We start from the raw sequence: 230,675 nt of genomic DNA, 5'->3' as shown, positions 1-230,675 counted from the left end.
ATTTTTTTATTTTTTTTTTTTCGGATTTAGCGCCTTTTGGCTGAAATGATGGATTTAGCGCCTTTTGGCTGAAATAAATTTGAAGTCACCTTTAACTTCTTCAATGGCATTGTTGTAAAAGAATGTAAGGTGCTTTAATGTGCTATGCTAATAAAATAATTACAACACAGAAGCCATTCTCAACATACAATACAAAATAATTATTATTAATTAAATTAATAAAAATGTTATTAAAAGCAGTGCTCATATTTGACTGCACCATGAAGGTGACAGTGACAAAAATCATCTCATTACAAACTAGATGGGAAACTTGGCCCAATCAGAATAAAGAAAGGGATTTAGCTCCTTTTGGTTGAAAGCATAAATTTCATATCACTTTTTTTCATATTTTAAAAAATGATTTCAAGACCAAAATATGTGATTTGGATACACATGACAGAGGTCTATTAAACTCATGAAAAACATGCAACTTAGTGAAAATTGGATTTAGCGCCTTTTGGTTGAAAGCATAAATTTCATATTTTTTAAAATGATTTCAAGACCAAAATATGTGATTTGGATACACATGACAGAGGTCTATTAAACTCATGAAAAACATGCAACTTAGTGAAAATTGGATTTAGCGCCTTTTGGTTGAAATCTGAAATGGAAATAGCGCCTTTTGGTTGAAAGCATAAATTTCATATCACTTTTTTTCATATTTTTTAAAATGATTTCAAGACCAAAATATGTGATTTGGATACACATGACAGAGGTCTATTAAACTCATGAAAAACATGCAACTTAGTGAAAATTGGATTTAGCGCCTTTTGGTTGCAAGCTCTTCATATGTACATATATACTGTATACACACACACACATTTGTACAAATAATTAGTATATTTTATATATTTAGTAATTACTGATTACAATTAGCGTTTAATATTTTAAAATTACATTGTCAGACTGCATTTGCACTTAATCTATGTGATCGGTATCAGATGATTTTACTTGTATTGGATTCAGCAGAATAAAACCGTGAGCATAGTAACAATTTTTTTACAGATAATTATCGGAACCATTAATTATCAGCCAGATATCAGTATAAAATTGCAATATTAGTTGATATCGGTATTGGATTTATTCCCGATCATTAAAAAAAATGCTGTATACAACACATATGTGTTCATTCCAACATCGGAGAAATGTCAAATTGTCAAGGATAAATAGTTGCTATAGTAATTCAGACATTGTATGCTGTACTTGTTCCTTTTGTTTAAAGTTAGAAATGATCTATGACGTAAAGAAGATTATCCCCCCCGAGACTGAAATGTTAAGGTGATAAACTTCTTAGCACGTGTACACACAAATCCATAATATGTAATATGTACTACATACCATACGCTGTAATCTTCAGAAAAGTCTACAGTTGTGAGTGGTAATTCTTTCAAAAATGTGGACGGTGACTCAGTCACCATCCAAAAGTAGTTGCGAGAACGTGAGAATCATATAACATAAAAAGATAAACACCCACTCCAAATCTATTATTCGTGAAAAACATAATTGAATTGAAGAAACAACCGAAGAAGAAGATGGAGTCTGTATGGTGTCTCGCTGCTACATTGTGTCTTTGGGAACAGTTACTGCAAAAGTAACCTTAAATGTTCATTTATCCCTTTTTATTCCGCATTTAAATGCAGTTACAATTGTTTTACTGTGAAAAATGTTTTGTGTTAACATTTTGGAGAGTCAGTGATGTCATAGACGGGCTATGTAGCTGCCATTTTGTTAGCAGGCTAACTTTTTTTTGTGATAAAATACAGTTACAGAACCGTACGAACAAAGTTGGACTCAGACTCACGCAGTATTGTATGCTAACTGGAAAATGTACGCAAAACTGAGACAAAATTCTAGCATAAATGTTTTTACTTTAACTGAAAAACACGCTAACAGGGCGGATGCTAACCTCGATGCCACTGTAACACAATATGTAGAATGTTTGTTCTTCTATTTGACTTTTTTCTATATTTTTCTCTCCCAAAACGTGGTTTTATTTATGAAAAGGTGAAGGGTATCATATAAAGTGATTATTTTTGTTTTCCATATTTGTTGTGAGCAATGATGGTCCTGGAACGCACCATCATGCTTGTGCTAACTTTCAGCTACAGATACAGATAGACCACTATATGGTACTTTTCGCTGTATTTTCTTATATTTAGTCCCAAATACTGTGTTGAAAAGCATGAAGGTAAGGTTTGCTGACATAATTGAGAGTTTATGTGCATATTTGTTAAGTTAATTCATGTTGTTGCTAGCACAATAAACAGCAACATACACAAATTAGTCCATGGAAAACATTAAGGGTGCATGATGGGTTTGTACAGCGCCCCCCAGTGGACATGAAGGGGAAAACATTCATGGAGGTGACGTACTACTGCTTCCGTGTTCAGAGCGGATTTTTGCATTGAAACTTCAAATTAAGAGCAGTATAATTGTTGAGTTTCGGATATGGCTTTTTATTTATAGGATAAACTGTGCGTACGAGCAAAAGAATACTTTTATTTAGTCAGTGTACTTCCTGTCTAGTACCAGTACTCAAAAGCGATGTGTTTTTAGCAACACTAGCATTTTATTTTGAAAATACACGCCCAATAACAATCACGGAATTGAAAACTTGGTACTATAGGAGTACCGCTACATTTGTGCGGTAAAAGATGGAATTAAGATGGAACTTAAATGTACATTTCCACCCGATTTTCGGGTGAGGCATGACTGAAATTGTTGTCCTGTAGCTTCAGGTACTTTTGAAAGATCTGGCAAAACTGTCTGTGTATTGTTCTGCTTCCAATTTGATGTTGTTCCTGTCGTAGTTTTACACAATACACGATAAATATAACAAATATTTAGCGATAAGATCGCTATAATACCCGTGGGAGGTCCAAAAAGATTGAGGACCACTGCTTGAGGACAGCCCTATGTTGCATTGTTAAAGAGTGCATACTAATGTTGACCGCTAGGGGGTGCTGTTGTATGACATATACATGTACTAGTATTACTAGCATCACGTGTCTTTACACTCATTTCCCTCTATCTTATTCATAAATTTATAAATATTAGACTACGTGAGGCGCATGCGACCCAATCTAGATTACTATTATGTTATTTTAAAATATATTATAAAGCATTAGTCAGTAACCAAAGTCAACAAGAATGAGCATATAGAGGCCAAAAGTAGAGATAATATGTTTTTATTTTGTAAAAACGCTATGTAAACTATATATTTTAAGACAAAGTTCTATGGTTATTATGAATTAGTATCATCATTTCATTTGCTTTTCACCCAAAGTTAGCTGGGATAGGCTCCAGCATACCCTCATCACCCAAGTAACCCCCATGGCCCCATAAGTGGCATTGGAAAAGGAAGGATGGATTTCAAATTTTTGTCTTTGCATTGTGGATTTTAGCTGTGCCAAGGGGCCATTAAAAACATACCGGAGGTCACAAATGGCCCCAGGGCCTCACTTTGGACACCCGTGGTTTAAAGCTATTGTACGGCTTACAATTTGATCCCTCTGACGACAATCCAAAGCTTACCGTCACTTTTACACTCCTTTTATTCTTTGTTTACGTCATGTTGTATAGGTATATAAGAGACAACCACTGGTACTAGCTAGTGAGTTAACTAGTTAGCGCAGGGGTCTCAAACTCGCAGCCCGCGGGCCAAACGGGGCCCGCAGGACACTAGTTTGAGGCCCCCGCCTTGATATGAAAGTTTAATGTTTGATATGGATGCTGTATGGTATCATGTACCCAGAAAAAATTATTACGTTTGATTCATGTTCATGTTAAAGGTTAAATAACTGTTAATAGTTATCCTCCCTATCCGTGTGGAAGTGGTAAGTTTTTGGCTATTTAAGTTGAAAGGAAATAACTTGAAGGCTACCGTTTAGGTCGCTAGCTCTCTAGTTTGCGAGTTAGCATGTGTCTCAAGACCAGGGGTCTCAAACACGCAGCCCGCGGGCCAAACGGGGCCCGCAGGACACTAGTTTGAGGCCCCCGCCTTGATATGAAAGTTTAATGTTTGATACGGATGCTGTATGGTATCATGTACCCAGAAAAAATTATTACGTTTGATTCATGTTCATGTTAAAGGTTAAATAACTGTTAATAGTTATCCTCCCTATCCGTGTGGAAGTGGTAAGTTTTTGGCTATTTAAGTTGAAAGGAAATAACTTGGAGGCTACCGTTTAGGTCGCTCGCTGTCTAGTTTGCGAGTTAGCAAAGCGAAGTTTTTAAATTTTTTTATTTTTATTTTTTGAAAACCTGATGCGGCCCAGTCTCACCCAGACCCGAACTCCAGTGGCCCCCAAGTAAATTGAGTTTGAGACCCCTGAATTAGCGTCTCTAATTCATTATTTCAAAGATACATTGTTTCAAACAGAGTGAGGAAGAAGGACAAAGAAGCCAAAAACTTACCACTTCCACACGGCATGAGAGGAGAACCTTTCTTTTTCACTCAGTGTCAGCCATGGCATTATTTATTTTTTGAAAAAATGATATAATAGTGGCGCAATATTCAAACCGCAATATAGTAACAACTCTATATTGGATTTTTCTTCTTTGTGTTTTTGCATAATATTATATATTATGTATATTATATATTTTTGCCTGCTTGAAAAATAGCTAATGCACAAAGATCATACAAGGCAAGGAACAGAGGCCAGATTTGGAGTCAGCAGGAAGTGATTTAACCAGAAAATGCCACATCCCCACGACCAAGTCTAGGTGCAAACCAGGCCCTGTCCCACGTACTTCGTACTCGCGTGGCTGCCGTGGTATTTATAGACTCCCACATCCTCGCAAGGATGCCTCAAGCCAGAGGCAATTTTTGTGTTGTCATTGCACACAAAAGACCTAAGTGGACTAGCCGTCCTTATAATGGAAGAACACTGAGCGCAGTGCGTTATTGAGCTATACGTCACACTGACAGGGCGTCATCTTTTCTTCAAAAAAAAAATGGCCTCTTGATTGAAGCTAGTGTCCGTGCACTGCTGCAGTCATCGTGGATGTCAGTGGTAATCAGGATGACATCTCCACCTCCGGTCGCCTCGTTCTCTTTCTAGCGCTTTTATTTCTTTCATACATGTTTCAACATGTCGGGGAAAAAAGTAGGCATAAGCGGTGCTTATTTAATAACTCCTGACAATTCATTCATCGCATAATAGATGACATATATGACATTTTTTGCACGACTATAGTCCCTCGTTTATGGCGGTCATTTGGTTCCAGACCCAACCTGATAAATGAAATAGGATTCCTTCTGTGTGAAAGTAATGTTTGCATAGCTTTGGCATAGTAAACCATAACACATTTTCTAAATATGTTTTCAACATCATGATATCCATAGCCAAATGTGGCCCGCAGGACACTAGTTTGAGGCCCCCGCCTTGATATGAAAGTTTAATGTAAAGTTTGATATGGATGCTGTATGGTATCATGTACCCAGAAAAAATGATTACGTTTGATTCATGTTCATGTTAAAGGTTAAATAACTGTTAATAGTTATCCTCCCTATCCGTGTGGAAGTGGTAAGTTTTTGGCTATTTAAGTTGAAAGGAAATAACTTGAAGGCTACCGTTTAGGTCGCTAGCTCTCTAGTTTGCGAGTTAGCATGTGTCTCAAGACCAGGGGTCTCAAACACACGGCCCCCGCCTTGATATGAAAGTTTAATGTTAGTGCGGCCCACGCAAGTTTGATATGGATGCTGTATGGTATCATGTACCCAGAAAAAATTATTACGTTTGATTCATGTTCATGTTAAAGGTTAAATAACTGTTAATAGTTATCCTCCCTATCCGTGTGGAAGTGGTAAGTTTTTGGCTATTTAAGTTGAAAGGAAATAACTTGAAGGCTACCGTTTAGGTGGCTAGCTCTCTAGTTTGCGAGTTAGCATGTGTCTCAAGACCAGGGGTCTCAAACACGCGGTCCACAAGCCAAATGTGGCCCGCCGGACACTAGTTTGAGGCCCCCGCCTTGATATGAAAGTTTAATGTCAGTGCGGCCCGCGCAAGTTTGATATGGATGCTGTATGGTATCATGTACCCAGAAAAAAATATTACGTTTGATTCATGTTCATGTTAAAGGTTAAATAACTGTTAATAGTTATCCTCCCTATCCGTGCGGAAGTGGTAGGTTTTTGGCTATTTAAGTTGAAAGGAAATAACTTGAAGGCTACCGTTTAGGTCGCTAGCTCTCTAGTTTGCGAGTTAGCATGTGTCTCAAGACCAGGGGTCTCAAACACGCGGCCCGCGGGCCAAATGTGGCCCGCAGGACACTAGTTTGAGGCCCCCGCCTTGATATGAAAGTTTAATGTTAGTTTGATATGGATGCTGTATGGTATCATGTACCCAGAAAAAATTATTACGTTTGATTCATGTTCATGTTAAAGGTTAAATAACTGTTAATAGTTATCCTCCCTATCCGTGTGGAAGTGGTAAGTTTTTGGCTATTTAAGTTGAAAGGAAATAACTTGAAGGCTACCGTTTAGGTGGCTAGCTCTCTAGTTTGCGAGTTAGCATGTGTCTCAAGACCAGGGGTCTCAAACACGCGGTCCACAAGCCAAATGTGGCCCGCCAGACACTAGTTTGAGGCCCCCGCCTTGATATGAAAGTTTAATGTCAGTGCGGCCCGCGCAAGTTTGATATGGATGCTGTATGGTATCATGTACCCAGAAAAAATTATTACGTTTGATTCATGTTCATGTTAAAGGTTAAATAACTGTTAATAGTTATCCTCCCTATCCGTGTGGAAGTGGTAAGTTTTTGGCTATTTAAGTTGAAAGAAAATAACTTGAAGGCTACCGTTTAGGTCGCTAGCTCTCTAGTTTGCGAGTTAGCATGTGTCTCAAGACCAGGGGTCTCAAACACGCGGTCCACAAGCCAAATGTGGCCCGCCAGACACTAGTTTGAGGCCCCCGCCTTGACATGAAAGTTTAATGTCAGTGCGGCCCGCGCAAGTTTGATATGGATGCTGTATGGTATCATGTACCCAGAAAAAATTATTACGTTTGATTCATGTTCATGTTAAAGGTTAAATAACTGTTAATAGTTATCCTCCCTATCCGTGTGGAAGTGGTAAGTTTTTGGCTATTTAAGTTGAAAGAAAATAACTTGAAGGCTACCGTTTAGGTCGCTAGCTCTCTAGTTTGCGAGTTAGCATGTGTCTCAAGACCAGGGGTCTCAAACACGCGGTCCACAAGCCAAATGTGGCCCGCCAGACACTAGTTTGAGGCCCCCCGCCTTGATATGAAAGTTTAATGTCAGTGCGGCCCGCGCAAGTTTGATATGGATGCTGTATGGTATCATGTACCCAGAAAAAATTATTACGTTTGATTCATGTTCATGTTAAAGGTTAAATAACTGTTAATAGTTATCCTCCCTATCCGTGCGGAAGTGGTAAGTTTTTGGCTATTTAAGTTGAAAGGAAATAACTTGAAGGCTACCGTTTAGTTTTTATTATTATTATTATTATATTTATTTATTTATTACTGATTGATTGATTTTCTTTATTCTTGATTTGTTTATTTATTTTTCATCTTATTTTGTGTAGAAAAAAAGTAAGATATTTGAGAACAGTGGAATGTTTCATCAGAGCTTTTCTTGTAGAAAATTGGAACCAAAGTGAAGTTTAAAATTTTTTTTTTAATAAATGCATTTTTTTGGGGGGGGGGAACCTGATGCGGCCCAGTGTCACCCAGACCTGAGCTCCAGTGGCCCCCAGGTAAATTGAGTTTGAGACCCCTGGTCTAACACAAGCAAGATAATCAAATCACCGACCAGTTACGGACACCTGTAGACCGATGTAGAATCGAATGGTGGTCTTGATGGCTTATACTAGTATTTTCAGGGGTTCAGAGTTGAGTTTTGGTTAGGGATCATTGTGCATGTTGTTAGGGCAAACAAGTCTGGTGCTTGTGTGTCTCCGCCGACATACCAAGTGACACCTAGTGAACTGTTTTCTGAATGCCTTATATGTATATTTACTTCCTTTAGCCATTTTTATGCTTGAAAATGCTTCATTTAATGTATGATAATAATAATAATAATAATTTATAAATAAATAATAATTATATATATAATTTAATTAATATTTATATAATAATTTATATAATTTTTTATATATATATAATTTAATATATTTCTGAAAAAACACCCGCAAATAAATGAGCTCCCTGAAATACTGCATGTCAGACATTTATTCAACACATGTATCACCTTCATGGACTATCGGAGAGAACTTTGGTTTCTTTGGTTCTTCATATTGCACAAAGGATAAAGGGAGAGACGTTCACACCAGTACATTAAAAATGCATCTACCTTCTATCTACTGATGCTCAAATAAATGCATTTCACACACCGAAATGGACAACTAAGACTCAAGTCCGTTCTTTTTTAATAAAATATCTTAAAAATATAAATGATTTTCTTTTCCTTGTTCAATAAACTGCTCTTTTTGTGTAGTATCCTACTGAGTACACAAGCTAAAAAGGGATGCCTTTATACCTTTTGTGGCTACATTTGGGACAACAATACGGGAGCCGACAGGGGCAAACACAGAAATGACCCAAAACCAAAAACACAGAAACACAATAAAACTTAATGCTGCAAATTAGAAAATGTGAAAATCCACCCAAAGTGACGTTTTCTGTCATTTTTGGGGTCCCCCCACCCCACCTCAATGACGTCGTGAGAGGTTTCCTCCCACCTAGACAAGAAAACTGCCGTTTTAAAATTAGTTTTACAACAGCTTGGAATTTTTTAAAAAATGCCCAAATTTTGGGTCCTGCCACTTTCTCACGTACTACTAATTCCTGTCAAAGATGGCTGATGTTACATTGCTCATCGGAAATGTAACTTTTTTCTACCACAAATATACTGCGAATAGAACAAAATGACATATATGAATCCAAAATAACAAACACTTTTTTGAGTCTTATTAGCATTTTGCTATTGTGACAAATCCATCACATTATTGCAATCTTAATGCTAAAACCCTGCCAGCCATATTTCCTATCTTGTTTTATATTACTTCATTGAAGAAGTACAATAAGAAGAGTTGAAGTACAAATTTTTAAAATTGTTAACTGGGTTTAAAATGGCCTCAAATGGCAGAAAATCCACTTATTGAAATAACGATGATAACGATGATAAATTGTTGAATTAGTTCATGACGTTAAGTAATGCCGAAACAATATACGTTTGCTGACGTTGAGTTGACCGTTGGATTTTGATTAATTCTCAATTTGAACCCTTAATTCAACTTTTTTTTTGATATTTGGACTCTACATTAAAAAAAAAAACAGGATTAGTAATAACAATGAAGAGTCTTGAACCAGCCATGATGTGCTATATATATCACTATATTGACACTTACTATGGTACCCATTATGGCATTGGATGCTCATATCACCTGAAAAAAAAATGTAAAAAAAAAAAAAATTTAAATAAAAAAAATAAACTAAAAAAAAATTTTATAAAAAAATTTTTTTATTAAAAAAACAAAAAAAATTGACTATATTAGGAAATGGTACCCATTATGGCATTGTATGGTCATATCACCTAAAAAAAAAATGTAAAAAAAAATAATAATTTAAATTGAAAAAAAAATTAAATAAATTTTTTTTTAATTGACTATATTAGGAAATGGTACCCATTATGGCATTGTATGGTCATATCACCTAAAAAAAATGTAAAAAAAAAAAAAAAAAAATTTAAATAAAAAAAATTTTTATTAAAAAAAATGTAATAAAAAAAACAAAAAAAAATTTACTATATTAGGAAATGGTACCCATTATGGCATTGTATGGTCATATCACCTAAAAAAAATGTAAAAAAAAAATGTAAAAAAAAAAAAAAATTACAAATTTTTTTTATTAAAAAAATGTAATTAAAAAAACAAAAAAAATGTTCTATATTAAGAAATCAGGAAGTGAACAAATGTAACAGTTACTGATTCTTCCTACTCCTTTTGGACATGTGGAACTGTGAACTGATTATGGGATGCATTCAATTGTAATCTGATGCATGTTCAAATCTAATAAAACCATTACCATTACCATTAAAACGGAAAAAAAAATAGTAAAATAAAATTGTCTTAATTTACCAATACAACTATTTTGCAACGTTGTCATTTTGTGGAAACCGTATCCTGTTTTTTTATACCTCCCTGTATGGGGTCCATTTTAGGACATGTTAGTGTATGTGTTTAAAGTGGTTTCTTTTGGGTCAACAAAGAACTTAGGACGGGGGTGTCCAAAACGTGGGCCACGTTTGGATGTAACTTTGCCACTTTGATACTTTGTCAAGCAACACATGTAGATATGCTAAAAAGTTATATATGTTTAAGTAAAAACTATCAGCTATATTCACAGTATTCCCCAATTATTTCAACTTTCTTCTTTAAATAATCTTTGTAAGATTTTCTATATTTCCATAATATTTTGATGTTATTCCTTTAAACATTTAGACCTATTATGCTTTTCCACTTTTCTGACCTATAAATGTAGTTAGAATGTTGTATTGGTGTTAAACCATGTCAAAGTTTTGGAAGTGAGCCCTGAAAGAGGGCGTTGCAAAACTGTTCTTTTGACGTCACAGACCAGCGGGGTTCCTTATGGGCGTGGCTGTAGGTGCCATACACCTCACAGAAGCTCTCACAGAACCAGAATCACAGTACTCACTGTCTGGAACACAGTACTAAATTACTAATTACTAAATGCGGTGCTGATCTCCACGGTACAAGTAGTGCCTCTGACAAAGTGTGTCTGACAATGAGTTCTCCTCCTCAGGCAGGCGAGATAGACGCGGCGCCTTCGCATCCCTGTTCTCCTGAGCTCCACGCCACCAGCGCTGCCTCGGACAAAGTGTGTGCGACAATGAGTGCTCCTCTCAGGCAGGCGAGGTTGGAAAGCACCAGTCTTTGAGTTCCTACACGGTAAGTCATTATTATTATTAGTCGTTATTAATAACTCCTATAACCCACTATATTGTTTAAATTGTTCGTAGTAGTCAGGAAGTAGTTTAGGAGTAGGACCAATCACAGCGCATCAAGCATACCCGCAAGTGGATTGTACGTGGAATAAATTTAAACAGACCGTTTTGACGGTAAGCACAAATTCCGAAGAAATAGGTGCAGATTCTGGAAGATCTAGAAAGTTTTATGTGCGGGTTATTGTGTGTAGCTGCTCTACAGGACTTGAAAAATGAGCACAATAGGTGGGCTGTTGTATCTTAACTGTTTTGTAGGAATGCTTTGATCGATCGGCCACCAATCAATATCGGCGGATATCGAACTTGTGATTGGTGTATCGATTTCAAAGCCAATCACCGATATGTTTACGCCCCCATGATACGAATAATGTTTTGTCCTCCAAAAAAAATTTTTTTTATTCTACGTGTTGAATTCAGACTTTATGCCTTTTATATAATAACAAATAAGCACAAAATTAGCATAAAGATGATAGCTACACCGGAGATGTGATTGGTAAATGACATATGTTGCCAGTCATAAAACAAATATAGTTGACAGTATTAAAAAATAGTATGAAAATTGTTTCACCATAATAAAGGCAAAATAATAAAAAATTATTTTGTAAACATGACCCATTTGCCAGGGGTACTCGGAATTGTGTAACTGCCCCCCTGACCGATACCACTCATCATAAATACACTGAAAATGTAGACTTCATCCTTATTGTCGGAATCAGCCGATGCCACTTATGGATGATCGGAATCAGCAGCATAAAACCCTGATCGGAGTATCCTTATTAATTTCCCAAAAAATACATTTTTATGTTTGTTTATTATAATATTCAACTCAAGAATGCACTTTTTTTCTGTTTGATATGCTACCGACCAATCCAGGGTGGGATAGGCTCCAGCATACCCACAACCCCAGTGAGGATAAGCTGCATAGAAAATAAATGGAATTCTTATGCTACTAAAATGACATGAATTTCCTTCATAATATTAGGAATTTATTCTCGGAAAATTGCAACTTTTTTTCCTCGTAATGTTGGGACTTTATTCTCATCAGATTGCAGCTTTTGTAATTTTTTATTACATTTTAAACTTTTTTCCTGAGAATTTTCATCTCATAATTATGACTTTATTCCTGTAATATTTTTTGGAACATTAAATTTTTTTTTCCACAAGGTAATTTTCCAAAATTAACATATTTTCCGTGTATCATTCGGCTCTATGCTAGTAAAATTATGTTATTTTTCCTCATAATATGACAATAAAAAAAATTTTTTTTTAATATTTTGACTTTATTCTTGCAAAATTACTGCAGATTTTTCAATTTTTGCTGTAATTTTTTTTTTTTCTTGTTCAATTATATTTTCAGAATATGCCTATGCTACAAATGGCTCCCCCGTGGCGCACTTTGGACACCTCTGATTCAGGATGATGTGGTATGGGATTATGGTTGATGGCTTTCTTCATTCTAAAGTAAGATCTAAATTGTGAGTCTTCTACTATTTACACTACTTTTTGTACAAAATCCTACCAAATCCTCGTGAAATCTTTAGAAGTTCTGGTGTCGGCTAGCTGAATTTCTGTCAAACATAAATAGCTTTGCTATCGTACAATGGCGTGTTCATCCTTCAAATGTTCCTTCAAAAGTTCCTTCAAAAGTTCCTCGCAGGTCTCCATGACTGACATGTGTCCTCACTTGTGTAAAGTTTTGGAATGACTCAAATCTCCCTGAAGCAACCGTACTTCCTGAGTCACGTGGTTCTCCTGCCCGTCCATCGGCATTGTGCTATTCCCAAGCTTCCTCTGGAGACCATCCATGTGCTTGGCTCTCTGGTGCCCGAATCTGGGACTGATTCGTCCCAGGAGTCTCTGAGCCGGACTGATTGCCGATGCGTCGTGAAGATGCTCCTCTTCATCCGTGTCGGCGTCGATGAACTTGTTAATGGAAGCGTCGTGGAATGTGAAGATGTTTGGTGGTAAATTCTCCGGGCTCTTGCTGGGCGTTCTGCTGCTTGCAGTCGTGTAGACCGAGACCTCTGGACTCTGCAGAGACGACCCATCTGAAGGGACCCCCGTCCCGGAATAGCGACTAGCCCTCCCGGAGTGGACCTTGAGTGGATTGCTACAACGCAGACCCGCGGGGCTCTGTCCCGTCAAGGGTGTTGCGTTGTCCTCGTCGTTCTCCAAGGTGGGCTCCAGACTTGGATTGGTGCTGACCCTGGCGGGGTTATTGCAATGGGAGAAGCGAGAACTGTCAGGGAATTCGGTGGCGCAGCTGATGAAGCTATCGATGCTGGACATGCTCCTCACGTCCGTTACGGCTCCCATCTCAAATTCCGGTCTCTGCCTCGAAGTTTTAGACTTGTCCTTGCTGTTGAGGTCCGGCTGGGACTGGGTCTTGGCCATCTTGTCGTACATCTCCTCCAGTGTCTGAGCGCTGAGGTGCTGAGGGTTTCCCGCAGGCTTGGCTTGCTCCTGGTGGCTTGATTCCGGGTTCTGCTTCCCGGGGCTGGCTTCAGAGTCGAGTTGAGGCTTCCCTTTCTGCGGCGTATGAGTCACATGGTTGACTTGTATCTTCTTCCCGGGTTCCGTCTTCTCCACCATGATGTCCATCAGATCCACACTGCGTCCAAAGGTGTCCTTCATGTTCATGGAGATGATGCTGCCATTTCTCTTTGCCCTTTCAAGCGCTTCCCGCCTTTTGATGGCTTTCTCCTGCCTTTTTTGTTCTTTGTAGAACTCCGAGAAGTTATTGACGATGATGGGAATGGGAAGGGCGATCACCAGGACCCCAGCAATGCAGCACAACCCGCCGACAATCTTTCCCAAAAGGGTTTTGGGATAAATATCTCCATAGCCTACCGTGGTCATGGTTATGGTCGCCCACCAGAAGGACGCTGGGATGCTTTTAAACTTAGTGTCCTCTTCATCCTTTTCGGCGAAGAACACAAGACTGGAGAAGATCATGATACCCATAGCCAGGAAGAGAATAAGCAGTCCCAACTCGTTGTAGCTCCTGCGGAGCGTGAAGCCCAGAGACTGAAGACCCGTGGAGTGACGAGCTAGCTTCAAAATACGCAGGATCCGCATGATCCGGAAAATCTGAACCACACGTCGAACATTCTGGAACTGCAGCACGCTCTTGTTGGATTCCGTCAGGAAGATGGTGACGTAATATGGCAGGATGGCCAACAGGTCGATGATGTTCAGCGGACCCTTGAAGAACTTCCACTTGTTGGGTGAGGAGAGGAAGCGGAGAAGGTACTCCATGGTGAACCAGGCGATGCAAATGGCCTCCACGTGGGCCAGCTGGGGGTTATCTGTGGGATGACCAAACTCGTCTGTGTCTTGCAGCTCTGGAAGCGTGTTGAGGGACAAGGCGATGGTGGACAACACGATGAAGAGAATGGAGATGATGGCCAGGATCTGAAAGTAAACAGGAAACGATCATGTCAGATATCTTCATTAGCACCCAAACTTTTTCATCACGTTCTAAGGACCCAAAACTGGCAAAAAGACCACTTTTATGAAAATACCACAGACCCAAAAATGGCAGACACAACACTTTTCCAAGTGGAAAATTTTCAGAATTTTTTTCACTGTTGAAAAAAAAATTTTCAAGTTGTTTTTATTGGCTTTTCCTGGACCTCCCATGCTCCCACAGCTTCATCGGTAGTCCCAGCAGGACCCAATAATGGCAAACACAACACTTTTCCAAGTGGAAAATTTTCATAATTTTTTTCACTGTTGAAAAATTTTTTTTCACTGTTGAAAAAAAAATTTTCAAGTTGTTTTTACTGGCTTTTTTCTAGATCTCCCATGCTCCCACGGCTTCATTGGTAGTCCCAGCAGGACCCAAAAATGGCAGACCCAACACTTTTCCAAGTGGAAAATTTTCATAATTTTTTTCACTGTTGAAAAATTTTTTTTCAGGTTGTTTTTACTGGCTTTTCCTGGACCTCCCATGCTCCCACGGCTTAATCAGTAGTCCCAGCAGGACCCAAAAATGGCAGACCCAACACTTTTCCAAGTGGAAAATTTTCATAATTTTTTTCACTGTTGAAAAAATTTTTTTCAGGTTGTTTTTACTGGCTTTTCCTGGACCTCCCATGCTCCCACGGCTTAATCAGTAGTCCCAGCAGGACCCAAAAATGGCAGACACAACACTTTTCCAAGTGGAAAATTTTCATAATTTTTTTCACTGTTGAAAAATTTCATTTTTTCAAGTTGTTTTTACTGGCTTTTTTTCTGGACCTCCCATGCTCCCACGGCTTCATTGGTAGTCCCAGCAGGACCCAATAATGGCAAACACAACACTTTTCCAAGTGGAAAATTTTCAGAATTTTTTTCACTGTTGAAAAAAAATTTTTCAAGTTGTTTTTATTGGCTTTTCCTGGACCTCCCATGCTCCCACAGCTTCATCGGTAGTCCCAGCAGGACCCAAAAATGGCAGACCCAACACTTTTCCAAGTGGAAAATTTTCATAATTTTTTTCACTGTTGAAAAATTTTTTTTCAAGTTGTTTTTACTGACTTTTACTGGACCTCCCATGCTCCCACGGCTTCATCGGTAGTCCCAGCAGGACCCAATAATGGCAGACACAACACTTTTCCAATTGGAAAATTTTCAGAATTTTTTTCACTGTTGAAAAATGTATAAATAAATAAATTGGCATTCTTCTCCTACTCTGTTGTGATTGGTTGGAGTTTGAGTTTGAGGAATTCAACTTCCTTCCTGGAAATGTTCTTTTTGTAATTATGACTTTATTCAACATAACATTTAGACTTTATTCTCATAATTTTAAAAAAATACATTATTTTTCCATGTTTGCAGTTGCTTTTTTAAAATAACTCTGCAAATTTATATTTTTTGTAAAAAATTTTCTTGTTATATTATGACTTTATTCCCATAATAATATAATGTTTTCCTAGACCTAACTTAAAAAAAATACCATTTAATATTTCCACTTTATGTTACTAAAATTAGATTATTTTTCATCATAATATTACTTTTTTCTTTTGAAAATTCTCCTTTTTTGATGACATTTTGCTCAGAATATTTAGACTTTATTATTATAACTATGGATGTCTGATAATTATTGGTACCGATAATTATCTACATTATAATGCAATATCAGTTGATATCGGTATCGGATTGTTTCCCGATCATGAAAAGCGATATTTAAGAAATGCTGTATATGTTCATTCCACCTCAGGAGATATGTCATGTTACAGATATTGATATCGGCTCATATGCAAAAAAGCCAATATCGTGCATTCCTAATTATAATGTGATGACAGGAAGTGTTTTTGCGTCAACGTAAAAAAATCATATTCCATCAAGTTTGGCGGGTTAAAAATGCAGCATTTCCGCCGATATCTGCCATCTGTGTTGTGTAGCGCTTGTCCTTGTCAAAACCTTGAACCAGCGCTTGGCAGCACGAGTCTCCATAGTGAAAGCCAAATTCATCCAACCTACGTTGTGCCCCTCAACTACGTCCCGACACAGGGGGACGTGTTTGTTCAAATGCAGCATCCATCAAAGTTGTGACGGTGTCTAAAAAAAAAAAGCTGAATAATTTTTGTTCTATTTAAGGTTTCTTTCCAAAGCGTTGATTAAAGCTACTGTATTTCACCAGAAATAAGGTCAAAACTAATGTGCTCTCTTGGGCGCATTTATATTTATTTTTGCTGCACACTCAAGGACAGAGGTGAGCAGACGGGATTTTCATATTCATATTCGCAATTGGAGCAGACACATGAAATCATAGAGGGTTTATTTCCGTGACTAGTTGGGTTAAGTCGTGTCTGGAACTCAAAATCCAAACATTTTTCCCTTTACATAGTTAACTTGGCTGGTTTTTCTTTATTTTTCTCAAGCCTTTGAAAGCTATTAGATACGGCGTTCACCAAATAATGAGCCCTCTTTGCTTTAATGTCTTATAAAATATTGTCTTATCAATTACAATAACGTTTAATTTTAAATATTCCTATTATTGAGAGTGTATGCCTAAAAAAAAAAAAATATATATATATATATATTTATTATTGTATCATTATATTTAATTGTAAATACTGATTATATAAACTATAATGAAAGTATATTTAATGATGATACTCCAACCTCTGTTCAACCAACCACAAACAGAGTGTTGCCAGGTGCATCGTCTACAAATTCATCTACAATTAACAACTGTGGCTGTAGGCAACCACCTGGTTGATTTAAATTTTTTATTATTATATTATATATTATTATACATGATATATATATACTTTTTGATCAATTACAATAACATTTAATTCTAAATATTCCTATTATTGGAGTGTATATCTAAAAATATATAACATATATATATATATTTTTTTATTGTATCGTTATATTTAATTGTAAATACTGCCAAACTATAATAAATGCATATTTAATGATGGTACTCCAACCTCTGTTCAACCAACCATCGTCTACAAATTAATTTAAAATTAACAACTGTGGCTGTAGGCAACCACCTGGTTGATTTTTTATTTTTTATTATTATATTATATATTATTATATTATTATTCATTATATATATATATATATATATATATATATGTTATCAATTACAATAACATTTAATTCTAAATATTCCTATTATTTGAGTGTATATCTAAAAATATATAACATATATATATAATTTTTTAATTGTATTGTTATATTTAATTGAAATACTGACAAAACTATAATCAAAATATATTTAATGATGATACTCCAACCGCTGTTCAACCAACCACAAACAGAGTGTTGCCAGGTGCATCGTCTACAAATTCATCTATGAATGAATGATGTAGGCAACCACCTAGTTGATTTAAATTTTTTATTTGTATATTATATATTATTATACATTATATATATATATATATATTTACTTTTTTTATCAATTACAATAACATTTAATTCTAAATATTCCTATTATTGGAGTGTATATCTAAAAATATATAACATATATATATAAATATACAGTATATATATATTTTGTATTGTTATATTTAATTGTAAATACTGCCAAACTATAATGAAAGTATATTTAATGATGATACTCCAACCTCTGTTCAACCAACCACAAACAGAGTGTTGCCAGGTGCATCGTCTACAAATTTATTTACAATTAACAACTGTGGCTGTAGGCAACCACCTGGTTGATTTTACATTTTTTATTATTATACTATATATTATTGTACATTATATATAGTATACGTATATATATATATATATACATTTTTATCAATTACAATAACATTTTATTCTAAATATTCCTATTATTGGAGTGTATACCTAAAAATATATAACATCGTCTACAAATTCATCTACAATTAACAACTGTGGCTGTAGGCAACCACCTGGTTGATTTTGCCTCGTTAGTAACACCACACGGTGGCAGTGCCTCTGAGCGGTCAGCATCCGGATGCTTCATCTAGCTCGGCGTGCGCTTTAAAAATATCAGTTGGCACTGTTGCTTACAGTGAAGCCGTCTGCGCTGTGAATGATGTCTGTGCCTTATCGCCATGACAACATTGGTTCTGTTGCTGCTGTGTTGTTGTTGTTGTTGTTGACATGCTTGTTAAGGTAAAGGTACACCTTTTCCTTTTGTGGTGTGAGAGTCAAGGAGACCTTTGAGACGGCTTGGAATGATCTAATCTGCTGAGTACAATAGGGTCTGGTTCTGGTGGCTGGGGTTAAGACGGGGGGTTAATATGTGCCTCTCCCGGTAGTCCTGTCCTCGGTCTTGAGTGTGAAATCCAGCGCAAGGTCAATGTGGAAGCTACGTCCCAGGATTATTCCCGCTCATAAGCTTTAATTAATCTTGACAGGGGACCGCTAGCACACCCACTTTGGCCTTTGCAGGGAGAGCAAAGCGGGAAAAGACTTGCAGAAAAGCATCTGTAACTCAAATGTCCATTAAAGGGGCAGCGCAACATTTGAACTGTAACAGGACGTTCCCCGAAATAGCCCGGCCTCGGCTCCCCAGAGAGGGCGGTGATGGATGAGAAGGCTGGTGGTGGACTCGTTAGAGGTTGCCACTAAATCACCAGAACCACAGGGAACAAAACATGTGACATATGTATTAACACCATCCTGAAAGGTGACAGGCCGCAACAGGAGTCATCGCTTTCTCCACAAAATGTCGGTCCGGGGAAAGTAGAAAAAGTCCAGGGAGGCTGGAAAATGGGAAGATGGAAACACGATCCGCACAGCGACCGTGTCCGCAGCAAGTCGACGCACGCAGTAATGAATCACGCTAAATGCAAACGACAGCGTTGAAACGGAGACCGGAAAGAACAAGCCAAGCATAACCAAGGGCCGCCCCCGCCCCGGCCCCTTTTCTCCACCTGAACATATTTTGTCTTGATTCACCTTTTCCATTCCCGCCGCCTCGTCGCTCCAAAGCTGGCAGCAGAGATTATAGACATGTGATCACACCAGCGGGGCGCCAAGAGAGAACACACTCATCCTGGTGATAGATCTTGGGACAAAGTGGGAACGAGGCACTCCCTGATCTTTGCAACAGCACACTTGTGAAGTTTGCCAAGATGACGTGTCCCATTTGAAGATCTCTATCAGCCAGTAGGACTGTATTACGTCACGCCTTATGAAGATACATACAACACATATTCTAACCCATAACCCCGCCACGATAAAGCACCATGAAACATAGTTACCCCTGAACCCCGAAAACCCCGACCCCTACCCCAACCACCATGAAACACAATGGCTTGTTACCCATAATCCTGACAACCGACCCTAACCCCCAAAATCCCTAACCCTACCCCTAACCACCGTTAAACACAGTGGCTTGTTACCCCTAATCCTGACAACCAACCCCTAACCCTGAAACCCCCGACCCCTACCCCTACCCCAACCACCATGAAACACAGTGGCTTGTTACCCATAATCCTGACAACCGACCCTAACCCCCAAAATCCCGAACCCTACCCCTAACCACCGTTAAACACAATGTCTTGTTACCCCTAATCCTGACACCCTACCCCTAACCCCGACCCCTACCCCAAGCACCATGAAACACAGTGGCTTGTTACCCATAATCCTGACAACCGACCCTAACCCCCAAAATCCCTAACCCTACCCCTAACCACCGTTAAACACAGTGGATTGTTACCCCTAATCCTGACAACCAACCCCTAACCCTGAAACCCCGACCCCTACCCCAACCACCATGAAACACAGTGGCTTGTTACCCATAATCCTGACAACCGACCCTAACCCCCAAAATCCCGAACCCTACCCCTAACCACCGTTAAACACAGTGGCTTGTTACCCCTAATCCTGACAACCAACCCCTAACCCTGAAACCCCGACCCCTACCCCAACCACCATGAAACACAGTGTCTTGTTAACCCTAATCCTCACACCCTACCCCTAACCCCCGAAATCCCTAACCCTAAGCACTCTTAAACAGTGTCTTGTTACCCCTAATCCTGACCCTAACCCAAAGCCTGAAAACCCCTAACCCTACTCCAACCCTAACCACCATGGAACACAGTAGCCTGTTACACCTAATCCTGACAACCGACCCTAACCCTAACCCCCGAAATCCCTAACCCTAAACAATCTTAAACACAATGGCTTGTTACCCATAATCCTGACACCCGACCCTAACCCCCCAAATCCCTAACCCTACCCCTAACCACCGTTAAACACAGTGGCTTGTTACCCCTAATCCTGACACCCTAACCCGACTGCAAATCAGAAACGTAGTCCAAGTAGTCTTTTTCTGTGTTTTTTTTGCCAAACTGAACCCTTAATCCTAGTACCAAACGAACACTGACCCCTAACCTCAACCCTTAACCCTAGCCCTAATCCTGATCCCTAACCTGAACCCGTAATCCCAGCCCAAACGCAACACCGACCCCTAACCTGAACCCATAATCCTAGCCTTAACCTAGAACTGACCCCTAACCTGAACCCTTAATCCTAGCCCTAACCTAACATTGACCCCTGAACCCTAGCCCTGATCCCCAACTGAACACTTAATCCTAGCCCTAACCTAACATTGACCCCTGAACCCTAGCCCTGATCCCCAACTGAACACTTAATCCTAGCCCTAAACTAACAATGACCCCTAACCTAAACCCTTAATCCTAGCCCTACCCCTGACCAGTACATGCTAACCCCTAACCTGATTCTTGACCCAAAAACCAAACCATAAAGTGCCACTCACATAGACCAGAGAGTGCTCTGGCGTCTGCGGCATCCGGAAAAAAAGTTAGACCCCAAACGGATTCTTTCTTTCTGTTGTGGCGCCGGAGACGGAACGGCGCTGCTCGGAGCTAGTGCGAGCCTGCAACACGGATTTAAATCTTACGCAATTCTTCCGGCGGCGGCCGGCGCATCCGAGCCACAACGGATTCAGTGTGAACTTTCGACCGTTGTTCCGCTTCCCAACCCTAACCCCACCCGGAAGTGTGGAGTGTTTGTGGAGTGTGACACACACACACACACACACAATGCTAAACAGGCCTGTTGCCTTGTGTTACTTCATTACTTGTAATGATGATTGCTGTCGTCATGGCGACAGGCCGCCTCTCTTCCTGTTTGCATAAACTTGGAGGCGGTTAGGACTTCTGGTACTTGTCCACATCTGGCCAAAACGCCAACACGGATAACAAATTACAAACACACACCGATGTTCCTTCGCCCTGCCTCGCCTCGGCCGCCACGCAGAGCCAATATTTCATATCCTGCTGTCCTGGAAACGGGATAAGCCAGGAGGCCTGGCGTTCCCTTTGCTTTCATTACACAGGCGTGATGGAAGGAGAGATGGACAAGGAAGGGGAGGACGTCGGAGAGGATGAAGTCCCCAATTAGAATGCACGGCCCCCATTGTTGACCACTGTACATCCTAGCCTTAACCTAACACTGACCCCCGAATTCTTAATCCTAGCCCTAACCTAACACTGACCCCTAACCCGAACCCTTAATCCTAGCCTTAACCTAACACTGACCCCAAACCCGAACCCTTAATCCTAGCCCTAACCTAACACTGACCCCAAACCCGAACCCTTAATCCTAGCCCTAACCTAACACTGACCCCAAACATGAACCCTTAATCCTAGCCTTAACCGAACACTGACCCCTAACCCGAACCCTTAATCCTAGCCCTAACCTAACACTGACCCCTAACCCGAACCCTTAATCCTTGCCCTAACCGAACACTGACCCCTAACCCAAACCCTTAATCCTAGCCCTAAACTAACACTGACCCCTAACCTGAACCTGTATCCCTTGCCCTACCCCTGATCCCTAACCCGAACCCTTAATCCTAGCCCTAACCTAACACTAACCCCCAACCTGAACCCTTAATCCTAGCCCTAACTTAACACTGACCCCAAACCTGAACCCTTAATCCTAGCCTTAACCTAACTCTGACCCCTAACCCGAACCCTTGATACTAGCCCTAACCTAACACTGACCCCTAACCCGAACCCTTAATCCTAGCCCTAACCTAACACTGACCCCAAACCTGAACCCTTAATCCTAGCCTTAACCTAACTCTGACCCCTAACCCGAACCCTTGATACTAGCCCTAAACTAACACTGACCCCTAACCCGAACCCTTAATCCTAGCCCTAACCTAACACTGACCCCTAACCCGAACCCTTAATCCTAGCCCTAACCTAACACTGACCCCTAACCCGAACCCTTAATCCTAGCCTTAACCGAACACTGACCCCTAACCTGAACCCTTAATCCTAGCCTTAACCTAACACTGACCCCTAACCTGAACCCTTAATCCTAGCCTTAACCTAACACTGACCCCTAACCTAACACTGACCCCTAACCTGAACCCTTAATCCTAGCCTTAACCTAACACTGACCCCTAACCTGAACCTTTAATCCTAGCCCTAACCTAACACTGACCCCTAATCTGAACCTTTAATCCTAGCCCTAACCTAACACTGACCCCTAACCCGAACCCTTAATACTAGCCCTAACCTAACACTGACCCCTAACCGGAACCCTTAATCCTAGCCCTAACCGAACACTGACCCCTAACCTGAACCCTTAATCCTAACACTGACCCCTAACCTGAACCCTTAATCCTAGCCTAACCTAACACTGACCCCAACCTGAACCCTAAATCCTAACCTAACACTGACCCCTAACCCAAACCCTTAATCCTAACCTACCCCTGATCCCTAACCTGAACCCTTAATCCTAGCCCTGAACTCTTGCTCTAATCCCCAACTGAACACTTAATCCTAGCCCTAACCTAACAATGACCCCTGAACCCTAGCCCTGATCCCCAACTGAACACTTAATCCTAGCCCTGAACTAACAATGACCCCTGAACCCTAGCCCTGATCCCCAACTGAACACTTAATCCTAGCCCTAAACTAACAATGACCCCTGAACCCTAGCCCTGATCCCCAACTGAACACTTAATCCTAGCCCTAAACTAACAATGACCCCTGAACCCTAGCCCTGATCCCCAACTGAACACTTAATCCTAGCCCTGAAAAAGATGATTTATTATATTTCAATATGATATCCATTTACAGGACATTGATACAACAAAACAACAAGCTAGCTAGACAGCGAGTGACGGCTGTGAGTTTGGTGTCTGTGTCTTTAAGTGGCGCCGGTACGAGGCCAAGAGGAAGTGCTAAAAAGATGACTCGCTCGCACCAAACACAACAAACAACACGCTGACATTTGGCGCCGATGGATGACGACGCGTTCGAACAAAGACAAGTCTCATCGTCGTTTGGTCTTTTGGGTTTTCCTTTGCGTCAGGCGACCCGAGATGCTGATTCACGTCTGAGTCGGAGTCGCACTTTGCACAACGTGAGCTCAATCAATAGGATTCAATCACCTCGCCGCTCGCCCACTTTATTTTCACGTGGAGTGCGAGGTGGCGTGTCTAATCCTTTTATTGCGCCGCGTCTTCCCGGCCTTTGCCAATAAGCGTTTTCTTCCGTCTTTCACTGATGCTTGACCTTCCACCTACGGGGAAGGTTGCCAGGTGGAGTGGGAGTTCCCCCCGTGGAATACCCTGTCTGTGATTGTGTTGTTGCTTTTATTTACGGCTGCAGTGGGAAGCACGGATGGAATTACACCATCGGTACACAAAGGCCATGACTTGCAATAGGAACACATGATGAGCGATCCAGCCTCTTATGATATTACTGTAAATATAATACATCAATCATGTCTGCCGTGTTGCATTCATGGATCTGTTAAACGGCCCAAAGATATCCAGGGATAAACCACTATTATAAAATCAATCACTCCAAGTGTGTGTGAGAGACTGGAAGAAAAGCTCTGACAAAGTCATTGTCAAATGAACCCGTCCCCATTTTCAGTGAGTGACGGGACAAAAAGCTCTGATTTGGGGAGGAGTTGTTGTTTGTTTTTTCCCTGAAAATATTTGTAAATATATTTTCTAAATATATATTTGGAAGGGCTGCACAGCGGTTGAGTGGTTCTGGACATTGGACCTGAGTTCAATTCCACCCTCGGCCATAACCTAACACTGACCCCTAACCCGAACCCTTAATCCTTGCCCTAACCTAACACTGACCCCTAACCTGAACCCTTAATCCTAACACTGACCCCTAACCTGAACCCTTAATCCTAGCCTAACCTAACACTGAGCCCAACCTGAACCCTAAATCCTAACCTAACACTTCCCCCTAACCCGAACCCTTAATCCTAGCCTTAACCTAACACTGACCCCTAATTTGAACCTTTAATCCTAGCCTTAACCTAACACTGACCCCTAATCTGAACCCTTAATCCTAGCCCTAACCGAACACTGACCCCTAACCTGAACTCTTAATCCTAGCCTTAACCTAACACTGACCCTGAACCCTTAATCCTAGCCTTAACCTAACACTGACCACTAACTTGAACCTTTAATCCTAGCCTTAACCTAACACTGACCCCTAATCTGAACCCTTAATCCTAGCCCTAACCGAACACTGACCCCTAACCTGAACTCTTAATCCTAGCCTTAACCTAACACTGACCCTGAACCCTTAATCCTGGCCTTAACCTAACACTGACCCCTAATCTGAACCCTTAATCCTAGCCTTAACCTAACACTGACCCCTAATCTGAACCCTTAATCCTAGCCCTAACCGAACACTGACCCCTAACCTGAACTCTTAATCCTAGCCTTAACCTAACACTGACCCCAAACCCTTAATCCTAGCCTTAACCTAACACTGACCCCTAATCTGAACCCTTAATCCTAGCCCCCATTTTCAGTGAGTGACGGGACAAAAAATAAATATATATAAATAAATATATTTTTGGAAGGGCTGCACAGTGGGCAAGTGGTTCTGGACATTGGACCTGAGTTCAATTCCACCCTCGGCCATCTCTGTGTGGAGTTTGCATGTTCTCCCCGTGCATGTGTGGGTTTTCTCCGGGTACTCCGGTTTCCTGCTACATTCCAAAAAAAAACATGCTAGGTTAATTAGCCACTCCAAATTGTCCATAGGTATGAATGTGAGTGTGAATGGTTGTTTGAATATATGTGCCCTGTGATTGGCTGGCAATCAGTCCAGGGTGTACCCTGCCTCTCACCCGAAGTCAGCTGGGATAGGCTCCAGCAGCCCCGAGGAAAAGCCGTAGAAAATGAATGAACATATGAACATATTTTATCTTTATATTTATTTAATATTGATCATATATTACATATAAATAATACATCTATAATGTGTTTATTAATGACTTTTGAATATTTTTGTATTAGTATTTTAGTAATATTTAGTATTTTGTATATTTTAGTTTTAATTAATTATATGTTATGATTCATATTAAATCAAATGTATTAAAAAGTATTATTTATTAAATAAATGTGGGTTTATTTGTACAAAAAAGGACAGGTAAAACAGTTAAAATATGTTGCCCATGAATTAAATATGATAATGTCCAAAAATATTTTGTGTTTTTTTCCAATGAAAAAGTCTGAAAAAGCCAAGTCGACTTATCATAACTTTCGGTGTATAAGCCACTAGTTTTTTTTATACAACATTTTGGCTAATTCATGGCTAAATTCTAATCTTGAAACATCGCCTAACAGTATAACAACATAACTGTCATTTTACCATCTTAAAAAAAAAAACACACTAAATTCATCACACGTCAACTTAACTTAAAAGGGGTACCTGACATACAAACGTGTACCATTATGAGTTTAAAATGGAAAAAAAAAACAAGCTAACATTTTAAAGTTTTCCCATAAGCTATTGTGTCTGAGCAACACATTCATTGGGGTGCTGCAATGACATCGGCCTCCCTCTGGGGAAAATATGTTGCTAAATTTGCACAAAACATTTTGTTCAAAATCCGAGTTAGTCTGCTTTATTGTTTTTACTCGACAGAAAAAGTCGTTTAGTCTAGTGCCACCTGACTTCCGCCCTAAACACGTCAGTGCTTTTCTTCCTGTCACTCACCCCCGCACCCCCGCCCCCAGTCACAGTCACAGACTCTTCTTCTTCAGGATCATTTGACCTTGGAGGGGAGAGTTGCTAGAACACATATGAGGCGTTTGTGGTCTCCTGTGCTGAGATGATGGATGACAGTGCTGCTGGATGCATGTGCAACACACCATGCACACTATGTGTCCTCTTAAAAGTGTGAAGGTGGTGCTAAAATGTGTGTGTGTGTTTGATAGGTGTCGGGTTACCGTATATGTGTGTGTGGGATGTTATCATCCGGGAATACTCCACTGGAAAAAGGCCATGGGATGAGAAAAAAAGTGAAACACAAAAAACACAAAAAAGGCTGAAAATGTGTCAAAATATACCCCCCTACTTTGTTGGCTGGGCGACACTCCTGATCTAAATCTTAAGACCTTTGAAAAAAAAAATTGAAAAATGTACATTTTGCACTGTTGGATCGTAAGGAGTTTCATTTTATACTGCTCGGTTTCAAAAGGCGTGGTTAAACTGCCCCTTTGTGATGTCACAGAGGGGCTTACTTCCTTATATGGGCATGGCCGTAAGCCAGATACAGCTCTCTCTCCACCCTCCCCCAAGTTACTCTGTTTACTGGCCTCTCGTCCAAAGACAGCTGGGATAGGCTCCAGCACCCCCGCGACCCTCGTGAGGATAAGCGGTAGAAAATGAATGCCCTGTGATTGGCTGGCCACCAATCCAGGGTGTACCCCGCCTCTTGCCCCTAGACAGCTGGGATAGGCTCCAGCACCCCCGCGATCCTCGTGAGGATAAGCAGTAGAAAATGAATGAATGAATGTCCAGTGATTGGCTGGCCACCAGTCCAGGCTGTAGTGGGCCTCTGGCCCGAAGACAGCTGGGATAGGCTCCAGCACCCCCGCGACCCTTGTGAGGATAAGCGGTAAAAATTAATGAATGAATGCCCTGTGATTGGCTGGCCACCAGTCCAGGGTGTAGTGGGCCTCTGGCCCGAAGACAGCTGGGATAGGCTCCAGCACCAACCGCGACCCTCGTGAGGATAAGCAGTAGAAAATGAATGAATGAATGCCCTGTGATTGGCTGGCCACCAGTCCAGGGTGTACCCCGTCTCTCGCCCCAAGACAGCTGGGATAGGCTCCAGCACCCCCCGCGACCCTTTATGAGGACAAGTGGTAGAAAATGAATGAATGAATGCCCTGTGATTGGCTGGCCACCAGTCCAGGGTGTACCCCGCCTCTCGCCCCAAGACAGCTGGGATAGGCTCCAGCACCCCCGCGACCCTTGTGAGGATAAGCAGTAAAAATTAATGAATGAATGCCCTGTGATTGGCTGGCCACCAGTCCAGGGTGTACCCCGCCTCTCGCCCCAAGACAGCTGGGATAGACTCCAGCACCCCCACAACCCTTGTGAGGATAAGCGGTAGAAAATGAATGCCCTGTGATTGGCTGGCCACCAGTCCAGGGTGTACCCCGCCTCTCGCCCCAAGACAGCTGGGATAGGCTCCAGCACCCCCGCGGTAGAAAAAGAATGAATTAGTTCTATTTTAGGTAGGCTGGAGGGAGCTATGGTCTCTACTCAGCGGTAATATTAATATTAGATACCCACACCTCGTTGTTGCTCAAGGGTCTTTGTTCAGTGTGCAAATGACAGCAGTGTTGGACGCCAGGGGGAAAGTACAAGCGATGAGTCACCATTAAATCTGTCAAAATTGAGCATTTGGCTGCGCGGTGCTTTGTGAAATCATCGCCTATTCATTTTTTTTATTGCACTCACTTTTGTTTATGAAGCCCCAAACGACAACAGCAGGAACAACAAATCTCACACCGACTAAACGGGAAGACGCCTGCAGCACAAATTGAGTCAGGATGAGAGCGGGAGCCATCTGCCCCGGATGATGCCACAGTCTCTTGTTGGGAACGGCGACTTAGGCCCCGCCTTCTTGCACGTATGTCAATCATTCTGCATTAGAAAAAGTATTACATGGCCAAATGAAACACAAGTGATATGTAGTATTGTGGTCACTAGGTGGCGGTAACGAACAACACTGCATGTCCCACATGAAAAAATGTTGTCCTCTCATTCCATGTGGAAGTGGTAATTTTTTTTTAAGCCACTCTCACTCTGTGCTTGTCCCGACCTTCCCACCTTCAAAAAACAACTCAAGATCCACCTTTTTAAATCCGTTTTTAATGTCTAACTTTTTATACCTGACTGCCCCGCCCCGCTTTTAGCCTTGTTTTAGCTCTGAATCAATGTTTGGATATTGTATTTTAATGCATCATTTACTCTTTTTTTACTCTATTACTAAAAAATCTACTATTTTTATTTATTTTTTCTCTACTGTAAAGCATCTTTGAGTACTCTGAAAAGCGCTATACAAATAAATTATTTTATTTATTAATTAAATTATAATTAAATTATTATTATTATTTATAAAATTTATTTATTGTTATTATTATTATTATTATTATTATTATTATTATTATTATTATTATTATTATTATTATTATTATTATTATTATTATTATTATTATTATTATTATTATTATTATTATTATTATTATTATTGTTATTATTATTATTATTAAACAGGATTTTTTGGAATTTTGAACAGCATGCTGGACTTCCTTATATGGGAGTGTCTGGGTACAAGTTGTACAAGCTGACCAATCACAGCAGAGTGGGCGTGCCATGAGAGGCGAGCCATGCGTAGAATAAATTAAAACTCCCAAGGAAATACAGCTGGAATAGGTGCAGATTGTGGAAGATCTAGAAAGCTTTCTGTGTGGGTTATTATGTGTAGCTGCTCTATAGGAGCCTATAGAGAACCTATTTTTCCTTTAATATTTCAACTCTGTGCTACTAAATGACATTATTATAGGCTGGTCCATAAGAGACTTGTGTCAGAATTCCTGAATCCCATCGTTCCGGAGCTTGTATTGTTCTGCGAATATCACGTCATAGCATGAACTTTGACTTTACTCTTCCACCAGATGTCGCTAATGTTGCTTTGTAGTGGATCTGTTCCGGCACAATTTGAAGGAAAGTCTCGAAGCTTCATGAGGCAAAACCGGATCATTTCGGTTCATTCAGTAAAAAGATTCGTTCATTTAACCCGTAAACCCATGAACCCGGTTAGCCGTGTCGAGTCAGTCCGTTCACTCATGTTCACGTTTGTTTCGACTCAACTGTCAACAATTAATGAACGACCGACAAGTGTCAATCTCTCGACCTCGGTCAGCACACCCCGCCCACCCACAGAGCGAGGCACGACGATCGGACGATAGTCCCGCCCTGCAAAAAGGAACGATCAACTGACTCTCAAAAGCTTTTGCAACTGAACGGACTGAACAGGTATTTTACGTTCACAAAAAAGAACTAGTTATTTTGACCTATTCGTTCATGACTGACACACCACGAATCGCTACTCAACTGTAAATATAATACACTGTAATATCTCAGTTCCACAAAGTCGGATCTTCATCATAATTGGTACACATAATAAAGACAACCTTTACGACACTTTAGAACGCTAGAATTCACTCCGATTGGAACGTTTGTCGGAACCCGCTGCCCCCACCCCATAAAAGCCACATATGGTCATCCTAAGTGTGGCTGCGCTGATGCGTTGATTGCACAAGAGGGGGAAGGGGGAAGGGGGGGGCGGAACAAATGGGATTTGGATGCACAACTAATTTGTTAGCCCATCACTTGCAGCTTGGAGCAGATTAGAAGTGATGATGATTACGTCAGACAACAAAGTCCATGACCCCACACAGAGAGAGAGAGATTTCAGGGAACCATTGATTGGGTTTTGTAACATCAGATACTGTACTTTGCTTTTACAGCAGCGCCACAAACATGGCCGACATCATTGCTTGAAGAAGCTCTACGAAGAGCCGGTGTCAAATGTGGATGCTGTATGGTATCATGTACCCAGAAAAAAATATTACGTTTGATTCATGTTCATGTTAAAGGTTAAATAACTGTTAATAGTTATCCTCCCTATCCGTGTGGAAGTGGTAAGTTTTTGGCTATTTAAGTTGAAAGGAAATAACTTGAAGGCTACCGTTTAGGTCACTAGCTCTCTAGTTTGTGAGTTAGCATGTGTCTCAAACACACGGCCCACGGGCCGAATGTGGCCCGCAGAAACTAGTTTGAGGCCCCCACCTTGATATGAAAGTTTAATGTTAGTGCGGCCCGCGCAAGTTTGATATGGATGCTGTATGGTATCATGTACCCAGAAAAAATTATTACGTTTGATTCATGTTCATGTTAAAGGTTAAATAACTGTTAATAGTTATCCTCCCTATCCGTGTGGAAGTGGTAAGTTTTTGGCTATTTAAGTTAATAAATGCGTTTTTTTTGGGGGGGGGGGGAACCCTAGCTCCAGTGGCCCCCAAGTAAATTGAGTTTGAAACCCCTGCTGTATACTGTTATGATTCCGTGTGTGTGTTTTTTTTCCCATGAAGCAATGATTAGAAACTAGCTAGACTTTGGTTGCCAGATGGCGGCAAACTGCGCTTTAATCATCAGCGTCTCAGGACTAGTTCTAAAAGCATTCTCTCCGCCGAGTCTCCTGTGGAGAGTAAAGCATCCGGCTGAAGCATCGCTACATCATAATGCTCCTTGGAACTATATGGCGGACTACAAATCTGTCCTGAATTTTCTGCAGTAGCATTCAAACCATGGCAGGTGGGCTCCGTTTACAGTACTCGGTGATATGAGCATCCAATGCCATAATGGGTACCATAGTAAGTGTCAATATAGTGATATATATAGCACATCATGACTGGTTCAAGACTCTTCATCCTTGTATTTAGCAAATTTATTTTATTTAGAAATTTATTTTATTAATTTTTATTAATTTTTTTTAGTTTTTACATTTTTTTTTTATTTTTTTTTATTTTTTGTCTTGTACCAAAGTACTCGGGGATATGAGCATCCAATGCCATAATGGGTACCATAGTAAGTGTCAATATAGTGATATATATAGCACATCATGACTGGTTCAAGACTCTTCATCCTTGTATTTAGCAAATTTATTTTATTCATAAATTTATTTTATTAATTTTTATTAATTTTTTTTTTGTTTTTAAAATTTTTTTTAATTTTTTTGATTTTTTGTCTTGTACCAAAGTACTCGGTGATATGAGCATCCAATGCCATAATGGGTACCATAGTAAGTGTCAATATAGTGATATATATAGCACATCATGACTGGTTCAAGACTCTTCATCCTTGTATTTAGCAAATTTATTTTATTTAGAAATTTATTTTATTAATTTTTATTAATTTTTTTTTGTTTTTAAATTTTTTTTTAATTTTTTTTTATTTTTATTTAATCTTAGAATCTTAAAATTGATCCCCAACATTTTAATTTATTAGCATGTCTTTTGGCTGCTTTCTATGTGTTGCCATTCCAATCTAATATGCCCAGGGCCTTCAGAATCAGTAGCGCTGGCCATGCACAGCAGTCCAACCTACAGAAGATACAGTGTAGGGATGTCCTGTTCCATAGTGAACGTTCACACGTAGCTTCAAAGCATCCATTTTTCATCCTGCACGAGTGAAACACCTTCTGTGTTGTCCAGCTTTCTTGCTGAATGATTCAGTAGGAGCGCAAGGGGAGGTTGACCACTGAAGGCAGCATAGTGTGTGTGTGTGTGTCTCCACCATGAGTGTCAAACCACTGCCCCCCCCCCCCCCCCCCCCCCAACATGTCCAGCTCATTGCTGCACAAGCCAGCGGATCCTCTTGAGGCCAAGACGCTCTGAGAAAGCCGGTGTGGTGAAGCGAGATCAGAGATGCATAATGTAGAGAGACTGAAAAAAAAAAAAAACATGTTGAAAGCGCAGCGGCTAATGTATGCAGCTGAGGTGCGCAGCCACTAAAAGACCCCACGGCAACACACACGGAAAAAAAGTGACCTATTTTTGTGACACACCTCAGTGAAATCCTCCTCCTCCTCCAAACCTCGGTGTCATGAAATGCAGAAAGAAATGACATCATTCAGGATCAATCTGACATCAGGGGTCTCAAACACGCGGCCCGCGGGCCAAATGTAGCCCGCAGGACACTAGTTTAAGGCCCCCGCCTTGATATGAAAGTTTAATGTTAGTTTGATATGAATGCTGTATGGTATCATGTACCCAGAAAAAATTATTACGTTTGATTCATGTTCATGTTAAAGGTTAAATAACTGTTAATAGTTATCCTCCCTATCCGTGTGGAAGTGGTAAGTTTTTGGCTATTTAAGTTGAAAGAAAATAACTTGAAGGCTACCGTTTAGGTCGCTAGCTCTCTAGTTAGCGAGTTAGCATGTGTCTCAAGACCCTGCAGTTGCGCAATATGTTGTAAATAAAAAGAGTATAAATGTGACTATAGTCGTGTTTTGTCATGTCGACAGGGCTCTAATAATGAAGTGTCCAATTCAACTAGAAAATTAAGATAAAAAAAATAAAAATAAAAAAATAAAAAATGAAAAAAAATAATAATAAAATAAAATAAAATTACAATAAACAACAAATAAAAAACAATATATAATGATAAACCAGACATAAATTATATTTTTTTAAGACACAACTCTTGTATGAAAATCATTATTTTGGATTGTACAGGTGTATAATGCAGTGGCCGGTTAAGACATATTACAAAAAAAAAATATGACTAATTATTTAAAAAAATAAAAAAATATGAAAAAAAATTTTTAAAAAGAGATTCAAACTTCCAGACCACTGTACACTACAACTTAAAAAACAAAATAAAAAACAAAATAAAAGAAATAGAAACAATAAAAAGTCAAGTAGAAAAAAATAATATGAAAGAAATTATTATTATTATTATTATTATTATTATTATTATTATAATTATTATTATTATTATTATTATTATTATTATTATTATTATTATTATTATTATTATTATTATTATTATTATTATTATTATTATTATTATTATTATTATTATTATTATTATTATTATTATTATATTATTATTATTATTATTATTATTATTATTATTATTATTATTATTATCATTATTATTATTATTATTATTATATTATTATTTTTATTATTATTATTATTATTATTATTATTATTATTATTATTATTATTATTATTATTATTATTATTATTATATACAAATAAACACACACCGCAGCGTCCGCTCCTCACGGGGAGACTGCAGCGTAGCCCAGCTGATAGTTTCCATGGTGACGTGAGCTTGTTTAGAATTTGCATCAAGACACGCCGCAAAGCGTTCCTAAAAACTGCAAATAAAAAAACAGGAAGCTGCTACAGAAGACGCTGACATGTGAGCCCACCCAGGCGCTTGCGGGAGTCGGGAGGAGATACCAACTTGACACCCGAGACACACACACACACACACACACAAACACACACACACAATTCAGTTCCATTTTCTCTGCGTGGCTTCAGGGAACCAATTTAGGATTTGGACTTGTCAGTTGTAAATATCACCGAGAGTCAAGTCTGTCAAGTTGCCTCCTCATCTTCGTTTGAGACGTGTTTTTTCAGTCCAATAACTCTTTCGGGGCTTTTATTTTGACGGTTCAGAGCAGAGCAGCAGAGGAAAGTTACCCCCAAAATAAGCACAAGCAGAATTGCAACAATTTTGACTTAACAAGTCAGTCTGGTTTCGAACACGCGTACCGGTACACCCGTGACACCGCGCAGGGACCGTTTTCTATAGGACAGAAAACTTAGATATATTTTAGAGTAGTCAGTGTGCAGCTTGTATAGCAGTATACAGTAAATGTACAAGTAAAGACAATCGCATCTGCAGTCAAGCATAGTGTCAGGCTGCATGAGTGCTGCCGGCACTGACTGGGGAGCTGCGGTTCATTGAAATAAACATTGACACATTGAATGAAGTGGAAAAAAGTCCGTATTTTGTTAGTATAACATCATAATATTATGAGGAAACATAATATTTTCATTTAAAAAAAATTGTAAAATATTACATCATTACAAAAACATTTAGAAAAGGAAAGTTTGAAAGAGTTGGAAAAAAACAGAAATATTAAAAAAAAATTTTTTTTATAGAAAATAAAAAATTAAACTATTAAAAAAAATTAATAATTATAACGAAAAAAAATAATTTTGGTAGCTTAGAGTTTGTTTCTATGTTGTTATTCTATGTTGTTAGAATGTTGTATTCTCCTCTTAAAAAGACCATTTTCACAACAAGCAGGAAATCACAGAAATACAACCGGAATAGGTGCAGATTCTGGAAGATCTAGAAAGCTCTGTGTGCTGTTTATTGTGTGTAGCTGCTCTATAGGAGTCCACAATTCAATACAAAGGGCCCAATAATGAGCATAAAGAAATTATATTTATAGTATATTTATATATGTATATATATATATTATTTTGTAACTTTATGAAAAACAAAATATATATGAAATAAAGTTGGGAAAAATGAGGTTCCGAAAAAAGTTAAAAGTCAAAATATGTTTGGAATATCACGAGAGTAAAATTATATTTCTGAGAAAAAAGTTGTAATTTTACAAATTAAATTTGCGACTTTTTTTTATTATCTCATTAATTTGTGACTTTATTTTCATAAATGTACAACTTTATTCTTGTGATATTACCAGAATTAAGTTGTAAATTAACGAGAAAAAAATTGTGCTAATTTTAAATGTTATTTTTGTAAATGTATAACTTTTTATGATTTCTTATTAAATTGCGACTATTTTCATAAATATATTACTTTATTCTCATAATATTATGAGAATAAAGTTGTAAATGAATGAGAAAAAGGTTGTGATATTATGAGAATTGAGTCATTATACAGTTGAAAAATGAACGAAAATAAAGAAAATAAATAAAATAAAATTTATGACAATAAAGAGAACATTTATGAAAATAAAAAAAGTTGTACATTTTAAAAAAACAGTCATAATATTAAGTGAATAAAGTTATATATAAATATACAAGAAAAGTGTTTTAATTTACGAGAATTAAGTTGTAAATATACAAGAAAAAAATTGTAGTATTACGAGAGTAAAGTCGGAAATGTACGAGAAAAAAAACATAATATTATGATTAATAAAGTCATGAATTTTAGGATGGAAGGAAACTTTCCTTTTTATTTATAATGTGGCAGCAAAACAGAACAAGTTGAGCACAATTTTTTTGATTAGCATGGCTAGCTACAGTAAAATAATGTTAATAAAATAATAAATATTATTAACAATCATTTGTGTGATTAATAATTTAATATATTATACTACAACTATAATTGTAATTGTTATTATTATTGATTTATTTAGTAAATATTTATTTGTGCTAGTATTAATATTATATGATTTGATATGATATTTTTCTGAGAATAAAGTTGTAAATTGACGAGAAAAAAGTTGCGATTTTACAACTTAAATTTGCGACTTTTTTTGTTAATTTTCTCATTAATTTGTGACTTTATTTTCATGAATGAACAACTTTATTTAACTATATTTTTATGTAAATAAAAAAAATTTTTGTAAATGTATAACTTTTTATGACTTCTTATTAAATTGCGACTTTATTTTCATAAATACACGACTTTCTTCTCATAATATTATGAGAATAAAGTTGTAAATGAATGAGAAAAAGGTTGTGATATTATGAGAATTGAGTCATTAATGTATACTAAAATATGGTTGAAAAATGAACAAAAATAAAGTTGTAATATTATGACAATAAGGTTGTAAATTGACGAGAAAAAAGTTGCGATTACAACTTAAACTTGCGACTTTTTTTTGTTAATTTTCTCATTAATTAATTAATTAATTAACTTTATTTTTTGAACTATATTTTTATGTAAATTAAAAAAAAATGCTAATTTTAAAAGTTATTTTTGTAAATGTTGGGAAAATATGACATCATCATGAAGTGTCCAATTCAACTCGAAAATTAAGATGTATTATAAAAAAAAAATTATCTTAAAAAAATAAAGAAAAAAACAAAAAAAATTACAATAAACAACAAATAAAAATCAATATATAATGATAAACTAGACATAAATTATTATTTTTTTTAAGACAAAGCTCTTAAATAAATGTTGTATGGAAATCATTATTTTGGATTGTTCAGGTGTACCTAATGCAGTAATAGTAATATCATTATTGTTGGTAGTAGTAATTTATATATATATATATATATATATATAAAATATATATATAAAGATAAAATATGCAGCCGTCTAATAGTAATGAGTGCGTTTCCCAGCCTGGTGCGACGTGGAAAGGACAGAAAAGCCCAAAAAGAGCACAAAGGTTGCCAGATCGCTGCCTGATGCGTCCATGCTTTCATTCATTGGTTGTGTAAACTGGATGACAGTCAAGCGTGTCTGCAGCCAATCACTGCCTTACATGGACATGCTGATATCCCCCCCAAGCCCCCCCCCCTTCACGCTCCACTGGAACGCATACCACCGCAGACTCCGTAAGACAACATGGCCGCTCAACATTTCCTTCTGACTGTGATTTTATATTGAATACAGAGCAGCCGAAGATTGAGCCCCATGAATCCTGCCTAGCAACAGCAAGGTAAAAATGTCATGTGATCTTGAGCATCAATCCAAAAAATTCTGTTGATCTCCGAGCTAGCGTATGCTAGATATAATACTAATAGTAATACTGCCACTACTGCTTCCACTACTACTACTAAGACAGCGACTACTACTACTACAACTAATGATGATAATAAAAAATTGTTATTATTAATTAATTATAATTTTTAATTATATTTTAATATAATATTTTTATATTTATATTTAATATTATAATATTTTTAATATATATTTTTAATTATAAATATAATATTATAATAGTTAATTATTATTATAGTTGTAGTATATATATTTGTAGTATAATATATTAATTTTTAATAACTGTTAATTAATAATAATTCATGTACATTTTTTATGATAAAATTAATAATAATTGTTAATAATATTTATTATTTTATTAGCATTATTTTATTGTATTATTTATTGAATATATGTATAGAATTATTATTACATTATTACATAAGCTTCTATTACTACTACTAACAATAATGATATTACTATATAATCATATAATATTAATACTAGCACAAATAAATATTTATTAAATAATAAATAATAATAACAGTTATAATTATTATTCTAGTTGTAGTATATATACTTGTAGTATAATATATTAAATTATTATTAACACAAATGATTGTTAATAATTTATTATTTTAATAGCATTATTTTACTGTATTATTTATTAAATATATGTATAGAAATTATATGTAGTATAATATATTAAATTATTATTAACACAAATGATTGTTAATAATATTTAGTAATTTATTAGCATTATTTTACGGTATTATTTATTATTTATTATATTATATATATTATTTATTATTTATTTATTAAAATGTATAGAAAAATAAAATAAAAATAAATTGTATAGAAATTATTATTACATTATTACATAAGCTTCTATTACTACCACTAACAATAATTATATTACTATATAATTATATTAGCACAAATAAATATTTACTAAATAAATAAATAAAATAAACAAAATTTGTAAATAATAATAATTTGTATTATATTTTATTATGATTATCATCATAATCAATGACATTCCCATTAAGGAAAAGAAGTTGCAAAGTGGTGGAAAAATGTGTAAAATAATGTTTTCATTTTTTTTATTGCATAATTGTGTAATACTTTGCATTCCAACTATACAATTAGCACGCATCGTGACCAAGCAGGGCAGTTATTTCCTCCTTAGATACTGTACATGCTACTCTCTGCAGTTGAGTGAATCAAGACTATTACACTGACTAACAATCACAAATTCATTTTATTGGCTGAGTCATTTTAACTGAAATATCTTTGTGTCCTTTTCCGCTCTGCCTTCTTCCCCATCACGTTTAAGATGAGCCCCAGTGGTGTCACATTCAGCCCCCCCCACCTCGTGTGTAACAATTCCTTCATTCGGTCGCCACTGTGCTCATTTTCATGACAGAAGTCAGTGTGGGAGCTCTTTTCATTCCGCTTCCTGTTACTAATCCTCCTCCTCCTCCTCTGCAAGCAAGCAAGCATCTGCTGTCCTTCCCACCAGCCTCTGTGTTGGATGCAAGAGCAGCAGCAGGCTTTCCCCACATTCAGCATCAACACACACACACACACACACACACACACACAAAAAAAGAAAGCATTATTTTACACATTTTTCCCCCTCCACCCCTTTGCAACTTCTTTCCCTTAATGGGCAATGTCATTGATGATGATGATAATCATAATAAAATATAATACAAATTATATTATTCATTCATTCATTTTCTACCGCTTTTTCCTCACGAGGTTATTATTATTATTATTTACAAATTTTGTTTCTTTTATTTTTATTTATTTATTTAAGACGCCATGACGTCCTCTGTTGTTCCTGATACAAATGTCAGCATGCAAACACCACAGCAATGGCCAAAGATCCTCTATATAACCAAAGCACTCTGCTGTTTTTATGTATCAAAGGCAAAAACATGCTTATCAAAGATCCTCTATATAACGAGAGCACTCTGTTTTTATGTACTGACTGCAAAAAAAACACAAGTCAAAGATCCTATATGTCTGATAAGAGCGCTCTGCTGTTTTTAAGTACCTCCAATAAAAGTGCTGATCAAAGATCTTCTATATGACAGGAGCACTCTGCTGTTTTTAAGTACCTTCTAATTATCAACAATTATCATCAAAGATTCTCTACATGACAGGAGTGAGATGATGTTTTTAGGTGCCTACTGCAAATTTGCTGATCAAAGATCCTCTATATGACAGGAGCACTCGGCTGTTTTAAGTACTTTCTACAACAATTATCATCAAAGATTCTCTCCATGACAGGAGTGTGATGATGTTTTTAGATACCTACTGCAAATTTGCTTATCAAAGATCCTCTATATGACGAGAGCACTCTGTTGTTTTTATGTACTGAGTGCAAAAAAACACAAGTCAAAGATCCTATATGTCTGACAAGAGCGCTCTGCTGTTTTTAAGTACCTCCAATAAAAGGGCTCATCAAAGATCTTCTATATGACAGGAGCACTCTGCTGTTTTTCAGTACTTTCTACAACAATTATCATCAAAGATTCTCTACATGACAAGAGTGCGATGATGTTTTTAGGTACCTACTGCAAATTTGCTGATCAAAGATCCTCTATATGACAGGAGCACTCTGCTGTTTTCAAGTACCTTCTACAAATTTGCTGATCAAAGATCCTCTATATGACAGGAGCACTCGGCTGTTTTAAGTACTTTCTACAACAATTATCATCAAAGATTCTCTCCATGACAGGAGTGTGATGATGTTTTTAGATACCTACTGCAAATTTGCTTATCAAAGATCCTCTATATGACGAGAGCACTCTGTTGTTTTTATGTACTGAGTGCAAAAAAACACAAGTCAAAGATCCTATATGTCTGACAAGAGCGCTCTGCTGTTTTTAAGTACCTCCAATAAAAGGGCTCATCAAAGATCTTCTATATGACAGGAGCACTCTGCTGTTTTTCAGTACTTTCTACAACAATTATCATCAAAGATTCTCTACATGACAAGAGTGCGATGATGTTTTTAGGTACCTACTGCAAATTTGCTGATCAAAGATCCTCTATATGACAGGAGCACTCTGCTGTTTTCAAGTACCTTCTACAAGAATGATCATCAAAGATTCTCTACATGACAGGAGTGCGATGATGTTTTTAGGTACCTACTGCAAATTTGCTGATCAAAGATCCTCTATATACAGGAGCACTCTGTTGTTTTTAAGTACCTTCTACAAGAATGATCATCAAAGATTCTCTACATGACAGGAGTGCGATGATGTTTTTAGGTACCTACTGCAAATTTGCTGATCAAAGATCCTCTATATGACAGGAGCACTCTGCTGTTTTTAAGTACCTTCTACAAGAATGATCATCAAAGATTCTCTACATGACAGGAGTGCGATGATGTTTTTAGGTACCTACTGCAAATTTGCTGATCAAAGATCCTCTATATGACAGGAGCACTCTGCTGTTTTCAAGTACCTTCTACAAGAATGATCATCAAAGATTCTCTACATGACAGGAGTGCGATGATGTTTTTAGGTACCTACTGCAAATTTGCTGATCAAAGATCCTCTATATGACAGGAGCACTCTGCTGTTTTCAAGTACCTTCTACAAGAATGATCATCAAAGATTCTCTACATGACAGGAGTGTGATGATGTTTTTAGGTACCTATTGCAAATTTGCTGATCAAAGATCCTCTATATGACAGGAGCACTCTGCTGTTTTTAAGTACCTTCTACAAGAATGATCATCAAAGATTCTCTACATGACAGGAGTACGATGATGTTTTTAGGTGCCTACTGCAAATTTGCTGATCAAAGATCCTCTATATGACAGGAGCACTCTGCTGTTTTCAAGTACCTTCTACAAGAATGATCATCAAAGATTCTCTACATGACAGGAGTGCGATGATGTTTTTAGGTACCTACTGCAAATTTGCTGATCAAAGATCCTCTATATGACAGGAGCACTCTGCTGTTTTTAAGTACCTTCTACAAGAATGATCATCAAAGATTCTCTACATGACAGGAGTGCGATGATGTTTTTAGGTACCTACTGCAAATTTGCTGATCAAAGATCCTCTATATGACAGGAGCACTCTGCTGTTTTCAAGTACCTTCTACAAGAATGATCATCAAAGATTCTCTACATGACAGGAGTGTGATGATGTTTTTAGATACCTACTGCAAATTTGCTTATCAAAGATCCTCTATATGACGAGAGCACTCTGTTGTTTTTATGTACTGAGTGCAAAAAAAAAACACAAGTCAAAGATCCTATATGTCTGACAAGAGCGCTCTGCTGTTTTTAAGTACCTCCAATAAAAGGGCTCACCAAAGATCTTCTATATGACAGGAACACTCTGCTGTTTTTAAGTACTTTCTACAACAATCATCATCAAAGATTCTCTACATGACAGGAGTGTGATGATGTTTTTAGATACCTACTGCAAATCTTTTTCAAAGATCCTCTATATACAGGAGCACTCTGTTGTTTTTAAGTACCTTCTACAAGAATGATCCTCCAAAAATTCTCATCAAAGATCCTCTATGTGACAGGAGTGGAAATGTGTTAGCTGCTCCCAAGTGGTCCTGCTGTGATGTCATTGCAGATCAGGTCCAAGCGTCCATTGGAAGGAGAGCATGCGCGCTTGTGGTGAGTCGTCAGTAGAAGTTTGATGACCCAGAAAAGCGTGAATGTCTCGTTTTTTTTTTTTTTTTCCTCCAAGGAGACTCTCTTATGGCGTCTGATTGAACTTCCTGCTTCTGTTGATCACTTTATGCATTTTCAGGGACTCTTTGGAGCCTCGGTGGATAAAATAATTGGGTGTCTGAGAAGCCTCAGAAGTCCATTTCCTATCTGCCTTCCATCAAGAGAAAGCCCCATTAGTTGGGAAGAAGTCTTCAGTCTGAACCAGCAGAAAGACCACTAGAGTCCACCTTGAGGCTAAAGCTGAAATCTATGTCCAAATATTTATTCTTGTAAATTCCCATTACATTTTTTCTTTATTCTCATAACAGCGTACATTTTTTTGCAACCTAATTTCACAAGTAAAATTACAACGCTTATGCTGTATTGACTTGTGGACTCCTATAGAGCAGCTACACACAATAACCCACACAGAAAACTTTCTAAATGATCTGTTTTATTTTTTCAACCCACGGGCACGCCCACTCCGCTGTGATTGGACACACTCCCAAAATACTTCCTGACTACTGCAAATAAAACTTTCTAATATAATGGATTTGGGAGTTAATAATCAATGAATAAAGTATTTGGAGAGTTAATTGAAAAGTGTTTAGGAGCAACTGGCAGCTCATGATCTACTGGTTGGAGACCCTTGACTTAGCGTGTATGAACTCAAAGAATGGGCTCCTCCGACCTTGTCTACCCGACGAGGATCACTCATTGTCGGACACACTTTGTAAGAGGCACCGCTGGTGCTGTGGAGCTCAGAATCCGGACGTGAGGGCGCCGCATTTACTAAAAAGGAAGTCTATCTATCTATTGATCCACCCATCCATCCACCCATCAATCTATCAATCCATCCATCAGTCCATGATCTACTGGTTGGAGACCCTTGACTTAGCGTGTATGAACTCAAAGAATGGGCTCCTCCGACCTTGTCTGCCCGACGAGGAGCACTCATTGTCGGACACACTTTGTAAGAGGCACCGCTGGTGCTGTGGAGCTCAGAATCCGGACGTGAGGGTGCCATATTTACTAAAAAGGAAGTCTATCTATCTATTGATCCACCCATCCATCCACCCATCAATCTATCAATCCATCCATCAGTCCATGATCTACTGGTTGGAGACCCTTGACTTAGCGTGTATAAACTCAAAGAATGGGCTCCTCCGACCTTGTCTACCCGACGAGGAGCACTCATTGTCGGACACACTTTGTAAGAGGCACCGCTGGTGCTGTGGAGCTCAGAATCTGGACGTGAGGGCGCCATATTTACTAAAAAGGAAGTCTATCTATCTATTGATCCACCCATCCATCCACCCATCAATCTATCAATACATCCATCAGTCCATGATCTACTGGTTGGAGACCCTTGACTTAGCGTGTATGAACTCAAAGAATGGGCTCCTCCGACCTGCCCGATGAGGAGCACTCATTGTCGGACACACTTTGTAAGAGGCACCGCTGGTGCTGTGGAGCTCAGAATCCGGACGTGAGGGCGCCGTATTTACTAAAAAGGAATATCTATCTATTGATCCACCCATCCACCCACCCATCCATCCATCAGTCCATGATCTACTGGTTGGAGACCCTTGACTTAGCGTGTATGAACTCAAAGAATGGGCTCCTCTGACCTTGTCTACCCGACGAGGAGCACTCATTGTCGGACACACTTTGTAAGAGGCACCGCTGGTGCTGTGGAGCTCAGAATCCGGACGTGAGGGTGCCGCATTTACTAAAAAGGAAGTCTATCTATCTATTGATCCACCCATCCATCCATCAGTCCATCCACCCATCCACCCATCCATCCATCTATCTATCTATGCAGACAACCTTGGCACAACATTGGTAGTGGAAATGTGGTCATTACACGTTTTTAGCAGGACTACCAGAAATCAGCGAGCAATGTAGTTCTCTCCACCTCCGTGGACGCACAGCGTGTCTAACATTAGCGTGCTGCTAGCAACAGCAACATTCATGTTGACAAAAACAGTCCCGTGTCATATGTATGCCGACAGATGAAAATATTCTCTTGCACTAATAACTTCTGCCTGAGCTTGCCTCGTAAACAGAGAAACTGAGTTCCGGGCAGAGGGACCAAGAGTTTATCTGGTCTACAGTCACGCCCATATAAGGAAACCCAAACTTTTGTGACATCACAAAGGAACAGTTTTGCAACGCCCTCTGAAACCGAGCGTTTTGAGCCATCCCAAATTTCTTTCAGGGATCATTATCTGAACGTTTGGCACCCAAATGCAACATTTATAGGTCATAAATGTGGAAAGAGCATCATAGGTCCCCTTTAAGATGACATCTTGTCACCAATAATACAAGCCTGGGTTGGTTTATAAAATGTAAACAGGGCCAAATATGGCCACTCGGGGTGATTTACATACTATATTATACAAAGGTTCCAACAAGAGTGCATCTATTCACTGATGTGAAGAAAGCGTGGGTACAACGAGGGGCTGCATGTTTGAAAGAAGGCCAGAGATGGCTGGGAAATGTGTGTGTTAGTGTGTGAAAGTATATTTATTTATAGAAGCCCCCCCCCCCCAGGGAGGAGGAGTGCACAGGTAGGAAGTGTTCTTGGGTTGTGCTGGACGCTACACTGACAGCAAGGTAACGTCAAGAAGAACCCGATGCTCCTTGATGCTGCCCAATAAACCACACAAGGCGCCGACGTCGGTCTTGGACGGAGTTGTGCAAACTCATTCCTCATACATAACTCATACCTCTGCCAAGGCCAAACAACAATGGCGCTATATAAAGTCCTCGCTTCTAATTATGGAAGAGAAAATGAGCAGGGAAATACATAGATGGATTTGGGTCATACTGAACAAAAAGAACTACAATATATGAGTTCATTTAAAGTCACGGTTATGAAACGGTTATAATATCACAAGAAATATTACCTTCAATATTACCTTGTGTTGAAAATAAATTTAATTTTTTGGGGAATTTGTACATATAACTCCACAAAAAATGGAAAAAAAATATAAGATGACTTTCCGACGGGTTCGGCAACATATCAAAGACTGATCCAAATAAGTTAATAATATATACATATTGTATATATTAATTATTAATAAATATAAATAAAATATAAAAAATAAATATAATATTATAATATATAATATTATTATTATAATATTATAATATATATAAATAATAAATTATTTTGTTGTGGATGGCAATATGGAATAATATGGTTATTACGGTTGTGCTTGGCAGATTTATGTAACATTAATTTCATTCATTTCATTATTCCATTTATTTATCACAAAAAAATTAATAACAATACAGATACCTAATAAGCAATAACTTTTTAAAAGTAGACTGCAGTTTGTGCACACCCTGGAGGTAAGAAGGACTGGAACAAATTAGGATTAAACCAAGTGTACATGTTGGTTTGTCCTAATCAGATATCATGACATTACTACTACCACATCACTGACATCAGTACAACCAGAGTATAGAGGGGAGGGAGCCACCTGCTGTGGCCCAGCGAGGTGCACTGTATTTGGGCACATGCTCCAAGCAGCTGGGGTGACCTCATGGAGGTCTCTGGAAAACTTTTGCATTTTTCAAATGTGCTTGTGTTCGTGTTTGTGGCCGATAAGGTTTTTATATTGTATTTTTATATTGTATTCATATTATATTCCTTTATTAGCACAATGTTTTTGCATGTATATTATTCCTATTTCCCTTTTTTTTTAAATATACAACATTTTTGTTATGTCGGAATTTTTACATTCACTTTTTTTATTAATTTTTTATTATGAATAAAATAATATGAACTTTTTTGCTTATAAATACGACTTCCATACATCCTTCTATTCGTTTTCTATACCGCTTGTCCTCATTTGGGGTGCCAGGTGAGCTGGAACCTATCCCAGCTGACTTTGACCATTATGTCATTGTATGCTCATATCACCTTGTACTTCGGTACGAGGTACATTATATAAAAAAAAAACTCAAACTGTATTATGGAAAGCAGGAAGTGAACAAATGTAACAGTTAGTGATTGTAAAAGTACCAGATGGAGGGGTAGGATTTAATAAGATTTGCTTCTTCCTACTCCTTTTGGACATGTGGAAATGGGAACTGATTATGGGATGCACTCAATTGTAATCTGATGCATGTTCAAATGAAATTAAACCATTAGCATTAGCATTAGCATTAGCATTAGCATTAGCATTAGCATTAGCATTAGCATTAGCATTAGCATTTGTGCAAGAGGCGGGGCTCACCCTGGACTGGTACAACTTATTATTAAGTACATGTCCAGTTTCTTCTGAGAATCTATTCTTGGTATCACAGAATCGATACTCTGATATCAAAACCACGCCCAGTTTAGCCAAAATCTGCAAAGTGGTTTTAATCTTCTGCTGCTAGCAAACAAAGAACTGAGAAGAGAAAAGAGAAGACCGGCGTTATCGTGCTGTGTCAGTATCGATTGTCTCACTTCTTTAGGAATTACAAAGTGTAGGTGGACACGTTGATGTGGAAATCAAAGTCAACTCCCCGCGGTGGACTTCCTCTGTAGGCATAAATAAGCCTTCTGTTCTCCACCACAGACGGGGCGGACGCTCTTGTCTGCCAGATGCTATCTGCCTGAGGTGGAGGAACCAGGAGACGCCCACTCAAACACGGCGAAAAAAAAAAAAAAACCAACTCCAACTAACTCCATGACCTCGGTTTTGGGCTGTGTTCACACTTGTCGTTCGGGACTCGGATGCGGAACCAAAATGTGAAAAACCAAGTCGTTGTGTTCTGAGGGCAATTGAATGTATCACAACTGGACTGTTCAGGTTCTCTCAGAAGACGTTTTACCTCTAAAGTCAACAGTAGTCAACGCTTTACAACGGTAGACGACAACCCCGGATCAGAACCCCCGTCTGGGCAAGGAAAAAGTCAAAACTCAAAGGCATCCTGTTCAACAACAGTTGAGGCACAACGGCAGTCGTTAGCGTTCCGGTCAGATGTAATGACACTCATTGACACATCTGACACCAAGGCGGCTGTGCCTTGTTGATTTGTTAGTGGGGCCCGTGGGGCCCGTGGGGCCCGTGGGATGTTTATTGGCCCTCAGCATATTCTAAAACCAGACTACCCGGAGAAAAGTGGGGATTCCAACCCAGGTCTCCTGATTGATTACTCAAGAAAGGAAAAAGTTGGGTAAAAAATGTATCCACATGTACGCCGTGTGGGACGCCATGCAAGGCGATACGTCGGCTGCAAGCGTAACCCGACACATAGTTTGAGTCTGGGCGGTCTCGTGTGGCTGATGTGATGGACGGGGGACGATGGGAGGTGGTCTGGTGTTGAATGAACCCTCTTGATGGTGGGTCGTCCACGGGGCATTTCAGGTGTCGGGTTCTGGATGGAGTTTAGGTAATTAATGCTTGTCAGTCAACTAAACGGGTTGAGGACTTTTAGTTAGTAGGTTCTTCTGGTGTTATCCATTTTTAGTTCCGCTAAGATGGAAATAAGGGATGTTCCAATCAGGATTTTATGATGCCGATACCGATAATCCAAAAATGATATCGGCCGATACCAATAGCGATCCCATTGATGCAGTGTAAATGTACTACTGGCGATATTAGGACTCACCAAGGTTTTTCAATGTTGCTGCAATGTTAGCATTGGGTACAAACATCTGACATTGAAAATTCATTGAAATATTATATGGTCACATACTAAGGCTGCACGGTGGACGAGTGGTTAGCGCGCATGCCTCACAGCTAGGAAACCCAAGTTCACTTCCGCTCTCGGCCATTTCTGTGTCGAGTTTGCATGTTCTCCCCGTGCATGAGTGTGAATGGTTGTTTGTCTATATGGGCCCTGTGATTGGCTGGCCACCAGTTCTTGTGCCCGAAGGCAGCTGGGATAGGCTCCAGCACTTCCTGTTACTCTCGTGAGGATAAGCGGTAGAAAATGAATGAATGAATGAATACTAAGGCTGCACGTTGGACCAAGTGGTTTGCGCACAGGCCTCACAGTTTAGAGACCCAAGTTCAATTCCACCCACGGCAATCTCTGTGTGGAGTTTGCATGTTCTCCCCGTGCATGCGTGGGTTTTCTCCGGGTATTCCGGTTTCCTCCCACATTCCAAAAAACATGTCTATTATAGAAAACATGTCTATGAGTTTATTTAGCCATGTTTATGCTTGCAAAAAACACTAAACTCATCACACAGTAACTTACCACTCCAAAGGTGCACCAAAAAATATACAAAGAAGTACCAATATGAGTTTTGAAGTTTCTCATTCTGCATTGTGTCTGAGCAAAGCAGTTAATTGGAGTACATGCGGCATAGAAAGTGGTTAGCGCGCAGGCCACACAGCTAGGAGACCCAAGTTCAATTCCACCCACGGCAATCTCTGTGTGGAGTTTGCATGTTCTCCCCGTGCATGTGTGGGTTTTCTCCGGGTACTCCGGGTTCCTCCCACATTCCAAAAACATGCTAGGTTAATTAGCGACTCCAAATTGTCCATAGGTATGAATGTGAGTGTGAATGGTTGTTTGCCTATAAAGACAGCTGGGATAGGCTCCAGCACTTCCTACGACCCTCGTGAGGATAAGCGGTAGAAAATGAATAAATGAATGAATACTAAGGCTGCATGGTGGATCGAGTGGTTAGCGCACAGGCCTCACAGCTAGGAGACCCAAGTTCAATTCCACCCACGGCCATCTCTGTGTGGAGTTTGCATGTTCTCCCCGTGCATGCGTGGGTTTTCTCCGGGTACTCCGGTTTCCTCCCACATTCCAAAAACATGCTAGGTTAATTAGCGACTCCAAAATGTTCATAGGTATGAATGTGAGTGTGAATGGTTGTTTGCCTATAAAGACAGCTGGGATAGGCTCCAGCACTTCCTGCGACCCTAATGAAGATAAGTGGTAGAAAATTGCTTTTGCATTGCTTTTTCTTGGTCCCTAAAGTGAGTCCATGTGTATCATTTGGGCTTTGTCAGCAACAGCGTCAACACTTGGACACCTCGCCGTAGAAGACGGCACTCTTGTCATCCATTTGACATTTCAAGCCGAGCGTCACCATGATTGCGGGACGTGCGGCAAGCGCAGGCAGGCACGCCGTCTGCTACCGACACCGTGACTTTCTCACTTCACAGCATCCCTCAGCGTGAGACGACGCCCGGCCGGTTAAAAATGCACGAGCGCCACTTTTGTTGAGCTGTCAGCGGCTGATGACGAGCACCTTAAGGCGTGTTCTTACAAGCGTCACACGTTTGGCGAGAAGCCCACAAACACAATCTGTGCGAGCGCTACGATGCACCGAGTGGATTTTCAAGCCAAGTCATTCCTGACTAAGACCTGACCTTTTCAGCTTTTAGTTTTCGGACTGCTGACTAATGGAGACCACGACACAGCTTTCAGGTTGGACTCTGTCTGGAACGTTCCGCTCGCCGTGGCACATTTTCCCGAGTGATGCTCCACCCCTGACATCCACGTCTAAATAATGAATGAAGCCGTGCAGAAAAGTAGTTTTCATCTCCCAGTACTTGACCTCTCACCTTTCTTAAATGTCAGCCGTCTAAACACACGCTGGTGCCAAAGTATGAACACCGATAAGGCATCGCGCTAAAAATAAGGTACGCCTGGGCCGCATCAGGTTTTCCAAAAAAAGAAAAAAAAACGCATTTATTAAAAACAGAAAAATTAATAAACTTTGCTTTGGTTCCGATTTTCTACAATAAAAGCTCTGATAAAACATTCCACTGTTCTCAAATATCTTAATTTTTATTTTTCTACACAAAATAAGACAAAAAAGCACATATAGTTGGTGGGTAGACAAATGATTTTTTTCATATTAAAATGAACAAAGCATTATTAGAGCCCTGTAGACATGACAAAACACGACTATAGTCACATTTATACTCTTTTTATTTACAACATATTGCGCAACTGCAGGGTCTTGAGACACATGCTAACTCGCAAACTAGAGAGCTAGCGACCTAAACGGTAGCCTTCAAGTTATTTCCTTTCAACTTAAATAGCCCAAAACTTACCACTTCCACACGGATAGGGAGGATAACTATTAACAGTTATTTAACCTTTAACATGAACATGAATCAAACGTAATAATTTTTTCTGGGTACATGATACCATACAGCATCCATATCAAACATTAAACTTTCATATCAAGGCGGGGGCCTCAAACTAGTGTCCTGCGGGCCACATTTGGTACCGCGGGCCGCGTGTTTGAGACCCCTGGCTCAGCCCATATGCTAATAATGACAAAAAACATAAATAACAATGAATTATTAGATCATGTTCACAGTTTATAATATATTTATTAATTTATTATAATTCTATAAAAAAAATTCTTATTAATTTAGTGTTAATAAAATAATTATATTCATATTATAATAATATATAATATTAATATATATACATATGTATAATATTTTTATATTTGTACATAATATATGTAATATTATTACATAGTCATATAATATAATTAAATAATAAAGTAATTATTATAAAACATTGTATTAATAATTTTGTATTGTTATATACAAAACATGAATGTAATTTGAAATATAAAAATATAATGTGATATAATTGCATTTTAAAACAATATATATGATATAAAATATAATTATATATTGATATATATATATATATATACATATATATATATATATATTATTATATTATTATTATATATTGATAATATATATTATCAATATACCAAATCAATGACATATAGTTATTAATTATATACTGTTATTACTATCATTATTATATACGTATTAAAAAATTTCAACATGGAAAAAATATAGCAATTTTCTATAATGTATTATGATAGTATTCATATTATTTCATTGAAAATATTCCATCAGTAAACCATAAGTTGTGTTTTTGTGTGGTTAAAAAGTGGAATTTCCAGGTATTTATTACTAATCATATTTGATCACTGTCATATCTCAGATGACATAATACCAGATCCAAAGATCTAATCAATCTCATTGCTGATAGATTGATGATTTGGATTGATTATACAACGAGAGGAGGGCCATCGTGTTATAGTTAATGGATAGAAAGATAACTACACAGACAGATTGATCTGCTAGTTCCAGCCTCCGAGCAAACAATACAAGCTAACAATGTAATCGTCCTCTGTGCACATCACAGATGGTCTGTGTGTGTGTGTGTGTGTGTGTGTGTGTGTTTGTGTGTGTGTGTTTCGTATTGATGCACAGCCGTTCATCCTAATGTGACTTTCCATTCATGTGTTTCTTCACGCTGATCAAAAGGCCATCAAAAGCATGCTTTGCAATCAATAATGCTAATGTTTGTGCTTGGCGGCCGACTCCATTAGTCGGTTGTTGCCAATAAAGCACACGGCTGCTGATTGCTTTCACTTGGAGCCACAAACTTCTAATGGAGATACAAAAAGCAACACGGGCCTACCAGATGTCCTTTGGAAAAAACGCTCTGTCAACGTTCAGAAAAAAAATGACAAAGTTGCCATAATCAGAAAATGGCTGCTTTTTTACATTTTTAGAATTTATGAAAATAATGTGGAAAATTATGTATATAAAATGCCAAAATAGTTAGAATTTTTTGTATATTTTGTTTTATTTAATATTATTATTATTATTATTATTATTATTATTATTATTCATTCATTCATTCATTTTCTACCACTTTTCCTCACGAGGGTCACGGGGGTGCTGGAGCCTATCCCAGCTGTCTTTGGGCGAGAGGCGGGGTACACCCTGGACTGGTGGCCAGCCAATCACAGGGCACATATTATTATGATTATGATTATGATTATGATTATGATTATGATTATGATTATGATTATGATTATGATTATGATTATTATTATTATTATTATTATTATTATTATTATAGCCTCCAGGAAAAAGCAGTAGAAAAATGAATTAATGAATTATTATTATTATTATTATTATTATTATTATTATTATTATTATTATTATTATTATTATTATTATTATTATTATTATTATTATTATTATTATTATTATTATTATTATTATTATAGCCTCCAGGAAAAAGCAGTAGAAAAATGAATTAATGAATTATTATTATTATTATCATTATTATTATTATTAGGGGCATAATGACACCTCACCACACCACACACCACAGTCCTTGAATGCACCATGAAGAACTATTTGTATTTGATCATTAATAATACATTTTAAATTAATTATGAATTTATACGTTAATATTTATAAAATTATGAATTGATAAAACCCATTTTATTAAAATGTGTTATGTTCATAATGTATTAGATTTTATAATTATTATTTATAAATGAATAAATTCTAAATGAGCAATCTTCATTGCTTTTGCTTTTGCTATACCCTACACTTTTTCAGTACTTTGGTTCCGGTTTTCCATACCAAAATATCTGATAAAACATTCCACTGTTCTCAAATATCTTCATTTTTATTTTTCTATACACAAAATAAGATAAATAAATAAACAAATTAAGAATAAAGACAATAAATCAATCAATCAGTAATAAATAAGTAAAATAATAATAAAACAGCAAATAAGAAAAACGTAAGAAACCACATACAGTTGGTAGAGAAATTATTTTTTTTCAGATTCAAATGTACAGTATTAACAGTTATTTATGTATATATATATGTCTTATGTATATTATAAAAATTTTATATTATTAAAACAATTATTAATTATATTTTCTCATATATATTGTTGTACACTGTATTAAGATAAATGATAATTATCAATTAATAAAAATCAATTAATAAATGATAAATAACAATGAATTATTATATCATATTCACAGTTAATAATATATTCATTATTTATTAATTTATTATAATTCCATAATTAGAAAAATTGTCTTATGAATAATGAAATACAGCAAACAATTCATTTACATTTAATATAGTGTGTTATCTCTATGACTATATTAACTTAGTGTCAATAAAATAATTATATTCATATTATAATATGTAATATTAATATATATATACATATATAATATTTTTATATTTGTATATACGTAATATATGTAATATTATTACATAGTCATATTATCATATAATTAAATAATAAATCAGTAATAATTAAGTAAAATAACAATAAAACAGCAAATAAGAAAAACATAAGAAACCATATACAGTTGTTAGAGAAATTATTTTTTTCAGGGTAACAGTATGGGCGGGGCAAAATCATGTTAATTGTCAATAAGCTGTCATTTCAACATTAAACTTTGGTATCAAGGTGGGAGCCGCAAATTAGCGTCTCGTGGCCCAAATGCGGCCCGCGGGCCGCAAGTTTGAGACCCCTGCTATAAAGGTTTTAACCATCGCTAGGGGCGCCGTGTCAAATTTCGCACACGGTGGCGACATTTGCATGAGAGAAAAAAAGGTAAATTCCCAAGCAAATAAGGTAAATCATAGCTAAAGAAAAGCGGGTATCGTCAGGCAGGGGCGCGCTATTGACTGAAGCTATTTCAAGCTAAGTGACGCTGTCACACTTTAATAACACGCCGTGTCGGCTTGTCCCATGTCTGCTTATTAGCAACACAAGCTAGCGGAGAGGAAAGGTTTGCGTCCGCAGAGAGTCGCTATCAAATGCTGGCGGTTGTACTCCTGCACCGCATGTACCGCTGCTCATGTGGGAAGTCACACGTACGTCCAAGATCCTGTCTAATGGCGGCCCGGGGTGTATCCTCGCCTTACGACTTAATGCCTTCAACATCGATTTCCCTCGCGTTCTTCACAAAAAAACGTTTTCGCACACATCCCGGACTATACAAAGTGCTCAAAGTGCAGCCAGTCGGCCGTGCAGTATCTGATATGCGGCGGGAAGTGCCTCCAGTCACGGCCGACTCGCTGAGAGAGGGGGGGCGTGTGTTGGGGGGGGGGGGGGGCGGAGGGGTAGCTTCTCCTGCAATTAGCGCAAAGAGCTTCTGCCACAAGAAAACTGTCAGCTGTTAGCGCTCACTATTTTGTTCCGGATCACCGAGTGGAATGCTGTGCCTGCAAGGGGTCTTTCTAGGAATTCTAATTCTCCGGCAGGTCCACAAAGACTTGGTGAAAATTGTCGGATTTGTTTGGCTTTAAAAATGATTTCATGCTACATCTCGTCCATGCAATTAACATAAACAAGTTAAAACAAAAGCGTTTTGGAGATTCTGGAAGATCTAGAAAGTTTCTATGCGAGTTATTGTGTGTAGCTTGCTCTATAGGAGTCCACAACTCCATACAAAATGAGCATAATAGGTCTGTAACCAAATTTATTTCTGTTATTTTGGAATACAATTTGATTGTGGGGCGGCACGGCGGTCGAGTGGTTAGCGCGCAGACCTCACAGCTAAGAGACCAGGGTTCAATTCCACCCTTGGGCATCTCTGCGTGGAGTTTTCTCCAGGTACTCCGGTTTCCTCCCACATTCTAAAAACATGCTAGGTTAATTAGCGACTCCAAATTGTCCATAGGTATGAATGTGAGTGTGAATGGTTGTTTGTCTATATGTGCCCTGTGATTGGCTGGCAACCAGTCCAGGGTGGACCCCGTTCAATCGTTGGCCACAGGGAGCAAAACTACCCTCCAATGTCTGAAAAAGAAGTCATGACTAGTGAAGGTATGCTCAATTTTGCTAGCTGCACGGTGGGTGAGTGGTTAGCGCACAGACCTCACAGCTAGGAGACCAGGGTTCAATTCTCTCTGTGTGGAGTTTGCATGTTCTCCCCGTGCATGCGTGGGTTTTCTCCGGGTACTCCGGTTTCCTCCCACATTCCAAAACCATGCTAGGTTAATTAGCCACTCCAAATTGTCCATAAGTGTGAGTGTGAATGGTTGTTTGTCTATATGTGCCCTGTGATTGGCTGGCCACCAGTCCAGGGTGTACCCCGCCTCTCGCCCGAAGACAGCTTGGATAGGCTCCAGCACCCCCCGCGACCCTCGTGAAGAAAAAGCGGTAAAAGATAAAAGTTGGCTGCACGGCGGTCGAGTGGTTAGCACACAGACCTCACAGCTAAGAAACCGGGGTTCAATTCCACTCTCGGACATCTCTGTGTGGAGTTCGCATATTCTCACCATGCATGCGTGGGTTTTCTTTGAGTGTATAAAAGACCGGGCAGGGAAAGGAAGGGTGCTTTTTTGCAGCTGCGCTGTAATAAGACCCGCTTACTTGTAGGTATACAGGGACTGCAGATAAGCCCCAGGAATAAACAATCTGGTTCTCATTTTATCATTCGGTTCTTTAAGATTCCCTCATTAGGAAAAAGCGGTAGAAAATGAATGAATGAATGATTGTGTGGTTCTTGGATGGCAATGCAGTCCAAAGAACGAGGAAGCAAGGCCTTCACAGGGCAGTAAAAGCATCCCAGCCTCGAATAGCAAAGTGTTTTTCCAGTCTATCAGTGCACATGAGTGGAAAAACCCCCGTCTGAGGCTGTTGCTTTCATTCAAAAGTGAGTGTCGGGAGACTAATGGCAGCTCATTCCCTTCAGTAGCGATGGAGCCGCATCAAAACAAAAGAGGCGCATCGAGACTCGCTCCTACTTTGCACCTCTCAGAACCGAAGTAACGACAGACACTTAGCATACATATATCAACGCCGGCTTATGTTTTATTGATGCGATGATTACCTGCAAGATTTCCTGCAGCCCATATTGTTTGTTGAATTATTTAGAGAGCCGCGGGGGCCCGCGGCGGATCAGCGCACTCAAGTGGGCCTCAAACTATTCGATAACGCCTCAACACTTCAAAGTGGAGCACCGGGCGGTCAAACGCCGCACGTGCGCACGTCCTCGGTTGTTGCTGCTCATGCCGTGAGAACGCCTCCATCGCGTTCCGTTGTGCATGAAAGCTAACCGAGGCGGAAACGTTGCACAGGAACGATACAGCACTTCAGTTAAATAATATCGTGTTTAAGAGCCACCGGTTTCACAAACTACAGGAGGGGTGGAGGGACTCTGCTGGACTCGCTGGTTATGTCACAGGCTTCTAAGTGCGGATTTGCACTGCAGACACTGCAAACACAGCAAGACAATGATTATTTGCTCATGCACCTTGCCTTTGTTGTTATGGCCGCTCATTGTTGAGAGCAGCAGAGCAAACAGCCAAGATTTCTATTGGCTTTGGTGGCGTCATTGGAGGCGAGCAGATTTAACTCTGGGTGAGGCCGATTCAAACCATTTGTTGTGGGAGTCACAACATTTTGTATCTCAAAGACACCAGACGTCTTTGAGGAACTACTTCATGACATGATAGTCTTAGATCCTTTGTAGGGGGGGTCATTGTAGCGGGTAGTACATTTAAACATTTACACTGCATGTATGTCATTGCTATTGGTATTGGTGGCGGTATCAGTATTGATAATGATATCGGTATCAGTATCGATATCGGTGTCTGTGTCAGTGTCAGAATCTGTATCAGTATCAGTGTCGGTATTACTATCGATAATGATATCGGTATCAGTATCGGTGTCTGTGTCACTGTCCGAATCTGTATCAGTATCGATGTCTGTAACCTTGAAATGAAAATGAATAATCTCAGGATAAATGATATCAGACATTGTGGTATTGCTAAAAAATGATAAATGAATTAATTTGGGATAAATAATATCAGGCGAGTGTGAGTGTGAATGGTTGTTTGTCTATATGTGCCCTGTGATTGGCTGGCCACCAGTCCAGGGTGTACCCCCCCTCTCGCCCGAAGACAGCTGGGATAGGCTCCAGCACCCCCCGCGACCCTCGTGAAGAAAAAGCGGTAAAAGATAAAAGTTGGCTGCACGGCGGTCAAGTGGTTAGCACACAGACCTCACAGCTAAGAAACCGGGGTTCAGTATCGATATCGGTGTCTGTGTCAGTGTCAGAATCTGTATCAGTATCAGTGTCGGTATCACTATCGATAATGATATCGGTATCAGTATCAGTGTCTGTGTCACTGTCCGAATCTGTATCAGTATCGATGTCTGTAACCTTGAAATGAAAATGAATAATCTCAGGATAAATGATATCAGACATTGTGGTATTGCTAAAAAATGATAAATGAATTAATTTGGGATGAATAATATCAGGCACTGTGGTGTTTTTTTTTAATGAAAATGAATTGTATCAGAATAAATGATATCAGTCACTGCGGTATTTAAAAAATAAAATAAAATAAAATATATATTGCACAATAAACATATTAATGATATCAGACACGGTGGTAGTCATTAACTAACAAGGCAATGAATGAATTCACTTATGATATCAGTCACGGCGGTAGTCGTTAAATAAGGAGGAAATGAATTAATTAATGAATGATATCAGACACCTCGGTAGTAATTAAATAAGGAGGAAATGAATGAATTCATGAATGATATCAGACACTGCGGCAGTCGTTAAATAAGGCGGAAATGAATGACTTCATGAATGATATCAGACACGGCGGTAGTCGTTAAATAAGGAGGAAATGAATGAATTAATGAATGATATCAGACACTGCGGCAGTCGTTAAATAAGGCGGAAATGAATGAATTCATGAATGATATCAGACACCTCGGTAGTCATTAAATAAGGAGGAAATGAATGAATTCATGAAAGATATCAGACACCGCGGTAGTCGTTAAATAAGGAGGAAATTAATGACTTCATGAATGATATCAGACACTGCGGCAGTCGTTAAATAAGGCGGAAATGAATGAATTCATGAATGATATCAGACACCTCCGTAGTCATTAAATAAGGAGGAAATGAATGACTTCATGAATGATATCAGACACGGCGGTAGTCGTTAAATAAGGAGGAAATGAATGAATTAATGAATGATATCAGACACTGCGGCAGTTGTTAAATAAGGCGGAAATGAATGAATTCATGAATGATATCAGACACCGCGGTAGTCATTAAATAAGGAGGAAATGAATTAATGAATGAATGATATCAGACACCGCGGTAGTCGTTAAATAAGGAGGAAATGAATGACTTCATGAATGATATCAGACACGGCGGCAGTCGTTAAATAAGGCGGAAATGAATGAATTCATGAATGATATCAGACACCGCGGTAGTCATTAAATAAGGAGGAAATGAATGAATTAATGAATGATATCAGACACCGCAGTAGTCCTTAAATAAGGATCAGTATCGATGTCGGTATCAGTGTCGGTATCAGTATTGATAATTTTATCGGTATCAGTATCGATATCGGTGCCTGTGTCACTGTCAGAATCTGTATCAGTGTCGGTATCAGTATTGATAATGGTATCGGTATCAGTATTGATATTGGTTTCTGTGTCAGTGTCAGAATCTGTATCAGTATCGATGTCAGTATCAGTATCGATAATGATATCGGTATCAGTATCGATATTGGTGTCTGTGGCAGTGTCAGAATCTGTATCAGTTCGATTTCGGTATCAGTATCGATATTAGTGTCTGTGTCCAGTGTCAGAATCTGTATCAGTATCAATGTCGGTATCGGTGTCTGTATCGATACCGATATCGGTATCAGTATCTATATCAGTATTGGTGTCGGTGTCTCATTCATGGATTATTGAGATTGGTATCGGCAGCATAAAACCATGACTGGAACATCCCTAAATAAGAATAATTTAAAAAAAAAGATTATTATTCTGATTAATTTTTTTCCCCACTGCTAATAATTAGGCGTTACTAAAATAAGATGAGAGAAGCGAGGGTCAGCAAGTGCGTTGACAAAGCTCGCCTTTAAGCAACGTGATCTCTTGACGAAATAATAATTAGGATCTGTTCAAGGTCAGGTCATCTGAATGGATGAGCCGGATAAATTATGCAAGAAGCTCCGTCCACCGAGGTGTTTGAAGCTTCTTTTTCCTCACGTTTTGACCGTGGTGTCTTGTTTCCGGAATACCGACAGCGTTAGTTTGCCCGAGAAGCTCCCATCCCCTTGTCTTGTTTGACACGTTTCAAAGTGCGGTGCAGCCAATGATAAACAGCAACACAAAATCAAAATGTTTGCAGTGAACGCATGAAAACCGAATGTGCCGTGGTTGAAAAGCCATCCCTGCCGCGGGTCCATAAATCCTGGCTTTAATTGAAATGTGCTTTATTAAGCTCCTCCATAAGCATTGATCCCTTGTGATGCACTCTTACGGTGGGAGTCTATTAATGAGCAGGAAGATTGAAGACACCATTGCTGCTCTCTAAACATGTGACAAGGAATAAAACAAAAGGTGTCAGTCTTGCCGTCCGCAAACAATTACTAATAACCCCCAGAGACCTGGTTTTGGGGGGGTCCTATAATGAGAAAAAGAAACATTAATAAAGCCTTTTAATTGACTTGTCTTCCCCAGCCTGGAAAAACACAGATAGCCGCCATTGATTACCTATAGCACACAATTAGTTCCCAATTTTAAAACGTAGATGAAAATCTTTCATTCCTGAGTGGAACATGTTTTTTTTTTTTTCTTCTTTTTCTCATTACTTCTCGCTCCTGCAGCTGCAAGTAAGAGATGAAAAGCACCAACAACACGGTACGTCAGACTTCACGTCAGCACAAAGAAATGTACAGCCTCCGGATGCAAAGTCAAATGCAACTTTGCTCTTTTTCCGTCCTAACATGAGACGCCTTCATTTCAGCCCGAATCATCGCACACTTCCAAGCTACCCTCCAATATCTAAAAAAGGAGTCATGGCTAGTGAAGGTATTTGCTCAATTTTGCGAGCTAAAGATAAAATCTGGCTGCACGGTGGTCAAGTGGTTAGCGCGCAGACCTCACGGCTAGGAGACCAGGGTTCAATTCCACCCTCGGCCATCTCTGTGTGGAGTTTGCATGTGGAGTTTGCATTTTACTCCTACGGTACTCCGGTTTCCTCCCACATTCCAAAAACATGCTAGGTTAATTAGCGACTCCAAATTGTCCATAGGTATGAATGTGAGTGTGAATGGTTGTTTGTCTATATGTGCCCTGTGATTGGCTGGCCACCAGTCCAGGGTGAACCCCGCCTCTCGACCGAAAAGAAAGAATGAATGAATGAAAAATAATAATAACAAAAAAAGGGCTGCACGGCGATACAGTGGTTAGCGCACAGACCTCACAGCTAGGAGACCAGGGTTCAATTCCACCCTCGGCCATCTCTGTGTGGAGTTTGCATGTGGAGTTTGCATTTTACTCCTACGGTACTCCGGTTTCCTCCCACATTCCAAAAACATGCTAGGTTAATTAGCGACTCCAAATTGTTCATAGTCCATAGGTATGAATGTGAGTGTGAATGGTTGTTTGTCTATATGTGCCCTGTGATTGGCTGGCCACCAGTCCAGGGTGAACCCCGCCTCTCGACCGAAAAGAAAGAAGGAATGAATGAAAAATAATAATAACAAAAAAAGGGCTGCACGGTGGTGCAAGTGGTTAGCGCACAGACCTCACAGCTAGGAGACCAGGGTTCAATTCCACCCTCGGCCATCTCTGTGTGGAGTTTGCATGTTCTCCCCGTGCATGCGTGGGTTTTCTCCGGGTACTCCAATTTCCTCCCACATTCCAAAAACATGCTAGGTTAATTAGCCACTCCAAATTGTCCATAGGTATGAATGTGAGTGTGAATGGTTGTTTGTCTATATGTGCCCTGTGATTGGCTGGCCACCAATCCAGGGTGTACCCCGCCTCTCGCCCCAAGACAGCTGACCCTCGTGAGGAAAAAGCGTTGGAAAATGAATGAATGAAGATAAAAGTTGGCTGCACGGTGGTCGAGTGGTTAGCGCGCAGACCTCACAGCTGGGAGACCAGGGTTCAATTCCCCCCTCGGCTATCTCTGTGTGGAGTTTGCATGTTCTCACCGTGCATGCGTGGGTTTTCTGAGTGTATAAAAGACCGGGCAGGGAAAGGAAGGGTGCTTTTTTGCAGCTGCGCTGTAATAAGACCCACTTACTTGTAGGCCTACAGGGACTGCAGATAAGCCCTGGACGTCTGTATTAGGTATTGTTGTCAGGAATAAACAATTGTTAACATTTTTAAGTCATTCAAACCCTTCCATGATATTTTTTTCATGGTCAAGGAATCTAAATTCATTCATTCATTCAGACTGTACCTTGGCAGCAAACGACGAGCTGGGTTTCTCCAAGAGGTCCCAAAGTTTCTTCCGCTTTTCCGAGCAGCACGTGGTGGTAAACTCCTCACCTTCCCTCTCCCTCATGTTCTCCGCCTCCCTCTTCAGCTCTTCGTTCATCTGCTCCTTCTTCTGGTGATACCTGGCCTGGCAGCAGGATTCCAGGTAGATTTCATCGATGCCCCAGAAGTCCAGCTCTTGGCTGAAGGACAGGGCGCACATCTCCTCCATCATGTGCAGCTTCCCCGTGCGGTAGAAGTTGAGGATGGACGTGAAGGCGCCGGGGTGTCTGTCGAAGAAGTACTCGTTGCTGTCCAAGCTGTAGTCATCGCAGATCTCCATGATGGAGTCGTGCGTGTTGCAGTCCCGGAGTTTGCCAAGTCTGGTACGGGGAAGTCGGTCCAGAGTCCTCCACAGGACTTCGTGGAGGAGACCCCCGACATTGAGTCTCACTCGGCGGGTGTGCTTGCTTCGGATGATCTCCATCGTGTCCGGCGGCAGCGTGACGGCCGACCTGGACGCCGCTTTGATCATCTTTCACTTGTGCAAAAGCCTGGATGGTGAGCTGCGGTGGGGATTAAGAAGACGTGGTCCTTTGGGGGACCTCATCGGGGTCTGGGCTCTTCTCCTTGGTCTACAAAAAGACAAATAGTCTTGGTTTCTTTGGGTTTCAACATGCTAACAACATGCTAATATTAAGGAACATCACCTACACTTCAATCAACACGACTGAAAACAATAAATTAATGATATCAGACATTGTGGTATTCCGAAAAAATCCCAAAAAATAGACCCAAGTCAGCTGGGGTAGGCTCTAGCATACCCCCGTCACCTTAGTGAGGATAAGCGGCATAGAAAACGGACGGATGGATGGATGGAAAATTTGTGATATCAGACACTATGGTATTCATTAAACAATAATAAAATAATGAATTCAGGATTTGTGATATCAGACACTGTGGTATCAGCATATAATGCCAAATGAATAAATGTAGGATTAATGATGTCAGGCATGGTGCTATTCATGAAATGATAAATAAATGCATTTTTAATATATAATCAGCAACTGTAGTATTCATGAAAATAAGGATGAATCAATAAATGATATCAGCCGCTGTGGTATTCTTTAAAAAACAAAAAAGAATTCGGTATAAATGATATCAGACACTGTGTTATTCCTGAAAGCAGAATAAAGGATAATAAATAAATGATATCACACACTGCGGTATTCATAAAAAATATACATGAATTAATAAGGGATAAATGATATCATGCACTATGGTATTTTTAAATGAAAATGAATGAGCTCAGGATAAATGATATCAGACACTGTGGTATTCCTAAAAACAATAAATGAATGAATTTGGGATAAATGATATCAGGCACTGTGGTATTTTTAAATGAAAATGAATTATATCAGGATAAATGATATCAGTGACTGTGGTATTAAGAAATGATTAGTGAATTCGGGGTTAAGGATATCAGGCACTGTGGAACCTTGAAATGAAAATGAATAATCTCAGGATAAATGATATCAGACACTGTGTTATCTCTAAAAAAAACAATAAATTAATGAATTTGGAATAAATGATATCAGGCACTGTGATATTTTTAAATGAAAATTAATTATATAAGGATAAATGATATCAGTCACTGTGGCTATTTTAAAAACGATTAATGAATTCAGGATAAAGGATATCAGGGACTGTGGAACTTTGAAATGAAAATGAATAATTTCAGGATAAATGATATCAGACATTGTGGTATTGCTAAAAAAATTATAAATGAATGAATTTGGGATAAATGATATCAGGCACTGTGGTATTTAAAAAAACGATTAATGAATTCAGGATAAAGGATATCAGGCACTGTGGAACCTTGAAATGAAAATGAATAATCTCAGGATAAATGTTATCAGACATTGTGGTATTGCTAAAAAATGATAAATGAATTAATTTGGGATGAATACTATCAGGCATTGTGGTATTTTTTAAATTAAAATGAATTATATCAGAATAAATGATATCAGGCACTGTGGTATTTTTAAAAACGATGAATGAATTCGGGATAAAGGATATCAGGCACTGTGGAACCTTCAAATGAAAATGAATAATATCAGACGCTGTGGTGATAAATGAATGAATTAATTTGGGATAAATAATATCAGACACTGTTTTTTTTTCTTAAAAATATATTGCAGAATAAACATATTAATGATATCAGACACGGCAGTCGTCATTAAATAAGGAGGAAATGAATGAATTCCCTTATGATATCAGACACTGCGGTAGTCATTACATAAGGAGGAAATGAATGACTTCACTTATGATATCAGACACTGCGGTAGTCATTAAATAAGGAGGAAATGAATGAATTCGTGAATGATATCAAACACCGCGGCAGTCGTTAAATAAGGAGGAAATGAGTGAATTCATGAATGATATCAGACACTGTGGTAGTCATTACATAAAGAGGAAATGAATCAATTGACTTATGATATCAGACACGACGGTAGTCGTTAAATAAGGAGGAAACGAATGAATTCATGAATGATATCAGACACTGCGGTAGTCATTAAATATGGAGGAAATGAGTGAATTCATGAATGATATCAGACACTGCGGTAGTCGTTGAATAAAGAGGAAATGAATGACTTCATGAATGATATCAGACACGGCGGTAGTCTTTAAATAAGGAGGAAATGAATGAATTCATGATTGATATCAGACACGGCGGTAGTCTTTAAATAAGGAGGAAATGAATGAATTCATGAATGATATCAGATACGGCGGTAGTCATTAAATAACAAGGAAATAAATTAATTCACTTATGATATCAGACACGGCGGTATAGTCGTTAAATAAGGAGGAAATGAATGAATTCATGATTGATATCAGATACGGCGGTAGTCATAACAAGGAAATGAATGAATTCATGAATGATATCAGACACCGCGGCAGTCGTTAAATAAGGAGGAAATGAATGAATTCATGAATGATATCAGACACAGCGGTAGTCATTAAATAAGGAGGACATGAATGAATTCATGAATGATATCAGACACTGTGGTAGTCTTTAAATAAGGAGGAAATGAATGAATTCATGAATGATATTAGACACGGCGGTAGTCTTTAAATAAGGAGGAAATGAATGAATTCATGAATGATATCAGATACGGCGGTAGTCATTAAATAACAAGGAAATAAATTAATTCACTTATGATATCAGACACGGCGGTATAGTCGTTAAATAAGGAGGAAATGAATGAATTCATGATTGATATCAGATACGGCGGTAGTCATAACAAGGAAATGAATGAATTCATGAATGATATCAGACACCGCGGCAGTCGTTAAATAAGGAGGAAATGAATGAATTCATGAATGATATCAGACACCGCGGCAGTCGTTAAATAAGGAGGAAATGAATGAATTCATGAATGATATCAGACACGACGGTAGTCGTTAAATAAGGAGGAAATGAATGACTTCATGAATGATGTCATTGCTATAGTTGTCGTTTAATGTCGACTTTATCCCATCCGACTATTCCGTTCCGTTTCCGGGTGGGGAGAAGGTCCGGTTGCGTGTCCTACAGCCACAATGTCAGGTGGTTTATCCACTCATCAGCGAACAGAATAGATATTTTAATCTGCTTTAAGACGCACATCCGATGTTCCTGCTGACAGGGGCGGAGGAGGCGGGGATAGACTTACCTGTACTCTGCGTTACCTGAGTGTTAACGCGTGTTTGTACGCACACCTGCTGTTAAATTCACCTTTTTGGACCCAATAAAGCACACTGATGCCATCATGTCCACCATAGTTTCCCATTTCCTCATTCTTCATTATTATTGTTTGTGTCATAATGTGAGCTGTCCAGTGCTGAAGTCGCTGTCCAATGCCAGTATTGCTGAAAGTGTCACTAAAACCCCACCAAGCATCATAGCAGGACTTTTCAATAATAACACGAATAAAGTTGAGCAAAGATTTGCAGATCATAAAATCTGATCATAATATAATAATAATAATAATAATATAAACATAATCCTAATTATAAAAAAAAACCTGACAAAAAAAAAAAACATAAATGTAAGAAAAGAGAAATATGTGTACATACGTGCCTCCTGTATGTCACGGAAGTGGGACATCTTCCTTCCTCCCACTGACACCCGCGTCAAAGGTGGCCAACCCGTCCGGTTCTCCCGCCCTGAGCTGAGGTTCTGATGAAGGCATCGTGGGCAGCGTGGAGACAGGATAGAAAGGTAATGCAATCTAACGCTCCTCTCCTCTTCTTTTTCCTACCAACACCAACACGTCACGTCCAGTGCGTACCCCCTCCTCCTCCTCCTCCTCCCTCCCACTCCCACTCTGCTGCGAATCAACAAGTAGACCCGTTCGGGGAAGACCCTGGGCTCCGTACCTTCCTCCTCAGGACCGCAGACTGTGCTCCATCCGGGCTGGGAGAGTAGACCGACTGAGTGGATGCCGCTGCTGCTGCTGCTGCTGCCCGGCTTTACTTCTCTGTTTTAACCCTCACTGTGCCAGCATGGATGCGCTGCGTGGCTTCCTGCGACACCCACGCCCACCAGATGGCGCTGTTTTGCTTTTAACAAGAGAAAAAAAAAAAACAACAAAAATTATCTAATTTGCTGGGATAATCGATTCACCTGACAGGTGTGACATGTCAAAAATCAGATTAGACAGCATGGCTATTTCACAGGTACTGCCGACGGGCTGGCCACAGTAAAAGGCCACTCCAAAATGAGCCAGATTTCCTGTTATGAATGAATGTGTCCTTGAATATTAAAATATTTACCATTTTTAAAAGAAACTGCAGAATCCGGAGGAGAAGGGGGTCAGTGGTTGAAGACTTGTTCATGCAATTTTCGGCAAACTTTGTGGGACAAATGCTTCCATGTCTTCCCATAAATGGAAAGCAAAAGTCCAAAATTTACTTTAATTTAATTTACTTTGTTTACATTGGATTTGTTTTGCTTCATAATTGTAAACAAATTTTGCAAAAAATGTATAACTATTTGGTGTTTTGTTTAGAATTTTTACAGGCAAAAATGAATTTAATTGTAAATAAATTAGCAAAATAAATCATAATTATTAGGTGATTTGTCTGGAATTTTCATGGGGAAAATATAATTTAATTGTAAATAAATTACAAAAATAAATCCTATCATTATTGGGTGTTTTGTCTAGAATTTTCATGGGGAAAAATTTATTTAATTGTAAATACATTAGCAAAATAAATCATAATTATTAGATGTTTTGTATGGAATTTTCATGGGGAAAAATTAATTTAATTGTAAATACATTAGAAAAATAAATCATAATTATTAGGTGTTTTGTCTGGAATTTTCATAGGGAAAAAATAATTTAATTGTAAATAAATTAGCAAAATAAATCATAATTATTAAGTGTTTTGTAAGGAATTTTCATGGGGAAAAATGGATTTAATTGTAAATAAATTAGCAAAATAAATCAAATCATTATTGGGTGTTTTGTCTGGAATTTTCATGGGGAAAAATTATTTTAATTGTAAATAATTTAGAAAAATAAATCATATCATTGGGTGTTTTGTCTAGAATTTTCATGGGGAAAAATTAATTTAATTGTAAATAATTTAGAAAAATAAATCATATCATTATTGGGTGTTTTGTCTAGAATTTTCATGGGGAAAAATTAATTTAATTGTAAATAAATTAGAAAAATAAATCATATCTTTATTGGGTGTTTTGTCTAGAATTTTCATGAGGAAAATTATTTTAATTGTAAAAAAATGCTAAAAAAAACACATCCATATTGGGTGTTGTAATTTTTTATTTGACATAAATTAGCAAAAATGACAAACCACCACAAAAAAAGATGATTTATGAATAAATATATTTTGTAAAAACTGCGACAAAGTGAAGCTGCGAAATCCAAAGTGCGACGTGACGGACGACTGCACACCAATAAAACAATAAAAGACGTGATGTTATGAGTTATGAGTTACTGTTTTATTTTTAAATAAGGAATAAAAAAAGTAAAAAGGCTTTTATACAACAATGTCGAAATAAATAAGACCTTCTGTGAAAGAGCTTAGTGCGCGGTCCCGCCTTTAAAGCGCACCAATAAGTCCCCTTGTGGTTGGAGCATCCCGAATCCGTAACGACTGGCGTTTATCTCCGGCATCGGAGCGTTTAGGTCACATAATTCCAAATCCATATTCAACAGCAAGTAAACAAACCTGAAGGGCGATAAGGAGAGAGACGATGAGGATGCACAGATTTCAGATAAAGCTGCGCTAATTCCGGGGCACTCACTGTCTGATGGTATTGATGGCAAAGTGCTTTCCCACGCAGCCGTTGGTCCCCGCCCCCCATGGCATGGTGTAATATGTCAGCCGTCGCCCGCCCTTATAAAAATCCCTTTTGGAGGACCCGTCTTCATTCAGGAAGCGGTCAAACTGGAACTTCTGCAAACATGTCGGATTTATTCATCGGCGCCTGCCTTTTGTCCTTGAGTACGTCCGTTTTAAAGTTTTAAAGCGACCTTGCCGTGTCCTTCACACGCTAATTAGCGGTGCTAATGTTCCAAAGCTAATCCCTCAGCGACGTTCTGTTCACCTCTTATTGGGGAATAGCAGGCGAAGATTTGTGTGGGCGCCCATTCGTCCTCCCCCCCATTTGAGGGGTCCATTTACAATAATAATATTATATATAATAATATATTATATATATATATTATATATAGTTATATATAATAATATTTATTTATTTTAATATTTATTTAATAATAATTATATATAATAATATTATTAGAATATAATACATTATTATTATTATAATAATATTACATATAATAATATTATTATAAATAAATGTATATATTCCAATCATCCAATTCCAATTATTAAATAATATGTTATCAGGTGTTGTGTACAAAATTTTCCAGACAAAAATGAAAAACTGTAAGTTCCCTGTCTACCTGTCATTTTGCTGTTTTTAATAAATTAGGGGGAAAATACATTTTGTCAAATCATATTGTCATTGAAGAAAATGTGTAAAATGTGAAAGTGCCTTGTGTACATTGGATTTGTTTTGCTTCATAATTGTAAAAAAATTTTGCAAAAAATGTATAACTATTTGGTGTTTTGTTTAGAATTTTTACAGGCAAAAATGAATTTAATTGTAAATAAATTAGAAAAATAAATCATAATTATTAGGTGTTTTGTATGGAATTTTCATGGGGACAAATTAATTTAATTGTAAATAAATTAGAAAAATAAATCATAATTATTAGGTGTTTTGTCTGGAATTTTCATGGGGAAAAATGAATTTAATTGTAAATAAATTAGCAAAATAAATCATAATTATGAGGTGTTTTGTCTGGAATTTTCATGGGGAAAAATTAATTTAATTGTAAATAAATTAGCAAAATACATCATAATTATGAGGTGTTTTGTCTAGAATTTTCATGGGGAAAAATGAATTTAATTGTAAATAAATTAGCAAAATAAATCATAATTATTAGGTGTTTTGTCTGGAATTTTCATGGGGAAAAATTAATTTAATTGTAAATAAATTAGCAAAATAAATCATAATTATTAGGTGTTTTGTCTAGAATTTTCATGGGGAAAATTTAATTTAATTGTAAATAAATTAGCAAAATAAATCATAATTATTAGGTGTTTTGTCTGGAATTTTCATGGGGAAAAAAAAAACGGGCACAGGAGGACAAACCTGCGGCTCTGGGTGAACGTCGGGGTCCATTTGAGGGCTGGTGAACGGGAACAAGCACACCCGGTCTCCTTTCCGTAGTTGGTACTCTTGACCGTTGGCCATTTTAACCGTCTTCGCCTGCAATACCTCCCTGGTGATGAAGGGGGCGGCGGTGAGTCTCAGTGTCTCCTCCAAGGCGCTGTCTGAAATAAAGAACCAAACATCTCCGTAAGAGCCCTGAGAAGAAGCTAACACGACTACGCTCGCCATCCTCAATAGCCGCCATCTTGGCCACTTGACTACCAAAACGAGCAACACAAAAACGTAAAAACGGTCATACAGAATTATGCTCTTTAAAAGTATATTTTAGAAGCTTTTGGGAAAAATGTAAGTAACCAGACCGTGAATGTTGTTACATAAAGTGTGGAAAAATCATAGTACGTTTTTCATTTTTAATAAATTATTAATGGCGGCACGGCGGTCAAGTGGTTAGCGCGCAGACCTCACAGCTAGGACACCCAGAGTTCAATTCCATTCTCGGCTATCTCTGTGTGGAGTTCGCATGTTCTCCCCGTGCATGCGTGGGTTTTCTTCGGGTACTCCGGTTTTCTCCCATATTCCAAAAAAAAAACATGCTAGGTTAATTAGCCACTCCAAATTGTCCATAGGTATGAATGTGAGTGTGAATGGTTGTTTGTCTATATGTGCCCTGTGATTGGCTGGCCACCAGTCCAGCGTGTACCCGGCCTCTCGCTTCAAGACAGCTGGGATAGGCTCCAGCACCCCCACAACAGTATCACTCGGATACTGTGAACATCCAGCAGCAACACAACATTTTGGCATGACTACTATTTTGATGAAAAATATACTGAATCAGGGCTGCACAGTGGACGGGTGGTTAGCACACAGGCTTCACAGCTAGGAGACCCGAGTTCAATTCCACCTCGGAAAAACATGCTAGGTTAATTAGCCACTCCAAATTGTCCATAGGTATGAATGTGAGTGTGAATGGTTGTTTGTCTATATGTGCCAAACGAGGATGTTCACCCACCAAAGACAGGAGTGTTCCCGGGAGAGTTGAGGCAGGAAGCTCCTGATGCTTCCATGCATGCGATCTTCTTGAACTCCCTCCTCACTGCAGTCATCGCCTCGGGATTGGTCAACAAGAATCCCAAAAGCCAAAAAGCGGCAGGGCCGACGTTCCCCTGAGAGCAAACCACAGAGAACAGTTGACCGTGGCAACCGTGTGTTGCGTGGCGACAGCGCAGGTGATTGTTTGGCAAACGCAAACAGGAGCACTGTGTGACGTTCAAGGTGCTCGGACAACAAAAGGACAAAAAAAAAAGACATTCTGATAAAAGCGTCTGCATGTTTCTCCGGCGTGTGACTCAGCGATTCAAAAGTTTGGAAATAAACAAAGTCGGCGAGTGCAGAACAAAACGATGAGTAAGAAAGCCTGCAGCGTGAATTAACACGTCGCATGCCGAGAAGGCCTCCAGCAGGGCCGTAGGCAAGATGGAGTGAGTCACATGACCAGGACTTCAATTCAAACACACACGGTAATTATTCATAATTAAGGCGTGATAATAATAATGTACTTCAATTGTACTTCAACCTCTGCGTCAAAGCAGCAAGTCAACAGCGGCCTCGTGTGTCAACATTAAGTATCGCATTTTTGATTATCACCCCCCCCCCCCCCGTCCCAACCCGCCACTCACCTGTGTGGCCCACAGTTGCATCAGTACGGCCCGCCTCTGCGTCTCCTCGTCCGCTCCGTCCTGCTGCAGAAGTCGCCTGTAACCGTGAAGCCACCGCTTGGAGTCCGAGTCCGAGTCCGCCGTCTGACCCACCCGTCCCAGAAGTTCCCACAGCCTGTGACGAACACCCTGGGCTGCCCTCCTCTCCTCTGTTCAAGTGCAAGTCAGCCAATGAGTCACGGCAATATTTCAATATTTTTAGTGGGAAAAAAAAAAGTTCTCCTCTCATTTAGTGTGGAAGTGGTATATATTTGGAGTCTTTGTCCTTCATCTCCAGTCCGTTTGAGGAACTTTCTTAAGTTTAGAATAAGTAAATTGAAGGACCCAACGAGTGGTGGCCATATTTGATGTCCCATAGCTTGCGTAATGCGATGTAAACAATGAATAATAGGAGTGCAAAGGTGACTATGGGGTGTCATTTTGTGTCTTTCATGTGCTCTAATAATAGTAAAGCCTGACGAAAATATTCAGTTTATTGAATACTTATAACGGTCGGGTCTGGAACCAATTAATAATAATGAACAAGGGACCACTGCAATAATGGTTGAGTGGTTAGCGCACAGACCTCACAGCTAGGAGACCAGGGTGCGATTCCACCATATCTGTGTGGAGTTTGCATGTTCTCCCCGTGCATGCGTGGGTTTCCTCCCACATTCCAAAAACATGCTAGGTTAATTAGCCACTCCAAATTGTCCATAGGTATGAATGTGAGTGTGAATGGTTGTTTGTCTATATGTGCCCTGGGATTGGCTGGCCACCAGTCCTGATTCCCTAATGTATAAATAAATCCTTGGTGGGTTGTTTATTATTGTTATTGTTATGTGTTGAATATTTTCTATATATTCTGTGTACATTGCACCAGTGTACCTAATGTAGTGGCCAGCGACTACATGAGGTAGGGAATGTCACGATGGCAACACAAAACAAATATTGCAGCAAAGCGCAAGCAAGCATTGCGTAACCTCCCTTCCATGACTCACACGCACAAAGTGGGCCGGCTGACGCCTCCAATTAGGCGCCTCGTTAACCCTTAGATGCATAAGTGGGTCAAAAATGACCCGGTCAGGTTGTTTTCTTGAAATATCTTTGTAATTAAATTTTTTTTAATCGTTTCATATTCCAGGTATTCCTCAAAAATCATATTTTTGATGTCATGTCATTCACATTTTTAACTTATCTTTTATAAATTTTAAGAAATTGTAGTTTTTGTGTTACTACCCCAACCTTCCATAAGTGGGTCAAAAATGACCCGGTCAGGTTGTTTTCTTGAAATATCTTTGTAATGAAATTTTTTAATAATTTAATATTCCAGGTATTCCTGAAAAAACATGTTTTTGATATCATATCATTCACATTTTTAACTTATCTTTTATACATTTTAAGAAATTTTTGGTTTTGTGTTACTACGCCAACCTTCCATAAGTGGGTCAAAAATGACCCGGTCAGGTTGTTTTCTTGAAATATCTTCATAATGAAAAATTTGCATCATTTCATATTCCAGGTATTCCTCAAAAAACATGTTTTTGATATCATGCCATTCACATTTTTAACTTATCTTTTATACATTTTAAGAATTTTTTGTTTTTGTGTTACTACCCCAACCTTCCATAAGTGGGTCAAAAATGACCCGGTCAGGTTGTTTTCTTGAAATATCTTTGTAATTAATTTTTTTTTTCATGTAATATTCCAGGTATTCCTCAAAAAACATGTTTTTGATATCATGCCATTCACATTTTTAACTTATCTTTTATACATTTTAAGAAATTGTAGTTTTTGTGTTACTACCCCAACCTTCCATAAGTGGGTCAAAAATGACCCGGTCAGGTTGTTTTCTTGAAATATCTTCGTAATTAAATTTTTTTTTCATGTAATATTCCAGGTATTCCTGAAAAAAACATGTTTTTGATATCATGCCGTTCACATTTTTAACTTATCTTTTATACATTTTAAGAAATTTTTGGTTTGTGTTACTACCCCAACCTTCCATAAGTGGGTCAAAAATGACCCGGTCAGGTTGTTTTCTTGAAATATCTTCGTAATGAAATTTTTTTATCATTTCATATTCCAGGTATTCCTCAAAAATCATATTTTTGATATCATGCCGTTCACATTTTTAACTTATCTTTTATACATTTTAAGAAATTGTAGTTTTTGTGTTACTACCCCAACCTTCCATAAGTGGGTCAAAAATGACCCGGTCAGGTTGTTTTCTTGAAATATCTTTGTAATGAAAAAAAATTATCATTTCATATTCCAGGTATTTCTCAAAAAACATGTTTTAAATATCATGCCGTTCACATTTTTTACTTATCTTTTATACATTTAAAAAATGAAAAATGAAGATGTTTCCAACATGCAATCATTCTTGTGTGGTCCTAAATATAATACTAAATATCATAATTGTTATAAAAAGGCATTGATTCCAGTATGGGTGATTTTTGAGCCACTTATGGAAGAGCGTAGGGTCCAGTCACTCGTGCATCAAAGGGTTAATTGGCGCTGCGTTTTTTTTTTTGAGTGGTTACCTGGCTTCAAGGTGCCTTTGGCCAGCTTGGTGAGGAGACGGTCAAACTTGCGGTACTCCTCGTAAACGCAGGAAGGGTCGGCACAGTTGTTATTCTGCTCTCCTCCAAAGAGCGTCAGGTAACCCGCCCTACACACACACACACACACACACACACACACACACACAGTGGGAACATGCAGGAATCTTAGGATCGGAATTCTTTCCACTGGCCCGCACAATGGGGGCGTCCTGGTGTTGCACACCTGAACATGTTCCAGGTCGTGTTTGCTTACTTGGGATGTTTGGAACATGAAACAGGCGGGCAAAAAAGGACATGTTGCAGGGTCAACCTCAGTTTATCTTACGTTGTTTACAAACGTAGCAAAACAAGGCTAGCTGGTATGTAAGCCGTGAACCCGTGGGAGGGACGTGAAACTCACTTGAAGAGAACGCCATACGAGAAGTCAAACAGTCTGGTCTGAGTCCAGTATTTCTGGTTGGGAGGGATCTCGGCTTTCAGGAGGGCCTCCAGGTGCCTCGCCATGGTGCCGTTTAGGGCGGCCAAATTGGTTCCCAGGAAGTGCCTGCAGAGGTTTAGAGGGGGCGAAGATTGATTGGTGTTGTGAAAAAATGTGGAATGAGTCACTCTTACGATAATGGAGCTGCACCTGTTGACTTTGCCCTACCTTTATTTTACCCCAGATGACACGGCACGCGTTTATAGCGGGGGGGCCCCAGAGTCTTCCATCCGGGGGCCGTATACAGTATTTGCAGTGTTCTTTTTTTTTTTTGCATGTTTGTCACACTATTGTCACACTCAATAACACTGTAAAATTAACCAATAATAACAACCCACTTCAAGCTAAAACTCAACTCTTAACCCCCCCATGTCACTTCCTGTCCGCAAGACACATGCAAATGAGTCTTATTTATGTTTTAGATGTCTTATTTTCACTTATTATGTCTATTATAATAGGTAAAGGGATGCTATAGGTGACAATAGGGGTGTTATTTTGTGTCTAGAGCAGGGGTGGGCAAACTACGGCCCGGGGGCCACATCTGGCCCGCCAAGTGTTTGAATACGGCCCGCCCAATCTTTCCAAAGTATTTCATTTAAAGTCAACATACAACCTGGCATCATGGCCTGAGCCAACCTTTTGATGGTTTTATCAATTTCCTTTTTTGACATGGTCTGTTGTTTACAAAGTGCTCCTGAAAAAAGGGACACAAGCACATAATAATAATAATAATAATAATAATAATAATAATTATTATTATTATTATTATTATTATTATTATTATTATTATTATTATTATTATTATTATTATTATTATTGTTATCTAATAATAATAATAATAATTATTATTATTATTATTAGATTATTATGGTAATTATTAGAACTATTATGATTATTATAATTATTATATTAATGCTAATTATTATATTAATTATATATTATAATTTTATTGTTATATTGCATATTTTATATAATAATAATAATATAATAATTAAATAATAACATGGTCTGTTGTTTACAAAGTGCTCCTGAAAAACGGGACACAAGCACATAATAATAATAATAATAATTATTATTATTATTATTAGATTATTATTATTAGATTATTATAATTATTATTAGAACTATTATGATTATTATAATTATTATATTAATGCAAATTATTATATTAATTATATATAATATTATTGTTATATTTGCATATTTTATATAATAATAATATAATAATTATTATTTTAATTTTATTGTAATTATTATAATATTTTATTATTTTTAAAATATTTAAATATAAATATAAAATAATAAATAATAATAGCAGATTGCATGACAATTTTACAGATACAATAATACCAGGTGGACTGTTACGTGTAAAATATATAGTCTGCCCCCCCCCCGTAAATTTTGTCATATCAATGCAAGTCAAAAAGTTTGCCCACCCCTGGTCTAGAAGGAAATAAGGAATCGATTACTCTGCTTGTGATATAAATAACGGATGACTGTACATTTACATGTTGTTTGAAGCCTCTTGTCTTATAAGCAGAGATGATTTTTTAAAAAAATATATATTTTTTCAGAGATAGATGATATCTCTTCCAAAATGGCACCAATACATTTTTATATCTTCTTTATTTAGTATGGGTAATCTCACATCATTGGAGTGTTTTCTTTTAAATGATCTACTTTTAATGTTATTAGATCTTTCGGTGTGATGTCATAATTCCCTTATTTCGGCACGATAGTGATGATGCAAGCTCAATTCTTATGTTACGTCATAATTATTTCTCATGACACATCTTTCCGTCGTCGTCATATCTAATTCTTTGTACTGTTTTGAAGTCTGAGGCGGGCCTGGCCCTGGAGACTTCAGTGAAGGTGCAGCCGCATTTTCCAAATTTTAATTTTTAATTTTTAGTGAGAAAAATTAGGCAAGAAAAAACATACAAAAATCAAGCATGAGAACTTAGCCTCATTAAAATAAAACAGTGAAAGTGTTAAGAGGAAATGAACACGACGCCAACGTACCGTTTCATCAGCGCTTTGGCCCGAGCGGGCTGATGACGACACGGGAGACGCAGCTTGAAGATTCTCTCCATGAGCACCTCGGCGTAGCGCTCAAAGTCCAGCGAGTCGCTGTCGTTGATCACATGGTCGTACGAGTGAGGATCCAGCAACACGGTCACATAGCAACCGGCAACACGGACCTGGGCGGACATATTTGCATATTTACGCCTTCTGTGCTCTGCGATTGGCTGGCGACCACTCCAGGGTGTGCCCCGCCTCTCGTATATAGTCACTGGGATAGGCTCCAGCATACCCCCGCACCCTAAAGAGGATAATCTACATGTCTCAGCCAAGCCCTCAACTGGTTAAATTAACTCATTCAATCATAGCCATTTTTCAGTTATATTGATTATTCAATATTAATATTATTTCAATATTAGTCATTTGTTTTAGTTCATTTTAACTAATTCAACAATATTAGTTAATTTTTTTACTCTTTTATTTAAGTTTTTGTGTAGCTATTATTTACACTTTTGTTTCAGTCATTTTAGTTTATTTTTTATTTTTTTTACTTTTATTGAAGTCATTTTTTTTTTTATTATCAGCGGCCATTTTACACCATTTTTGACCGATCTTTCAAGACACACAAAATATTTTGTTCTATACGGCTATTTGAATATGGAACCTACAAAAAGAAAGATTAGACTCTGGTCTTTCATCAGAAAAAAAAAAAAGTTTGTTTCTACCTTTTTCTCCTTATAATTAATTCTAATTATCAGTAGAATACAGGTAAGTTTCAGGTAAATATCAGTTTCAAACTTTTTGTGAAAAGATACATTTCAAGTTTCATTTTGACATATTTGTTTTGCTTTTGTAACAGCTAAAATAATAACACAAAAAGCATAAAAATAAAATTCATTCATTCATTTTTTACCGCAGGATTACCTGCATTAGGTACACATGTACAATCCAATATAATGATTTCTATACAATATTTATTTTACAAGAGCTGTGTTTTAAAAAATAATAATTTATGTCTAGTTTATCATTATATATTGATTTTTATTTGTTGTTTATTGTAATTTTATTTTTTGTTTTTTCTTTATTTTTTTAATATAATTTCTTGTTTGTTTTTTTATAATACATCTTAATTTTCTAGTTGAATTGGACACTTTATCTGTGCACACCAATGTAATAATTTCCATACAATGTATGGAATTTATTTTAAACATTTTTTTACTTTATTAATATATTTTTCTCATATTGAAAATGATTAATTCATTCATTTTCTACCGCTTTTTCTCACGAAGGTCGCAGGGGTGCTGGAGCCTATCCCAGCTGTCTTTGGGTGAGAGAGGCGGGGTACTGGTGGCCATGCAGCCAATCACAGGGCACATATAGACAAACAACCATTCACACTCACATTCGGAATGGAATGTTTTTGGAATGTGGGAGGAAACCGGAGTACCCGGAAAAAACCCACGCATGCATGGGTAGAACATGCATGGCCGAGGGTGGAATTGAACCCTTGTCTCCTGCACGCTAACCACTCGACCGCCGTGCCGCACATCAAAATAACATATTTATCAATATAATATGAACTATTTACACATTTTACACTAGGAAGTGAACTTCTGCACGCTACACTCCTCCATGCTGTCTCACTTCCTCCTACTCGTCATGTGTGATTTTACCATCACATGATCTCTTCATTTTGTTGTAACGGTTATATTCCTCCACATTTCCTTAATAGTGTACCCTTAAATGCACCTTTTAGTGTGTAATTATGTGTTGTGGTATTTCATTGACTCTGTTAAGAGTGTATTGTGACTTAACAACAATGAGGAAATGTGAGTGGAAACATGACACCAGTGTATTTTCTTCAGTTATTGCTTTATGTTTATTGTCTTCTGCCCACCACACCTTCCTAGTGACTACATTTGCTAAATCAGGGCGTCAAGTGAAATGTAAGACTTTATGTAAGACCACAATGAAGACAATTCACATGAATGCTGGTAAAGAAGTACAAATGGCAGCACAGGGACTTTACTTCCGTTTTGGGTGCTTTAGATTACAGCGTCCTCAAAAATCCAAACATTTACAAAACAGTGAATTTATGTGTTATATTATGTGTTAGTACATGTTTAAGACATTACAAATTCAAATTATTGGATGTTAAGACATTTCAGTACCCTCCACATGTATTTATTTACTCACCAAGCTTCATGAGCACGTAAATGTGTGTGCTTATTTCACTACATTTCAATACAGAAAATACAGATTATGGTCATTTTTAACATTTACTAAACCTAATATTTTATATTCTGTCCCTCTCTGTTAGAATAAATACCATAAAAATAATAGTATTTATTTTAAAATAAATAATTTATAATAAATAATAAATTTACTTGTTAAAATAAATACCATAAAAACAATAGTATTTATTAAAAAATAATTTATAATAAATAATAAATGTATTTGTTACAATAAATACCATACAAATAATAGTATTTATTTAAAAATAAATAATAAATACCAAAAAAACAATAGTATTTATCAAAAAATAAATAATTTATAATAAATAATAAATGTATTTGTTAAAATAAATACCATACAAATAATAGTATTTATTTTAAAATAAATAATAAATTTATTTGTTAAAATAAATACCAAAAAAACAATAGTATTTATTAAAAAAATAAATAATTTATAAAAAATAATAAATGTATTTGTTAAAATAAATACCATACAAATAATAGTATTTATTTTAAAATAAATAATTTATAATAAATAAATAATACATGTATTTGTTAAAATAAATACCATAAAAACAATAGTATTTATTTAAAAATAAATAATTTATAATATATACATTTATTTGTTAAAATAAAACAATAGTATTTATTTAAAAATAAATAATTTGTAATAAATAATACATTTATTTGTTAAAATAAATACCATAAAAAAATAGTATTCATTTAAAAATAAATAATTTATAATAAATAATTTATTTGTTAAAATAAAACAATAGTATTTATTTTAAAATAAATAATTTGTAATAAATAATACATTTATTTGTTAAAATAAATACCATAAAAACAATAGTATTTATTTAAAAATAAATAATTTATAATAAATAAATAATAAATGTATTTGTTAAAATAAATACCATAAAAACAATAGCATTTATTTAAAAATAAATAATTTATAATAAATAAATAATAAATTTATTTGTTAAAATAAATACCATAAAAACAATAGTATTTATTTAAAAATCATTTATAATAAATCTATTTGTTAAAATAAATACCATAAAAACAATATTATTTATTTAAAAATAATTTATAATGAATAAATAAATTTATTTGTTAAAATAAATATCATAAAAATAATATTATTATTTTATTTACTGTACTATATAAGCACAAATTCTGTATAAAAATACTCATAGAAACTCATTTCTAACCTTAATGTATGTATTCTGCAGGTTAAAAATGACTTTTTGTGCCTTTGATGCCCCCTGGTATGAGGGTGAAGTACTCACAGTGAAGATGTCGCCGTGCTTTAGCTTCATTCGGCTCAAGAACTTGGCTGCATCCTTCCCAAACTCCAGGGCATGCCCCAGCCACGGGATAGCGCCTTTATCTAACGGTGGTTCACCCTGGGACCTGAAGGGGAATCGGATCACGAAGCTAACACATCGTACTTTACAAACAGGTACACCGAAAAAGCCATTATTTTTGATTCATGAAAAAAAGAATATCAAAATAATATGAACTAACCTGGACCTGTGTGTGAGAAGAAAGTAGAGAAGTACAACATGAGCCAGCAGGAGAAATGTCCAGATCATCTCGTGTGTTCAACTCCTCAGCCTCGAGCGTGTGTTTGTGTTTGTGGCGCCGTGACTTCTTTAAAGACATTTCCGCTCACGTAGTGACGTCACAACACGCCCACGTGCAGGTGTCAATCAAGGAGAACTAGTTAGTCACACGAGACACAACACTGGATAGCATCAACAAGCTAATCATATTTACTTAAAAAAAACATACCTAGAGATAGTAGATATCTTTTCCAATATGGCACCAATACATTTTTATATCTTCTTTATTTAGTATGGGTAATCTCACGTCATTGGAGTGTTTTCTTTTAAATTATCTACTTTTAATGTTAGATCTTTCGGTGTGACGTCATAATTCCCTCATAAGTGCACATATCATATTACACGCAAATACTCAGTTTTACAAGTATTTTTTATACCTTCAACAAACAAATATTAATCCCATGACAGTTCAATCATAAATAATGTCTGAATTTGCTACCTAGCTGGGCCACTTCTTTAGGTACATCAGCTCCAGCTGTTAATTGGTTCCTGAACTGACCACATGAATAAATTAAATGTTAGCATAAAAAATCTGTTTACTTTCTAAATAATTTTTTTTTTAACATTAGACATGAAATAACACACCTATAGTCACCTGTACACTTTATTATTCATTCATTTTCTACCGATTATCCTCACTAGGATAGCGGGGGTGCTGGAGTCTATCCCAGTTGTCTTCACGCGAGCCAGCCAATCACAGGGCACATATAGACAAACAACCATTCACACTCACATTCATACCTACGGACGATTTGGAGTCGCTAATTAACCTAGCATGTTTTTGGAACACTTTATTATTATTCTACATATTATTGTTTACAACATATTGTGGCAACACATTAAGGGGTATTGGACATCCCTATTTATGACTTCAAGGTAATGTTGCAAGGCTTTATGACCGGAATATTAAAGATCGTTTGTATTTAAATGCTTTAACTAATAACCAACCGGTTTTCCACGGAACAGCCATCATTTATTAACTTTTATACAAAAACAAAAAAAGCTTATTATAGTGAGGTAGCTAACTACAGTATTGCGAGGGAGGATTCTATGCTTATTTTTGTTTTTTTTTTTGCTTATTTGTGGTTTGTATGATTCTAAAAAGTTGCCCCCTTATTTACTGCCACGTGGAGAAAAGTAGGACTTCTACCTCCTCTACCGCTGCACCCAAAAGGCTGAAAATTTGTACCCTTAATTCATCGTCTCACACCATCAGTAGAAATGACACTGCGCAATTTAGCGCGGAACCATTGGGGGACTGACAAGCACTTGTGTGTCACATTTGAGTAAAATTGATTAAAAAAAATGACTGCCATAAATTAAAATTATAGATGGCATTAAGTCGTGCAGGTGTACTTGTATGTATAAGTCCGCGGGAACATGAAGGTATTTTTTGGACACACAATGAAAACAAAAACATCTCATAAAATATAAATTATGTCAATGCAACATATACTGTCGGGCTTGGAGGTACAATTGTATTCTAAGAGCGCTCGCCGTCATCGAGGTCTCCTTGCGGACATGCTGCTGTCGCCGGTGTTTCATAGACGTCTTCAGGAGTTTGGCCAAACATAGCGGCGGTGCGCCGGAGCAGGAACACCCCGGCGTGTAAACCCCCGACATTGACCCAAACGGTGTGCTGCTTCCTCCACAGTCCTCCCATCCTCGACAGGGCCTGCGGGCAGCATAAATCTTCGGTGAGGACGTGTAGAGATGTCAAAGGAGCCGCCTCGACATGAGAAGGCCGCGAGACGATGAAGAATATATGTCCCAATACTTTTGTTGAGCATGACTGTGTACTTTGTTACTTGTTTCACGGTTTTCTTTTTACAGCTGTGTAACGATGTAAAAAAAAAAAAAAAAAATTGCAAGAATGTACATTTTGCACTGTTGGATCTCATGGAGCTTAAAAATGAAGAAATGGAAGTGAGAAAAAAAAATTGACACGCATTGAAATGAAATATGCTGTTGATTATCTGAGCAAAACTTTAAAAAAGGAGACCTAATTTTTCGGCTTTCATCTTTATTATTCACATTACCAATAACCTAACTCAGCAGTAAAATATAAATGATGAGCATTTATCATAGTACTTTCAAAGATATATATGTTGTACAGTAAAGTCTCGGTTATATCGAAGTACTGCTTATTACGATACTATTTTCATTTCCCGGCAAATTTCTAGTCTTTTATGATATAATTAGTTCCGTTTAGTACGATACCCGGTTATTATGATAATCCGGTTACTACGATGCCCTTTTCATCTCCCGTCAGCCAATTTGGTCTGCTTATATCGATACAAAAGCAGCTTAAATCAATCTTTGCTTAAGGATTTCAATACCAAAAAAGAACACGCCAAACGGCTGCTTCCAGTCAACTTTATTTTACCACACATAGCTGGCCAAACACATGCCTGCAACAGAAGAACCAACTGACATAGCATACACACCTATTCCAACGAAGACACAAGCGTACAAATACATGTATTTAATTGTGTTGTATTCAGATATCTTTTTATCGCTTGCAATAATCACTGTTTTTCATATGTACATGCTGGCGCAGTTGGTTGTTCTGTTGCAGGCATGTGTTTGGCCAGCTATGTGGGGCGGGTTGAGCATGACCTCTGAACCAGGAAGTGCGGGAATCGGTGTGTGTGCTGTGCTCTGGTGGTGGAAGTGTGAAAAATAAAGTTGACTGGAAGCAGCCGTTTGCCGTGTTCTTTTTTGGTATTGAAATCCTTAAGCAAAGATTGATTTAAGCTGCTCGACATTGTTCTATACCAGGGGTGGGCAAACTACGGCCCGGGGGCCACATCCGGCCCGCCAAGTGTTTGAATACGGCCCGCCCAATCTTTCCAAAGTATTTAATTTAAAGTCAACATACAACCTGGCATCATGGCCTGAGCCAACCTTTTGATGGTTTTATCAATTTCCTTTTTTGACATGGTCTGTTGTTTACAAAGTGCTCCTGAAAAAAGGGACACAAGCACATAATAATAATAATAATAATAATAATAATGTTAGATTATTATTAGAACTGTTATGATTATTATAATTATTATATTAATGCTAATTATTATATTAATTATATATAATATTATTGTTATATTTGCATATTCTACATAATAATAATATAATAATTATTATTTAAATTTTATTGTAATTATTATATTTTATTATTTTTTAAATATATAAATATAAATATAAAATAATAAATAATAATAGCAGATTGCATGACAATTTTACAGATACAATAATACCAGGTGGACTGTTACGTGTAAAATATATAGTCTGCCCCCCCCCTCCCGTAAATTTTGTCATATCAATGCGGCCCGCGAGTCAAAAAGTTTGCCCACCCCTGTTCTATACTATAGAACAATGTCGAGTGCATTATTGCCCACTTTTAATGCAGTTCGGCGCAGGATCGGATATATCGACAGTCCGGTTATATCGATATTTTTTCCGACTCCCGACAATATCGATATAACGAGACTTACTGTATATATATGTTGTATGTGTTACGCCAACTTGCAATTTGCATGCTGAAAAGGGGCATACACTCCTTATATTTATGTATGTATGTACATAAGTAATCCCATTTATACATAGAGTAGATATAGTATATATTGTATATTTACAGTAGGAGGTGATATTTGGGTCGGCAGCCAAAAAAATTGCCACACTTTGGACACCCCTGATATACAGGAAGTAATACTGACAGTGGCTAACTAGCAGATTTCCATTTTCATCCTTTGTCACAGGACCAGATGCTTTCAGATCCCACAGCCAGCCCGACATCCACGTCACTGACGCATCTTTAGGTCTATATAAATAGTCACTGACACCGAATCTTACAAAATCCCACGTGTCACCACTGCGCTGTGAATAATTCACGGGGTCGGAAATGAATTACATCTGCGCCGACGCAAGCAATTCCCACTGAAAGGCTCGGATCCTCTTGAGAGGATTCTTCGCAGGTGTGCATGCGGCGGCGACAGATGGATGAGCCTCGGTCTATGCCGCAAGCTCACACTGCTGTTGCTGAATTTCTTAGAAAACCACGAGAGGTCAACTGTGCTTCCTTTTGCCACTTGAGTCGCCTCCTGACTCATAGATCAGTCACTTCCTTTATTGCACGTCTATTTGTACAAACTCTGTGTTTGGTTTACATGGAAAGAGGCCTGTCACGAGTCAGTGAGGAAGTGGTAGCTCTTTCTTTGGCAGGAGCCAATCGTGAGTTATTATTGCACTCACAACGAGCTTGTCAACCCATTCGAAATCGCAGGAGGTCGTTTACGTATAGCTGTCAGTCTCACAATGTCATCTCGCAAAGAACACTTTACTGACACTAGTTTCATCACACAGCGACTTAACACTTAAAATGTGTACCTGACGTGGATGTAAGCATGTATCAATATGAGTTTGAAATAAACACACGCTGCAATGACGTCAGCCTCCCTCTGGACTTTGGATTCCGGATCCTCTGGCTCCCTCTGGTGGACAGTTACAGGGCTAACTACAGTAAAAAAATCGGGAGCCTAAATTTTTCCCCGCATTAAATTAAAAAAAAAAAAAAAAAACACGTTTCACTGTCAACAGCTTTAACGTTTGCGAGCTAATGCTAACAGAGCCAACAGGAGAGCTGTATTCATGTTTATATATATATATGACATATTTGTATGTATAACATTTTATAATTCTTCAAATGATTACATTTAGGGATGTCCGATATTGGCTTTTTGCCGAAAACCGATATTGTCCAACTCTCAATGTCCGATACCTACATCGACACCGATACCGATATGTGTAACATAACATATCTCCTGTGGTGGAATGAACACATACATGCATTTTTATCGGTTATATCGGTTTTCCTCATCGGGGAAAAGTCTGATACCGATCATATTGTTATGCCGATATCGACCCGATAATTATCTGTATCAGACATCATTAACCATTAAATAATTAATTACTTCATTCATTCATTTTCTACCGCTTTTTCCTCACAAGGGTCGTGGGCCATTAAATAACTATAAATACAAATAAAATACAATAATGAAACCGCAGAAGTAAATAGTAGTATGTTTAGTAGTATGGTAGTATGTTTACAAACTCCAAACATACAAACATTTTAAAAGTATTTGTTCAAATTAATTATTTGTAAAAAAGTCATTATTCGTGGCGTTCTGAATACCGTATTTGGGTTTGTCTACACCCATATAGCATATACTAGCTTAAAAATACACCTTTCCCAGAGTTGTCTTGAACGCAGCATAATAGGCAATAGCTGCATTCAGAGTTGAGTTTGCATTTGTCTGGGTCTGGCAGATTATTATTATTATTATTATTATTTTTTTGGTCATATTGAAACGCTGGAGATCCGGCACGGTGCCGGAATAATTTAAGCCCTGCAGTTATATTGAGTAATGACTTCCTGCCATTTCCAATGAGATGACAAGCTCATTGTTTGGGTTTTTTCATAGCTCATGATTACTTCCTGTCAAATGTAGACTTGCCTCGGGCCTCACGGACAAGTGCAACTTATAGACCAGTGCGGCTTACATACGTTTTTTTTTTTTGTCTCAAAATTTTGCAGGTGCAACTTATACATGTTACAGTAATTAATTTGATTAAAAGCCATTACAACTACAATCTTAAATACTCTTCAGAAATTAAGGGTTATTGCGTTTACCCGCATTATTGTGCCATATATTATATTACATTGATGGAAAAAATGGTCGCAAAATAATGATGACAATAATAATAATAATAATAATAATATTTGCACAACAATACCTTGGAAAAGCATTTCTTGTCTTGCGTCAACAGGACAGCCTTCCCCGAGCCTGGCCTGCACACACGGGCCATTTCTCTCAAGCAGGAAGGGTAAAGGTCCCAATTCTTCTTCCTGGAGCCCATCCTTCAAACAAAACACCCAATTAACCTTCTTTGTACGTCGCTTTGACTTTTAACAAGCTCTCCCAGACGCTGTTCTTTCATGCGTTCTGCGCAGCATTTATTGCGGTACCTCTTCCCAAAGGGCATGTCAGTGATGATGATGTCAACAGAGCTGGACTTCATGGGTAAACTGCACAGATCCCAGCGCACAGTGTCGATGGGAAGTCCTGGAACACTATCCAAAACACAGCACATCTTGGAATTCTTGTTTCCACTCAATTTAACCGCAGCGTCACCCGTGCTGGCAGCACTCGTGCAGCCCCAGAGACAAAATGTAGATCTCAGCCATCGTCTGCTCTCACCTGCCCTTGTCTGCCTTCCTTTTCTGAATGTGGCACACGTTGTTGACGGTGCGGTTCACGGCCATGTCGTTGTTGTCCCCCGCCATGTAAAAGGAAGCAGGAAATTCTAACGCGCCCTGGTGAGAAACACAGACTCATCAGACGACACTAAAAATATGAGAAGTCACCGCTTTGGTTTAAACAAAGTAGACGTCTTCTCACCTCTAAAGGTATGGCTCCGGTTCCACACATTGGATCGAGGATAACGTCTGACGGCTGAGGTTTACACAGTCTGTAGGCACACAACCAGGTATGTACAAAAACAGCAAGTGGGAGGCATTTTAAGCTAAAATATTCACATGTTTGAAGACAGCTGTTCTGTATGACATCGATAAAGACAAAGTTTACAAGCTATCCTATCCTAAAACATTGGCTAGTGTACAGAATTTAGCTGGCATTTCTTCATACTGTAAATAAAAAAAGAAAGAAGGCACCCAAAATGTCAAATTATGGAATAGGCCACTAGCACCCTCTAGTGGCTCAAGAATGAACTGTTGGGATTCATCATCGTTTTTATGGCGATAATACAAAAATGAAAGAAGGCAACCAAAATGTCAGTTATGGAATAGGCCACTAGCACCCTCTAGTGCAGGGGTGGGCATTGATATGACAAAATTTACGGGGGGGGGCAGACTATATATTTTACACGTAACAGTCCACCTGGTATTATTGTATCTGTAAAATTGTCATGCAATCTGCTATTATTATTTATTATTTTATATTTAGATTTAAATATTTTAAAAATAATAAAATATTATAATAATTACAATAAAATTTAAATAATAATTATTATATTATTATTATATAAAATATGCAAATATAACAATAATATTATATATAATTAATATAATAATTTGCATTAATATAATAATTATAATAATCATAATAGTTCTAATAATAATTATAATAATCTAATAATAATCTAATAATAATAATAATAATTATTATTATTATTATGTGCTTGTGTCCCGTTTTTCAGGAGCACTTTGTAAACAACAGACCATGTCAAAAAACGAAATTGATAAAACCATCAAAAGGTTGGCTCAGGCCATGATGCCAGGTTGTATGTTGAGTTTAAATGAAATACTTTGGAAAGATTGGGTGGGCCGTATTCAAACACTTGGCGGGCCGGATGTGGCCCCCGGGCCGTAGTTTGCCCACCCCTGCTCTAGTGGCTCAAAAATGAACTGTTGGGATTCATCATCGTTTTTAATACCATCGCCATCATGTTTGTCATGAAGCTTTTTATAAATAAAGTAGAAATAGGGGTGTCAAAAATACCGCATTAACTTTTGAGCTTATTTAACGCATGCGCATCATGTCAAGCCACACCTCTCTGTGATGGCGGCAGACGGAAGCACAGTGTCCCCCACACAGTCACACCGAGTGTGAACTACTACTCCGTTTGCGAGTCAGTGAGGAAGCTAGCACTCTCCATTGAAAATAGCAGGAGGCCATTATATATAAAACAGTATAACAATATCTGATTGACGGTGTCATCTTGCAAAGAACACCAAACTCCTCACACTGCAACTTAACACTCAAAATGTATACCTGATAATTATATAAAACGTGTATCAGTGTGTTTGAAAAAAAAAAAAACTCTGAATGCATTTATCAAGGCGTTGCAATGCCTCCCTCTGGTGGGCAGAGGCAGCATTGCAGCACCATTAACCATTTTTATGTCGCTTGTCCTCCAATTAAATTGCTTTGCATTAAGATTATACTTCCTTTTTAACCCATATTTGGTCATGTTTGTATATGTTTGCAATATGGACCTCAGCAAATATCACAATATTTTGGGGTGTATCACAATATGACAATAAAAAAAATTTAATTCCTTCTAAAATTTCCAATTTGCGAGTTTTTTCATAGCTCATGATGTTAGATGCATAGACCAACAAAGCGTAAAGGTGAGAACAAAGAACTGGAGACGGTACCTGAGCATGCCATAGCACAAGGTGGACCTCAGTGTGGTGGGTCCAAAGTGACTGATGTTCCTTCTGTGAAGACTCTCCTCCGTGAGTGCGATGCCGATCACCATCTCGGCATTATGGATATTCACTAAGACCTGCAGGAGGACATTACATATGGAGTCAAATGTCAGCTGGCAACACATGGTGATGTCAGTCGTAGGCAGAGCTTTTCCTGGCTACTCACCATGTCAGAACAAACATTCATACCTCAACGTCAAACTTGGTCATATCTGCTTTCCACTGGAAATGTTCTTGCACAGCTCCACCAAAGTCTCTCGCTGCCTCGTTGGAAGAGAAGCTGTGTTTGTCGCCAGCACGATTGCACGTCACACGAAACTTGACGACTTTAGCGTCGGGTGCTGGTGGTTCTTCCGCTGCCTCGCAGTCCTCCTGCGTGGCGGTCTCTGCGTCCGGTGTCTTCAGGTCCTCAGATGCAGGCGGTGTCGTCTCCGCTTGTACCTGCTGCTCGTTGTCGTCGCTGGGTTTGACTTTGGTGGCGGTCGCTCCCTTACGGTGGCCTTTTCTCTTTTTGAAAATCCTGTTCAGTTTCCACACCTCCAAGGGGATGGTCCACGGTAGTTTGGAGGCAAGTTGTTGCAACTCCATCAAAGTGTCCTCCTGTATGAAACACATGCGGTTAGCACGCATATAGCAGCAGCAGAGTAGTCAACGTACAGCTTGTACAGCAACGTAGTCGATATATTTAGCCAGTAGGGAGCACATTTAAATGTTTCTTGCATTTATTCGTTAATTAAATACACTCATGGCTCGGTACATACTTAACAAAGGTGAAGTATCCACACAGCAGGCGTTCCCGCATGTCTGCTCCACCTCTATGAAGCATGCAATTCACGTCTGAAAGCTGTAAAAACCCCTCCACAATGTAACCCACCTTAGGGCCCCATGAAATTCATTTTTTTCCCCAAATTGAGTTTCTTTCCATCTTAATTGCATTTTTTTTTTATTTTACACTTACATTAGTTGAAACACACATAGGTGCCCAAAGTGTGGGGCAGGGTCCATCTGTGGTACGCAACTCAAAATAAACAAAAACCCAGCAAAAGTGGACAAACATTGCAAAACGGATTAAAGACTTTGACTTTTTAATATATATATACACTTTAAAAAAAGTAATTAGTTATAGTTAAGTCTCCAAAAAACTAACTTAGTTACTCCACGACAAAAGTAACTAGTTACCAGTAAAAGTAACTTTAGCTTTATATATATATATATAATATAAAATATCTTTAAGTGTCAATCTGTGGACGATAAACATTGTAAAACTTACCGGTGTTGTGGAAAAAAAAAAAAACTTTGTCCACTAATTTTTTTATTGTATTTTTAAACTTAATGTTAAAATCAGCCTGCACGGTACCCCGAGTGGTTAGCGCGGAGACCTAACAGCTAGGAGACCTGAGTTCAATTCCACCTTTGGCTATGTCTGTGTGGAGTTTGCATGTTCTCCCCGTGCATGCGTGGGTTTTCTCCGTGTACACATTTAATTTAGGAATGCTTTCTTACCTTTGACTCTTTGAATTTGTAATTGTCAAATTCCTCCACCACCACAAACAGATTGTCCACAGACCTCAGAAGATGAACCTATGGGGGGGCAGCGAGCTTCTCAGTCAGATGCCGAATAGCAACAACTGTATCTTAGACTTAGTCTTCAAGTCCGCAATGTCACATCTTACCTGAAATAGCTTGTCAGTAGCTACAGGAAAGTAAATACGTCCACGGTCTTTGCTAATGCGGGACTCCACCCCAATCTTCTCATAGACTTCCTCTGCAGCAGTGTGTTCGAACCCGGTGGGCACCGTGGCCCCTATTGTGACGGTGATGACAGAGTCACTCGGAGTCTCAAGCCCACCGTGGGTCTGCTCAGGAGGGCAATCTTCCTGGGAGGACATGTTCCTGGGTGACCTGTAACCAAAATAAAAGTGTATACAGTGGTGTGAAAAAGTGTCTGCCACCTTTCTAATTTTTTTTTTTTGCCTGTTTGTCACATTTAAATGTTTCAGATCATCAAAAAAATGTTATTAGTCAATGATAACACAGTTTTTTTTATTATTAAGGGAAAAAAAATCCAAACCCAGATGGCCCTGTGTGAAAAGTAAAACTAAACTAAAACCAACTGGGACTCCAGCCAACAACAGTGAGAGCCATTACCCCAAGAGCACATCGACAACTCACCCAAGAGGTCACAAAAGACCCCACAACAACATCCTTAGCCTGAAGTCAGTCAGTGTTCATGACTCCACCGTAGGAAAGACGCTGGGCAAAAATGGAAAAAGAACACCATAGCAACAGTAAAATATGGTGGAAGTAGTGTGATGGTCTCAGCCGTTTTGCTGCTTCATGACCTGCAAGACTTGCTGTAATAAATGGAACCATGAATACCATGAATCTGAAACCAACTTGGGTTCTGCGGCAGGACAATGATCCAAAACACACCAGCAAGTCCACCTCTGAATGGCTGAAGAAAAACCAAATGAAGACTTCGGAGTGGCCTAGTCAAAGTCCTGATCTGAATCCAAATGATATGCTGTGGCATGACCTTAAAAAGGCTCCATGCTGGAAAAGCCTCCATTGTGACTGAATGACAACAATTCTGCAAAAACTGAGAAAAAAAGTGGGCCAAAATTCCTCCACAGCACTGTAAGAAACACATTACAAGTAATCACAAACATATTTTCACACAGGGCCAAGAATCCAGGCTTAAGGTTTTTATAAAATGAGACCAAATTGTTCTAAGGGCTAGTCGCTGATGTAACTTCCTGGTACGGTGGCCATTTTGTTCCATGAACTTTCAGCATTTCTCTCGTGCAGTTATTGTTGGGGATTGTGTACGTTTATAAAGCAGCAAGATATAAAATCAACATAATATATACCTGAATGAATGAATGAATCGGCACGTCGTTACAATGTCATGACATGTACACTGCCATTGCAGATTATATTACACTAAAGCTTCTTGACAATAGATTAATTCAGTGTTCAGCCACACAAGCCCAAAACTACGCTAGCAAGCTAATGATACCGTTTTCGTGCCAGGAACTTGTAAGTAAGGAAACCCCGCTTTACCATGAGACTTCTCAGTGCAGAAAACTTACTGGTTGACTTCCTTGACAAGATCGATTAAAAAAAATCTTTCGACGTGAACTAATAGTCGCCTTGCCAAAAAAAAACCAACACTCATGTCATACACGAGGAGACATGTTTGCTTGTTCCTGCACCAAACATTGATACTTCCGGTTTAAACCTTCACAATAAAATAAACACCGCATTGATCATTTGACATCCTGCATCAGTGTAATGACCACTATTACACATTTTACATGTATTCTGAAAACCCGGCACCCAACCGGAAGTACATGGATATATCACGAGCGAAATAACTCCATTCATTTCCTCCGCTGCTACTTCCGGGTTTCTTTACGCTGTGTCATCAATAGAGGGCGTTCGAACATAATAATTCCAATTCTAACTGTTTTAAACGCTGGAAAACGACAACAACCAGTAATAATAATCGTTAAAATTACATCATACACAATGAATGACGGTACCTATAAATGTAGAAGTCTATATTTCTATATAGAGAATGGATACATGGACGGAGACAGTATTTTAAGACCAAAACAATAAACAACAAAGACACATAGTTCCATGGGAAAGGTCCTGCAGTGGAAAAGGGACTTTAAATCCTGGAACCTCAATAGAAAAGAAGTGTTCCGGTTACTCTAACTCTAGTTAGTTAATGTTGATGTTTGGAAGAGGCTGGACAGACTGATGAAGAAGATCAGCTCGGTCCTGGAACTCCATTAGTGGCATTAGCATAACACACCAAAAGTCTGTGAAGGAAAGATAGCATCACAGGGCCTTCCTTCCTGCAGCTGTCAGACTCATTCATTCATTTTCTATCGCTTATCTTCACGAGGGTCGCGGGGGTGCTGGAGCCTATCCCAGCTGTCAGCCAGCTGTCAGCCAATCACAGGGCACATATATAATGTGGGAGGAAACCGGAGTACCCGGAGAAAACCCACGCATGCACGGGTAGAACATGCAAACTCCACACAGAGATGGCCGAGGGTGGAATTGAACTTGGGTCTCCTAGCTGTGAAGCCTGTGTGCTAACCACCCGACTGCTGTGCAGACCTGGTTCAGTGTATTTTTCATCAAAATAGTAGTTATGTTACAAAATGTTGTGTTGCTGCTGGATGTTCACAGTATCCGAGTGATACTGTCGTGGGGGTGCTGGAGCCTATCCCAGCTGTCTTCAGAATGGTGGCCAGCCAATCACAGGGCACATATAGACAAACAACCATTCACACTCACATTCATACCTATGGACAATTTGGAGTCACTATGTAAGACAATATTAATCATGTGGCAGAATCCCAGGGTGGTATTACTTTCACATTTGGGAACTAGTGTGGTTCCCACACTGGTTCTTTAGAAAGGAAGAGTAAAAGGATCGCACAATGGATCTCTGTGCCTCCAAAAGTAAAGTCGCAGCTTCCCAGGCTTTGCCCCTGAGATTCCTGCAAGGTAACAGAAGGATTGTGGGAGGGATGAAGGTTCTCAGAGGTAAACACAAACCCACAGACCAGTCCTCCAGCAGGCTTTACGAGCGTTTGCTCTCCTGCACGAGGCGTCTGAAGCAACGCCATCACAACATAACCCGTAAGACAATCTGCTGTTAATTTACCATCTCGTAACTTGACTTACCGTTAAACCCCGAGTCGCGGGAACAATCTGGCAATTACATTTATTTGAAAATAATGCTATTTATTTGAATGGTGTTACTGTTGTACATTTTTTAATATTTAATATGATTTTAGCTTGGCTGTATTGTAAATCTCCCTGCTACTGCAATATACATCAGGGGTAAAAATAAATCAATAAATTCAATGAATTATTAATTTACTAAATTACTTCAATTACTTTACTTATACTACATATTTAAATTATTCCATCTAAACATCCATTTTGTATTTGACTTATCCTCTCGAGGGGCACAGGGTATGCCGGAGCCTATCCCAGCTAACTCCTGAAGCTACATCTGGAATGGTTGCTTTTCCTTTCAGGGGTCGCCACAGCGAATCAACCGCCTCTATCCAACCCAAAGACAGCTGGGATAGGCTCCAGCACCCCTGCGACCCTCGTGAGGATAAGCGGTAGAAAATGAATGAATGAATGATTCGGTTGAGCTGGTTTTATAATTATACCTTTTGAGTGTTAAGTTGGTGTGTGATGAGTTTAGTGTTCTTTGTAAGAACACTAACACATTCCAAAAACATGCTAGGTTAATTAGCCACTCCAAATTGTCCATAGGTATGAATGTGAGTGTGAATGGTTGTTTGTCTATATGTGCCCTGTGATTGGCTCGCCACCAGTCCAGGGTGTCGCCCGAAGACAGCTGGGGTAGGCTCCACCACCCCTGCGACCCTTGTGAGAATAAGCGCTAGAAAATGAATGAATGAATGAATGATTCGGTTGAGCTGGTTTCATAATTATACTTTTTGAGTGTTAAGTTGGTGTGTGATGAGTTTAGTGTTCTTTGTAAGAACACTAACACGTTCCAAAAACATGCTAGGTTAATTAGCCACTCCAAATTGTCCATAGGTATGAATGTGAGTGTGAATGGTTGTTTGTCTATATGTGCCCTGTGATTGGCTCGCCACCAGTCCAGGGTGTCGCCCGAAGACAGCTGGGATAGGCTCCAGCACTCCTGCGACCCTTGTGATAATAAGCGGTAGAAAATGAATGAATGAATGATTCGGTTGAGCTGGTTTTATAATTATACCTTTTGAGTGTTAAGTTGGTGTGTGATGAGTTTAGTGTTCTTTGTAAGAACACTAACACATTCCAAAAACATGCTAGGTTAATTAGCCACTCCAAATTGTCCATAGGTATGAATGTGAGTGTGAATGGTCGTTTGTCTATATGTGCCCTGTGATTGGCTCGCCACCAGTCCAGGGTGTCGCTCGAAGACAGCTGGGATAGGCTCCAGCACCCCTGCGACCCTTGTGATAATAAGCGGTAGAAAATGAATGAATGAATGAATGATTCGGTTGAGCTGGTTTCATAATTATACTTTTTGAGTGTTAAGTTGGTGTGTGATGAGTTTAGTGTTCTTTGTAAGAACACTAACACATTCCAAAAACATGCTAGGTTAATTAGCCACTCCACATTGTCCATAGGTATGAATGTGAGTGTGAATGGTTGTTTGTCTTTATGTGCCCTGTGATTGGCTGCCATTTGGAATTTGAACCAAATGGGATTTCAGCAGTTTGGCACCAAAATAACGATGCATATTAATACATTAATTGTAATTTATTAATTGGTTATTTAAATTAATAACTACACTAATAACTACATTTTGGAAAATTGCAATCCTAGAACGTGTGCGTGCATGCGCGTGCACGACGAGGGGTCTCTCTCTCTCTGTCACGTGACTTTTTTTTAACGTTCCCTGCAGCTCAATTAGTCAGACAGTCAAGCAGCGTCTGATCATTGTGGCCACAAGGAGCTGACTCCCCACTCACACGGTTCCTCCCCTCTTCCCCGTCAACATGTCCACTTGGGAGCTCCTTTGAGGCTTTTTTGTTGCTCCCGCTAAAAAAAACCTTTTCCCCCTTTCTGTCGCCAGACGCTGCATGAATAAGAAACAGCAAGAAAAAAAGAATGATAGCAATGCAACATTGGATCCGAGTCTGATAGCGAACTGCAAAGCCGGCTTTTGTTCCTCGGCAGCAAGGCGAGAAAGCGTCGCAAAGCTCCGCAGTCTTCGCAGGAAAAAGACGCGGATCACCTCCGACTGAGAGTCCTCGCCTTGTGGGCTCTTTGCCTAAAAGCAGAACCATGTCCTCGTCCAGATTCAAGAAGGATAAGGAGATCATCGCGGACTATGAGACCCAAGTGAAAGGTGAGTGCAGAGACAGCCACTTTTGGACGGGTTGTCACCCCCTCCCTTTGCCTGACAAAGCAACGCATGAACCAGGCTACAAATCTCCTCTTTTCATTCAGTTGGATTTTTGTGGTTCAGATGACAATGTGGTTTGGAGGATCCTGCCTCTGCACGCTTGTGTTGCCGGGTAAAATAATCCCTGTGTGGAACATGCTGCATGACTACACCTTCTTCTGTACATCTTTTTTTGGGGGGTTGGGGGGACTGCACTGATGTGGGCAAAGGGGTGTTGATTAAACATATGGAAAAGGCAAGTTAAATGTGCGGTGCCTATGGCCAAATGGGAGGATGATCATCTGAACCCTGGTGTGCAGTGCAACAAAACAAACGCACCGAGACCACTTGAGACATTGGTCCCAGATTTTAGTTGGTCCCTGTCCACGGGGATTCCGGGGATTTTTTTTTTTTACGGGTTGAAAAAAAATTTGCGACCACAGTTAAAATAGTTCCAGACGGGACCGGATGAAAATGGTAATGGTAATGGTAATGGTAATGGTTTAATTTCATTTGAACATGCATCAGATTCCAATTGAGTGCATCCCATAATCAGTTCCCAGTTCCACATGTCCAAAAGGAGTCGGAAGAAGCAAAGCTTATTAAATCCTACCCCTCCATCTGGTACTTTTACAACCAGTAACTGTTACATTTGTTCACTTCCTGCTTTCCTAATTAATTTTTTTATTTTAATTTTACATTTGTTCACTTCCTGCTTTCCTAATATATTTTAATTTTAATTTTAATTTTAATTTTAATTTTAATTTTAATTTTAATTTTAATTTTAATTTTAATTTTAATTTTAATTTTAATTTTAATTTTAATTTTAATTTTGTTCACTTCCTGCTTTCCTAATATCATTTAATTTTAATTTTAATTTTACACTTGTTCACTTCCTGCTTTCCTAATATCATTTAATTTTAATTTTACACTTGTTCACTTCCTGCTTTCCTAATATATTTTTAATTTTAATTTTAATTTTAATTTTAATTTTAATTTTAATTTTAATTTTAATTTTAATTTTAATTTTAATTTTAATTTTAATTTTAATTTTAATTTTACATTTGTTCACTTCCTGCTTTCCTAATATCTTTTAATTTTAATTTTAATTTTAATTTTAATTTTAATTTTAATTTTAATTTTTATTTTAATTTTTATTTTAATTTTTATTTTTATTTTAAATTTGTTCACTTCCTGCTTTCCTAATATCATTTAATTTTAATTTTACACTTGTTCACTTCCTGCTTTCCTAATATATTTTAATTTTAATTTTAATTTTAATTTTAATTTTAATTTTAATTTTAATTTTAATTTTAATTTTAATTTTAATTTTAATTTTAATTTTAATTTTAATTTTAATTTTAATTTTAATTTTAATTTTAATTTTAATTTTGTTCACTTCCTGCTTTCCTAATATCATTTAATTTTAATTTTAATTTTACACTTGTTCACTTCCTGCTTTCCTAATATCATTTAATTTTAATTTTACACTTGTTCACTTCCTGCTTTCCTAATATATTTTAATTTTAATTTTAATTTTAATTTTAATTTTAATTTTAATTTTAATTTTAATTTTAATTTTAATTTTACATTTGTTCACTTCCTGCTTTCCTAATATCTTTTAATTTTAATTTTAATTTTAATTTTAATTTTAATTTTAATTTTAATTTTAATTTTAATTTTAATTTTAATTTTAATTTTAATTTTAATTTTAAATTTGTTCACTTCCTGCTTTCCTAATATCATTTAATTTTAATTTTAATTTTACACTTGTTCACTTCCTGCTTTCCTAATATATTTTAATTTTAATTTTAATTTTAATTTTAATTTTAATTTTAATTTTAATTTTAATTTTAATTTTAATTTTAATTTTAATTTTAATTTTAATTTTAATTTTAATTTTAATTTTAATTTTGTTCACTTCCTGCTTTTCCAGTAATGTCCCTCTGATGTACTCCTTCCTGATCCTATCCATCCTGGTCACTCCCAATGAGAACCTCAGCGTAACTCGTCCATTTTATTAGCAAGGAAAACGATAAGAAAGTCTTTGCCATGTTAGCTTGAGCTTAGATCTTATTCCTCCTTGCCTCACTCATCTTTGTTTACGTTCTTGACGCTGCTTGCGAGCATTTCCGCTTCGCTGTAGTATAATATGTGCAGGCTTCGTTACTATGGCGATCTCAAGGATGAGTGGAAGATTAGTTATAAAATGTTGCCGCTGTGAAACCCAATACCCAAAAGCTCTAGTGTACTACTAGGCGGACACATGGATTGAAATACAAGACACTGATCTTGTGCCATCTGGGTTCAATTTCAGCATTATTAGAGCCCTGTAGACATGACAAAACACGACTATAGTCACATTTATACTCTTTTTATTTACAACATATTGCGCAACTGCAGGGTCTTGAGACACATGCTAACTCGCAAACTAGAGAGCTAGCGACCTAAACGGTAGCCTTCAAGTTATTTCCTTTCAACTTAAATAGCCAAAAACTTACCACTTCCACACGGATAGGGAGGATAACTATTAACAGTTATTTAACCTTTAACATGAACATGAATCAAATGTAATAATTTTTTCTGGGTACATGATACCATACAGCATCCATATCAAACTTACATATGAAGGCGGGGCCTGCGGGACACATTTGGCCCGTGGGCCGCATGTTTGTGACCCCTGGCGTAAAGCATATTTTTTAAGTCAATGTCCGTCTTATTTTCCTGCTCACTCTTTACCGGGGGCAACGTTTTGATCATTCTGGCATCAATTATGCAGCTGGGATGCAACTGCGCTGTGGGAGTAATGCCATGTTTCAGTGCCAGGACCCGCCTGCCCCTGTTTGCATTAGCCGGGGTCCTTGAACGGCATGAAGAAGAAGGATGCTCATTTCTAGAGAGCGTGGCTGACATCCACCTCCACACAACAAGAGATGAAGCACCCGGTAATGAAATTCACGTTGGAAATTGCACCTGTCGTATAGTGAGTTATGGCTTAATGGTTGGTGTGGACACGGCAGAAGCCCCCCCCCCCCAGTCATCAGCATGTCATTGATTGGGTCATTCCCGGATCACAAGGTTGCTTTTGTTATGTATGAGGCCTAATAAGTGAGCAACATAAAAAAAAGTGTCATAAGAAAGCAGCTCACACTTCATTTGTGTCGTTATAAAGTGCAGCAAAGCGGCAAAGTCAAAGCCTCCTTTGCTTAATTCCGTCCATTGAGGCTGCGACATCATGCGTTTCCATGTCAATTATGTGTCCATGTCCATTTTATTAGCAAGGAAAACGATAAAGTCAGTAATGTCCCTCTGATGTACTCCTTCCTGATCCTATCCATCCTGGTCACTCCCAATGAGAACCTCAGCATCCTCATCTCTGCTACCTCCAGTTCTGCTCGAGTCGTAACTCGTCCATTTTATTAGCAAGGAAAACGATAAAGTCAGTAATGTCCCTCTGATGTACTCCTTCCTGATCCTATCCGTCCTGGTCACTCCCAATGAGAACCTCAGCATCCTCATCTCTGCTACCTCCATTTCTGCTCGAGTCATAACTCGTCCATTTTATTAGCAAGGAAAACGATAAAGTCAGTAATGTCCCTCTGATGTACTCCTTCCTGATCCTATCCATCCTGGTCACTCCCAGTGAGAACCTCAGCATCCTCATCTCTGCTACCTCCAGTTCTGCTCGAGTTGTAACTCGTCCATTTTATTAGCAAGGAAAACGATAAAGTCAGTAATGTCCCTCTGATGTACTCCTTACTGATCCTATCCATCCTGGTCACTCCCAATGAGAACCTCAGCATCCTCATCTCTGCTACCTCCATTTCTGGTCGAGTCGTAACTCGTCCATTATATTAGGAAGGAAAACGATAAAGTCAGTAATGTCCCTCTGATGTACTCCTTCCTGATCCTATCCATCCTGGTCACTCCCAATGAGAACCTCAGCATCCTCATCTCTGCTACCTCCATTTCTGGTCGAGTCGTAACTCGTCCATTTTATTAGCAAGGAAAACGATAAAGTCAGTAATGTCCCTCTGATGTACTTCTTCCTGATCCTATCCATCCTGGTCACTCCCAATGAGAACCTCAGCATCCTCATTTTTGCAACCTCCAGTTCTGGTCGAGTCGTAACTCGTCCATTTTATTAGCAAGGAAAATGATAAAGTCAGTAATGTCCCTCTGATGTACTCCTTACTGATCCTATCCATCCTGGTCACTCCCAATGAGAACTTCAGCATCCTTATCTCTGCTCATTGATAACACTTTATTTGTGGTTTGTTTCCTACCACATGGGAGTTTTTTTTCTGTTCAAATATTTATTCTTTACTTTGACTTGCGGGTCAGCAGGTTTATCTGTTCTCTTGGCCCTGTTCCTTGTATCTATGGCTTAAATGGACCACTCATTTGTTATATTAGAACAGAGTCAAAATTGGCTCCAGTCAGGATTCCCGGCACACCAGACCTCTGGGAATACTGATGCCTGTTCTTTTCTTTTTTCGTCCTTTAATCAATTACATTACAGGGCTTGACAATAACGATGTACCGATGGCCCGGGGCATGTTAAAACAAAATTCGGGCAAGTAAATTTTATCAGTGATATTCCCGTCGGGCAAGTGTACTTTGGCATGCCATACTGCCAAGAGTTTTTTTTAAAGTGGTTCTTGTTGGGTGTTGGTAAAACACGGACTGCGTAATTCCGGAGCTAATTTGCAAAGCAATCCTTGCAAATCTTGAAATGGACCAATCAGAATCGTTTATTTAGACCGCGATCAAACGTGTACGTAGCCTACTGCTGTCACTGCTTTGTAAACATTGCAAGGTTTGACTTACCATTTATTGTGGGGATGACATTTTTTTTTATAAGCATCATAAAGTATGCCAAAATGTAAAATCACAAAACGGGGTCAAGTGTCAAGTAGCTCAAGGTCACCTCAGAAGTTCATAAAACAAAACATGTACGTGGTCTACTACTGTCACTGCTTTGTAAACATTGCAAGGTTTGACTTACCATTTATTGTGGGGATGAAATTTTTTTTTATAAGCATCATAAAGTATGCCAAAATGTAAAATCACAAAACGGGGTCAAGTGTCGAGTAGCTCAAGGTCACCTTGGAAGTTCATAAAACAAAACGTGTAAGTAGCCTACTACTGCCACTGCTTTGTAAACATTGCAAGGTTTGACTTTATTGTGGGGATGAAAAACATTTTTATAAGCATCATAAAGTATGCCAAAATGTAAAATCACAAAACGGGGTCAAGTGTCGAGTAGCTCAAGGTCACCTCAGAAGTTCATAAAACAAAACGTGTACGTAGCCTACTACTGTCACTGCTTTGTAAACATTGCAAGGTTTGACTTACCATTTATTGTGGGGATGAAAAAACATTTTTATAAGCATCATTAAGTATGCCAAAATGTAAAATCACAAAACGGGGTCAAGTGTCAAGTAGCTCAAGGTCACCTCAGAAGTTCATAAAACAAAACATGTACGTGGTCTACTACTGTCACTGCTTTGTAAACATTGCAAGGTTTGACTTATCATTTATTGTGGGGATGAAAAAACATTTTTATAAGCATCATAAAGTATGCCAAAATGTAAAAGCACAAAACGGGGTCAAGTGTCGAGTAGCTCAAGGTCACCTCAGAAGTTCATAAAACAAAACATGTACGTAGCCTACTACTGCCACTGCTTTGTAAACATTGCAAGGTTTGACTTACCATTTATTGTGTGGATGAAAAAACATTTTTATAAGCATCATTTAGTATGCCAAAATGTAAAATCACAAAACGGGGTCAAGTGTCGAGTAGCTCAAGGTCACCTCAGAAGTTCATAAAACAAAACGTGTACGTAGCCTACTACTGTCACTGCTTTGTAAACATTGCAAGGTTTCACTGATCATTTCTTGGGCGATTAAAAAAAAGACCTCTACATTTTTTACAAGCAGCATAAAGCATGTAAAAAAATAAAAACAATCACCAAATCATCGACACTTTGCAAACCAATCCTTGTAAATCTTGAAATGGACCAATCAGAATCAGAGAATCAGTTTATTTAGACGTGGTCGGCAGGTTCTCACCTTAAGGAAGTCATTTTTGTTTTTAATGTAGAACCCTGCATAACTATATTAGATGACAAGTTTTTTTTTTGCATCTTTTCTTCCAGTCCTCTGATTATGGGAAAAATATGAAAGCTTTTTTAGAACACATTTAACACACACATTGAGGCGCTGGAGGTGTTACTGACAAGGAAGCATGTTTTGACGACTTTACACTTCTGTGTGACTTCCTCTCTGCGCCGCTTCTTCTCCGAAGGAGGCTCAGAAGTCATTTTCAAATGTTTCAAAAGTGACTTCTCACATTCATACCTGTTTTTGGAATGGAGGAGGAAACCGGAGAAACATTCAACATGCAAGGAGAAGACCGAAGCATTCCTCCTCCACTATAAAGGCCCCCCTATAGACTTCGGCCCCCTCCAAAACAACATTTGTCCCTCAGCCACCAGCCTTGGCGTCATAATAGACCAGGGGTGGGCAAACTACGGCCCGGGGGCCACATCCGGCCCGCCAAGTGTTTGAATACGGCCCGCCCGTTCTTTCCAAAGTATTTCATTTAAAGTCAACATACAACCTGGCATCATGGCCTGAGCTGACACTTTCATGGTTTGGCGGTTTTATCAATTTCGTTATTTCATGCGGTCTGTTGTTTACAAAGTGAAAAAAGGGACACAAGCACATAATAATAATAATATTAAATAATAAATGTATTCTTATTATAAATTTATAACGCACTTTACATCAAATAAATTATCTCAAAGTGCACATATAGCAGATTGCATAACACTTTTACAGATACAATAATTTTGTTATTTGATGCGGCCTGTTGTTTACAAAGTGCTCCTGAAAAAAGGGACACAGGCACATAATAATAATAATAATAATAATAATAATAATAACAAATAATATAAAATAATACTAAATTTATTCTTCTTATTATAAATTTATAACACACATAATAATAATAATAAAAATAATAAAAAATAATAATATAAAATAATAATAAATAATATCAAATAATAATAAATTATTCTTCTTATTATAAATTTATAACGCACTTTATATCAAATAAATGATCTTAAAGTGCACATATAGCAGATTGCATAACACTTTTACAGATACAATAATTTTGTTATTTGATGCGGTCTGTTGTTTACAAAGTGCTCCTGAAAAAAGGGACACAGGCACATAATAATAATAATAATAATAATAATAATAATAACAAATAATAATAATACTTCACGGATATTCACTTATCACAGTCTGGAACCAATTAGATAAATGACAAACTATATGTTTACCAAGTAGCCATTAGATCAGGGGTGGGCAAACTTTTTGACTCGCGGGCCGCATTGATATGACAAATTTACGGGGTGGGGGGGGGCAGACTATATATTTTACACGAAACAGTCCACCTGGTATTATTGTATCTGTAAAATTGTCATGCAATCTGCTATTATTATTTATTAATTTATATTTATATTTAAATATTTTAAAAATAATAAAATATTACAATAATTACAATAAAATTAAAATAATAATTATTTTATTATTATGTAAAATATGCAAATATAACAATAATATTATATATAATTAATATAATAATTAGCATTAATATAATAATTATAATAATCATAGTAGTTCTAATAATAATTATAATAATCTAATAATAATAATATGAATACTTTGGAAAGATTGGGCGGGCCGTATTCAAACACTTGGCGGGCCGGATGTGGCCCCCGGGCCGTAGTTTGCCCACCCCTGCATTAGGCACACTTCCTGTCTCATAAATCTCCATGACGGTAAAGACGAGCTAAGACACCATAATGGAGATGACATGGACTCTACATTGGTACGTGGATTTGGATTTTTTTTTTTTTTTTTTTTAGTACGGGATCCCACATGGTATACATTAAGCGAGGGACAGGAAGTGTGCCTAATGACTACTTGGTAAACATATAGTTTGTCATTTATCTAATTGGTTCCAGACCCGACTGTGATAAGTGAATATCCGTGAAGTAGGTTTCAATATTAATAAACAGAATATTTGCAGCCACACAGTCAAATCAGGAAGATCATATTATAATCTTCTATATTAGCGAAAAATGACGATGGCGTACTATGACACTCATACGCTCGCTACAGTGTTTTACATCAATGCAACCCGCTGAAAAAAATGTCTTCCTGAAGGCAGCTGCCTTTTGGCAAACTGCATTTTTGCTGCATAGAAAATCCACGACAGAGATGAGCTTCATACTCGGCCTCGGTCGTCTTTTCATTCATTGACGATACAAAGTCCTTTTTAAACAGAAGTGGCTTTTGCACCCCATTGGTGCCAGTCGGTGCTTGGTAACGCCGACATTCATTTTCCCGCTCATAAATAGAGCCATGTCTGCAACTACAGTAACGAGTGTTTTCCTGCTGGAACACAATCACTGCATTGTCATTGCAAAGTCATTCAAACATCCAAGAGTTGAGAATAAATTAAGTAAATAAATAAATATAATAATATATAATATTATAATAATATTATCATATATAATTATATAATTATTAAATATAAATAATATAATATATATAATAATAATATAATAATAATTATATAATAATTATTATAATATAAATAATGTTATATATATATTTGTTATATATAATAATATTATTTTAATAATAATAATAATAATAATTATTATTATTATAATAATTATAATAATAATATATAGTAAATAAATAAAGTAACTGCGTCGAAAAAACATCTTGACTAAGGACTAACCCTAGCTTATTTGTGAAAAGATATATGAAGATATATATATAATAATTATATATATATATAATTATTATAATATAATATATATAATTATTATATATAATATTATTATTATTATAATTATAATAATAATATATAGTAAATAAATAAAGTAACTGCTTCGAAAAAACATCTTGACTAAGGACTAACCCCAGCTTATTTGTGAAAAGATATATAAAGATATAAAGAGATATATATATATATATATTTGAGGAAAAAGCGATAGAAAATGAATGAATGATTATATAATTATATAATTATTATAATAAAAATAATATAATATATAATTATTATAATATAAATAATATAATATATGTAATTACTATATTATTATTATTATTATTATTATTATTATTATTATTATTATTATTATTATTATTATTATTATTATATAAATAAATAAAATAACTGCTTGGAAAAAACATCTTGATTAAGGACTAACCCCAGCTTATTTGTGAAAAGATATAAAGATATATATATATTTGAGGAAAAAGCGATAGAAAATGAATGAATAAATATATAATTATATAATTATTATAATATAAATAATATAATATATATAATTATTGTAATATAAATAATATAATATATATAATTACTATATATTATTATTATTATTATTATTATTATTATTATTATTATATAATAAATAAATAAAATAACTGCTTGAAAAAAACATCTTGACTAAGGACTAACCCCAGCTTATTTGTGAAAAGATATATAAAGATATAAAGATATATATATATTTGAGGAAAAAGCGATAGAAAACGAATGAATAAATATATAATTATATAATTACTATATATTATTATTATTATTATTATTATTATTATTATTATTATTATTATTATTATTATATAAATAAATAAAATAACTGCTTGAAAAAAACACCTTGACTTAGGACTAACCCCAGCTTATTTGTGAAAAATCAGACGCTACTTTTGAACTTTGCTACAAGTTTTAAAATATAATTGTCGCGTGGTGCATCTCGGTGAGTAAATGCCAGATTGTTACGGCGCCAGTTTTGCTGGATCCCTGTGTGAAAAGACGCTAATAGAAAAAGAGGACGGCGTACAGAAATAACCTGAGGTGAGTTGGAAAAAAAGTTCTAATTAGCCAAGTTCTTTCAGCAGACTTGGGAGCTGTGATGATTGACATTATTATGAAGTGTGAGCCTCTACCTCCATACGCTTAAAGATAATTAAAGAGCAGCCATTTGCAGCTCCAAAATCCCCTCCTGGTGGAAATGGAAACATGTGTGGCCCAGACTCTATCTGGTCTGTTTACGTGTCCTGCAATGAAGACTTATTTCTAATGAGACAATAGACAAACAACCATTCACACTCACATTCATACCTATGGACAATTTGGGGTTGCTAATTAACCTAGCATGTTTTTGGAATGTGGGAGGAAACCGGAGTACCCGGAGAAAACCCACGCATGCACGGGGAGAACATGCAAACTCCACACAGAGATGGCCGAGTGTGGAATTGAACTCAGGTCTCCGAGCTGTGAGGCCTGTGCGCTAACCACTCGACCTTTATCATCATTATATTCACCATTAGTATTTTTTACTACGACTATTAGAACTTCTTCTCGTTCTCATTACTCGTCCTTTTGCTACGTCTTCTTCTCCTCCTTCTGCCTTTTCTTCTTTCTTCCTCCTTCTTTGTCCTTGTCCTCCTTGTTCTCTTTTCTTCTTTCTTTTACTTCTTCTCCTTTGTCTTCTTCAGTTCCTCCTCTCTTCCTTAGTTTCTCTCTTCTTCTCCTTTCTTCTGCTTCTTTTTTCTTCCTCCCTATTCTTTCTTCCACCTTGAACTTCTTCTTTTTCTTTCGCTTTCTTTTATCCTCATCCTTCTCCTTTGTCTTCTTTGCCTTCATCTCCTTCTCTTCCTTCCTATTCTTCTTCTTCGTCTTTGGTTTTCTTTTTACTTTTATTTTTTTTTTTTTACATTTTTTTACATTTTTAAATTTTTTTTACAAAATGAAAATTTTTTTTGTAATTTTTAAAAAAAATTTAAAAATTAAAAAAAATTTTTTTTTAAATTTTTTTTAATTTTTTTTACATTTTAATTTGTACTCTTTTTGTTAAAAAATATTTTTTCATTTTTAAAAATGTTATTGCAAAATGCATATTTGGAAGAAATGAACATTATGGAACATTATTATTTGTTTGTATGCTACATTCCAAACGTTCCAACCAGTGTGATGGTAGACTTCCATGAACATGCCAGCGAAAGTAAGGTGCACACACTGCAGCTTTAACACAATAAGGGTAACATGGTACAAAATGCAAGTTTTATGGTATATTACTTGAATATATTATTCAAGTAATACTACTAATGAGCGAGCGTCTTTGCCTCTGGTTGTGTAGCCTCGGTAAAAAAGCTGCACACACCCAAAAATGTCTGATGCGGGACAGGTCCATACAAGCCTCCAGAAATGAATTCCATCCACGTGGCTTCAAACCTTTTCTTGGCTGCAGTCGGAGCTGCGATGAGGGGGCGGAGCTACAACAGTTGCGGCAATTTTTGGAGTCGGCGAACGAAAAGTTAGTTTTGTCAAAGGCGGCACGGCGGTCGAGTGGTTAGCGTGCAGACCTCACAGCTAAGAGACCAGGGCTCAATTCGTTAACATTTAAATTTTATGCTACTACATTTTGTTTCTTTTAATTTTTTTCTCATAATATTACATTATAATTATTATAATATTACAACTGTTTTTCCTCATATTTTGACTTTATCCCGATAAAATTCCAGCTTATTTTTGCATTTTGTCCCTTAGTTTTCTTGTTAAATGGTATTTTTTAACTATATAACTGAATAACGGCTGCACGGTGGTCGAGTGGTTAGCGTGCAGACATCACAGCTAAGAGACCAGGGTTCAATTCATTAACATTTAAATATTATGCTACTACATTTTGTTTCTTTTAAATTTTTTCTCATAATATTACATTATAATTATTATAATATTACAACTGTTTTTTCTCATATTTTGACTTTATCCCGATAAAATTCCAGCTTATTTTTGCATTTTGTCCCTTAGTTTTCTTCATTGGTGGCCAGCCAATCACAGGGCACTTACAGACAAACAACCATTCACACTCACATTCAGTGGTCTTCTAATAGAAGATTAGTATAGTACTGTAAAAAACGTAGTACCTTCACTCATCTCACGTATTTAAACCTTATTTAACAACAAAACCCGAGTAATTAATGTACTGACTTCCTCACTTGAGTAAGTCTTTTTTTTTAAACAAGCAGAGCTGATCTTCGCTGGCGATTACTAAATTGGGTCGTTAATGAAGTACTTGGTAATGAGGTAATTGGCAAGCCAGTTGCTAACGGCCATTAAAAGGAAGTCAACACTTAAATGCAACCTGCTTTCCATATTGAAGGTCTTTCAAGGTTTATGAGGGCTTACGTACGTCAACCGACTAGAACAGGGGTCTCAAACTCAATTTACTTGGGGGGCACTGGAGCTAGGGTCTGGGTGGGACTGGGCCGCATCAGGTTTTTCCAAAAAAAACAAAAAAACGCATTTATTAAAAACAGAAAAATGAATAAACTTTGCTTTGGTTCTGATTTTCTACAAGAAAAGCTCTGATAAAACATTCCACTGTTCTCAAATATCTTAATTTTTATTTTTCTACACAAAATAAGATGAAAAATAAATAAAAGAAAATCAATCAATCAGTAATAAATAAATATAATAATAATAATAAAAACTTAAGAAAGCACATATAGTTGGTGGGTAGACAAATGATTTTTTTCATATTAAAATGAACAAAGCATTATTAGAGCCCTGTAGACATGACAAAACACGACTATAGTCACATTTATACTCTTTTTATTTACAACATATTGCGCAACTGCAGGGTCTTGAGACACATGCTAACTCGCAAACTAGAGAGCTAGCCACCTAAACGGTAGCCTTCAAGTTATTTCCTTTCAACTTAAATAGCCAAAAACTTACCACTTCCACACGGATAGGGAGGATAACTATTAACAGTTATTTAACCTTTAACATGAACATTAAACGTAATAATTTTTTCTGGGTACATGATACCATACAGCATCCATATCAAACATTAAACTTTCATATCAAGGCGGGGGCCTCAAACTAGTGTCCTGCGGGCCACATTTGGCCCGCGAGCCATGTGTTTGAGACCCCTGGTCTTGAGACACATGCTAACTCGCAAACTAGAGACCAAGCGACCTAAACGGTAGCCTTCAAGTTCATTCCTTTAAACTTAAAAAGCCAAAAACTTACCACTTCCACACGGATAGGGAGGATAACTATTAACAGTTATTTAACCTTTAACATGAACATGAATCAAACGTAATAATTTTTTCTGGGTACATGATACCATACAGCATCCATATCAAACATTAAACTTTCATATCAAGGCGGGGGCCTCAAACTAGTGTCCTGCGGGCCACATTCGGCCCGTGGGCCGTGTATTTGAGACACATGCTAACTCGCAAACTAGAGAGCTAGCGACCTAAACGGTAGCCTTCAAGTTATTTCCTTTCAACTTAAAAAGCCAAAAACCTACCACTTCCACACGGATAGGGAGGATAACTATTAACAGTTATTTAACCTTTAACATGAACATGAATCAAACGTAATAATTTTTTCTGGGTACATGATACCATACAGCATCCATATCAAGGCGGGGGCCTCAAACTAGTGTGGCCCGCGGGCCGTGTGTTTGAGACCCCTGGACTAGAACCTTTATATCGAGCCGGACTGGTGTCATTCCCTGGACATCTGACGTTGTTCTAATGATTTGTCGTTAACTACTTGCGATGGCATTAATTAACGGACACTTTCTGCTATGTTTTATTACAAGCACTTGACAAGTACTCCACAAATAAAATGTACTATTGTTAGTAGTATTATTTTCCTCACACTCTCGAATATGACTCCTCAGCCAGAGCTGCCACCTCGCTCCTCATACGACACGCTCCATCTCTTGTCCAATAAGACGCTCCCGAGGGAGCCCGGTGCACGCCCATGTTGCCATGGAGACATGCTGCCAGACCGTGGCAGAGCTGAATCCTGGATACGGCAGTGATGGACGGCTTTAAGGGCGTGTTTCAGGTTGGGGGCTCACATTGTGAAGCATCGGGCTCATATAACGTGTGTGCTAACGCGCCGACGTGCCAACGACACCGGAAGCTTTTTTAAGACGGGAATTAGACGTGAGCGATGGTCGCAGACTGACAGCTGACATGTTGTTCACCTCTTGTTGTTCGCCCATTGATTGCTTCTCAGCTCGTCTTATCATGGAGAGCATGTCCTGTATGGAGGACCAAAACTGACAAAATAATAAATAAATAAATAAAAGTGGAAATAAAAACAAAAATAATAAAAAAAAATCAAAAAATTAAATACAAAAAAATAAATATAAATGGAAATAAAAACAAAAATATATTTTTTTTAATTTTTGAATCTTGTTTTTTATTTTTGTATTTATTTTTGCTTTTATTCATTTATTTATTTATGTATATATTTTTTATTTTTGTTTTTATTTCCATTTATATTTATTTTTTTGGATTTAATTTTGTGATTTTTTTTTCATTTTTGTTTTTATTTTCACGTTTATTTATTTATTTATTTAATATTTTGGCAGTTTTGGTCCTCATAGAAATGCAGAAGGAAAAACTATTCAAATGAGGGGGCGGTCCTAAGTGTGTCTTGGGTTGAACTGTTCGCCTATTGGTTGATCGACGTGTGAGTGCGAAAATCTAGGTATCTAGGAAAAATAGTTAAAAACTACCAAAATAATAAATAAATAAATAAATAAAAGTGAAAATAAAAACAAAAATGAAAAAAAATTAAATACAAAAAATAAATATAAATGGAAATAAAAACAAAAATATTTTTTTTTAAATTTTTGAATCTTGTTTTTATTTTTGTATTTATTTTTGCTTTTATTTATTTATTTAGTTATGTATATATTTTTTTATTTTTGTTTTTATTTCCATTTATATTTATTTTTTTGTATTTAATTTTTTGATTTTTTTTTCATTTTTGTTTTTATTTTCACTTTTATTTATTTATTTATTTAATATTTTTGGCAGTTTTGGTCCTCATAGAAATGCAGAAGGAAAAACTATTCAAATGAGGGGGCGGTCCTAAGTGTGTCTTGGGTTGAACTGTTCGCCTATTGGTTGATCGACGTGTGAGTGCGAAAATCTAGGTATCTAGGAAAAATAGTTAAAAACTGCCAAAATAATAAATAAATAAATAAATAAATAAAAGTGAAAATAAAAACAAAAATGAAAAAAAAATCAAAAAATAAATACAAAAAAATAAATATAAATGGAAATAAAAACAAAAATAATTTTTTTTTTTGAATCTTGTTTTTTATTTTTGTATTTATTTCTGCTTTTATTTATTTATTTATTTATGTATTTTTTTTTTATTTTTGTTTTTATTTCCATTTATATTTATTTTTTTGTATTTAATTTTTTGATTTTTTTTTTCATTTTTGTTTTTATTTTCACTTTTATTTATTTATTTATTTAATATTTTGGCAGTTTTGGTCCTCATAGAAATGCAGAAGGAAAAACTATTCAAATGAGGGGGCGGTCCTAAGTGTGTCTTGGGTTGAACTGTTCGCCTATTGGTTGATCGACGTGTGAGTGCGAAAATCTAGGTATCTAGGAAAAATAGTTAAAAACTGCCAAAATAATAAATAAATAAATAAATAAATAAATAAAAGTGAAAATAAAAACAAAAATGAAAAAAAAATCAAAAAATTAAATACAAAAAAATAAATATAAATGGAAATAAAAACAAAAATAATTTTTTTTTTTTGAATCTTGTTTTTTATTTTTGTATTTATTTCTGCTTTTATTTATTTATTTATTTATGTATATATTTTTTTATTTTTGTTTTTATTTCCATTTATATTTATTTTTTTGTATTTAATTTTTTGATTTTTTTTTCATTTTTGTTTTTATTTTCACTTTTATTTATTTATTTATTTAATATTTTGGCAGTTTTGGTCCTCATAGAAATGCAGAAGGAAAAACTATTCAAATAATAAATAAATAAATAAATAAAAGTGAAAATAAAAACAAAAAAAAAATTTAATACAAAAAAATAAATATAAATGGAAATAAAAAAAAAATATATATATATATATACATGAATAAATAAATAAATACAAAAATAAAAAACAAGATTCAAAAATTAAAAAAATAATTATTTTTGGTTTTATTTCCATTTATATTTATTTTTTTGTAATTATTTTATTTTTTTTTTATTTTTGTTTTTATTTCCACTTTTATTTATTTATTGTTTTGGCAGTTTTGGTCCTCATAGAAATGCAGAAGGAAAAACTATTCAAATAATAAATAAATAAATAAATAAATAAAAGTGAAAATAAAAACAAAAAAAAATTAAATACAAAAAATAAATATAAATGGAAATAAAAAAAAAATATATATATATACATAAATAAATAAATAAATACAAAAATAAAAAACAAGATTCAAAAATTAAAAAAAAATTATTTTTGGTTTTATTTCCATTTATATTTATTTTTTGTAATTATTATTTTTTTTTAATTTTTGTTTTTATTTCCACTTTTATTTATTTATTGTTTTGGCAGTTTTGGTCCTCCCATAGTGCTGTGCTGCAACCCTCCCCTGCTAATGACGGGAGCGGGCGAGCCGCAGAGAGCGGCGACATCAGTGTGCACGCCTTCGTGAATCCAATATTGCCTTTATCACCGGGGGATTAAAAGCAGACCGGGGAAGTGCGGGATTAGCTCCACGACTCCAACTGGTATTGTGGAGACACGTTAGGAGAAGAGCAGAAAGTGAATTAAAGGTCTGGATGAAGGTTGTCTCTGCTTTTCATGTCAATTTGCTTCTGCTGTGTGGCGTTTAGATACCGCACAGCCGAGTCGGGGATTAGGTTTGTGGAATTTGGATTACAGTTGCTTTTGTCTCGTGTGGATGCGTCTTATTATTACGTGCATTTTTACAGCCGGTGCTCAAATAATTGCGTTTTTTTTTGTTTTTTTTTTTGGAACCTCTTAAGGTTGAATACGCTTTATTCTTGCTGTAGTGCTGCAATTTCTATGATGAATGGAGTGGACTATTTCTAGTCTTATTTGGAGGTTATGGCTGCCATTGGTGATGATATAACTACAGTAAAGTCTCGTTATATCGATATTCTCGGGAGTCGGAAAAAATATCGATATAACCGGACTATCCATATATCCGATCCTGCGCTGAACTGCATTAAAAGTGGGCGGATCTTTGATATGGCATGTAATTTTCTCCTTGAGTTCATGGATTGCGTATCTAGCATGCTTTTGTACTACAATACATTTTGTACTACAGTAAATAAAAATAAACTTACGCTGTAGTGATTACCGGTTACCGGGACATAATTCACCCTGGAACATAATTCACCCCAGAACTAGGTGTTGCCACCCGGAGGGGTAGGCGCGAGGGACGGGTGTTTTCCGCTGTGTGTGCTGCACTCTGGTGGTGGAAGTGTGAAAAATAAAGTTGACTGGAAGCAGCCGTTCGCCGTGTTCTTTTTTGGTATTGAAATCCTTAAGCAAAGATTGATTTAAGCTGCTTTTGTATCGATATAAGCAGACCAAATTGGCTGGCGGGAGATGAAAAGGGCATCGTAGTAACCGGATTATCATAATAACCGGGTATCGTACTAACTGAACTAATTATATCATAAAAGACTAGAAATTTGCCGGGAAATGAAAATAGTATCGTAATAAGTAGTAATTCGTTTTAACCGATATCGATATAACGAGACTTTACTGTATATGTTTTTACAGGGTGAACTTTTGAAGTGCTTATTGGCAGATATGAGCAAGTGACGGTGACCTTTAGCATGTAAACACGCCGCCATTTTAGTAACCATGTATCAGCAAAACAGACAACAGCGTGCGTTAGCCACAAAATGTTTAATAAAACGCTGATATTTTCATGTTTTTACAACTTGGGACTCGACCAAGAATCTGGATGAGTTAAAACCGAGAATTCAGGATGAAATCACAGCATACCTGGGGGCCACTGGAGCTAGGGTCTGGGTGATACTGGGTGATACTGGGCCGCAAAAAAAACCCCAAAAAACGCATTTATTAAAAACAGAAAAATTAATAAACTTTGCTTTTGTTCCAATTTTCTACAATAATAGCTCTGATAAAACATTCCACTGTTCTCAAATATCTTACTTTATATTTTTTCTACACAAAATAAGATGAAAAATAAATAAACCAATCAAGAATAAAGAAAATCAATCAATCAGTAATAAATAAATATAATAATAATAATAAAAACTTAAGAAAGCACATATAGTTGGTGGGTAGACAAATGATTTTTTTCATATTAAAATGAACAAAGCATTATTAGAGCCCTGTAGACATGACAAAACACGACTATAGTCACATTTATACTCTTTTTATTTACAACATATTGCGCAACTGCAGGGTCTTGAGACACATGCTAACTCGCAAACTAGAACGCTAGCGACCTAAACGGTAGCCTTCAAGTTATTTCCTTTCAACTTAAATAGCCAAAAACTTACCACTTCCACACGGATAGGGAGGATAACTATTAACAGTTATTTAACCTTTAACATGAACATGAATCAAACGTAATAATTTTTTCTGGGTACATGATACCATACAGCATCCATATCAAACTAACATTAAACTTTCATATCAAGGCGGGGGCCTCAAACTAGTGTCCTGCGGGCCACATTTGGCCCGCGAGCCGTGTGTTTGAGACCCCTGGTCTTGAGACACATGCTAACTCGCAAACTAGAGACCAAGCGACCTAAACGGTAGCCTTCAAGTTATTTCCTTTAAACTTAAAAAGCCAAAAACTTACCACTTCCACACGGACAGGGAGGATAACTATTAACAGTTATTTAACCTTTAACATGAACATGAATCAAACGTAATAATTTTTTCTGGGTACATGATACCATACAGCATCCATATCAAACTTGCGCGGGCTGCACTAACATTAAACTTTCATATCAAGGCGGGGGCCTCAAACTAGTGTCCTGCGGGCCACATTTGGCCCGTGGGCCGTGTATTTGAGACACATGCTAACTCGCAAACTAGAGAGCTAGCGACCTAAACGGTAGCCTTCAAGTTATTTCCTTTCAACTTAAATAGCCAAAAACTTACCACTTCCACACGGATAGGGAGGATAACTATTAACAGTTATTTAACCTTTAACATGAACATGAATCAAACGTAATTTTTTTTTCTGGGTACATGATACCATACAGCATCCGTATCAAACTAACATTAAACTTTCATATTCATAAGGCGGGGGCCTCAAAGTAGTGTCCTGCGGGCCACATTTGGCCCGCGGGCCACGTGTTTGAGACCCCTGATCTATATAGTATTTGCAGTATATGCATTTTTTTACATTAGCATTATTTATTGATTGGGTTAGAATAGGAGTTGGACCTTCTGGTACTGTTTAGTGACACCAACCAAGTTTCTTCTGCATCTTTCCAAGATGAAAATGAAGATTTAAGAGGAGTAAGAGGATCTATTGATTAAGCATGTCTGGATACTTTTGTCTCCGTGGTGTCGTCCAGCCAAGTTTCCAGGCCCATTCATCCATCCCATCCATCAGTTTTTCTTCCTCCCAGGCAAAACCCCCGCCTCTTCTTCTTCTTCAACCAAACAGATAGCAGATGGATGCGTCTTGAAACAGAAAGACAACACACAGCATGTCTGGAACGTCACCAATCCGCTTTGTTTAACAGCTTGAAATGTTGCATGTCTGCACAAATCCGGCGAGCCCTTTGGTGAATGTGTTTGCTCATTGAAAAAGGTTCGCTAGTCATTCATTTCTTCATGAATGAGCAAGTTGGAATGATTTATTTCCCAGGAAAGATCTTAGTATGAAACTATAACTATATACCATATTGACCTGGATATAAGACGACCCTGAATATGAGATGATTCTGCTCATTTTGGGACAAATATTCATTCATTCATTCATTTTCTACCGCTTTTCCTCACGAGGGTCGCGGGGAGTGCTGGAGCCTATCCCAGCTGTCTTCGGACTGGTGGCCAGCCAATCATAGGGCACATATAGACAAACAACCATTCACACTCACATTCATACCTATGGACAATTTGGAGTGGCTAATTAACCTAGCATGTTTTTTTTGGAATGTGGGAGGAAACCGGAATACCCGGAGAAAACCCACACATGCACGGGGAGAACATGCAAACTCCACACAGAGATGGCCGAGTGTGGAATTGAACTTGGGTCTCCTAGCTGTGAAGCCTGTGTGCCAACCACCCAGCCGCTGTGCAGCCCTGGTTCAGTGTATTTTTCATCAAAATAGTAGTCATACCAAAATGTTGTGTTGCTGCTGGATGTTCACAGTATCTGATTGATACTGTTGTGGGGGTGCTGGAGCCTATCCCAGCTGTCTTCACATGAGAGGCGGCGTACACCCTGGACTGGTGGCCAGCCAATCACAACACATATAGACAAACAACCATTCACACTCACATTCATACCTATGGACAATTTGGAGTGGCTAATTAACCTAGCATTTTTTTTTTGGAATGTGGGAGGAAAACGGAGTACCCGGAGAAAACCCACTCATGCACGGGGAGAACATGCAAACTCCACACAGGGATGCGGGGAATTGAATTGTCCACACTTTACCACCATGCAGCCTCAGAAAAACATTAATTAAAATTAAATGAAAAATGTCATTAAATTACAATAAAAATACATTAAAAAAATAAAGTTAAAGTGAAATTAAATTAATTTTTTGTGGTCCTTGCTGGAAAAAAAGTGAGGCATTCCCGAACCAGGACATTCATGCCATGCTTGGTGGAACGTCCCACATGAAGCCAGGGCATCGAACAATGGCATTCTGATTCGTGCATAACCCAAAAACACAAAAGTTGGACGCGATTTTTGTTTTTATTTTCTCTGCAGCCCTCATCTGTCATCCTGTCACCCCTTCATGTCATGTTGGTTCATTCCACGTTTGCTGCTGTGAATGAATAACCGGGGCAGTGACACATGCGGGCGCCGTTTGCCCGCTGCCGAGGGTGTCATTTTGGTCAGCCAAGCCCTCCTTTGCGGATAAACCGGGGGCTCCGAGGAAGCTTGTCATTTAGGCTGTGGAGCTGTGATGTTCTCCAGAGGAGCGTTCCCAGTCTCTCCCTGTGATGTTCATGTCAGAAGCCTGCTTCTACGCTGCGGTTAACCATGGATCCCAACCCTCCCTTTTATCCGGGGGGCCTCCCTTTCCCTTCACAGCGTTCCTTATGCGTGTGTGTGTGTGTGGGGAAGCAACTTCACAGCTTCTCAGGAATGCCTCCTATTTCCACAAGTTCCCCGTTTGTGCCTTATTTCCTTACCAAAGCCGATCCCAGCAGGCGAGCCGATCCAGGGAAAATGTGACACAAAAGAGAAGGAACTCGGAATCACCAGCTGCAGCTTTACATTTGGGAAAATAGGTCACACGTTAGAAACCCAGATCCACCGGAGAATGATTTGTGCGGGAATGTTTGCAGTTGAAGTGAAGACGATACCAAAACCGATTCCACGCGGCAAAGTTCTACCAGACGAGCCTGAAACACAACCTGCTGTTTAAATCATTAGGAACTTTATTCCTTTGTTGGGCTGCATGGCCGTCAAGTGGTTAGCGCGCAGACCTCACAGCTACAAGACCAGGGTTCAATTCCACCCTCGACCATCTCTGTGTGGAGTTTGCATGTTCTCCCCATGCATGCGTGGGTTTCCTTCCCACATTCCAAAAACATGCTAGGTTAATTAGCCACTCCAAATTGTTCGTAGGTATGAATGTGAGTGTGAATGGTTGTTTGTCTATATGTGCCCTGTGATTGGCTGGCTCGCCGCAAGACAGCTGGGATAGGCTCCAGCACGCCCACGACAGTATCACTCGGATACTGTGAACATCCAGCAGCAACACAACATTTTGGCATGACTACTATTTTGATGAAAAATACACTGAACCAGGGCTGCACAGTGGACGGGTGGTTAGCACACAGGCTTCACAGCTAGGAGATCTAAGTTCAATTCCATCCTCGGCTATTTCTATGTGGAGTTTGCATGTTCTCCCCGTGCATGCGTGGGTTTTACTCCGGGTACTCCGGTTTCCTCCCACATTCCAAAAACATTCTGATAAAACATTCCACTGTTCTCAAATATCTTAATTTTTATTTTTCTACACAAAATAAGCTCAAGAATAAAGGAAATCAATCAATCTGTAATAAATAAATATAATAATATTTATAATAAAATGGCAAATAATTAAAAAATTAAAAAAACACATATATATTATAAACACATGATTTTTTTCAGATTAAAATAAACAAAGCATTATTAGAGCCCTGTAGACATGACAAAACACGACTATAGTCACATTTATACTCTTTTTATTTACAACATATTGCGCAACTGCAGGGTCTTGAGACACATGCTAACTCGCAAACTAGACAGCTAGCGACCTAAACGGTAGCCTTCAAGTTATTTCCTTTCAACTTAAATAGCCAAAAACTTACCACTTCCACACGGATAGGGAGGATAACTATTAACAGTTATTTAACCTTTAACATGAACATGAATCAAACGTAATAATTTTTTCTGGGTACATGATACCATACAGCATCCATATCAAACATTAAACTTTCATATCAAGGCGGGGGCTTCAAACTAGTGTCCTGCGGGCCACTTTTGGCCCGCGGGCCGTGTGTTTGAGACCCCTGCTCCAGCATATCCCCGCCGCCCCAATGAGTATAAGCGGTATAGAAAATGAATGAATGGATACATGTAAAATTAAAATGACATGAAATGAAATAACAAATTACAATAGCTTACATTAAATTACATTGAAACATTAATTCCTTATATTTGTATTTGATTCATGTCGCCATTTTAAGCTTGAAAGTGCTCCATTTTGTTGCAAACCAAACGTGTAAAAGGTCAAGCATCGAGAAAGCCGCCTCAGCCAAGGTGGTAAGCGTCTCCAGTCCCGACATCTGAGAAAGGAGCTGTAATGAGAAGCTTATGTTCTTCTCGGCAGCACGGTGGCGGAGTATCGGTTCTTCTCAAGAGGAACCCGATGCTGCCAAGCAGACTGCAGCCCCCTTCTGCCGGTGGCAAGGCAAGAGAAACCCGACCCCTTTTTTGTCAGCCTGTCATCAGCTGAAATCGGGAAGAAAGCCAGCATGAAAGCCTTAACGGTTAATGTAAGGAGTGGTCCTGAAACTAATGGCTAACCTTTCATCGACACCAGCGTCTTCTTGAGTCACTTTAAAACCAAGTCTAGCATGTTCGCTCTCAGATCTTTTCCGGTGGTGTAACATCTTGCCGCATTATGCGCGCAAAATGGGAAGATTAAGATATATAACTACAAAATTCCCATGGAAATTTTGATGGGCTAGCCACCTGTGCTGTGAACCTCAGGCCCGGTGTGCCAATGGCTACCATGCTAGCACCTAGCACGACAGCCTCAGGTCCGGAAAAGTTTGAGGCAGTCCCATAGTGTCCCCACATCATGCCATGTGTGTATTTGCCTTTAGACATGAGTAAATTAGCTAAAATGCTAACATGCTAACAGTCATCATGCTAGCACCTAGCAAGACAGCCTCAAGTCCCAAAAGTGTCCAGTCAGTCCGATAGTGTCCCCACATCATACCATGTCTGTATTTGCATTTAGACGTGAGTAAATTAGCTAAAATGCTAACATGCTAACAGTCGTCATGCTCGCACCTAGCAAGAGGGCCTCAAGTTTAGAAAGTGCCAAAGTTGTCCTATAACATCCCTACATCATGCCATGTGTGTATTTGCCTTTAGACATGAGTAAATTAGCTAAAATGCTAACATGCTAACAGTCATCATGCTAGCACCTAGCAAGACAGCCTCAAGTCCCAAAAGTGTCCAGTCAGTCCGATAGTGTTCCCACATCATACCATGTCTGTATTTGCATTTAGACGTGAGTAAATTAGCTAAAATGCTAACATGCTAACAGTCATCATGCTCGCACCTAGCAAGAGAGCCTCAAGTTTAGAAAGTGCCAAATGTGTGTATTTGCCTTTAGACATGAGTAAATTAGCTTAAATGCTAACATGCTAACGGCTACCATGCTAGCACATAGCAAGAGAGCCTCGAGTTTAGAAAGTGCCAAAGTTGTCCTATAACATCCCTACATCATGCCATGTGTGTATTTGCCTTTAGACATGAGTAAATTAGCTTAAATGCTAACATGCTAACAGTCGTCATGCTCGCACCTAGCAAGAGAGCCTCAAGTTTAGAAAGTGCCAAATGTGTGTATTTGCCTTTAGACATGAGTAAATTAGCGTAAATGCTAACATGCTAACGGCTACCATGCTAGCACCTAGCAAGAGGGCCTCAAGTTTAGAAAGTGCCAAAGTTGTCCTATAACATCCCTACATCATGCCATGTGTGTATTTGCCTTTAGACATGAGTAAATTAGCTTAAATGCTAACATGCTAACAGTCGTCATGCTCGCACCTAGCAAGAGAGCCTCAAGTTTAGAAAGTGCCAAATGTGTGTATTTGCCTTTAGACATGAGTAAATTAGCGTAAATGCTAACATGCTAACGGCTACCATGCTAGCACCTAGCAAGAGGGCCTCAAGTTTAGAAAGTGCCAAAGTTGTCCTATAACATCCCTACATCATGCCATGTGTGTATTTGCCTTTAGACATGAGTCAATTAGCTTAAATGCTAACATGCTAACGGCTACCATGCTAGCACATAGCAAGACGGCCTCAAGTTTAGAAAGTGCCAAAGTTGTCCTATAACATCCCTACATCATGCCATGTGTGTATTTGCCTTTAGACATGAGTCAATTAGCTTAAATGCTAACATGCTAACGGCTACCATGCTAGCACATAGCAAGAGAGCCTCAAGTTTAGAAAGTGCCAAAGTTGTCCTATAACATCCCTACATCATGCCATGTGTGTATTTGCCTTAAGACATGAGTCAATTAGCTTAAATGCTAACATGCTAACGGCTACCATGCTAGCACATAGCACAAGAGCCTTAATATAAGGAGTGGTCCTGAAACTAATGGCTAACCTTTCATAGACACCAGCGTCTTCTTGAGTCACTTTAAAACCAAGTCGGGGTTTTTCATCGAGCGTGTTCGCTCTCAGAGCTTTTCCTGCGATCAAACCGGAGGATGAAAAACGAGGAAAGACGTCTGTAGTTTCTGTCAAAATGTCAAAGGACTTAGCATGAAAGGAACGTTTCAAAGGAAGTCTGTCCTGTCCTACCATGCACATAATCTCATTTTAAACAGCTTTTCCTCCACACGTATTTGAATGGGAAAGCAACAGTTGTTGCTAAATTCTCCAACACTGATGCTTTCAAGCTTTTTGATGCAGAGAGCAAGCAAATGAGCTTCCTGCTGGGGTAGCGCTCCTCGCTCCTCGCTCCTTGCATTATTACTGGATGCCATCATGCTTTTACATGCTTTACACCAGGGGTCTCAAACATGCGTCCCGCGGGCCAAATGTGGCCCGCAGGACACTACTTTGAGGCCCCCGCCTCGATATGAAAGTTTAATGTCAGTGCGGCCCGCGCAAGTTTGATACGGATGCTGTATGGTATCATGTACCCAGAAAAAATTATTACGTTTGATTCATGTTCATGTTAAAGGTTAAATAACTGTTAATAGTTATCCTCCCTATCCGTGTGGAAGTGGTAAGTTTTTGGCTTTTTAAGTTTAAAGGAATTAACTTGAAGGCTACCGTTTAGGTCGCTTGGTCTCTAGTTTGCGAGTTAGCATGTGTCTCAAGACCAGGGGTCTCAAACACACGGCTCGCGAGCCAAATGTGGCCCGCAGGACACTAGTTTGAGGCCCCCGCCTTGATATGAAAGTTTAATGTTTGATATGGATGCTGTATGGTATCATGTACCCAGAAAAAATGATTACGTTTGATTCATGTTCATGTTAAAGGTTAAATAACTGTTAATAGTTATCCTCCCTATCCGTGTGGAAGTGGTAAGTTTTTGGCTTTTTAAGCTAAAAAAGGAAATAACTTGAAGGCTACCGTTTAGGTCGCTTGGTCTCTAGTTTGCGAGTTAGCATGTGTCTCAAATACACGGCCCACGGGCTGAATGTGGCCCGCAGGACACTAGTTTGAGGCCCCCGCCTTGATATGAAAGTTTAATGTTAGTGCGGCCCGCGCAAGTTTGATATGGATGCTGTATGGTATCATGTACCCAGAAAAAATGATTACGTTTGATTCATGTTCATGTTAAAGGTTAAATAACTGTTAATAGTTATCCTCCCTATCCGTGTGGAAGTGGTAAGTTTTTGGCTATTTAAGTTGAAAGGAAATAACTTGAAGGCTACCGTTTAGGTCACTAGCTCTCTAGTTTGCGAGTTAGCATGTGTCTCAAATACACGGCCCACAGGCCGAATGTGGCCCGCAGGACACTAGTTTGAGGCCCCCGCCTTGATATGAAAGTTTAATGTTAGTGCGGCCCGCGCAAGTTTGATATGGATGCTGTATGGTATCATGTACCCAGAAAAAATTATTACGTTTGATTCATGTTCATGTTAAAGGTTAAATAACTGTTAATAGTTATACTCCCGATCCGTGTGGAAGTGGTAAGTTTTTGGCTATTTATGTTGAAAGGAAATAACTTGAAGGCTACCGTTTAGGTGGCTAGCTCTCTAGTTTGCGAGTTAGCATGTGTCTCAAGACCCTGCAGTTGCGCAATATGTTGTAAATAAAAAAGTATAAATGTGAGACCCTAGCTCCAGTGGCCCCCAGGTAAATTGAGTTTGAGACCCCTGCTTTACACCAGTGGGGTCCCAAGTGTGGCCCAAAGTGGGACCATTTGCAGCCCGCTGTTGTATTTTTATTGGCACACGCCACATTGTAAAAATATCTTTTGAAGAACTAAAAAAAAAGAAAAGAAAATACACAAATCGGCAGGAATTTTCCAAGAATAAAATAAAAATATAAAAATTCTAATCCGACAAAAAATGTCTGAATTTTACAAGCATAACCTTGTAATATCAGGAAAAATAATGTCAGTTTAGTGGCATTTAGTTGAAATATATCCATCCATTTTCTAGTGCTTATCCTCATGAATTTAATTTAATTTAATTTAATTTATTTAATTTAATTTAATTTAATTTAATTTAATTTAATTTAATTTAATTTAATTTAATTTAATTTAATTTAATTTAATTTAATTTAATTTAATTTTTGTTGTTAAATACATTTTTTAATAGACTTTTTACTGTGATTGGCTGGCGACCAGTCTGGGGTGTGCCCCGCCTCTCGCCTGGGGACAGGCTCCAGCACCCCCCGCAACTCTCGTGAGGAAAAAGTGGTAGAAAATGAATGAATGAATGAATAATTTAATTTAATTTAATTTAATTTAATTTAATTTAATTTAATTTAATTTAATTTAATTTAATTTAATTTAATTTAATTTAATTTAATTTAATTTTTGTTGTTAAATAAATTTTAAATTGAAAAAAAAATTATATTATTTATTCCTTCATCACTACTGAGGGCTAGGCTTTAAACTTCACCATAAAACAGCTTTACAGATGCCGTGTCATCCATATTTACTGGAGTAAATTCTGTAATGATGTACAGTAGAGTATGCATCTATGTCGTCATTGTCAGTGGATAGTAAATACAACCTGTACGCTGACTACTCTAAAGATAGAATAAAGGGGTGTCTCCAACGTGTGGGGCGTGTACGCTTTGCAACTCCGCTGACGTTGATGTTTGTTTTGTTTTTTTTTGGTCTTGCTGCAACAGAAATCCGTAACCAGCTGGTGGAGCAGTTCAAATGCTTGGAGCAGCAGTCGGAATCTCGCATCCAGCTGCTGCAGGACCTGCAGGAGTTTTTCCGCCGCAAGGCAGAGATTGAACTGGAATACTCGCGCAGTTTAGACAAACTCTCCGAGCGTTTTTCCTCCAAGATCCGCAGCTCCCGGGAACACCAGCAGTTCAAGTAAGTTCCACCCACTTGTGACGTCGGGGTTTCTGACCTCGGCTCAACCGCCGAGTTGGATTACAGTGCAGAAAAGAAAGGATGAAAAGCATGACTACACACGAGTTCCGCTCCTACAACACCTGAGTCACTCATGCACATAAGTCACTCATACTGTATTAAATGCAGTGAAACCTCTTACTTGAATCCCTGTGGACACTGGAAGGGGCGTTGCAAATGACGGAGAGACAGGTCCCTCTTGTAGGAGCAGGAAAACATTAAAATGTTTTGTAATTTTAAGTCATATTGCGACATTGTCTATGTTTCAGCGCTTCTCAGTTATTTTCGGTCATGCCTTCCCCAGGGGACAGAAAAGTTTTTGCACCCCCCCCCCCCCCCCAACCCCCCACTCCAAATTGTACAGACTGAACTTGAAACTGAAACCAGGAAAATGCGCCAAAATGGAGAGCATACTGTACGAGCGTGCTCAAGAGTCATAAGTCATAAGTGTTAAGTCGCTGTGTGATGAATTTAGTGTGGTTGTTAATGTCGTCTTTTGAGAGATGATACTGTCATGTTGTTGTACCGGTATACATACATACCGACCACAGTATTTCTAAAAAAAAAAAGTTGTAGTTCCGAAGTAAAAAGGATGTAACAAAATTAGAATTCACGTTTTTTTTTATTTATAAATGTTGTAGCTTATATACTGGAATTTATGGTATTTCAAGAAAAAAACACATCTCAGCTTTGTGATATACTGTATGTATATATTATATACATATATATATATATACACAAGGACTGCGTGTACACTACCATGTAATCAGCACTTCTGATTACTTATTGAAGTGAATGTATATGTATGTATATGTAAATCATAACTCACATTCATAACTTTTTTCCCCAGCCAAATTTACCAAAAAGCGTTTTTTGTTATAATATTATGATGTAAAAAATGCTAAATATTTCAATATTACCAGTTTTAATATTTTGGCCTGTAATTTGGTGCGTAGGTGCGCTGTGACTGCGCCTCGTCTTCTAAATTAGAGTTTTAAGTCTTTATTCTTATAAAATGACAGTTTTTCGCCTCCATTTCCGCATGATTGTTTTTCAAAACATGTTTAAGATTGCAAGGTGCATACCACAACATATATATACGTATATATGTATATGGATAATGACGGAATGTACTGGTTTCATACTGGTATCCGGCAAAAATACATTTTCCCAAGTGTCTATATATCATTTCAGGATCGGTTTTGGAGGCCTAAATAAATGCCAGCATGGTTAGTCCAGTGAACGGCGTCAACACTGGGCTCGGCGGTTTGAGCTAGAGTGATGTAAATTTTAATTTGTTGTTTTGTTTTTCGTAAAATTGTGGAATAGCGATTTCATTAACATTTCAACTTTGTTATTTTTTCTCAGAATAGTACATTATTGTTATTATAATGTTACAACTGTTTTTCCTCATATTTTGACAATTAGCTTAAATGCTAACATGCTAACGGCTACCATGCTAGCACATAGCAAGAGAGCCTCAAGTTTAGAAAGTGCCAAAGTTGTCCTATAACATCCCTACATCATGCCATGTGTGTATTTGCCTTTAGACATGAGTAAATTTGCTAAAATGCTAACATGCTAACAGCTGTCATGCTCGCACCTAGCAAGAGAGCCTCAAGTTCAGAAAGTGCCGAAGTTGTCCTATAACATCCCTACATTATGCCATGTGTGTATTTCCCTTTAGACATGAGTAAATTAGCTAAAATGCTAACGGCTACCATGCTAGCACATAGCAAGAGAGCCTCAAGTTTAGAAAGTGCCAAAGTTGTCCTATAACATCCCTACATCATGCCATGTGTGTATTTCCCTTTAGACATGAGTAAATTTGCTAAAATGCTAACGGCTACCATGCTAGCACCTAGCAAGAGAGCCTCAAGTTTAGAAAGTGCCAAAGTTGTCCTATAACACCCCTACATCATGCCATGTGTGTATTTCCCTTTAAATATGAGTAAATTAGTTAAAATGCTAACATGCTAACCGCTACATGCTAGCACCTAGCAAGAGAGCCTCAAGTTTAGAAAGTGCCAAAGTTGTCCTATAACATCCCTACATCATGCCATGTGTGTATTTGCCTTTAGACATGAGTAAATTTGCTAAAATGCTAACATGCTAACAGCTGTCATGCTCGCACCTAGCAAGAGAGCCTCAAGTTTAGAAAGTGCCAAAGTTGTCCTATAACATCCCTACATTATGCCATGTGGGTATTTCCCTTTAGACATGAGTAAATTAGCTAAAATGCTAACGGCTACCATGCTAGCACATAGCAAGAGAGCCTCAAGTTTAGAAAGTGCCAAAGTTGTCCTATAACATCCCTACATCATGCCATGTGTGTATTTGCCTTTAGACATGAGTAAATTAGCTAAAATGCTAACATGCTAACAGTCGTCATGCTCGCACCTAGCAAGAGAGCCTCAAGTTTAGAAAGTGCCAAAGTTGTCCTATAACACCCCTACATCATGCCATGTGTGTATTTCCCTTTAAATATGAGTAAATTAGTTAAAATGCTAACATGCTAACGGCTACCATGCTAGCACCTAGCAAGAGAGCCTCAAGTTTAGAAAGTGCCAAAGTTGCCCTATAACCTCCCTACATCATGCCATGTGTGTATTTGCCTTTAGACATGAGTCACTTAGCTTAAATGCTAACATGCTAACGGTTTATCCCGATAAAATTCCATCTCATTTTTGCATTTTGTCCCTTAGTTTTCTTGTTAAATGGTATTTTTAAACTATATAACTGAATAACGGCTGCACGGTGGTCGAGTGGTTAGCGCGCAGACCTCACAGCTAGGAGACCAGAGTTCAATTCCACTCTTATTAGTTCCACTCACACGCTCTTATTAGTATTTCATTCCGACCGTCCTTCAGGGATATCCACATTTTTTTCGGGCTCGGGATGCGGGAGCCATTTTGATACATTTTGCACAAAAAAAAGATGCAAAACCCAGTCCAAGGGCGCAGGGCACGTGTCGACAAGGGGTTAGATGTGAAACTATAAACCGTTCTGTCTGGTTCCTTTGCAGCCAGGAGTCAATAGGCTGCTTTTATCCCAATCCAGTGCAGCTGGTGTCAGCATGCGGTGCATCAGCAGATTAGCTGTATCTTGCCAAAACTCCAGCCCCTGCCTGCATGCAGCTGCGTGTTAGCAAACATTGGCGCTCTTCCTCCGGTATTAGCAGCTGCAGGATGTGAAAGTCAGGTAACAGCGTTTTGTCTTTTTAAAACCGTCTGGCTCTTGTTTTCAAAAATGGGAAGATTAAGATATAACTAGAAAAAAATTTGATGGGCTATCCACCTGTGCTGTGAACCTCGGGCCCGGTGTGCCAACGGCTACCATGCTAGCACCTACCACGACAGCCTCAGGTTCCGAAAAGTTTGAGGCAGTCCCATAGTGTCCCCACATCATGCCATTTGTGTATTTGCATTTAGACATGAGTAAATTAGCTAAAATGCTAACATGCTGACAGTCATCATGCTAGCACCTAGCAAGACAGCCTCAAGTCCCAAAAGTGTCCAGGCAGTCCGATAGTGTCCCCACATCATACCATGTGTGTATTTGCATTTAGACATGAGTAAATTAGCTAAAATGCTAAAATGCTAACATGCTAACGTCTACCATGCTAGCACATAGCAAGAGGGCCTCAAGTTTAGAAAGTGCCAAAGTTGTCCTATAACATCCCTACATCATGCCATGTGTGTATTTGCATTTAGACATGAGTAAATTAGCTAAAATGCTAACATGCTAACAGTAGTCATGCTCGCACCTAGCAAGAGAGCCTCAAGTTTAGAAAGTGCCAAAGTTGTCCTATAACATCCCTACATCATGCCATGTGTGTATTTGCCTTTAGACATGAGTAAATTAGCTAAAATGCTAACATGCTAACAGTCATCATGCTCGCACCTAGCAAAAGAGCCTCAAGTTTAGAAAGTGCCAAAGTTGTCCTATAAGATCCCTACATCATGCCATGTGTGTATTTGCCTTTAGACATGAGTAAATTAGCTAAAATGCTAACATGCTAACAGTCATCATGCTCACACCTAGCAAGAGAGCCTCAAGTTTAGAAAGTGCCAAAGTTGCCGTATAACATCCCTACATCATGCCATGTGTGTGTTTGCCTTTAGACATGAGTACATTAGCTTAAATGCTAACATGCTAACAGCTACCATGCTAGCACGTAGCAAGAGAGCCTCAAGTTTAGAAAGTGCCAAAGTTGTCCTATAACTTCCCTACATCATGCCACGTGTGTATTTGCCTTTAGACATGAGTAAATTAGCTAAAATGCTAACATGCTAACGGCTACCATGCTAGCACATAGCAAGAGAGCCTCAAGTTTAGAAAGTGCCAAAGTTGTCCTATAACATCCCTACATCATGCCATGTGTGTATTTGACTTTAGACATGGGTAAATTAGCTTAAATGCTAACATGCTAACGGCTACCATGCTAGCACATAGCAAGAGAGCCTCAAGTTTAGAAAGTGCCAAAGTTGTCCTATAACATCCCTACATCATGCCATGTGTGTATATGCCTTTAGACATGAGTAAATTAGCTAAAATGCTAACATGCTAACGACTACCATGCTAGCACATAGCAAGAGAGCCTCAAGTTTAGAAAGTGCTAAAGTTGTCCTATAGCATCCCTACATCATGCCATGTGTGTATTTACCTTTAGACATGAGTAAATTAGCTAAAATGCTAACATGCTAACAGTCGTCATGCTTGCACCTAGCAAGAGAGCCTCAAATTTAGAAAGTGCCAAATGTTTTTATTTGCCTTTAGACATGAGTAAATTAGCTTAAATGCTAACATGCTAACGGCTACCATGCTAGCACATAGCAAGAGAGCCTCAAGTTTAGAAAGTGCCAAAGTTGTCCTATAACATCCCTACATCATGCCATGTGTGTATTTGCCTTTAGACATGAGTCAATTAGCTTAAATGCTAACATGCTAACAGCTACCATACTAGCACCTAGCAAGGGAGCCTCAAGTTTAGAAACCGCCAAGGTTGTCCTTGTCAACCGGTTGCTAGTCTTGCATACCTGTGCATGTCTTTCATCCGAGGATTCCGGACTGATTCCCGTCATTCCAAACCGGACATCCGCTTGTATCGGTTTATTGTTTACAACCCTGGTGCATTCAGGGCAGGAAGTGTTTGAGTCCGTGAGTAGCATTTATTTATGATGCAGCTCGTTAAGTAAATTTTTTTTAATTGTCATCATTTATAAATTAGAGTGCATGTTAGTGATTGGGATTAATTTTGTGTGTGCATCCCCACTCATAAGACGTGATTAGCGTTAGCATCATCTCTGGAGGCTCGTCTTTGATGTTGCTGAGGATGCACAGCATAGCGCCAACCCCCCGCCGCTCTCCCCCGCCATCGCTACCACCGAGATCTGGCCCTTCTTTGCTCTCATTTCATTCCCTCCCTCTTTGTCTGCTCCTCTGGGTGGCTTGATTGATGAATGCTCAGATAGAATGCAAACAAGGGGACTGGCTTTGAAAGGATGGTGTGTGTGTGTGTGTGTGTGTTGGTGGGATTGTCTAGCAGGGTCTATTTTGAAAGCTCTTCTGAAAGAACCCGCGCCAGCAAGCGCTTAAAGTCATTATGCAGCAATGCGGGTCTGTGACTCTTAGCATTGTTTTGGTTTAACCAGTTGACGCCCACCTAGAGGGTACCGCGGTTTGGGGTTTAATGAGGAAGGAAGGGAAGGAAAACCGGAATTCTACATATGATATTGTGGTAATGGTAATGGTAATGGTAATGGTAATGGTAATGGTTTAATTTCATTTGAACATGCATCAGATTACAATTGAGTGCATCCCATAATCAGTTCCCAGTTCCACATGTCCAAAAGGAGTAGGAAGAAGCAAAGCTTATTAAATCCTACCCCTCCATCTGGTACTTTTACAATCAGTAACTGTTACATTTGTTCACTTCCTGCTTTCATAATATAGTTTAAGTTTTTTGTTGTTGTTTTTTTTAATTTAATTTTTTTAAATGTTTACATTTCTTGTCCTGTAGGCTCAGGAGTGGTATGTTGGTAAAATTTAATTTAATTTAATTTAATTTAATTTAATTTAATTTAATTTAATTTAATTTAATTTAATTTAATTTAATTTAATTTAATTTAATTTAATTTAATTTAATTTAATTTAATTTAATTTTTGTCACGTACCAAAGTACAGGGTGATATGAGCATCCAATGCCATAATGGGTACCATAGTAAGTGTCAACACATACTTTTTTAAATAATAATAAATAATAATTTAATTTAATTTAATTTAATTTAATTTAATTTAATTTAATTTAATTTAATTTAATTTTTTTTGTTTTTGTTTGACTTTGTAGGGTTGTCTTATACATATATATATATATATATATATATATATATATATATATATTCACAATAATCCTGTTTCCCAGGAAAGACCAGCACCTTCTGTCATCTGTCAACTGCTGGTACCTGGTCCTGAACCAGACTCGACGTGAAAGCCGTGACCACGCCACCCTCAGCGACATCTACACCAACAATGTCATCGTCCGCTTGGCGCAGATCAGCGAGGACGTCATCCGCCTCTTCAAGAAGGTCAGTGTGGAGATTATTTCCAGCATTCGGCCAATTAAAGACGAAGGGGGGTGCACTGCTTGGCTGCAACCAGCAGAGGCGCTGTTGACTCAGCCACTTTGTGTTATCGGTGACAAAGTGCATTATTAATATGAACTTTTTCTTCTTATAATATCTTTTTTTGCTCATTTTTGCAGATAAAATCTTATTTTTCCCACCAAATATTACAACATAATTACAAGAATCTTTTTTTTCATATTATCATAACGTCATCCGGAAATATTTTGACTTTATTTTTCTCCTTATAATATTTTTTTTGCTTATTTTTGCAGATAAAATCTTATTTTTTTCACCAAATATTACAACATAATTACAAGAATCTTTTTTCTCATATTATCATGACGTCATCCAGAAATATTTTGACTTTCTTTTTCTCCTTATAATACCTTTTTTTTGCAGATATAATTTTATTTTTTCCACCAAATATTATAACATAATTATAAGAATCTTTTTTCTCATATTATCATGACATCATCCGGAAATATTTTGACTTTCTTTTTCTCCTTATAATACATTTTCTTGCTTATTTTTGCAGATAGAATTGTATTTTTTCCACCAAATATTACAACATAATTACAAGAATCTTTTTTCTCATATTATCATGACGTCATCCGGAAATATTTTGACTTTCTTTTTCTCCTTATAATACCTTTTTTTTTGCTTATTTTTGCAGATAAAATTTTATTTTTTCCATCAAATATTACAACATAATTACAAGAATCTTTTTTTCTCATATTATCATGACGTCATGCGGAAATATTTTTTACTTTCTTTTTCTCCTCATAATACCTTTTTTTTGCAGATATAATTTTATTTTTTCCACCAAATATTACAACAAAATTATATGAATCTTTTTTCTCATATTATCATGACGTCATCCGGAAATATTTTGACTTTCTTTTTCTCCTTATAATACATTTTTTTGCTTATTTTTGCAGAGAATTTTTTTTCCCCACCAAATATTATAACATAATTATAAGAATCTTTTTTTCTCATATTATCATGACGTCATCCAGAAATATTTTGACTTTCTTTTTCTCCTTATAATACCTTTTTTTGCTTATTTTTGCAGATAAAATTTTACTTTTTCCACCAAATATTACAACAAAATTATATGAATCTTTTTTCTCATATTATCATGACATCATCCAGAAATATTTTGATTTTCTTTTTCTTTTTATAATACCTTTTTTTGCTTATTTTTGCAGATAATTTTTTTCCACCAAATATTACAACATAATTATAATAATCTTTTTTCCCATATTATCATGACGTCATCCGGAAATGTTTTGACTTTTTTTTTCTCCTTATAATACCTTTTTTTGCTTATTTTTGCAGATAAAATTATTTTTTTCCACCAAATATTATAACATAATTACAAGAATCTTTTTTCTCATATTATCATGACATCATCCGGAAATATTTTGACTTTCTTTTTCTCCTTATAATACATTTTTTTGCTTATTTTTGCAGAGAATTTTTTTTCCCCACCAAATATTATAACATAATTATAAGAATCTTTTTTTCTCATATTATCATGACGTCATCCAGAAATATTTTGACTTTCTTTTTCTCCTTATAATACCTTTTTTGCTTATTTTTGCAGATAAAATTTTACTTTTTCCACCAAATATTACAACAAAATTATATGAATCTTTTTTCTCATATTATCATGACATCATCCAGAAATATTTTGACTTTCTTTTTCTTTTTATAATACCTTTTTTTGCTTATTTTTGCAGATAATTTTTTTCCACCAAGTATTACAACATAATTATAATAATCTTTTTTCCCATATTATCATGACGTCATCCGGAAATGTTTTGACTTTTTTTTTCTCCTTATAATACCTTTTTTTGCTTATTTTTGCAGATAAAATTAATTTTTTCCACCAAATATTACAACATAATTACAAGAATCTTTTTTCTCATATTATCATGACGTCATCCGGAAATATTTTGACTTTCTTTTTCTGCTTATAATACCTTTTTTTTTTGCTTATTTTTGCAGATAAAATTAATTTTTTCCACCAAATATTACAACATAATTACAAGAATCTTTTTTCTCATATTATCATGACGTCATCAGGAAATATTTTGACTTTCTTTTTCTCTTTATAATACCTTTTTTGTGTTTGAAAGTACTTAATGCAGGCCAAGAATATATACAATTTGTTTAAATATGCATTAAAAAAAAATTAATTATTGAACCATGAACCATTAATTTTATGTTTAAAAAGTGCCGAAGGCCATTAATAAAACCGCTACGGGCCGCAAATGACCACCAGGCGAAGTTGTTATTTTGTTCATTTGTTTTGGTAATCAGGTGATTGTATGCAGTATACAGGTGCCAGCAGGTCATACAGGGGTTTGTACAGCTAAATAACATTAAACTGGGCTGGCATTAAACTGGGCCGGTGGCTTAGACGGAAGGCGGCGACATGCTTGCAAGAAAGGTAGAGGGGTTCCACAAAGTATATGAGCAGCATTTGGTCAGCACATAGCAGAGATGGCTGAGGTCTTATCCAAACATCCAAACCCTGCACCTCACCTTGCACGCCCTCCTCGAGGTGTGAGTGAGCGTGCACGTGCACTCAACAGGTCCAACTATACTTAGGATAGATATACTAAGCATATGCTGTGTTTATGGATACATTGTGCTCACCACCGTAAGTCATTAGGCTTTGACAGGCTTATTTATAAACAGCATCTCGTCCTATGGTGGCTGTGGGCGGTTATTTACTCAACTGGAGGATATCTGCCGTCTGTTGCTTCAGCTGTCAGACACAAGCCTTCCGAGATGACAAGTGAAGCTGAACGTGATGAAGTTGGTGCAGTCGTACCTCGGTTTTCATTATTCATTCCTTCCAAAAGGTCTAATGTAAAACAATACGCACGAAAACTGAGGTGATTTTTTTTTTCCATGGGAAATAATCAAAAATCTAAAACACATTAACAGCAAATACTTTTTATAGAGGAATTTTATGTGCAATATTGTATGAAAACTGAGGTATCATTTTACCAAAAATTGGCGATGAAAACCAAAACGTATGAAAACCGAGGCAATTTTTTTTTTTTTACCTTACATGACATTACCTTAACACTGAGAGAAAAAGAAGAGAAATAGAAGAGAGAATAAGAGAAAAAAAAAACAAAAAAAAAAAAAACACTGAAATATTGCAACTGCTGTACTGGATGAGATTTGCTAAACTTCAATTTACAAAGCAATTCACCGCAGGACGGTTCAAACCCAAGGCAGAAATACCAGAAAAATGCTAACTTTAAGAATTTTAATAGCCTCCCTTTAGATGAGAGAGACGCCACCAATGACAGAACCGACATTACCTTACATGACATTACCTTACATGACATTACCTTACCACTGAGAGAAGAAGAGAAATAGAAGAGAGAATAATAGAAAAAAAAATGAAAACCGAGGCAATTCTTCTATATCTTTATGAAGAAAACAATGCAAAATGTACAATATTGTATGGAAACCAAAGCGACTTTTTACCAATATTTTTGATGAAAACCAAAACATATGAAAATCAATGCAATTTTTCTGATAGGAAATAATGTAAATCCAATTAATCTGTTTCAGACACCCAAAAATATTTACAAATAATACATTTTATACGATATAAGTGTATATTTTTGTGCAGAAAACAATGCAAATGCAATTGAGAAATATATAGTATGAAAAAAAATCCAAACTGAAATGTACGAAAACCAAGGCAAAATTTCTCACAGGAAATCAATTAATTAAATTAATTTAAAAAATAAAAAAATTATTAAAATTGATTTAATCTGTTCCTGACACAAACTACATTTGTACAGAATAATAATAGTAAGTTGCAAATATGTAAACGTACAATATTATATGTAAACCAAGGCAATATTTTTGATGAAAACCAAAACATACAATATTCTCATTGAAAATAATGTTAATCTAATTAATCTGTTCCAAAGCCCCTCCAAAAAAAACCATGAATATGCAATATTGTACAAAAACAGACAGTTTATGAAAACGGAGGCAACATTTAAGCAAAAATTGTTGAAAAGCATGAAAATGTTTCAATAAAGTAAATGAAATTAATTTGTTCCAGACACACAAAAAAATTCTAGCAAAAATACTAACAGTGAAAAAGATAGATAAATAATAATAATAATGTGGAGAATAAATAAATAGTTGAAATATGAAATATGAACAATGTACAGCATAAACAGTCATTTGTACAAATAATTTAAATAATTTAGAATAAATAATAATAATTTGTGGGCAGGTAGAGGGGCTTATTTGGCATTGAGCAGTCTGATCATAATTTTGAAAACAATGGAAAATGAAAATACGTAATATTGTACAAAAACTGAGGCAGAATTTAGCTAACAATTTAGATTTAGATCATTCATCAGAACAATCGCAGCGGATAAATTCCCCGTGCCTTGCTTCAGAATGATGCACCGCAGCTCTTACCCCGTGTTGCATCATTGCCTGCCCCGCCCCCCAACACCCACCCCCCACCGAGCCTCTGCAGTACACGCTGCAGTCTGTCTCATTCCAGAGTCGTCGATGTGCTCGGATGCCATTGAGTGGCTATTATACTAGTGCTATTATTATTTATTATTTTATATTTATATTTAAATATTTTAAAAATAATAAAATATTATAATAATTACAATAAAATTAAAATAATAATTGTTATATTATTATTATGTAAAATATGCAAATATAACAATAATATTATATATAATTAATATAATAATTAGCATTAATATAATAATTATAATAATCATAATAGTTCTAATAATAATTATAATAATCTAATAATCATGTGTCCCTTTTTTCAGGAGCACTTTGTAAACAACAGACCATGTCAAAAAAGGAAATTGATAAAACCATCAAAAGGTTGGCTCAGGCCATGATGCCAGGTTGTATGTTGACTTTAAATGAAATACTTTGGAAAGATTGGGCGGGCCGTATTCAAACACTTGGCGGGCCGGATGTGGCCCCCGGGCCGTAGTTTGCCCACCCCTGGTCTAGCTTATGCAGTAGGTCCAAAACTACATTAATTATGTCAAATTATGAAAAGTTTTCGTCAGATTAATCACAGCACTCAAGTGAATTAATCGTGATTAATCATTCATTCATTCATTTTGTACCGCTTATCCTCACGAGGGTCGCAGGGGTGCTGGAGCCTATCCAGTCATGCCAAAATGTTGTGTTGCTGCTGGATGTTCACAGTATCCGAGTGATACTGTTGTGAGGGTGCTGGAGCCTATCCCAGCTGTCTTCGGGGCGAGAGGCGGCGTACACCCTGGACTGGTGTCCAGCCAATCACGGGGCACATATAGACAAACAACCATTCACACTCACATTCATACCTATGGACAATTTGGAGTCGCTAATTAACCTAGCATGTTTTTGGAATGTGGGAGGAAACTGGAGTACCCGGAGAAAACCCACGCATGCACGGGGAGAACATGCAAACTCCACATAGAGATAGCCGAGGGTGGAATTGAACCCTGGTCTCCTAGCTGTGAGGTATTCCGGTGGTACACGGGAAAAAAAAAAAACAAGAAGAAACAACGTCACAGGACAGAGGAAGTCAAACACACACAAAAAAAACCTTAAACTGTATTATGGAAAGCAGGAAGTGAACAAATGTAACAGTTACTGATTGTAAAAGTACCAGATGGAGGGGTAGGATTTAATAAGCTTTGCTTCTTCCTACTCCTTTTGGACATGTGGAACTGGGAACTGATTATGGGATGCACTCAATTGGAATCTGATGCATGTTCAAATGAAATTAAACCATAAAAAAATTAAAAAAAAAAAAAAAAATTAATACAAAAAAATACAAAAAATTAATAAAAAAATAAAAAAACTTACATTATATTAGAATTTACTGTTTGACTTCAAAAATTGAACAATGTAGAACATAATTTCCAACAATATATGACATATTTAAGCAAAGTTGATAAAGTATGACAAGTAGGGGTCCACAGGCTGCGGGATGCGAGTTCGAGACCCCTCTTACTGTAAAGCAGACATGATAGTCCATCATTGTACTGTTGTGTTTCAGAGCAAGGACATCGGGATCCAGATGCACGAGGAGTTGGTGAAGGTGACCAACGAACTCTACACGGTGAGTACAGTATCGTACAGTATTGTTTTTGTTCTTTCGAACAATCATATTTTTGTGTTTAATAAACGCATTTATTAAAAACAGAAAAATATACAGTGCTTTGGTTACGATTTTCTACAATAAAAGCTCTGATAATAAAGAAAATCAATAAATTAGTAATAAATAAATACATATAATAATAATAATAATAATAATAATAATAAAAACTTAAGAAAGCACATATAGTTGGTGGGTAGACAAATGATTTTTTTCATATTAAAATGAACAAAGCATTATTAGAGCCCTGTAGACATGACAAAACACGACTATAGTCACATTTATACTCTTTTTATTTACAACATATTGCGCAACTTAAATAGCCAAAAACTTACCACTTCCACACGGATAGGGAGGATAACTATTAACAGTTATTTAACCTTTAACATGAACATGAATCAAACGTAATAATTTTTTCTGGGTACATGATACCATACAGCATCCATATCAAACTTTAAACTTTCATATCAAGGCGGGGGCCTCAAACTAGTGTCCTGCGGGCCACATTTGGCCCGCGGGCCGCGTGTTTGAGACTCTTGATGTAGAGGATGAAGAGAAGAGGACCAAGCACCGAACCTAAAGCACCGAAAATAGACCAAAACTTACCACTTCCACACGGATAGGGAGTATAACTAACAGTTATTTAACCTTTAACATGAACATGAATCAAACGTAATAATTTTTTCTGGGTACATGATACCATACAGCATCCATATCAAACTTTAAACTTTCATATCAAGGCGGGGGCCTCAAAGTAGTGTCCTGCGGGCCACATTTGGCCCGCGGGCCGCATGTTTGAGACCCCTGATCTAGATGAAGTAAAATACAAATACTGTATGATAGGATTTTCAGTACCCATCCCAAGTCACCCCCCCTCCTTAAAAAAGCTATTGCTGTCTGTTTTATTAGCGCTACATGCTTTTTCCCCTTAATTCTTTCTCATTTAGTTTATTGTTTAAGCTTGTGGAAGCTCGCCAAAGAAGGATGTGAGTTCTAAACATATTTTCCGTCTGCTAAGCTTTTAAATGAAAAAAAAAAAGTGCAGCAACGCCTGAAAGGTCTCCTGTTGGTGCTTCAGGAACATGACTCAGTCAGATGCAGCAATTCTGGCTCGTGTTAATTTCCGGCCACGCACACGTAATAATATCCCCAGTGGGATCAATAAAGCTTATCTTATCTCGGTGATGGACCACCTGCTGTCTGTTGTTGTAAACATGCTCTTATTAATAGCAGCGCGGCAACTAAAAACTCAGGACCGCTGCCTCCTATCATTGAGTCTGCCATTCATGCTTTTCTTGGCTTTTTCATTCATCAGCCAGCCAGTTGTTAAAATGCCGACTTTTGCAACATCTCCACATAGTAGCGATATTACAAGAAGAGTGGGCACTTCCGCCAATCGGGTACCGAGGCTCGAGGGGCCGGAATTGATGACGTGCGAAGCATCGCTGCCCGACTGTACCACGTAACGGCTTCGGGAAAAGGATAATGATGGCGCCCCCTCGACCTTCATTTATGCCGAGGATGGTCCTTCGTCTTGACGGACAGCCAATGGCATCGTCTGGTTCTGAGCCGGTGACATTCTTTTGTCCAAAAGAGAATAAAACAACAAATGAAGAGCTTGCAACCAAAAGGCGCTAAATCCATTTTGACTGATTTTGAGAAAATCAATGATTTTTAATTACGCACATATCAATCTATTTGGTCATCAAGTCTATATTGCAAATGAAAGAGCTATCAATATAGGTCATAAAAATGCATGCTATAAAAATCCTGCACACACCATGTATTTTATATATTTAAAAAAAAATTGTTTTTTTTCGGATTTAACGCCTTTTGGCTGAAATAAATTTGAAGTCACCTTTAACTTCTTCAATGGCATTGTTGTAAAAGAATGTAAGGTGCTTTAATGTGCTATGCTAATAAAATAATTACAACACAGAAGCCATTCTCAACATACAATACAAAATAATTATTATTAATTAAATTAATAAAAATGTTATTAAAAGCAGTGCTCATATTTGACTGCACCATGAAGGTGACAGTGACAAAAATCATCTCATTACAAACTAGATGGGAAACTTGGGCCAATCAGAATAAAGAAAGGGATTTAGCGCCTTTTGGTTGAAAGCATAAATTTCATATCACTTTTTTTCATATTTTTTAAAATGATTTCAAGACCAAAATATGGGATTTGGATACACATGACAGAGGTCTATTAAACTCATGAAAAACATGCAACTTAGTGAAAATTGGATTTAGCGCCTTTTGGTTGAAATCTGAAATGGAAATAGCGCCTTTTGGTTGAAAGCATAAATTTCATATTTTTTAAAATGATTTCAAGACCAAAACATGTGATTTGGATACACATGACAGAGGTCTATTAAACTCATGAAAAACATGCAACTTAGTGAAAATTGGATTTAGCGCCTTTTGGTTGAAAGCATAAATTTCATATCACTTTTTTTCATATTTTTAAAAATGATTTCAAGACCAAAATATGTGATTTGGATACACATGACAGAGGTCTATTAAACTCATGAAAAACATGCAACTTAGTGAAAATTGGATTTAGCGCCTTTTGGTTGAAATCTGAAATGGAAATAGCGCCTTTTGGTTGAAAGCATAAATTTCATATTTTTTAAAATGATTTCAAGACCAAAATATGTGATTTGGATACACATGACAGAGGTCTATTAAACTCATGAAAAACATGCAACTTAGTGAAAATTGGATTTAGCGCCTTTTGGTTGCAAGATCTTCAAATAGTAAAGTTCATTGAGGACTCTGAGGGATCTGCTTTCACCTTACTGGTCGGTCTACATTCTGACCTTAGCCTATGGTCATGGACTTGGCGTGGTGACCAAAAAGACAAGATGGTGGGTCATCTCTGTGTGGAGTTTGCATGTTCTCCCCGTGCATGCGTGGGTTTTCTCCGGGTACTCCGGATTCCTCCCACATTCCAAAAACATGCTAGGTTAATTAGCTACTTCAAATTATCCATAGGTATATCCATAGGTAAATTTCGAGATAAGCGGGTTCCACTTATCCACTTCCTGTCTTTTTTGGTACGCACAAGCATACATTGCCCACGCCTGATCATAAATAAATAGCAGTCGGGAGGAGGGGGATTGGAATTACGACTTCCTGCATGGAGTTGAGAGATTCCATGTGTGCGTTACTGCCATATCTTGGCCCTGATTGATCCACCAGGCCACCGGGAAAGAGCAAAGCAGCTTTTGGAACGACTTTGTGTGACATCGAGTGAGTAGAGTACAGCAGAGTAAAAATATTGAAATATTAGTAGACTAAAGATATGGCAGGGACAATATTTCAATACAAAATGTTAAAATGATAAAATAAGATTCAAAGGAGCAAATGAGCAAAGAAATATATGATGTATATGAAATATGTACACAACGTGTGATGGCGTGGTTCCACCCGCAGGTGATGAAGACGTACCACATGTACCACACGGAGAGCATCAGCGCCGAGAGCAAGCTGAAGGACGCTGAGAAGCAAGAGGAGAAGCAGTTCAGCAAGTCGGGAGATCTCAACGTCAACCTGCTTCGCCACGAGGACCGCCAGCCCCGACGCAGCACCGTCAGAAAGATTGAGAAGATGAAAGAGAAGGTGTGTGTGTGTTCTGAAGCTGTGGTTCCGTAGCATCGCATGGTGTATATTCATGCTCAATGACTGGATAGGACAGCTCTGTAGGAAGGAGGCACTTCAAGAACTGACAGCCTGAGCACTTCTAGACCTGTCCTATCTAGTCATTGAGCATGAACTGATGAAGCCTGTTCAGATGAGAGGCCAAACCGCTGGAAATTCATGCTCAATGACTAGATAGGACAGCTCTGTAGGAAGAAGGCATTTCAAGAGAACAGCTCTAGAAATGCCTCCTTCCGATATGACCTTTGTGTCTTCTGTGTGAGTGACTTGTAGGTGTTCATTTGGTGTATATTCATGCTCAATGACTAGATAGGACAGCTCTGTAGGAAGGAGGCATTTCAAGAGGACAGCTCTAGAAATGCCTCCTTCCGATATGACCTTTGTGTCTTCTGTGGGAGTGACTTATAGGTGTTCATTTGGTGTATAGTCATGCTCAATGACTAGATAGGACAGCTCTGTAGGAAGGAGGCATTTCAAGAGGACAGCTCTAGAAATGCCTCCATCCGATACGACCCTTGTGTCTTCTGTGTGAGTGACTTGTAGGTGTTCATTTGGTGTATATTCATGCTCAATGACTAGATAGGACAGCTCTGTAGGAAGGAGGCATTTCTAGAGCTGACAGCTAGAGCGCTTCTAGACCTGTCCTATCTAGTCATTGAGCATGAACTGATGAAGCCTGTTCAGATGAGAGGCCAAACCGCTGGGAAATTCATGCTCAATGACTAGATAGGACAGCTCTGTAGGAAGAAGGCATTTCAAGAGGACAGCTCTAGAAATGCCTCCTTCCGATATGACCTTTGTGTCTTCTGTGTGAGTGACTTGTAGGTGTTCATTTGGTGTATATTCATGCTCAATGACTAGATAGGACAGCTCTGTAGGAAGGAGGCATTTCAAGAGGACAACTCTTGAAATGCCTCCTTCCAATATGACCTTTGTGTCTTCTGTGGGAGTGACTTATAGGTGTTCATTTGGTGTATATTCATGCGCAATGACTAGATAGGATAGTTCTGTGGGAAGGAGGCATTTCTAGAGCTGACAGCTAGAGCACTTCTAGACCTGTCCTATCTAGTCATTGAGCATGTACTGATGAAGCCTGCTCGGATGAGAGGCCAAACTGCTGGAAATTCATGCTCAATGACTAGATAGGACAGTTCTGTATGAAGGAGGCATTTCTAGAGCTGTCCTATCTAGTCATTGAGCATGAATACCAAATGAACACCTACAAGTCACTCACACTGTACACAGAAGGCACAAAGGTCATATCGGAAGGAGGCATTTCTAGCTGTCCTATCTTGTCATTGAGCATGAATTTCCATCCTCATCCGAGCAGGCTTCATCAGTTCATGCTTAATGACTAGATAGGACAGCTCTAGAAATGCCTCCTTCCGATATGACCTTTGTGATTCTGTGTACAGTGCGCGTACAGCTCTGTAGGAAGGAGGCATTTCTAGAGCTGTCCTATCTAGTCATTAAGCATGAACTGATGAAGCCTGCTCGGATGAAAGGCCAAACCGCTGGAAATTCATGCTCAACGACTAGATAGGACAGCTCTGTAGGAAGAAGGCATTTCTGGAGCGGACAGCTAGAGCACTTCTAGAGCTGTCCTATCTAGTCATTGAGCATGAACTGATGAATCCTGCTCGGATGAGAGGCCAAAGCTCTGGAAATTCATGCTCAACGACTAGATAGGACAGCTCTGTAGGAAGGAGGCATTTCAAGAGCTGACAGCCAGGACTAGATAGGACAGCTCTCCTCCTACAGAGCTGTCCTATCTAGTCATTGAGCATGAATATCAAATAAATACCAAATGAACACCTACAAGTCACTCACACTGTGCACAGAAGGCACAAAGGTCATATCGGAAGGAGGCATTTCTAGAGCTGTCCTATCTAGTCATTGAGCATGAACTGATGAAGCCTGCTCGGTTGAGAGACCAAACCTCTTGTAAGACAACCTGAACAGTCCAATTACAATGATTGATTGTCCTGAGGGTACAATGACGTGGATGAGAGAGGATGCCCCGAGGCACGTCGGCAGGTAGTCGTACACAAATAACGAAATGGTCAAAAACCAACTACTATGTAAAGCGTAACGTCCTTGCCAAGGTCAAACAAGTGCAGAACTGGCTGCTCCCTGCTGCACATTTGGAACATTTCACAGTGGAGGAATTTCCTCATGCAAGTGAAATTCCCTTTTATACTTCAGGTGCAGGAAATCAAAAGGCTCGGAGGATGACAGCATTTCTGATTTATACGGCACGGCGCTTGCTTGGGAATTGAACACTATTTATAACACGCCGTAGCAAGGAACTTTCTTCCCTACGTGGTACCCCCCCCTGCGTCGAAGCTACGTTGATGTTGTCTCTGCCTATGGAAGCTGTGATGAGGAATAGCAGCAAAGCAAAGCAACGCTACCGTAGCTTTAAGATGTGCGCCAAGGGCAACATCATTGGAGCTTTTATGCGAGTAGTCATCACTATATGTTATATATTGTTTGTATTTACGTTACTACATCGCCTATCCCAGATGACTTGGGACAAGAGGCGGGATCCACCCTGAACTGGTGGCCAGCCACGGACGGATTATGGTTAAATTCCGAAATAGTGCACTTTTCCTTTAAGGAGAGCACGCACTGCAGCAACCTGTACTTCTGTGATCACATGAAAATGTGCATTTTTTTGTAATATAAATGATCACAGAAATAGTCAGATTTGAATAAAATAACCAAATTGGGCGTCGTACCCTGCAGTGTGAACGTAACCATGACGATCCATGGGAACGGACACTTCATTAGGCACAACCTCATGAGCTCCAATACAAGAGCTGTATCCAAAATGTTAGAGGTTCTGTATTTGCATGGAAGTAGAAGAAGCGCATTTATTATATAATAATAATAACAATATATTATTATTATATAATAATAATAACATATAATTATATATTATTATTATTAATAATAATAATAATAATAATAAATGAGCTGCTTCTACTTCCATGCATAAATGTTAGAGGTTCTGTATTTCCATGGAAGTAGAAACAGCTCATTTATATAATAATAATAATAATAATAATATTAATAATAATAATATATTATTATTATGTTATAATAATATTATTATTCCAGCTCATTTATTATATAACAATAATATATTATTATTTTTATTAATATATTATTATATTATATAATATAATAATAATAATAATAATAATAATATATTATTATTATTATTATTATTATTATTATTATTATTATTATATTATTATTAATAATAAATGAGCTGCTTCTACTTCCATGCAAAAATGTTAGCGGTTCTGCATTTGCATGGAAGTAGAAGCAGCTCATTTATATAATAATAATAATATTAATAATAATAATATATTATTATTATTTTATAATAATATTATTATTCCAGCTCATTTATTATATAATAATAATATATTATTATTTGTATTAATATATTATTATATTATATAATAATATATTATTATTATTATTATTATTATTATTATTATTATTATTATTATTATTATTATTATTATTATTATTATTATTATTATTATTATTATTATTATTATTATTATTATTATTAATAAATGAGCTGCTTCTACTTCCATGCAAAAATGTTAGAGGTTCTGTATTTGCATGGAAGTAGAAGCAGCTCATTTATATAATAATAATAACATTAATAATAATATATTATTATTATATAATAATATTATTATTCCAGCTCATTTATTATATAATAATAATATATTATTATTTTTATTGATATTTTATTATTATATAATAATATATAATATTAATAATAATAATAACAATAATAATAATAATAATAAAAATAAATGAGCTGCTTCTACTTCCATGCAAATACAGAACCTCTAACATTTTTGATACGGATCTTGTGGGGAGCTCATGAGGTTGTGCCTAATGAAGTGTCCCATGGATCGTCATGGTTACGTTCACACTGCAGGGTATAATTTTGGTTATTATTATTCTTATTATTCCATATGTTTCGGTTACAGTGATTGTTTCCGACCCCTGAGTGTTGAGAAACACTCCTGACTAAACACCAGCCTGCCCGTGCCGCTTAACACATCAAGAGGCAGCTTCCTTTGGAGTCTTTCCAAACTTCCTGTTGCCATCTCTGCCTCTGTGATGCTTCCCAAAGCTGCGGCTGCCACACACACACACACACACACACACACACACACACACACACACACACAGATGTTGATTTTGTCCCTTCATCTTTGCTGTCTCTTCTTCTCTGCAGAGGCAAGCAAAGTACTCTGAGAATAAGCTGAAGTGCACCAAAGCCCGCAACGACTACTTGCTGAACCTGGCAGCAACAAACGCCGTGGTGGCCAAATACTACATCCACGACGTCTCCGATATGATCGACGTAAGCATGCGCTCGTCTACGTGTGTTTGCTCGGATGCTGCGTGCAACTGTGTCTACGCCGCAGCTTTCCTCGCCCATCTGCTTCCTGCGGGAAAATATGCACAAGCACACGCTGTCGGAAAGGTGTTAATGGAACGCTTGGACCACAGACAGCACAGCTGGGTTCCAGAACCGTCGCTACATCTCACTCCCCGACACCTTAGGGCCGTGCTAGTCGGCTGAGTTCCAGAACAGTCTCTAAATGTCACTCCCTGACACCTTAGGATCGTGCTAGTCAACTGGGCTCCAGAACATTAGCTACATCTCACTCCTCGACACCTTAGGGCCATGCTCGTCGGCTGGGTTCCAGAACAGTCTCTAAATGTCACTCCCCGACACCTTAGGGCCGTGCTAGTCAGCTGGGTTCCAGAACAGTAGCTACATCTCACTCCCCAACACCTTAGGGCCGTGCTAGTCAGCTGGGTTCCAGAACAGTCTCTAAATGTCCCTCCCTGACACCTTAGGATCGTGCTAGTTGGATGGGTTCCAGAACAGTCTCTAAATGTCACTCCCCGACACCTTAGGGCCGTGCTAGTTGGATGGGTTCCAGAACAGTCTCTAAATGTCACTCCCCGACACCTTAGGGCCGTGATAGTCAGCTGGGTTCCAGAACAGTTGCTACATCTCACTCCCTGACACCTTAGGGCCGTGCTAGTCAGCTGGGTTCCAGAACAGTCTCTAAATGTCCCTCCCTGACACCTTAGGATCGTGCTAGTTGGATGGGTTCCAGAACAGTCTCTAAATGTCACTCCCCGACACCTTAGGGCCGTGCTAGTTGGATGGGTTCCAGAACAGTCTCTAAATATCACTCCCCGACACCTTAGGGCCGTGCTAGTCAGCTGGGTTCCAGAACAGTTGCTACATCTCACTCCCTGACACCTTAGGGCCGTGCTAGTCAGCTGGGTTCCAGAACAGTCTCTAAATGTCCCTCCCTGACACCTTAGGATCGTGCTAGTTGGATGGGTTCCAGAACAGTCTCTAAATGTCACTCCCCGACACCTTAGGGCCGTGCTAGTTGGATGGGTTCCAGAACAGTCTCTAAATGTCACTCCCCGACACCTTAGGGCCGTGATAGTCAGCTGGGTTCCAGAACGGTCGCTACATCTCACTCCCCAACACCTAAGGCCCGTGCTAGTCGGCTGGGTTCCAGAACAGTCTCTAAATTTCACTCCCTGACACCTTAGGGCCGTGCTAGTCGGCTGAGTTCCAGAACAGTCTCTAAATGTCACTCCCCGACACCTTAGAGCCGTGCTAGTTGGATGGGTTCCAGAACAGTCTCTAAATGTCACTGCCCGACACCTTAGGGCCGTGATAGTCAGCTGGGTTCCAGAACGGTCGCTACATCTCACTCCCCGACACCTTAGGGCCGTGCGAGTTGGCTGAGTTCCAGAACAGTCTCTAAATGTCACTCCCTGACACCTTAGGGCCGTGCTAGTCAGCTGGGTTCCAGAACGGTCGCTACATCTCACTCCCCGACACCTTAGGGCCGTGCTAGGGGTGTCCACGACTGTTCTTTTATTGGCTTGTAGCAGATTATAAAAATATAATTTTCAAAAATTAGAAAAAAAACAGCAAAAATTGTTTTACAAAGTCAAGTCAAAACATTACAAGAATAATATTGTAATATTCTAAGGAAAACTGACTTTGGTAGCATAACGTATAATATAATAAATAATAAAATAATAATAGTAATATATAAATATATAATATAGTTTCGATAGATAGGAAATAAAATAATAAAATAAGGTACAAATAGCAAATACAGTAGAGCAAAAATAACAAAAATATAGTAGCAAAGCAAGTAAAATATAATGCAAAAAAATTAAGAAGAAATTAGACATTATTATTTTGTTATCATTATACATATTAGACATAGTATTATACGTATGGATGTTTTAGTTGATTTTTTTTTGTATTTTACGGGCTTTCATCAATCGGCAAAACATATTTGCCATGTTTTTATAATATTCTAAATATGATTTTGGGTAAAATCAGCATCCACATGATCAGCAGTTAAAGGCAACATGATTCCAGTTCTTGTTCCGACAAGGAAGACGACACAGAAGGGAAAGGAAACAATGCTTGGATGCAAATGTGTTCAATCATGCTTGCTCCATCTGCTGCAGCAGATTTCGATGTTCTCACTCGGATGGGAAAAAAAAAAAAAAAAAACGAGAAAAAATGCAGTCGTCTTTCATTTGAGTGACTTATTGAGGCTGCAGCGGAGTAAAGAGATGCTTTTGTCGCGCTAACGAGCGCTAAAGAACGTTTGCTTAGTGATTCACACAAGCGTCAGTCGCCTTCAGCTCCTCTGAAGCTCCTCGCCAGCGTGCTCCTGCTTAATTAGGTTACCTCAACAACAGCAGACGGGAAAAACACAGCTGGAATTTTACCAAAATGAAGTCAGAATTCCAAGAACAAAATTGACAAAAAGAAAGCTGAAATAGCTCGAAAAATTTAAATGAAAATAACCCATCAGAAATGGAACAAAACAGCTGGAATTTTACAAGAATAAAGCCAAAATATTATGGGAATAAAGTCAGAATTCCAAGAACAAAATTGACAAAAAGAAAGCTGAAATAGCTCGAAAAATTTAAATGAAAATAACCCATCAGAAATGGAACAAAACAGCTGGAATTTTACGAGAATAAAGCCAAAATATTATGGGAATAAAGTCAGAATTCCAAGAACAAAATTGACAAAAAGAAAGCTGAAAAAGCTCGAAAAATTTAAATGAAAATAACCCATCAGAAACGGAACAAAACAGCTGGAATTTTACAAGAATAAAGCCAAAATATTATGGGAATAAAGTCAGAATTCCAAGAACAAAATTGACAAAAAGAAAGCTGAAATAGCTCGAAATATTTTAATGAAAATAACCCATCAGAAATGGAACAAAACAACTGGAATTTTACGAGAATAAAGCCAAAATATTACGGGAATAATGTCAGAATTTCAAGAACAAAATTGACAAAAAGTAAGCTGAAATAGCTCGAAAAATTTAAATGAAAATAACCCATCAGAAATGGAACAAAACAGCTGGAATTTTACGAGAATAAAGCCAAAATATTATGGGAATAATGTCAGAATTCCAAGAACAAAATTGACAAAAAGAAAGCTGAAATAGCTTGAAAAATTTAAATGAAAATAATCCATCAGAAATGGAACAAAACAGCTGGAATTTTACGAGAATAAAGCCAAAATATTATGGGAATAAAGTCAGAATTCCAAGAACAAAATTGACAAAAAGAAAGCTGAAATAGCTCGAAAAATTTAAATGAAAATAACCCATCAGAAGTGGAACAAAACAGCTGGAATTTTACGAGAATAAAGCCAAAATATTATGGGAATAAAGTCAGAATTCCAAGAACAAAATTGACAAAAAGAAAGCTGAAATAGCTCGAAAAATTTAAATGAAAATAATCCATCAGAAATGGAACAAAACAGCTGGAATTTTACGAGAATAAAGCCAAAATATTATGGGAATAAAGTCAGAATTCCAAGAACAAAATTGACAAAAAGAAAGCTGAAAAAGCTCGAAAAATTTAAATGAAAATAACCCATCAGAAACGGAACAAAACAGCTGGAATTTTACAAGAATAAAGCCAAAATATTATGGGAATAAAGTCAGAATTCCAAGAACAAAATTGACAAAAAGAAAGCTGAAATAGCTCGAAATATTTTAATGAAAATAACCCATCAGAAATGGAACAAAACAACTGGAATTTTACGAGAATAAAGCCAAAATATTACGGGAATAATGTCAGAATTTCAAGAACAAAATTGACAAAAAGAAAGCTGAAATAGCTCGAAAAATTTAAATGAAAATAACCCATCAGAAATGGAACAAAACAGCTGGAATTTTACGAGAATAAAGCCAAAATATTATGGGAATAATGTCAGAATTCCAAGAACAAAATTGACAAAAAGAAAGCTGAAATAGCTTGAAAAATTTAAATGAAAATAATCCATCAGAAATGGAACAAAACAGCTGGAATTTTACGAGAATAAAGCCAAAATATTATGGGAATAAAGTCAGAATTCCAAGAACAAAATTGACAAAAAGAAAGCTGAAATAGCTCGAAAAATTTAAATGAAAATAACCCATCAGAAGTGGAACAAAACAGCTGGAATTTTACGAGAATAAAGCCAAAATATTATGGGAATAAAGTCAGAATTCCAAGAACAAAATTGACAAAAAGAAAGCTGAAATAGCTCGAAAAATTTAAATGAAAATAACCCATCAGAAATGGAACAAAACAGCTGGAATTTTACGAGAATAAAGCCAAAATATTATGGGAATAAAGTCAGAATTCCAAGAACAAAATTGACAAAAAGAAAGCTGAAAAAGCTCGAAAAATTTAAATGAAAATAACCCATCAGAAACGGAACAAAATAGCTGGAATTTTACGAGAATAAAGCCAAAATATTATGGGAATAAAGTCAGAATTCCAAGAACAAAATTGACAAAAAGAAAGCTGAAATAGCTCGAAATATTTTAATGAAAATAACCCATCAGAAATGGAACAAAACAGCTGGAATTTTACGAGAATAAAGCCAAAATATTATGGGAATAAAGTCAGAATTCCAAGAACAAAATTGACAAAAAGAAAGCTGAAATAGCTCGAAAAATTTAAATGAAAATAACCCATCAGAAATGGAACAAAACAGCTGGAATTTTACGAGAATAAAGCCAAAATATTATGGGAATAAAGTCAGAATTCCAAGAACAAAATTGACAAAAAGAAAGCTAAAATAGCTCGAAAAATTTTAATGAAAATAACCCATCAGAAATGGAACAAAACAGCTGGAATTTTACAAGAATAAAGCCAAAATATTATGGGAATAAAGTCAGAATTCCAAGAACAAAATTGACAAAAAGAAAGCTGAAATAGCTTGAAAAATTTAAATGAAAATAACCCATCAGAAATGGAACAAAACAGCTGGAATTTTACGAGAATAAAGCCAAAATATTATGGGAATAAAGTCAGAATTCCAAGAACAAAATTTACAAAAAGAAAGCTGAAATAGCTCGAAAATTTTTTATGAAAATAACTCATCAGAAATGGAACAAAACAGATGGAATTGTACAAGAATAAAGCCAAAATATTATGGGAATAAAGTCAGAATTCCAAGAACAAAATTGACAAAAAGAAAGCTGAAAAAGCTCGAAAAATTTAAATGAAAATAACCCATCAGAAACGGAACAAAACAGCTGGAATTTTACAAGAATAAAGCCAAAATATTATGGGAATAAAGTCAGAATTCCAAGAACAAAATTGACAAAAAGAAAGCTGAAATAGCTCGAAAAATTTAAATGAAAATAACCCATCAGAAATGGAACAAAACAGCTGGAATTTTACGAGAATAAAGCCAAAATATTATGGGAATAAAGTCAGAATTCCAAGAACAAAATTGACAAAAAGAAAGCTGAAATAACTCGAAAAATTTATGAAATTAAAATAATCCATCAGAAATGGAACAAAACAGCTGGAATTTTACGAGAATAAAGCCAAAATATTATTATTATTATTATTATATAAAACAATTCCAACAAAATTGACAAAAGGAAAGTTAGTTGGAAAATAAAAAAACAGCAGAAATGTAATTTTACAAAAATAAGTCACAATATCAAGAAAAAAAACTTTAATAAAAAAAGTTTAAATTTTATGAGAATAAACTCGTAAAATTATGATAAAAAATTTCCATTTTTTTTCCATTTTAGTAGCATAGTAAATGAAAAAAAGTAAAAAAAAATTAATGGTAATATTAGGATTTTTTTTAAACAGTTAATATTATGAGAATAAAGTCATAATATTACAAAAAGAAAATTTTCCAAAATTTTTTCCGAAAAATTTTTACATTTTCTGAATATATCGCAAACTATTAATATTACGTATATATTGATTAATGGTGCTCATGAAGCTCTGGAATGATCTTATGTTGGAAGACCAAGCTAGGAAGAAATGTCATTTTATGTTATTCTATCTGTTTCTATTGTTATTCTATCTGCCATTATTTGAAAATCAGTATCTTTTCCCCCTCGCAGTGCTGTGACCTGGGCTACCACGCCAGCTTGGCACGGACCTTCAGGACGTACTTGTCCGCAGAGTATAACCTGGAGACGTCTCGCCACGAGGGACTGGATGTCATTGAGAACGCGGTGGACAACCTGGACTCTCGTAGCGACAAGCACAAGCTCATGGATATGCATAACCAGGTGTTCTGCCCTCCCATGCGCTTCGAGTACCTGCCACACATGGGAGATGAGGTAAGAGGACTTTAGGGCTTATTTATTCACTCATTTGCTCGTCAGGCCCCTGAAGGTGTTTACCAAATTCTGTGGCGACTTGGCTAAACAGCATACAGTTACAGTGGCCAATGGGGTCAGAATTTGGGGTTTAATATCAGCGCCATCATGTGGTGTATTTGTCTCAAATTTGGCACACATGTGCTTGCCAGTCCCCTAAATGGGTGTACCAAATTCTGTGGCGATTCGGGTTAACAGCATATGGTTACGGTGCGCTTTGTGAACAGACTTGAGAAATTTCAGTCCGACCAAAGGTGTGAGACTTTAGGGTTTCATAACACCCCCACCGTGGGGTGTATTGTTCTGCAAAATAATAGCACACGCACCACGGTCGACATGCATGTTTTGATCCATTTTTATCATTATGTGTGCAGCGGTTCAGGAGTAGAATAGTGTGCTTACATCAGCAAATCATTAAAAAATTGCTTATTGACATAAGGACAATTCGTAAGTCCAGTCCATTTTGCTATATGGTAGTTGTTCAATCTCGTTCAAATTTGGCACACATGTGCTTGCCAGTCCCCTAAATGGGTGTACCAAATTCTGTGGCGATTCGGGTTAACAGCATATGGTTACAGTGCGCTTTGTAAACAGATCTGAGAAATTTCATTCCGAACAAAGGTGTGAGACTTTGGGGTTTCACAACAGCCCCACCGTGGGGTGTATTGTTCTGCAAAATAATAGCACACACACCACGGTCGACATGCATGTTTTGATCTATTTTTGTCATTATGTGTGCAGCCGTTCAGGAGTAGAATAGTGTGCTTACATCAGCAAATCATTAGAAAATTGCTCAATGACGTAAGGATAATTCGTAAGTCCAGTCCATTTTGCTATATGGTAGTTGTTCAATCTCGTTCAAATTTGGCACACATGTGCTTGCCAGTCCCCTAAATGGGTGTACCAAATTCTGTGGCGATTCGGGTTACCATCATACAGTTACAGTGCACTTTGTGAACAGACTTGAGTAATTTCAGTCCGACCAAAGGTGTGAGATTTTGGGGTTTCATAACAGCCCCACCGTGGGGTGTATTGTTCTGCAAAGTAATAGCACACGCACCACGGTCGACATGCATGTTTTGATCCATTTTTATCATTATGTGTGCAGCCGTTCAGGAGTAGAATAGTGTGCTTACATCAGCAAATCATTAGAAAATTGCTCAATGACGTAAGGACAATTCGCTGGTAAGTCCAGCCCATTTTGCTATATAGTAGTTGTGATTTTTAACGAATCTTGCTAAAATTTGGCACACATGTGCTTGCCAGTCCCCTAAATGGGTGTACCAAATTCTGTGGCGATTCGAGTTAACAGCATATGGTTACGGTGCACTTAGTGAACAGACTTGAGAAATTTCAGTCCCACCAAAGGTGTGAGACTTTGGGGTTTCATAACAGCCCCACCGTGGGGTGTATTGTTCTGCAAAGTAATAGCACACGCACCACGGTCGACATGCATGTTTTGATCCATTTTTGTCATTATGTGTGCAGCGGTTCAGGAGTAGAATAGTGTGCTTACATCAGCAAATCATTAGAAAATTGCTCAATGACGTAAGGACAATTCGCTGGTAAGTCCAGCCAATTTTTCTATATGGTAGTTGTGATTTTCAACGAATCTTGCTCAAATTTGGCACACATGTGCTTGCCAGTCCCCTAAATGGGTGTACCAAATTCTGTGGCGATTCGAGTTAACAGCATACGGTTACAGTGCACTTTGTGAACAGACTTGAGTAATTTCAGTCCGACCAAAGGTGTGAGATTTTGGGGTTTCATAACAGCCCCACCGTGGGGTGTATTGTTCTGCAAAATAATAGCACACACACCACGGTCGACATGCATGTTTTGATCTATTTTTGTCATTATGTGTGCAGCCGTTCAGGAGTAGAATAGTGTGCTTACATCAGCAAATCATTAGAAAATTGCTCAATGACGTAAGGACAATTCTCTGGTAAGTCCAGCCGATTTTGCTATATGGTAGTTGTGATTTTTAACGAATCTTGCTAAAATTTGGCACACATGTGCTTGCCAGCCCCCTAAATGGGTGTACCAAATTCTGTGGCGATTCGAGTTAACAGCATATGGTTACGGTGCGCTTTGTGAACAGACTTGAGAAATTTCAGTCCCACCAAAGGTGTGAGACTTTGGGGTTTCACAACAGCCCCACCGTGGGGTGTATTGTTCTGCAAAATAATAGCACACACACCACGGTCGACATGCATGTTTTGATCTATTTTTGTCATTATGTGTGCAGCCGTTCAGGAGTAGAATAGTGTGCTTACATCAGCAAATCATTAAAAAATTGCTTATTGACATAAGGACAATTTGTAAGTCCAGTCCATTTTGCTATATGGTAGTTGTTCAATCTCGTTCAAATTTGGCACACATGTGCTTGCCAGTCCCCTAAATGGGTGTACCAAATTCTGTGGCGATTCGGGTTAACAGCATATGGTTACAGTGCGCTTTGTAAACAGATCTGAGAAATTTCATTCCGAACAAAGGTGTGAGACTTTGGGGTTTCACAACAGCCCCACCGTGGGGTGTATTGTTCTGCAAAATAATAGCACACACACCACGGTCGACATGCATGTTTTGATCTATTTTTGTCATTATGTGTGCAGCCGTTCAGGAGTAGAATAGTGTGCTTACATCAGCAAATCATTAGAAAATTGCTCAATGACGTAAGGATAATTCGTAAGTCCAGTCCATTTTGCTATATGGTAGTTGTTCAATCTCGTTCAAATTCGGCACACGCGTGCTTGCCAGTCCCCTAAATGGGTGTACCAAATTCTGTGGCGATTCGAGTTAACAGCATATGGTTACGGTGCGCTTTGTGAACAGACTTGAGGAATTTCAGTCCGAACAAAGGTGTGAGACTTTGGTGTTTCATAACAGCCCCACCGTGGGGTGTATTGTTCTGCAAAATAATAGCACACGCACCATGGTCGGCATGCATGTTTTGATCCATTTTTATCATTATGTGTGCAGCGGTTCAGGAGTAGAATAGTGTGCTTACATCAGCAAATCATTAGAAAATTGCTCAATGACGTAAGGACAATTCGCTGGTAAGTCCAGCCAATTTTTCTATATGGTAGTTGTGATTTTCAACGAATCTTGCTCAAATTTGGCACACATGTGCTTGCCAGTCCCCTAAATGGGTGTACCAAATTCTGTGGCGATTCGAGTTAACAGCATACGGTTACAGTGCACTTTGTGAACAGACTTGAGTAATTTCAGTCCGACCAAAGGTGTGAGATTTTGGGGTTTCATAACAGCCCCACCGTGGGGTGTATTGTTCTGCAAAGTAATAGCACACGCACCACGGTCGGCATGCATGTTTTGACCAGTTTTCATCTTTTTGTGTGCTTCGGTTCAAGAGTAGAAGAGTGAGATTACACAAACAAATACATACAGTAGAGCCGTGGAACTTAACTAAACTGAAATATGAAGTATTCTTTTGTGTATTTGTGGTTTTTTAAAGTATTTTTTGGTTTAAAGTATTGTACTTTGCTGCAATGTGCTTTCTTACCAATTCCAGCAAATGGAGGAAAATTATTACGGAAAAATCCGCCAGTATTGATTGATATTGGAGCATCTCTATTTTTGTTGTTGGTATTTTTTTATTTTTATTGACTGTCATCTTTTAAATTTTAGAGAAATTAAGGTATTTTATGAAGGAAATGACAAAGAACATAATTACATGCATACAAATAATCCATAAATCAAAATGAAATTTAAAAATTTCTGTAAATAAGACCCCAAAAGCAGATATTTTATGTATTATCGCACAATGATAACTCAGACATTGGTTGCATTTTATCGATGACCCACCCATAATGCATCTGTGACCTACTTTTGGGTTCCAGCCGATGTAAACGATACCCAGCCCTACACTTCCGTACAGTTTTAGGTCAGCCTACTGTATAAGCAGGAATAAACTCTAATAATAATCTGCTCCTCCTCCTCAGGTGTGCCAGGTGAGCGCCCAGCAGCCCGTCCAGACCGAGCTCTTGATGCGCTACCACCAGCTCCAGTCTCGCTTAGCGACGCTCAAAATCGAGAATGAGGAGGTGAGGATTTATGGCGGCTTTGTGTCTCCTCCCACGTCCCTCCCCACCACCACACCTCCCTGAGAAAAAAAATAATGTCTGTCTGGTGTTCCCTGGAGCCAAGGAGCAAGGCCACCGCATCACCATCTGTCCTCATTGCAATTACTCTCCGGCGGCCTCAGCACCGCGGGAGCAGAGAATTTATTTAGCGCCTTGTCACAGTGCCAGCATGTTGGTGTTTTCCATTTGGCAATAACAGACAATAAAAATGAGCCTTAACAGTCAATAAAAATATGTATGCATTTGCACTCACCCGTTTTAATGTTATTGTTTCAGCCGCAGTACTTTTCAGATTCAGATCTTGCCCTTGAAAATTCACCTTTCATTGTACCAAGAGATAATATTTGACATCTGATTTCCCCTCCAGGTGAGAAAGACCTTGGACGCCACCATGCAAACGCTGCAGGACATGCTGACGGTGGAGGATTTTGACGTGTCGGATGCCTTCCAGCATAGCCGCTCCACCGAATCCATCAAGTCGGTCGCCTCCGAGTCGTACATGAGCAAAATGAACGTAGCAAAGAGGAGGGCAAACCAACAGGAGACTGAAATGTTCTACTTATCAGTGAGTCCTTCAGTATCATATTTTCATTAAGTTCATAAAGTTTCATTAATAGTCTGGATTGTGCAGAAAAAAACAAATGCCTCATTTATTTCCGTGAAGTAGGATTCCTTTAAAAAATTTAATATTTTTGTAGTTAAAGCATAGAAAACCTGTGCACAACTTTCTATATATGTTTTTTAACATTATTAGAGCCCTCTAGACATGAAATAACACCCCTATAGTTACCTTTACACTCCGCTTGGCAGGTTGTGGAGTTATTGAGGCTTGCAATATGACCGAATTTTACCTTACTGTACCGTACCGTACCTTACCTTACCATGCTCAAAGCGCAAGACAACGGTATTGTAATGGTACAGCTGCTGCTTTTTTATTTTTAATTTTATTAAATTTTATTTAGTTTAATTTTATTTAATTTTATTTCTTTAATTTAATTTTATTTAACTTTATTTAATTTTACCTTACCTTACCGTACCGTACCGTACCATGCCTTACCTTACCATGCTCAAGACAAGACAACGGTATTGTAATGGTACAGCTGCTGCTTTGTTATTTTTAATTTTATTAAATTTTATTTTGTTAAATTTTATTTAATTTTATTAAATTTTATTTCTTTAATTTTATTTAATTTTGTTTAATTTTATTTAATTTTATTTAATTTTATTTAATTTTATTTAATTTTACCTTACCTTACCGTACCGTACCTTACCTTACCATGCTCAAAGCGCAAGACAACGGTATTGTAATAGTACAGCTGCTGCTTTTTTATTTTTAATTTTATAAAATTTTATTTAGTTAAATTTTATTAAATGTTATTAAATTTTATTTCTTTTATTTAATTTTATTTAATTTTATTTAATTTTACCTTACCGTACCTTACCTTACCATGCTCAAAGCGCAAGACAACGGTATTGTAATAGTACAGCTGCTGCTTTTTTATTTTTAATTTTATAAAATTTTATTTAGTTAAATTTTATTAAATGTTATTAAATTTTATTTCTTTTATTTAATTTTATTTAATTTTATTTAATTTTATTTAATTTTACCTTACCGTACCGTACCTTACCCTACCATGCTCAAAGCGCAAGACAACAGTAGTGTAATGGTACAGCTGCTACTTTTTTATTTTTAATTTTATTAAATTTTATTTAGTTAAATTTTATTTAATTTTATTACATTTTATTTCTTTAATTTAATTTTATTTAATTTTATTTAATTTTATTTAATTTTATTTAATTTTATTTAATTTTACCTTACCTTACCATACCGTACCTTACCTTACCATGCTCAAAGCGCAAGACAACGGTATTGTAATGGTACAGCTGCTGCTTTTTTTTATTACATTTTATTTAGTTACATTTTATTTAATTTTATTAAATTTTATTTCTTTAATTTAATTTTATTTAATTTTACCTTACCGTACCGTACCTTACCTTACCATGCTCAAAGCACAAGACAACGGTAGTGTAATGGTACAGCTGCTGCTTTTTTATTTTTAATTTAATTTAATTTAATTTAATTTAATTTAATTTAATTTAATTTAATTTAATTTAATTTAATTTAATTTAATTTAATTTAATTTAATTTAACCTTACCTTACCTTACCTTACTTTACCTTACGAAATTTTATTTGCCGTTATTTGATGTTTTTGTTATGCACATTCGGAGCGCCTGGGAAACTGGGGGGGGGGTAGACAGTAGAGAGTGAGACAAAAACAGCAGCAACAACAATTCCCATAAGAACAACAGCGACAAACAGGACTGCATGAGTTAAATGTCAATGATGTCAATGATGGCTAAGGGTCACCATGGAGATGATATCACTGAAATGAAACAGTCCAACTTACCAGGATCGGATTAGGATTTTCATGTTTTTGCAGGATAAAATGCACCTTTAATCTCTCTTCTTAGAAATTCAAGGAGTACCTGAACGGCAGCAACCTCATCATTAAGCTGCAAGCCAAGCATGACTTACTGAAACAAACCCTCGGCGAAGGTAAGAATTCTCTTCTCTGGAACCGTTGGAGGTTTCTATTTAATTCCAATGCCTCACTGAGCATCCCTTGCTATCTGTGCAATCTCTGCCTTCAGGGTTAAACGACAGGTGCAGGTCTTATCTAATAATGGGCACAAGCTGGAACTTTTTTTTTTTGAGCAGCTGCAAAGAAAATGGAATGGACACATTTAAAGATTTTAAAACCACGTTTCCACCAAGCGAAAGAGTTTAGTTGTTCAGAATGTCTGAGGTTAAGTGTACCACTTCTCAGACTTAATAGCTAGGTCTTATAGGGCATCTGTGTGATAAACTTCAGACTAGGAAGGTAGTGTGGTATGTGTTTAGTCACTATCAACCCTGCCATAGAGCCATAGAGCTTGTTGCTGCTGTGGACAGTTTATATAAGTGGTGTCAGAAGTGGGATGGCCATTAGTTGTTTAAGTGATAGTCCCCCAAAGAGGGAAGTGGTGTCCCGGTCAGTGTGTGCCAAAGACCTTTACTGCTGTGGCCAGTTTACGGGTTTTGAAGTGGTGTCAGAAGTGGGATGGCCATCGGCTGCTCTCATGTGAAAGTCCCAGAAAGAGGCAGGAATTGTGACCATATATGCCAAAGATCCTTGCTGCGGTGATCAGTCTATACAGTTTTCAAATGGTGTCAGAAGTGGGATGGCCATTAGTTGGTGAAGTGATAGCCCCCCAAGAGGAAAGTTGTGTCCCGAACAGTGTGTGCCAAAGACCTTTACTGCTGTGGCCAGTTCATATAGCGTTTTAAGTGGTGTCAGAAGTGGGATGGCCATTAGTTGGTTAAGTGATAGTCCCCCAAAGAGGAAAGTGGTGTCATGGACAGTGTGTGCCAAAGACCTTTTACTGCTGTGGCCAGTTTATGGGTTTTGAAGTGGTGTCAGAAGTGGGATGGCCATCAGCTGCTCTCATGTGAAAGTCCCAGAAAGAGGGCGGAATTGTGACAGTATCTGCCAAAGATCCTTGCTGCGGTGGTCAGTCTATACAGTTTTCAAATGGTGTCAGAAGTGGGATGGCCATTAGTTGGTGAAGTGATAGTCCCCCAAAGAGGGAATTTGTGTCCCGAACAGTGTGTGCCAAAGACCTTTACTGCTTTGGCCAGTTTATGGGTTTTGAAGTGGTGTCAGAAGTGGGATGGCCATTAGTTGGTTTAGTGATAGTCCCCCAAAGAGGGAAGTTGTGTCCCGGACAGTGTGTGCCCAAAGACCTTTACTGCTGTGGCCAGTTCATATAGTGTTTTCAAATGGTGTCAGAAGTGGGGTGGCCATTAGTTGGTTAAGTGATAGTCCCCCAAAGAGGAAAGTGGTGTCATGGACAGTGTGTGCCAAAGACCTTTTACTGCTGTGGCCAGTTTATGGGTTTTGAAGTGGTGTCAGAAGTGGGATGGCCATCAGCTGCTCATGTGAAAGTCCCAGAAAGAGGGAGGAATTGTGACCATATATTCCAAAGATCCTTGCTGCGGTGGTCAGTCTATACAGTTTTCAAATGGTGTCAGAAGTGGGATGGCCATTAGTTGGTTAAGTGATAGTCCCCCAAAGAGGGAAGTGGTGTCATGGACAGTGTGTGCCAAAGACCTTTACTGCTGTGCCCAGTTTATATAATGTTTTAAGTGGTATCAGAAGTGGGATGGCCATTAGTTGGTTAACTGATAGTCCCCCAAAGAGGGAAGTGGCGTCACCGACAGTGTGGGCCAAAGACCTTTACTGCTTTGGCCAGTTTATGGGTTTCGAAGTGGTGTCAGAAGTGGGACGGCAGTTGTGACAGTCAAACTAGCACGACTGACCTTGGTTAAAATTCAGGTTTAGGATACTGTTCTTTAGATTTGGCGTAAGAAGCTGGAGATTCAGCTGTGAGGCTATGCATGGTTTGCTTATTTGGCAGGACCCCTTTCAAAAAGTGTCTGGTGTGGGTCCATGCCTGTCCTGGGTCCAAAACTGTTTGGCGTCAGAAGTAGGATGGCCGGCCATGCAATTGTTTGCTAAATTAGAAGCACCTTTGGGACTTATTGATTTTTGTGTACGTGACCACAGCTGTCATTTGCCTTTCTGTCACCATACCACTGATGTCGGTACCCCCGTTACTGGGGAGGGGGGGCCGGAATGAAAAAGTGAACCATTTCTATTCTTCGTTCTCCTTATCGTCTTAGTTTATATGGCCGAGCCACAAGGGGTGGTCTATTAAAACAAAGACACTGCCTTCTAGTCCCCGCCCGTCCCCATGGGTGCCCTGGTCACCTCAGCCGTGAACATTTTACGCTCAATCAATCAGAAGGACCAGCCTCATCTCTGCAGCTGCTCCTGCATCAGGGTCTCTCCTAATGGGGCGACACGTCAGCCATTTATATCCCGCGTTTAACCTGATGACATATTCTGTGCGTTTGCCTTTTCGAGCTCCACCGCAAACCACCGACCCTCGCGTTATAGGTCCCATCCGTCTTCAGGCGTATTTGTTTACCTTCACGACGGCGCGACATATGCCGGAACGCCGCATATGGCGCCTCCAGGTACCACACGTGTTTAATTATTCAGGTGATCAATCAGGGCGGCGTGGTGCTCATTAGCTCGCCGCCTGTGTGAGAGCGTGTCATCGGGTACGAGATGGAAGTGCTGAGCGCCACATGGCGACCTAATGAAACCATCATGTCGCGCTTTGCTGCCGTACATGATAGGACCAGCATGTGCTGAGGAACACATCGCCGGCCACTTCATTAGGTACACCTGTGCGAGAATTTTTTTCTCATGTAGCGAAATGTTGCATTTTAGCAGCACCCTTCTCTGGTTCCCACAATATACATTTTGACTCTACCCCCAAAGTTATTTTACAACATTTTACTTAATATTTTCACTTTATTGTAAAGTGTCTTTGAGTATTTTGAAAAGCACTATACAAACAAAATGTATTATTATTACTATTATTATTATTTATTGGTATCAAATCTGTTTTTTTTTCCCTTTTTTTTTAATAGAAATTTTCTTCTAGTATTAGGAATTTATTCCCATAGTGGACCCCCAAAATTAATTTTCCCCCCAAATTTGTTTTGTTTGTTTCTCAAGTATTATTATTATTATTATTATTATTATTATTATTATTATTATTATTATTATTATTATTATTATTATTATTATTATTTTATTTTTATTTTTATTTTTATTTTTATTTTTATTTTTATTTTTATTTTTATTTTTATTTTTATGATTATGATTATGATTATGATTATGATTATGATTATGATTATGATTATGATTATTATTATTATTATTATAAAATCGCTGCTATAAAAAACACATTTTGTGTGTTTTTTTCGAATTTCAGCAAAATTATGTTATTTTTCCTCATAAAATTGCAACATTAATCTCGAAAAATTATGACTTTTTCTTGTTTGATCACAATGTTTCATTCCTTAATATTTTGACTTTATTATTGTGAAATTATTAATTTTAGAATGTTTGTTTTTGTTGTTTTTTCCCCTTGCTGTTCTGGACAGTACTTCTCTGGTTCCCACAATATTTCCAAAGAAATCAGGCCCGAAAACGAAATAAAGTTAATTTTGTAGTTCTAAGCATACATTATACTTGGCCAATTATGTAAATTTATGTAAATTTGATGACGCCATACTCCCTTGTTTATCACTGTTAATCGCTTCCAAACCCAATAATCGGTTCCCTTATTTTGATAAAATGAATATTTTGGTAGTTACTGCTAATAAAATCTTTTAAATACAACTTTAGAGTACAACTTCAGAGCCCCCCAGACGTGAAATAACACCCCTATAGTAAGCCTTGCACTCCTATTTCTCCATATAAGACTTTTTTCCTCAATCTATTTTTCCAAATTTCCAACTTTATTCTGTTTTGTTTGTTTGTCATAATAATAGGACTTAAAAAAAAATCACATTTTTTTCAGTAACATTTTTTCAAACATTTTACTTAATATTTTCACTTTATTGTAAAGTGTCTTTGAGTATTTTGAAAAGCGTTATACAAACAAAATGTATTATTATTATTATTATTATTATTATTATTTATTGGTATCAAATCTGGGTTTTTTTCCTTTGTTTTTTTTTTTTAGAAATTTTCTTCTAGTATTAGGAATTTATTCCCATAGTGGACCCCCAAAATTAATTTTCCCCCCAAATTTGTTTTGTTTGTTTCTCAAGTATTATTATTATTATTTTATATATTTTTTATTTTTATTTTTATTTTTATTTTTATTTTTATTTTTATTTTTATTTTTATTTTTATTTTTATTTTTATTTTTATTTTTATTTTTATTTTTATTTTTATTTTTATTTTTATTTTTATTTTTATTTTTATTTTTATTTTTATTTTTATTTTTTTTTATTATTATTATTATTATTATAAAATCGCTGCTATAAAAAACACATTTTGTGTGTTTTTTTCAAATTTCAGCAAAATTATGTTATTTTTCCTCATAAAATTGCAACATTAATCTCGAAAAATTATGACTTTTTCTTGTTTGATCACAATGTTTCATTCCTTAATATTTTGACTTTATTATTGTGAAATTATAGACTTTTTCCCCAACCTATTCTCCAAATTTACAACATTATTCTGTTTTGTTTGTAATATATTTAATTATAAATAATTTAATAATAATAATAATAATAATAATAATAATAATAATAATAATAATAATTATTATTATTATTATTATTATTATTATTATTATCTCGGCGATAAAAAAGACACATTTTGTGTGTTTTTTTCAAATTTCAGCAAAATTATGTTATTTTTCGTCATAAAATTGCAACATTAATCTTGAAAAATTATGACTTTTTCTTGTTTGATCACAACGTTTCATTCCTTAATATTTTGACTTTATTATTGTAAAATTATTAATTTTAGAATGTTTGTTTTTGTTATTTTTTTCCTCTTGCTGTTCTGGGCAGTACTTCCTGTGGTGGCAACTGTCTCAATAATGTAACATTACTGACATCTAGTGACCAATCTAGGGTACTACATATCATTACAATGTCTTTGAATGCGGTGTATGTTTCTTTATTTCGGCATTTTATTTTTGTTAATGCTCAATTTAGGCAAGAAACGTATAAGATTTAGTGAAATATGTATATTTGTGTACTAATAATAGACCACATGAGTAGAATGCCGTGGGAACCGTGCCGTTGTTTGTTCACATGAAGACCCCAGGCTCCATATGCCACAATGGGGTGTCAAGATGCGGCCCTCTGCTCTTTGTGGACATTCTGTGCATTGTGACTCGGGAGGCTTTGGTGCCATTGTTGCTTTTGTTGCGTTCATTGACTCCCGTGCAGCTGACACGCAGATGGGGAGGGGGGGGCAACTTATTTTATTCTATTTTTGTTGTTGTTTTACATCCAATCGGGAGAAGAGATCTTGAGACCCTCGGTGTTGTCGTGATTTGCTGGATGCTCAATTTAGTAAACAAGCCGCGTGTGAGTTCCGACAAAACGTGTGCGTGTGTCACCGCGATGGGACCCCTCCCTTTCTGCTCCCTCCCTCCCTCCGCCCGTGTCCGCCAGGTCCCCTGAGGCTTGGCCGTCTAGTCCTCAATAGCTTTGTCCCACAATTGGTGTTCGTGGTGCTCCATTCATCTCTCTCTCTCTCTCAATAAGCCAAGCTGGACACTACAGCATCTTCCATATATTCTCTTCCAGCATTAATATCATAATAACATTTCCCTTTGTCTTTCTTTCTTTCTTTCTTTCTTTCTTTCTTTCTTTCTTTCTTTCTTTCTCCGTGTCTTCAGGGGAAAGGGCCGAATGCGGAACCACAAGGTAAGCTCAGATCAGTTTCAAAGCATCTGTTTACATTTCTACAATATATTCATATCAAACATATTACCCCAGGTTGCTGAATTCATTTGGTGGTTTTTATACTCCGAATGATGGAGTCAACATTATGAGATAATTATAAAATGTCATAATGAGAAAGTTATGAAAGTTGTAATTATGGAATAAAATTGAAATTATGAGATAAAAGCTCGAAATTATGATACATCCATCATCTATTTTCTATGCCGCTTATCCTCACAAGGGTCGCAGGTATGCTGGAGCCTATCCCAGCTGTCTTCAGGCGAGAGGCAGGGTACACCCTGGACTGGTGGCCAGCCAATCACAGGGCACATATAGACAAACAACCATTCACACTCACATTCATACCTATGGACAATTTGGAGTGGCTAATTAACCTAGCATGTTTTTGGAATGTGGGAGGAAACCGGAGTACCCGGAGAAAACCCACGCATGCACGGGGAGAACATGCAAACTCCACACAGAGATGGCCGAGCGGGGATTCAAACCCAGGTCTTCCCAATCGCCTCACTTTGTGGCCTACATGCTAACCACTCTTCCAATGTACGGCCTCAAAATTATGACATTAGTTGAAAGATGACATGAAAAAGTCTAAATTACGAGACAAAAAGTCAATTATGAGAGAAAATGTCATAATGAGAAAGTCATGAAAGTCATGATTATGAGATAAAAAGTTGAAATTATTAGATAAAAAGTCAAAATTATGAGACAAAAAGTCATAATAGAGATGAAATGAGATCATGAGAAAGTCATGAAAGTCATAATTATGAGATACAAAGTTGAAATTTTGAGCTAAAAAGTCACAATTATGAGATAAAAATTCAAAATTATGAGACAAAAAGTCATAATTGAGATTAAATGAGATAATGAGAAAGTCATGAAAGTCGTAATTCTGAGACAAAAAGTTTAAATTATTTGATAAAAATTTAAAATGAGATAAAAAATTGAAATTTTGAGATAAACAGTCAAAATCACAAGACAAAAAGTCAATTATGAGAGAAAATGTCATAATGAGAAAGTCATAATTATGAGATACAAAGTTGAAATTTTGAACTAAAGTCAACATTATGAGATAAAAAGTCAAAATTATGAGACAAAAGTCATAATTGAGATGAAATGAGCTCATGAGAAAGTCATGAAAGTCGTAATTCTGAAATAAAAATTTGAAATTATTTGATAAAAATGTGAAATTATGAGATAAAAAGTTGAAATTTTGAGATAAACAGTCAAAATTACAAGACAAAAAGTCAATTATGAGAGAAAATGTCATAATGAGAAAGTCATGAAAGTCATAATTATGAGATAAAAATTTGAAATTTTGAGCTACAAAGTCAACATTATGAGATAAAAGTCAAAATTATGAGACAAAAGGTCATAATTGATATGAAATGAGAATGAGAAAGTCATAATTCTGAGATAAAGTTGAAATTATTAGATAAAAATGAGAAATTATGAGATAATAAGTAGAAATTTTGAGATAAACAGTCAAGATTACAAGACAAAAAGTCAATTATGAGAGAAAATGTCTTAGTGAGAAAGTCATGAAAGTCATAATTATGAGATACAAAGTAAATTAAAAAAGTTAAAAGATAAAAAATTTGAAATTATGAGATAAAAATTTGAAATTATGAGATAAAAAGTTTCAATTTTGAGATAAACACTCAAAATTAATTGACAAAAAGTCATAATTGAGATGAAATGAGATCATGAGAAAGTCATGAAAGTCGTAATTATGAGATGAAATGTCATAATTGAGATCAAATGTAATAATTATGTGATAACCGTGAGATAAAAAGTTATAATTATGACATAAAAAGTCATAATAAAGAGGTAAAATGTTGAAACTGTGAGATAAAAAAATGACATTATTTCATATTTCCTGAGTTTCAGTGGAATGAATTCCTGGTATTTTCCACTGAGAGGGTTATTGATCGATGGGCTGATCAATAATGTGTGCTGTATTTTCCCAGTCACGTTCTCCATTGACTCATTTGAATTCCAGATGTTGAACCTGACAGCAAACATCTCAGGTCTTTGCTTCCTGGAGCTTCCCTGGTGCTTCCCATGTGTTTTCATATGTGATGTTTACTGGAAGCTGGAGGCTTGAAGAACATGGCGGTGACGTTCCTTTTGTCCATCATTCCCCAGGCCCCCCACACTCCCCCCTAAGCCACAGAAAACACGGAAGCCTCGGCCGCGCTCCGTCTTTAACCATAAGCTGTTTAACTGCGATTTGGACACCTTCGTCAAGGTACCTTCTGGTGGTCCCAAGGAAGGGAGAAGATGCTTTCTGGTTTTCTTCCGTGACGCAATCTTTCATTAACTTCTAATCCTCTTCCTCCCGTCTGCACCACATCGGCTTTTTTTTCCCCTAAATGCAACATCTTGTCATCCAGCCCGCCCGAGCCTCGCTTTGCCTCCTTCCACCTCCAGAGGTTCCTCCTTTAATCGCTTCTCTAACTTTATGCCTCTTTGCTCTCCTATTTCTGCTGCTCTTCCTGCTGCTGCTGCTTCTTCTTCTGTGCCTCCCAGAGGGAGAAGGAATGCCCGTGCTCGAATCCAGGTACCCCAACATGCACCCCAGTAGGCACACCAATACGCCACATTGTTGCCTCGTGCTTTTAGATCTTACGTCAACGATGTGCTCACCGCTCATGGTCCATCGTGAAAGGTGGCTGATGGGAGATGGAGAACAGATGGACCGTCAGGATGAATCTCAGTTTTTGCATGATTTTATTGTTTGTGTTACAAGCAGCAACTTGTCCTACTTTGTTCAACGGTCTTTAAACACATCATATTACTTCCTCCCATGCTGCACAGATAGACTACTATGCTGTATTTTCCCCCAAATCCTACAGTTTTTACATGTTTATGTTGTTTATAGCCAGTGGCAACTTGTCCCTGACTGTACTTGAAAGCACCGTCTATAAATAATAATATTTCACACACTGCACATATATGTACACTTTCAATTTCTACGCTTATCCTCACAATGGTCACACGGGTGCTGGAGCCTATCCCAGCTGTCTTTGTGTGAGAGGCGTGGTACACCCTGGACTGGTGGCCAGCCAATCACAGGGCACATATAGACAAACAACCATTCACACTCACATTCATACCTATGGACAATTTAGAGTCGCTAATTAACCCAGCATGTTAAAAGATGGAAGATGACATGAAAAAGTCGAAATTATGAGACAAAAAGTCAATTTTGAGAGAAAATGTCATAATGAGATAGTCATGAAAGTTATAATTCTGAGAAAAAAAGTTGAAATTATTAGATCATTATGAGATCATGAGAAAGTCATGAAAGTCATAATTATGAGATACAAAGTTGAAATTTTGAGCTAAAAAGTCAACATTATGAGATAAAAGTAAAAATTATGAGACAAAAAGTCATAAATGAGATGAAATGAGATAATGAGAAAGTCATGAAAGTTATAATGCTGAGAAAAAAAGTTGAAATTATTAGATAACAAAATTATGAGACAAAAAGTCATAATTGAGATGAAATGAGATAATGAGAAAGTCATGAAAGTTATAATGCTGAGAAAAAAGTTGAAATTATTAGATAACAAAATTATGAGACAAAAAGTCATAATTGAGATGAAATGAGATAATGAGAAAGTCATGAAAGTTATAATTCTGAGAAAAAAAAGTTGAAATTATTAGATAAAAATGTGAAATTATGAGATAAAAAGTTGAAATTTTGAGATAAGCAGCCAAAATTACAAGACAAAAAGTCAATTATGAGAGAAAATGTCAGAATGAGAAAGTCATGAAAGTCATAATTATGAGATACAAAGTTGAAATTTTGAGCTAAAAAGTCAACATTATGAGATAAAAAGTCAAAATTATGAGACAAAAAGTCAAAATTATGAGACAAAAAGTCATAATTGAGATGAAATGAGATGAGAAAGTCATGAAAGTTATAATTCTGAGAAAAAAAGTTGAAATTATTAGATAAAAATGTGAAATTATGAGATAAAAAGTTGAAATTTTGAGATAAACAGTCAAAATTACAAGACAAAAAGTCATTTATGAGAGAAAATGTCATAATGAGAAAGTCATGAAAGTCATAATTATGAGATAGAAAGTTGACATTTTGAGCTAAAAAGTCAACATTATGCAATAAAAACTCAAAATTATGAGACAAAAAGTCATAATTGAGATGAAATGAGATCATGAGAAAGTCATGAAAGTCATAATTATGAGATACAAAGTTGAAATTTTGAGCTAAAAAGTCAACATTATGAGATAAAAAGTCAAAATTATGAGACAAAAAGTCAAAATTATGAGACAAAAAGTCATAATTGAGATGAAATGAGATGAGAAAGTCATGAAAGTTATAATTCTGAGAAAAAAAGTTGAAATTATTAGATAAAAATGTGAAATTATGAGATAAAAAGTTGAAATTTTGAGATAAACAGTCAAAATTACAAGACAAAAAGTCATTTATGAGAGAAAATGTCATAATGAGAAAGTCATGAAAGTCATAATTATGAGATAGAAAGTTGACATTTTGAGCTAAAAAGTCAACATTATGCAATAAAAACTCAAAATTATGAGACAAAAAGTCATAATTGAGATGAAATGAGATCATGAGAAAGTCATGAAAGTCATAATTATGAGATACAAAGTTGAAATTTTGAGCTAAAAAGTCAACATTATGAGATAAAAAGTCAAAATTATGAGACAAAAAGTAAAAATTATGAGACAAAAAGTCATAATTGAGATTAAATGAGATAATGAGAAAGTCATGAAAGTTATAATTCTGAGAAAAAAAAGTTGAAATTATTAGATAAAAATGTGAAATTATGAGATAAAAAGTTGAAATTTTGAGATAAGCAGTCAAAATTACAAGACAAAAAGTCAATTATGAGAGAAAATGTCATAATGAGAAAGTCATGAAAGTCATAATTATGAGATACAAAGTTGAAATTTTGAGGTAAAAAGTCAACATTATGAGATAAAAAGTCAAAATTATGAGACAAAAAGTCAAAATTATGAGACAAAAAGTCATAATTGAGATGAAATGAGATAATGAGAGAGTCATGAAAGTTATAATTCTGAGAAAAAAGTTGAAATTATTAGATAAAAATGTGAAATTATGAGATAAAAAGTTGAAATTTTGAGATAAACAGTCAAAATTACAAGACAAAAAGTCAATTATGACAGAAAATGTCATAATGAGAAAGTCATGAAAGTCATAATTATGAGATAGAAAGTTGACATTTTGAGCTAAAAAGTCAACATTATGCAATAAAAACTCAAAATTATGAGACAAAAAGTCATAATTGAGATGAAATGAGATCATGAGAAAGTCATGAAAGTCATTATTATGAGATACAAAGTTGACATTTTGAGCTAAAAAGTCAACATTATGCGATAAAAAGTCAAAATTATGAGACAAAAATCATAATTGAGATGAAATGAGATCATGAGAAAGTCATGAAAGTCATAATTATGAGATACAAAGTTGAAATTTTGAGCTAAAAAGTCAACATTATGCGATAAAAAGTCAAAATTATGACACAAAAAGTCAAAATTATGACACAAAAAGTCATAATTGAGATGAAATGAGATCATGAGAAAGTCATGAAAGTTGTAATTCTGAGATAAAAATTTTAAATTATTAGATAAAAATGTGAAATTGAATGTGGGAGGGTGCCCGAGGGTGGAATCAAACTCGGGTCTCCGAGTTGTGTGGCCTGCACACTACCCACTCATCCGCCATTTTAGTTGTTTGTTATCATTATATGATACTATTAATTATAGATTGATATCATTTACCCAAATTAGTTGCATAAAAATTCAATACTGAAACCAAATGTTTTTCTATTTGCAGTTAGAATTTAGTTTAATAGTTTTTTTTTTTTTTGGAATATTCCAAGTTTGTTTTTGTTGTTGAACATGTCCGATATTGGCTTTAGGGATGTCCAATAATTACCAATAATTATTGGCCTGATATCGGTCGATATCAGTATCAGATCTTGTATGTTGATTGCACCATAGTGTCCATAAGAGTTAAACAATATCGGGATATCGGTTTTCAGCAAAAAAGTAAATATCGGACATCCCTAATTGGCTTTTTAATAAATGTTACCGATGCTAAAGCTAAAATGCTAAAGCTACTTTTCGCTCGAGCATTTATTTTTTTTGCACTTTTTACCATTTTCGCAGGAACCACAAAATAAAAAAAAATACAGCTGAATAGGTGCAGATTCTGGAAGATCTAGAAAGCTTTGTGTGCTGGTTATTATGTGTAGCTGCTCTATAGGAGTCCACAAGTCAATACAAAGGGTAAATAATAGATCATAATAGGTCCAATTTAATGCGTTTATGAATTTTCAAACTTTCACCAAGGGTCATTCCATACCGCAGCGTGCAGCAGCAAATCCACGGAATATTAGCTCTTTTTCCGGATCCGATTATCCGCTGCCAGACATGTCCGCTTTGTCACTGCAGGGATGATAAATTGATCAATTTCTCCAATGAAAGGAAAATAGCTTCCCCACCAAAAGTCAGGAAGAACAGACGCTAAAAGCTACACAAGCAAATTGGATTATTGGTGTGCCTAATGTTGCGACCGACGGGGCGGCTATTAAACATACCCGACTAATCGGCATGGAGCGTGTGGAATATTGAAACCATCATTTGGTCTCTTCATTGTGTGTGTGTTGTTTTAGGATTCCGGTCAAGCCATCCCGTTGGTGGTGGAGAGCTGCGTCAGATACATCAACTTGTATGGTAAGCCCGCCCCCCGCCCCCCCTAAGCTAATAAATGCCTACCCCTTTTTGCAAGATATAATCATGTTTTTTTTTTTAATTATTATTATTTTTTAATTTTATTTGGGCAAATATATGAAACATTACAGTGCATTTCTTACATCAATGAAAATATATTGTGGCGATGACGGCATTGGTCACTTGTTGTTTGGTGTTGTGGAGCCAACGGTAGCCAACATCAGCGTGTGTGTTCTTTCCTTGCAGGGCTGCAGCAGCAAGGAATATTCCGGGTGCCTGGATCGCAGGTGGAGGTCAACGATATCAAAAATTCCTTTGAGAGGGGTCAGTCGGATTCCGAAAAAACTGCTGTGAAAATATAATATCATGGAAATAACGTTCATATTAACGTCATCATCATTTTTCATATACTTTACTATATGTTAGTATAGGTCATATTTTTTATTAAATTATTGAACATATATTGTAATAATTAAAATAAATATTTTTGAATTAATAATTATAATTATTATATTAATAAATATTAAAAAATCTACAACAATTAATTTTAATTGTTTAATACTATGTGTCATTGTTTTATATATTTTAATTGCTATAAAAGTATAATATTGTATTCATAATAGTTATAGAATTATATTATATGTTAATATTCATATCTTTTTACATTTTAACTGCTGTGACAGTATACGGTACTATTATATTATTAGTATATTTAAACTATATAGTAAAATATTATAAGGTATTATAATAGTTAACAATGAAATCTAACACAATAGAATACATTTATATTAATAATTTTCAATATTCTTAAAACATATTAAATAAAATATTATTAAAAGTAATTTCAAATAATATTATATTATTCAATTTATGGTAGTATTATATGATTAATTGAAAAAAATTGTGGATCAATAAAGTTTTATGTCAGTCTAAGTGTAAATGATATAATAAAATATGATGTGGTAATATTATATTATTAATTCCTGATATACAGTAAATATATAAATGTATAATAATGAGATTATATTTAAAATAATATAATAATAATAATATAAATAAAAATAATAATAAATAATGAATATAAATAAATATAAATAAATATAAATAAATATAAATAAATATAAATATTCATTTTAAATGAATTATTAATGACAACACATATTTATTAAATAAATATTATGTGTGTCTGCTTGACTGGTGTTTTATATAAAACAGAAATGTTGCTGCATGCTTTGAATGGGAAAAAGTAGCGCCATCTGGTGGACGAAAAACTAGTAATCAAGTTTAAAACTTAACATGACGGATTTCATTTGTTTACAGTAAGACAAATTTGTGCTGATATAGTGCTTTGATATTGACGCGTATTTGCTTCCATTGAACAGGAGAGGATCCCTTAATAGATGACCACGATGAGCACGATATCAACTCGGTGGCAGGAGTGCTCAAACTGTATTTCCGAGGACTGGAGAACTCGCTTTTCCCGAAGGAGCGTTTCCTGGATTTCATCTCCACCATCAGTGAGTCCAAAAGCATCAACGCCATCATCGGCGCACGCGTATTAATATGTTTTTTTTTAAGTACCATTTTTGGAAATTGAATGTGAAATTTGCAAAAATGACATGAAAAAACAGTTTAATGTACAAATGAAATGAGTAGATTACAATATATTGTTTTTTTTATTGCACCTTTCTTAAAAGTAAATTTCGTTTTGTCTCAACACAAAATTGACAATGTGTCTTCCTGCTGGAAAATGTTGAGTTCATTGTCTTTTGCGACAAAAAAATCCAAAAAGAAATGCAATATTCCAAGAAAAAAATGGCCAAATAATCTCATTAAATTAAATTAAATGTTCTATTTCAATTGGACAAAATGCAAAAACGACAATGTTCGATATCCCTCAGTAATAACCAGGTAACAAAAGAATTCAATCTATTAATATGATTTTTTTTTAATTTTTCCATTTTTGGAAATTGAAATTTAATGTGAAATTTGCAAAAATGACATGAAAAAACAGTTTAATGTACAAATGAAATTAATAGATTACAATATATTGTTTTTTTATTGTACCTTTCTTAAAAGTAAATTTCGTTTTGTCTCGACACAAAATTGACAACGTGTCTTCCTGCTGGAAAATGTTGAGTTAATTGTCTTGTGCGACAAAAAAATCCAAAAAGAAATGCAATATTCCAAGAAAAAAAATGGCCAAATAATCTCATTAAATTAAATTAAATGTTCTATTTCAATTGGACAAAATGCAAAAACGACAATGTTCGATATCCCTCAGTAATAACCAGGTAACAAAAGAATTCAATCTATTAATAGGATTTTTTTTTTTAATTTTTCCATTTTTGGAAATTGAAATTTAATGTGAAATTTGCAAAAATGACATGAAAAAACAGTTTAATGTACAAATGAAATTAGTAGATTACAATATATTGTTTTTTTTATTGTACCTTTCTTAAAAGTAAATTTTGTTTTGTCGCGACACAAAATTGACAACGTGTCTTCCTGCTGGAAAATGTTGAGTTAATTGTCTTGTGCGACAAAAAAATCCAAAAAGAAATGCAATATTCCAAGAAAAAAATGGCCAAATAATCTCATTAAATTAAATTGAATTAAATAATCTATTTCAATTGGACAAAATGCAAAAACGACAATGTTCGATATTCCTCAGTAATAACCAGGTAACAAAAGAATATTATCTATTAATATGATTTTTTTTTTTTTTCCATTTTTGGAAATTGAAATTTAATGTGAAATTTGCAAAAATGACATGAAAAAACAAATGAAATTAGTAGATTTTAAAAGATCTTAAAAGTAAATTTTGTTTTGTCGCGACACAAAATTGACAACGTGTCTTCCTGCTGGAAAATGTTGAGTTCACTGTCTTGTGCGACAAAAAAATCCAAGAAGAAATGCAATATTCCAAGAAAAAAATGGCCAAATAATCTCATTAAATTAAATTAAATGTTCTATTTCAATTGGGTTTTTGTACGTTTTCGTTAAACCGGAATAAATTAATAACAAAAAGCGAAGTTATTCAAAGAACAGACGAGGAATTATGATACTAAGAAATCCGGTTACTAAGGTCATCATTTCTCTCCTGTCTATTCCAGAGCTGGAGTCGGGAGCGGAGCGAGCTCATCACATCCAGCAGATTATTGTCACCCTTCCTCGATCCGTCATCATCGTCATGAGATACCTTTTTGCTTTTCTCAATCAGTGAGTTTGTGGCCATCCACTTCCTGTTTGATGCTTCGCAGAACGCTTATCTCGTTGTCTCAGTCTCTCCCAGTACAGTGACGAGAACATGATGGATCCGTACAACTTGGCCATATGCTTTGGACCCACGCTGATGCCCATCCCGGACAGCCAGGACCCTGTGGCATGCCAGGCACATGTTAACGAGGTCATTAAGACCGTCATCATCCACAACGAAGTCATCTTCCCCAGTCAGCGCGAGCTGGATGGCCCGGTCTATGAAAAGTGCATGACTGGAGGGGAGGAGTACTGGTATGTCAAGTGTCTCAAAAAAAACATTAATATCTGCGGCTGTGGGCAACCTACTGATGCAGTTTTTATGAACTTGTTCCACGGCAAAGACGTAGTTAGTTTACATACTTTCTTTTACGTTTTTTTATGACTTTATCGTAGTTTTTAACAGAAATGTGGCTAAATCTGCTGGGTCAAAAATATACAAACAGCAACATGAACTAGAAAATTCCCGCGGAAATTTTGATGGACTGGCCACCTGTGCTGTGAACCTCGGGCCCGGTGTGCCAACGGCTACCGCGGTAGCACCTAGCAAGAAAGCCTCAAGTACGGAAAAGGTTGATGCAGTCCCATAGTGTCCCCACATCATGCCAAGTGTGTATTTGCCTTTAAACTTGAGTAAATTAGCTAAAATGCTAACATGCTAACGGCTACTGTGCTAACACGTAGCAAAACAGCCTCAGGTCCTGAAAAGTTTGGGGCAGTCCTACAGTGTCCCCACATCATGCCATGTGTGTATTTTCCTTTACACATGAGTAAATTAGGTAAAATGCTAACATGCTAACAGTCATCATGCTAGCACCTAGCAAGAGAGCCTCAAGTTTAGAAAGTGCCAAAGTTGTCTTATAACATCCCTACATCATGACATGTGCTTAGTAGCCTTTAGGCATGAGTAAATTAGCTTAAATGCTAACATGCTAACAGTCATCATGCTAGCACTTAGCAAGAGCCTTACGTTAAAAAAGTGCCTGAGTTGTCCTGTAACCTCCCTAAATCATGCCATGTGTGTATTATCCTTTAGACATGAGTAAATTAGCTTAAATGCTAACATGCTAACGGATACCCTGCTAACTCGCAAACTAGAGAGCTAGCGACCTAAACGGTAGCCTTTAAGTTATTTCCTTTCAACTTAAATAGCCAAAAACTTACCACTTCCACACGGATAGGGAGGATAACTATTAACAGTTATTTAACCTTTAACATGAACATGAATCAAACGTAATCATTTTTTCTGGGTACATGATACCATACAGCATCCATATCAAACATTAAACTTTCATATCAAGGCGGGGGCCTCAAAGTAGTGTCCTGCGGGCCACATTTGGCCCACGAGCCGTTTGTTTGAGACCCCTGGTCTTGAGACACATGCTAACTCGCAAACTAGAGAGCTAGCGACCTAAACGGCAGCCTTCAAGTTATTTCCTTTAAACTGAAATAGCCAAAAACTTACCACTTCCACACGGATAGGGAGGATAACTATTAACAGTTATTTAACCTTTAACATGAACATGAATCAAACGTAATCATTTTTTCTGGGTACATGATACCATACAGCATCCATATCAAACATTAAACTTTCATATCAAGGCGGGGGCCTCAAAGTAGTGTCCTGCGGGCCACATTTGGCCCACGAGCCGTTTGTTTGAGACCCCTGGTCTTGAGACACATGCTAACTCGCAAACTAGAGAGCTAGCGACCTAAACGGCAGCCTTCAAGTTATTTCCTTTCAATTTAAATAGTCAAAAACTTACCACTTCCACACGGATAGGGAGGATAACTATTAACAGTTATTTAACCTTTAACATGAACATGAATCAAACGTAATAATTTTTTCTGGGTACATGATACCATACAGCATCCATATCAAACATTAAACTTTCATATCAAGGCGGGGGCCTCAAAGTAGTGTCCTGCGGGCCACATTTGGCCCACGAGCCGTTTGTTTGAGACCCCTGGTCTTGAGACACATGCTAACTCGCAAACTAGAGAGCTAGCGACCTAAACGGTAGCCTTCAAGTTATTTCCTTTCAACTTAAATAGCCAAAAACTTACCACTTCCACACGGATAGGGAGGATAACTATTAACAGTTATTTAACCTTTAACATGAACATGAATCAAACGCAATAATTTTTTCTGGGTACATGATACCATACAGCATCCATATCAAACATTAAACTTTCATATCAAGGCGGGGGCCTCAAAGTAGTGTCCTGCGGGCCACATTTGGCCCACGAGCCGTTTGTTTGAGACCCCTGGTCTTGAGACACATGCTAACTCGCAAACTAGAGAGCTAGCGACCTAAACGGCAGCCTCCAAGTTATTTCCTTTAAACTGAAATAGCCAAAAACTTACCACTTCCACACGGATAGGGAGGATAACTATTAACAGTTATTTAACCTTTAACATGAACATGAATCAAATGTAATAATTTTTTCTGGGTACATGATACCATACAGCATCCATATCAAACATTAAACTTTCATATCAAGGCGGGGGCCTCAAGTAGTGTCCTGCGGGCCAAGTGCCGCGTGTTTGAGACCCCTGATCTAGTGGTTGAAATGTGAATAACGTTTCTTATGTTCATGAAAAATGGTTGCTGGTAATATTGAATATGAACTATAATTTACAGCACAGTTATCGCCTAGCGGTGTTTCTGTGACACGGCGACTATCACCGTCGTTCATGTTTTCAATTTCACTCGTTTGTCTCCAGCGACAGCCCCCACAGTGAGCCAGGAGCCCTCGATGAAGTCGACAACGGAACCGGACCACATACGAGCGATGAAGGTCAGAGCTTCCTTCTTTTTCCGATGTAGTCGTCCCTCGCTATATCGCGCTTCCTTAATCACCCCTTCACCGCTCTTTAAAATGGACTGCTTCCTGTCATTTCTTCTCTTTTTAATAACTTTGATGTGCTTTGACCTTGTTATTAAAAGCCTTTGACTCCAAGGTGAAAGAACGTTTGTGTTGTAATTGCTTGTGATTAGAAAGATTCCGTGATGCAGTAGAAGACCCTGCTGGCATTCAGCACCGTCCCAACCCCCCCGCCCCCCCTTCCTCGCCCGCACAACACCAGCCGCTTGCTCGCCGGCTCTTTGTTCCAGCGTTTGTCAGCCATTCTCTTGGGACTTTGTCCTTTGCAGAATAATTGTTCCGCTACGCTGCGAAGGAGATCACATGATAACATCGTTATTCTGCTACGACCTCGTGTCTCATCAGATCTCTTCTTCTTCGTCTTCTTCTTCTTCGGAAATGACAGCAAATGTTGATGGTCTGATGTTCATTCCGGGGGAAAACGTCTCATTGGGCTATGTTCCAATATGGAATGCATTGTTGATTAACTGGGATTAATCGCATTGTAGTTCAGAGGAGACCATGTTGGCTGAATAAAGCGACAACATTTTTTCTGGGAAATCAATAATAAATGGGCGGCACGGTGGTCGAGTGGTTAGCGCGTAGACCTCACAGCTAGGAGACCAGGGTTCAATTCCACCCTCTGCCATCTCTGTGTGGGTTTTCTCCGGGTACTGATACTGATACTATTATCATATATATGTTTTTAGCTGGAAATTATAGACGAAAATGGGGTAAATAGTCTTAATTAGTGACATCAATAAATAATATCTGTATATCTTTATTATATAAATAATAATTATATATATATATTTATTTATATCAATAAATAAATAAAAAATATTTCAATTTTTATTGGCTTTCTACTAATAAAAAATGACTATCTCTAAATGAGGCCAGAGAATTCATCATTTTGGCCTAAATTGACTGGCCTTTGTTGGCTTTGCTGACAAGGCTGCTACTCTACATTACTGAACCATTACTGCCCTCTGCTGGTTGGGTTAGGAAAATACACTAACAGGACTTCATTTTTAGTTGGTCATATTTATTATTTTAGTTTCTGTATTTAGCCATTTTTGGTTTTATTTTCATTTTTGAAAGTTTTGAAAATAGTTTTTAATCGCGATTTATCATGAAAAATTGAAAAATACATATAATACAAATATTAATTTTACATCATTTTAACTAATTTGCAATATTCATTCATTCATTTTCAATGCTTCACAATCTTGACAAGGTCAATAATTTAATATAATAATAATAATAATAATAATAATAATAATAATAATAATAATAATATTTTATTATAATTTTATTATAACTTTATTATTTATAATATATAATATAATAAATAATTATATAATAATATATAATATAATATAAAAAATAATTATATTATAATATAATTATAATATAATTAAAGAATTATATAATATAATAATAATGTAATAATGTAATAATAATATAAGAATACTTAACATTGATATTGATAACATTGATAACATTAATACTTAACATGATAATAATATGAACATTTTGCGTTATTTCATGAAAAATTGAAAAATACATATAATACAAATATTAATTTTACATCATTTTAACTAATTTGCAATATTCATTCATTCATTTTCAATGATTCACAATCTTGACAAGGTCAATAATTTAATATAATAATAATATTAATAATATTTTTATTATAATTTTATTATTTATAATATATAGTATAATATAATAAATAATTATATAATATATAATATAATATAAAAAATAATTATAATATAATAATAATATAATATAATTACATAATTATATTATATAATATAATAAGAATATAATAAAAATATAATAAGAATACTTAACATTGATATTGATAACATTGATAACATTAATACTTAACATGATAATAATGTGAACATTTTGCGTTACTTCATTAAAAATGGAAAAATACATATAATACAAATATTAATTTTACATCATCTTAACTAATTTGCAATATTCATTCATTCATTTTCAATGATTCACAATCTTGACAAGGCCAATAATTTATAATAATAATATTTTTTTATTATTTATAATATAATATAATAAATAATTATATAATAATATATAATATAATAATAATATAATATAATAAATAATTATATAATATACTTTAATAATAATATAATAATAATACTTAACATTGATATTGATAACATTGATAACATTAATACTTAACATGATAATAATGTGAACATTTATTGTTGTTATTTCCAGAAGTGGAACAAATCGAAGCCATTGCTAAATTTGATTACGTGGGCCGCAGTCCGAGAGAGCTGTCCTTCAAGAAGGGGGCGTCTCTGCTCCTCTATCACCGAGCATCCGAGGATTGGTGGGAGGGTCGACACAACGGCGTGGATGGCCTCATCCCTCATCAATACATCGTGGTGCAAGACATGTGAGTTCCTTGCGACGACGACGTTGCAAAGATGCGCTGATATAAAACTCACCATCAAAATGGATGCCATGTTTGTCTCCTCTCAGGGATGATGCCTTCTCAGATAACCTCAGCCAGAAAGCAGACAGCGAAGCCAGCAGTGGGCCGTTACTGGATGAGAAAGGTTCATCCAGGAACGAGGTTCCGTCTCCGTGCGAACAATCACCTGAGTACACCTTCGGAGGAGTCATGGGCAGGCAAGTACCGTAAAGACCAGTCTATGTGCCCCCCCCACACCCAAAATCTGATCTGATACATATTCTTAGGGTCAGACTGCGTTCCGACGGAGCCGCCATCCCACGCCGCCGCAGCGGTACTGACACTCAGAGCCCAACCAGAGGTGCAGATACCCCCCCGCGGGCCGCCGCCTGTCCCAGCAGCCCACTCAAGGTGTCGGTCGGTAAGCCGCGCATGGAAAGCCCGGAAAAGAGGCGACTCGGGACCTTCGGGAGCGCAGGAAGTATCAACTACCCGGAGAGGAAGACCTATCCTGAGGGTCACCCGCTGAGGCCCATGTCGGGGGCCACACGTCACAGCAGCCTCGGGGACCACAAATCCCTGGAGGCTGAGGCTCTCGCTGAGGTGAGCGGCATGCACCAAAACACCAAAACAAAGAGCGCATAAATACTCCCGACCTCCATAGCGGCACACCGGCTGCTCGGGGCATGTGTCCGAATACAGTGCACTTTGCTGGGCTGCAGCGAGTGGCTCCCTCCCCCTCTATGCTCCGGTTGTACTGATAGTAGTTGATATTTGATGAGGTACATTTGGTCAAAACCTAATTTGTTCCAGTCCTTCTTACCTCCAGGTTTGCACAAACTGCACTTAAATCTGAATTTTTAAAAAGTAGATATTGAAAGGTTATTAAAAAGTACAAAGTTATTTGGAAAAAAAAAGCTGTTCTTTTTTTATTTGGAAAAAAAAAAGCTGTGCATCAGTGGTTAACAATCAGTGAGTATTTGCACCTAATTTTTAATTTTTTTTATTTTTATTAATGTTTTTAATTTTTTTTTAATTTAAATTTTTTAATTTAATTTTTGTATTTTTAATTTTTTTAATTTTTTAATTTTTTAATTTTTTAATTTTTTAATTTTTTATTTTAATTTTTTTAATTTGTAATTTGTAATTTTTTATTTTTTTTATTTTTTATTTTTTATTTTTTAATTTTTTAATTTTTTAATTTTTTAACTTTTCATTTTTTAATTTTGATTGTTTTTTTTAATTTTTCTTAATTAAAAAAATTGTAATTTAAAAAAAAATATTTATTTTTTAAATTTAAATTTTTTTAAATTACATTTTATTTAATTTAATAATTTAATAATTTAATAATTTAATAATTTAATAATTTAATAATTTAATAATTTAATAATTTAATAATTTAATAATTTAATAATTTAATAATTTAATAATTTAATTATTTAATTATTTAATTATTTAATTTTTAAATTTTTAAAATTTGATTTTTTTAATATTATTATTTTTAATTTTTTTATTTTTCTTAATTTAAAAAATATATATTTATTTTTTAAATTTAATTTTTTTAAATTTTTAAATTTTTAAATTTTTAAATTTTTAAATTTTTAAATTTTTAAATTTTTAAATTTTTAAATTTTGATTTTTTAATATTATTTTTTATTTTTTTTTCTTAAATAAAAAAAAATAATTAAAAAAAATATATATATATTATTTTTTTTTTTTAAAATTTTTTAAATTTAATTTAATTTTTTTCACATGGAAAAAAAAAAGTATTTGCACCTTAGACGTCCATGTCTCCTCAACCAGGACATCGAGAAGACCATGACCACAGCTCTCCACGAGCTCCGTGAGCTGGAGCGACAGAACACGGCCAAGCAGGCGCCCGACGTGGTCCTGGACACCCTGGAGCCCATGAAGAACCCCGTCAGCTCGGAACCCGGCAGCCCCCTGCACACCATCATGATCCGCGACCCCGACGCGGCCATGCGGCGAAGCAGCAGCTCCACCTCCGAGATGATGACCACCTTTAAGCCGGCCCTCTCGGCCCGCCTCACCGGCACTCAGCTACGCCCCCCGCCTATGAGACCAGTGCGCCCCCCTCCGACGCAGCACCGCTCCAGCAGCTCCAGTTCTTCCGGGGTGGGCAGCCCGGCCATAACGCCCACCGATAAAATGTTCCCCAGCAGCAGCCCGGCGGGCGGCGCCGGCGTGAACGTGTCAGGTGACGGAGCAGACAAGTCCGGCACCATGTAGCAAAGGTGGAATCCGGAGCACAGGGCAGGAAATGCGGCTGCAACTCAGGATTATTTTCCGGTTTCCGACCCGAATGTAGCGCTGAGTGACCCCCGACATTTCCAACAGCTCAGGGAGACTTCAGCTTTACAGATGCCATGTGGTGCTCACAGTAATGCTAATGCTAATGCTAATGCTAAACAGAAGGAGGCATCTCTTGGAGGAATCTTCTATTGGAACAGGGGTGTCCAAATTGAGCATGCGGGGGGAGGGGGCCACCAATCCAACATTGGCCTGTGCATGCTAAGCTTGTGATCCCCAACCAGTACCAGTACCAGTACCAGCACCAGTACCAGTACCAGTGCCAAACCAGCCCGTACAAAAAAATCAGTTCCAGTAGCTCCAATTTAAACCAAAACTGACTTTAACCAAGGCAAGTATCCCTATATAAAAAATAATGTAAATGCAATTAATTAATTAATTAATTAATATTATAATTAATTAATACATGCAATTAATAAGTAAAATGTTCTACATTTTGTAGACAATAATTATAGTTTTATGTGCAGAAAATAATGCAAATAAATAAATATAAATAAAATATGAAAAGTTTAGTTGTGAATTTAAGAAATTTTATTAAATTTAATTAACTAAAAACATTTTAATAAGACTAGTAATTTTGTTATTTTTTTTATTTAAAGTTATTAGTTAATGTCATTAATTTTAATGAAGTTAAGATGAACAAAAAAAATCATGAAATTTTGACTTTATAATAAAATATTTATACAAAAGTAAACTTTTGTGTTGACTTACATATCTCATCTTAAAAACCGTCTGGGTTGGTTTTCTTTTTTTCCGTACATAATTAATATTAACTTGAAATTAATATACTAATTTTTGTGTTTGTATTTTTGGTTTCCATGCACTGTCCTGGTTTTGGTACAACCCAGCAATTCACTAACCAGACTGCTGGCAGCTTGTACTACTGCGGTCTAATACATTTTGTTACATTCGTTAATTCCACGTATGGATTATTAATTAATATTTGTCATCATGCCAGGGACAAGTCAAAAAGAGCTGTGGGCCAAAAAGGCCCCAAGGTGTGGTGCGGCATTTTGGACACCCCTGAATTGAGAATTATGGAATTTTTTTTTTTTGCTTATTGCATTTAAAAAGAAAATTGCTTGATAAATTAGGACCTTTTGTAGCCGGAGATGTTTTTTTGCCGCTTGACTTGACTCGTATGTTGAGGTAGCTCCTGAAAATGTGTTGCCATGGTGATGCAGAGGCGGTCTGGGCGCTGCGAGACGAGCTTTGCATTCTTTGAAAAACCGTGCGGCAGCCGAATAAATGTGCGTAACGTGATGCATCCTTTGAGTTTTTACCTCAAGGTCAAGCGTCGGCCATGTGATTGACAGACCGACTGACTGATGATTGACTGACAAGCTGTCACGTGCTTGCAAGCGGATGCTGAAAGACGCAGCCTGCTTGTGTTGCGCGTCCACTAACTGGTGTAAATATGCTCGTTTGTTCATTTTTGTACAGACTCCTTTGGAAATGGTTGACATGATGAAGGGTACTTGAAAAAATATCTCAACCAAACAATCTTCTTCCATACGATACAAACATTTGTGTCAAATCTTAGCGTTGCTCTACTGTACCGTGTACTCTTTTTGCCATATGTCACTTCTGCTCTTACTTTGAAAATCCTTCAACCGCTTCCTGTACGATGATATCTGACAAAGTAAGCACACAGCATTAAAATTTCATTCTTCTGAAGGGACGCTACTACAGAAAGTAAACCCGGACACTAGAGTAGTCAGTGTACAGCTGCTACGCCGCTGTTTAGCGCTGCCTTGATCCTCTTGGGCGTGGAATCCAGCAGAGCTGCACGTGACATCACTTCCTTCTGCTTAGCTGGCTTCAAAATGTCGTGCACTCCATGATGCGCTGTTTAGTCAATAATGTGTGTCTGCTATACAAGCTGTACACAGACTACTCTAATCCAAGTATTATTGGATTTTTTGTGATACCACTATACTGCATATTGATCTCAGTAGTCAGCATCCCAAAGAGTTTACCCTCTAATGCATGCATGCATTGCACTGCAACAATACACTAATATTGCAGTATCAGGCTTTTATTGAGGAGGGGGGGGGGGCTATACATTGGTTAATGAATTAGCTTGTAGCAATTTGCTCCAGTAGAATAAAAGATAATATTTAAGCATGCAAACTCGTTCAAGCGAGGAAAGCCATGCAGTGCTTTTGCACCCCCTGCTGGTCACTAATGGCACTGCTGTCATGAGTCAGCAGTTGCAGACTAGTCATTTGAATTCTTTAGATTTGAAAGACACACTTTAGTGTTGTCTCCTTTTTCAAACATTTTATGCATATGTTCTTGAGAAATACAAAGAAAGCACATGTTTTTTTTTATTATTATTTATACAGTAACATCTCCAGTGCCTTTTGTGCACCGCTTTGTAACTTTTTCTTACTATGTTTTCTATTAGTTGTTATATTTATTATTCTGAATGTTACTTTTGTATGCTTTTATGTTGTCTAGACTGCTTTTCCGTGTTGGGGTGAGAGATTTTAAGTAAGGGTGCACGATATCAGCTTAATATTAGGGAGTTATGACATCCGGGAACATTTAAACAATGGCTCCAATTATTGATAATATAAGAAAATATGTTCCAATGAGGCAAGATTATCCATACTGTGCCGGTGAGCAAATCAAGCGTTAATTTGTTTAAAAAATTGTGATGCTTGAAAAGTGCACCATGACCTCCATGGCGTCACACAGAGCTGGTCGGAGCATGTGCCCGAATACAGTGCACCTTGCTGGGCCACACAAGGTGGCTCCCTCCCCTGTTTACTCTGGTTCTCCTGATGGTTGATTAGAACAATACAAAGTTATGTATCTTTTTTTTTATAGATATTGTGCATTTCTAATTTCAAGTAAAGAGGAAGAAAAAAAATCAAACCACTATGCATCCAATCTGCTGCTTACCACTTGAGTAGATCTGAGCTGGGAATATTTATTCCATCTTTGTGTGGTTTTCCTGATGATGTGTCTGTGCTGTGCCTGAGCCATAATGTCCTCTTCTTCTTCATCCAAAAAGTATTGCAGTATTCTTAACACACACCAGTGTTGGGCAAATCACTTAAAAAAAAAAACAAAACACTGAAGGGACATCTAGATTGTTGATATCCATATCAGAGCATTATAACGCACCGGTACAGTAACAATAACAAATATTGTTTCAACACTATTACTCTGACAAACACATTAAACCTACTACAGTACGTTTTCCATTCACATGATGTAAAAAGTCATTTTCCCTGACCTGGTGTGACAAAATAATAATAATAATGATAATAATAATGTCCTGATGCTAATTGCTGTAAGAGAAATGATGACTGTGTTGTGATGCTGGAGTGTGACTTCTGTTCAATTGTCTTGTTGATGATGAGTGTGTGTTGGTGCATCCAAATAAAAACATTCATGCTCTTTTTTTTTTTTACCTTTTTGGTTTGTTTTCCTTCCTCCCACATTCCAAAAACACGTTTTTGGAAGAAAAAAAACCCGGCTGTGGTCGTTAACAAGCTTTTTCTTACACAACAATAATGGCTACTGTCGCCACAGCTAGCAACTCAACGGTGCTTCCGCATCAACAACACGTCCCCGCCCCTGGTGCATTCACAGTCCCCCGGAACTGTGACTTCTGTTCAATTGTCTTGTTGATGATGAGTGTGTGGTGGTGCATCCAAATAAAAACATTCATGCTCTTTTTTTTTTATTTTTTTACCTTTTTGGTTTGTTTTCCTTCCTCCCACATTCCAAAAACACGTTTTTGGAAGAAAAAAAACCCGGCTGTGGTCGTTAGCAAGCTTTTTCTTACACAACAATAATGGCTACTGTCGCCACAGCTAGCAACTCAACGGTGCTTCCGCATCAACAACACGTCCCCGCCCCTGGTGCATTCACAGTCCCCCGGAACAGTCAGACACTCACGAGCACAACGTCAACATGAACACATCAGGGTCGCTACAGTATCAATGGTTGTTTGAATGTTGTTTGGCTGGCCACCAGTCCAGAGTGTACCCCACCTCTTGCCTGAAGACAGCTGGGATAGGCTCCAGCACCCCTGCCACCCTTGTGAGGATAAGCGGTAGAAAATGAATGAATGAATGAATGGTTTGTTTTCCCCAACAGTAACACACCTTTGTCTTCGCAGTTTGTTTTGTGGACACATGGGGGCGACATTGCAGCATTTGAGCAAACTAGGGCAAGTTCTTCGGAGATTTTGGTATGGAACCGATACCAGGACCGGATACGGGACCGGTATTGCCGATACGATATTCATTTTAAAACAGTATAATGGCTAAAAGCTAAAAGCTCTTTACAGGAAATGAATCACCACTCCAAATTAAAACTGACTTCCATAAAATTTTTAAAATAATATATCAAATTAAATAAGACATGAAATATTAATTAAAATAAAAATACAAAAAAGTGTCTTTAAAAAATTTGAAAATTATATAGATAAAAGTTAATATAAATGTCTTAAATAAGTGTAAAAAAACACTTAAACGCTTTAAAAAATTAAAAAATGATACTGAATTAAATAAAACAAAAATTAAGTAAAAGTGTGAGAAAATAAACACAAGTGTAAAAAAATATGTAAAAAAAAGATAGTATTATATAAATAAAAGTATTAAAATAACCCGAAACAAAGGTTAGTTAAATAAAATGACTTAAAATGAGTTAATTAGTTAAAAAAATGAAAAATCTAATGTTAAGAAAGTGTTAAAAATACTGAATTACATAAGTGTTAAAATAACAACAATGAATCAAAATGACTTAATTAAAAGTGTTAAAAAATAATACAAATAATTTAAGTGTAAAATAATAACACTGAATTAAATAAAAAGTGTTAAAATAACAAAAGATAGATCCAAATTAAAATGACAAATATAAGCATGATAAAATCATAAAAATAGTTGAAGTGTAAAAAAAACTCTGACCTTTATAAAAGTATAAAAATAACAAAAGCATAAATAAAAATGAAAACAATTTAAAAGTATGGGGAAAAATACAAATATTTAAGTGTAAAAAAAAGAACAATTAAAATTGACTTTAATGGAAATGTTAAAAATAACAAAAAGTTAATAAAAGTGGGTTGCGACTCGACCATAAGCCAATGTGGTTGAGACCAGGTGAGAAGCCCTGGTTTATCATGTGACCGTGGCATCCAAAATGAGAACAATATTTACAGAACAGAAGAAGCTGGGCCCTGGAGTAGATGAAGACATTGGACATTGATTCTCAGTTTGCGTCAGCATGGATCCAAAGCCTTCCTGCTCAAGGATTTTACTTTCATGCCTTTTAACGTTAACTCTGCTCTCGCTGAATGGTAAAAGCTTCTTCAATGAAATGAATCACAACTCGCTTCAGTGGAAAGAGTCGTGGTGCTTTCAAGGACTGAACATTGACACCCTCGCTCTCTCGTACACGCACACAATGACGTAATGGATGCACCTTGGAGAAATGTCATATTTATTATCAATAAAATAACACCGTCAATGTCTATAAATGTCTCTAAAATGCACTTTTACAAATATATTGGCTTGGTTTGATTGGAATAAAAGTGTAACACAATTTTTTTTAATTGCGTGAATGAATACGTAAATATAGAAATAAAATTGACTTCAATGAAAGTGTAATAAAACAATAATAAAACAAAAATGACTTCAGTAAAGTGTAAAAAAATACAAAATAAAAATGACTTTCAAGAAATAAAAGGAAATTTTTTTTTTTAAAGTTTTATTATTTAAAATGATATAAATAAATTCAAAAATGACTTCTATAAATGTGTAAAAAATACTAAAAATACTAAAAAGATTAAAAATATTAAAAATATTAAAAATACTAACAATACTAAAAATACTAAAAATACTAAAAATACTAAAAATACTAAAAATACTAAAAAATACTAAAAATACTAAAAATACTAAATACGTGATAAAATAATAAAATAAAGAAAAATAGAAAAGACTTAAATAAAAGTATGAAAGTAACAAAGTTAAAATAATTAAGAAAAAAATCTATATATATATCCATACAGCCAGCCAGGAAAGGTGTGATAATAACCTAAACGCAAATGTGTTGTGTTTACATTTCTGTTGTGTATGTAACAGACAAATAGATATATAAAAAAACTATATAATGTTTTTATATAAATAATGCTAATAATAATAATGATGATAAAATAGAAAACCTTTCAAGTAAAAGTGTGGAAAAAATCTTGAAAAAGAAATAATTTAAATGTAAAAAAAAGCTTAAATAAATACAAACTAAATTAATTTATGTTAAAATAAACACATTTTTTTAAATGACTTAAAGAAACGAAACAAAATTTAAGTGTTGCAATAATTAAAAAAGAATTGTGCTCACTAGCAAAGACTAAGGGTGTGATAATAACCATAGAACCGGAAACAGAATTATTAAAATAAAAAATAACCCTATTTAATCAACACGTTTTCCTGCAAAAGTGACAAATGGTGACCTCCTCAATATCATTAGGACTAGAACTCTGTGCTGCCTTTGATACCGTCCATCACTCGCGCATCGTGATCTAATCAGCGTTGCCTGCCACGAGCATGTCGTCTGATACCAGATGCTTCTTCAGCTCTATCGTCTGTCGGGAATCATTTCCAGCTGTTCCGGCCAGATCCCACACAGGTGGCACTCGTGCACGACCTACAATAACATAACCAAAGCCTGGATGCTGACTAACCTGCTCAGGGCTTCATTAGGACGGGGGGCTGTGTGGCGAGTGTTTACGGGATTTCCAAGATGACATTCCAGCATCTTCTCATGCAACTACTTTACATGTTCCAAACCATTTCCAGGGTAATCTCACGCTGTCTGGATTTGCTTTCACACGAAGGCTACGTTGTCCCGAGGCCAAAGAAAGTTAATGAATTTGTTGCAGGGATTCACGGTGTCCCGCTGAAGTCGCTCCAGGCGGGCATTTAAGTGAAAACTCATTGTCTGCCCACAAGACCGGCACAAAGCCGGAAAAAAAAAAACATCAGTAGGCGGAACTCCAGTGGATGTTTCAATGGAGTCTTTTTTCATGTGGAACGCTCGATGGTGTCCGCTTCAAAGCGTTACACATGAGACACTGAACATGAAGCTGCTCTCGTCCTGATCGGTCTGATTGGTCGGCCATTGATGGGCCATTAGTGGACCATCGGTGGGCCATTGGTGGGGAATCAGTGGGCCATTGGTGGGTCGCAGCTGTCTTTTTATTGGCACGGGTCACATTCTAAAAATATCCTTTAACAAGAAAACTAAAAAAAGTCAAATTCTAATAAGAATAAGAAGTAATTTTATGAAGTTAATGTAATATTAGTAGGAAAAGTAACACAATTTTAGTTGCATAAAGTTCAAATATTAAAGAAAGATTTTTTCAAAAGCCATAGTATGAAAAACAAACAACACATTTATCGGCCTAAGATTAAAATATTAAAAGAAAAAGTTGCAATTTTGCTAGAATACTGTTATGATTATGAGAAAAAATAACATTGTTTAGTAGCATGAAGTTGAAATATTGTTGCAATATTATGAGAAACTAAATAAAATAAAAGCTGTAATTTTTTGGGAAAATTAGGTTGTGAAAAAAAGAGTTATTATGCTATGAGAATAAAGTCTAAATATTTTGGGAATAAATTCATAATTTATTTAAAGAGAAAGAATATTAGGGTCACAATGACAAAAAATAGGAGATTTAGAGAATAAAAGTTGTACATTTACAAGAATAAAATTTATAAAATAGGTAATAGGTATATTGCGGTAATAACACAAGAATAAGGTCGTACTAATTTTACAACAACGAAGTAAAATGATTAAGGTGAAAAATCATGTTTTAACATGTGAAAAATGAAAAAAATACCAAAGTAAGAATATTAGAATATTATTTTTTATTTTTGGGAATAAAGAATATTCCCAAAAAAAGTTGTAATTTTTTGGGGAAAATTAGATTGTGAAAAAAAGAGTTATTATGCTATGAGAATGAAGTCTAAATATTTTGGGAATAAATTCATAATTTAGAGAAAGAATATTAGGGTCACAATGACAAAAAAATAGGAGATTTAGAGAATAAAAGTTATACATTTACAAGAATAAAAGTTAAAAAATAGGTACATTGCGGTAATAACACAATAATAAGGTCGTACTAATTTTACAACAATTAAGTAAAATGATTAAGGTGAAAAATCATATTTTAACAAGTGAAAAATGAAAAAAATAGCAAAGTAAGAATATTAGAATATTATTTTTTATTTTTTTTATTTTTGAATATTTAATAATATTTGAAAAGAATATTCCCCAAAAAGTTTTTTCTTGAAACAAATTACATTTTTATTTTCCAAAAATAAAATACGGTTTTTGGCATAAACACAAAAGACGCAAATCCGGAAGCATGACGTCACTGAACGGAAGTTGTCAAATGACGCCACCGCTGTCTGTCTTTCGAGCGGGACTTTAGTTTATGAAACCCCGAAAAAAAAAGTTTTGTAACGCCAACATCCAGCTCGGTTCCTCTAGCATGGACGTAAAAACCGAATCGGATCCACCACCAACTATAACATGTTTAAAAGTAAGTCGGAGCTGCCCAGGTAGTACTACCTTTCACCTCCCCGTTTTGCTAGCATAGTGGCTAACTTACTAACCTTTCGGTGAACGATAATAGCTACAGCTAGCAGTGGACTTGTTGCAAAACATGTTTAAAACACGTATGTGTTTACTCAGACTAATGTTACATTTGCTTACGATTCTAAGCATGATGTTCTCTGCTACCGAGAATGAAAGTGAAACGGAAACTGATTAAGACTAAATGTAAACTAGCTAAACTACTACTATGCACACTACTCCTCAACCTTTCATAAAAATGTGACAAATGCAGAAAAATACAAATGCAACACTTCTTAAAGGATTGCATGGAGCCAAAAACTCATTTCCTGACTTGTATACAAAACATACAGTTTGTATTTGTTACTCAAGCTCTCTCGACTATTGTGCCTTCATTTTGACAGCACATTGGAGTAGGAATTACGGTAAATATGTATATAAATTAATATACAGATTCCAAAACATTTTTTATTAGAATTGTAGGCTTTAAAGGAAAACTGCGCTTTATGGAAAATTTGCTCACCATCAACATCCTTTTGTGAGACATAATAATAATAATAAATAATATTTTATTTGTATAGCACTTTTCAAAATACTCAAAGACACTCTACAGAAGAATGGAGTTGAATAAATAAACAGAGTAGAAGATACATTAAAATACAACATTAATTTGTTAATACACTGTTAAAACATGAGAAAAAGCAGGGCGGGGCACAGCAGTCAGGTATAAAAAGTTAGACATTAAAAACAGATTTAAACAGGTGGTTTTTAATAGTTTTTTGACACATGTCTCTCTTCTCTGAGTTCTAAAGATGTAAAAAACGCTAAAAAAAGAGGCAGCCAAGAATGCACGTAATGGGACACAACTGTTGCACCTACATATAATATTGTGACCTAGCTACAGTAACATTGTTATTGTTATTAACATTGTTATGCCCAAAAACTGCGTTACTTACATAGTGTCTTTGCTGTTTTTATGTATTTAGAACACAGAAAATAGAAAATACGTGGGTTCATGTCTCACATAAGGATTGTGGATGATTAAAAAAAATGCAGTATTCTTTTAAAATGTAACTATTTGAATAAAAGTGCTGCTGATGTATAATTGAGATCGGTGATTCCCACAGGACTGGAATCTACATGTGGTGGTCAATTGCCAGGGGCGTGGCTGGATGACATCACTTTCTGATTTGTCATAATTGCCCATAATGATGCATGAACGTGTCATTTTTATTGATGCCTTTAATGGAGCTTTATTACAAAAAGGATGCTATCTGCCGGTACACAGGAAAAAACACGACAATGAAGAACCACTGTACTTTTCTTAAAAGCAAGGTTAAAATCTGGTCTTTTCCATTCCGCTCCACCCAGTCTCATCTATCGTCTTGTCTTGTGACACCCCTAATAAACATTCATAAACATGGAAAAAGAGGTAGAGCCATAGCTTAAATTTATTTGTGGCAAGTCACCACAAATAAATGAGTGTATGAACAATCTGGCTATTTGTTTTTCATATAACCTTCTGCACATGTGTCATTTATGAGGCTGCTTTTTTGTAGTTTGTGTTCATGTTTTGTACTTCACTGTTGTCATTTTCTTCCCATTTCCAGAATATTGATGCCTTGCTGCGATGTCCGATTTGTTTTGACTTGCTCAATATTTCAATGATGACCAAATGCTCTCATAATTGTAAGTACAGCGGTTGTTTTCATTTTCACTTTCCTTTCACGGCCTTGTGGTTAGCACCTCAGATTCACAGCCTGGATGTCCTTTGCTGTGGTAGAATCCCGGTTAATGCTGCCATGCTTTTATTCTAAGACTGACTTTGCTCTGAGCAGGAAGTTGAAGTTGACCTACTACCCAATATAGGTGACATAAAATAAAATAATACATATAGGACATGAATAAGGCTTGTGCCTGTGTGTGTTACTGTAAATGTGTTCTGTTGCTAGGGAAGATGAGTAGGAGGTGGACAGGAAGTGTTCAGAGTTCAGTTTTAGCTCGGTGTGGGTTGAAGGTTAAGGGATTATTGTGTCTGATGTAAAACTCTTCAAAGCTGCTATAAAAGCCGGTGCTCATGTCTGGTGCTTGTGTGTCTCATCCAATATTACAGTACGATTCCTGACATCTCGAGACAAGTATAGAATACTACATGTCATTACAACATTTTTGGATGCGTCTTCTGAATGCCTTGTATTTGTATTTTCAGTTAGCAACTAATGTGCTTGAAAAGGCACTTAAGCAACAAATATGTAGCTTAAATATGATTTTTTTTTCTGTGATAGTGTGAAGTTGCTCAAAGTGCAGAGTGGCGAGGGCTTACTGTATTACTAAAAGGCCAATTATAGACCGGATTGATATCAGAAATATCCTTAAATTACTCTTGTTGTGATCTGTCACTGTACCTCCATTGGAGCATGTTTTCAATCTAACAACAAAAAGTGAGTAATGATGCTTTTGAACTGTCTTTGCATTACAGTCTGCTCCTTGTGCATCAGGAAATTCTTCTCCTATAAGCTGCAGTGTCCAGTTTGCAACGTGGTGAGTTTGAAGCCAGCCGTTATCCCCAAGTTGACTTGATGTCATATGCCACCTTGACACTTCCACGCATCTTGTATCATTGTTCTGCATTTCGCCGTGGCAATGGGTGTTATTTAGTTTAGCAATTTGTGACCGAAAAGGGCGTGCATTGACACGAAAAACCACGCAACTTATTTACACCTAAGTACTGTATACATCCAACATACTATATTGTACTACCCGCATGCGTATGCATTGTCACCACCACTTTCTGCATCTGTGAAGCAGTCTGCTTTGTCCAGCGTGAAGTTCCTCTATTAGCAAGGGACCTAATCTGCAAGATGTTGAAAAGAAAAGGTAAGTCTGTATCAGGGGTCTGCAACCTTTACTATAAAAAAAATAGTTGTACTCGGCTCATCTAGAATTGCAACAAAGCGGAATTACTCCTAAGAGAAAATATCAGGAAAATTTTGACAGAAATGTTCCAATATGATGTTGGCTTGTCCTCGAAACTCACTTCTGGTCACATAGTGGCGATGGATCAGTTACGTTATTGTTTCTAAAAAAAAAACTGGTTCGACTGTATATGAAAACGACAGATTTTTCTATTCTGCAAGCTGCACCCTGAATGCCAGATGAGATTCTGACATGACAAAATCCTTTGCCATCTTTTCAGAAATATTGCATTTTGCATTGCATTCAAAAATATTCAAGCATTGCACGGGACGGGTTGCCGACCTCTGGTTTAACACATCTCACAGCTGCAGAAAGAGCAGGAAGGAGGCATTAACTTAACTAGAAAAAGAGAAAGCATGGACTACCCTGTGGGTGAGGGAATGATGATCAGTTATTATTTACATAACATCACAAAGAAGGTCCGAGAGCCTGCAGAAATGACTTGAGAATTCCCTCCCCACGTGTTCCAAGAGTCCTTAACTCATTCATGTGAACAAGACACGCTTTAATGCACACCCGCTGCATGGATAGCGAATAGGTTGCATTGCGTTCATGAAGATTATCATTGACAGAAATTGTGAAGAACGTTCTAACATGTTCTTTTCCCAACACAGTTTACACATGCTTCCCCTTTGCCACCAGTTTTCTCATTGCAAACCGCGACAGGGACATTTGTTCAAGGGTCAAGGTGGCTGTAAAAAAAAAAAAGTCAATTTGCAGACAATATTTGTGTTTTCTTCTAGCAAGCGACTGAACAAGATCTGCGAAACAACCGCTTACTGGATGACTTGGTAGTGAGCTTTCGCGCTATAAGGTAAGCTGATGTAGTTTTCTGGTCCTTTTCTTCCCGGCTGCTGGTTGTCCCACGTGCACCTCCTGTTGTGTACTGCCCGTGGAAACGATCAAATACTTAATCTCAATGACTCATCCAGCGTTCGCGTGGGAAATCTGATTAAAAAGTTTTCCTTTTAGCTCGTCATTCAGTAAACATGACAACAGGCACATAATAGTAACATCGCTGATTTGTCAGCATTAAGATGTTAACGAGTGGACTCGTGGAGTCGCCCGGGTGCATGTTAATGTTTTATATAGTGTCATCGCTTCCTCCGCAACGCTAACTGCCGCCGTGACTCCCTCCAGACTCCGGTGGCTCCCTCATGTCATTAAAGCGCACGTAAGGGATAATTGGATTTCTACGCTCCCAGGCTCCCCCTACAGTGCCGGATTGTATTTTGCTCTTGTTAAGCTACACAAAAAACATTAAAGCATTGTCATACGCTAAAGGAGCCAAGACAATGGAGCACCAAGAGTGAATTTGTAATTTCACGTGTTGAAGCAAACAGCATGACATTGTTTCTGAGCCCATTATTAAAAAAATTGACAGTTTTGTTTTCATGGATTGTTTTTAATTATATTTGCCTGAGGCTTGTTGGTAATGAGGACATTGTCTTTCTTGCTTAAGCTTCAGTCTCTACTGTCTTACTGCTTTCCTGGAGGTCTGCATTCGGTGACGTTTATTCCATCCACTACTGCCCTTTTCTTGTCAGAGCTTTTTCCACTTTTGTGACTGATAACTGTTAGAATGTTGTATTGTGTTGAACCACGCCAAAATTTCAGATATTGAGTTTTGCGCATTTGGAGGTCAGCTATGAAAAAAATTTAGGATCAGAGAGCTTTTTTCTAACACGGGCTGTTTGTCCTTACATAGTCCTTATATGGGCATGTGCTGTAGGCCAGATACGCTCCAAGACTGCCCTTCCTACGGTTGATAGCTATGGCTCTGAGGAAGTCTTTCTACGAGGCAAGCTCAGGCAGAAGTGGTTGGAGTTCATGATTCCCAACAAAAGAAAATATTTTCATGTTTTTGTGAACATGAACGTGAAATATCCGCCAAGCTGTTGCCGAAGCCAGAAGTGGTGCGCTTTCATATCGGTAGCGGTGCATTAATATCGGACACACTATGCCTGCACTCAGTAAATGCAGACCTACGTTACCTTTCTTTGAGTTCATACACGGTAAGTCAAGGGTCTTCAGGCAGTAGCTCATGAGTTACCAGTAGCTCCTAACCACTTTTCAGTTAGCTCTCCAAACACTATTCATTTATTATCAACTCCCACTTAGAAAGTGGGTTTCGGCAGTAGGCCGGAAGTACTTGGGAGTGCGACAGTGGAGTAGGTGGAATAAATTAAAATGTTTCGGAAATCCAAGAAACCACAAGTGGAATAGGTGCAGATTCTGGAAGATCTAGAAAGTTTTCTGTGTGGGTTATTGTGTGTAGCTGCTCTACACAAGTTCACAACCCAATACAAAAAGTTAGTTATTTAGTTAGAAAGGCTAATGGATCCACATCTACGTGGCCGTCCAGCTTTTGAGGACCGACTATTTGAATCCAGCAGCAGTATAGAAACACTTCCACGCTAACTGACTCCCAATAAGTCATTTCTGAGTGAAGGATTTTCGTCCAATCCAGCGGGGATTTTGTTTTCATTAGCTGAGGTTGTCGAGCATCGTATGTTGTTGTTATATACGCGTTCTGTCGCTTTAGGGCAGTGTTGTTTTATTAAGGCCAAATGTCAGCAGGCTGCTGCTCTCAAGGAAATGTCTTAGTATTGTAAAATCAGGGCGGTATTTGTACCGGCGCCAGCCACATGGCTGCAAATATGACTTTTTCACTTTACTTGACACATTTTTTATATACAGTATCTGTATGTGTTAGAGTTTGACTCAATTGCTTTGACATGTATCTACTAATTGGTACCACAAGTACCAGCTAATTGTCTGACTTGGCAGGAAAAAAAGAACTATTTTACAAGTTTCACATTGTAAGAATCTGTTGCCATCTGTTGGGACAAACAGTATTTCATTTTTATCGCAAACACATTTTATTCCAACAAAACAAGTGGTATTTATTTTATTGATAACCTCTGTGTTATCAGATCTGCCAAAGGTCTTAAACCTGCGTCTGTATTTCTCAGCTGACCTTTTTTTTACCCTTCCTCTCATGGGTGTGCATTGTCTAGAAAATGGGTTTCTGTCAGAAAATATTAGTATAGTTTTGCTGAGATGATTCAGGACCACATTAGTCCTAGTCAGTGTAGTCTGTGCATTTGCTGAACTTGAGGAATTGATTTGTATCTATCTTTTCACACGAGACACTTTTCCAATATTAATAGGCCGTACTTTGTGCTGTAGATGGAGGCGGAAACTAAATTATTCAGTGTAATTTAAAAATAGAAGATAATATGACAAGGTTTTGGATACCTGGGGTCTAGGTCCTTATATTTCGTTTAGGCATGGGCTGGTTATCGGTTTCAAGGTATAGCACGGCAGGAAAGAAATTTGTTGACATGAGTGTGTTACACTGGTTGTACTTTTTGAGCCCTCTCGGCATCCATGGAACCCGTTACCGACAGTCCCTTTTAAGAATTATATAATGAAGTCATTGTGTAAATGTCTGCTTTATTTGCTGATATACCACTGAGGACATTGTTGGGACTGCGTTAGAGTGGCTCATTGTGCAAAGAGGTGTCCGTGTGAGTCTGCGCTAATGGAGGCAATAAGTTCAAATATCAAGTTTTAAATATGGAAAAGCACGGTGTTGCACACCTCATTGGTTCCATTTTATAGCGATGTAATGGACCCGCTGCCATTTGTTTGCCTCCCCACATTTCCAAGACTGCAGACAATGAGTCGCCTCGGTGCAAAGGACAGTCCTGCTTAAGCTAGAAGGCATCATATTTAAAAGTCTCGACTCATTGCTTACATGATTTGTTAGCACTTTATCGTGCTGATATACCGTATATGCAATGTTTTATCCTACCTGACTTGTAATACTGTACTATTGGATTGTTGGCTTGCTGCAGGTATGGCCGTGTCCTTATTGTAATTCCATACACGCGTACACACTTCCTTTCACATGCACTTTGCCTTTCTCTTTTTTTTCCCAGACAGCCATTGTCAAAAACTCATTTTGAGTCCTCACTGATACCACCAAAGAACCCAGCTTCAGCAAAATGCAAAGCTCCCAGAGACAAAGGCCAGAAGTGCAGCAGCTCCGTCGCGAGTCACTTTTTCCAGAAGAGGCCCAGAACGTCTCCTGCGAAAGAAAAACAGACAGACGGTTCACTAGATGTTCAGAGGAGGAGTGCGCGCACACGTAATGCGAACGACGCCGACGCACACTTGGTGACTGTGAAGGAAGAGGCCATGGATGTGGAGGAAGCATCCATCCAGGGAGCGGTGTCAGTCAAATGTGAGGACGCGGCGCCGCACAGCATCAGCACCGCGGAAGAGATGCCGCATTCTTCATCATTGTCAAACGAGGAAAAGCCTGCAATCAAAGGTAAAGCCTAACGTATAAAGATCTATACATTCCCTTATTTACAGCGGTTATTTGGTTCCAGACCCGACTATGTCAAATTAATTTCTGCGATATAGGATTCAATATTAAGAACTTGAATGTTTTGAGCCCTGTAGACATGAATAACACCCCTATAGTCACCATTACACTTCTGTTATTCATTGTTTACACAACATTGCATCTTTTATGGTGCAGGGGCTCAAAATGGCTATTAGCAAGCAAGCTAACCAGTTAGCCTCTAATTTATTTGGTCTGAACTTTTAAGGAAAACTGCACTTTTTTGGAGGAATTTTGCCCATCTTGCACACTTGTTATATAAAACATGAACACATACTGTTCCACTGAGAGAAAACAAGTTAATATGAGCTAGCCAACAATGCTCGAGGTGCCTATTTTGACTCTAAAACCAAAAACAAAAAAGGTAAAAAAAATGCCAACAGTGTTCCACATACACAACTGACTTGTATATTAACCAAGCTACAGCGATATTGTTATTGTAGCGGCTAACAATACGGCCAAATCAAAATACGGCCAGATGCTGTTAGTGTTACACTTAAGGATTGTGATAGGCAAAATTCCCCAAAAAGTGTAACCATTTTGTAACCTTTGACCTTTTTTGTATGTATGCTTGTTGTCATGATGACATGAAATGTGCCTTCTTGCAGTGGAGTGCCCCGTGTGCTCTGTAGGCGTGTCTCCGCATTTCATCAACAAACATTTGGACATGTGTCTCACGAGCGGAGAGAAGAAGGAAAGCTTGAGGAGGTAAATATTACGGCTGGAACTAATGATTATTCTAATAACCAATTAATCGCTTGATTATTTTTTTTTTATCCGCCTCTTTATTCAGAAATAGATTTGAAGTGCATAAACACCAGGTTGCCGCTTGAATATTCTGTTAAAACAACATTAAATAATAACAAATCAAAATGTTTGTCATCTAGCTTCCTAATCAAAGATCATGATTGGTTTTTTTAGTCGATTAATGTGATGCGTTAATGGAGTAATGGCTTGTACCGTTGATTGAATGACTGACTATGAAGCAAACACCTACAGTTAGCGGTTGGTTCGGGAATCTCGATAATAGGTGCTTTCGTGGTTGAATTAAAAAAAAAATCACATTTGAGAAAATAGTTGTCGTTTCACTGTATTAACCATCGATTAATTGTTGCAACTCTAGTAAATACAAATGAATTGATTATAATACAGATATTTGCAACATTGGTGATAATTGCATATGATTGCTTTGTGAAACACATTGCCGACATAGTGAGACATCCGAGGTAATACTCTCATCTCTTCTGATTCCTACTTCTTCTAGATGATTAGAACTGCAGCGTCTGCTGCAGTTTGATGGTCTTTTAATGATTGGTCATATTTTTTTTTTCTCTGGCACGGAACATCACCTTAACGTCACAGTGATGAATGGCGGCAGCTTTTATTCTATGAGCATGCTATAAACTCAAGTTATTATTATTTGATGATTTTATTGCACCCACCATACCTTTTGCCATTTTAAGAGTACTATAAACTTTATAAGAATATTAAACTTTAGTCAAACTCAATTTACCTGGGGTCCCACTGGAGTCACAGTCCAGGTGAGGCTGCGCTACATGAAATATTCCACAAAAAAGGCTTTCAAGTAGAGTGGTGCTTTGGTTGGCGTCAATAATCCCTCCCAGAAGATTGTGATTTCAACCAAAACGTGCTTGACAAGTTTCCGCATAGAAAGTAATGTAAATCCAGTTAATTTGTTCCAGACACCCAAAAGGAACATTACAATAAATACGCTTTTACATGCAGAAAATGACTATTAATTAATTTGAACATGCTTGGAAGCCAACCCATTTTTATTTCTGCACTGAATCTACAAAATAATCTATGCAGAGAGGTCTATTAAAGGCTTTTTAACAGTTTTACATTCCAGAAACTTTATATATGAAATGGGGAAATTAATATTAAACACCTGTAATGGACACCCTTGGATAAAAATAGGTACTTGTTCACCCAAAAAATATAGAGCTGCTGTCAAATTTGACTCAGAGTTAAATTCCACCCATGAATGAGGGAGTGCTAGAGTGCTAAATGCTGAATGGATCCCAGGCTTAAAATAGAATTTGTTGGAGACAACAAAAACACCACCAGGTAGTACACAGCGCAGCCGTGCGTTGTTTACATACGTCAGAAATTCCCAAATTCAAAATGTTTCCTTTAAGCCTTAAAATTCATAGTTCTTGCACCCTTTCACCACCAGTCTGCTGCTTAACCAGTTCAATGGCTTGTCTGTCACTGCTCCTCCAGCAAATCGAGGCGCCCAATGGGGAAGCTGGTGTACAATCTGATGTCCCTGCTGGAGCTGAAGAGGCGACTCAAGGAATGCCAGCTCTCGGTGCATGGCTCCCGAGATCAGCTGATCAAAAGGCACAAGGAGTTTGTGCACATCTATAATGCGCAGTGTGACTCCCTCGACCCAAAATCAGGTGAGCGATGGTGGGCGACCAACGTGTGAGCCAAGTCTGCTTGCCATGGCCTGTGTGGTTGTTGTATGAAAATGCACCGTTAATCACCATTAACTCATTCACTGCCAAAGACTGTAGATGTAAAGATCAAAAAGTCTCATGCATCTTGTGTGTGAATTTCCGATTTGTAGGGAAGGGATTTCTGCCCCAGTAGGGGGCAACAGTTCTGTTTTCCTTCGATCGGCAGCAACAGCTTGGATATGAAGAAGATGGAAGTTGCTGATGGCGACGAATTTGTGTGGATCTGTCGCCATCGTGAAGGATAGGGGTGATGTTGGTGATGCAGTTGTTAGCCTATAAATACCGCACGCATTCACACTTATCTGTAAATAGTTGAAACACATGCAAACATCTGAAAATAGATGATTATTTATGTGAATAAATGCTTGTTTTGTCATCAAAACATTTTATTCCTATGTTGTATTTGTTGTTTCATAGAAGTAAACAACTGCTCAGATGTTTGAGGTGTCACTAAAACAAAAAATATGAACATCAGTCACCGTTCTGCTTGAATTTCCTTCTCTGCAGAAAAAGCTAATTTTCTGTGTTTTGGTCAAAATCAGGTGCTTTTGCTGAAACCAACCGATGTTCTACCACTGATTTATAAAGACCCCAAAATGCTAGAAACAAACTTTTTTTCTGGACAAAGAGTAAAGTTCTCTTCTCTGAAAATGGCTGGCAGTGAATGAGTTAATAATGGCAGCACCGGGTCTGCTCAGAGCAGATGTCCGACTACAGCGCACCATGGCGGCCACAGCAGGTGTCTCCCTCTGCCGCCGTACTCTGTTTCTCCTGACCCTCATGAAGGCGTGATGTGGCGACCACAACTCCGCTTCATAGAACACCTCATACTGAGAGGGCATCCATGTTGACAATTTAGCAGCATGTTCAGTCATTGGTCAGCCATATTTTCATTGTACTTTTCTGAAAATTTGTTAATCTTGTCTCGTTTGCTTGGACCCAATCTTGTGTGTCCTCTCATTTCTATTTACTATTACAGTAAATTCTATATAGTATATTTGGTATTTACTCTTTGAAGTCCAGGGTAGATTTTATCATTAACATACTTTTGTGTTTACCTCTGTATCTCACTTTAAAACTTGTTTATCTTGCCTTGATTGGTTTCCCTTTTTTCAGTGCAGTCTCACATGTGTATTTTTAGCAAGGTCATGATGGCTACAAAATGGTGCATTAAGGCTTGGTTGACGCTATTATTTATTTGTAATTCCTTAACAGCTGCAGACATTGCCAAAGAGGTGGAAGCTAACGAGAAGATCAGAAATCAGCTTCAGAATCAAAGCAAACCTGTGAGTTACGACTACATTGCTTCATGTTTTGGTTGGGGAAATGCATTCATTGTGTTTTTATCATGTGCAGTCCGAAGCAGAAGGGACGTAAATGAATTGCTCTGCTGATATTTGCCTGTGATTATGTTATGTTGCATATTCCACTTTATGCTTACCTTTAGTGTTTTCATTTCAACCCACAGGTTATGGTTTTCTCCAAGAATCACTCCGAGGAGGAGATTGATGAGGTGCATTCAAAGTATCGTAAGTGGGATTTATTATTTTTGCCTTGCAACTGTTTACACGCCCGCCCTGTGACTCACAAAGATGAGACATTTCTGCTTGGCGACGTATTTAATAAAAAAAAAACATACACTAGTGAGACAACATCAGGATGAAAAGCAAAAATCCAAGCAAGAATAAATAAATTCCACTGATTGCTCATTATAGCAATTAATATGATTAGAAGCCGCTGTGTGTGTGTACATACTGTGGTATGAAAAAGTTTGGGCACTCTGACAGAAAATATGACTATATAATTTACACGTAACAGTCCACCTGGTATTATTGTATCTGTAAAATTGTCATGCAATCTTCTATTATTTATTTTATATTTGTATTTAAATATTTAAAAAATAATAAAATATTATAATAATTACAATAAAATTAAAACAATAATTATTTTATTATTATTATGTAAAATATGCAAATATAACAGTAATATTATATATAATTAATATAATAATTAGCATTAATATAATAATTATAATAATCATAATAGTTCTAATGGAAAAACTGAAAAATGACAGTCCTGATGCTGGACTGCACAATAGTTCTTCTATTAAAATGTATGAATGCAAAAAAAAAAAAAAAAAAAAAGATTGATGAAAGAGAAAGGATGACCTTGTTTTTTTGTATTGAGCAATGTTATATACTGGATTTGTAGCTCACGTCTCCATTTTTGTCAAGGCCTGTATAATAATGTGTGTTATATCTACCAGAACCTGCTCGATATGACCCTCCACTGGGGGCTGGTTGTCTTTTGTGCGCAGCAGTGAGTCACCTGGGGTCAGCACGTCTTCCACAGACAGATAGTCAATATGAGCAGACAATGAAGCAAGCGGGGGAGATGTCCTCTGTCGCAGTAAAAGGCAAAATATGATTTCATGAACCACTACACATACAAAGTTCTGTGCAAAGAACACTTATGTCATCGCCCACGAGACAAAGAAACAAACTCAGGGTATTAGCACAAATTTTTCGAGCAAGGGTATCTAAATCTCCAGAGATTTACATTTTTATCTCAAAAGTTAGAGTTCCTAACAAATGGAAAAGTCTGGAGGATTTTTCAGGTTACGCGAGTCCATCCTTCAACACTGGACACGGATTACAGGGGCTCTCACTGACTCACCCAACAAACTTTTGACAAATCAAGCCTCTCAAAGGTTTTATGATCAAATGCACTTCTGTCTTCTTAATGGCAGCCTTTTATGTCCACCCTGAAGGCAGCAGGTTCGGTAAGAAAGAAAGTGCAGGCTGGGATCCTGTTAAGAGACTCATCTATCACAGAACCATGCAAGATTGATTCAAGCGTCCGTCACATGATTCACCAACTTTGCTTAAAAAAAATTATATATTGTTTATAATTATGTTCTACATTGTTTGATTTTTGGAAGTCAACGGTAAATTAATTTATAGTTGACGGTGCCAGCCATGACGAACTAGCTCTTGTCTCATTTCCAGAAGTGACGCCATCGGCGTACTATCACTCAGGTAAACAAACATGGTGGTGTACGAGACACAGGATGTTTACAGAGAAATTTAAGGAATGTGTCAGTGGTTTTCAAGGAGGAAGAAACATTTGGAGACGAAATTGGATGCTTGAACACATACATGAACACATTTATTTCCCTTTCCTGTGTATTCTAACTAGAGAAAACGAGTAAATATGAGCTAGCTAACAATTAATGACATGGGAGGTACCTATTTTGCCGCTAAAGCCCTGTTGATGCTAAAACTGTTGACGCAAGTAGCGTAAGCTCCAGGGCAAATTGTGCCAGATATTTCGGTTTTAAATCATCAAAATACAGTGCATCCGGAAAAGTATTCACAGCGCTTCACTTTTTCTACATGTCATGTTAGAGCCTCATTCCAAACTGTATTAAATTAATCTCTTACCTCAAAATTCTACACAAAATACTCCATTATGACAATGTGAAAAAAGTTTTTTTTGACATGTTTTGAATTTATTAAAAATAGAAAACAATAAAATCACATTTACATAAGTATTCACAGCCTTTGCCATGAAGCTCAAAATTGAGCTCAGGTGCATCTTTTTTCCACTGATCATCCTTGAGATCTTTCTACAGCTTAATTGGAGTCCACCTGCAGTAAATTCACTTGATTGGACATTGCATTCTAACGAGAGAAAACAAGTAAATATGAGCTAGCTAACAATTCATGTCACGAGAGGTACCTATTTTGCCGCTAAAGTCGTCTAATAAACTGTTGACGCAAGTAGCGTAAGCCCCTGGGCAAAGGGTGCCAGATATTTCGGTTTTAAATCATCAAAATACGTCAAGATACTGTAAGCATTCCATGTTATCATCAATGTACTTTGTAATGTGTGATCCCAGCAAGTATATCAAATGATACAATATTAGTAGAGCTTCTTTAGTCCTCTTTGTAGTCCAAACAGGCAGGTCTCAATGATGTGCATTGTTAGCTAGCTCATACTAACTCATTGTCTCTTGTTAGTATGCACTGGAAAGGGAATGTTTATTTTTCACGTAAGGATCGTAGATGATGAGCAAAATTCCGAAAATTTGCCATTCGCTTTGAAAAAATAGAACAATGTAGAACATAATCACAATGTATATCATTAATAAGCGGCTGCACGGTGGTGAGTGGTTAGCGCCACACAGCTAGGAGACAAGTTTGATTCCACCCTCGGTCATTTCTTATCCTCACTCGGGTTGCAGGTATGCTGGAGCCTATGCCAGTTGACTTCGGGGTACACCCTGGACTGGTTGCCAGCCAATCACAGGGCACATATAGACAAACAACCATTCACACTCACATTCATACCTATGGACAATTTGGAGTCGCTAATTAACCTAGCATGTTTTTGGAATGTGGGAGGAAACCGGAGTACCTGGAGAAAATTTACGCATGCACGTGCAGGGAGAACATGCAAACTCCACACAGAGATGCTCAAGCGAAGATTCGAACCCAGGTCTTTCCGATCTCCTGACTGTGTGGCTTACATGCTAACCACTCATCGGCCGTGCAGATTGTATAATTTACAAGATATATTGTATATAATTATTTTACAATACATGCATGTTCATGTTTTTGGGGCAACCTGTAGAAATCGGCCCTGTACTGCAGACCAGAAAACAAACCAGGTTGTTGTCTTCAGTCAGCAATTTAACAGCTAAGAATGGAATAAAAATGAACAAACTTAAAGAGCTTTATTTACCTATGGGGCAATTGACAAACATGGTGGCGTGCACACCCCTGGAGAACATCATGTTGACGCGAACAACCTGTTTGGAAGGAGAAAAGTGGTTGAAAAATGAATGTGACTCACAGGAGGGGGGCTCTATTAATAGCTGCACCGCTGTGATAACCTCTTGATTTATCACAGGAGGATGTGGATGAGTCACACTGCCAGCACACACACTGCATGAGCAGGCAGACAAATCAACGCTTGCGCTCACGTGCAATCGCGGCTTCTCTTGGCAGCATTTCATTTATTCAGTTATTCAACGCTGTCAATATAAGAACCACAAACAAACATAACTGGGTCAATCAAAAGTATCTGGTCTTTTATTGGATCATGCTGAAAACAGGCTGAATCTCGAAGGTTCAGTATCCTTTGACGTGACTGAACCAACAACCCAAACCAAGCTAGCCCACTTCTCACGCCTCACTATCTTCACAGGAAAGCAGCACAGCAGCGACTTCACCCGCTTGGTTGCCCAGGTCCGCGGTCGCCTGGATACCACCAGGCAAACTCGGATAAAAGAGAAAGTCACTGCAGGTGGAGACGATGTTGAGAAAACGCCTTCGGCGGGTACGGCAACACTCAAGATACTCTTTCACATCGGGAAGTTTGTTTAAACGGTCCGTGACATGTTTCATCATCTTTGCTAAATACACTACCGCTCAAAAGGTTTAGAACTCACATTTCTCTGGACTATATTTGTAGGTGTTATGATGGTCTGTCTCTCTTCCATTGCTAACTTTCCCCTTTTTTCCCATTTTTGTAGCAACAAATTACTTTCATTGGATGTTCTTGATGGTATAGTACAGGGGTGGGCAAACTTTTTGACTCGCGGGCCGCATTGATATGACAAAATTTATATTAAAAAAATATTTAAAATATTATAATAATTACAATAAAATTAAAATAATAATTATATTATTATGTAAAATATACAAATATAACAATAATATAATATATAATTATAATAATTAGCATTAATATAATAATTATAATAATCTAATAATAATAATTATTATTATTATGTGCTTGTGTCCCTTTTTTCAGGAGCACTTTGTAAACAACAGACCATGTCAAAAAAGGAAATTGATAAAACCATCAAAAGGTTGGCTCAGGCCATGATGCCAGGTTGTATGTTGACTTTAAATGAAATACTTTGGAAAGATTGGGCGGGCCGTATTCAAACACTTGGCGGGCCGAATGTGGCCCCCGGGCCGTAGTTTGCCCACCCCTGGTATAGTACCACAGTTTTTATGCAGACGGGAAGTAGGAGGTACCTCAGAATTTGGAACACACCTATATAAGGAATAAAAAATACAAATTGAAAATAAAAATAAACTAAAATTGAAAATTAAACCTAAAATTGAAATTAAAATTAATATAGTACAGTAAACATCGGATATATCGGAAATTCGCTCACAACGGACAGATAAAAAAAGAACCAATTTTTCTGTAATGCATTTCCAATAAAAATTCATTGCATATATCGGATTTTTTATAACGGATTTTGCCTATTTCGGACAAAATCTCCAGTCCCGTTTCCAATTTCCCTCGCATATATCGGATGGCCGCAGCGTGGCCTTTGATCCATCTTTGATCCATGTTCACAGCCAAAGCTGAAGATTATAACATCTTTGTATGAATTACAGACATGTACATGAGCATGTAGCCTGTGACGTCATTGTCGTTTGTGTTTACATTTATCGTTTGGTTTCTAAACCTCCCTAATAGCAACAAGAAGGCATTTCTACAGAATTGAGATTTTTTTTTATTTCGTTGTACATGTCTGTAATTCATACAAAGATGTTATAATCTTCTGGAGAAGCATTAGGAATGTTTCTATTAACAGTGATATTTCCTGTTACATGAGTGGAGTTCAGAAAGTTAAGCCCAGGAACTTCATGACGTAGTGTTGTAGCGCATAGTTGCAGACTGGAGACTGGTGGCACACGCTAGTGCGCTGTTCTCTGATTGGTTGTTTCATCAGTACCAAATTATTTATCAGTACCGATAATTAGGGAACATCCCTAGTTAATTAATATGATATGATTCAACATACAGTAAAGTCTCGTTATATCGATATCGGTTATATCGAAGTACTGCTTATTACGATACTATTTTAATTTCCTGGCAAATTTCTAGTCTTTTATGATATAATTAGTTCCGTTAGTACGATACCCGGTTATTATGATAATCCGGTTACTACGATGCCCTTTTCATCTCCCGCCAGCCAATTTGGTCTGCTTATATCGATACAAAAGCAGCTTAAATCAATCTTTGCTCAAGGATTTCAATACCAAAAGAGAACACGGCCAACGGCTGCTTCCAGTCAACTTTATTTTTCACACTTCCACCACCAGAGCACAGCACACACACCGATTCCCGCACTTCCTGGTTCACAGGTCATGCTCAACCCGCCCCACATAGCTGGCCAAACACATGCCTGCAACAGAAGTACCGATAATTAGCGAACATCCCTAGTTAATTAAATATGATTCAACATACAGTAAAGTCTCGTGATATCGATATCGGTTATATCGAAGTACTGCTTATTACGATACTATTTTCATTTCCCAGCAAATTTCTAGTATTTTATGATATAATTAGTTCCGTTAGTACGATACCATCAACATGGATCAAAGAAAGTTCCCCCATGGCATTGCGCGTCCGTGTAATGAATGTGGCGGACATTTTCCGGTATACGCATATAACTGATTTTGCTTATATCGGACAAAACCAGTGGGAACAATTGAATCCGATATATCCGAGGTTTACTGTAGGTCAAAATAAATTTACTGTTAACAAAAAAAAAAATCTCCAGTGACATTGCAGCCAAGGCTTTGCAGGAGGTTCGGTTGGTTTTCCACCAGCTACTTATAATTATTTGTCTTGTAGCATCTCATAAACTACCGTTTTTGCCTCATTTTGCATGCATTTCCTATTTAGCATTACATCTTATGTAAGCCAGTATGTAAACAAATTTTTTCTTTGGTTTTGAACTGTGGTTACATCCTCATTCAGATCAAGTTGAAGAATCAAGGAGCGGCATCGATATCAGTGTGGAAGAAGTGATGGAGGAGAAGGAGCCGTCAGCGAGGCGCTATGTTTTGTCAAACAGCCCCACTTACAGTGATGTATCGGTCAGCAGGTAAGTTAACTCCATAACTCTGTGGTGAGACCGAATGCCTCTGTAGTCCCTCGGGGTCTTCTTGTAAGCGCCTGATATGTTTGAGGACATCGCTGGCTGTCTTTACTATGAGAGATGTGTGGCATGGCTGGCGGAATGCTTCCACATTTTTTGCACTCAAGTGCTAAATGACAACTTGACTGCAAAATAGATTGCCCTACTTTGTGCGTGCATGGGTTGTTTATGAACCAGAATCATATTTTCGGGTAAAATACCTTCTTAAAGTCACCGAAAACTGAAATAATTGGAGTTGCCATTGGTAGATGTCAGCACATTGTGCAACTCACTGGTGATAAATTAACCCTTTCTAAAAAATACGATTAAAATATTAACAGAGCAACAACAGCCAATCACAGGGCACATATAAACAAACAACCATTCACACTCACTTCATACCTATGGACAATTTGGAGTGGCTAATTAACCTAGCATGTTTTTGGAATGTGGGAGGAAACCCACGCCGTGCAGCCCTATTAACTGCGCAACCTTTGCTAAACTATTATCTTTGTCACAGAATAGGTGTGTCCCATTATGTGAATTAATGAGTTGCCTCTTTTTAGATGTTTTTATAGGTGTGTCCCATTTGACCTGAAGCCATGTACCCACTTCTCCTGCACACTTAAATAACAAAACTTTTTATGTGATACTGATATCACCGATATCGATCTCTTATGGTCGAATGAACATGCGTTGTATACAGCATTTAAAAAATATCTACTTTCTTGAGCGGGAAAATAGATAGCGCTGTGGACCGATATCACATCTTTGTGCTGATATCGGGCTGATAATTATAGGTTATCACATGGTGTGTCTGGTATCAGACCCAGTATCATGACCTTCGGTCTCAGGCTAATACTTGCACTGGGCCTGATACCAGACAAATAATGTGATGATTTATTATCACATAGTATTTAATCAAAAGACCATTTTATTTCAAGACATTTTTCAGCTTATTACAAATATATGTAAACAGTGTAAACACAATAATTTCAACAATTTATCAACAATCTTATCAATATATCTTACAATTAAAGTTCTATTAATCAAGTTTTGCTTATTTGGCTACTGGAGAAGCATTAGGAATGTTGATATTAACAGTGATATTTCCTGTTACATGAGTGGAGTTCAGAAAGTTAAGCCCAGGAGCTTCATGACGTAGTGTTGTAGCGCATAGTTGCAGACTGGAGACTGGTGGCACACGCTAGTGCGCTATTCTCTGATTGGTTGTTTCATCAGTACCGAATTATTTATCAATACCGATAATTAGCGAACATCCCTAGTTAATTAAATATGATTCAACATACAGTAAAGTCTCGTTATATCGATATCGGTTATATCGAAGTACTGCTTATTACGATACTATTTTCATTTCCCGGCAAATTTCTAGTCTTTTATGATATAATTAGTTCCGTTAGTACGATACCCGGTTATTATGATAATCCGGTTACTACGATGCCCTTTTCATCTCCCGCCAGCCAATTTGGTCTGCTTATATCGATACAAAAGCAGCTTAAATCAATCTTATTTAAATAGTGTTGAATTCCTTCATGTTCTTTGTCTTTTGAGTGTTTCGATCCTGCGGAATGCTTCTGGCGGCTGCAACGGATTCAGTGTGATCCGGGGTAGCAGTAGCTAGTTTGCTAGTTTTGATCCTGCTTGTTGACACATCTTGTTCAATGTCACTTTAAGAATTTCTCACTGTTTACATTTCGTGTTGACTTTTCGAACTTTGAGAGAAAAGTCTGGCCGCAATTAAAATTCAGTGCAATGAAATTCCATTCTGCATGCTTTTGTTTATGAATCTGCATAATTAAATAAATTGCGCTCTCTCTCTCTTTCTCTCTCTCTCCTTGTAGTTCCATTTCAGACATCTTTGCACCAGACTCTTCCAGAAATAAGTGAGTCATTTCCACTGGCTTATAATCTCATTCTCATGACTTCATTCATCCGCTTTCAAGTGGATGTAATTGCAGACAAACTTTTGGGACTGGACACATGGTACACATGGTATAATCATCCCTCTACAAGGTCTGCATCATTGCTTGTGCAAATAAAACCCAGTTTCATTTGTCAAACAAGCAAAGCACAAAGTGAGGTGAGGGTTCACCTTGTGCAGGAAATTTGCAGTCTGGGTGTGTGTTTCCTTTTTTTTTTTTTAAGAGATGGGGACAGTGGGCCGGGCAATGTAGCCGGTGGGCAATTCATTGTTTCCACGTAGGTCTAAGTGGCACTTTGGAGACCATTTTCAATTCCGGTCAGAAACAGTGCAATGTGACATTCAACTATACTTATTCACATTCAGGTGTGGTGCGGCCTTGCATCCGCACATACCAGTACTGTCATCCTGAGCTATATTACGTTTTGTCAGAAATTAATTAAGGGAACCTATTATGCTAATTGTTCATCCCTTTGTATTGAGTTGTGGACTCCTGTAGAGCAGCTACACACGGTAACCCGCATTGGAAGCTTTCTCGATCTTGGTTTTCCAAAACTGTGTTTTAATTTATTCCACCCACGGCCCACCTCCAGGCATGCTCACTCCGCGGTAATTTGTCACACTTCCAAGTGCTCCTGAGGACTTCCAGACTACTGCCGAACACCATGTTTTAATTTTGTGGGTATCGAAGTTGATAATAAATGAATAAACACTTTGAAGAGCTACTTGTAAAGTGATTAGGAGCACTGTCTGGAGATCCCGACTTACCGTGTATAAACACAGGATGCTAACGTAGGTTTTGTAATAGAAATGTGCTCATTGCATGTTTTTTGCGGGGCTACCTGTGGTTAAAAAAAAAACATGGGACTGCGGTGGGAACAGGGTATTAGGAACTCCAGACATATTGGTGAGCATGTACAGTAAAGTCTCGTTATATCGATATCGGTTAAAACGAATTACTACTTACTATGATACTATTTTCATTTCCCGGCAAATTTCTAGTATTTTATGATATAATTAGCTCTGTTAGTACGATACCCGGTTATTATGATAATCCGGTTACTACGATGCCCTTTTCATCTCCCGCCAGCCAATTTGGTCTGCTTATATCGATACAAAAGCAGCTTAAATCAATCTTTGCTTAAGGATTTCAATACCAAAAAAGAAAACGGCCAACGGCTGCTTCCAGTCAACTTTATTTTTCACACTTCCACCACCAGAGCACAGCACACACAGCGGAAAACACCCGTCCCTCGCGCCTACCCCTCCGGGTGGCAACACCTTCCCTATCGATAGTTCCGGGGTGAATTATGTCCCGGTAACCGGTAATCACTACAGCATAAGTTTATTTTTATTTACTGTAGTACAAAATTTATTGTAGTACAAAAGCATGCTAGATACGCAATCCATGAACTCAAGGAGAAAATTACATGCCATATCAAAGATCCGCCCACTTTTAATGCAGTTCGGCGCAGGATCGGATATATGGATAGTCCGGTTATATCGGTATTTTTTCCGACTCCCGAGAATATCGATATAACGAGACTTTACTGTAATTTGCACACTCTATAGTGATACACAAACAGCCGCTTACTTGCACAAAATAAACACAGTTAGGACACTGATAAATTGTTACTTACAGCTTACGCTTGTGACTCTTCAACTTGACAGAGTAACGTTGGAAACCCACAGTTTCGCACAAAACTGTCCTATATTTTTTTCTTGCTGGCCCAAGACCAACTCCATCTACTTCTGCCTGACACCTCACAGGTAAACTTAGTTGTCTCTCAAACCTGAGCAAATATGTCCTGGAAGAAGCTAATGCTAATGCTCCTTGCTGTGTGCAAACCTCATCATCTGAAACTTGGCCTCGTTTGAGAAAGAAAAGGAAGTCATCGTTTAACAAGAAGAATACAACATTCTAACATAAAATTCTCACACAACATTTATAGGTCAGAAAAGGGAAACAGTTTAATCGCTCCCATTTTTTAAATAAGTTAGTGGAGACTCGAATCTTCCACAGATGGAAGTGTGAAAAGGACGAGACGTAATCTCCACATTGCAGACTGGCACGGTTGGCAGGTTAAGTGGTGTTCTTTTTTTTTAATGATGTATTTCTAATTTACGCTGGCACACTTGCCTGATCACTATCCGGCTTGGTTGTTCCTCCGACTTCTACTTCCCGTTATGTTGACCCAAATTCCAGCACTGGAATGTTGTTTTTTTCTGCCAGTACAGTCAGCACAAACAGACACGGGACACCTTGTCACTTGGCTGCCGGTTGATATCAATCTCCATTCCGCTCATGTGGGGAAGGCTACCCTTGTTTGTGAACATTTAAGGGGTTCCACATGTGGTCGGCAGCACGACTCATTGGTGGGTTCCCCACACGTGTCATCTCACAGACCTGGTCCTCTTGAGAACTTTTGACTGTCTCTGCGGTGATGTCAAGGCAACCCCTCCTCGTGCAGATGGAAGCTTACGCTATAATATGCTGAAAAAACAGTGTCACCATTTATCTTAAAGTAGTGGCCTCAATTGTAATAGACACTTTATGAATCGCTAGATGGGTCGCCTCCTTCTCCCCCTGAGGAAAAAGTAGCTACAATTACCTTTATGCTCCAAGCTAGGTTTCCACCACGCGGGGCAGTTTCCACTGCGGTGTGTGTAGGCTTTGTACACATTAGCTATGAAAATAGCATGAGAATATAGCATGGAACTCAGCAGTGAATTCAACATTACAGTAAAGTCTCGTTAAATCGATATTCTCGGGAGTCTGAAAAAATACCGATATAACCGGACTATCCATATATCCGATCCTGCGCCGAACTGTATTAAAAGTGGGCAATAATGCACTCGACATTGTTCTATAGTATAGAACAATGTCGAGCAGCTTAAATCAATCTTTGCATAAGGATTTTCAATACGGGTTGAGCATGAGCATGGTGTGTGTGCTGCGCTCTGGTGGTGGAAGTGTGAAAAAGTTGACTGGAAGCAGCCGTTCGCCGTGTTCTTTATTGGTATTGAAATCCTTAAGCAAAAGATTGATTTAAGCTGCTTTTGTATCGATATAAGCAGACCAAATTGGCTGGCGGGAGATGAAAAGGGCATCGTAGTAACCGGATTATCATAATAACCGGGTATCGTACTAACAGAACTAATTATATCATAAAAGACTAGAAATTTGCCAGGAAATGAAAATAGTATCGTAATAAGTAGTAATTCGTTATAACCGATATCGATATAACGAGACTTTACTACTTTACTACTTATCATAAAAACTTGGGCCGTCCCCAGAAGCACGAGCCTGTTGTGTTATTTCAGCAATGGTGCATGTTGTGTATTTTAATAATAATACCGCTCCTATCTGGGCACAAATAAATGAACATATTTTTATTTCCATGGACCATATTTGCTGATATACAATCAGCGTCTCAAATTGAAGCATAAATTACCCCAAGTCAGAGATAATGCGGTTTAAATTGACCCAATTTTTACAATATAGCAACATTTCACCACAGCAGTGAAAATAATATGTCGCTGTGCTGGGAATAAATCAAATCATTGACTTTCAGTTGCCCCAAGGCCAATTTGGTTATTTTCTCTCCCTTGTCACTAAAAGAACAGCCACTACTGCAAAAGCTGTGTGTGTAGAGTAGAATCTCTAATTGTCTTTTAATTAGATGGCATGAACTCTGTTATCAACAATAAAAATCTAACCGTGGCAGCAATTAGACGGATTTATTAAACGGTATTGAATTTGTTAGCGATACATTAGGATCAGCATCAGCAGTAGAACACAGGTAAGTTTCAGGTAAATATCAGTTCCCAACAAAAACAGTGAGAAAAAATGTATTTTGTGAAAAGATACATTTCAAGCATAATATTACAATAAGACAATTAAAACACAAAATAACAGCTGGGAAAAAACAACAGCATAAATGAAAAATCGATACTTTTATGAGAATAAAATATACATATAAAAAAATTCTAATTTTACAAGAATAAACTTAAAATGTAATTTTAGTAGCATACAGTTAAAATATATATTTTTTATATAAAGAAAAATCTTAATAAAGTTATAACTTGAGAAACAAAACAAAAATTATGAGTTGTTTCACTCGTGTTTGCGTTGACTGACATGACTCGAGTTGCTCGCAAAGCCGATAAAAACATTAATTATTATGCTAATAAAGTGAAAATATTATGGAAATAAGGTCATAATATTACAAAAGAAAATTTAAATAATTATTTAAGAAGAAAGCTGAAATATTTGCAACATAAAAATCTGCAATAATGAGAGAGAAAAACAATTTTATGCAAATATAGTAAAAATATTAAAGGTGACCTATCAAGCTCAATTTGGGCCCTTTGTATTGAGTTGTGGACTCCTATAGAGCAGCTACACACAATAACCAGCACAGAAGGCTTTTTAGATCTTACAGAATCTGCACCTATTCAGTCTGTATTTTCTTGGCTTTCCAAAATGTTTTAATTTATTTACACCCACGGCCCGCCTCCGGGCACGCCCGGTCCGCTGATTGGTCCCACTCACCTCTTTGACCTCCAAATGTGTAAACCTCGTTATCTGAAACTTTAACACAAGAATATATGCTAACTACATTTGGTGTCGCATGGTGTCGAGTGGTTGGCATGTTGGCCACACAGTCAGGAGATCTGGGTTCGAATCTCTGCTTGGGCATCTCTATGTGGAGTTTGCATGTTCTCCTCGTGCATGCGTGGGTTTTCTCCGGGTACTCCGGTTTCCTTCCCGATTCCAAAAACATGCTAGGTTAATTGGTGACTCCAAATTGTCCATAGGTATGAATGTGAGTGTGAATGGTTGTTTGTCTATATGTGCACTGTGATTGGCTGCTCTCAGTGGCTACATACGCTCACAGGACTTTTTTTTTTTAATGCTCAGTAATTAGATGACAGAAGAGCAATGAGAGCAGTTAAAAGCGGTTTTCCATCTGCTTCGGGAAGCTAACGTGCCAACAATAACCGTCCTCTTTTAAGCCAACTCCCAACTGTTCTTTTTAACAGTGTCACGGAGAGGACGTCGGTCAAAAAGCACGCCACTCGCCCCAGGAAATCCGTCGCCGCCTCATCGTCCGCTGTGGGGGAACGTCGCCGTAAATCTCGACTGACTGATTGAGGACTCCAAATGTGCCAGACGAGACTTGACTTGGATGTGAAGAAAAGCGTTCTTTCTTTGAACCCAATGTGTTTGTGTCCTTCCCTTTCATTACCGTTCATGCTGTACTCACCAAGGTGAGTGCAGTACCAAGGTGAGTACAGTATGGTGTCGCGTACCAACGGGGAAGTGAGGCGCCCTAGCTACTCGCTCCACCCCCTCCAAAACCAAGTATAACTTCTCTTAAATGTTTCAGGTCATCAAACAAATGTACATTTTAGTCAATGACAGCACGACTCAACACAAAATGCAGTTTTGAAATGAAACTTTTTATTATGAAGGGAGAAAAAAAAGTCAAAATCTACATGACCGAATTTGGAAAAAGTGATTTCCCCCTAAGGATAATAACTAGTGTGGCCACCCTTAGCAGCAACAACTGCAATCAAGCGTTTGTTATAACTTGCAATGAGTCTCTTCTAGTGCCTTTTAAAGGTCATACCACAGCATCTCAATAGGGTTCAGGTCAGGACTTTGACTAGACCTCTACAGAAGACTTTGGAGAGGCCATCAGCAGTGGACTTGGGCCCACTGTGGTGTAGTGGTTAGCATTCTGGACTTTGGAGCAGACGCCTTGGGTTCAAATCTCCACTAAGCATCATCTGTATTCATCAGGAAGAACAAGGCATCTGGTATTTAAAGGTCTCAAGCAAAAAATTACAGTAAAGTCTTGTTATAATGAATTACTACTTATTACGATACTATTTTCATTTCCCGGCAAATTTCTAGTCTTTTATGATATAATTAGTTCCGTTAGTACGATACCCGGTTATTATGATAATCCGGTTACTACGATGCCCTTTTCATCTCCCGCCAGCCAATTTGGTCTGCTTATATCGATAAGCAAAAGATTGATTTAAGCTGCTCGACATTGTTCTATACTATAGAACAATGTTGAGTGCATTATTGCACACTTTTAATGCAGTTCGGCGCAGGATCGGATATATGGATAGTCCGGTTATATCAGTATTTTTTCCGACTCCCGAGAATATCGATATAACGAGACTTTACTGTAGTATGCGGATCAAAAAAGAAAAGATCCGCTGTTTCGACTCCAGGGAAAAACTGAAAGAAATCAGAGGTGGACTTGCTAGTGTGTTTCGGATCATTGTCCTTTTGTTTTTGAAACGACGCGTTCAGGGCCATCCCAAACCTCTTTCACTTCCAAATGCGTAAACCTCCTTAACTGTTAGTTTAATTTAAAATTTTCATTTTGTGTTGAGTTGTGTTGTCATTGACTAATATTTCAATTAGTTTGATGATCTTAAACATTGAAGTGTGACAAACATGCTAAAACAATAAGAAATCACTGCAATCCAAGCCGTACACTGACTACTCTGAAGTGTGTCCAGGTTTCATTGTTATATTTACATTGCACCCCCCCATAGGCGTAACAGGTGGTGTCTCACCTGCTTCCTTCTGCAAACGAATGAGTTGTTTCACTCGTGTTTGCGTTGATTGACACGAGTCGAGTTGCTCGCAAAGCCGATAAAAACATTGACACGCGGTGGATTGGATGACTTTAATTCAATCAACGGAATGCTGATGGAAAACCTGGGGTCAAAGCAAAACGTGAGCGAGAACTTAATCTTGATGGAAAACAGAGGCGGCCTGGAGCCTGGACAAAAGGCGGCGCTCCAGATGCGCTTATCTTTCCCATCAGATACAGAAGACACGCTTTGACGGACAGATGCTGGACTCAGATCTACGTCGGTCATTACACCACCTCCTCTGATCCCGTCCCCCCCACCTTGACTTCTGTTTACCTTCCTCACAATTAGCATGTCTCGCCTCTTGGAACAGCACCGTCCCGACTAGATGCTGGTCCTTGACCTCATTTCAGAGACAGAAAAATCACACACACATATGGTCTCCAGGAAGGTCCTCATTCCAAACGTCTTCCCTCCAGCCGGGGTCACATCATGAAAAATGAAAGGATCCAAGTTCACTCCACTTGGATAATTTGTACAGTAACATATAGACAGCAACACATACGTAGATATGCTACATTTGAGATATTTACAGGAAAAATTATTTTAAAAATTAGTATGAGCTTTTGCATTTTAAGTACTTTTTCAAATAAAACCTTCTTTAATAATCTTTTTTTAATGACTTTACTCCCATACTGTATAACAGGGGTCTCAAACTCAATTTACCAGGGGGCCACTGGAGCTAGGGTGTGGGTGAGGCTGGGTCGCATCAGGTTTTCAAAAAAAAAACAAAAAACGCATTTATTAAAAACAGAAAAATATACAAACTTTTTCAGTGCTTTGGTTCCGATTTTCTACAAGAAAAGCTCTGATAAAACATTCCACTGTTCTCAAATATCTTAATTTTTATTTTTCTACACAAAATAAGATGAAAATAAATAAATCAAGAATAAATAAAATCAATCAGTAATAAATAAATATAATAATAATAAAAACTTAAGAAAGCACATATAGTTGGTGGGTAGACAAATGATTTTTTTCATATTAAAATGAACAAAGCATTATTAGAGCCCTGTAGACATGACAAAACACGACTATAGTCACATTTATACTCTTTTTATTTACAACATATTGCGCAACTGCAGGGTCTTGAGACACATGCTAACTCGCTAACTAGAGAGCTAGCCACCTAAACGGTAGCCTTCAAGTTATTTCCTTTCAACTTAAATAGCCAAAAACTTACCACTTCCACACGGATAGGGAGGATAACTATTAACAGTTATTTAACATGAACATGAATCAAACGTAATAATTTTTTCTGGGTACATGATACCATACAGCATCCGTATCAAACTTGCGCGGGCCGCACTAACATTAAACTTTCATATCAAGGCGGGGGCCGTGTGTTTGAGACCCCTGGTCTTGAGACACATGCTAACTCGCAAACTAGAGAGCTAGCGACCTAAACGGTAGCCTTCAAGTTATTTCCTTTCAACTTAAAAAGCCAAAAACTTACCACTTCCACACGGATAGGGAGGATAACTATTAACAGTTATTTAACCTTTAACATGAACATTAATCAAACGTAATAATTTTTTCTGGGTACATGATACCATACAGCATCCATATCAAACTTTACATTAAACTTTCATATCAAGGCGGGGGCCACAAACTAGTGTCCTGCGGGCCACATTTGGCCCACGGGCCGCGTGTTTGAGACCCTTGCTGTATAACTTTAAAAAATATTTTAAATATTTGTAAATATTTCAATATGATGCTACTAAAATGACATTATGTTTCCTGAAATGACTTCATTCATTGAAAGTTTTTGTTTTTTTCCTGTTACAATACAACTGGGCTGCACGGCGGTCGAGTGGTTAGCGTGCGGACCTCACAGCTAGGAGACCAGGGTTCAATCCCACCCTCGTCCATCTCTGTGTGGAGTTTGCATGTTCTCCCCGTGCATGCGTGGGTTTACTCCGGGTACTCCGGTTTCCTCCCACATTCCAAAATGGTATGTAAACAGATCGCTGGGAGTTTAGATACAGGTGACCCTCCAGGGGGTAGGGGCCAGGGGGCGCAGTCAGTAGTCTGCTGGTGAAATACTTCGAACGTTCCTTCACGATGATGGCAGTTCATTCACATGATGTCAATATCGGATACAAATACTGCAGTAGATTATGTTTTATTGGCCGATTCTGTGATTTGGGTAACAAGAAAATCACAGTTCCGATATTTCTGGTTATGATAAAATATAATACAATTATTTAATTATATATCTTATTTTTTATTGTTAATGTTTTAGGATTATATTTGAATATTTCATCATTTAAATATAAAATAATCATAATACATTACATCTAAATAAAATATAATATTTTTTTGGATTATTCTATATGTAAAATACAATTATCTTTTTGTATGTATTTTATGATATTTAATTTATATTAATACAATTTAACATTTAATTTATATAAAGATTACAAAATATTAATGCAATGTAATACTATAATATTAATACAATTTAACTTTTAATTTATATAAATATTACAAAATATTAATGCAATGTAATACTATAATAAAATATATATAAAGAAAATTTAGTAGTTTTTGGATTGTATATTAAAATAATAATTATTACAGTATATATAATTTTTAGAACCTAAAATATAATAAAATTGATTGTTGGTTTTAGGATATTTTATATTTATATTATTCAATAGTCATACAAATTTTATTTTTATAATTCATATTTTTTAATACCAAAATCAAATATTCCATCAAATAATAATATAATATAATTAATGTAATATATAATATATATAATTAATATAATATATGTTATGTACATATGTCATATATAATTACTGTTTGTAATTTTATTTGCTATTTTACATATTATGTCATAAATTATTTTTACAAAAGAATTATGCCTAGGGACAATAAAAAACGAGCTGCGAACTGCAAATGGGCCACAGCCTGCACACCCTCCTTTGAGGGCCCTAAAGTCGCCCAACTTTTGTTTATTTGCTTGTGCTTCCTTATTTGATGGCTTTCTTTGCCCTTCTTTGCCCTTTGTCCAGGTTTAACACTTCATTTCCTGTCTCACTCGCACGGTCAACAAAGGCCGAGACTGAATCCCGACGCGACACCTTTGAGGCTGCCCCCCCCCCCCCCCATGCAGATAAGGTGAGATTTTATTTAGCGCCAACGTTCGTCAAGCTGTGATTCATTTGGGACGTTGGCCCTCCTATCCCGAGGACCGAGGATGGATGGAGGGATGGATGGAGTCTTTCAATGCCGAAGTGTCCCAACTTTGTGTACGCTGAGGAAAGGATGTTTATTCTCGGAAAATTTGACTTTTTCTCCTCAGAATGCAACTTTTTTTTTTCAACTATAATAACAATCTTAATGATTTTTTGTGATTTTTTTTTATATTCTGACTTTATTCTACTAATATTATAACTTTTCCCTTTAATATTTAACTTTATTTTGTTTTCTTGTTTCTCAAAATCTTTATATGTAACAATATTTTCAGAAATTTGTCTTAAAATTGCAACTTTTTTGTCGTTGGAATATGACTTTTTCTTAATGTTTTGATCAGGACTGTAGTACGACTTAATTAATATTAATATTTTATTTTAATTTCAATTTCATGCTCTTCACATTTTTGGTCATTTGATCAGGACTGTAGTACGACTTCATTAATATTAATATTTTATTTTAATTTCAACTTCATGCTCTTCGCATTTTTGGTCATTTGATCAGGACTGTAGTACCACTTCATTAATATTAATATTTTATTTTAATTTCAACTTCATGCTCTTCACATTTTTGGTCATTGGTGTAATTAAATTAAGACTTTTTCCCTCATTATATTCCAACTTTTTGATTTTAATATTTTGACTTTATTCTCGTAAAATGTTTTTCTTGTTTTTCCCCCAATTTCTGCTGTTTTTGTAAAAAAATATTTTTAAACTGTAAATGTTCTTCTCTATTTTATTTAATTTTATTTATTTATTTTTTATAAAAAAAATATATAAATATTATATGTAATATAATAAAAATATAATACAAAATAATAAAAAATTTAAAAAATATATATATATAATTAAAATATTAATTTTAATTTTAATAAGTTTATTATTTTTTTCTTTATTCTTTCTTTTTTGACTTATTATAATATTACGTCACCTTCTTGTTGGTATATAGCTTTATTATAGACAAATTATAGCTCCTTTTTCCATTTCTATTGTTTATTTATTTTATTTATTTATTTTTCTTAAATTCAAAAAAAATTTAAAAAGTATGTTTAATATTTATTTAATTTTACTGTATTTTACTTTCTTAATGTACATTTTTTAGAATTGTAATTATGACTACATTCCCATAATATGTTGACTTTATTATCACAGCATTACATGTTCTTTTTTGCAAACTAATTTTCCAAAAATTACAAAATTATTGTTTTTTCAGAATATTACGACATTTAAAAAAATCATGAATATTTCAGCTTTAAGCTACTAAAACAATATTATGGCATTATTGTTGTATTATTATGACTTAGATTTTGATGGATTCTTAATTACAAATTACAGCAGCTTTTTTTTCCCCTGGTTTAGAAGTTTGTTTTGGTTAGAGTCGGACCTTCTGGAAGGAATGAATGACGCTAACCAAGGTTGCATGGCATTGTGTATTCGCATTCTACCTGCGCCAACTAAAGCACTTAGAAAACTTTTTCTTCAAATCTCGCAGTATGTTCTCGCACCTTGGCATGGCCGTATCTTCCAGCACAAGACGTGTGCTCCAGTCCTCAGGTCAAAAATGCTGACGGCAAACAGCATCTCGTTAAGCCAAATGGAGAGCTAGCTAGCTAGCTATTCTTTTCCGTCCGCTCTATTTTTTTTTTCCATGTTAGTTGCTACAATAATAATATCACTGTAGATTTGATAATATACAAGTTGGCGTTTTTTTTAATTTTTTTTGTGAGGGCTATAGCGTCAAAATTGGCTTTCTTTTGACGTCCATTGTTAGCTAGCTCATTATAACTCCTGTTATAACTGTTCATGTTTCAGATAAGGATTGGGAATGATGGGCAAAAAAAAAAAAGACATGGAGATGAAGATTGGTGGTCTTCTAAACACACAATGGTAAGTGTAAATTACTCTGGAGTTGCTTATACTTCAAATTTTATTTTTAATTGGTTTATTAATGAGTGTAGTGGGGTCATTATCGACTGTTTGAATGGAAAATGGCCACTCAGTAAATTGATCACTTCAAAGGTCCATTTTTGTGTTAAACTTTCCTCTTTTCAACAAAAAAACAAACTTTCAGTATGACTGTATACTGTGAACATCCGGCAGCAACACAATGTTTTGGCATGACGACTGTTTTATAAATAATGTACTGAACCAAGTCCGCCATCTACGTCGAGGTCAACTCCCTCGCTTCACTGCTCTGATTTCACCGTGTTAGCACGGTGCTAACGCTAACGCTAATGGCTAATGGCTAATTGTTTAGGTTTGGTGGTTGAAGTTGCAGATTCCCGACCAGCACAAGGAAAATATGGGACTGTTTAGTGAAGAGTATTTTCTAAGTTTGTGACATCAACGTGGAACCTGGAATGTTGTTGATGCTTTTTGGAAGTTTCCTCGGAATAGGTGTGTCCCATTACGTGCATTCTTAGTTGCCTGGTTTGAACTGTTTTTATATCTAAAGGACCACACAAGGAAAGACACGTGTGTTCATGTCTCGGGCATCATTCCAAAAGAATTCCTTGAAGGTCAAACAAAAGGCCTTCTGCGGTTTTCTTGGATTGGCCCCTGATGGAATTCAATCCAGAGGCTCCGGCAGCGGTCCATTAATGAAGTGTCGTTCCTTGGCTTTGGAAAGGTTCAATGAACGCCGAGGAGGGTCGGGTTTCAGTTTTCTAAGGCGGATAGTCAGCCATAATATTATCTTCACAAGCAAGGAGCCAGTTTGACACGTCAAGATGAAGAGACTTCATGTTGGAGGTACGCTTATTTTTAATCCTCCCTTTGGAGGCCCCCGTAGTCCTTGTAGAAGTTGTAGCAGCTTAGTCTATGAGGGCTTGGCTCCGACATTTTGGTTGGGAAACAGTTTGGTTGCAGGGTTGACAGCATTTTACATCCTCCATCTTCCATCCTTCATCTTCCATCCTTCATCTTCCATCCTCCATCTTCCATCCTCCATCCTTTGTCTTCCATCCTCCATTTTCCATCTTTCATCTTCCATTTTCCATCCTCCATCTTCCATCCTCCATCTTCCATCCTCCATCCTTTGTCTTCCATCCTCCATTTTCCATCTTTCATCTTCCATTTTCCATCCTCCATCTTCCATCCTCCATCTTCCATCCTCCATCTTCCATCCTCCATCTTCCATCCTCCATCTTCCATCCTCCATCCTTCATCTTCCATCCTCCATCCTCCATCTTCCATCCTCCATCTTCCATCCTCCATCTTCCATCCTCCATCCTTCATCTTCCATCCTCCATCTTCCATCCTCCATCTTCCATCCTCCATCTTCCATCCTCCATCCTTCATCTTCCATCCTCCATCTTCCATCCTCCATCTTCCATCCTCCATCCTCCATCTTCCATCCTCCATCTTCCATCCTCCATCCTCCATCCTTCATCTTCCATCCTTCATCTTCCATCCTCCATCTTCCATCCTCCATATTCCATCCTCCATCTTCCATCCTCCATCTTCCATCCTCCATCCTTCATCTTCCATCCTCCATCTTCCATCCTCCATCCTTCATCTTCCATCCTCCATCTTCCATCCTCCATCTTCCATCCTCCATCTTCCATCCTCCATCTTCCATCCTCCATCCTCCATCTTCCATCCTCCATCTTCCATCCTCCATCCTCCATCCTCCATCTTCCATCCTCCATCTTCCATCTTCCATCTTCCATCCTCCATCCTCTATCCTCCATCTTCCATCTTCCATTCTCCATCTTACATCCTCCATTCTCCATCCTCCACCCTCCATCTTCCATCCTCCATCCTCCATCCTCCATTCTCCATCCTCCACCCTCCACCCTCCATCTTCCATCCTCCATCTTCCATCCTCCATTCTCCATCCTCCACCCTCCATCTTCCATCCTCCATCTTCCATCCTCCATTCTCCATCCTCCACCCTCCATCTTCCATCCTCCATCTTTCATCCTCCATTCCTCCATCCTCAATTTTCCATCTTCCATCCTCCATCCTCAATTTTCCATCCTCCATCTTCCATCCTCCATCCTCCATCCTCTATCCTCCATCTTCCATCCTCCATTCTCCATCCTCCATCTTCCATCCTCCATTCTCCATCTTCCATCCTCCATCCTCCATCCTCCATCCTCCATCCTCCATCCTCCATCCTCCATCCTCCATCCTCCATCCTCTATCCTCCATCCTCCCTCCTTGTCCATGGCGCTGCCATCAGCCAATCCAGACACGGCAGGCCAACGTGTTCCAAGCAGCAGGTTAGACAGCAAGGTCTTCCTTCCAGTGGCTGTAATTGAATTTGCCGTCTTCTCGTCTGCTGGTGTGTCATCAATGAATGTTCTCCCTTCAGTCTTCCATGACTCAAGCGGGGGTGGAGGGGGGGATCCATGACTTGGTTGCCATGCAACCGTATTGCAGAACATTAGCTTTATTCTCTGTTTTCCATAGGTTCACACACACATTTTAATACTCTACAATTGAAGTTATTTTTATTTTCAATTTTATTTTTTGATTTAAGTAATTTTTTATTTACATTGTTTTACACCTTTTTTAGTCATTTTGATTTTTATTACATTTTTACATTGATACAAGTCAATTTTTCTCACTTTAAGTAATTTTTTTATATTTAATTTTTCTTTATTTGTATTATTTTAGTACACTTTAATGGTAGTCATTTTCATTTTTCGTTATTAATGTCTTACTTTTTAATAATGTATTATTTTTTACATTTTTATTCATCATTTTTTGTTTATTTTCTCATCATTTTTTTCCTCACATTTTTATTTGTATTTATTTTATGATTAATTTTTACTTTATTCAAGTTGTATATTTTTTACACTTTGATTGAAGTTATTTTTCAGTTCTTTCCATTGCTTTTTATTATTATTTAGACTTTTATTCAAGTAGTTTTCAGGTGTTCTTTATTATTTTGTACACACATTGAGATCATTTTAGTGTATTTTTTAACTTATTTTGTACAGTTTAAGTCATTTTCATTTTTCCTTATTTGTATTTTTATTGTATTTCAGTCCTTTTTATTTTGAATTTATTTTTAATTATCATGTATTTAATCATTTAAATTCTTTTTGGCTTGGGTTGAGTCTACATGACTTCCTGTTAGATTTTTTTTTAACGATGAACACGCTGATGACTCATTCTTATATTTTTCTATTTTGAATGATGGCTGGCAGAGCGTTAAAGGGGGGCTTGGGGAGTTTGGGTTGTGTTGGGGGTGGGGGGGGGTTGTTTTGATTTGAGCAGCATCCCAGCACTTTTGGCTATGAATAGTGAAATATGATAGGAATGGAGGAAACATCAGCAGAGCCTTAATGCAGTGCAAACATTTTGTTTTACGGAAGCATTTAAAGTCTTCCTCGGAGATCACACTCAGCTTGTTGTCAAATCTATTATCTATTATAATAGGCCAAATGTGGCCCGCAGGACACTAGTTTGAGGCCCCCGCCTTGATATGAAAGTTTAATGTAAAGTTTGATATGGATGCTGTATGGTATCATGTACCCAGAAAAAATTATTACGTTTGATTCATGTTCATGTTAAAGGTTAAATAACTGTTAATAGTTATCCTCCCTATCCGTGTGGAAGTGGTAAGTTTTTGGCTATTTAAGTTGAAAGGAAATAACTTGAAGGCTACCGTTTAGGTCGCTAGCTCTCTAGTTTGCGAGTTAGCATGTGTCTCAAGACCAGGGGTCTCAAACACACGGCCCCCGCCTTGATATGAACGTTTAATGTTAGTGCGGCCTGCGCAAGTTTGATATGGATGCTGTACGGTATCATGTACCCAGAAAAAATTATTATGTTTGATTCATGTTCATGTTAAAGGTTAAATAACTGTTAATAGTTATCCTCCCTATCCGTGTGGAAGTGGTAAGTTTTTGGCTATTTAAGTTGAAAGGAAATAACTTGAAGGCTACCGTTTAGGTCGCTAGCTCTTGAGTTTGCGAGTTAGCATGTGTCTCAAGACCCATGCTAACTCGATGCTAACAAGATGTTGTAAATAAAAAGAGTATAAATGTGACTATAGTCGTGTTTTGTCATGTCTACAGGGCTCTAATAATGCTTTGTTTATTTTAATCTGAAAAAAATATTTGTCTACCCAAAACTATATGTGCTTTCTTAAGTTTTTATTATTATTATTATAGTTATTTATTTATTACTGATTGATTGATTTTCTTTATTCTTGATTTGTTTATTTATTTTTCATCTTATTTTGTGTAGAAAAATAAAAATTAAGATATTTGAGAACAGTGGAATGTTTTATCCTCTACCCCAGGGTGGGGGAGAGGTTGGCCATCTTGTTTTGTTTGTTTCTCATATATTATAAATGATTAATTAATTAATTAAGACTTTTTCTTTTGTTATTCTTGTCAAATTACTGTTGATTTTTCTTTTATTTTTCTCCGGAAATTCTTGTTTTTTGAATGTGCTGCAGGCCAATAAAGAAACAGCCGCAATTGGCCCCCAGGCTGCACTTTGGACACCCCTGATTTATACATTGATTATTAGAGTATTGTCACCTGAGAAGATGGACAAGACACCATTATGGGTCTAGAAGTGGAAGATATCTGTAATTGATTATGTCAATTTAGCAAATTAGCTTCATTACCTTAAAACTGGGTGTGCGTAATAATTATATCGATATTCCGGAATAAATTATATAACATTAAAAATAGCGAGATTACCCGTATTGTGCAGGTTAGCAAATCAACTTCACTTTCCGAGGAAGACATTTTGTGTGCTGGTTGTACCAAGTGCTCCGAGATGAGGGGGGTGGGGTGGTGGTGGGGGGGCTATCAATCACACATAAAACCTTATCATGCACCTGAAATGCCAGCACTGCGATGATGATAAAGTGCAAAGTTTTGCCAGAGACCTCCGTGGTATCACCCCGGCTGCTTGGAGCATGTGCCCGAATACAGTGCACCTTTCTGGGCCATGTCAGGTGCCTCCCTCCCCTTTATACTCTGGTTCTCCTTATAGTAGTGATGCGGTAGTAGTAACGTCATGATATTAGATTAGGACAGATCAACAGGTACACTTGGTCAAATCCAGTCCTTTTTACCTCCGGGTGTGCAAACTAACATCTAAATAAAGTTATCTGTTCAATATCGGTCTTGAGAAACAGAAAGTTAAAAAGCATCTCCATTTAAAACCCGACTAAAGCAGCTCCTATTGGAATGGAATCAGCGGCACAAAGAAAATCCCATTTAGTTGAACATAATCCTCTTAGCGAGTGAAACTTAGCTGATTAGCTGATTACTTCTAACAGACCTTAAAAAGACAGATCCAAGTAGTATTATGTTCATACAGCATTAAGGTCAGGTTTCTAACGCTCAGTCCAAATATCTTTTTTTTTTACGACAAAGCCCAGAAGGACTTAAATGAACTTGTAAAGACGTCGAGTTAATTTCTAGATACATAAAAAAAATTAATCCAACAATGTACAAAAGTCTTTACATGTGATCGTTGGTGTAATAATACACCCTTTCCCGTCACCATGACAACATGGTAGTTCTTTTCATTCATTTTGTTATTTGTTGGCGGTGCTGATGTAAAGACCTGACGGCCTGGTGTGCTTTTATTTTGAAGGACGTGACTTCAAACTAATGTTGACAAAGTGTTGCCAAGCGGATGGTCCTCCATCTTGCAGTCAGATTAATTAATTCAGCAGAGCAAAAAAGTATATTCAAAGCACTTGTTGATGTCCGACTGGAAGTACAGCAGTGACAAGCACCTTCGAAGGGAAGAAGCCTTCTCTGTATTTTATTGTCTGATTAGCAAGAATAATGACATCACACTTAGATTAAAAACATTAGACAGGCTGTAGCAAGTTGTGGTGTGGAACAGAGGTGGGAAAAATAATAATAATAATAATAATAATATTTAAATAATAATATTATATTGAATAATATTATAATATAACATAATATAAAATAATGTAATATAATAATGTAATATAATAATATTATTATAATAATATTATTATTAAAAATAATATTTTAATAATATAAAAAAAACAAAAAAAACCTTAAACTGTATTATGGAAAGCAGGAAGTGAACAAATGTAATAGTTACTGATTGTGAAAGTACCAGATGGAGGGGTAGGATTTAATAAGCTTTGCTTCAAATGCTTATTGGTGTTTACATGGCCGTGCGCATAGCAGGTTATTGCTAATATTCCGGTTATGATATTGCCAAAATGCCCCAAAGCAGTATGGAGCTATCTTCTCTGAAAATGGCCGTCAGTCAATGGGTTTGGATCCAACAGTGTACATTCTTGCAATTTTTCAACTGGTCACTAGCTGTTACATTTGTTCACTTCCTGCTTTCCAAATAAAATTAAATAAAATTAAATAAAATTAAATAAAATTAAATAAAATTAAATAAAATTAAATAAAATAAAATCAAATTAAATTAAATTAAATTAAATTAAATTAAATTAAATTAAATTAAATTAAATTAAATTAAATTTTTTGTCATGTGCCGAAGTAGGAGGTGATATGATCATCCAATGCCATAATGGGTACCATAGTAAGTGTCAATATAGTGATATATATAGCACATCATGACTGGTTCAAGACTCTTCATCCTTGTATTTAGCAAATTTATTTTATTTATACATTTATTTTATTAATTTTTATTAATTTTTTTTTAGTTTTTAAATTTTTTTTTAATTTTTTTTAATTTTTTTGTCTTGTACCAAAGTACTCGGTGATATGAGCATCCAATGCCATAATGGGTACCATAGTAAGTGTCAATATAGTGATATATATAGCACATCATGACTGGTTCAAGACTCTTCATCCTTGTATTTAGCAAATTTATTTTATTTATACATTTATTTTATTAATTTTTATTAATTTTTTTTTAGTTTTTAAATTTTTTTTTAATTTTTTTTAATTTTTTGTCTTGTACCAAAGTACTCGGTGATATGAGCGTGTCTTGTCTGTGGAAGCAGCACGGTGACAGAAAGTTGGAAGGACTTTACGGTGGCGCATTAATCCGGTTTCAAGTCTCTCGTAACGACCAGTAGAGCAAAGTTTGGTCCAATCAGATTGATTTAATGACCTCCGCCAAGAAGCTAATCGGTCCAGCAGAGTTTGTTTTTATCAAGACGCTGCTCAGGCAGTAAAGATGCAACATTTCAAAGACTTTTGTTTTGTACAGGCAGAATCCGTTTCAAACCGACATAATGGTTCCAATCGGAGTTGTCATCTCGCCACGGAAGATCAGACTGTCTCCATATTATGGCGCTAACCGCATTAGAAAAGATGCTGAACGGCAAATCGCATTTATTCTTAATGATTTCATAAAACATCCTGATCTTTTATCTCATTTGTGCCACGCAACTTCGACGAAGTCAATGTCAGAACTCCACTCATCCAAGCAATCAACTGGTTTCACTGGGGGTGGGCGTCTGCCGGTTTGTCAAATACGACAAAAATTACCCCCAAAAATAATAATTAGTAGCATTATTGCTATTATTATTTAATGATTTTATTTATAATTTTATTATAAAAAATAATATAATAATAAAAAAATATATAAGGAAAAATATAAACATATATATTAAATATATATATATATTTTTAAAATTATTATTATTACATTATACAGTAGTAATTATTTTTTTAACATTAATGACTATTACAATAATAAATGTTCCTCCCACATTCCAAAAACATGCTAGGTTAATTAGCCACTCCAAATTGTCCATAGGTATGAATGTGAGTGTGAATGGTTGTTTGTCTATATGTGCCCTGTGATTGGCTGGCCACCAGTCCAGGGTATACCCCGACCCCGCTTCTCGAGGCGGTCCACGTGGTTATGCAAATTGTGGCTTCTGATGTGCAGTCCGGTGGGCCCTGCGCATTTAAAAACAACTTTAAGAACAACATTCATATTTTTAATATTCACATCATACGGACGCTTCAACCTGTAATTTTTTGTTGTACGACCGTGAGGTCAAGATGCTCCAGTTGAGCTCACGCTGATGGACGAGCACGACGGATTTTTCAGCTTTTCCATTACGGAGTCCCAGAAGTGGTGCTTAGGTTGAACAAAGGGATGTGGGGGGGTTGGAGGGGGGAGGGGGGGGGGGGGGGGGCGATATCATCCATTCTAATAAAACGGCCAAGGTCGATCAGTTTGAAGTGGTGGGAAACTGACCTACCAGCTCAATCCAAACGGAACCGTATGTTCTTAGTAGAAAAAAGATGGATTTTTTTTTCAGCCGGTTCAATGCTCAAAATACTCCTTGTGTCATGAAATTATAATGAAAACCAAATTATATAAAAAAAAAATATTAGGGGCGGCACTGTTTTTTTTACCCACAAAAATAATAATTAGTAACATTATTGCTATTATTATTTAATGATTTTATTTATAATTTTATTATAAAAATAATATAATAAAATAATATGAAAAATATATATTAAATATATATATATTTTTTAAAATTATTATTATTACATTATACAGTAGTAATTATTTTTTTAACATTAATGACTATTACAATAATAAATGTTCCTCCCACATTCCAAAAACATGCTAGGTTAATTAGCCACTCCAAATTGTCCATAGGTATGAATATGAGTGTGAATGGTTGTTTGTCTATATGTTCCCTGTGATTGGCTGGCCACCAGTCCAGGGTATACCTGGTCCACGCGGTGATGCATCATTGTGGCTTCTGATGTGCAGTCCGGTGGGCCCTGCGCATTTAAAGGCATTTGATTGGTTAAGAATACACTCAGCTGTGTTTTTTTTTTTATTTTTCATCATTTTTATTTTAAATAACTTATTTTAAATCACTGTTTTGTGATGAGAGTATTAGGAAGGCAACAGACATGAGGATCAGTATGCGTATGAATGTCATTTTAAGGGGAAAGTTCTAGTGTGGAGGTCCGTGCAAGGTTTATAGCGCAAAAATAAGCCCACTAAATATCTCCAAACTTTGCGTTGTTGTGGTAGTTGAGATTTGTACGCACCAATGAAGTCCAACGTCGGTGTTTTTTTCTCCCAAACTTGCTTTGCACACCGGATGTTCGATGATACAAGCGTTTCCTGGATTATGCTAGAAAAACCTCAGCAGGCTTCTTTCCATTCAGTCCACGTCTCTGAGCTCCCGGGCTCAATGTGAAACTGATGGAATCGTGTCACAGAACAGGAAGTCTCGCTCTGCTCTGTTTTCATCTTCCGTGGCTTCATTGAGATTTTATACACAACCTGCTCAAAGACGGACGGCAGGGTGGTGGTTCCATAACGAAACAACGTGGGATAAAATGAAACACTGAGAAAAAAGAGAAAGATGTCTCACTACGTCGCTTGGTTATCACTTTCTCTTTCGTAGGAGCAGATGGTTGCAGCATTTGAGCAGCTTGGACCGGGAATGCAAGCAATAGTTATTTCTCCACAGGCCAGGAAACAGGCTTGCCACTGCAAATTATCACTTTTTTTACCCACAAAAATAATAATTATTAACATTATTGATATTATTATTTAATGATTTTATTTATAATTTTATTATAAAATAATATTATTTAATGATTTTATTTATAATTTTATTATAAAAATAATATTATTTAATGATTTTATTTATAATTTTATTATGAAAATATATATAAAAAAATAATAATATTAAAAAATATATATAAGGAAAAATATAAAAAATATATATTAAATATATATTTAAAAAATATTTATTTTTTTAACATTAATGACTATTATAATAATAAATGTTCCTCCCCCATTCCAAAAACATGCTAGGTTAATTAGCGACTCCAAATTGTCCATAGGTACGTATGAATGTGAGTGTGAATGGTTGTTTGACTATATGTGCCCTGTGATTGGCTGGCCACCAGTCCAGGGTGTACCCCGCCTCTCGCCCCAAGACAGCTGGGATAGGCTCCAGCAATCAACAACGCGACCCTCGTGAGGATAAGCGGTAGTTGAATGAATGAATAATAATAAATGTTGTTGTATTATTATTTTAATATTATACATTTAAAATTACCTTTTAAAATGTATTAATGCATACTAATAATTATGCCAAAATAACAATAATAATTTTACAAAAAAATTAATGTATGTAATAGTAATGTGAATAAATATGATTATTATTGTATCTTTATTTTGTGGGTAATTAATTAATTATTTTAGCATAAATAAATAAAATAAATAATTGAATCACTGATTATCACTAATATTATCACAAGGAAATAATAATAATATACTACTACTACTAGTACCGCTACCAATATTAATAATTCATTCATTCATTCATTTTCTACCGCTTATCCTTACGAGGGTCGCGGGGGTGCTGGAGCCTATCCCAGCTGTCTCACTGGGGCGAGAGGCGGGGTACACCGTCGTGCTCGTCCATCAGCGTGAGCTCAACTGGAGCATCTTGACCTCACGGTCGCACAACAAAAAATTACGGGTTGAAGCGTCCGTATGATGTAAATATTAAAAATATGAATGTTGTTCTTAAAGTTGTTTTTAAATGCGCAGGGCCCACCGGACTGCACATCAGAAGCCACAATTTGCATAACCACGTGGACCACCTCGAGAGGCGTGGTCGGGGTATACCCTGGACTGGTGGCCAGCCAATCACAGGGCACATATAGACAAACAACCATTCACACTCACATTCATACCTATGGACAATTTGGAGTAATAATTGTTGTTGTTAAAAAATAAATAACATTATTGAATATTAATAACAATAATA

At 37.1% G+C, this 230,675-nt stretch overlaps 6 protein-coding genes and 1 long non-coding RNA gene across 12 annotated transcripts in view; 3 read left to right on the top strand and 4 right to left on the bottom strand.

The window, feature by feature from the left end:
- Positions 1–12,396: 12,396 nt before the first annotated feature.
- Positions 12,397–65,377, bottom strand: LOC131105854 (potassium voltage-gated channel subfamily B member 1-like). 2 transcript variants are annotated; one of them, XM_078798397.1, is made up of 4 exons: positions 65,216–65,377; positions 64,913–65,093; positions 60,777–61,428; positions 12,397–14,441 (listed from the first exon to the last, which is right to left on the bottom strand). In XM_078798397.1, the coding sequence occupies exons 3-4, from the start codon at positions 61,326–61,328 to the stop codon at positions 12,708–12,710; spliced, it is 2,286 nt and encodes a 761-aa protein (XP_078654523.1). In that variant the 5' UTR covers positions 61,329–61,428; positions 64,913–65,093; positions 65,216–65,377; the 3' UTR covers positions 12,397–12,707. The 2 variants fall into 2 exon arrangements, with proteins under 2 accessions (XP_078654523.1, XP_057910255.2); XM_058054272.2 differs by lacking the exon at positions 65,216–65,377 and having other exon boundaries at positions 64,913–65,097.
- A 1,329-nt stretch (positions 65,378–66,706) lies between these two features.
- Positions 66,707–79,214, bottom strand: LOC131106286 (prostacyclin synthase-like). Its single transcript, XM_058055202.2, has 10 exons — positions 79,072–79,214; positions 78,834–78,957; positions 75,311–75,489; positions 73,211–73,354; positions 72,790–72,917; positions 70,226–70,413; positions 69,559–69,712; positions 68,529–68,710; positions 67,110–67,261; positions 66,707–67,033 (listed from the first exon to the last, which is right to left on the bottom strand). Exons 1-10 carry the CDS (start codon positions 79,137–79,139, stop codon positions 66,886–66,888), a joined length of 1,467 nt encoding a protein of 488 aa, XP_057911185.2. The 5' UTR covers positions 79,140–79,214; the 3' UTR covers positions 66,707–66,885.
- Positions 79,215–80,556: 1,342 nt separating this feature from the next.
- thumpd3 (THUMP domain containing 3) lies at positions 80,557–90,685 on the bottom strand. The gene is made up of 10 exons (XM_058055203.2): positions 90,552–90,685; positions 89,133–89,361; positions 88,963–89,040; positions 87,649–88,059; positions 87,406–87,536; positions 85,628–85,697; positions 85,427–85,542; positions 85,195–85,299; positions 84,963–85,086; positions 80,557–80,844 (listed from the first exon to the last, which is right to left on the bottom strand). The coding sequence occupies exons 1-10, from the start codon at positions 90,635–90,637 to the stop codon at positions 80,653–80,655; spliced, it is 1,542 nt and encodes a 513-aa protein (XP_057911186.2). The 5' UTR covers positions 90,638–90,685; the 3' UTR covers positions 80,557–80,652.
- Positions 90,686–93,913: 3,228 nt separating this feature from the next.
- Positions 93,914–180,204, top strand: srgap3 (SLIT-ROBO Rho GTPase activating protein 3). 2 transcript variants are annotated; one of them, XM_058055002.2, is made up of 22 exons: positions 93,914–94,366; positions 122,090–122,285; positions 128,749–128,911; positions 135,033–135,095; positions 138,576–138,761; positions 143,074–143,202; positions 149,291–149,512; positions 153,514–153,615; positions 154,022–154,219; positions 156,128–156,212; positions 161,981–162,008; positions 164,193–164,295; positions 168,734–168,794; positions 169,038–169,115; positions 170,174–170,308; positions 171,908–172,013; positions 172,077–172,304; positions 174,778–174,851; positions 177,174–177,354; positions 177,441–177,590; positions 177,660–177,975; positions 179,176–180,204. In XM_058055002.2, the coding sequence occupies exons 1-22, from the start codon at positions 94,303–94,305 to the stop codon at positions 179,620–179,622; spliced, it is 3,315 nt and encodes a 1,104-aa protein (XP_057910985.2). In that variant the 5' UTR covers positions 93,914–94,302; the 3' UTR covers positions 179,623–180,204. The 2 variants fall into 2 exon arrangements, with proteins under 2 accessions (XP_057910985.2, XP_057910987.2); XM_058055004.2 differs by lacking the exon at positions 164,193–164,295 and adding an exon at positions 164,577–164,607 and having other exon boundaries at positions 93,915–94,366.
- On the bottom strand, positions 168,909–183,601 carry LOC144902056 (uncharacterized). The gene is made up of 3 exons (XR_013630296.1): positions 182,614–183,601; positions 171,994–172,171; positions 168,909–169,139 (listed from the first exon to the last, which is right to left on the bottom strand). It is a non-coding gene; the product is annotated as an uncharacterized LOC144902056 (long non-coding RNA).
- Positions 183,602–188,114: 4,513 nt separating this feature from the next.
- On the top strand, positions 188,115–213,262 carry rad18 (RAD18 E3 ubiquitin protein ligase). 3 transcript variants are annotated; one of them, XM_058055682.2, is made up of 13 exons: positions 188,115–188,269; positions 189,912–189,990; positions 190,781–190,842; positions 192,021–192,091; positions 195,225–195,619; positions 196,303–196,402; positions 197,939–198,117; positions 199,393–199,463; positions 199,646–199,706; positions 203,389–203,520; positions 205,972–206,098; positions 207,994–208,035; positions 213,120–213,262. In XM_058055682.2, exons 1-13 carry the CDS (start codon positions 188,162–188,164, stop codon positions 213,229–213,231), a joined length of 1,539 nt encoding a protein of 512 aa, XP_057911665.2. In that variant the 5' UTR covers positions 188,115–188,161; the 3' UTR covers positions 213,232–213,262. The 3 variants fall into 3 exon arrangements, with proteins under 3 accessions (XP_057911665.2, XP_057911668.2, XP_057911670.2); XM_058055685.2 differs by lacking the exon at positions 213,120–213,262 and adding an exon at positions 208,667–208,785; XM_058055687.2 differs by lacking the exons at positions 203,389–203,520; positions 205,972–206,098; positions 207,994–208,035; positions 213,120–213,262 and adding an exon at positions 200,495–201,117.
- Positions 213,263–216,510: 3,248 nt separating this feature from the next.
- oxtra (oxytocin receptor a) overlaps positions 216,511–230,675 on the top strand; it is a 36,531-nt gene continuing 22,366 nt past the window's right edge. The window contains exons 1-3 of one of the 2 annotated variants that reach the window (XM_078798597.1): positions 216,511–216,711; positions 217,781–217,886; positions 219,773–219,847. The gene's annotated coding sequence lies outside the window, so the exon portion shown is untranslated. The remainder of the gene's footprint in view (positions 216,712–217,780; positions 217,887–219,772; positions 219,848–230,675) is intronic. The other variant, XM_078798596.1, reaches the window with a different exon arrangement.

The sequence above is a fragment of the Doryrhamphus excisus genome, linkage group LG18 (genome assembly GCF_037039965.1).
Source record: "Doryrhamphus excisus strain RoL-2023G ecotype Guam linkage group LG18, RoL_Dexc_Guam_v1.1, whole genome shotgun sequence".
In the NCBI taxonomy this organism is placed as follows: Eukaryota; Metazoa; Chordata; class Actinopteri; order Syngnathiformes; family Syngnathidae; genus Doryrhamphus; species Doryrhamphus excisus.
Note: the sequence above shows the minus strand (reverse complement) of the source record. Positions and strands in the feature narration are given on the sequence as shown.

Coding starts and splice junctions, on each gene's coding strand:
- LOC131105854 (XM_078798397.1), bottom strand. CDS start 61,328: ATGATCAAAGCGGCGTCCAGGTCGGCCGTCACGCTGCCGCCGGACACG. Junction 14,442..60,776: donor GCTCGTCGTTTGCTGCCAAG/GTACAGTCTGAA, acceptor GTTTACTTTCAG/ATCCTGGCCATCATCTCCAT.
- LOC131106286 (XM_058055202.2), bottom strand. CDS start 79,139: ATGATCTGGACATTTCTCCTGCTGGCTCATGTTGTACTTCTCTACTTT. Junction 73,355..75,310: donor GCCAAAGCGCTGATGAAACG/GTACGTTGGCGT, acceptor AAACCTCTGCAG/GCACTTCCTGGGAACCAATT. Junction 72,918..73,210: donor TCGTATGGCGTTCTCTTCAA/GTGAGTTTCACG, acceptor GTGTGTGTGTAG/GGCGGGTTACCTGACGCTCT.
- thumpd3 (XM_058055203.2), bottom strand. CDS start 90,637: ATGAGTGTTGGTTTTTTTTTGGCAAGGCGACTATTAGTTCACGTCGAA. Junction 85,698..87,405: donor TTGTGCTATGGCATGCTCAG/GTACCGTCTCCA, acceptor GTGTGCCTACAG/ACTGTGTAAACCTCAGCCGT. Junction 80,845..84,962: donor ACAAGAAATGCTTTTCCAAG/GTATTGTTGTGC, acceptor TGCTGCCCGCAG/GCCCTGTCGAGGATGGGAGG.
- srgap3 (XM_058055002.2), top strand. CDS start 94,303: ATGTCCTCGTCCAGATTCAAGAAGGATAAGGAGATCATCGCGGACTAT. Junction 169,116..170,173: donor CAAAAATTCCTTTGAGAGGG/GTCAGTCGGATT, acceptor TCCATTGAACAG/GAGAGGATCCCTTAATAGAT. Junction 177,591..177,659: donor TTCGGAGGAGTCATGGGCAG/GCAAGTACCGTA, acceptor ACATATTCTTAG/GGTCAGACTGCGTTCCGACG.
- rad18 (XM_058055682.2), top strand. CDS start 188,162: ATGAAACCCCGAAAAAAAAAGTTTTGTAACGCCAACATCCAGCTCGGT. Junction 192,092..195,224: donor GTGAGCTTTCGCGCTATAAG/GTAAGCTGATGT, acceptor TTTTTTTCCCAG/ACAGCCATTGTCAAAAACTC. Junction 203,521..205,971: donor TGAGAAAACGCCTTCGGCGG/GTACGGCAACAC, acceptor ATCCTCATTCAG/ATCAAGTTGAAGAATCAAGG.